The following is a 288358-nucleotide window of genomic DNA, read 5'->3' on the forward strand; positions in this document are numbered from 1 at the left end:
GTAGCCTCTTTGGCCCTTTCCCATGAGGGTCTTTGCCATAGACTCACACCGCTTCACTCATGGCTCAAGTTGGCATCTGTCTGCATATTTCTCGACTTCCCAGGCACTGCCAGTACCCTGAAGGTCTCCTGTCTTCACATGTGTGACCCATCCAACTCTGTTCTTTCTGCCCCTTATTATTCTGACTTCTGGTGGCTTCCCCTCCAAGCCATTTCATTCACTCATTCTTGTGGCTACACACCCTGGACTTTGTCACTTTCTGGAACCGTTCTGCCTCAGAAGTCATAAAATTCACACCTCTCACTCTCTGACCACAACTTTTTTCTCCTTCCAATTCCCTCACTTGTTCTCAGCTTTCTGGTTCTCCAACTCACTGGCCTCCTCTTCTTTGTCCTACATGGTCTGCTGCTCTGTCTTTACTCTCATCCCTATTTACACAAATTCCACAGTTATCACTTCAACAACTCCTTGAACTTGAATGTCATTGTTCTACTGTCTTTTGGTCACACACAGATCACAAAATAATCCTGAAGGATTATCAGTTCCAGCCTGCAGATCAAGATCACTGTAAATTCATGCAAATGGACTTCTCGGTCGATGCCTCCAGTGCTCAGTTCCCAGCTACTACATGTTGCTTTGCTTTTCAGGTTTCTTGCCTGTTCTCCAGGAGATGTTTCAAATATTCTCCTCTTTTTTTCAAACCTAAACCTCTACCTGCACTCTCGTGCTCAGCACGAACAAAAGCGATGACCAGAGACCTCTTGTCATTTTCCATCATGAAACCTGTAAACCGGCACGCACGCAGCCTTTCTTTCCTCGTTAAAGTCTCCTCATTCAGCCTTTCTGGCTTTTCTCAGGACCTTTCTGTTACACTTATTCCTTCCTTGATGGTTTCTGCAACATCTCCTTTTTTTCACAGACACTTCCTATCAGGTTTTAAACCTATTTCTTTCCCAACATTAAAAAAGAAAACAAATCCTTCTTTAACCCTATGGCCCCCCCTCTACCAGCCACCCCAGCCGCTTCTTCCAAAGGCATGGAAGCTCCTTGGCTTGAGGAATGGAAGAAGTTCCCTATGGATTGAACATTTGACACTGGGGTCCTGGGAGGTGGGAGATGAGGTTGGAGCTTGATGCTTCATAAACATCGATTAAACTGAGTTGAACAAATGTAAGTTTATTGGATGACAACATGTTGTTTAATAAATATGCCAAGGGTTTAGTAGTTACACAGAACTATGACACAGAACCCTTGCCTTCAAGGAACCTATGATCTAGCTGGAAAAAGATGTTAGCAAAACTTGAAGAGGCAGTAGTAGAGGGTAGATGCTAACCGCACTGGTTCAGTCTTCAAGGTATGTCCTAAATCTGATCCCTTCTTACTATCTCTACCTCACTATGATGTTTTAACTCAGTAGGACTTCTTTCCTGGATTGTTTCATTAGTTTCCTTTTTTTTTTTTTTTAAGGTTTATTTATTTATTTCTGAGAAAGAGAGAGAGAGAGAGAGAGAGAGAGAGAGAGAGAGAGAGAAAATGGGAGGGGTAGAGATAGAGGAGAGAGAATCCCAAACAGGCTGCACACTGCCAGTGCAGAGCCCAATGGGGTCTTGAACCCACTCACTGTGAGATCATGGCCTGAGACAAAGTCGGATGTTTAATGACAGAGTCACCCACGCACCTGTATTTCATTAGTTTCCTAATTGACTTCCCTGTTGATATTCTTCCTTCACGCTGGCCAGTTCTTATAGCTGAAGGTTGCCTTTTAAAATGTATGACATCCTGTCTCTCTTCAGCAATAAATCATCCCCCTGGATGCCAATCTTTGTCACAGTTCAAGTCAAATCTTCACTATAATCTGTGTCTACCACCAACCCTGACATCATCATCCATGGGCCTCTAAATTGCTCACTGGGCTCCAGCCACACAGACCCCCCTGCCATTTCTTAATTTCAAGTGGACTTCTACCCAGAGACTTTGTATTTACTACCATTTGTTCATGGCAGGCAACGTCCCCAAATATTGCCTTGGCTACTCCTTCACTTCTTTGAGGTTTCTGTTTCAATGTCACTTTATTAAAGAGTCCTATCCTGATCACACTGTGTGTAAAATGGCACCCTGGCCTTCTTAATTCCCTCTCTCCTCACCCTCTTTTATTTTTCTTCTAGCACTTAGCACTATAATTGTTTTTGCATTCATATATTTTCTGTGTCTTCCTATGAGAATGTAAACTCCATGAGGGCAGGGTCTTGGATCAGTTTGTTCTTTAATGCATCTCCAGGTTCTTGCACATAATGATTACTCAACAAATAATGAGCACATGAATAATGAATGATGAAAAAGAACCCTGTCCCATCCTACTGCACGTGTTCATTCATAAATTCAATGTACATTCAGTAAATATCTACGTATTAGAAGCAGATGCTTAAAGATGGTACATCTACTAATACATCTTACTATCATCTTTGAGGGGCTGGTGCCATGTGGTAAACCAGCTCCAAGATGATCTCAGTGTTTCAGTGACAACGAAGGCAGACCAAGATGATCCAGACACCTCCGGTTCAAAATCCATGGCTTGTCTTCGTTCCAGACCCCAAATCCCAGGGCTGGTTAAAAGCTCAAGTAGAGATGACCCTTGAACAACACAGGGGTTAAAGATGCCGACCTCTGCATAGTTGAAAATCCATGTATAACTCTTGCCTCCCCCCAATTTTACCAGTAGCGTACCATTGACCAGAAGCCTTACCAGTAACATAAACAGTTGATTAACACATAGTTTGTGTGCGTTAAATGTGTATTATATACCCTGTTCTTATAATAAAGTAAGCTAAAGAAAAGAAAATGTTACTAAGAAAATCACCAGGAAGAAAAAATACATTCACTGTATTTATTAAAAAATAATCCATGTATAAGTGGACCCATGCGGTTCAACCCATGTTGTTTAAGGGTCAGCTGCACTTCGGAGCCACAGGTTGTGATGTGAGCAGGCATTCACATCTTCCTTTTCTGCTTGGTGGGAAACAGCATTGCCAGCCTCCAGAGGCTGGAAAGGACATGCAAACAATCTAGACCTATCCTCATTTTATAAATGGAGAAACTGAGACCCGACAAGGAATCACTTGCCTTTGATCAGAGGGTGAGCTGGCTGCAGAATGCAGCAGGAATCACTGGGTCCTGCTTCCTGGGTTGGAGATCTTTCTGCTCTGCCACATTGCCTCTCTTCACCACCCCTTCCTTTAATCCTCTCCTCACAATGTCCTCCTTTTCTTCTTGACAGTCAGAACTTTGTTAGGGAGCTGGGCAATGTGTGCTATGAAAAGCAACTTTATAGCTCTGTGCTGTTATGATCATATTTGGGGGCGGAGTGGCAAGAGCAGGCGGGAAGGAGCCAAACAGACTGGTCTGCATGACTGCTCTGTGTTTTAATAGGATCCCCGCTGGTCACACCCTCTCCCGGACTCCCTCACCCTGAGGGCCACATCGCGGTCACCAAGCAGTCGGGGAAATGAAAACAGTAATCTTAGAGCCCAGAGTGGAGCTGAAGGCAAGACCCCCACCCGAGGCTCATGCTCAGACAAGGCAGCAAAGGAAAGGAAAAAAGCAAGAGCGAGAACAGCAGGGACCCTCCTAAAGGAGAGATGGAGAAATTTGTTTTTCAGGGAAGGGCCCAGAGCAAGAGCCTGCCACCCACACGGGCGGATTTCAGCCACTGCTTTGTGGCTAAGTCGCAAAACATGATAGGCAGGGCAAGATAAAACAGATCCTATTATGTGACTAGTTCAGCCTATTTCCATACAAAGCATTTGTCCTCAAAACTCCTAGAAGTAGGACTTTTGAAAGATGTGTTATAGGAAAGAAATTGATGACCACTTGATGAAAGAGTATAATCACAGAGCCCTGAAATAAAATAATAATATCATTACCTAGCATTTATTAATTGCCTGCTATAGGTTAGGTTCTGCAACCTTCAACCCTATAAGGGAAATACTGTTATTAGTTCTGTGTTGTGGATGAGGGAACTAAAGCTTAGACCAGTTACCAGTTTGCCTCAGGTCACGCAGCTAGTAAAGTATGGCATTAAGAGCCCAAACCGAGTGTGACTTGAGACACCATTCCATGTTCTTTAACACCATTGCTATATCTTCAGGAGCTGCGCTGGGTACTGGGAATTAAGGGTACTGTTACTCCTATAACAGAGTAACAGAGGTGTTCCTGTGCTCCAAGGTGGAAAGACTCTGCTAAAGTAGTCAGCTGGTGAGTGGCAGAGCTGAGGCTTGAAAGGAATTGGGTTTGACTACAATGCTAAGGCAATCCCCATTTTTCACAGAATACTTCCATCCTTCGCAACACAGATCTGCTTGTCCTCTACTGTCCTGGAGGCCACCAGGCACACTGTAGTCAAAGTGACTACCCTCCAACTCCCCAAACAGGCCCAGCATGTCTGTGTGCTTGCATATCCTTTACCCTCACTGACAAATCCTTCCTATCTTCCCCATCTTATCTCCTAGAGGAAATGTCCCCAAACTGCCAGAGTCTGGTGTAATTGTTCCAAGCCTAGCTTAACCCTAGCCAGGAGCATGGTCAAGTCATTTTCACAACTGGTGGGAGAAGTAGAATACTTGGGTATATATGCCAGCAGGTTGGTGGATTAGCTTAGGGTGTGTGGACGCTCTTTTTTGATTATGTCTATTTTTTCAGTGAAATAAGAGATAAAATGTTATAGGTCGGGTGTTCCCTACCCTGCCCTCCCAAATTTGTATGTTGAAGCCCTAACTCCTAACATGATGGTATTTGGAGGTGCTGTATTTGGGAGATAATTAGGTTTAGATAAAATCATGAGTGCGACCCTCATGATGAGACAGTTACCCTCCAAAGAAGAAGACAGAAAGATTCCCTCCATGTGCATGTGCCAAGAAGAGGCCATGTAAGCATGTAGCAAGAAGGCAGCTGTCTGTAAGCTGGGAGGAGAGCCCTCACCAAGAGCTGAATCTGCCAGCAGCTTGCTCTTGGACTCCCTAGCCTCCAGGACTGTGAGAAATAAATGTTGTTTAAGCCACTCAATCCATGGTATTTGTCACAGCAGCCTGAGTGGACCAAGACAGCAATTGTCACTGATACTGAGAGTAGGGTGTTGCTGTAACAAACACCCAAAAATGTGGAGGCAGCTTTAGAACTGGCTAAGAGGTAGTGGCTTAGAAGAGTTTTGTGGCATGTGCTAGAGAAAGTGTTGAATGTTGACAGAAATAATGATGGTCAAGGCCATTCTGGTGAGGTCCTCAATGGGAGCAAGGAGCATTGTATTGGACAATGGAGAAGAGGCAATTCTTGTTACCAAGTAGAAAGTAACATGGCTGACCTGTGTGTTCTGGAAGGAAGGGAAGGTCAGCCTTGTGAGGGATGAAGCTGGGTCGCTCAGCAAAGTTTTGAAGGAACAGCTTGGTTCCTCCCGCCTGCTTATGGTAAAGTGTGAGAGGAGAGAAATGGATGCAGGAAGGGATTGCTAACTAAAGAGGAGCCAGTCTATTCGCATTATAGAGAACACCAAGAGTGTGGCTGAATAGTCATTTGTTAAGGAGATCCGTATGGGTGTGAACAGTGGATGTAATAAACCACTGCAGTAGAAACACTGCCAGTTTGAACTGAAGAAGACAGAAGCAGGATAAAACGGAGGACTTCTTAGATTCTACAGGACAGAACCAGAGTTATTCAGTTGAAATGCACCCTATTCTTCCAGACAAGGGAATGATGACCCTGAAGGTGATTGAGAAATCATGCATACTGCTTCCTTTGTTTCAACAGGCCAGACAGTGACCACTGGGAGCTGTGGGGTGTGACTTCTGCCTGGTGCAGCCAGGGGTTCCTGAGGGTGAAACTGTTGCCCTAGTGGGTCCAGAAGGCAGAACTCTGAGTCAAAGAGGATTATTCTCAAGACTTGAGGTCTGATGATACTTGTCTTTCTAGGTTTTGAATTTCCAAGGGAACTGTCACCTCTTTTCCTATACTATGCCTGTCTTGCCGTTGTATTTTCAAAGTACATAACCTATCTGGTTTCACAGCTGGAGAGGAATTTTGCCTACCTCCTAGTACCTCTTGTCTCACCCATATCTGATATGTAAGATTATTAGTTGAGAGTGGGTTTGGGGATTTCAGAAGCAAGGAGTGGACATAGCAGAGACAGATATCACAGATCAATGTCCTAGGCTTGCCAGGTAGCACTAAAGACATACTTGGGAATGGCTGTCATACATTCAGGGTGATCCTGATCACTCTGGATTGCATTTTCCCTGGCACATTCAAATGCCCAAGGCAGAAGTGGAATTCAATCTCATTGAGATTTTCTTTTTTTTTTTTTTAATTTTTTTTTTTCAACGTTTATTTATTTTTGGGACAGAGAGAGACAGAGCATGAACGGGGGAGAGGCAGAGAGAGAGGGAGACACAGAATTGGAAACAGGCTCCAGGCTCTGAGCCATCAGCCCAGAGCCTGATGCGGGGCTCGAACTCACGGACCGCGAGATCGTGACCTGGTTGAAGTCGGACGCTTAACCGACTGCGCCACCCAGGCGCCCCTCTCATTGAGATTTTCTAGTGAGCATAGTGGAGAAGAGACAAGCAAGGGGATTGAGGGCTTCGTCCAGAGCTTTTGGAATCTGATTCAGACAAGAAGGGACTGAGGAAACAGAAGAATCACCGGAGCTGAAGGTTGGGAGAAGGGGTGAAGGGGGAGGCTTGAAATTGAGATTAGGAAGAGGCTACAGTAACTGATCATGATGGGTTCTCAAGTATGACTGAGGTAGGTGGAAGGTAAGATCATTGGAGGAGAAGAGGACAAGGGAATTGAGAAGCCACCTTAATAGAAGGATTATTTGTGAAAATACCTGCCAAGAATTATAGCAGTCATGATAGAGGGAGAGTAAGCCAGAAGCTAATATGGAAGAATGGAGAAAGTAGTTCCAGAGCCTCTCAGTGGCCACTACAAGAAGAGACAGGTGAAGGAGCTCAGTGATAGGGCATCTTACTGATGACAGACTGGCTTGTCCTGGCCTTTGTAAACCTAGATCCTAGTGCAGTGTGTTACTGGGGCTGCTGCACAAATGAAAATGGAAGGAAGAATGGAGGTGATTGTCTGGGTCTCTTGAGCCTTCCTGGTCTTTGTATCTCTCGCATCCAGCTCATCACTCACTCAGTGGAGGAGTGAATGAAAGAATGAATGAATGGAAGCCTGTGAGCTGGTTCAGAACTGGATGGAACTGAGGATATGTGCTCAACTGTCTACTTCTACTGAAGGTCGGGTCGGCAAACACAAATTTCTCTACCTGACTTTCAAGGCCCTCATATTCCATTCCATTCCAACCTATCCTATCTTGTTTCCTACTCTTTTCAAATTCAGATTCTCAGCCCGACAGCTTGGGCTTCTAGCTGTCCTGACAAAACACCACGCTCATTCCTGACTCTCGGCCTCAGTTCAGGAATTTCCTCCTACAAGAATGGCCTATTGTAATCTTGTTTCTCCAGCCAGTTTCTTCCTGTCCTTCAAGGCCAAGGTCAGTCCAGCCCATCCACCAACCTGCCCTTCTCAGATTTTCAATCGCTCTTATGAAAGGTACCACATACTGTGGAGTGAGTTTTATCTTGTCTTTTATTATTTGCTATTTTAAAAAGAAGATTAACCTTGCTTTTCCAAATAAATATTGAGTTTCATCAGGCAAGGAATGTTTTCTACTTTTTGTGCCCCATTTCTTGGAGTCTCTCTCCCTGTGCCAACAACGGCAGGTTGTTTGGATTGCTTCTGTTAGCCCCGTCTCTGTCCTTGGATTATCCTGAATCTGCTGATTTTTTTCTCCTCTGGGCTTCCCTTTCCTCCAGTGAGCCATTCTCCTTCTACCTTTTGTTGTCTGGCTCGTCTTCCTTCTTTGGGAGCTCAGGGTTTACACAACTGAGTTTAGGATCCTCTCTCCTCTCTCTGTACCCTTCTGGAACATTGCGAACTTTACCAGTCACCTTTGTGCAGCCACTTGAAAATTCTTTCAACCCAGCTACTTCTCTACAGATTAGAGTTACTTCCATAATTACGTACTGAACATTTCCACATAGATGACCTGGTGTCTCCCCTAATTCAGCATGCTTGACATCAAATTCAGCGTCTTTCTTTTGCTATTAGTTCTCCATCTGGAGGCCCCTGTTTCTGTTAACGATATTGGCCTACTTACAGCACTGAAAGCTTCTGTTGGCTTGCTTGTGGCCTATGGGGTAAAAGTGAAACTTGTCATAATGTATGAGGACCTATATGAGGTGGCCTCCACCAACATTCATTTCCCTGACCATGCAATTTAACAGTTGGAACAAACTTCTCCAAGTTTCCCAAACAGAGCATTCAATTTCACATCTCTGTGTTCTTGCATATGTTGTTGCTTCTGCCTGGATGCTGTTCCTTCCTTTTCTATCTAGGGAAAGTTTTAGATCCAGCTCCAACATCACCTTATCCCCCGGGGGGCTTTTCCTGACTTTGTAGAGTTTGATGCTGGCACATTCATATTAACCTTATGTACCATTATACACATGTACTGATTATAAGACGTGTCATACATTTGTTTATTCACATGACTATCAGGCTAGCTAGAATGTGAGCTCTTCTTTGTTTATATTCTCTAGCACAGTATCTGGAAATAATAGATGACCATTAAATGGGTTTTGGAATCAATAAATGAGTGAATGAATGAATTTTTCCAGTCTCCCCCAAATCAAGTTTCAGACTGAGATTTGGCTTTCCCTGTTCTTTGCCTTCTGTTGCTTCTTGCGCTCTCATTTTCAATCATACTGAAAACACCCCCACCCAGTTCTTTCTCTCGTGTCTACAAGATGGTGGTAAAACACCTGTACCTCTGCGCCTACTTCACGTTCTCCTTCCTTTTCTGTAGAGGGCAGATTCCTGTGATAATGCCAGCTTTGGTAACACCACCCACTGCCAACCTCAAAATCCATCCATAGCTCCATTTGACTCTCTGGACAAAGCCCACAGTTGGTATTTAAGATCTTCTATCATCTGGAAGCAAGCTGTTGCTGCCACACACGTCTTCCTAATCACCTAGAACTCTGAATAAGACTTGTGTCTCATCAGACATGCTTTCCTTCACCCCTGCGGCCTTTGTTTACTTAAAAAAATCCAGATATTTATTATACACCTACTATTACAGATTTCACTGTATTGGTTTTTTTCTTAGTCCTCAAAACAGCATTTGAATTTTGAATCCCATAGTATTCGCCTCGTTTTTAAAAAAATGTCTATTTCTGAGAGAGAGAGAGAGAGAGAGAGACAGAGTGCAGGTGGGGGAGGGGCAGAGAGAGCGAGAGAGGGGGACATAGAATCCGAAGCAGACTTCAGGCTCTGAGCTGTCAGCCCAGAGCCTGACATGGGGCTTGAACCCACAAACCACGAGATCATGACCTGCGCCAAAGCTGGATGCTTAACCAACTGAGCCACCCAGACGCCCCAGTAGTCTCCTCGTTAGTATACGAGGAGTCTAATTCTTGGGAAATTTAAGTAACTTGTCCAAGACTATACCCATTTTACAGAGTTTGATGGGCACCTTTTTTGGATGGATTAATTTTCCTTTTGTATTATGTCCTCCTTCCCCCTCTTATTATAAGTCCTTTGAGGGTCAGCCTCCTTGTTCACTAAATTCCACTGATTTATGGAAGAGAGATTAGGAGCTCAACAATCAACACACCGAGTCCAAGTTGCTGGCAAACCATCTTCTGAGGGGACTTTATGAACAGCAAGTTTGCAATGGGTCTCTGTAAAGCCGTCTTTATGGTTCTATGCAAAACTAAACAAGAAGAAGAGGTCTGATAAGAATTGTGGCATCTCAACTAAGGTAGCCGGACTAGCTTGTTATCCATCAGTTAATTGCTCATCCTTTCCCACGATACTGGGCTTTTATATACTTTCTCAGGTGGTATAACCCGATGATTTATCATCTCGATTATCCCTCTTGACATTGAAGATTTATTAGGTGCAGGCCAGGCTTTCAGCTACACTTTAATTGTGTTAACTGCAAATGCAATTAATTGTGTCACCTTTGGGGAAGAATTTCACAGCTACATTCGGGGAGAGGGTGGTAAGTCCCTTATTAAAGTAGTATGTGTTGAAACTCTCAAGAGGAAGCCCAGATTCTACGATTTTTGTGAGGCTTGACTATATCCATCTTTCTTCCCGCCCCCCTCCCCCCCTCCTTGATTGCCGTTCATCAAGGCAACTGGTAGCCGCTTGCTTATTGCAATTCAATTTGGGGGATATTAGCAAGTGAGGGTCATTTTACTTTCTGTAATACCGGCTGTCAAAATTAATACTCCGTGCCTCCCACAAAACATAGGGTACCTGTTCTCCTGACTTGATTGGCCTGTGCTCAGGCCTCTTCATCATCCCTCCTATTCAGGCTCCCTGCCTGGGGCTGGGTTCCTTGGGAAGGGCTCAAATGCCCCTTCCTCCTCCTGGCATTAGCCTGACTCCCGCCTGTAGTCACTCCGGGTCCTCACATAATAAATCACTTTAACCTGTTTCTAAAACAAGGTCAGATTGTGCTGCATTTCTTAAAAAGGATTTACAAATCTCTCTTTGGGTGCAGTTCTCACGGTAGACCTTCGGCCCAGAGAAAGGACAGGAACGGGGTCTGGGGAGGCGGGGGGAGGTGTGCGTTGGGGAAGGGGAGCCAGCAGGGGCGAGGGCGTGGGGTGAAGGTCCTCATGCTTTGGCCAAAGAATCTCTGAGACGTTCGAGTGGGTTTCCACGCCGTAAACGTGGGGGGCATTTAACATATCAAACGCAAGTCAAAAGGACACTCGGACGGCTCGCTTCGGAGGCAGCCTTGTGCACTTTTGGGAACCCTCCGTCCTTCTGGTTTTCCGAAATATTCTAAGTATATATTTCCGATCAGACTCGCTGTTTTCTTCTCCCTGGCACTGCCCTGCAGCCTGGAACCATCTGGGCCCGACCGGACGACTCAGGCCCTATCAGCAAAATCAAAGGCGGGACCCAGGCTCAAGAGTCACTTAGGATTTTCTGTGGCGCAATTAAGCATGTGCAGCGCACCGCAGCCACGGAGGCGCTGTTTATTCAGCGAAAGTGCTCTGTAATTTATTTAAAATAATCCATCTTTCCCAAATAAAGGGGCCATTGACGGCCTCCCCCTGCAGGCCTCTGCTGAAAGGCCCCCTCTTGATGGTCTGTTTTGCCGGTCACAGCTAAATACCCAACACAAGTGATTCGGGCTCCCTGCCTCCCCTTGCTTCTCTCCCACTATGTTTTTTAAAAAAAAAAATGAGATTTTACTAAGCCTGCTTGTTTTCTTTTACGCCAGTAATCAGACAAGGCTACACTCCCCCCCCCCCTTTTTTTCTTTTTAAAATAACACACACACACACACACACACACACACAGATTGGCCATTAAAAATGATTAATGCCAGCCAATTTGATAATCGCCAAGCAGGGAGGTGCCAGCCATTTTGGGATTTAGTGCAGCCTCGGAACCGGCTTCTTTATGGCCCTCGGCTAATGAGGAATCACATTAGGCTTTTTACTGTATATGAATTGATTAGCTGAAAATGAGATTACGTCCACAGTGCAACACCAGCGACAAAGGGCCCTTTCTTTTCAAACACTTCACCGTGCCAGGACGCTGCTCGAACTCGAAACTGTTCTTTTCTCCTGGTTTTCAAGGAAAAGATTGGATGCGCCCAGGTGTGGCTTCTGCAGAAATGGGCTTTATCTGTGTGCATCTCCAAAACAGAGAGACCAACCAACAAGAATACAGTGACACTGAGGACCTGCATTTTGGGTTGTGGATTTGACAGGTTCCAGGGAAGCGGTCAAAGGTGGATAGGACACAGGGCTTCTGAGTTAACCCTTGCCTGAGTGGGGAGCTGGTCTCTGCCACTCGTTTGCTCTGTGACTTAGGTCAAACTGCTTAACCTCTCTGAGCTTTACTTTCCTTATCTGTACAATGCGATAACATGCGCCTTAGAGGATTATTAGGATTCAGTGAGATATTAGGTATAAAATATTTAGCACAAGGCCTGCAACACAGTAGGTCTTAAAAATATACTTTTCCCCTCCTTTCTCCCTCTATTCTTCCCTTCTTTCCTTCCATTCTTCCTTCCTCCCTTCCTTCTTTCCTTCCTTCCTTCCTCCCTCCCTTCCTCCCTTTCTCCCTTTCTCCCTTTCTCCCTTTCTCCCTTCCTTCCTTCTTCCCTCCTTGTCTCTCCTCCTTCCTTCCTTCATTCTTGATGAATAGTAATTATTAAAGTTGCTTATTATGTTTACTTACTGAGGAAGGAAACAGCAGGAGCTGGTGGTGAAAATGCCAGCCTTCTAACCAGGAACTCCCCATCTAGCAGACAGGCCCTGTAACTACACTGTATAGATCAGCAAAGTAGGAAGAGATGGGGGAGGGCCTGGGGTGGGGGTCGTGGGAGACACCCCTGCCTATATTTAAATGGTCAATAAACTAAGAAATTTTTTTTTTTTTCATTTTAAATAGCTAAACAAGGGGCGCCTGGGTGGCTCAGTCAGGTGAGCGTCCGACTTCAGCTCAGGTCATGATCTCACGGTCTGTGAGTTCGAGCCCCGCATCGGCCTCTGTGCTGATGGCTCAGAACCTGGAGCCTGCTTCCGATTCTGTGTCTCCCTCTCTCTCTGCCCCTCCCCTGCTCATGCTCTGTCTCTGTCTCTCTCTCTCTTAAAACTAAATAAACATTAAAAAAAATTAAAAAAAAAATAGCTAAACAAAACACATCACAAGAAGAATACATCTTCAAAGATGAAATGTGTGAAATGACATTACAGATAAACATTCACAGATGACATTTGAGATCAATTTTGATGACAGAGAACATCAGCTTCGCACCCCAGTAAAGCAAAATGTCATCCCTCGAAGAACTGGATTTTTCTCACAAATATATTAGGAAAAAGTGCTCCATTTCTATGATAGTTTGGAGTTCATCAATAACAGGCTTGGCGAGATTTGTGTACTCTCTTGTGATAAAAGTAACCACCTAATGTCTTCCATTTTTCCCTTGGCCCACAGAGCCTAAAAATATTTACTATCTGACTCTTTACAGAAAAGTTGGCTGAACCCTGCTACAGTGGCATCCTTGGTCCAGTTAACAGGCATTTCCTTTTGGGGGAATTAGTTATTAATATATGTGCTGGAGGTGGGGGCAATGGAGGGTTATAGGGCCCTGAGTTCAAATACAAAGCTGAAAGAGATATTTATATGCTGACCGTATTGGCCTCTCCCATTACTTTGTATTCCTCTCATTGTCCTGTTGCCCTGAATGTAAATCTAAAGTGATCCTAGCTGGGTTTTTTGTTTTTGTTTTTTTTTTAATTTTATTTGAGAGACAGAGAGAGAGCACACATGAGTAGGGGAGAGGGGCAGAGGCAGAGAAAGAATCCTGAGCAGGTTCCATGCTCAGCACAGAGCCTGACTTGGGGCTCGATCTCACCACCCTTGAATGGTGACCTAAGCTGGAATCAAGAGTGGACGGTCAGGGGCGCCTAGGTGGCGCAGTCGGTTAAGCGTCCGACTTCAGCCAGGTCACGATCTCGAGGTCCGGGAGTTCGAGCCCCGCGTCAGGCTCTGGGTTGATGGCTCGGAGCCTGGAGCCTGTTTCCAATTCTGTGTCTCCCTCTCTCTCTGCCCCTCCCCTGTTCATGCTCTGTCTCTCTCTGTCCCAAAAATAAATAAACATTGAAAAAAAAAAAAAAGAGTGGACGGTCAAGCGATGAAGCCACCCAGGGGCCCCTAATTCTAGCCGTTCTTAATAGCAGCAAGAGATCAAGTCTGGGGGAAGGAATATAACAGGAGGAAACAAGTAATTGTGCTTTGTTGGCTCCCTGACCTTCCTTCGGTAGGTAAAATCTCTTGGGAATTGATGGCAGGCTCTCACTCCAAGCAGTTTCCACGCATGGCCCATGTGAGCCTAAGCCCCAGGAGGGCAGGCCAGCGTCTGTCCCGTTGACTGCTGCATTCTTGGAATGTGGGGTCGTGCCCAGCACTAGAGCAGATACATGATAAAACATAGGCTGAATCCATTTCTCCCTCTTCTCTCTTCCTCCCTCACTTCCTGGGAAAGGACTCTGTCCGAGGCTCAGCCTGGCCAATCTGTCTGCTCTGAGAAAGGGGAGGAGCCCACGTCTGAAGTGGACCAGCGCTCTCTGCCCCCCGCCCCACCCCCTGCAACTCCCTTAAAGGGAACTGACCCTGGGGATCAGGGCTTTGCCAGTGACCCGGCTTCTGGATCATTCGTGACGGGCAAGCCAGAAAAGGGACTGAAGGAGAAGGGTGACACTTGGCTTGCTGAGGCTCACTGTGCATCTGCGTGAAGGAGGTGGCACGAAACGCACTGTTAGTGCCAATAAGCTCTACTCAGCGATGGAGCTGGGCTGGGCTTCTCTCTGATCCACTTACAAACTTAAGCAACACGTCAACCACTTCGTAGAGATCGGGGGCCCTTGTCCAAGTTGGTAACTGCCTCGTTTCCTTCCCTCCTTCTCTCTGCCTTCCCACCTCTAATACCACCTGTTGGGGAATGAGGCCTCCCAGCTTCTCAGATTCAAGCCCCAGGAAGAGTGCTGTGGATGAATTGCTGGAAGAAGAAGGTTGCATTCTTAGCTCTGACCCCTCGGTCCCCGCTGGGAAACCTGGGGCAGCTCCCCGCACCTGGGTCCACCTCTGTTCGCTGTTTCCGGAAGTTGCGAAGGCCATCCCTGCCTTGGCCCCTCACAGGCTGCCAGGATGGGCCTTGCAAGGCCAAGTTGGATATCGGAGGTGGATATTGTTGGACAGCGCTGCCCAGGCATGCACACACACACATGTGCACACACACACATGTGCCCCCCCCCCACAGGTGCACGCAAGGTTTCCTGTTGCTATTGTTTCCGAGATCCTGACCCCTCCAGCTGCTTCATTGTTACCAACCGAATGCTTGCCCCATCCTGCCCCCTTTGTGTGTTGAAGCCCTACTCTCCAGTGCAATGGTATAAGGAGGTGGGCCTTTGGGAGGCGATTAGGATCAGATGCGGCCGCCAGGGGGCGGGTGCCCCTGGTGGAATGAGGGCCTGCGTAAGAGTCACCAGCGAACCCTCTCCCTCACTCTGCTCTCCACCATGTAAGGACGCGACAAGACAAGATGCTGGCAGTCTGTAACCAGACACTGGATCTTCTGGCTCCTTGCCCGTGGATGTCCACCCTCCATAGCTGCGAGAAATAAGCTTGTGATGAGTCCTCGGGCTGCGGTGTCCTGTTACACTAGGCCACTGGACTGAGACACTGCAAAGGTGGGTCTGGGCCCTGTGATGGAGTGGACGACAATAAGATTTACCACTGTGGAGCAGCTACCTTGTTCCTGGCGCTTCACACAGGGTGGGTGGTCCCCACGGTAATCCTGCAAGGGAGGCCTCACGAGCCCCAAGTTACATGTGAGGACACTGAGACTCAGAAAGTTCGAGTGACCTGCCTGGGCCACACAGCTGGTTAAAGGGAGCCTGGTCCAGATACGTCAGACCCCCAACATTCACCTCAGGGCATCACTGTGCTGCCTTCCTGGTGGTTGTCGACACCGTTGTCAAGGCTGTCCTACCCATGTCGGTCCCTGCTCTGACACCCAAACCATCTGCACCTCTGCCCCCCCCCCCCAACAGGAATCTGCCGCTGCTCTGTGCCCCCGGCTACCAGCCTCCAGCTGACTGCTGCACAGGGCCGATTAGTCAGAGATGTGTGTCCGTACAGATGGACTCGGCGTTTCCCGAATTGCCAGAGGATAAGAACCATCAAGCTGGGTTGTTGAAATGCACACGTGCATATCACACTATTCGCAAAAGTGCCTTGTGAGATTTGATGTCTTGCTTTTGTCTTGCAATCGACCTATTCATTCCATCTCAGACATTTTCTTAACCTCTCTAAACACTCAGTTTTTCATCCACAAACTGGAGATAACACCACCCGCAGAGGCCACGTGTGGGTGTCGAAGCCTAATATAGCAACGGGTTTGTGGGAGATGAGCAATGAGCAAAAGCTCAAAAGTTCTCACTGCTGATGGGCAGCCACCCATGGGGATAACTGCTTTGGTACATCTTCCTTCTGAAGGAAGTACCACTGCTTCCTCTCCAGGGTCTTCATGGTTTCTGCCCTTTCTCCCCAGCCCCACCTGGGCCTCCACATCTCCCTCTCTTATTGGAATAGTGACTTCCCACCTTATCTCTGTATTTTCAGGCACAGTAAGCTCTATTTCTATTACTCTTTACTCTAGAACTTTCACTTTTCTAAGACTCCCTAAGACTCTTAAGACCCCTGGTCACAGAGCTGTCCCTTTCTCCCCACACCACCCTTTTCTCTTCCTCAACTGGTGGACCTTGGCCAGACAGAACCTGAACCTGTTAACGACCACAACAGAGTGGTTCACCATCCTGACTCTGAGGTTCACTCTTGGAGTTCAGAGTAGTATCTGCCTATTTCCCATGTTTGAGATTCAGTTTCCCTATACGTTAAACAGGGGCTAATAATTATGTTGCCCTAATTGGGTTATTGTGACAATAAATGAGACATTAAATTAGTCAACCTTTTAATACAGTCTGTGGCATGTAGAAAGCACTCACAGAATTGGTAGCTATTATTATGTAAGCTGATAGTTACATTGTTCTCGCTCAGCCATACTAGTGTATGATGAGGACCCAAGTGTTCTTTTTAGAAGAAAATTTGAAACCTTGGGGAGGTGATGCTGGGAACCAGAGAGTCTAGTGAGTGGGTATTAGATATAAGATCAGGAGTGCAATGGGATAGATGTTTTCACCATACTTATCCATTTAAAAAAAAAATTATTATTTATTTTTATTTTTTAATGTTTTATTTATTTATTTTGAGGGAGAGAGAGAGAGAGAGAAAACACATGAGTAGGGGAGGGGCAGAGAGAGAGGGAGGGAGAATCCCAAGCAGGCTCTGTGCTGTCAGTGCAGAGCCCAACGTGGGGCTCGATCTCATGACCTGAGCTGAAAGCAAGAGTCAGATGCTCAACCAACTGAGCCACCCAAGTGACCCTATCAATTTTTTGATATATGTGTCAGGCATTGCAATGATTGATTTTATGTCATGGTTGATTGGGCTAAGGGATGCTCAGATAATTAAATATGGTACTGACTGTGTCTGTGAGAGTGTCCTTGATGAGATTAACACTTGACCCAGTAGACTGAAGAAAGAAGATTGCCCTCCCCAATGTGGGTGGGCCTTATCCAATCCATTGAAGGACTGAATAGAATAAAAGGCTGAGTAAGAAAGAATTCTCTCTCTCTGCTTGACCATTTTTGAGCTGGGACTTCAGTCTTCTCCAGCCTTTGGACTCACAGTTGGACTGGAACTTATACCATTGCCTCTTCTGGTTCTCAAACCTTTGGACCAGACTGGAATCGTACCATTGACTCTCCTGGGTATGGACTTCTCAGCCTCCATAACTGTTTGAGCCAATTCTTTATAATCTCTCTTTCTCTCTCTCAGTTCTGTTTCTCTGGAGAACTCTGGCTAGTAGAGGCATTGTGGTAGGTGTCGGATATACCTATAAAATAAAACATAGCCTCTAGTCTCAAGGAACTTATCTACTAAAGGAGAGGAGTGTGTGAGCAAATTAGAGCAAGATAGTGTCATAAAGAACAGTGTTATAACTCAGGAAAACAGAGGCCAGAGTGGAAGGAAGGATTTCCACTCAAAAGTAGGATTTTCACTAAAAAGTAGGCAAGGTAGACTCATATAAGGATCCATAGTTCCAGCTCTCTCTGTCCCTTCCCCACCAATGCAAATAAATAAAACACCCTGATCCACATACCACAATTTTTGTCTTCTGCAAGGCTCTCATTGACATGCTCTTCAATTTGTGTTGGATCCAATATTATGATTTTCCCAGGACTCCTCACTCCTTAGGACCTAGTAGAACCTTCCTTTATGTTTATAATGATAACAACAACAACAACAACAATTTTATAGGAAATAATGAGATAAGCATCTATTTCATATTCACTTTATAAGCGAGAATTGAGTTTGGAGAGCCTAAAATGGCTGCTGGCAGCCATCTTTGATGGAGAGGGGAGATAGCCCTGAGGTACAGTGAGCGTAATATATGGTAGAGGCAATAGAGAGACAGAGACAGAGACAGAGACAGAGAGAGAGAGAGAGAGAGAGAGAGAGAGGTGCTCTGATGATCTGGATGAAGCCCTAAATCACCTAATGCTGAATCTTGTACATGTTTGGCAAGCTTATTGGAGAGAGCCTGGCAGTTTAGTAGTTATTGGAAGACTACATTTCCACACTGTTTAGGCCTGTGTCTATTGAGTATCTATTACTCAAGTTAAGATTTTCATCTGATAGATAACTCATCATAATCAGCTGTAGTAAACTGCCAGATTACTATAAGTAGCTCTAATTTCTAGGGAATTTCAATGTAGGGAATGTGGTAGGCAGCTTCTAAAATGGCCTTCAATGATCCCAGCTTTCTGGTAGTTACACTGTTATATAACCCGCTTCCCTTAAGGGTGGGCTGGACCTGCAGACTCACTTCTCATGAATAGAATATAATTGAAGTGATGGGATGTCACTTCCAAGATCAGGTTGCAAAGAGACTATAGTTTCCATCTTGGGTACCTGCTCTGTATCTCTTTTTCATAGACCTTACTCTGGGGGATGTAAACTCTGTGTTGGGAATAGGTCTAAGACTAGGCTCATGCGACTAAAAGCTGATGTCTCTGGAAGGCTCGTGAATGAGTATGGAAGTGAATCTTCCCTGTACCCCCTTTCCTTCCCCCAGTTGAGCTGAGATGACTCAGGCTGCCTTGGCCAATGCTTATGAGACCCTGAACTGAAGAACCTAGATAAGCTGCGCCCAGATTGTAGGTCAAAAGAATCTATGTGATAATAAAAGCTAATTCTAAGTTTTGGATTAATTTGTCATGCAGCGGTAGGGAATGAATACAGGGAAGGAACATGACATGTCTGTAATTTCATCCATTCTGGATCCTCTCACATGGATCGCTTTCCTGTTCAGGTACATCTGAAGGGGAGAGACGTCATCTGGGGAGGTGTGCTGAGGTTTTCGTACTAGTGGAAATTTTAATAATTCATTTCAAATCTTTTTCATTCATCATGCTCCTGGAAATATTGAAGAAAAGGGAGACTAGAACTAAATTCTAGGAGACTGAGAGATGCAGTCCTGATGCAATTGAAGTTGTCGGGTTCAGGAGAAATTCTCAAGAGGGTATAGGTATGGATACCTGTATTAGTCAGCTCTGGCTGTTATAACAAAATGCCATGAACTAAGTAGCTTAAACAACAGACATTTATTTCTCACTGTCCTGGGAGCTGGGAAGTCCAATATCAAGGTGCTGACTGATTCAATTTCTGAGAGCCCTCTTCCTGACTTGCAGATATCTGTCTTCTTGCTGAGTCTTCACAGGCTTATGGGAGTCGCAGGACAGAGCAAGCAGGCTTCAAGCTCTTTGGTGTCTTTCCTTTCCTTCCTTCCTTCCTTCCTTCCTTCCTTCCTTCCTTCCTTCCTTCCTTCCTTCCTCCTTTTTTTCTTTCTTTCTTTCTTTCTTTCTTTCTGTTTTTTTTTTTTGGGGGGGGGGTGCTGTGGACAGAAGGAGAGGGAGAGAGAGAATCTCAAGCAGGCTTCATGCTCAGCACAGAGCCTGCCTGACTCACGGCTCGATCTCAGGACCATGAGATCATGACCTGAGCCAAAATCAAGAGTCAGATGCTTAACTGAGTCACCCAGGTGCCCTACTAGGTATCTTTTTTTATAAAGGCACTAATACCATCTTGCGGGCCCTACCTTCATGGTTGTGTCTTACTCTAATTACTTTCCAAAGGCCTAACCTCCAAATACCAGCACACTGGGGTTAGGACTTCAACATACAAATGTGGTAGAGAGGGCACTCACATTCAGTCTATAACAGTACAGAATTGGAAATTTGGGGCAGGTGACTGGGGGTGGAGGGTGAGGAATCATGCTGTCACTAAATACAGCGGAGACACTCCCTTTGTGCAGTTGTGGCCTCTAGCCAAGGGAAAAATTATAGTTAGTGTATTTGTGAGTAGGTTCTGGAATAAGACAGTACAGAGTGGCAGTTACAAGAATAGACACTGGAACCAACCCACCTGCATCTGGCTTCTGACTCTGCCGTGTACAAGCTGTGTAGACTTGTGGATACTTCATCTTACTTAATTTTTCCCATACCTTGGTTCGCTCATCTATAAATAGGGGTAACAATAGGATTACTTTGAGTATTAAACAAATTGATAGGTGAAACATGCTTTGCACAGTGTCTGGCTTGGTGTAGGTTTTTTAAAATTTTTTTTTTTTTTTTTCAACGTTTATTTATTTTTGGGACAGAGAGAGACAGAGCATGAACGGGGGAGGGGCAGAGAAAGAGGAAGACACAGAATCGGAAACAGGCTCCAGGCTCTGAGCCATCAGCCCAGAGCCTGACGCGGGGCTCGAACTCACGGACCGCGAGATCGTGACCTGGCTGAAGTCGGACGCTTAACCGACTGCGCCACCCAGGTGCCCCTGGCTTGGTGTAGGTTTTAAAGGGGTCCTTGCCTCCACCATCAGATTACCTGTGCTTCCATTCTGGCTGAGGCCAGCTGTGTGGCTGTAGGTGTATGAGTTATCCGCTGATTTTCCCCACTTTCTCATCTGTCAACATGAGACTAATAACAGCATATCCCATAGATTTGTTGGGAATGTGACAAAAATAACACACATAATGTGTTGAGCACCTAGTAAGCATTTGGTAGAAATCAGCTATTATTGTCTTTCCACCTTGTTCTATAAAACAACTTAACTCATTTTCCCAACTCTGAGGGTCAATACGAAATTTGAACTTGCTTTATAGAAATTGGCTTTAGGATCAATTTTGTTGGAACAGTTCCAGGAAAGGAGATGCCCTAACCCATCTCAGGTGGCTCTTTTTCTTCTGTCAGAACTTATTTCAGTTAAAAACAATCTTGTTGAGGGGCCATGGATTGTAGTGAAAAAGTTTGAACTCTGCTGCCAGTGAGAGCTGGTGTTGATTTTCTTCTCTACCTTAAGGTAGAGATTAACTGTAATTATAATTATATTATACAACATAATAATTATTATATAATTATTGTCCCTATACAATTGTATAGATGGAGACATCTATACATCCATTGTATAGATGGAGACAATAATGCCTCTTTTGCAGTGTTGGCGGGATGATGGAATAAATGAAATAAAGTAAACAGACACTCCTTCTCAAGATTGCCCCAGAGTGAGTGTGCACGGGTTCTTCCTTCCTTCTTCCCAGAGATCATCAAGTGTCCTTTTCCACTACCTTCTTTTCCTCTGCATGTAGTACCGTAATGTAGTGAGCATTTGTGAATTCTGCCAGTTAATTAATTTCATGCAGTGTTGCTGGGTGGCTTAATCCCCTTTCCTAGCACTCCTGGGACTATATGAAATACAAGACAAGCATTCTTACCATAAAGTTATATTGAGGAATTTAATGAACAGAAAATGCCATATACCATCTGTCTCAAAATTAAGTAGGTAGCCTGTGCATAGACACGGAATTCTTGGGCGACCTCATTCTGTAGAACCTGTTTGCTCTGCCCGTCCCCCTACTGGAAGTGTGAGATGTTCCCTGATGTTGGCCTCTGGGCTCGCCTACTGTGAGGGAACAGCACTGAAGAAAGGAACTTAGGCCCCCTGGAACCCACACTTGTAGTGGATGAAGCTAATGGGCTCAGGCCAACTTCCTGAGTTCAAGTGTCAGCTGCAATACCAACTGAGGCAAATTACTACAACTGTGCCTCAGTTTTCTCCTGTGTAAAATGGTTGTATAACTCCAGCTGTGGTAACAGAGCAATTCTCAGTAGTTTGACACACTTACTCTTTCTTCCTTCCTTCCTTCCTTCCTTCCTTCCTTCCTTCCTTCCTTCCTTCCTTCCTTCCTTCCGTCCTTCCGTCTTTCCCTTGTTCCTTCCCTTCTTCCCTCCCTTCCTTCCTTCCTGTCCCTCCTCCCCTCCCTTACTCCTTTCCCTCCTTTCTGCCTTCCCTCTTTCCTTCCTCATTTGCTGTCTGATGAGGGAGAGAGTGAAAGACTACAAAATGCTGATCTCTGATGAACCACACTGGAAAGTGGGTGCATCCCTTCTGCCTACATTCCACTAGCCAGAAGCCAGGCATAGGGTCCTTTTCTGAATCCAGGCAAGTGGTCATGGGAGGCCTTCCTGTGTGTTGGATAAAACACAGCAGTGAGAACTCCTGATATTGTCTTTGCTACAATGGGGGTAACAGTTTTTCTGTCTCCCAGAGATGCTGTGAAGTTTACACAGTAAAGTCCAAATGGAGCACATAGAGTAAGCCCTCGACATCTGGCCTCTTAACTCTGCACTTGGCTAATCCTCAGCATCACCACTTGTTCATCTCCTAGTCCTCCCCATGCACACTGATTGCAAATAATCTAGGGGGCTGGAATAACTCCCCTTAAAGCCACAATCCCAGGGCTTCTGTCTGATCCTCAAACGGGGCACGGTTAAAATTTGCCCCTAAGAGGCCACCTTTTGATAATCTGTGCTTCTTGCCATTGACTTGGGCTTCCCAGTTGGCTCTAGATGATTGATGGTTCCAGGTTAGCTTCTCGCTGATTTCATGGGTGTGGAGAGTGGGAAGGGGGGCTTGATGAGCCCAGTGTAAACCTTACCATCCCTTTCCTTTGCCCATGGGTTATTTCCCATTTCTACTGGTTTCTCTGTTCTCCTGTTAGTCTGCCAAGGAGTTTGAGATTGCTAAGGTTGTTCATGTATTCATTTATTCACTCATTTATTAATTTATCCTAAAAGTAGTCTTCAAATGTCTGTTATGCACTAGGCAATACTGGGGAACGAATATATCAGCGAACATAAGATAGAAACACCTTTATCCTCATAGATGCTGCATTCCATACTGTGTCTGTGTCCGGAATGGGGTAGACACCAAAATAAACATAACTATAATTATAATAATGCTATATCAGCCATGAGTGCCATGGGGAAAAAATAAACATTGTGGGCAAGATGAATGTTATGGACTGAATGTTTGTGTGCCCACCAAATTCATATGTTGAAATTTAATCCTCAATGTGATGTCACAGGAGGTGGGGCCCTTGGGAGGTAATTAGATCATGAGTATTGAGCCCCTGTGAATGGGATTAGTTCCCTTAAATGAAGAGACCAGAAAGTTAGCTTGCTCTTTCTCCTCCATGTGAGGGCACAAAGGGAAGTCATATGTCTTCAGCCTGAAAGTGGGTCCTCACCAGACCCTGGCCACGTTGGCACCCTGGTCTTAGACTTCCAGCTTCCAGAACTGGGAGAAGTAAATTTCTGTTGTTTGTACTCCCCCCGTCTAAGGCTATTTGTTATAGCAGCCTGAGCTGACTGATACAAGATATGTTGTTAAGTGTGCTGGAGATGGGTAGAACTACAACTGGTGTGTTTGTGTGTGTGTGTGTGTGTGTGTGTGTGTGCGCGCGCGTGTGTCTTGTTGTTTGTTTATTTTTAAAAAATTAGTTGCTTATTTTTTAGATTAGTTTTAGGTTTACAGATTCACAGATTATTAGGTTCACAGATTTAGGAAGTACAGAGAGTTCCCACATATGCCTTCTTTCCCTGCACACAGTTTTCCTAATTATTAATATCTTACAAGTGTTGTAACTCATGAGCTGGTATTGATATATAATTATTTACTAAGGTCTATAATTTAAGTTACAGTTCTATCGGTACACTGTAGTTTTACAAGGAGTGATATATTAGACACCTCTTGTGCCTATCAACCCCCTGGGACACCTGCGGGACACCTGCATTCTCATGAATGCATGTGGAAACCTGCATGTGTAAGGGTGTTAAGCATCTCATGGGGAAACCTTCTCCCAGTGGAGGGTGGGAACTGATGGATGATGGCCTAAAACCTTTGGGAACAAGGGCTAAGATGGATGTAATGTTATTGTTGAATACATGATGCCATAAGCCCAGAGAAGCTAAGAGATTTCTTGGCGACACACAGCCCTTCAGTGGACATTCCGGGGATGAGATCCTTGGTTTCTGGGCTCTGTTAGGAGGGGAATAAAGAAAGAGAAAGCCCATTGTCGATTGGGTTCCAGGTAAATGCACGAATCAAGGATAATCATTTTGCAGTCCATTCCTCTGGCCTCAGTTTACATGGTTGTTGTTTGTTCCCTTGTTATTATTACTCAGCAATGTATTCAAGCTTTTAAAAAAGGAAAATGAATACTTGCTTTTTAAATAGCAGTTTCCAGTGACTCATTTAGGAGGAAATCTTCCTAGGAACTTGGATATTGGAAGATTGAATAATTTGAACTATGTTTGTTTTTCTGTCTTGGACTTCGATCCTGTGAAGGTGTCTGCACCGATAGCTCAGGGGATTAAAATATCATTTTCATCTGCTTCTCATGCCCTAGTGAAGGTCACCGAGACCCACCTTCCATCGTCCTTGGATATCACCGCACGTCTTGAAGGTGACCCAGACTGACCACATCTTGGGGGTTTCAGGCTGTTCCGTTTCCATATTCATTTAGTCACTGGGCTTTTTATGTGTGATTTTTGGTGACCATGAAATTGAGAGATGAAGAGGCCTGGATGCTGCCAAAAGCTGTGTGGCCAAGGCTCCGTGTGAGTTCCTCTTGCTTTGCCAGCACGATTTATTCCTGACTGTGGCTCTCCTCCCGTTCAATCCTCCATCCTCCCGGCAGGGCCAGTGACCGTCCCCCCCTCCCTGCAGGCCTACCTGACCTGGGGCCCAAGGGCTATGGGTCTTAGGGATTCGTTGGAACATCTCTCCCCTCATGTGTCTGGAAGCAAATGTGAAGTTTTGGCTTTTGTTCATCACTCTCTTATTCTGAAATAGAGAAATGAGACAGGGAGTGTTAATGGTAGAACCTTTGGAAATCCCTTCTTAGTTGTTATAACAGCAACTAACCTGTATATCGAGCTTACTATGGACCAGGCTGCCTTTTAAACCTTATATAAAATATGCCATTTAACTCTCATTATAACCCTATGAGTAGCAGCTCTATCTATCTATCTATCTATCTATCTAATCTATTTATCTATCTGTCTATCATCTATCACCTACCCATCTATCATCATCATCATCATCATCATCATCATCATCATCATCACTATTTAACAGACGAAGGGCTGGGATCTGAATCCCATCAGTCTGGCTTTGGAGTCCATGCTCTCAGGTGCAACATAAAAAGTTGGACGTGAAGGGAATCATCACAGCTGACCTTCTCATTTACTCACATGGAAATGTACTCATGTAGCTCAGAGAGAGGAACTGACTATCCTAAAATCACAGCAAGGTAGTGACTGCTGTGTTCCATTCAGAAGCTCCTCTCTTCAGAAGCTCCTCTCCTTCCTGCAGAAAGAATCTCTGTCCCTGGAGCTTAGGCTTCTCCCCTTAGGGAGAAAGTCTAATGCATTAGGCATTCGGGATTGAAACAGCTATTGAATGACTTTTTATTCGAGGTAGAATAACCTGCCTAAAGAGGCAAGAAGGAGGTGGTGAGCAAGTGGGGAGTACGTGTGTGTGGGGAAGGAGGATGCTGAATTTAGCAATTGTGCTGCATTAGGCTCTGGCCAAGCTCCAGTGATTTTTATTCGTTATTATTATTTTTATGGGAAAAGGAACCTGCAACAGTTTAGGCTCAGCTATTTGCCTTCAGGCATTGGTTTGTCAAATTTGGAGCCAATGCCAGTTCAGCACAGTGGGTGTTCATGGACGGTGTGTGTGTGTGTGTGTGTGTGTGTGTGTGTGTGCGTGCACGTGTGTACGTGTGCTCAGGTGTTTGTTGGTGTGTGTCCGTCGTGTTGGCATAAAAGGCAGTCCATCTTAGGCTTGCTTGCTACTTCTTACCTCCAACCCACCTCCCTAATGTGTCAAGAATTATAAATTAATCACCTGGCTGGTTTGCACTGAACTTACTAGTGTTTATGAAAGGGAATTCATTGGATATGCCTGTTAATGGAACACGTGTAATAATACTAAATCCTGTGATTAAAAAGAAATTTAAGGCCCATGAGTTTTTAATAGAAAAACATGTCATTCGAGTGTTTATTTGCTGGAGTAAAATGGCTGAGATTTTTTTAAGGGTCTTTAATTTTAGAAGGACCATGGTGTTCACACTGAAAGTTAGCAATGCCTTTGCAGAATCCCCTTTAGATTTTGTTTGGCAGAAGACTCTTTGATAAAGCAGAAGCTGTTTATTGCTTCCTTTTTGATGAAAAATATATTGCAGAATAGTTCTACCCATGGGTTTTATTCATTCATTCATTTATCAAAAATGTATTACATACCTACCATGTACAAGCACTGGGCTAGACTGGGATTCAGAGATAAAAATACTTGGTCCTTGCTCTTAGATGACCTACAGTGTGATGAGGGGCAGACATGTGAAGAAATAATTCTGATACTTTTTCTGAAGGAGGTGTGTAAGGGGCAATGAGGGTATGCCAGGAGTCAAGGCTGCCCAGAGGAGGTAGGATTTAAGCTGAGACTTATCCAGTTAATCAAGATAGAGGAGTCCATCAAGGATAGTACTGCAAATTCAGGGGTCTTGGGAGCAAGTTGTGTTGGGGGAGAACTATAAGGTGTTTCTACCTTTAGAGTCTAAGTGTCCTTTATCCAAATGATGTTAATTGCTTAAATTCTCTCATTCATGCAATTATTCATTCAGTTGCACGAAGATGCTATTTTTGTTCACGTATGTCTAGACATATATACATGCACACATATGCCAATATGTACCCATATATATGTATATATTAATATTCTTTGGTGAAGTGTGGTACCTTGATTTTCTTAAATTTTAGTGAGATTTAATCATCCACATTATTTTATACTGAGGTGTAGAAAGTCCTACATGTAAAATGAAGCTGGTTGATTTTGGCTTTTCAGAAGTTTGCCTGTGGGTTTTGTAGAAATCTTTTCATTTTCCAGGGAAAGCTTGCATAATTTCTCCACAAATCCTATTTATCTTTCAAAATGGCAAGGAGAGCAAACTGTTTTGGGTTTCATGGAGTTGGAAGACTGTAAAATCTCTACACGTTTTCAGGACATCTGAGTATAGGTTTTAGGAGTTTGGGATGTCTTTAAGAGAAGAGTTGTTTTAGTTTTATTTTTTATTTTTAGCTTTGCTGGCTGATTTTAGAAAAGTCAAAATAAGTCCCCATGCATTTGGATTTTCTAAAACTCAAATAAGTATGCATTCATTAAATATTGATCAAGCACTCCTAATGAAATTTAAGAGGGGGTAAGAGATGAAAAGGAATCCAGCCTATGCTCAGGAAGCTTACAATCTGTTGAGGGCGAGGGGCAAATAAAGGGGTGGGGGAGAAGGGTGGACACTGTTATGGAGGCATTCTTGAAAAAGAAGAGGCTGAGCTGTGTCTTGAAGAACTACTATGGCAGAAACACTGGTGTGTGTTTGGAGCAGAGGAAAAATTGTAGACCACAGTGGGGAGGTGAAACTGAGCATTTATCTGGTTTTTGAAGGATGGGTAGCATGTCAGAATGAGATTGAAAGTTTATGTTTTGAGGCCACTCAGCTCTGCTGCGTCCCAGATGATATATGATAATATATAACAAAAGAGAAAAAAAAACCCAAATAGTTCAAATATAGGACACATTTTCTCTGCAGTTCAGAAAAATGAAAAGAAATACAGATCTGAGAGCTGTGCTGGGGCCCTGATGGTTTCTGGATTCCCATGGAGGCAGGAGAGGCTTGGCGTTGAGGCCTCATGGGGTAATTGGGACTAAGATGCCCTATTGGTGCCAAGATCACTGCTTTTCAACAGCCTTAGGAGGTGGTTCTCCCCACTGGTGTGAATAGTTGCCACTTTTTAGTTTGTATGAAGTTATACACCTTTCAGTTATGGGCCAAGAGAATTTCCTGGCTCAGTGATTGTATCTGTGAGTGCTTTGGGGGACAAGAGCTTCTAGTTTCCCATTTGGGACCTAGTTCTGGCCCTGAGTTCCAGAAGCCCAGGTGAAGGTAGAAAAGGCTAGACATGGAAGAGTAAATGGATACAGACATATTCAACCCTCCATCTCCACCACAGAAAAACAACAATTTTTCTATCCAAACCATGCCTACAAACCAAATTTATAAAAAAAAAAACCATGAAAAAATTGAAAGGTGGACAAGAAAATCCATGACTAGATGTATCGTGGCACATGCAATAGAATTAATAAAACAATTTGAAGAAGACTTGTAAAAATATATGAGGGTTGATGAGAGATTCATAAAGGAAAGTATAATGAGCAAAAATAGGCTATTAGTGAATGAAGAACATGTGAATATTTAAATTTTTCAAAAAATAAATTAGTAATTAAAAATATAATCATAGAAATAAAATGCTCAAATAGAATAAATGCCAGATTGGACAAGCATGAAAAAAATAATAATTTGAAAGATAGCACTAAGTTATTTATTTAAAATATAGAAGGAACTATAAAGAAATAAAAATTGTGGGAATGGTAGAGAAGAGATTTTTGAAGATCTAATGGCTATGAATTTCCCAGAGTTGAGGAGGACAGGGAGATTGAGTAGGAGAGAATAAAACCCCTAAATGATCAGAGTCAAATTGTAGAACATTAATCTTAAAAAGTTCAGTCTTAAAGCTAACAGAGAGAAGAGGCCTGTTGACAACAAACTTGTGACAAATATATTGATAGTGATTTCTCTTTATCAGAATAAATTCCAGAGGCAATACAATAATATCTTTGAGGTGATAGAGAAAATAACTGTCAATTTATAGTTTTATACCCAAGTAAACTGTCATTCAGGAGGGAGGGTTAATAAAGAAAACTTCAGACAAAGATTAAGAGAATTTACCATCCATAGCTCTTACCAAAAGAACCAATGAAGGATGTACTTGAAAATGAAGGAAAGTAAACCCAGAAGGAAGAAATAGATCCAAGTAAAAATAGCACAGAAGTAACAAAATATCTTCATGTATTTACTTGAGGTGAAAAAATAACTTAAAAAACAAAAATATAAAATGAAATGACTAGGTAGTACAAAACACAGGATAGATATAGGGCTTTAGAAGGATAGTTAAAACATGATAAAGTCCTTAACTTGTTTGTAAGAAGAAAAAAGTAGTGAATAATTTTAGACTTGTTAGCAAATTATAAAATTTTAATGTTAAGTTCTAAAACAGAACCACGATTTACAAATTGCAAGCTAGCAATGAAAAAAGAAAGGAATATAGACATCTCAGAGAGGCAAAAAATAAGGACAAAAAAGAAGTAAAGAAATAGGCTGGTGTGATGGTTAATTTTATGTGTCATCTTAAGTGGGCTCAGGGATATCCAGGTGGCTTGCACCAGATAGCTGATCATAACATTTCAGATGTGTGGGTATTTCCAGAAGCAATTAGCATTTGAACTGGTAAGCAGATGTCCATCCCCAGAGTGGGTGAGCATTATTCAATCCATTGAGAGCTGGAATAGAACAAAAATATGGAGGCAGGGAGAATGCACTCTTTGCTTGTGCTGAGACATCCATCTTTTGTTCTCAGACATTGGTGCTCCTGGTTCTCAGACTTTCAGACTCAGATGGGGACTTTCACCATCAGCCCCCATTCTCAGGCCTTCAAATTCAGTCTAAGTTACTCCACTAACTTCTCTGGTTCTCCACCTTGCAGATGGTAGATCTTGGGACTTCTTGGCCTCCATAATCATGTGAGGCAATTCCTATACTAAATCTTCTCTTATACGTATCTATCTATCTATCTATCTATCTATCTATCTATCTATCTCTTTTTAAATATATATCCTACTAATTCTGTTTCTTCAGAGAATCCCAATACAAATGATAAATGAAAAATACATATGTTGCCTTAAATAACATGGAAAAATCCTGAAAATTTAATTTTAACTGCACAGTTCAGTAGTAGAATGGCTGCAATTAGTACAGTGTGTTGTAATTAATTGTCTCCCTCACTAAATGTTGATTCCTCAGGGACCAGGTTTATGCGCGCGCACACACACACACACAAACACATATTTAATTTTTTAAAATTTATTTTGCGAGACAGAGAGAGAGAGAGAGTGCATGGGAGGGACAGAGAGAGAAGACAGAGAGAGAGAATACCAAACAGGCTCTGCACTATCAGTGCAGAGCCTGATGTGGGGATTGAACTCATGAACTGTGAGATCCTGACATGAGCTGAAATCAAGAGTTGAACCAACTGAGCCAACCAGATGCCCCAATATCTTTTTATTCTGTGTTCCTAATTATATTTCTGGCAAGTGTAGAGAATATAGCAGGCTTTCGATATGTACTTATTGAATTATGTTATGTTGTGTGCATTTCCTGAAACACTCAAAATCCCTCCTGATGGTGCCTCTCTTTTTCAGAAGACCGGGAAGTGACCCCAGCACACAAATAAATCCTCTGCCACTTCCGAGGGATCCTAGAATTAGGTGCTCAGGGTGGAGGCCTAGAAAACGTTAAGATAATGTGAAAATCGGGGAGAGGGATGGGTAGTTAACCTCATCTTATCCCCGCAGGTCTAGGACCAATGAGTTGCCTGGAGATTGGCACAAGCCTTCCTGCAGAGAGGACTCTCCTGCTCTCTCAGTCTCCTACCGCTGCCATCTGTTGATAATTACTGTCCGGTCTCTGCTGAGAACGTGTGATATTTAATATTTCCTCACCACTTGAACAAACAGGCGGCAATAACAGAAAGGTACTTGGCCACAGGGGTAGAGAGATATATTTGCATGAAAGAGTCAGTGTACAGTTCAGGCCAGGCAAACAACTGCCTTCTCTTTGCGAAGTTATGAGAAGTCCACAAGTTTCAGGACCTGGAGAATAGGTACATTGACTTGGGTTGTATTTTTGGAAGAGAACTCTTAATAATCCAAAATATTCAGAAGATTGCAAAACAACACATAACAACCTCTTTTTAGGACTGATGTGATTTTTCTCCTAATGAGCAATTGTGAAGCTTTCCTAGATATCTTTTCAGCATTTTTAGAGAAAGTTGATGCTCTTGCTAAGTCCAAAGAAAGAAAAAAAGTATTCTGTGTGTTTGACAAAAAGTTCTCCCAATTGAAGACGTCCCCCCATTTTCAGTTCTTTTGGGGGTGGGGAGAAGAAGTTTCTAGTTTCATCTGCAGGTGAAGAAGTTCAACTTCCTGTTTCTAGAATAACAAGGAGATTCAACAAAGACAAGCTTTCTGACCTGCTTTGCACACACGAGAAACTCTGGATTACTGATGTGATAGGACATAGACTGTTTTGTTTCATTATGTATTTGGATCTGAAGCAGAGAAAGGTGGGGCCACCAGTGGCTTATAGATACACATGGTTCATAGGCCATCTTTAGTGACATGGCAGCTGGGATTGTGGAGGGGCTCGGGAGTGGGAATTGCTTCTAATACGAGAAGAGAAAATCAATCATTCCCTGATCTCGTTCCTCATCGTCATGCATTTCCAGTTGGGAATGGTCAATATTTATCATGAATGTCTTCTTATTCCTAACTTCTATTATGAAAATCTGTAGGCATATTGAAAAATTGTAAGAATTTCACAATGAATCCAGTCCACTGAACACCTAGATTCTATCAACAATTTGCCATACTTGTTTAATCATGTCTCTATTCATCTGTCTCTACTACCCATTAATCAATCCGTATTATTTATTTACTATTTTTATTAATTTATTTTAGAGAGAGAGAGAGAGAGAGAGCTCACAAAGGGGAGAAAGGGGAGAGAGAGAGAGAGAGAGAGAGAGAGAGAGAGAGAGAATCTGAAGTAGGCTCCACACTCAGCATGGAGCCTGACATGGGACTTGATCCCATGACCTTGTGATTATGACCTGAGCCAAAATCCAGAGTCAGATACTTAATTGACTGAGTCACCCAGATGTCCTCATATTATTATTTTTTGACACATTTTAATATATGTTGCAGGCAGTTATATGAATGCTTTTACTGTCCACTGTCATTGAAAACAAAAACTTCAGTTATTTTACACACTTTTTCCTTTACCCCAAAGGCCTGCGCCAGTGATTGTAGCAGGCATTGTGCTGGGCACTGGATATTCTGTGCAGAGACATGGCATTTACTGGCCACTGGGAGGCAGAAGTTAAAAGACAAATAAATACAAAATTATACATTGTGATCATAATCATAAAAGGGAAAGCAGAATAAAATGCCATCTCTAAGACCATCTCCTTCTCTTCAGTCCACCATCTTGCTACCAAATGACTTCCTGGGATGTTGATTGGATCATGCCATTGGCCTCCCACAGCTCTCAGGATACAGCCCAAAGTCCCTAGCTGGACACTAATATTTTCATGACATGGCTGGACGAAGTTTATCTCCACTCAAGAAATATTTGTTGCCTCCCTATTATTTTCTGGGTGCATGGGATGGAATGTTGTGACCATTAGATTAAGCACACAATGGCCCTAGATCTGAGCATTTCATGGTCATGTTGAGGAAGCAGGTAATTTCCCTTTTTAAAAAAAGTTTACTTATTTATTGAGAGAGAGAGAGAGAGAGAGAGAGAGAGAGAAAGAGAGTGAGTAGGGAGGGGCAGAGAGAGAGGGAGAGAAATAGAATCCTAAGCGGGCTCTGCACTATCAGCACAGAGCCTGACATCAGGCTTGAACTCACAAACCATGAGATTGTGATCTGAGCCGAAATCAGAGTTGGACCCTTAACTGACTGAGCCACCTGGGTGCCCTGAAATAGGTCATTTTAATGTGATGTTTAGACTATTATGTAAGCATAGAGGAATGGCAACCCAATATAGCATCGGGTCTGTGTTAAAAAGGTCTTCTCAAGGGAAACATGGATGTTCTGAATCCTGATGAGTAAAGATCATGCCCAGGTGACAAAGGATGGGAAGGTATTCTAGCCAAGAAAACAAAATATTTAAGCACAAAAACAAACAAACAAACAAACAACCTTGTGGGATAGAGAAACAACAAATCACTCAATATTTACTGGGGCACAAGTTGTAAACTCAGTATTTACTGGAGCATAAATTGTAGCGAGGAGGCTTGGGGACTGGCTCACAGAGGGCCTCAGTTGTGGGCAAAAAGAGCGGGAAGGGGGAAGGAGGAAGCACTGGATCAGTGAGGAGCACAGAGCAGAGGATGGGTGGAGGATGGGAGGAGCAGCAATGCCATAAGCAGGAAACGGAGCTGGGGGTGTGTCCAGTAGTCCAGGTAAGTCAAGATGATGTTCCTGGTAGGAAAGATGGAGAAAGAGGGGCTGATCTAGAGACACCCTAAGAGGTAAAGTCAGGAGCATGGTGCAGCATAAAGAACGGTGTGGCTGAGCACAGAGCCAGTAAAAGGAGAAGGTCAGGAATGAATCCTGATTTTCTGTGTTGGAGGGGTGACTGAATGATGCGTGAAACAATTGAGATTAAAAATATTAAGAAAGAAAGAAATATAGTTTGATTTTGGAGGTGGAGTGTTCTTTTAGTTTTTTTAATGTTTGTTTATTTTTTTTAGAGAGAGAGAGAGAGAGAGAGAGAGAGACAAAGCATGAGCATGGGAGAGCCAGAGAGAGGGAGACACAGAATCTGAAGCAGTCTCCAGCTCTGACCTGTCAGCACAGAGCCTGACGTGGGGCTCGGACCCACGATCTGCGAGATCATGACCTGAGCTAAAGTAGGATGCTTAACCGGCTGAGCCACCTAGGCACCCCTAGAGGTTAAATTTTAAATGCCTTTGATACATCCCAGTGGAGGTATCCACATGGTGGAGGTAAACCTGGAAGCTCAAGAGAGAACTTTGGATATCTAGGTGGATGCTGGTTAGAGGCATATAAGTGGATGGGGCACCTCACATCTGAGGGATGATGGAACTGAAGTATGTATTTTTGAGAGAGAGAGAGACAGAGAGAGAGAGAGAGAGCACGTGTGCAAGTCGGGGAGGGGCAGAGAGAGAGGGAAACAGAGGATCTGAAGCGAGTTCAGTGCTGACAGCAGTGAGCCCACTGCGGGGCTTGAATTCACAAACTGTGGGGTCATGACCTGAGCTGAAGTCTGATGCTCAACCCACTGAGCCACCCAGGTGGCCTGGAACCAAAGTATTTTTCTATCATCTGTCATCAGTCTTTGATTGAAGGCTTCTGGGGGGTGACGCGGATTCCATACACCTGGCCTGCCTTGATTGTTAGACATCAACAAGAAACTAAGTTCAAATTCCTTGATTTCACTGAGTTGATGTGGCTGGAACCAGGATCTCCTGACTTGTTTCTCAGGTATCTTTGCTCCGCATTTATCTCTACTCCATTCTCGATGCTACGACTTCCATTCATTGACCCATTGAAGCATTCATTTGTAACTTCCAACAAGCACTTATTAGGCACCTCCCATGTGCCAGGCGGGGCCAACTGCTCTCTGGAGGTGCTGGGAATAGAACTGAACCGCACACACATCCTTCCACTCACTTCCAACTCACTTCCAACCGTTTCCACTTCCTGAAGGGGACTTGTGTTTAGATTTGGAGAAAGACCTGAAGAATAGGAGAGCCAGAATGACATCTCCCAAGGGCCCTGGGAACTTGAATGACTCGGTGTTGAGGTGATGTGGAAAATGATAGCTCTCCGAGAGAGCATGCACTACTCCGGCTTATGCAAAACTATAAAGAGCTCCCTGTCTGCATTTACAAAAGGAAAATTCATGTTTCCTATGGCCTTTAACTCCTAATCTTTACTGGCTACAAGAGGGTATTCCAGGCAGTAGAGTGCTTAATAAATATTATATTGTTTGCTAATGGCAATGCTATTTGGGGGTGATATTTCCTTCTGAATGTGCTAGCCTGGTTTAACAAATCTGCTGTGTGTAGTTTCACCTTTCACTGTGTTGCTTGAGATGTCTCAGGGGCACTTTCAGCAGGGGCCAAGGAACGGCCCAGAAATGCAGAAGTAAATGAGTCTGCCGGATGCATTAATAGTTTTTGTCTGTGCTGACTTCCCTTTTGTTGTAGAAATGTAACCAACACCAAGGGGCTCCTATATGTTAAGTAAATGTGTGCATTCTTGCTGTGAAGATGTGAGCTGCTTGAAGGGCTGATAGGAGCATTCCCCCGCATATTTGTCTGGTTTTTATACCCTTTTATATGGTCAGTTCTGACCAAACTCCTCTCATTCAACTCTAGCTTTTTAGAAATGGTTTAGTTGGAAAAAAAAAAAAAAAGAAATGGTTTAGCTGGATAACTGACAAGTAGTATCGATATCTGCTTCAAATTTTCCCTTACTTCCAAAAGAGCTGAGTGCCAGCTGAGTCATTGTTGTGTACCTGTGAGATACAAAGGCATGGGGTTCATGAGCATGGTCTACTTGGAGTCAGACTGGATTTTAAATCCTGTTTTGGCTACTGCATGTTCTTTCCCAACCTCAGTTTCCTCCTCTAGAACACGGATGCCTACCAGTACCTGGGGTAAATGCTCAAAACTCCATCCATCTACCCTCTCTTGCTCTCTCTCTCCCTTCCTTACCTCTCTCTCCCTTTTTCCTTCCAATGTATGTTGACTCACTCTTTTTCTTTTGGATTGTCTTTCTGAGTTTAAATGCATCCAAAAGAAAATTCATCTTAAACAAAAGAAAATTCATCTTAAAATTAAAACAAGAGAGGTAAAAAACAGACTTTCTTGACCCGATATCTTCCTCCTGCTATTATTTTGCTTATTCTTTTATGGTAAAATTTCATGAAGTGTTCTCTGTACTTGGTATATAAACTCCTCATAGCCTACATATTCAGTAGCCTTCTGGAGCTTGGCTTCAGCCTCTACTGTTCCACTGAAAATGTTCTCCTCAAGGAGACATTTTCTGTAGACCAATGAATCATCATGTTACACTTATTGAAGTACTTTTACATTGATTGCATTTTACAATTCTTTATAGGTTTGTATTTGCTTGTCCATTCAGGGGGAACACTGTTTTCTACTGGACATTTTGCATGTAATTTGGATACATTCTCTTGTCTTGTCTTAGTTACTGTTCTGTAAAGTGAATCTGTGGAAGTATCATCATCTTGGTCAGTGGGGAAATCAATAAGACTGCTTTAACACTCAATTGTGCTTTTTCTTAAAAAAAGGAGTTAAGCACAGAAATTATAATATTAGCACAAACAATATATTTAAGTGGGGCACCCAATTTAAAACAAAATATTCAGGAAAACACACTTTTGTAGAATTATGATCTGTTTTCACAGATCCTTTAGCGTTCTCTATCATTGTTTAGTCTAGCTCAGGTTTTCATTTTGACTTAACTAATTATTAACTATGAATGTTTCCTTCAACAACCACAAACTATTTATACTTCTTGGTGAAAGTTCTGCTTGGATATATAAACACGTGCCCCTTTATAGGCAAGACTGTTTTGAATGTATAACAAAAGGTCATGAGAAGGAATTGAAGTGAATTCATAGAGTTGATCCTCTGGCTAATCTGAAGTCTGTGGACTTTAATCTTCCTTGGATCTACCAAGCAGAAGGGCTCTAATTGCTTTGCTACAGTGTTAGAGGCAAGAGTCTTATCTTTCCCTGGCTCCTGGTTTTAGTCATTTTTTTTTGGCTTTAATTTTCATTACAGTTAGTGGACAGTGTAGGTTGAAGATGCATGTAGCTAAATGGGACAGGGACAGTGTGGTTTCCCCACTATGGAAACTCTCACCATTTTTTGGTTTCCTTTGGATATTTTCTTCCATAAATCCAGAAAATAAGCTTACCCTATTGTTTCTGGATTTGTCAGTTTCAGGTCCTACTGATTCCCTATGATGGAAGATGAGGACATAATTTTTTCTTTCATGCCTCCTCTTGGCCAAGAGCTACATTTCTAACCATTATCCACCCATCCATAACTTTCCATTACATTACGTTGAACTCTATGAGATTGCCATTGTTCTTGGTGAAAAATGTTTGAACATTGGTATCTTCATAACCTGTAGTTATGCCATAATTTGAGATAAAATAATAGCTGAGCCATTTGGCAATTACAAATACTTTCCCTCTATTGGTACTTTTGTTTCTTTGATGGGTTGGTTTTTTTAATAAAAACTTTATCAATAAATCTTCCTCAAACTCTCTTGTAATTTGCTGAATATCCTCTCAACACAATCAAACAAGTGGAGAACTGAATTTTTATCACCTGTGAGACAGCTTTGTTGGAGCCTTTTTGTTTACTCAAGTGGACTAGTTGCTTTCTAGAACTGCTACTGGGACCCTCCTAAAGCATCATTCTAGGAATACCTTGTCTCTTGTATTGGTGTCTCTGTTTCCCATATTCATGATGGCTGCATTTTTGGTCTGCTCTCATTAGTGAAGGCCCTGCTTTTCTAGGTTTCTGAGAAAAGGAGAAAGGAGGTAAATTTGGGGGGGGATCTAACATGTCATTATTCTTTGTTCACACTGAATTGATATTTCATTGCCTAAGTTGGTATATTAGAGTTCTCTACAGGAAGAGAACTAGTAGGAAGTGCAGATAGATAGATGGATAGATAATGGATGGATGGATACATGGATGGATGAATGGATGGATGGATGGATGGATGGATGGATAAAGAGATAATGGATAGATGGATGGATAGATAGATAGATAGATAGATAGATAGATTTATTACGTTGGCTCATGTAATTATAGAGGTTGGTATGTTCCAAGATCTGCAGAGTGAGCCGATAAGCTGAAGACCAAGAAAAGCCAATGGTTTAGTTCATCTGAGTCCAAAGACCTGAGAACCAGAAGAGCCAGTGGTATAGTTCCTATCTGAAGGCCTGCAGGCTCAAGACTCAGGAAGAGCTCATGTTTCAGTTTGAGTCTGAATGCAGCAAAAAAGCTAGTGCCCCAGTTTAAAGGCAATTAAACAGGAAGAATTCTCTCTTACTCACTGGAGGGTCAACCTTTTTGTTATATTCAGGCCTTCAGCTGGTTACATGAAGCCCACCCACATTAGGAAGAACAATCTGCTTTACTCAGTTTACCAATTTGAATGTTACTCTCATCCAAAATCATCCTTGCAGAAACCTTCAGAATAACATTTGACTGAATAACTGGACACCCTATCATCTAGTCCTGTTGACAAATAAAATTAACCATCACAGTTGGAAATCACTTTCCCTGAGCAATTTGAAGACATTTCTCCAATTTTCTTCCAGATTCAGGAGTCCCTCTTGAGCAATATGATACCTAATTCATTTTTGGATTGGTTTGAGGCACATGGCTTGACTACCTGACCCTGGTCCTCAGTCTCCTAATAATAGCTGGACTTTTTGTAGGCGTGGAGGTCTCTGATATGAGTATCTTTAGATAATTTTTCTTGGGATGGTCAGTTTTCCTAAAGAGAGTCTTTTAGCGTCATGCCTGGAAGATGCCTAAAAAAAGTCTGGCTTCTAGAGACCTTAGACCATAGGATAATATTTAGGATGCAACTTTCATGTAATCTCTTTGCTTTCAGAGAACCAAATCTAAATTTAGCTTTGTGCCCCCTGGTCCATATACCTTCTATTTTAGAAGGTACACTTCTCTATTCCCTAGAGAATAAACCTTCATTTACTGCCAGAGTTGGAATGGTGGAGAGGATATGGAGGTCCAGTGGCTTCACGAAGAGATTTTCAACCTACCTACCATTTTTACTTTCACATTTCTGCCCATTTCCATGGGGTCCTGCAGTGCTAATTCCTGATCCTTTAGAGGTACCATGGCATCTTTCAAGTCAATTACTACTCATTCTTCTGTTTCTCGACTCCCAGAATTCTGTGGCTATTGTTTTCTTTTTCTACTTTTCTTTATCCTTGTGCTTGGATCCTTTAAAATATTACTTTCTTTTTTTCTTTTAGTGAGGTGTTCAGAAGAAGGTATCCTAAATGTTTGTTCAGTCTGCGATCTTTACCTGAAGGCTAAATCTTGCTTCTTACTCTCTGGCTGAGAGCTGGGGTTAGGGGATGAGGAGGAATTACATGCTAGTGTGATATTACTAAAATTCAGAATCATTGTCTTTCTCCTTAACCCAAGTGACTATGTTTTGCTTTTAGTGACCTGACGAAGTTGCTCGATCCTTTGAGCAGGATGTTGAAAATAAATTCCAAGTCTACTTATTAAATACTGAATTCTACAATATCATTAGACCTTTTATAAATAATCTAAAACTATCCCCTAAACATTTATCATGCACAAAACCTTGTTTTAGCTAGTTGTATTCTCAAGCAATTCATGATCTGGTGTGAAAAATTGGTCTGTTAAATAAAAAGAAGTAATCACGATAATGATACAGGCAGTTTTATTAATTTCTACATTACTCCATCCCATGTACCCAGATGCAAACAAGTCATAATTCATGTGACTACATGATAACCTCCCAGATTCTGAGTCACTGGGACACATGACAAAAGCACATTTTATGATGATTAAGTGCATTACTTAGCGTGTGTTTGTGATTTCTATCTCTTTGGACATTTTCAAATTAAAGCTGTGTCATCTCTCAGAATAAGTTAAGTGTGGCCCAATCTGGAAATGATGGGATTTTAGTGGTGAGTTTTATTATGACTAAGTTCATCTACATAAGACGGATGACCCCAAATTTCCTAAATAGAGTGATTTTATGAAGATAAGCCAGTCTTTCTTATTTCGTTAAACAGAGACTCGGGTCCAGGGCTCATGCACCATAATTGTCTGGCACCACAACTCTCTGTCTTGCCACTTCACTGTTCTTAGGATGGCGTCTTACTATCCAAGATGGCAACATGAACTCCATTTCCTCATTCCAACCAACAGGAAAAAGAGAAAGGGCTATGTCTTCATCTTGAAGACACATCCAGGAAGCAACACGTATCCATTGGTTAAACCTTGATCACATGGCCACCCTTAGCTTCAAGGAGTGGGGGAAAGTTTATCTATTCCAGGCTGCCTTGTACTCAGTAACTATCGGGGTTTCTATTTCTAAGGAAGAAAGGAGGAAAGATAGGGAAGATACAGGAGAGAAGAGCAGTCCACTTCACAGGGACACTGTATCTCCAACTTGTGATTCTACACTGTTTGCAATCTGGAAAACACTGGAGTGATGAGAGCTGGTGACAAGTGACATGCTGGGCATCATGTCAATGGCAGGATCATAAGTCATATATCTGTTTTATGGGCATTGCTGCAATGCTGGGATCCAGCTTGGAAGTAAATACTCTTAAAAATTATGTATTTTGGCATTATATAGGTGCCGTGTGGTGATTGGGGGTGTGTTGGCTAATAGCGAACCAAAACACAACATTTTCTCAGGTGTGACCGTTGATCTTAACAAGACACAATCTAATTAATAATGCTAGTGTCTGGGGCGCCTGGGTGGCTCAGTCGGTGCAGCGTCCAACTTTGGTTCAGGTCATGATCTCACCGTGCATGAGTTCAAGCCCCGTGGCGAGCTCTGTGCTGACAGCCCAGAACCTGCAGCCTGCTTTGGATTCTGTGTCTCCCTCTCTCTCTGCCCGTCTCCCTCTCACCCTCTGTCTCTGTCTCTCTTTCAAAATAAACATTAAAAAAAAAGTATCATCTCATTAAAAAAAATAATTCTTGCGTCTATTCAAAATTATGTGTTTCAGCTTAAAAACTAGAATGCTGTGTGCACACATATTTGAAGGATATAGCATTTGATATAATTTAAAGATCGATAATAAATAGACGTGCATATATAAAGATAGATGTATATTGATTAAATAACCTACTCGACTACAATTTTTGTTGTTATAAATCACTGTATATTGTACTTAACACCTTTCTTTCTATTTAAGAACAGTCCTTTAATGACAGATCTTATAGTTCTAAGTGATACAGTCCCCCCTGTGTCCTGTCTTAGGTGTGGTTCTCTGGAAGGAGACTCTGAGAATGTGTTTTGCATGCAGGTGGTTTTAGGGGAGGGTGTGGGGTGGGGGAGGGGAACTGAATGGAAGAAGGTGGGCTGTCTGAGCTAATCCCACAGGGGTTGGAGCGGGGCTGGCACTTTAGAGCCGCCCCTCCCCTTCACCAGGCCAGTGATGGGACAGGAGTTGCCTCTCAGGAAACGGTGTGACCTTGGGCAAGCATCTCTCTTGCACCTGAGGCTGTGAGATCTCAGAGCCAACTCTCCTCCAACATGATGGGGGCATCTGGGGGGGGGGCCACACTGCCCCCTCCTCTTCTAGGGGAGACAAATCCCAGTTCTTGTACCTTAAACTAGCCATGTCTTCTCATATTTTACCATATTTTTGGCCAGTTCTAATTCAACCTGATTCCTTTCATTTTCATCAAACGTGCAGATATCACGGTTCAGTATAACAATATTCAAACATCTTTGTAAAGAAATGATGAGGAATCTCAATTAAGAAAATAGGCGATACGCTTATTTGTGACTGGATTTTTAAAAGTAATTTAAAATTTTTAATAAAAAGACCTTTTTAGTTTTTTGATGGAAAACACTTTGTTTCTGAAATCCCTGAAGCGTCTTTAAGGAGATGAGTTTCTTCTTTTCTTTGCTTTTTTCTTTTCTTTGCTTTGCTTTGCTTTGCTTTGCTTTACTTTGCTTTGCTTATTTTCTAATATGAAATGTATTGTCAAATTGGTTTCCATACAACACCCAGTGCTCATCCTAACAGGTGCCCTTCTCAATGCCCATCACCCACTTTCCCCTCTCCCCCACCACCCATCAACCCTCAGTTTGTTCTCAGTTTTTAAGAGTCTCTTACGGTTTGCCTCCTTCCCTCCCTGTAACTTTTTTTTTCCGTCCCCTCCCCCATGGTCTTCTGTTCAGTTTCTCAGGATCCACATAAGAGTGAAAACATATGGTGTCTGTCTTTCTCCGTAGGACTTATTTCACTTAGCATCACACTCTAAGGAGATGAGTTTCTGTGACTCTCCCATCATCAGAAAAAAGCTTTGCGTTTGGAATCGGATGTGCCTGCATCTGAACCCGGACAGTTAGTCACTTGCTGTGTGACTTTGGCAAGTCGCACAACCTCTCTGCGATTCGATTTTCTGAACAAAACAAAGCCCTTCTCCCGAGGTCCCTTTGGACTCCGAGCCTCCCCTGACTTACCAGGGAACACAGCCAGCGTTTCCAGCAAACTAGGAGCTGTTGGAGGCCTGACCCATTTTCTGGCCGCCTGTCAATAGAATTAACTTATCACTGAAGGTTCCTTCCTGAAGCACCGCTCATACCAGGAATGAATGCCCTGGGAGGGCTGGCGAACGTGACTTCATGCCAGCGGCCTCCCTGCGGCCAAGCCTGCCGTAGGAAAGGCTTAATTTTTTGGCTCTACCCGCAGCAGGGAGCCAGGGAACGACCCAAGGGCAGCGCAAGCAGGTGCCAGCAGCGAGAAGCGCAGGCCAAGCCAGCGTCCAGATTACACTGCAAGCACCAGGGTCCCTGTAACCGGATTGCTATTTACCCGGCGCACACCCACCCCGGCGTCGCTAATGAGCGGCCCCCTGGCTCCCTCCACGTAGGAACATAGGAGACTTTAATGAAGACGGAGGGGCGGCCCACGGGGAAGGTTCTGGAGCCCGTTCAGCTCCTGAGCTCAGGGAGCATGACTCATCCTTCGAGCTGGGGGCCTGAGACTTGTGTCCCTGCCCTCGGGTCCCCGTCACACATACGTTCCCCTTTCTTGCTTCCATTTCTAATTGAGAGAAGATATGCTTTATTTGAAGTGAGAATCCGCCCCCGCCCGTGTCCATGAACGTCCTCCACTCCCGCAAATTACCGCAAGGGGACTAATAACTCAAGTCGTGCAGACAGAAGGCAGTTTAGTGATCTCATAGAGGAGTCTACAGGGCAAGGCAGGGGGCAAGGGGATGGGGGTGGGGGGCCTGGCTGAGTCGGAACTATCCAAGCTTTCCCCTCCTGTCCTTGCGCAAGAGAGAGCATAGCCTGTGCTCTCTACCTCCTGGGGCTGCCAGTCAGGCACACGACAGAGAGATACAAAGGGGAGCTTAGCCCCTGGCAATCCAGGATCCATCAATCTGTCAACAAAACCTACCGGGATATTTATGGAACATCTGATATACGAGGGAGGGAAACCCAGTGTGCCTTATGATTAATTATTTTTAAATATTCCCTTAAAACATTCAGAGGGGGGGAAAAAAAAAGAATTGGCCCCTTTAAACACTGAAAGGAAGTTTCTGGCATGTAAAGCTGGTTGGAAACCTGCTTTGTGTGTACATAAAGAGATACTTAAGCCTTGGTTTTTTAATTTATTTGTTTTCCCCTAAAGTAGCCTTTTTTTCTGTTCTTTCAGGAATTGACGCTCCAACGAAGGCCTGGGGGAGGTGTGGCCGCTTCACCTGTGCCTGGATCCCTCACCTCGAGTCCTCACTCAGCTTGGGGACCCTGTTTCCACCCAACACCCTGCTGCAGCCATCGTCCTGGTTTTGTACCTGAGAGACCAGAGAGGCTGGCAGGTGGGCATTTCTCGTCATGCAGACCATGGCCACCGAGGCTTCTGTCTTTCGAATCCTAGGATAAAAATGTTCTTCCTTCCTGCCTTCACCCAGGGCTGGCGACGGGCTTCGCAAGACAAAGGGCAAAATGAAAATCCAGGCAGGGTAGTCATTCTCCGTCCCCTTCCTCTGGCCCGAGGACAGGTGTCACAGTGGACAGCTGACCCCCAAGGGATGGTAAGCTCCACGGTGGAACTCACTTAATGCCTGGTCGGGGTGGACGAGGGGCCTTCACTGTGTCGTCCACCGGGCAAAGCCTGGTGCTGCTGGCCTGGGTCAGAGCTGGCCACTGCCCTGGGATGAGAAGGTGATGGCAAATGTGGCCTCCCTACCAACACAACCAGCTCTCCACCTTGTGCGGCAGGTGAATGTGCGTGGGGGATGCATGGGGACAGGCCTGGAGGCACCTGGGACCCCAGTGGGTGGCTCAGGGTCCATCCCAGGGAGGTGAGGGCTCCGTGCCCCCAGCACATGCTCCCCTTGCGAAACAGAAAATCAAGGATGCCATTGGTAGGGATTTGAAGACCGCAAGCACAGAGCTTGAAACAAAGCGCAGGGTCCTTCTGAACTGCAGAGGTTACAGGCTCACAGGTTGGTCCTGACCCTGCCTCCCCTCTGGAGACCACCCTCACCCATACCCCCCGGGTGCTGCGCCGAAAGCCTCCCCTCCCGGACCTCACTTCATCTCAGTGCACTGATGGCTTCACCCTCCGACTGCGTGTGCACTTCTCCCATTACCTACATGCCTCTCCACCTTTTCTCCCCACTTTCCTTTTCGTCACCCTGCCTCTTTCCACAGGGAGCCTTCTGGAAAGGAGTCAGCAGTCACTGGGTGGCTCTCCCGCTTCATGTTTCGTTCGCCCCACTCGCTTCCAAGGAGGCAAGCGCTTCTCTTACTCCACTGCGAGTCGCCTTGCAAAGGTCGTTGTCAGACCCCTAATCACCCGACCCAAAGGTCAGATTTTCAGTTTTTTGTCTTCTCCCATTAAAGACGTGGTATTTGATGGTGTTGATGATGCTTCCTCTTGGTACCAACTCCTCGGTGTGTTCTCTCTCTGTCCTGGATGTGAGAGGTCTGAAATCAAGGTCTTGTGCCTCCCCACAAAGCCTCTAGGGGAAGGTCACACGTTGCCTCTTTTACTTCCGGGTGGCTGCAGGCACTCGCTGGCTGTGGCGGCATGACTCTGGTCTCTGCCTCTGTCTCCGCAGGGCCAGCTTCCCCTGCGTATCTGTTTCCTCACCTCGCAGTATTTTATAAGGACACCAGTCATATTGGATTAGGCACCCACCCTACTCCAGTATGACCTCACCTCATCTTAACTAATCATATAGGTAAAGACCCCATTTCTTTTTTTTTTTTTATTTTTTTAATGTTTAATTTTGAGAGAGAGAGAGAGAGACAGAGACAGAGTGTGAGCAGGGGAAGGGTAAGGAGAGAGGGAGAGAGAGAATCCAAAGCAGCTTCCAGGCTCTGAGCTGTCAGCACAGAGCCCGATGTGGGGCTCGAACTCATGAACCTTGAGATCATGACCTGAGCCAAAGGCGGACGCTTAACTGACCGAGCCACCCAAGTGCCCTTGGGGCCTTATTTCTACGTAAGGTCCCATTCCTAGATGTTGGGGGCTTCCAATTTCAGAATGTCTTTTCTCAAAGGCCACAATTCAAGCCATAACATAGTGTGAAAGTAAAATTATATTGATAAAAAATGCATGCTATTTAATTTCTCAGCTTGAGTGTATACATCTTTCTAACGGATATGAAAACACTTGCTCTGCCCACCACATGTATGAAAGAGCAAGTCAGACAGTGGATGAGGACGTTATCACAGACTCAAGCACACTCTGCAAGCATGGGGGCTTATCATGATTGTAATATGATCCCCTTTCATTTTTTGTGACTGCTGAGTTGTGCACTCTCAGACACACTGTGCTTTCCACTCTTGGTATGGAAGGTACTGACCAGGGGGTTGCAGCCCACACCGGGGCTCTGCTTCTTCCAGAAGGTCTTGGCAACCCCATGTTTCTTAACTCTGACCGTGTTCTCCCAGCCAGCGGGTACTGCCGGGCTGTGAACTAGGGTGGGATTTTATGCCAAATGGAAGGGCACATTGGAGGAACGCTGGGGAAGGTGAGCTTTAGGACTAGGACTTTAGGGGACTGGGGGTTCCCGAGCCACAGCCCATGGCGGTGTGCTCCCTGCCACTACTTGCCTCCTGCTCTCACGGCTGGAGCCACTTGACCAGTCAGTTCTGCTCTCAGTCCTTGAAAACAGAAGTGTCGGGCTTTTCGACAGCAAAATTCTAGGTGTTTTAGGAGCCCACATCGAGTGAGGCTTCCTGACCTTGCCAGGAATAAGCCCTGCCTCGTGGCTCTTGTAATAAGAGCACTCCCAGGCTCTCAGTAGTTGAACTCTTGCACCCAGAGCCCTGTCACTATGTCCCTTTCCATAATTACCTTCTGGTTGGCCTTGCTGTGGAGCCTGAACTCCTCCGTCATTCCCACTTGAGTTAAAGCGCTGGGCTGTCTTGCTAAGTGGCAGGCCAGAGGAAGACCAGCTTCACCAGCCACAGAGCCCGCAGCTTGCTCAGTTCAGCTCGTGATCAGGCAGAGTCTACGTGGTGCAAAGACATCTGCCCAAAGTTTCCCGTGGAGCAGTGCTCGAAATGGCTCTCGGAGGAAAGGCTGTCTGGTAGCCCGTGGACTGGGGCAGGAAAACAGAGCTTCAGATCCTGGCTGTATCACTAACCGATCACCTCAGTCTTTCTTTGTCTTGGTTTCCTTATCCATCAGATGTGGATTTTCCCACGTGAGCAGAGCTCAGCAAACAGTGAAAAGGCAGAAAAGAGATCAAGTAGGCAAGGTGCTGGTCGAACATCTAGCAGGTGCTGGCGAGCTTGAACACACAAGCCCAATACGCGACAGAGCTTCATGTGAGAAGCATGCAGGAATCCTTCTAAGTAAGAACAAAGTGGAAGGAGACCCGTTGTTCTGTATTTTTCCCCCCACGTCCAATCCCTTTACCCTTCACCTGTTTAGACCATTACACTGCCACTGACCCTGCTCCCTTATGTAAATATGCTCCCTGGTACAATGGGGTTTTGTGTTGGCTTAATACAAGGACGACTTTTCTGTGGCCAGAGCCATCTGGAAATGGAGTGGAAAGCCTCACAAGATGCTCACTATTGTAAGGGATGTGTAAGCAAGAGCCTGGATAACCACTTGGCAGAAATGTCCGTTTTTAATTATTTATTCGACAAATATTTACGGGGCACTCACTATATACCAGGCACTGTATTAAGCGCTGCAGAAACAAAACTAAATAAAAGTTGGGCGTCTAAAACTTCGGCTGGAATTTTAGGCGGGATCTATAGCTACCTATTTGGCACACATCATGCTATTTGTCAGTGCTGTGCCTTTTTTTAAAGGCCTTTTCGCACCTTACTCTGTTTACAGCTTCCCGCAGGTATCCCTCCATTTAGAAAGTCTTATCTATACGGCATTGGTTTGGGTTCAGTGCCTTTGTGTGTTCCCAGGGTAGCTAGATCTTTCACTGTGCCCTGTAATCCTTGATATGCTGTGGATTCTTTGAGGCCTACTGGGGTAATATTTTATTAATCTTAGTAACTCAACCGTTAGCACAGCACTTGGTATCAGCTAAATGTACAAGTTGCACTTGTTGACTGAATGTGAAATGAGAATATACTTGCACAGACAATGGCCAGATTAGGGAGGTTATTTTTTTCCTTTAGGTAACTTTTTGAAAGTATAATATCGATGCATATTTCTTAGAGAAGATCTGAACAATTCAGAATAAGGAGAGGATTAAGAAAATAGAAATACACTTGCTGTCTTACCACCCAAATACGTTGATAAAATCCCCTCTGACTTTATATTTTATAGTTTCTTGTATATACACTTTAAAGACTATTGTATATTTGTTAACATATTGCTATGTGCGGTAATAGAGAAACTTCCAAATATTAACAGGTTGACACAATAAAATTTTATTTCTCCCTCAGGCGAAGTTCAAGTGGACATTTCCAATTGGGGGAATCTCTTCTCCCAGTGATGATTCAGAGGCCCAGGCTCCTGCCATCTTGTGGCTCTTCCATCTTTGACCCAGGACTTCCAAAAATGTTGACTTGGGGGAACAGGACTGGAGGATCTTCAAGGGAAGGTTTTCTAGGAAGACCTAGAAATAGCCACACCAGTTTCTCTTGTAGTTATTTACCTAAAACTTCACTGGAGGTTAGTATTATGCTAAGCAATCAGTGAGTAATGTGGCTACAACTAACCCCGAGAAAGGCTGAACAATGTAGTATGGTTGAGAGCCCAGGACAAGGATGGGATTTTAATGAACTTGCAGCAGCCTTTCCACAAATTCAAATTCCTCTCTAAATACATATTTTATAGATTACATTTTCACTAAAAATAATCATAAGCCTTCCCCATGTTATTACATAATCTTTCTAAGGAGTGGATAAATATTATGTTCCTATGTTACAGAGGAGGATGGTGGGGGCAAAGTCATTCGCCTGAGGCCCTCAGCCAGCATATGGCAGTGCTGGTCCTCAGCCCTCCTATCCAGACTTCTTTCAGAGTGCTCTGTAAGGACGTGCATTCAGAAATGCAAAAGGAAGAAGCTAATCAAACCCTTACCTTGATGTAAACTGGAAAGATAATCTTGAGAGTATCTTGAAGCTTGACTAAGAAAGACCAGTGCTCAGATGTTTCAAACCAGATACATAATTATGAGAAAAAACAAACCAAAAACTCAATGAAAAGTGGTATGGATGAGGCTTGGTGGGTTGTGAGTGTTTACATTGCTCATCACTTAGAGTAAGTGGGTGGTTTGGCCCATGGCCACCTTCTTCCAGTTGGCTTTGACCTTTGACAACTTAGTCGACTGACTGGCTAGCCTGCAAGACCATTCCACCCATGCTTGAGATTCCCAAGAGGAGGGGACTGGCCCCGCCTGTTTGTGAATAACAACACTGACTTTTGGAACCAGGGAAATGTTTCGTTGGCCTGACGATTTCTCTTTTCCCTAATATCGCATTGAGGGTCATGGGTTCTTGAGGTGTGACAGTAACTAGGAAAATTCAGAATTCAGCTAATACCTATTTGCTGGGTTCTGAGCAGACATAAGGCTTGTAGAGGCCCAGAACATGTTTATCAACCTGCAGGGCAAAGTTTCATTTCTCCTGTAAAATGGCCACTCGATATGATATATGTATATTAAGTACCCTGCTGTGACTAAGAGCTATCTAAAAAAGAAAAAATATAGCCACCTCCCGAAGCATGTATAAATTGCTTTTTTAGCCCCTATAAAATTTTAGCTAGCACCAAACATAGAACTTCATTCATCATCCTGCAAGTTAGGGCTGCCAAGGGAAGCCGGCTCTTCCTGAGCCGAAAGTGGCAATACGCCAGGATTGGCAGGAATCAAATGAATCATTTCCTGCTTTTAGTTTTAGATAAATAATCAAAAAAGATTGTCTAGATTGTGATCCAAAAGCCATTTTTCATAGCTCTGAGGATCCAGAATCCTTTACTTCATATGGAAGCCCGCTTTTCTCATTATTTTATTGCACAGTGTTGAAGAGAAGGCAGACAAACCCACCAAGGCCCAAGCAGAGTTTTTAATGCAGCGAAGACTTACGACCTCAGCGTGGTGAGTACATTCAGCACACCTTTTTATTTCTGTATTTTGATGCTTTGCTATCTGAGGCCGTGCTGATCCTGGAGGGTTTGCCCCCCTCAGGGTTAACTAATTCTTAGAGACAGTAAACATCTCAGCTGGGAGTGTCGTTTCATACATACACACACTGACCGATCCAGAGCTCATACTTCTTACTACCTCCTCTGTCCGGCTGTCACACTCTGGGTCACTGTCCCCCTACCTTATCCCCCCAGGGCCGGGGATCAGACAACAGGGGCAGCCCCTGTGCTCCAGAGCCCCCTCAAGTGATTCAAATTAGCCAATCCCCAGCCCACTGACTCTGCCTTACCTGGTCTTACCCGTGGAAAGCACACCAAAGGCTCTTTACCATTTTTTCCTGTTCCCTCTGCCTCCTGACCCACCCTGGTGTTTACCTGTGTGACTCCCCTGACTCCCCCACTCCAAGCCATGGCCTGCCCCTTCCTCTTTGGATCTCTTGCCCTGACAAATTATCTTTTCAATGGCAGTTGCCTCCATATCTGTTGGCCTGGCCATATCTGAATAATAATGAAAGCTCCATTTTAATTTTTTAAATGAATTTACTTATTTGAGAGAGAGAGAGAGGCAGGGAGGGGCAGAGAGAAAGGGAGAGAGAAAGAGAGAATCCAAGCAGGCTCTACACTGTCAGTGGAGAGCTTGATGCAGGGCTCGAATGCATGAACCAGGAGACCATGACCTGAGTTGAAATCAAGAGTTGGCTGCTTAACCTATTGAGCCACCCAGGCACCTGGAAACCTACATTTTAAAGCAGTGAAATGAAAGAGAAAGAAAGAGAAAGGAAATAAGAGTCAAAGGCTCGGGTTCCAGTCCTGATTCTATCCACTTCTCTCCTGGGAGATCTTGGCCAAGTCTTCTAATTTCTCTGGGCCTCAGTTTTCTTGTCCTTAAAATGAGGTGGCTGGATATCTCCAGATGCATCCTGGAATTTCTTCAGATGTTCAAAATCTAGGAGTTTATTTCTTTAGCCTGTGATAGGCTATTTTGTATATAGCTTCCAGATAATGTGATTTTTTTCGCCAAGCATTTGCAGAGTACCTGCTGTTTCCTGAACACCGAACTGGGCACTAGAAGTTCAAAGGTGGGTAAGAAAATTTTCTTGGTTTCAAATGCATCATGCTACTTCCATATCTATGGTGATGCCTGTAGAGGCCCAGGAAACATCCTGCTGTCTCACCTGAGAGGGTCTGCTATGCCCCAAAGAGACTGGAATGTGTAAAAAGATGAAACATGTTCTGAGAAAATACAGAATTAACTTTGGGTATATGGACTAGATATGATGATGAAATCCTTCCACCACAATGAGGTCCCTTTTCCATTGCATGTGTGCATATATTCATAAATTGCATAGCCCAACAGGAGGGAAGAGAGTCATTTGGCCCCAGAGGTTTCCATATTTTTAAGCTTCTATCTGATCTTGGAAATTTCTTAATTATTTATTCTCTGTGACTGGACCCATTCACTGTTCAAGCACTGTGGGTTCCTTGGGGAGAGGCTTCTCATCCCCTAGTACCGTCCTTCATCCTAACATATCTACAAGGTGTCGTATACTCTGTTAACGCTGTAGGGGAGGAGATTTTTTGGGACTTCTGGTTTCTGTTTTTGTTGTTGTTTGTTTGTTTATTTGTTTGTTTTTGGCAAGAAGAGTACAGATTCCCCTCCGGATTCCACTATCCAGAGTTTTCATCCATTACATTCACCCCTCCTAATTCTCTATTTTCTTTATCTTCTGTGCCTCCCCACTGGCATTAGCCACAGTTAAAACTTTCTGTTTCTGTCTCTCTGGGATTTTGCTGTTCCCCCTTTTCAAGTATGCTAGAAGTAGGGATAATATTTTCAAAAAATATTAAAACAAGATATTTTTCCTTCCCCATAAACTATGTTGCCTAGCAATTCCTTCAGTGTAATGAATCAATGCCATTCATTGCTTTGGGGAGATTGGGCTACCAACTAGAACAAAGAATTCATTGCTCGATCTTGAGTTTCATACTAGAGTTTTTAAAGCACACAGATAGGAGTCTTGTCAGCCTATGTTTCATGGAGAGAGAAGAGGTTTTTTTTTTTTTTCCTTTAAGTTTTCCCACATTTCCATTTACTTATTGAAAAAAAAAAAAAACAAGTCTGAGTATCTGAGCTTTATTTGCCCTTGGCCATTGTGCAGAGAAGACAAGAAGGAATATGTAGGTAAGTTTGTTTCAAACAGGAAGGGGAAGCTTCTGCTAATGTGCCGGGAGAGCCGGGCGGCTAGAAGGAAGATGCTGCTGGCTTGTTGAGTGTCACCTGGCGTCTTCACGGTCTGGATTGCCACTCATGCTGGACATTTCACTGATAGCTTGAGAGAAGCTGAAAGGGGAGAGGGCTTGCTTCTGAAGTTCCAAAGGGAGAAGTTTTAGTGTCCAACATACAGAAAAGGTGATCATAGTCAAGCAACAGCGGGGTTTGGCAGAAGCCAGACAGGGAATTTTCAATGGCACCTTCAGTTCTCCTCAAAGACTGCAGGTGACATGGAAGGAATCTACATTTTCCAAGGTGACCCTGCATGGAACAAAGAAGGTAGCAAGAAATGAGATAATTTACAAGTTCATGGAGACCTGCGCCTGGCACTCTGTTAAAGAGGCTGCAGGATGGACAAGCCCAAAGAACCCAGCCAGAGGGACAAGGCAGTGAGTGGTGACAGAGGGTCCACCATACCAGCAAGAGCACAGAGAGAGAGTCCCCCAGCAGGGGAAGATGGCTGAGCTTCCAGGGGCACTCACCTTAGAGGAGCAGCCGATATTTCCTCTGCAGAAGCACTGAGGGCAGAGGCCAGGGGTTAGAATTAAAATGACCTCAAACCAGGAAGTATGAACTTCCCTTAAACCAGAGGTGAGCGGGAGCCAGCAAGGAGGGATGATGCACAGCTCAGATACTCCTCTCTTGATTTCATACTTTTGTAGAGTTTCTTCTGGCATCCAGCTAGATGGAGAGGTGGGAAACCAAAGAACTGGGGAGGAGAAGCATGAAAATCTGAGCATTTACCCCGAAGCGTTCAAGTTTACCTACCTGGCTCTTGTCTTATGTTCATTAGTTGGCTATCTTGTTGCACAATTGCTTTAAAATAATCTTGTATTTAGCAAAAGGGTTTGAAAAAGTGCATGAACATACGCATCTATATATACAGTTATACTGAGACCATATGGTTTCAGATTGTTATTCTACAGGCATGAAGGCCATAAGCACGACTTTTCTGAGTTACAGGGCTGGTTCACCGTGAAGCAGGACTATCTCCATATCCTGAGGAAGTCAGAAGGGCCTGGGAATCTCCATGACATTGGCCCCTCTGAAATATTGTACATGTTCATTTTGGTTATGGTAGGCCTGCTATCATTCTTAAAAGATTTTATGAATTCTTAGAATGTTTTTTTTCTTAGAATGTTTTATTTTGTTAAAAAATTTAGAATGTTTTTATTTATTTTTGAGAGAGAGACAGAGCACAGCTGGCGAGGCGCAGAGAGGGAGACACAGAATCTGAAGCAGGCTCCAGGCTCTGAGCTGTCAGCACAGATCCCCATGCAGGGCTTGAACTCACAAACCGTGAGATCATGACCTGAGCTGAAGTTGGATGCTCAACAACTGAGCTACCCAGGTTCCCCGATCTTAGAATGTTTTACAATGTCTCCCCACCTTCAGTCCTTTAGTCACAGCTAAAATGAAAATAGTTTCTTATCACAGTGCTTTTCAAAGTGTGGTCACCAGACCAATAGCACTGGCATCGCCTGGGAATATGTCAGAAGTTCAAGTTCTCAGGTCCCATCCCAGGCCTACTGAATCAGAAACTTTGGAGGTGGGTTGAGAAGTCTGTGTTTTAGCAAGGCTTCCAGGTGATTCTGATGCATAACGAAGTTTGAAAATCAATCTACGATATTATATTATAATCAGCCACATATCCAGAGATTTACCTATTACTTCTTATTGAGGCTCAGATATAAAATCCATGTACATACTTTTAAAATAGAGATATGGCTGCTTTAAATTCAGTAGATAAAAGAGCATTTGTGCCCCTATCCTTTTCCTCAAAACTCACCAGAAAACATTAAAAAAAAGGTAAAACGGGGAAGAGAAAAGCAGCGTAAGTGGAAGCAGATAGGAAACATGGATGGGATCAAAGAAGGCACTGAGCTAAGGAGCATTTGCTCTAAGCAAGACACAGTTTCTCTAGAGGAAGGTGTCAGAGTCTTGGACAATCCGGCCCGTGATGTCATTAGCGCGGTGAGCCGCAGAGCTGTGGATGGAGAATGTCGCTGATTGATACTAACATAGCAGGTAACAGGACAGACAAAAGCTGAAGAGCTCACAATCTAGCTGGAAGTATTGAATCAATACTATAGAATATTAGGCAATGAGTTCCGCAGTAGAGGAGAATGAGGCTGGGAAGGGAGATAGAGTATTAGGGGTGAGGGGTTACTAAAATTATGCATGGGATGGTCAGTGATGTTGTCTTTGTTCATTCAGGATGTTCTAAACAACAGAAGCTTATTTCTCGCTGTTCTGGAGGCTGTGGGTCTGAGGTCAAGGTACCGGCATGGTTGGGTGAGGGTCCTCTTCCTACTCACAGACTTCTTGTGTCGTCACATGGCAGAAGGGACTGAGGAACTCCGTGGGGTCAGTTTTATGAGTGCCAATTCCATTTATGAGGACTCCACCCTTATGACCTAAGCACCTCCCCAAATCCCAAATCCCACCTCCTAATGCCATCACAAAATGGGCATTAAAATTTCAACATATGAATTTGTGGTGTAGGAGGGGACATACACATTCAAATAATAGCAGATGTCCTCATTACGGGGTATTATTTGAATAAAGATGGGGAGAAGATGAGGGAATGAGCCATATCAGCAATGAGTGAATAGTTAATGCAAATGGCCTGTGGTATAAGTGTACTTGGTGTGTTTGAGATGCTACAAGGAGGCCAGGAGGGCCAGGTGGCATGAGTGAGGAAGGCAGAGTTGGAATAAGTCATAGAAATGTTAGAGGCAAGGTCCTGTAGGCTTCGCAGTTCACTGTAAGGACATTGGCATGTACTGAGTGAGGTGGGTCCCTCAGAGGGTTCAGAGTGGAGGACATGATGTATCTACTGTGCTGAGCAGAGACCATGGTAACAATACAGGTGAGAGATAATGGTGTCAGCAAAGGAGGCAATGGGAAGGGGTTGGACTCTGGATATTCAGTCTCATCTTGAATATGACTATTCACCTTACCACTTTTTACCATAAAAGCTCTTGATGAAGAATTCCATTTTTTACGTGACTCCTTTTTTAAAACTTTGAATTCCAGTGTGGTAGCTAACATACAGCATTATATGAACATACAGTGTTTTAGGCGTATAATATAGTGACTCAACAATTCCATATATTACTCAGTGCTCATCAAGATAAGTGTGCTCTTAATTCCCTTGACTCCTTCTTTTTGATCTTTTTTTTTTTTTTTTTTACTTGAAAACAAACTAAATAAACACGTGTTAAATAGTGATGCTGCTACATCGCATCTCAGGCAAAGGCATGCTCAGTGATGTACTCAACCCAATAATCTCTAGTCAGAGAAGATCATATGGAAAAGTTAGAACTATAGTTCATGGCCACAGACACCCAAACCATGTTGTGAATGGGATGGAGAGCTCATACATAAAAGGTTGTGTGCATGTTCTATTTACAAGTGTTTCTAAGACATTTATTCTTTATTCTGCCTTAAAAGTGTTCCTCTATTCTGTAAGTTTATTTTTAAGCTGAAGTGCAAGTTGAAGGGAAAGTTGAAAAATTAATGAATAAAATAGTGCTTCTAAGAGTGCACTTCCTAAAGAATGATCCCCAGCACCTCATCTGCCTTCCCCATAAACTATCAAGACTTCATTTCCCCCTACGAAGAGTTCAATAAGCTATCCTTGTTTTACACTTCATCTACAACTATATTTGTTTACTTTCAAATTACTCTGTTTTGCTTATATAAACATTTTAATTTAATTTTTATTTATTTTTTTTTTCAGTTTTTTCACCGAGGTATTTTTTGGTCTGTAAAAATTGCTTGGTATCTTGGGTTGGGATGCAATGCATCATAATTTTCCCATTAAAATGAATGGCCATTTAAAAATTAGTAGCAGGATTTTCAAGTATATATGAAGGTCATTAAAAAATGCAGAGGTATATTGTGAAGATAAAGTCTGTAGAACTGGTCCTGGTGTGTGAAAGAAAGGAGTCAGGGATGAATTCAAGGCTTGCAAACTGGAAGAATGGAGTTGACAGTAGGTGAGAAGAAAAAAGCTGGGAAAAGAAGTGGGGAGTGGAGAGGGAGAGGTAACATCAGGGCCTCAGTTATGGAAATGCTAATTCTTGGAGGTGATGGATGGATGGATGGATGGATGGATGGATGGATGGAGGGATAGATAAATAGGAGATAGAGGTACATGTTGAGTGGGCAGTTGGATCGGTCATCTAGAGTTGGAGAAGTGGTCTAAACTAGAGATACAAATTTTGGTGTCATCAAATATAGATTAAAGCTACGAGTCTGGGGGCGCCTGGGTGGCGCAGTCGGTTAAGCGTCCGACTTCAGCCAGGTCACGATCTCGCGGTCCGTGAGTTCGAGCCCCGCATCAGGCTCTGGGCTGATGGCTCAGAGCCTGGAGCCTGTTTCCGATTCTGTGTCTCCTTCTCTCTCTGCCCCTCCCCCGTTCATGCTCTCTCTCTCTCTCTGTCCCCAAAATAAATAAACGTTGAAAAAAAAAAATCTACGAGTCTGGATGTAGGTAGAGAAGAGAAAAACAACTTTGAATGAGGTCTAGTGCTCTCCAAAATGAAGAAGTTGAGGAGATGATCAGGCAGCAATGGTGAAGGAGGAGGAATCACACATGTGTAGAGTCCTGGAAGACAGGCCAGGAAGATGTTTCTGGAAGATGAGCAAGTGAGATCAGCACTGAGATTTAAACATCAGATATAAAGGCACTGATATCACTTTAACAAGATAGCTTTGGAGAAGGCATAGGGGTGAAAGTGGATTGAAGACAATGAAGACAGACTCAAAAGGCCACAGATGGTATGATTTGATTTATATGACAGATCTAAAGGGACACGTCACTGGTTGCCACCCTAGGCATGGGGTACATGGGACCTCAAAAGAGAACGAGGTAATCTTTGGGGGCAACAGAGCTGTTTTATATCTTAATGTGGTAGCAGTTACACAATTGTGTCCGTATGTTAAAACTCAGAGAAAGGTACTTCAAAAAGAGTGAATTTTACTGTATATGAATTATAAGTAAGAGATACTGGGAGTGGTCACAAAAAGGACAAGCTAAGAGGGGTAGTGGAACTAGAAAGAGTGAGGGTAGACACCTCTTTTCAGGGGTTTTGCTCTAAAGGTGAGCAGAGAAATGGGGTCAAAGCTTGAAAAGAAAGTAAATTCAAGAGGGTTTTATTTTAATTAGATAAAGGAAGGCTGTGGAGGAATTTGAAAGCTGATGGGTACCATCCAATCAAGATGGGAACTTGATGGAGTGGGAGAGAGAAAGAAGAGTTGCTAATGATGTACTTGAGCTCTAGAACATGAGGTCTGGGATTCAGGAGGAGAGGCTGGCCTGACACAGTCCGTCCGTGATGGCAAATGATGGTTTGGGTGGATAAGAGAGTATATGTATGAATATTCTTCTGACTGCTTTTATTTTATCCATGAAATAGCAAGCTAAAAAGGGAGGGAGGAAGTTGTTAGGGTTTGGAGGAGAAAGGAGAGAAGATAGGCCAAAGTTGTCTTGGAGGGTGGGAGAGTGGACTGTAATGCCCAGGGAACTGGGCTAGGCATTAATACGTTCAGGGAACATGGTTCTGTGATTTTTTCTAGCCACTGAGGAAGGGGAGAGCTGCGTATATTCAGGGCGGAGGCCCTATGAGTCAACATGTAGTGAGATGGGCAAGAAGTTGAGGACAATTTGACGGGGTGACTGTAGTGACTGTCATCTCCAGCTCTAGGTGACTAGTTCCCAGCTAGCAGCCAGATTTCATTCTCCAAAATTCAAATGCTTCAACCCCCAGTCTCCCAGTGAGACAGTGTATGGAGGTGAGGGCTTCGGGAGGTAATTAGTTTAGATGAGGTCCCTTGTGATGGGATTGGTGTCTTTATAAGAAGAGACACCAGAGAGCTTCTGCTCTTGCCCCTAGAGGCCATGTGCAGACACAGTGAGAAGGGGCCTTCTGCAAGCCAGGAAGGAAGCTCACCAGAAACCAAATCTGCTGCACCTTGATCTTGGGCTCCCAGCTTCCCAAATTGTGGGAAAATACATTTTTTCTATTGTTTAAGGCACCCCATCTATGACATTTTGTTATGGCCGTCCAAGCTGACTAAGGTATCTCCCTTCTACTTGCCAGACATGCCAAGTATACCCCTTCTTATGCCGTCTGTATTTCCTTGTCCCGATTTAGAGAATGCTTTCTAATCCAGTTACTGGCATCTCCTTCACGTGTGTGTGCAAATGTCAGGTTTTCAGTTGGGTTTCTCCTAGTTACCCATTGAAAATAGCAGTCTCCTCCCTACCCAATACCCCTGCATTTGCTATCTTCCTTCCCTGTTTTATTTTTCTTGCAGGATGTCAACTTTCTCACATTCTGCATACCTCAGTTATTTTTTTATCACAGATCTCTTTCCATTGGATTTTAAGCTTCACGAACGAAGGCAGGGGTTTTTGTCTTCTGAGCTCGCTGCCGCATCTATAATGCCTCTAGCAGTGCTTGGCGTATAACAGGCACTCGGTAAATATTTTTTGAGCCAGTTAATTAAGTCAGGACATTTTTACTATTTGACATTATGTCTGAATTAGGAATCAACATTCAAATATTCCACCCGGTTGTCGATGCCTCTGCTGAATCTTGCTTTCTCCTTTTGGGTCCTGGAGTGTTGTTCCTTGCCTCTGCGGCTAAAGTCTCATAGGTATGATTTGGGGACCAGCCCACCTAACTTCCTCAGGCTGTATATTGAGACAGTATAATATGTGGTTCCTGTGCAGAGCTCTTCTGAGAGAGAGTATCCAGGGTTCAGTTGATTCCAATTCCATCTGTGGTTCTTTCGCGCAACTCCAAACCTGAGGTTGACTTTGGAACATCGTCTTTCTTCGGTTCCCACAATATTTGCTCTAGACTAATGAAAAAATGAATGATCATAAATATAATTACTCTGAAGGCCTGAGGATATTTTTGGTACACTTGGAAGGAAGATGGGTTTGAAAGAAAAGCAATTGACGGCTGAGGACTTCAGGTAATTTTCTCTGTTGGAACTTATGGGTACCAAAAATAAATAGCATTTCTCACCCCCTTTTATGTTCTGCACAAATGGAGAAATAAAAAAAAAATGAGGAATTTGACATAGATAGGCCAAAATATCACTTTAGTTACTGGTAAGAGTTGGGATTGCTTAGGGCAAGGGCCGAAGAGTTCTGAGCCTAGGAAAAGCTAGACATTACCATACTACCAGTGCAGTGGACAGAACTAGTCTCCACCTGGCCAGTGGGGTGGGACTCCTTGGTGACAGCAGAGGCCACTGGCTCCCGACAGTCACTCTGCTCCAAAAAAGAAAATAATGCTCTAAAGAGTCTTCTCGGTAAGTATCTATGGCATTAGTTTTGTGGGGAGGGAGCATTTCACAAACATATCTGTTCATGGCATTGTTTTGTCGTGTAGTCTGGTGGAACTTACGAAACAAGGAAGTCACTTTGAGAAATGCTGGTATGGGTAATTGAGGTGTCCATCATCTCGAACATTCCATGAGATCGCACAAATACAAGCTGTTTTTGTGAAGTTCCGTAGATTCCTCCCATTGGCAGACGTTATCGAACCCCTATGATATGCCAGGCACCGTGCTAGTCTTTGGGCAGGTAAGGACAGGAGAGAGAAAGACACAAAGACAACGAAGACAAGCCCTGGCTTTCAAAGAACCTAGAACCAGTGGGGTGGAGACACAGATTCTCAAACCCTTCTGTAACACAGTTAGCTACGATATTCCAGTGTGATGTGATGAACGCCTCTTTTCTTTAGGTCATAGTCTTGATGACTTGAACGAGGAAGAGAAACATTTCTTGAATTGGCTCGTTGGTATGACCTCGATTCTTAAAATGAAAAGTAACATTAGAAAAAACAAATCCAGTTATTTAGCTGTACAGGGGATTGAACTCTTTAAGGTCTTCAACAGATACAAGAAGTAATAATTACATGGAAACACCAAGTCACGTATGGGTCCAATCTTTGGCAACCCGTGGGCATAACTAACATGGAGGAATCAAAGGGATCTGAGTTCAAGCCTCAGCGTCACTAATAACTGGCTGTGTGATTTGGGGCAAAGCACTAACTTCTTTTTTTTTTTTTTTTTTCCGAAGGATAATCTGCTTTACTCAAAGTCTAATGCTTTAAATTTTTTTCTTATCTTTTATTTTATTTTATTTTATTTTTATTTTTAGGGAGGGAGAGTGAGAGTGCATGTGAACAGAGGAGAGAGGCAGAGGGAGAGCACACTCAGTGCAAATCACTCCACTTCTCCCAGAACTTCGCCTGCCTGTCTGTAGATTGGTGGGAATTTGACAAGAGTCTTCTTCCTCTCAGTTTCCTGAAGGGCATGTAAGAGGAAGGATGTGAGATCCAAGTGTGAACTGTAATATGCTACAGTGGCTACATTATTGTATGCTTAAGAAGTTTTCTAGGATTCTGGGCGAGGTGTCCACAGTCTTATTTCACACCCTGGATTCTGAAATTTAATACAGTCTGGAAATATACAGATATTAGTATCTCAGCCATGTTTCGTTTTCTTTCCAAAGTATTGGGGTAAGGTCTATGATTTTTTTTTAAATATTTATTTATTTTTGAGAGACAGACGGACTGACACACACACATACACACACACACACAGAATGTGAGTGGGGGAGGGACAGAGAGAGAGGGAGACAGAGGTTCTAAAGTGGGCTCTGGGCTGACAGCAGAAAACCTGACGTGGGGCTCGAACTCACTAACTATGAGATCATGACTTGAGCCAAAGTTGGACACTTAACTGACTGAGCCACCCAGTTGCCCCAATCTATGATTTTTTAAAAAATGTTTATTTATTTATTTTGAGAGAGAGAGAGAGAGCGCTTCTATGGGGGAAGGGCAGAGAGAGAGGGTGAGAGAATCCCAAGCAGGCTGCATGCTGTCAGTGAAGAGTCCGACATGGGGCTTGATCCTACAAACCATGAGATCATGCCATGAGCCAAAATCAAGAGTCAGATGCTTAACCAACTGAACCACCCAGGCACCTTAGATCTATGATTTTTAAGGATATGCCTTTAATATATGGATTATTAAAAAGCATAAGAGAAGATCACACTAAAATCCTACAAGAAGGATCTTTGCTTTATACCCAATTTTGTAAAGTCAGCTTTTCTTTTTTTTTTAAAAAAAAAATATTTATTTTGAGAGGTGGGGGAGAGACAGAGAACAAGCATGGGTGAAGGAGGGGCAGAGAAAGAGGGAAAGAGAGAATCCCAAGTGGGCTCTGTGCTGTCAGTGTAGAGCCCGACGGGGGGCTCCACCACGAACCATGAGATCATGACCCGAGCCAAAATCAAGAGTTGGACGCTTAACTGACTGAGCCACCCAGGCCCCTCAAGTCAACTTTTCTTTAAATGTGTCAATAGTAAAAAACAACCCACCAACTACTAAAAAAAGACTTCTGGAAGGAGAGATATTTTACCTGAAATATCAGCATGAAGAGATTTTTATGGTTGGTTTAAAACCCCCTTAAATTAGGGGGTTGTAATGGAAAGTCTGACGGGCTCAAATAAGGCAGTTCAAAAATATATTCTCAACACTTAACACATACTGTACAAGAAATGTATTTTTAACATACTATATGTTTATTACAGATTAAATACTTAAAAATGGAAAAACAGTCCAAATGTTTCTTAAATATTTGCTTAATATAGTCAGAACACACTGCGAATTGTAACCATGAAGAGTACACTTTAAGTGTTTAACTAACATCAAATGCAGTAAAACGTTTCATTTGAAATGTTAAGCAGGCGATAAAAATGTCACGTGAGACAGCAGATTACAGTTTCATCCAAAATTCTCTCTAATTAAGCTGAAACTATGGAGAGTCTTTGGACTAGCTACAAGTCCTGGACTTGTGAATATCACGATCAGATTTGTGCCTTATCCATTTTCCCTCCAAGCAGACTGTTTAAGAGCATCTGAAACAGATGCCCAAAGATCTTGAAAGAGCAGGATGCGGTCTCCTCTTGGAAGCCATCCCTGACTGTTTCGGAGGGTTTAAGCACATCTCTTTCTGAACCTTGCATGTCAACTTGCATTCTTTCGTAACGCATTTTCTCACATTCAGTTGGACAAGAATGCTGACTCTATGCTACTAGTTGTGTGACCTTGGGTAAGCTGCTTAACCTCTCTGTGCCTTAGTTTCTTCTCTTATAAAATGGAGATGATTGTAGGACCTACTTCATCTGGTTGGGAGGATGGGCTGAAATGCGTAACGAGCTTAGAACAGGTCCCGGCACAAAGTGGATGTTCAACACGTTAACATTGTACCCTTCGTTCTAAGATGTGGAATGTGTTTTGACGATAGTAGGTGAATAGTTAGGAAACATTTAGAGCTCCTCCTCCTTTTCAAATACTAAATTTTCAATACATGTGTGGAAATATTGTTCACGTGTTATATATGTTAAGTGTTAATTTTTTTGCAACAATTAAGTTTTGGGAATATCTGTTTAAAAGTTCAGTTCGTCTCCCCACTGGACTGTCATTTTCATCATGATACCTTCTGCCTATTTCTCTTGGTGCTATGTTTTAGGGACCCAATAATTGTGTACTGAATAAGTGAATGAATGAATGAATGAATGGAGACATCCTCTAAATACATGTTTGTCTAATCTACCTGATTAGGTTCTTTTTTTTTTTTTCCAGTTTCTAGAGCTTCAGAGCTTTCTGATTAAATATTATTAGTTAGATAAACCACTTCTACATTGCAAGAGCTTGCCTTTTGAACCAAAAACAAAACAAAACAAAACAAAACAAAACTGCAGTTAATGTGCCCATTAGATAATGTCTCCAGCAAGGCAAATGGAAATGAGCTTTGGCAACTGCAGCAGATATTGTGAAAAGAGCTGTGAGTGAGTTCTGTGACTCTGGCCCGTTGCATAAACTCGGTGAACCTTCATTTTCTTATCTGCACAGTGGGAATAATAAAATATGTACTTCACGGGCTAAAGGAATTAGCATTTAGAAAGTACTTTGAACAGTGCCTGGCACATAGCAAGTGTTCACTAAATACAGTTGTCATATTATAATAAGTATGGTAATTACTTCTAATTTTGACAATATAATATATTAAATGCCTCACTACCTAGCGCTGTTACTATCACTTAGTATACTGTAGACGTTCTATTCTGTTTTTGTTGTGGTATGTTTTCACTCTTGTTTTCATTTCTAGCTTCGTCAGTAAGCTCCCGGAAGGACACAGATGCTGTATGTTGGTTCCACTGAAACTTCCAGAGCCCCTCTCCAGGATCCTGACTGGCAGAGCCCCTTACAACGTGGTCCGCTTTCCCTGTTTCTACCTGCAGACGAACATTGCCACGGATGGAGGCTGGAACTCTGCCGTAAGTGAGAACAGACACTATGGGCAGCCAGAATTGCAGCACCGTAGGTTAAAAAAAGCCTCTGAAGATAACTGATCAGAAGGCTCCCTCCTCTTTTTTTTTTGAAAGAAAATACTGGTGGCGACAAAAAGGGAAAATGAAAACGAAACATGTAATTGAGTCCAGCTGGGTCTGCTGCCAGCAGAAGTCCGTCTCTTAGAGTCAGTGTAGCTCAGAGCACTTGGAAATTAATGGGGTGGAATTAGTTTGAAGTTTATGGCAATTTGGCACACAAGTGCTTTGAACGCTAATCTCGAATTTGGAGATGGTTGGCATTGCCTCTGACCTCATCCTTTTATCTCTGCATCTCTAACGGACTCATTACTTTATTTAGAAAATTTTCAGGATTTACCCACATTCTTAATTATCACAGTTCATAATTGAATCCTTTCTTTCCTCAGATTCCTGTGTTGTTGTTGTTGTTTCACTTCAGGAAGGCGTTCTGTGCCCTTATTTCTTTATCCTAAACATGTGAGGTATTTCTAGGACCGTGGGCAAAAGTCAGTTTCTGGAATCTAGCTAATAACTCCTCCAACTGGACTGCTTTTAAGACAAGAGCAGGAAAGGCAATGGGGGCTTATTGAATTTTAAGGCACTTTACCTAATACACACTTGGCAAAACTAATGAAAGACTTTGGGGAACAATGGAACATAGACACATGTCACAGACTTTAAAAAATTAACAGCTTTATTGAGATATAATTGCATACCGTAGAATTCATCCCTTTAAAGCACACATTCAGTGGTTTTTAGTCTATTCACAGAGTTGTGCAATCATCACCATTATCTAATTTCAGAGTGTTTTCATCACCCCCCAAAGAAACCCCGTGTCCGTTATCAGTCACTCCCTATTCTGTCCCTCCAAGCTCTTGGCAACCACGAATCTATTTTCCATCTCCATGGATTTGCCTATTCTGGACATTTCATGTAAATGAAATCATCTAATATGCAGCCTTCTGTGTCTGGTTTCCGGCCCTTAGCATGATGTTTTCTCAGTACATCCATGGTGTCGCATGCATCGATAATTCAGTCTTTTTTATCGCTGAATAATATTCTGTTTTGTGGACATACTACATTTTGGTTATCCATTCATCAGTTGACGGGCGTTCCCATTGCTTCCATTTTTAAGACGATTGTGAGTCATGCGCTGTAAACACGGGGGTAAGTTTTTCTGAGGGCTTGCGTTTTAGTTTCTCTTGGGTAAATACCTAGGGGTAGAATTTCTGAGTCATATGTGACAGACCGAATATACAGACGGAAAATGTCCGGATCATACACAAAAACAGCACTCAGACCCATAACCTGCAGCAACTTGCCCACAGATCCATCTCCCTATCTGCAATAAACAGCTCAGAAAGCCGGAAGTCAGGCTTGCCGGAAGTCAGGCTTGCCGGAAGCCAGGCTGCCATCTTTAGTAACCCTCCAGGAATCTAAGTAACAACTGCTGTAAAAATTGACCCTAGGTGGTCAGGACTTGATTGGTAACTGACAGCTTCCCTGATTTTTGTCCTGGCTTCCAAGTAGGACCAACCAGAGAAAGCCAAATAGGCACCCCTAACCAATCACACAGGTGCCCCGCTTCTAATTAGCCTGCCTCTAGCTCCCTCGTGTCGCCAGCTTCCTCTCCCGGTGTACCTGCAACCTTCCTTTTTTTTTTTTTTTTTTTTTTCCCGTTGTAAAGCTTTCCCACCTTCCTCTGAGTCTCTACCGAGGCACAAGTGGTAGTGGCTGACTCCCTTGCTATAGCTAACTCTGAATAAATAGCCTTTGGCTTTTCCCATTTGGTTGGTCTTCATTCATTTCCACATATATTAATGCTGTGCTTAGCAGGCATTGCCAGACCGGTTTCCAAAGCGGTTCGCATGTCACCGATTTTAATTCCCTTTCGTCTTCTGGTTGGTGCAAGCCCGGGGACAGTCGGGAGAACAAACACAGAGCTGAATGCTGGAGCAACTCATTTCACTGTAATGCTGTTTAACTTGGTGGGTAACAGAAAAGGAAGAAGAAGTAGCTTTAAAAAAGTGAGACGTTTGGGGGCGTCTGGGTGGCCCAGTCGGTTAAGTGTCCGACTTCCGGCTCAGATCATGAGCCCAGTTGGTGGGTTTGAGCTCCACATCCGGCTCTGTGCTGACAGCTGGGAGCCTGGAGCCTGATTCGGATTCTGTGTCTCCCTCTCTCTCTGTCCCTCCCCTGCTTGCACTCTGTCTCTCTGTCTCTCAAAAATGAATAAACATTAAAAAAAGTGAGACATTTGGTTTGGGGAGTCAGGGTTGGATCCTTGAGGAGCTTCAGGTAGAGCTGTTTAGGAGTTAGTTGAAAATTTGATCTTGAATATTCAGGAAAACAGTTCAGTCTGGAGAGAGTCACTGTCTTCTACTTTTTCTTTAAAGTGACATTTGCTTTTCTAATATCCTTTCTTTTGGCCCTCACACCTCTTCTTTCAGATTCTTCCTCATTGTAGGTCATTCTTTCAACCAAGTTTCCCCATCAGGATACCAGCTACTAAACGTTAATTAACATCATGACAGGTGTTTCAAAACCTGTCTCCCCCAATGTATCTCCCTAGATATTTCTGTCCCTACTTTGTAGTATAGATTTGGGTCGTTTCATGTTTACTGATATATCCCAAGTGACGAGGACAGTGCTGGGAACAGGGTAGGTGCTGAACCAATTCTTGTTGGAAGAGGACACAAGAATTTTTTTATTTGCCTGCGTCAGATAGTAACTCCGAGGTGGTAGCATTGGAATCTAGTGTCCGGTGTCCGCTTATTTGATCCCCAAGGCTGCACATGGTCCTGCGCTCTCTCTAGTTCCCTGTCTCTCTAAAGAGGAGGATATGCCAGATCGGTTTCTCAAGCTGGCGTTCCAAATGCAGCAGCTGGCTTGTCTGTGCCTTCATTGGTGTTTTGCTGCAATAAATTGAGAACTGCTAAGTGCTCAGAGATCATTTTCTTTCCTTTGGGACTTCTCAGATATGCTAAGGCACATTGTGAATCACCAACGGGAATAAGTAAAGTCGTACATTGATCTATACAGTCCTCCCACACCTCAACCCATGGTGTGTGTGTGTGTAGCATCTATTAACATCTAAGAATGGAATTTTAGCATAGATGGTCTTGATTTCTTGAGTTCCTTTGATTGGCTACTTCTAGCCCTATAATTGGTTGACTTGAATTGTGGTAAAGGAACAAATTAAGGTCAAATCTTATTATAGAAAATATGGTTAGAAAAATATTACTATAACAAAGATATTTTAAAGACCTGGCCATAGGCCTAGAGTAATAGGGGCTTGCTGATTTCTTTAGAGTTAAATACGCTGCTACAAATAATTTAGTACAATAAATGCTTTTCTCTTGCCTTATTTTTACAATAGAGGGGGGAAAGGTGGCACCTTGCTGTGTGGTATTGACTCTTCCAAGGAATATTTATTGAAGCCTCCCAAGCACTGCACTACCCTGTGGGGGACATCAGGGGCCGACACGGGACTCCAGCCCTCAGGCATTCATGATTTGTTGGAGTGATGAGAAGTACGCGGGATCATAGTCGGTGACAGAGCAGGGAATACAGTCCCCTGTGTACCAGATACACGATTAAAAAAAAAAAAAATTTAAAAGGCCATTGAAGACAATTTATTTATTTTTGAAATGTTTATTTATTTTGAAAGAGAGAGCTGGGGAGGGGGGTGTGGAGGGAGGGGGAGTGGACAGAGGATCCAAAGCAGGCTCCACACGGACAGCAGAGAGCCTGATGCAGGGCTCAAACGCACAAACCGTGAGATCACAACCAGAGCCCAAGCCCAACCGACACTTAACCGACTAAGCCACCCAGGCGCCCCGCCATTTAAGATAATTTAAAAGATAAGGTAAGATTTTGGGGGCTCAGATCCCAAAGAGTCTAGGCTGTAAGCTTCCTGGGGGCAATGCCAGGGTTGCTGTGTATCCCCTCTGTGCTCTGCCTGGGGTCCTGCACGCAGTGGGTTGGAGGGAGTCAGTGTTGCACAGCCACCACCCCCAACCTCGCTCCCCCTACTCCTGGGTCTGGGGCGCTTGGCAGCTAAGCCAGCTTCTGGGCCCCACTTGAGGATGTAGCCTCAGCTTCTGGGCCCTTAACTTTCAACTTGCCACTCTCCTTGCCAGGCCCTGAAGCTGAAAGGAAATGAAGGGTTTCAGCTGTGCAATCACACACAGCAGACCCACAGCTGTCAATGCTGGCTCCACAGCTGTGCCACTTCGCCTTCGTAAACCTCCCTTCCATTGCGATGGAGATATGTGATATGTCTCATATCACATATAGTGGTCTAACGCATGATATATATGCTATCACATATAAATTATACATGTCCATTGTGATACACACAAAACCCTGGATTGCGAGTAACTTGTTCTGTGAGTGTTCCACAAGACGAACAAACATTTCGAATAAATTTTAACTTGATAACAAGCCATGTCTTGCAAGACGAGCAGTATGTGACACCCAATGTCACGTGATCACAACGGAGCCAATGGTTCTTGAAATTCGCTTTGATATACGAGTGCTTTGGATTACAAGCATGTTTCTGGAAGGAATTATGCTCACAAACCAAGGTTTTACTGTGTGTGTGTATATATATATATATATATATATGCACACATCACAATGGACATATATATAACTTATGTATCTGTAATGCTTCAAAGTTTTATGGCAATGATTACATGAGACAATGCATGGGAAGCCCAAGTCCAGTGCCTGTCAATGAGTGGGCATTGCTTCTACTGTTAGGTTAGACTTTGAGGCTCCATAGCTGCTGGGCTCCCCTCTGCTCAGTCTTTTCTTCAGCCCACTGCTGTGGCAGAGCAGGAGTGCGAGTGGGCACCATGGATCACAGCCCTTCTTCCCCTTCTGGCTGTCTGGCCATTCTGACAAACTGGACTTCCACCCACTCTTCCCTGTCTTAGTTCCTTTGCAGTGGCCAGTCAAGATCACAGTGGTCTGCCAGGTGCACGTTACTGCTCTTATATCATGGCAGTACAGATAATTTCTGGTGGCTCTAAGCTTATAACATTTCAACTAATAGTAACCCTGAGAGAAGAATGTGGTTCTCTGTTTCCCGTCAACTGTCTTGATCTCCTAAAAATACTCTAATTGGCCCAACTTGCCCCCCACGCCCAAGACCAATCACTATTCCCATCTTGACCAATCATAGCTGTATCTCTGATAGCTGGAAAGGTAGAGTCACGTGACTGATAGCCACATCAGAATCACACAGAACAAGGAAAAGACAATGCCCCAAAGAAAAGCCAGACCAAAAAAATGGCAGGTTTCCACAATACGAACACCTTATCTAGTGTCTTCACTGCACTGAACTTTAACGTCTGGATTCCCGGTGATGAGAATGTTCTGAATCCCATCATTGTTAGCCATGCTCTTTGAAAATCATGGTTCGCACCTGCTTGGGTGGCCTTGCCAGTTTGCATGTGTATTTATTTGGGAGGAGTTTCCTCCACAGCTATTATAAGATCCTCAAGTATGCCCAGGACCCAGGGTGTTTCAGACACACCACCCTAGAGAACAGAGCTCCAGATGAATCCATAAAGTCTATGTGCAAGTTTGTTCCTAGGCACTGGGGATGCAATGCTGCATAAGGCAACGCTTAGGGGACTCTCAGAGTGGTGGAATTTTCCCTCCCTGCTGGGCTCCTGGCTGCTGACGTCTAGCCAGCAGGAGACTGGAAGAGAAAGTGGCTTTAGGGAGGCAGAAGGAAATTTACCTCAAAATTAGAAAGTCCAGTGGGAGTTTGTGGCAAAAGGAGAGAATCAATGAAGCAAATCGAGGGGTGGATTTGGGGGCGGGAGGGGGAGCATCCATATGATGTTGGATCCAAGGATAACTAAATTCTGGTCTTATTGTGGGAAGACTGGAATAACGTACAAAGGGCTCATAGACCACAGGATGTCAGAAGGTCCTTAGACATCACATGGGAGAAGGAATCAAGGTACAAAAAGGTGAACTGACTTACTCAGGGACCCACACCATAATTCTTTCTCCTCTGAGATGCTATACTGGGACCTCCTGGCAAAAGTCCACTGCTCTTTGCTTCTCTTTGCACCCGCTGTCTCTCTGTGTGGCCAGCTCCAGGAGAATGGGTGGATGCAGTGGAGACAAATAGCCCAGGAGTGAAGAGGGTAGATGTCACTGAGAAGGTGACCAGGAAACCAAGGACTCAATGAGGCTGAACCATCATCTCCTGGCTTCTCCTGCAGCAAACCTTCCCGGGACCTCTCGCATCAGGCAGGACCCTCTTGAGGCACATTTTCTCCAGGGTCCTCTGAGGGAGTTAGAAAGAAACAGCGTGCACTTTTGATAGTCCTGGTCTTGTTCCAAATGAGAACGCCTGCTGTAGAGAAATGCAGATGCCTCCTGCCTATTTGTGCCAAAAAAGTATGCCCCACCTACAAAATTACAGAATTATTAGTTCTTGAAAATGCACTGCTTCTACCCCTTCCATTGAAATTCTATCCAATGCAATTAAAACATCGTGGCAGCCTCCACAAGGGCACAGATGCCCTGGAAAATGATTTTGGGGGTGTTTTCCCTGGCTGTGAATAGTCCGTCAATGTGGAGGCGACCACACACGTGCTTAAAAATGAAAACAGTCCTGATGGTAATGGAGCAATTCAATAATACTAACTTGCATTCTGAGAGCAACTTTGTTTTAAGGTTAGTTTTTGGTTGGGTTGATCATGGGCAGATATAACCTGGGCTTTGTCTCGGCTCTAAGCTTCTTTCTCTTTGTTCACTCCACTCCCCCATTCCTTTCCTCCTCCATTTCTCTCTCTCTCCTTAAGGCCTAAGTGCTGGTGGCTCACAAATAGGCCATTCTGATGGCAGAATAACTGATGTTGTAATAATTCCCCATCCAGGCAGTGTTTCCAAGGAGCTGCCGACTAGGCTGGTGACCTCCCAGTGGTGTCTACACCAAGTCCCATTGGGTTAAGGTTCTATTTTCTTAATAGACTGACCTACTTATCACAGAGCAGCGTGCTATTCCTTAGCTTGGAATTCTGCCCCCCACCCCCCGCCCCGTCCCCGATCCTCACCAATTATACTCCAACCAGTTCTGGCCTTTTCCTCCTTTACTCTGGATTCAGAACCTGAGTGACACCATGGTTTCCTCTCTATCCATTCAGACCCTTCCCATTGACCACGGCCCAATGCATTCTCTGTGTTCTCCTCCTGGACTCCTTTCTGACATTTCTGAAATTCCTCACCATCTATTACGCACTGCTCCAGACTATTACCGGGTTTGTTTTACGAAGTTAGAAAGTGTGCCTTACTTCCAACCGAGTGTAAGATCCTGAGTCAGGGACAGCTTATATGGCTTGATACACTCCTTACTTTTGTCCTATGCACAGTAGGTGCTCCGTGGCCATTTGTTGATTTATGGATTTTCGTGACCTTAAACCCTCACCTAAATAAGCAAAGCTTTTTGAAAATAAATTTAGGCCCACATGGGTTTGTATGACTTGATGAAAAATGCAGAAGGCCAAAGCCTCCACTGGAAGGGCCATGTAAGGGCAGGGCATGGGCCCTGGGGTCCGTAGGTCTGGCCTATAGCTGCGCTGTGATATAAAGTAGCCACGAGATGTTGGTAAAAATACTGCTCTTTGAACCTATTTGCTCTTCTGTAAGATGAGGCAATAATAGTAACAACAGTAAAATGCTTGATGGTGAGGATTTGATGAAAACATAAAGCAGCATTCTCAAGATGGCAGTTCAATTGCCTCAGACCAGGTCTGCTACTCCTTAGCTGTGTGTCCTTGGGTAAGTTATGGAACCTCTCTGTGTTCTAGTTTCTCCATCTGCAAAAAAAAAAAAAAAAAAAAAAAAAAAAAAGGATAAAAATAATAGTCATATCTACCACTAAGATTCTTATGAAAATTGAATAGTTTGGAAAGTAATTGGAATGGTGTTTGGCACCCAGTTTGTTAAATAAGTCAATTAAACAATAATAATGCATATAAGTCATGTGTGCCTTACATGCACACGGGTCAGGGCTCTGTTACTATTGGGCTCTGTGACTTCTTTAAGGAGGAAAGTTGCTACTGTTCCCACTGTTACTGCCACTGCCAACAGCAAACCCTTGAATCAGCTTGTGTGGCTCCACACACTCAAATCCCGCCTTAAATTTCTACATTTCCATGCAATCACAGGTAGAGCTTTGGTTCTCCTGTACTATTGAAATCAAGTTCTATAACAGTTTATTTCCTCATTTTACTTGATTACAGGTTTTCCTCCTTTTTTATCCATTTCCCCTCTGGATTGTATTTTGGTGATCTAGACCCAATCATGTAAGAAACTTGGTATAATTGTGGATTCCTTTCGATGGCGGGACCTTCCAGCTTCTTGCCACCTGATATTGCAAATCTCCAAGTATCTGCCTTGCCATCTGTCTTCCAGAAAAGTTCTCTCTCTCCCTTCTCTGCTGGCAAAGTTCTACGTGTCCTTCAAGAGAGCTAAAGCACCTTGCCTATTCTTTCTTTTACTCCTGCGGAATAATTCCTCCTTTATCTACTTGTCATTGTATGCAGTTGTCATATGGCATTGACTGAAACTCCAAGAGCAGTGGAGCCATTGTTTACTGTTGTGCTTTCTACACCACAAAGAAATTGACATAAAGTTAGCACATGTATTAGGACAGACTAGAATATGCTAAGTAACAAATAACCCCAAAGTCAGTGACTTAACACAACAGTTTATTTCTTACCTTTGCTGATGTAACATGAGTGACAGCAGGAGGTGCTTCTCCACACAGTCACTTAGGGATCTAGGCTGAGGGAGGCTTGAGCATCTCCTAGCTTATGATCTGGAGTTTGTAATCTCTTCAGTGCTATGTCAGTGGAAGAAAGAGAGACGGTCAAGATTTATACATAGCCTCTTCATGATCCCAACATGGACGTGATACATGGAGCTTCCACTCATGTTTCATTGGTAATAACCAATGGTTACAGGTCATGGCTACACCTAACTGTGCAAGGAGGAAATACAAGGAGAAGATGTAATATTTGGTGAATATTATTGTCTTTGCTACAGAACACCATAAATGTTTGTTGAATGAGTGAAGGGGACACTATGGCCCAATGGAAAGAACACTCCCTACACCCATGGAGAGACTAGACCAGACAGTATAGATTTGGAAAAACCACTTGGTCTCGTGGAGTCTCAACTTCCTCTTCTGAGAAATGTGGAAGGAAGATGGATACCTTCCTTCAGTTTTGTTTTGACTGTTAGAGATTATTTATGCAAAGCAATTAGTGTGAGCACTGATATATAGTAAAATGACTGTGGCTTGTTTCTGGTACCACTTACTCTCAATCCCCTTACCGCTATACCCAATCCCCCTTCTAAGAGCTTCTCCACCCAGGCTCGTTTGCTCTCTGCCTCTGGTTGGGAAACACAGAGAAGGGATAAGAGAGAAAGAGGAGATGGAGGGTGATGCATTTATTTCTCTCTCCCCATCCCTGATTCAAGGTGCTCTGACTGTGTCAGACAACCCCTGTCAGGGTTCTGATCTCACCTGGGTTCACTCCAGTGGAACTGTTTCCTCTCTTGCCTCTTTAAGCCCATGTATGGTCACAGCTTCCTGCTATTGTTCATCTCTTGGTGCCTCAACAAATTGTGTAGTTTCTTTTTTTTTTTTAATTTTTTTAATGTTTATTTTTGAGACAGAGAGAGACAGAGCATGAACGGGGGAGGGCCAGAGAGAGAGGGAGACACAGAATCCAAAACAAGCTCCAGGCTCTGAGCTGTCAGCACAGAGCCCGATGCGGGGCTCGAACTCACGGACCACAAGATCATGACCTGAGCTGAAGTTGGACCCTTAACCGACTGAGCCACCCAGGCACCCCTCATATGGTTTCTTTAGCTCTGGACATGTCTCTGTAAATAGTCTCTTCTTTAAATTCTGCCTCACAAATCCTACTGAGCATGCTGTCCACTTCCTACCCGGATCCCGGCTGATACTTTACCCACCTGGATTCCATGCTCCTTGGGGGCATGAGCTATGACTCATCTCTCCTCATAATTCGCAAACATAGCACAGTGTTCAAGACAGAAAACATTCAATTTGTTTTAAAAATCTATTAAATATTAAGTTAATAGACTTGTACTCTTAGCTAATATTTATTGAATGCTTCCTATGTCGCAGACACTATCTGGCATTAAATTTCAATCATCTGTGATGTAGGTACCATCACTGATTTCATATGAGGATAATGAGGTCCAGGGAGGTTGAACTACCTGACTTGCATCATCTAGGTAGAAAGTGGTAGGCCTGGGACTTGAACCCCAGACATGTGATGATGGGCTTCCTGCTCATAACTACTATCCCAGATCAGTTGGTATCTACTAAAGAGAGGTTCAAAGGTTAAGGTGACATCTCTAGACTTCCAAGATCTTTTGGGTAGACAGAACAAAGACTTCCATTGACAATCATGCAGAAAGTATGGAAAATAAGGCCACCTTTATTCCTTGTGGGGTTCTAGGTCTATGGTTTAATTGTTGTACAAATGAAATTACAGTGAAAGCACAGGATAAGTTTGCCTGAGGCCTTTCCTTTGCCTTCTCCAAGGTGCTGCCTGGTTAATGAGGCTATTGAGAGAAGGTAGGTCTCTAAGTTTGTGGGTGGGATTTGGGGATATGGGCAATAGCCCATAAAGGAAGTCTGTGTCTGCAGCTTCCATGGGTTGGGGCTGACGGTACAGGGTGGTCATTTCAGCCAAGATGGGAGAGCCAATGAGAGGTGAACTGCCCCCCCATGGTTTGGGAATGGAGATGCAACGTGGAGCCTGAGAACTTGGAGACCCTGATTTTCCCTGCCAACTTTGAGTGTATCCTTTGTTCCCCAAACAAATGAATAGTGAAACCTATCAATACAAATAAGCTACTGAGACATCTCACTAAAAGATCATTCGTTCATTCATTCATTCATTCATTCATTCATTCAACAATGTATAAGGAATGCCTACCTTGTGTCATGTGCCACAGAGCACTGGAGAAACATCAGTAAGTCATTTACCTCAACGTTCCACATTCTGGTAGAGAGAGTCAATAACCATGAAAGATATGTGAATTTGATCTTAGGTCAGAAGGTGATATTGATCAGGGCCACAGAGAAAAGTGAAGCAGGGCATAGGGAGAGAGTGTGCCAGAGGATTGGTCAGGGTATGTAAGGAGCAGGTGATATTGAAATGACTTGATGAGAGAGTAAGCCATGGGGTATCTGATGGAAGGACCAAAAGAAAGTGCAAATGCTGAGGCCCTGAGGCCAGAGCTTGCCCAGTGTGTTTGGGGATCAGCAAGGAGTCCAGTTTGACTGAGAAGAGTGCCTCAGGTTGAGAGGGGTAGAAGGGGAGGCAGAAGACCGGAGAGGGTTCAATATCACACTTCATCAGCCATTTAAAGGCTTTTATTGGGATCAGGGTGGGAAGCTGTTGGGGAGGATCAGCAGTGGAGGATCAGCAGCGGAGGCATAGGTAATTTGGCTTGGGTGCTAACAGAGTCTGGCTGTGCTGTTGAGTATAGACTGTGGGGAGCTAGGGTGAAGACGGGGCAAGTGTTAAACTTTGTGTTTGCATTAATCCCATTGCAATATGGAGATCGCTTCAGTGAGGGTGGGGGAGGTGCAGGTGGTATGGGGGGGTGGGTTCTGGGAAGGCATGTTCCAGAGCAGAGGACATGTCCTTGCAGGGTGTCTTAGAGCTCTGTCCTTAACCCGGTTCTCACTAACATTTACATCCACAGCAGGCAATCTGTGAAGCACACAGGTTCGCAAGACCTGCCTGGAGCATATGGCCTACATTGCTGGGTGATGGAGCAGGGATCCAGGATTAGTAAGAGAAACTGGAGCAGTGAGCCTGAGATAGCTTATTCAGTGGTTGGCTTCCCCGAACCAACCAGGTAGATAAACCATGTCGTCCCGTTCCATTGGCACCCTTGAGGATCAGAGTTGCTGTAAGTTTGATATGTATGATGTGGCTCTCAAAAAACTTGAATGTTATATCACTAAAATACATTACCAAAGGAAAGAGGGGCAAGAGCTTGATTCTTCTCTACTGTAATTCAACCACATGTCATATATTAGCATTGTTCCATATTCTCAAAAGGATAAGCAGCCTGAACAGAATTAAGGGCAAATTGAACAGGATAATTATGAAAAGCATAATGCAGCATAAAAATGATTCAGGAGTTAGAGATATCATGTCTGAAAAAAGAAGAATTTTACAGGGTGGAGATATAAGAAACAGTTTCGAGTAATTGATGTCCACTGTGATGAATAGAGAATACTGAGATTTTCCTGAGAGATTCCAGTGTAAACTTATTGGCAGAAGCCCCAGATGAATAGATTTCAGTTTTACGTAAAACACGTCCAGCGTCCAGAGCTGTTCAAAGATGAAAGGATTTGAACTGAAAAGTCATAAGTTCTCTATCCCTGGAGATGCTCGGGCAGAGGCAAACAGGCTGTTAGACTGGATGTTCTTTGAGAAATCTTCCAGTCCGGGGATCTCAGTCATCTGTGATTCTGGATTTGCTGGAGCCACACGGCTCTTGTGTCTTAATTCTTGAGCTGGGTTGTAAACTCCATAAGGACATTGCACATTATTCATCTTTGTTTTCCTCAGAGCACCCAGAACAATGTTTTCCTTATTTTCAATTTTAAAAGAATTCTTGGAGAAAGAACAGGCATATGGTTTATGAAACAATTATAGGCTTGGTTCAACACTATTTTAGACCCACACTAGATTTGTAGTATTTGTGTAGGCGTGGGAGCTAGGAATATAATACTTCTATTTTTGACTGGAGTGTACCAGGAAGGGAAGAGAGGGTTCATGTTAAATTTCAATCTCATAGCTGAAGTTTGAAGCCTCTGCTTGCTTTCCTTTTGACCGCAGGAGGATGGAGGGTGTGTCCAAGCAGAGAGTCAGATAAACTAAAAAGCCAGTACAAGGAGGTGGTGGAAAGAGGCCTAAGGGGGGGGGGGGAGGCCAGGTACAGCCTCAAGATGCAGTCCTTAGGGCCTGCAGAGGGGCAGGGCTTCAGGACACACATCGAAAGCCCCATCCGTGGAGCGGGATCAAGGCCCCAGCCATAAGATAAACCCAAGGGTGATGTGCCAGGTGGACTTGACTCAGAGAGGGAATGACCTTAAAGGGGGATCTGAACTTGCTGGGAACAGTTGTCTGTGGTGTGTGGGGGCCATGACTCAACGGCGTGAGTCATCTTTGTGGATTCCCTTCTATCTTAGGTGCTCATATATGAGCTTTTCTAGTGCACCTAGGGCCATGGGCCTCGAAGAAACTGGTGGTCCTCAGGACATATTTCATATTTCTGTTTCTTCCTGGACTCAACAGAAGAGGGCCAAGTCTGGGACTGTACTTTCTCTTGAATTGATTTGAGTTCTGAGCGAGGCCAGATGCAATGTAGTAGCCAGGAGCCAAAATAATGTCCCTTTCTATTTCTTTCTTCTTCTGTTCACGAGCATAAAGGAGAATTAGGGACAACTGGAAAGCAATCTTCTAGGTTCTGTGTTTCAGAGGCTTGGACCCAAGCTTGTATCCTCACTGAAGTTCAGGCGTCTGCCATTTCCCAGGATTTCCTTTCTCTCGACAAGCACGTGTTATGTAAATGAGCATCTGCAATGTTTCGGGGCCACACAGTCATGACCTTCTCAGGCCTGATGGGATGTTCCAAAAAAGAGCCATTTCTGGGTCAGTCCTGTCGACAAGGGCTGGGGCGTGAGGGTTGGATTGGAGCGAGCAAAGCCTCGTTATCACCACGGACCATGTCTGCCAGCAGGGAATGTTCTGTTTATTTTCCACTATGAAGGTCTGAGAGATCCCCTTCGGCTGTTATACAACGTCCCTGAAGTTGAATGATAGACCCTGAGTAGGCTGACTATTCATCCAACATCTGTTTCTCCGATTTTCCAGCCTCCTTGTCGTTTTGAAGTGCTCAGGATCAGTGTTTTAAGTGCATGTGGGCATAATATTCAGTATATTAATACACACCAGAGACAGTTCTGCCTACTAGAAAGCCAGGTACTACAGGGTTATAAAGTCATTTGATACCTTGTAAAGCCCAAGACACCTCACCAATGCCCGGGCCCCGTTACTTGATGTAGTCAGGTGATAACATGTATACACTTGTACAGCCTTCTCCAGCAAGTGCCAAAAGTTCATGCTAAGTACGACATAAATTATCACCTAATTAAGTACTGTTATGGTTTGGATTGGGGGGAAGTGTAAACTCAATTCTCCTTGGAGAGCAATATGCAGAAATATGATGTGGAATTAATTGTATGGGTTCGGGTCAAAGATCAAGGTACAAGTGGAATTGCCTTTGCAAAGGTAGAATTTGGAAAAGATTTTTGTTGGCATCTGAGTAATTTCATTTTTCATTATTTGGCTTCTACCAACCTGCAACCCCATTGGTTCCCCGGCCCCTTCCTTCCTCAGTTCTCTGTAAATAGGTTCCCTGGCATCCTCTCCCTTCCCGAAGGTAGCCTCTGTCCACCCTAGTTCCTTGGCTAGTCCATACTGAAGGAGGAAGGACTTGGGATAAATTAGAAGACCTTGGATTTGAATGTTGGCTCTCTTAGTTACTGGCTGACCTTGGGCAAGGTACCTAAGTCTGGGAGTTTTAGGTTCCTCATCTGTAAAATGGGGATAATGATAGTCCCTGTGGCATGAGGTTAAATGAGATAATCAATCCTCTTAGTACACTTTCACGATGCTGCAAGGGATCAATAAACACCAACTGCTACCCCCAGTCTTCCCTTCCTTCTTAGACTGACAAGGGCACAGAGCCCTTTGGTGACGGCGAGCCGTCCCTCTTAGTTTTGGGGTTGGCTTATTCTCCACCCCAGATACTGTTCAATTTAAGGGACCCATTCATCCACTTACAAATTTAATAGATTCATTTGTTAAACCCTCTATATGTAGCAGGTACTGTGCTATTTGCCAGTTCTTGAGGCTGCACATTTTCTGAGCTTGAATCTCTTCCGCGATCCTGTTCTTGGGATCAAGTGTATTTTCTTTGGTCTCCTGGGAAGCTGTCCCTGCCCCCCTGCCCACCCCAGCTGGACTAGCATTCCCACTGAACTCCATTATTTATCTATCAGTGGCTGTGTGGCAGGATGGATAAGAATGTGGGCTTTGGGGTTCAACTCTGTGATCTTGAGCAGGTGTTTTTATTCCTCTGTGACTTAATTTCTTCATCTGCATTCCTTACAATAGCATCCACCTCTCTGGTTTGGTGTTGCCAGTTTGCGCTCAGATCCATTATTCTCTTTTCTTCTGAAAACTTATCTCTTGCCTCCCACCTGTGTCCAGTGAATGGGAGACACTAGCAAGATACTGGGAAGTCAGGGAAGGGAGAAGCAAGGTGATTGGAGTCATTCCTCCAGGGTCCCCAGCCCCTCTGGGTAGTCATTTGTGGATCAAGTTTCTTCTGGTCACCCTGGTTCCTCACCCCATCCCTGTGTCCCCTCCACCTAGCTCTTATAGGTGTGGTTGTATTTTCACGTTTCTGCTCTTCTTTGGGTTGCCTTACCATTCTCTGTTGGGTTCTTGCAGCTTTTCCAGGACCTTTGGAACCAAGTTTCTGCATTAAATTCTTTCTATTGAACTATTGGAATGGGCTTTATTTTCTTTACTGAATAGGGTTTTTGTGAGGCTATGTGGATTCCTACATATAAAGCTCTTTAGATAGTTACTACTACGTAGTAAGCATTCAACACGTTTAGTTATTTCATTTTATTGGGGGAACTTACCGTGTTACACTGTCCATGCTGGCTTACTTGAGGTGTACCTGTGATGCTGAGGTTGGCTTTGTGTTTACCCTGTATCCCCCACCTCTGCTATAGCACCTGAGAGATGACAAGTGCTCATGAAACGGGTAATGACTGTCCTTCCATTTAGAGTTTCCTTTACCCAACTTGTCCATCCCTCCCACTGCCTGTCTTCCCAGGGCCTGGATTCTTCCCTGGAACCCAGGTTGGCAGGGGATCGCTGACCTGCAGCTCAGTCTGTGGGGGTGGCCATCTCCGCTTGCGTGGATGGATGCGCAAGCCTCCCAGACTCCCCATTGTGGTCTTTTCCCTCCCTGCTTCCTGCTTCGTCAGCTCGTGTGAGGCCACGCTGGCTGGGTGACTGGTGTGGACTGTGGCCACTATCCCCTGCTGCTCAGCAATGGCCCCCTGTGGTCCCCCCTGCTGGAACGCTCCTCTTCATTCCTGCCATGCCCTGTTGGTGGGTAAACAGCCAGGCCCTGGGTCCTCCTCCTTTTTCTCTTGAGTGGATACGAAGGATCTCACACTCCAACACCCTCAGGGCATTCTCTCCTGACACTGAGATGTTCTCTCTTTTAAATTGATTTCTGATACATACATTTTTTGAAACAATATGATATTCCTCGAACACTGTCAGGCCTTCCCTGGAGTTCCATGCTACGTGAACTGTACGACTGAGCACTAAGATGTCATGTTTTCCGTGTGTGCTACGGGTGGGCTCCATTAGTCCACATCCCTTCAGAAAAGCAAAGCTTCAATGGCTGGAGCTTAGTCATTTGAACTTTCGCTTCACCAGAGTTTCATCTTTACATTCTACATGTAGAATGAGACAATTAACAAGGAGAGTCCGTTAAGTGTCGTGTTGGTTAATTGAACGTTCGCTGTGACCCAGCGACTCTGTTGAGTGCCCGAGACGCCCATGGGGACAAGACACGAAGTACAGTCTCAAGGAGGCGGCGGTCAGGAGGAGAGACAGAGACCTCTGCAATTACGACACGGTATGGCTTTTCAGGTGAAAAGTGCTTCGCGAACACACAGAGGGAATGGGGCTGCTGCCAGAGTAGAAATTCAGGGCATCTGGGGAGGAGGCGAGGAGCGAGAGTGACGACGTGGAAAGCAGAGATACTTTGGAAGCTAACGTCAAGGTACCTGGCTTCTTTGACTCGAAACTTCTCTGATTAGGTTATAGTTTCCCAAAGCATTTCTGTTGTGGGCCTGGCCAAAGAGGAATACTACAGTTAACAGGAACTCTGGGATTTTTGCATGTTTCAGGGTCAACAAAGCAAAGTTGTATCTTGTTTGTCCTTTTATGCTCACCCTACCACCATTTCTATGGCTTCTGCTACTGCTCTATCATTATTTCTGCCCTCCCTATGGCTACTATTACTGGAACTACTTTCTACCGCGATTCCTACAGCCACTACTAAGTAATACTTGCTCTTACCAGACGGCATTCTAAGTTCGTGTTTATTTAAGAGAAAACATGGCATCAAATTTTAAGAAGTTTCAAGGGTATTGCTAAAAAAAAAAAAAAAAAAAGAGGTGATGATTTCACCAGAAAACAAACAACGCAGCTAATCACATTATCCCCTTTCGCGAAGCATCCTGATAAATTATGTTCTCATTCTCGCTGGCTGTTCTGCTTTCTTTTCCTCTATGTTGTCTTGGTGAGTATTGTTTTTAGGGACGGTAAGCATTTGTCCCAGCGAAATGGTTGTCTTTTGAAAAAATGGCGATCACAAAATCTTCCTCTCTTCTGTATCTTTCCAAACTATTTTGTATAAGATTTTGGATACTAAATGATGCCGAATGTCTGATAGTGGATAAGCGGTGTGCACACAGTTCCCTCCAGTCATGAAATGTTCTTATAGTTCCTCAAATGTAATTTAATGCCTTGCAATTTAACACTTCCATGTCTTGCACATGTTCTTGGTCTCAAACAGGAACCACCTTTTTTCTTTCTCTGACAGGTCAACCCCTGGGTGTTCTTAATGTCTAATTCAGAGGTCCCCTCACCAGAAAATCATTTCCTTAGCTGGAGGTTGGGATTAGATGCAGCCTTTCCATTCTTATCACACTCTGTGCTTCTTCTTTTCCATCATGTACGTGTTCAATGCGCTAAATATTATAATTTACCATATATGATTATGCTTGTCACTGATTTGCTTTTCTGTCAATCCCCCTATACTATAAACTCTTTGGGGGAAAGGATTTTATATTATTTTTATGTATTATTATTATTTTTTAATTTCTGACAGAGAGAGACAGAGTGCAAGCAGGGGAGAAGCAGAGAGAGAGGGAGACACAGAATCCGAAGCAGGCTCCAGGCTCCGAGCTGTCGGCACAGAGCCCGATGCGGGGCTCGAACTCATGGACCGTGAGATCACGACCTGAGTTGAAGTCAGACGTTTAACTGACTGAGCCACCCAGATGCCCCAGTATATTCTTGATACTAACTACCCTCATTGTCACACAGTAAGTGTATTTCTGGAATGAATGAACACATGCATTTAGATCCAGGAACCACGCTGAGGAGGGATAAAACTCACTTTCCTAGTCCTAAGCTTTCTATGAACAGAATTCATCTGGTCACATTGCAGTTCTTTTTTCATTTCCAAATTTAGCCCCATTAAACTATACGTATATATGGGTCAACTGGACCCACCCCATGTGCTATAATGGCCTCAGGGACAGTGGTGGAAATATTGCACTCACTTTGGCAGAGCAAGAGAATGAGATTGGAGAGCACATCAAACATCAGCAGCTCAACTGAGGGAGCTGGAGTCTTTATTTCCAGTCCAAGAACTGGATATGTTCTCAGGGTGGGAAGGATGGAGTGTAATAATTTGTGTGAGACTCTCAGCTGGCAACATTAATAAGAAACTGCCTCTCTCAGGTTTGAATGGCGTGAGCTCAGAAAGGCCCTGTGAGGCTCAGTCTGTTTTAAATATCTCTGAGCTTGAATCATCTTGGTACCAGCTCCTCCAAATTCACGGTGCCTTGGACAGTTTCCTCTCTGGAATGGAGTGTGTTTGTTGGCCGGGGAAGGCTAGGCAAGGGCCATCCTGGATTAGCTGATTCATGGAGGAATGTTGCAGCTCACTGGGTAAGGAAGTTTGAAAGAAGTCACTCAGGCAGCAAGATGTCGCCTTTCAAACAAGTTACCTTCAAATAAAGTCACCCTCATTTACATAGGAGCCTTATTTTGGTTCCTAGACATCTAAAAAATAAAAGTTTGGACTGAGATGTACAGTTCCAGAGAAATCTCATAGACCATTACAGATAAATAGAAGACGAGAGGGCCAATGGGGCTTCAAGAGATGCGGAGGAACAATAAATGCTACCTCCCCTCGACCCCTGCTCTGGCATCACTATCTGCAGTGAGAAATAGGATAAAAGAGCGGACAGATAAGTTCAAAATGCCACCTTTGAGTGACAGTGGCAAGATTAGACCACATATCTGGTGAGGCAGCCAAACAGACGACCTAAGTCATAGGTGAGGCAAGATCCTGAGACTTGGGGTATCGGACACCAGAGGACAAATGTACCCTGTGATGGATATGTCCCCAAGAGGATGGAGAGAAGGATCAGGCATGCCTTTTAAAATTTTCTTCAAAAGTCACCCATTGGCTATGTCTTTCTTCTTCCACTAGGGTGTAGTGAGTGAGGGGCAGTGGGGCTGAGAACACTCCATTGATAGGTCTCCTTTTATGTGGAAGGAAAGATCAGGAACGGCAAACAACATCCTCTCCCTATCCCATTTGAGCACTGGACACCCACCATGTGTCCCACCTGTTGCTTACATGATCTGATGTGGCCCTCACCGCAACCCAATGTGTGCTGAGGTTCAAATATGTATTCTGATGACCTGGTTTCTCTCTGAGCTCCACCATTTGCTAGCTTTGGGACTGTAGGCAAATGATGCAGTCCTGTGCATGAGTTTCTTAAAATGCAAAGTGGAGGTCATGGCAGGACCTACCTTACGGGGTGTCATGGGTGCTAGTTAATTTGAACATGCAAGACAGAATACAGTTTCTATATTAAACTGCACTTAGCAAACAGTATACATGCGTGATATTATTATTTTCACAAATCAACAACAACAGCAACAACAAAGCTCAGAGAAGTTGGGTAATTTGCTGATAGTGCCATAGATAATAAATGTCACACAGAATGGGGGACTGTCTGACCCTGATGCCCACGCTTTTTCTGTTTCATTGAGCTTCTCTGAGAATGTTTCAGAATGGTTGTCAAAGTATGAAAAATGGTGTCCAAAGGGACTGATTGAATTGATCCCCTACCTCCCCATCCATGGTGATTATTGTCACTTTCATTAGTTACAGCTTTTCCAGGTGACCTAGTTAGTCCCACTGCATAGAACTCTGTTGGTGGCAACTCTGTGAGGTGAGAATGACTTCTCTCCAGCTGCGGGTCCTACCTCATCACTGGCACTGGAACAATGCCTTGAAATCTCATAAAGTCGTCCTACACAGCATCTTATCTTTCTGACTTCTACTGCCTTTGTCATAGGTGTTATGATTCAGCTCACTGGGTTGATCGGGGAATAGGCAATCCCTTTGTGTTCTGAGCACCCCATGTCAATGTGTGGAGGGGGATGGGATTCTCCCCACACCACCAAGCAATCCTTGGGACGCCATCTGTATGTCCTACAATCCAACTCGATTCTGACTCTAAGCCGATCCAGAGACAGCATCAGATTCCACAGGTTGAGGGCTCAGTCCTTCAAGAGTACCCCTCCCACCTCCACTTCTGATGCTGGTCCCCAGTCCAGGTTGCCATCTGGGCTTCTAACCAACTGTCTACAAATCAGAGGATCCCATGACCCCCTCCTTCCTTAGGTTCAATTAATTTGCTAGAGCAGGTCACAGAATTCAAGAAACATTTTATTTACTTGATTATTTCTTATAAAGGATATAATTCAGGAACAGCCAAATGGAGGAGATGCATAGGGCAAGATGGGGAAAGGGCATGGGGCTCCTGTGCCCAATTGAAACGTGCTGCTCTCCCCAAATCTCCACGTATTTATCCACCTGGATGCTCTCTGAAGCATGGACTTTTGGGCATTTATGGATGCTTTACTACATAGACATGACTGATTAAATAATTGGCCATTGGAGATTGATCCAACCTCCAGCCCCTGCCCCCTCTGAGGAGGTCCCCTGACTGAAAATTCCAACCTCCTAATCCCCAGGTTGTTTCTCCTGGTGACCAGTCCTCCTGATTAGGTAGGGTCCAAAAGTCACCTCCTTAACATAACAAAAGGCCCCTTTATTGCTCTCATCATTTAGGAAACTCCTAGGGTTTTTGGGACCTGGTGAGCCAGGAAATGTGGATGAAGACCAGATATATATGAGGAATATATGAGAATATATGAAATATGTATCTGATCATCTGAATGTTCATACACACACACACACACACACACACACACACACACACACATATATATTTGTTAAAGATTTACTTTATTTTTTTAAAAAGAGAGTGTGCAAGCAGGGGAGAGGGGCAGAGAGAAAGAGAGAGAGCGAAAGAGAGAGTAAGAGAGAGAGGGAGAGAATCCCAAGCAGGCTCCCTGCTCAGTGCAGAGCCTGCTGCAGGGCTCAATCCAGGGCTCAGTCCCATGACTCTGAGATCATGACCTGAATTGAAATCAAGAGTCAGACATTCAACTGACTGAGCCACACAGGCATCTCAAATATATATATATATTTATATATATATATTTATATATTTATATTTATAAATATATATTTATATATATATATTTATAAATCACAATATTTCAACAACCTCCTATCTTCTGCATTCTTCTTAACTCCTACCACTCCCCTCTCCCTAGGACTCATTGTCAAAATTCTTTGTCTTCAGGAAAACATAATAATGATGACAATTATGTTTAGTGAGCACTAAGTGTGCACCAGATTTTTTCTAAGTATCCTGAGAAACTTAACAGAAGACGATGAGGGAGAGGAAGAGGGAAATAAAACTTACAGAGGGGGAAGGAGGCAAACCATGACTCTTAAAAACTGAGAATAAACTGAGGGTTGATGACGGGTGGCAGAGGGGGGGAAGTGGGTGGTGGGCACTGAGGAGGGCACCTGTTGGGATGAGCACTGGGTGTTGTATGGAAACCAATTTGACAATACATTTCATATGAAAAAAATAAATAAAATAAAATCATGCATGTATATGTAAAATAACTAGAAGGTATTATGCCAAACTAAATGTGATGCAATTAGGACTTTTCCCCAAATTTACAGATTATAAATTATATCTTTAACATCATGGATTTGTAGTTTTAAGAGCCCGTGAGTCATCCATGCAGTTCTTAACTTTCCTACTAGAGTGTGAAGGGCTACCATTTCCATTTCATTCATGGCATCAAAACAACTGTGAGTTCCCTCTATGCATTTGTTTTCACACATGAGTGAATGAATAGGGGAGTGAATAAATGTATAAGTACAATCAATGGAAAAAAAAACATAGTATCAAATGTGTCATATTATCAAATAACAATTTGGGTTAAGTAATGTTTTTCCCACTTTACAGGTAAGAAACACAAGGCACAGAGATGTTAGGGAACTTGTCCAAGTTCTCACAGCTAGTAAGTGGTGGAACTAAATATAAACCTAGGCAGATTAGCTTCAGATAGCAAGCTCTTCACTACTAGCTGTATTGTCTCTCCTGAATTACTAGCTTGAGTCATTCCAGGACATTCCTGGGCCCAAATACCATCCTCCACTTGGGTTCTGTCCTCTGTGTCATATCCAGTCCCAGATCTCGTTCTTCTCTTCAGACCCCCCACCTCACCCAGCCAAGTCTGACCACTTCGGTTTTTGGTGCCACCGTGGTTCCTGTCACTCATTTCTATTATAACCACTTATATTCGCCCTGGAACATTTTTTTTTTTATCAGTAAGATGTCACATTTTATTGAGATAATAGCTTACGTTCAAAGAAATAGAAAGATCTTAAGTATACAATTTAATTAGTTTTGACAAATGCATCCAGGCTGTCTAACCCACACCTCTCTCAGCTGTAGAACATTTCTATTGTCCGGGAAATGCCCTCATGCCCCCTTCTAGCCAATTCCTGCACATTCTTCTCCTCCAAACCAGCCACTGTTCTAATTTCTTTAACCATCGGTTTAACTTTGCCTAGAATTGGGGCGCCTGGGTGGCGCAGTCGGTTAAGCGTCCGACTTCAGCCAGGTCACGATCTCGCGATCCGTGAGTTCGAGCCCCGCGTCAGGCTCTGGGCTGATGGCTCAGAGCCTGGAGCCTGTTTCCGATTCTGTGTCTCCCTCTCTCTCTGCCCCTCCCCCGTTCATGCTCTGTCTCTCTCTGTCCCAAAAATAAATAAATGTTGAAAAAAAAAAAAAAAAAAATTAACTTTGCCTAGAATGTCATATAAATGAAATCATACAGCGCGTGCCTTTTCATGCTTGTTTTTATGTACTTACTAGCACAGTGTTTTGAGATTCATTCCATATTGTTGCACACATCTTATCCTTTTACCAGTCATATTCCATGAGGTAAATATATTGAAATTTGTTTCATCGTTGGATAGCCCGAAATTTTGTTCATTTATTTTTCTGATCGGACGCTTGTGTTTCTCTCTTCAGATTTTGCCTTTCGTGAATAAAGTGCTCTGAACATCCTTGGACCGCTAGTTTTGAGGACCTAGAACATAAGTTTTCATTTTTCTCAGATAAATCCAGAGAAGTGTAATTCATAGATCAGAGAGTAGAAGTACGTTTAACTTTCCAGAACGATTGTACCATTTTATACTCCCACCAGCCGTGTAAGAGAGTTCCAGATGCTCCTTATCCCCACCTCCTCTTGGTATTTTCAATCTTGAATTATAGTCATTTTAGTGGGTGAGCAGTGATATCTCCATGTGGTTTTAACTTGCATTTTCCTGACGACTAAAGATGTTGTGCACTTTGTCCTGTACTTTGTGGCTCTTCATCTATCTTTTCTTGTGAGATGTCTGTTCAAGTATTTTGCTTTCCACCCACCCCTACCGTGTCTATATAGATTTCTTGATATTTAATTTTTGAGTTGTAAGTACGTATAGATTACGGATACAATCCCTTGTTTGACTTATACCGCAGATATTGTCTCCCATTGTTTGGCCTGTCCAGTCATTTTCTTAAGGGAGTCTTTTGATGAATCGAAGTCCCATTTTGATAAAATCCATTTTATGAGTTTGTTTGTTTTTTTTTAATTTTAGTGCTTTCACGGTTCTGAAAATCTTTACCTACACCAAGGGCGGTGATCTTCAGCATTTCACAGTTTGCCTTTTACCTGTGGGTCTATAATCTTTTTTGAGTTATTTTTTTATGTGTGGTGTGAGGGGAGAGTTTACACCTTCTTTCCCCCCACGTCTCTGGTTATTTTGGCAGAACTGATAGAAAAACGTTCTTACGTTGAATTGCTTTGTGTATTTTATCAAAACTTAACCGACTATGGAGGTAGGAGTGTGCAACTTGCTTGTTCCCGTCCTTAGGGGAAAACTTTTACACTGATTGATTTGTAAATGTTAAGTCTACTTTTCATTTCTCAGATGAACCCCTCTGATTCATAATGCATTGCCTTTTTAATATATTGCAGGATTTGAATGGCTAATATTAAAAAATATTTTTTCTCTATTATATTCATGTGTAATGTTGGCCATTAGTTCTCTTTGAGTGTTTTTGAATATTTTGCGATTGTGGTTATACCGTGCTCAAAAAATAAGTGTGCAAGATTGTAATTTTTTACTCATTTAATAGAATTCACCAGTGTAACCATTTGGCTCTGAGATTTCTTCATGGTATAATTTTAAAACACTAATTTGATTTTATTAATAAATATAAGGCTACTCAGATTTTCTATTTCTTCTAGGGTCTGTAAAATCTACAGTAGGGGCACCTGGGTGGCTCAGCCAGTTGAGCGTCTGACTTTGGCTGAGGTCATGATCTCACTGTTCTTGGGTTAGAGCCCCACATCGGGTTCTGTGCCATCAGTCTGTCAGCAAGGAACCTGCTTCGGATCCTCTGTCTCCCTCTCTCTGCCCCTCCCCCAATTGCACTCTCCCCAAAATAAATAAATATATTTTTTTAAATCTATGGTAATATTCCCTCTTTCATTCCTGATACTAATAATTTCACCTAGGCAGAGATTTATCAATATTATTGAACTTTTCAAATAACTAACATTTAGTTTTATTGATTTTCTCTCTACTTACTTATTTTCTATTTTATTAGTGTGTATTATTGTACTTTATTTCTTCCTTCTATTGACTTTAGACTTAATTTCCTCTCCTTTTTCTGGCTTCTGTGATGGAAGCTTAGATCCTTGACTTTAAACCTTTATTCTCTGCTAATCCTTTGCTATTCTTTGCTAAGCATCTAGAGCTATAAAAATTTCCCCTTAGTTACCTCCCAACGCATGTTTAGATATGTGTTAATTATCATTCCATTGAAAAAATTTTCTTTTTTAAAAAATATTTATTTTTGAGAGAGAGAGAAAATGTGAGTGGCGGGGGGAGGGGGACAGAGGATCTGAAGCGGGCTCCGTGCTGACAACAGAGAGCCCCATGCGGGCTCAAGCTCAGAACCCTGAGATCGTGACCTGAGCTGAAGTTGGATGCTTAACCAACTGAGCCAGCCAGGTACCCTGACACTATTTTCTAATTCAGCTTGCTAATTCTTCCTTGACCTCAGTTGATTGGCAGTGTTTGTGTTGCTTAGTTTGCAAGTATTTGGAGATTTTCCACATGACACTTGTTTTGGCATTAATTTCTATTGTAATTCTGTTGTATTTAGAAAACAAAACATACTCTGTATATTTCATTCCTTCCAAATCTATCTTGGTAAATATTCCATTGAGAAGTGAAAAAAATGTGTAATTTTGGAGCTGATGGTTGTTGTGTTCTGTAAATAACCAACAAGGACAATTTAGTTGATAGGGCTGTTCCTGTATTCTAGATAATTCTTAAATTTTTGTTTGTTTCTGGTATGAAATACTGAGACAGTAGTATTGAGCTTTCCCACTGTTATTTTATGTTTATCTATTTGTCCCTTTAGTTATTTAGTTTTTGCTTCATGTATTGTAAGGCTTTTTCATTTGGTAAGTATATATTTAATATTGCTATTTCTTCTTGATGAATTGACTATGCTATCATTTAAAAATGTCTCCTTTTGGGGCGCCTGGGTGGCGCAGTCAGTTAAGCGTCCGACTTCAGCCAGGTCACGATCTCGCGGTCCGTGAGTTCGAGCCCCGCGTCAGGCTCTGGGCTGATGGCTCAGAGCCTGGAGCCTGTTTCCGATTCTGTGTCTCCCTCTCTCTCTGCCCCTCCCCCGTTCATGCTCTGTCTCTCTCTGTCCCAAAAATAAATAAACGTTGAAAAAAAAATTAAAAAAAAAATGTCTCCTTTTATCTCTCGTATTCCTTGTCTAAAGTGTATTTTTTCTGTTACTGATATAGACATTCAAATTTCTTATAATTAGTGTTGGTATGATATTTGTTTTTCCATTATTTATCTTTAATATATCTTGTCTTCCAATATAAAGTGTATCAAAAATATATAGCATATGATTGCATCTTGTTTTCTGTTTTTAATTCAATCTGAGAATTTCTACCATTGATTTGTGTTCTTAGTCTATTTACATGATTATTGATATTTTATTTATTTTATTATTTATTTATTTATTTTTTAACGTTTTTATTTATTATCGAGAGACAGAGAGAGACAGAGCATGAGCAGGGGAGGGGCAGAGAGAGGGGGAGACACAGAATCCGAAGCAGGCTCCAGGCCCCGAGCTGTCAGCACAGAGCCAGACGCGGGGCTTGAGCTGAAGTCGGTCGCTTAACCAACTGAGCCACCCAGGTGCCCCAAGATATTTCAAAATTTAATCTATGATTTTGATTTTTTTGTCTACTATGAATTAATTAAGGCCACGTCTTTCACATAAGAGTCCTTACAAACGTTTTTTTTTTTCTTTGTTCTTCCTATCCTTTGTGCTATTTTTTCTTTTCTCTTTTCTTTTTTGAGTTTATTTATTTATTTGAGATAAAGGAAGAATGAGCAGGCAGGAGCAGAGAGAGAAAGAGAGAGAGAGAGAGAGAGAGAGAATCCCAAGGTGGTTCCACACTGTCCGCACAGAACCTGATGTAGGGCTCGAGCTCACGACCCTGTGATATCATGATCTGAGCCAAAATCAAGAGTCAGATGCTTAACCGGCTAAGCCACCAGGTGCCCCTGTGCTATTTTTCTATATATTTTAAATATACGTGTTATTTTTGCTTTGAGTCAATTATCTTTTTAAGTAAATTAAGCACCAAAATCAAAATTATTTTATGTTTATCCATAGAGTTACCATTTCTGGTACTTGTGTGTGTGAGTACCTCTGAGTACTCAGCTGGTATAATTTCCCTTTAGCCTGAAGAACTTCCTTTACTGTTTTTGAGTTTAGGTCTTCTGCTGATGGTTTCTCTGTTTTATGAGGCATATCTTTATATCCCCTTTATTTTGAAGCGTATTTCTGTTGGATATAGAACTCTACTTTTTTTGAAAAAATAAGCAATTCAAACATGTTTTATTGTCTTCTGGATAACAGTGTCTCTGACGAGAGTCCAGCAGTCACATCTGTTGCCTTACAGGTAATGCATTTCTTTCTACAGCTGCTTTTAAGCTGTTCCTTTCACCTTTTGTTTTTTGTTTTTTAGCAATCTTATTAGGAGATGCCTAGATGTATTATCTCCTTCTTTGGGTCTGATAATATTATTGGTTTATATTTTTTTTCATCAAATGTGGAAAATAGGTGACCAAATATTTTCATTGTGTTCTTTTGGTCAATTTTTTTGTCCAGATTTCTCTGACCTCCTTTCTTAGGGAACCCAATCACACCCCTCTTAGGTTACCTGTGCTTGTTCGGCCAAGGCTCTGCTCGTTTTTCCAGGCCTTTCTTTCTCCTGTGCTTTGCTTCTGTTTGAATTGTTTCTGTTGCCCTATCTCCAAGACACTTGGAGATTCTTTCTCCAGAAGCACCCAATTTGTCACTAAACCACTCTATTGAATTCTTTACTTTAGATATTATAATTTTATTTTTGGTTTTAGAGATTTTATTTAGTTTTTTAAAATTTTTTTTTACAGCTTCCATTTATCTTATATTCTGTTTTCTGTTTTTATTGTGTCATGTTTTCCTTAAATATTTTGAACACATTTTATGATCATTATTTTAGTGTCCCCATCTGTTAAATCTGATCCTGCTAAATAGAAATAGACACACTGGCTTCTCCTGACTTGACTTTTACCTGCTTTTCCGCATTTCCAGTAACGTTGTACTTTATTCTGGAGATGGTGAATTCTTCACAGTTGAATGCCTGGATTTTGTGTCCCTTTAGCATTGTTGAGTTGTGATCTGGTAGCCAGTTAACGTACTTGTGGACCTGTCTGGACTCGAGGACTTTTTAAAGATTTGTTAGAGTAAGGGGAGTCCTTTACTTTAGTGTTAGCGGAGGCACCCCTCCTCACACATGATGTTTCTAATGTCTCAGCTGAAGGCCTGGCTGGTTTAGCAAGTTCTCTGCACTCAGTCTGGCTGGAGCTGTAAAATCTCTCCCTGAAATCTGTTCTGCCCATAAATCCCTGGTCATATTTTTTGCCAGGTGTTATAGGTTGAGATGTGTCATTCACCGTCCCCCAGGCCTCCCATTCTTATGTTGCACTCCTAACCTACTACATAATGTGACTTTATTTGGAAGCAGGATCATTGCAGATCTAATTAGTTAAATTAAGATGAGGTCATCCAGGAGTAAGGTAGGAACCCCACCCAGCGTGACCAGAGTCCTTGTAAAAAGGGGAAATTTGAACACGGACATGAGCACAGGGAGAACGGCAGGCGACCATGGCAGAAATTGGGATGATGTGTTTACAAGCCAAGGAAGGCCAAAGATGGCCAGCAACCATCAGAAGCCAGTGGACGGGCGCGGAACAGATCGTTTCTGGGGCACCTGGGTGGCTCAGTCGGTTAAGTGTCCAGCTCGATCGCAAGTCATGATCTCAAGGTTTGTGAGTTTAAGCCTCATGTCGGGCTCTGCGCTGTCAGCTTGGAGCCAGGAACCTGCTTCAGATTCTGTGTCTCTCTCTCTGCCCCTCCTGCGCCCTCTTTCTCTCTCTCTTTCAAAAAACTAAACATTTAAAAAAAAGCAGAAAAGAAAAAAATAGAGAACAGATTTGTTTCTTTTACAGCCCTCGAGGGAGCCAAACCTTCCCACACCTTGATCCTGTTTGTATTCGTAGCTTCCTGAACTGTGAGACAAATTTCTGTTGTTTAAGCCACGTAGTCTGTGGTAGTTTGCGACAGCAGCCCTAGGAAACGAATATACCAAACCTCGCAAAGTTGCCCTCTAGTATTTACGCAGCTCACTCGTCACCGAGGACTCAAGGAGACTGCTCAGAATATTTCTGGATCTCCCTCCAGGCACAGGTCATCTGTTCCTTCCATCTCTTCCTCCTCAGCTCAGCGAGATCATGCGCTGCTTGGGTTTCATCTCCTTGCATTGCAGGCCAGAACATTCTTCCATTAAGGAAGCTGTGCAAACGTGGGCCATTCCTCACACGCCCCTCGTCCACCTTAGGCAGCGAGGTCCTCCATTGCCTCTTGCCCAACGTCTGAGTTATTTCGTGTGTTTCCTGCTGATTTCAAAGTTTAGGATGGGAGGGTAGTCCTATAACAATAATCTATCATGTTTATCTACTATGATTTTTTTCTATGCCAGACTAACCCTTTCTATGGATAACTATATGAGAAATGATAACTCATGTTCCCCTCTTCCCTCTTTCAATACTGTACGGCACAGGAAACACGCATACGTTCACATAAATATTCTGCAGGATTTTCAAAATACTTCATTAATTTATTCATTTAAGAAATATTTACTTTGTACCTACTATGTGATAAACTCTGTTCCAAGAATTTGGAAAGCAGCTGCAAACAAGAGAGCCCAAGGTGTTTCTTAAACAAAGCCAATAATGCAAAAATACCTTATTAGTAAATTCCTTTCATAGATATTCATTAAATGCCTTCTACGTTGTAGGCGCAGTTCTAAAAATCTTACCTACTCTTTTTTTTTTTTTAACGTTTATTTATTTTTTTGGGACAGAGAGAGACAGAGCATGAACGGGGGAGGGGCAGAGAGAGAGGGAGACACAGAATCAGAAACAGGCTCCAGGCTCCGAGCCATCCGCCCAGAGCCCGACGCGGGGCTAGAACTCACGGACCGCAAGATCGTGACCTGGCTGAAGTCGGACGCCTAACCGACTGCGCCACCCAGGCGCCCCTTACCTACTCTTTTTTAATGTTTATTTATTTATTTATCTATTTATTTATTTATTTATTTATTTATTTATTTTTTAATTTTTTTTTTCAACGTTTATTTATTTTTGGGACAGAGAGAGACAGAGCATGAACGGGGGAGGGGCAGAGAGAGAGGGAGACACAGAATCGGAAACAGGCTCCAGGCCCTGAGCCATCAGCCCAGAGCCCGACGCGGGGCTCGAACTCACGGACCGCGAGATTGTGACCTGGCTGAAGCCGGACGCTCAACCGACTGCGCCACCCAGGCGCCCCTAATGTTTGTTTATTTTTGAGAGAGACAGAGACAGAGTGTGAACGGGGCAGGGGCAGAGAGAAAGGGAGACAGAACTCGGAGCAGGCTCCAGGCTCGGAGCTGTCAGGACAGAGCCCGACTCAGGGCTCGAACCTGTGGACTGTGAGATCATGACCTGAGCCGAAGTCGGAATCTTAACGGACTGAGCCACCCAGGTGCCCCAAGATCTTAGCTACTGTTTAAAGCAGTTAGTGAAAATCATCTGTCACTGATATTATTTAGAAATAGAGTTTTAAGACCCGAATTCTGATTGAGGCACACACATGTAATAACTAGGGTAGATTTCAGATAACATGAGCAGACAGACTGTCTTGGGAGAATCTTTCTAGGGAAATGGTCAAGATCTGATGCCATGATTCTTGTGGTCTATCATCTGCTTGAGAATATAAATGTTAAGGAAATGGAGAGAAAGAATAGTGGGGGTTTTCCTTTGTGAAGAGTTTCTCTTAAGTGTCAATTCCAATCCTCTCCTGATCACAAGTGAAGGGGTAAGGGTGCCACGTCCTTCTCATGCTTGGAGAGCTTGTTTCATGCTTGGAGAACTCACAAAGCTTTAGTTACGTTCCCTGCAGTTGGTGGACACTAAGGACCTAGACATACTGTCTCCTCAGAAAAACTAGGGGCGCCTGGGTGGCTCAGTCGGTTAGGCGTCCGACTTCGGCTCCGGTCAAGATCTCGCGGTTCGTGGGTTTGAGCCCCGCGTCGGGCTCTGTGCCGACAGCTCGGAGCCTGGAGCCTGCTTCGGATTCTGTGTCTCCCTCTCTCTCTCTCTGCCCCTCCCCTGCTCACACTCTGTCTCTCTCTGCCTCTCGATAATAAATAAACGTTAAAAAAAATTTTAAAAAAAGAAAGAAAAACTATAGCAACCCGTGACAGGCCAGAGAGAGCAGACCGCGGTGGCTGGCAAGTAACCAGAGGAGGGAGATGTACAAGAGCGTGTTTCACGGACCAGATGGTGACAGAGGCAGCCTGGAGCCATGTCAGGTCCTGCCCAAGCGGACCACCCGGGAGTGGGCCTTTGGACTCCCATGGCACAATGGATGTGGACCTCATCTTTGAGGATCTGGGGTGGGGGAAGCAGCCAGGTAAAGGTGACACACCGTCCACATCCGAGGAGCTGGAGTCGGAGGGGCCTCTTCTGAACAATTTCCAAAGCATCTACGAGGAAAGAGCTACTACTGCTGTCATTTGCCAGGGCCGGAGAGCAGGAAGCCACTCACGCCAGCCCAAACTGCCTTTTCTCCCCCTCTTCTCCTTGGCAACCCACCCTCTCTACCTTTTATGAGGTGTGGAGTAGCAGCCAGTGAGCAGGGGAGGAAATGGAAGAGAAAGAGTGCCGAAGTCAAACATAGCCTCCTCTAAGGACAGCCATCCACCTAGCGTTAGGTGAGGGCAGGATAGGAGGAGTCTAGCCTTGAAGGAAGATTGCAATGTGACCAGTACCTTGGGCAGACCCTTCCAGTAACTGAACTGACATTGCGTTTTGTGACTTGATACGGTCGTAGAACTATGGGAATTAAATGAAAACTTAGGGTTCCTGACACTTTTTCATTTTCTGCCTCCGAATACGTTCGAAAAAGACCCTAAGAGACCAAGACTCCGTGTTTTTGATGATGTCTGGTGAGTTACATCGGTCTAGTCGGCTGACCGCCCTCTGGAAAATTTTCTTTAGCTACTGACAGGCATTTCGTGTATTTCTTCTCCAGTCCTCGGACCGGATGAGCTCTGTCAATATCATCCACGTGCATTTTAAGGTCTCAGTACTTGGAAGAGCAAGGGTTTGACAGTCTGCTGGCCAGAGTTGTCACGAGACTCATGTCATAGCGTTAAGGAATCTGGGGGTCAAGGAATCTCTTTTTCTGTTCTAAGGCTTTGCCAGAGATTTGGGGCGAGGTTGGGTGGGGCGGGGGGATTGTCCACTGAATGACTTGGAAATTCCCTTTTGACGTTTGGACACTTCATTCCCCAAGGGCAGGGATTCAGAGCAGGGCGATAACTAAAAAGCCCACTAACGATGATGGACAGATGGGCACAGGGGCTACACCAGAAACTACTCTTTGGTGACGCCTGTTGCAGAAACTGCCTCTCCCGGCTATTTCTTGGGTAAATCTCCTCAGTCAGTTCCACTTGGAAAGACAAACAGCATTTAGAACTAAAGCAAGTTCCCCAGCTGACTCTATGGCATTAGAATTATCACCTCACAAAATCACCGTCTGTAAGCCAAAGGACACCTTGACACAGTGTCAGAGCAAGCATGGCTGAAGGCGTCCTGGGGAAAAAGAGAAGCCTGTCTAGACGGACTGGAACGTCTCGTGTGCCTAATTAAACAGTCCCTCGTACAGCCGGTACCGTGTGGAAAGTTTGCTTGTTTGTTAATTACTGGTGGAACATACCTTTAAAGACGGGCCATGTACTTCGTCTTCTTCCACGAATTCATGGGGATCGGGAGCCCTGAGGGGCCCTCGGATCAAACAGCCCAATCCCGTAAATTTCCAGAAGAGAAACCCTGAACATCAGAGAGAATGACAATGATGAGGAGTGAGCCAGTGTCAGTGACCACATTAGAATCCACATTCACTGCTTTTTTTCACCGGGCTGGCCGGCCCGTTGTGTAGATGGACAAGGCGGCCACCCCAGAGGTGCTGCTGGGAAGGCTCTTTGTTAAGATTTATTCCCCCCACGTGACTGTCCTATGTATGAAAACTCCCTCATTAGCGGGTCAACCCTTTGGGATGTGAGTTCTGCTATCTGCCTTAAAAGTAGGGACACCCCTGAATGGAGCAGCACAGCACAGGCTTGCATTCTCCTAGAAGCAGTTTCCGAGAAAAGGATTTGAGTGCAAGCAGTTTGTTTTGGAGATGACTCTGGGAAGCACTGGTGTCGGAGTGCGAAGAAAACAGGGGAAGATGAGAAAACCCGGAGAGGGTAAGCTGTTGAAAAGGCAACCACTACAGACAGCTGAGGCTCAAGGCCTCCCGGGGAATTCGGGAAGGAAGCGGCCAATATATGTCAGAGCTGACCCATTAGAATGACAATAAAGTTGGGGAGGTTGTCACTCACTTCCAGGTGTCGTTGATTGACAGCTGCTCCCTGGGGCCATGGACTCTTTCTCTTCCGGTCTTGCTTGGGCCAGTCACTTGGACAGAAAGTCAGCAGTGTTTGCAGTGGGTCCCTGTTGGGCACGTCCTGGGTAGGGGTGTTGGGTGAGGCACAGGTAGCACCCGTGTGTCAGAGTTGCTGTCTATCAGTCCCTCCCAGCTTAGTGTGGACTAGACTGTGTGAGTCTAATCCATGACATCTAAGGACAGAACATGGAGGAGAGCAGTCCATTTGCTGGGATGGAGTTGAGGTGACGCGTTTGGGCAAACAGAACACTGCCCAAGAAATAGCAAGCTCACGTGGCTTCAGACAAGCTTCAAATGCGGAGTTCTGGAGGTCTGACCTGTTTACAGGTTACTTGACTCCTCTTAATGAATTACAGCCAGAAATTTACAGTCACCAAGCCTGCCCACAACTTTCCTCCCTTCTTCTGCTTACACCCTCAATTTTAGCCAAAATATAGGGAATGAATCAAGGAGTAAAAGACACCCTAAGATGCACTGTCCTTTAAATGGTCTCAATCTATTTTAATCCGAGCTAAACATTTGCGTTCCATTTTATTTTATGGGATTTGATGAAATGAGGTTGAACATTTTTCGATTACTTCCCCACTTGCTCATGCAGTCAATCAATCAATCAGTATCGGGGAAAGCAAATAGGACTTGAAATTGGATTTCGTTCTGAAGCATTACTCAGTGCCTATATAGTCAGCGAGGCATTGGGGAATCTGTATCGCTAAGACTTTCTTTCTGGAAAATGAGGTAATCATAGCGGTTTTGTGTACCCCTGCGTACAGGGAAGCACTCTGTAGCCTGTACACGTCTTAACATTTGTTCTACAAATGCTATCTCAGTGCCTGTATTTGGCGAGAGTTGCTGGATACACGGTGATAGAAAACCCTGATCCACACTGCCATGGAGTCTAGTGTCTATCCTCAGTGGCTTTGCAACTCTTTAGGACACAGCGTGGGAGGCACACACCCATATACCATACGATCTCTGTCTTGATGGATTTTAGGATCTAGGGAAGAGGAGGGAAAGTTAATGGGGGAGAAAAAAAAATGAAGCAGTGGGTGTGGTTCTAGAGTAGTGCTAAAGTACTAGAGAATTATTTGAAGGATGGGTAGGATTTCAAGAAAATAAACTGGGAAACGTGGGGGTAGCAGGCACTGCTGGGGCTCCGCCTAGATCTTCTTGGATTCCCTTCCTGGCTCTTTGCTCCTCTCTCTCAGCTTCCGTGCTTGTTCGCCTCCAGAGCCTGCACCTGTGTCTCTTCTTTGGCGGGCTGCCCTTGGCTCTCCCCACACTTGCAGACAGCTAGAAGTACCTGGGAGTTTACATCCCTGGGGCAGCCCTTCGTTGATGACTAATTAGCATGGGAGTCTGCAAGCTCAACTCTCTTGCCTGGACAACTTGGAGGCGTAATTTACACTTGAGAGCTCCCCAGTGGGATTACGAGAAAGTTACCCTCTCTGGGACTCTGCCTGAAATCACACCCTCTTCTGGCTTCTCCTTCACCGTCATGCTTCCCCCACTCTTCCTGGTTTCTCTTGGGCGCACTTCCTTAATAAATTGCTTGCACACAAATTCTTGTCTCGCAATGTGTTTCTGGGACACGCAACCCAAGACACAGGGCATTCTGGGTGGAACAAACGGTTTGGGGAAGGCAGCGAATTTAGGAAAGTGGGAGGTGTGACCGGGGAACAGCATGGTTCGTGGCTTGTGGCTGGAGACTGTGAATTTGACGTTGAACCATGTTAAATTCATTCATTCATGAGACATTTTGGGGGCAATTCCTATGGGCCTAGTGCTGGCTTTAGTCCTTGGGATATACGCATGGGAAAAAAATGACAGTTTATATTCTAAATAGGACAGAAAGAAAATAAAGAATAACTACAATAAATATGTTAGTTTTATACACAGTGTGCTAGAGGATAAGAGATGCATGAAGAACATGGAGGTTTAGTGGTTTCGTAGAACTTTGGAGAAGATTGCGCCAGTGAATTCTGGTAAGATGGTTTGTGGTTTGGGCTTGGCAATTTTTCTTTATCAATGACCTTGTTTTAACGGCTAGTGTTTAGGGTGTACATCATCAGTGACTTACGGGGAACCATCTTAAAGTTGGGAAGAGAGTTATTATGTTACTTATGTGCTATTGCATAACAAATCATTCCAAAATTCTATAGTTTAAACGAACTTTTATTACCTCATGGTTTTTGTGGGTGAGTGAATCTGGGTGAGGCTTGGCTGGATTCTCTGGCTTGGTGTTTCTCACAGGCAGCAGGCAAGATATTGGCTGGGGCTGCTATCATCTCTAGGATTGACTGGTAGGGTAGCAGAGGACCAGCTTCCCAAGCTCACTTGCATGCCTGTTTGTAGGTCTCTGTGGTTGTGGGTCACAGACATCACATGGCTCATCTGTAGGGTGGCAGTTTATATTCTCCCAGAGTAAGGGCTCTAGGGCAGAGAAAGAAAGGGAAGGAGAGAGGGAGGGAGGGTGAGACAGAGAGAGAGAGAGAGAGGGAATGAAAGTCATAAGAAAGGGGAGGAGGGTGGACGTTACAGATTTTTTATGTTTTAATCTGGAACATAACATTTTTTGCCCCACAGTGTGAGATACAAGCAGGCAAGTCACTGGTTGTAATGGATACACACAGGATAACCCAAGAGCTTGAATAGTAGGAGGCAGACATCCCTGGGGACCATCTTGCAGGTGCTTACACAATGATATTTTGTTTATATTCTGAACATTAGGGCATTCACTAGATCCTTGCTTTCTGAGAAATGGGGACATGAAGTCAAGTGATCTCCAACATAGCACCGTGATATGTGACTCTTGCACAAAAGTTGCCAGACAAGTGATCACTATTCAAACTCTTAATCTTATAATGTAATAAGACTTGATTGCAGAAAGGGTATTTCCTTCTTGAAAATATAATATCTATCATACAGTTATGCTTTTTGCATTTAAGTACGCAAAGTTGGTCACTCAACATAAAATTTACAAACTCATATGTTCTTCTGGGAAATTCTGCAGTGCATGTGGCTTCTCAAAAATCAGAGAATGATTAAGTTTAAAATAAAAGTGGATTCTTTATTTTGTAGTGAATATTGCCCTTCTTCCTTGGGATCTTCTGCACCAGTGTTTTAATGAGGTCAGCTACTGCTCTGCTCTCTGCCTCATCTGGATTGTTCGTTTCGATAGTGAACTTGGTATGGGTGTTAACATCAGAATTGGCTTTGGCCCCACTTATTAGGTGGTTGTAAAATGGTGAATTTGGGTCAATCAATCATGAAAATGATTGTATAAGGTGGGGGTTGAAAAACCACTGAAAATCAGGGACTCTTGAACCCCCCAAATCTTGCTTTGAGTTTTACAAAGGTTGGTAATGCTACATTCTCAATAAAGCTGTTAAATAAAATGCATTTATCCCAACCTCATCACCGAAGCGACCTACCCTGGGCCAGTTCCCTTCACTTTGGAGATTTCCTTCTTTTTCCCACATTTACACAGATAGAAATAACTTCAAATTGTGGAGCAGCTTTGAGGCACAGGTTTTGGAAGGGAGAATCGAGATTGGGAATTGTGTTCCAACCGAAACTTCCCCTTAGTGAATACACCTTTGCCACCACCGTCCAGCTGAAGGGTCATGGAAACCAAAGTGAAATATCAGGAAAACAGGGCAACAGGCAAGTAGAAAGGCAGAGAGAATGTACATCAAGGGTTTCTTTTTTTGACCTTTTATGAGAGGCCACCGGGATGGTGGGGCCATGATGTTGTGAGAGATAACAATGGAGGCAGCAGGATGTCATAATACAAACAGCATCCCGAATAGGAGGGAAGGCTGCCTCCCAGCCTGTCCTGCTCTCCCCCTGACCTGGGTCCTCAATGTCCTCTCCCTCTCTCCCCACACCCCTCCTCCGTTGCCTTCTTCACATGATCCTGGTGGGGTCTGGATGGCCCCCCAGCACCTGGTTGAACAATAAACACGAATGACTGCGGTGGTCCTGTCAGCCCTGCTCTTTGTGGAATAACCACTGACCCAGAGCCCTGGCCAGAATTGATTTCCCAGACTACCCCGCATCTCTGCCCTGACAGGCACACAGGTGGGCCTTCCCCTGTCTCCCTGTGCCCCCCCAACCCCATCAGTGTAAGACCTTAAGTAGCTGTGGGTTGTGAGCATTGCATCTCGGTGCCACCCCCGGAGTCAGTTACACATCAAACACTGTGCTTACAAACTCATATTTGGAAAAGAACACTTTGCAGCGATTAAATATTTATGCATGGCACGCATTTGAAACCTTGATGATATATTCAGACTTTATAACTTATAGTAAAATGTAAATTCTGGTCCAGTATAAGATATATATATATATATATATATACACACATATATATAAATATAAATAAAAAATACGTATAAAAGATTTCTTTTCCCTGAATACGGGGTGTCCAAGATGCTAGATGACAAAATGTATCTGTTTTCCTGTGTGTTTGCTTTTTTTTTTTTTTTTTTTAATGGTCTCCATAAATCCAGGGAGCTCCTTCTTGGACCACTAGCCTCTTTCAATAGAAGCATGTTTTCACTGGGATTTCCACGTTCATAATTATTCGTCTCATTTCTCTGCCGTATGAAGACAAGCTGGTATTTCATTGCTTTGGGGAACTTAATAATATGGTAGGCAAAACATCAGGAAAAATTATAATGAATGAAGCTATACAAATTGGGGGGAAACACACGCTGCTCTTCTGAAATGTTCCCGTCATAAATCCTGAGGATTTCACTATAGTCCCAAGCAAGTAACTCTTTAACGCATAAACACTCAATTAATTAAATGTAATATGCTGTATAAGTTTGAATGAGTTCTAAATACAGAAATGGTCAAATAATGGTGCTTGAAACCACTGGCTAACAGGAGTTCATGTCTTATTCTGCATTTCTTTCTTTCTTTCTTTCTTTCTTTCTTTCTTTCTTTCTTTCTTTCTTTCTTTCTTTTTCTTTTTTTTTTTTTTTAGATTTAAGTGTATTTTGAGAGAGACAGAGACAGCATGAACTAGGGAGGAGCAGAGAGAGAGAGAGAGATAGGGGGAGAATCCCAACCAAGTTCTTCACTGTCAGCACAGAACCTGACGTGGGGCTCGAACCCACGAACTGTGAGATCATGACCTGGAGCTGAAACCAAGAGTTGGAGCTTAACTGACTGAGCCACCCGGGTGTCCCTTAGTCTGCATTTCTTAACTGGAATGTGGCCCTACCCCAGCCCTCCTGAAAAGAGCTGCATGCACAGTTTATAAATATGGTATTACTGATTTCTTATTTCATACATGGTGATCAAACCTCACACCCACAGGTAAACAAAACAAAACAAAACAAAACCTTTTCTTGTCTTAAATTCCTATCTCTTAAGATGTCTCCAGAGCAGTTGTTCGAAGAGTTCTGTTTTCTTCATTATTTCCAATTTCTGGAAGTGTGGGTTTTATGATCCTCCTGCCTCTCTTAAGTTTCTTGAACCATTTTTATATGGTGCTTCAGGGGACACATCTCACCTGACTGATATTTTGTAATCTCTAAATTGCTACTTCTCAAATGTGCCTCTGAAACTACTCCCAACAGAGGGCAAACCTTTTGGAGAAGTGAAAAACGTTTTCTGACACTAGGCTGAGTTTGATGGCTCTTCTGTCGGCTTTTGTGTCACTTCGTGCCGAGCACTGTTCGTTGTGTTTTGCTGAGGACGGCTCTCAGTGTATCTGTGCTTTTCTCACGCTTGAGACTGTATTGTTCCCATCTTGGTGATCTGAGAGGCTAGCACCGTGCACGCACGGAATAATGTTCCATATGCATTTCAGGCAGGCACCCCACCCATTCATTCATTCATTCATTCATTCAGCAAGAACTATTCTAGGCCTCGTTTCGCATAGACACTGGAGACCTGGGATGAACCAGACACAAAAGGGTCTTCTGGATCTTAGGGTCCGCTCTGTTTTTACATGTTTAGGTGAACTGAAATAATTTCATAGATAGAATTTCATTAAAGGAAAGGACAGCCCCTTTGCTGTCTGACAAGGAGACGTCGACCGGAGCAAAACTGTGTCTCACTTTTTGAATGTATTTGTACCGACTCCACCCAGAACTCAGGTCTTCCCCAGAGTGTGTCCCTCAAGTTCTGCTGCCTGTACTTACTAGCCTTCAATGGTGCAACCCACACTTATAAAAAGTACGTAACTGTCACAGAATGGATGAGAGAAGGAGCTGGCTTCTTTCAGGGAAAATTGTTGGGCCACTTCTCTTCTTATAGAAACCGGAAAACACAAATCCGCTGGTACAGAGGCATTGACTCAACCTTAAATAAATTAAAAAAAAAAAACCATATTAACTGTACAAGTGATAGCTGTTACTATCAGGCTAATGCAGAATACTGTAGAGAAGTTTCACAACTACAGAGTGCTTTTCTACGAGATAGAAGAAAGGAAGGAAGATTGGTGGTATTCGTTTTTTTTGTTTTGTTTTTGTTTTTTGCTGCATTAACAGCCCCCTCCGCCTAAATCTCAAAGGCCGTAACGGCACGCATTTCTTTCTCACATGTCGCTGGCTTCAGGTAGGCTGCTGTCCAGGAACCAGGGAAAAGGAGCAGCTTTTGCTGGGGACCTGCTGCTTTCATGGCAGAGAGAGATGAGCAGACGAGAGCCTGCAAAAAAGCGGCGATGGATTTGAAATAGTTTTTGCGTAACCGAAGCACACATCGAGCGGGCCTGTGTCGCAGCCAAGCCCAGCATCCCCTGGGGTGGAGATGTGGGCCATGCGCCCACCAGAACCCGGCGAAGGACAGTAGACTCCACCGAGGTCACTGAGTGTCTGTGGGCCGGGGTGAGGTAACCACTTGACCCTTCCTGTGTTTTCCCACCCTGAATAGCTTCAGCCCCTTTACCGCACGGTGCCCTCCTGGAAATACTCCCGAGAGACAAATATGGACATCTAAAGGAGGCGGGATTCGTCTCTGGGTCTTGGAGAGCTCAGGTCCAGCCCTCTTGGGAAATGTATCACATTCATTTTGTTTCTTTTTTTCTCTTTCTTTTTCTAAGTTTATTTATTTTTGAGACAGAGGGAGAGAGAGAGAGAGAGAAAGAGCGAGCACCCATGCAAGTGGGGGAGGGGCAGAAAAAGAGAGAGAATCCCAAGCAGACTCCACACTGACAGCACAGAGCTGGACATGGGGCTCGAACTCATGAACCGTGAGATCATGACCTGGGTTGAAGGAGGATGCTTAACCAACTGAGCCATCCAGGTGCCCTTACTCAGTCTGTTTCGTAAGAAACAAGCATGGTCTCCAATACAATGTGGGCTTCTCCTAAACGCGTGTGGTGTAGAGTATGGCTAAAATGTTTGTGATTCTGAAATGGATGAAACTTAGGAAATAGAAACAATGTTTCCAGGTGATTTTAGGGTATTATGCTAAGGGAAATAAGTCAGCCAGAGAAAGACAGATATCCTGTGTTTTCACACATGTGTAGAACTTGAGAACCTTAACAGAAGACCATGGGGGGGAGGGGGAGGGGAAAAATAGTTACAAACAGAGAGGGAGGGAGGCAAACGTAAGAGATTCTTAAATACAGCAAACAAACTGAGGGTGGATGGGGGGTGGGGGAGGGGGAAAATAGGTGATGGGCATTGAAGGGGGGCACTTGTTGGGGTGAGCACTGGGCGTTGTATGTAAGTGATGAATCATGGGACTCTACTTCCCCAAACCAGGAGCACATTGTATACACTGTATATTAGCCAACGTGACAATAAGTTATATTAAAAAGAAAAAGAAAGAAAAAGAAACCAAGACCCACGTTTTTTCATTCTCTGTAGGAAGAAATGGTTTCCTCTGTGAGGGTCTTCTCGTAATGCCTCTTTTACTAGAGACACAAACTCTACAGACGCAGAAATGTTGTTCACATCTATTTCTCCGGTATTACATGAATATATAAATACCCCGAAGTGCCCAGAGAAAAATCACCCCAAAGCACTAATCCTGCCGACCCGTACCTAGTACAGTTCATAGATTTTTTAAAACTAATTTGCGTATGATCAAAGCAGGGAAAAGGAGAGAGGCAGGGACTTTGATGGAGCTGAGTGGTATCTTCTGAATCACTTCCTGGCGGCAGGAGCTAAGACCCCATGAGCTAACATTCCTGTGGCTAGTTTCTCTTTAAAAAATGAAAAAAGAAGAGGAAGCAGGTTGAGGCGAAGGAGGAGGAAAAAAAGGACAATATTGCCAGGAGAGAGTCTGAAAATTGAGTCGCGATCGATCCTTGAGATGGGTCGTAGATATCAAGCATGTCCTGAACATCTGAGCAATGCTCTGTCCTTTGACACTTAGAAGTCTCGGGAATACACAAGACATCCTGTTTGCTCTGGGCCCCGGGTTCCATCCACTGAATTCCCCACCCCAATCCTTTGAAGACCAACCCCTATGAACTGACATTCTTCCTCAGGCTGCAGATACTTGGCAGGTTTCTAGTGACATGGAAGAAGAAAGCCAGTGAGAGGGAAAGAATAAAGTAGGAGCAGGGGTGTGAGGGAGAGAGGCCACCGAGAGAGAGAAAGAAAGAGGAAGAGGAGAGAAAAGGATGGTAATTTTGAATTCAGTGAAATGAAGTTGCAAATGGTGTATCCATATTTTATATTCAGGGAGAGGGAAGGAAAGAGAGAGAGGGAGGGAGACAGGGGAGACAGGGAGAGAGAGAGAGAGAGAATGTAACTAGCTCTTTCTCTGGCAACTCACCCTTCCCCAAAGGTTAGGACAATGACAGGGAAGCGACTCCCATCTCTTGAAGGCTCCTTGCTGGCCAAGGACTCTCCTAGATGTTTTGCACCTACGACCTTACAGAGTGTCTATCTTCCTATTTAAGTGTTATGATCTCCTCCTAGAAGTGAATGAAATTGGCTCAGAATGTGTGAGTGACCATGTTGAGAGGGCAGGTGGATGGGTCAGGTCCACACTGCCGTTGGGTTTAGACCCAATTGCAAGTCAATGTCTTGACTACATAGACAGGACATAAATTATTTAAAAACACATAGATGGGGCGCCTGGGTGGCTCAGTCGGTTAAGCGTCCAACTTCGGCTCAGGTCACGATCTCACGGTTCGTGGGTTCGAGCCCTGCACCGGGCTCTGTGCTGACAGCTCAGAGCCTGGAGCCTGTTTCAGATTCTGTGTCTCCCTCTCTCTCTGCCCCTCCCCCACTCGTGCTCTGTCTCCCTCTGTCTCAAAAATAAATAAACATTAAAAAAAATTAAAAATTAAAAAACAACACATAGAAACCTCAAAGGCAGGGAGGAGACCCTAAGATTGTCCTTGCTTGTTTCACGGAGCCTGCGTGAGGAAATTGGTCCCTGGGCTGGGAGCTGGAAGCACCCGCTATTAAGGCCGACTGGTTTAACACAGTGAGTCTCAAGTGTTTGGGGGAGACATTAATTAATGCTTTGAGAAGGTAACCTGTGCTCACATAGACTTGGCATATGCTGGGTTAATCTGCAGGACTTCTCAGAGCCTTTAATATGCTAATGTGCACCTTGGCCCTCTAAAAGCCTGCAGCCTGCAGCCCCCTTTCCTTACATCTTTTGAAACTACTTGTGCTCAGAATATATATTGCTGTGGAGTCCCTGACTTAGGCTCACTCTGAGCCACTCGGGGGGCTTCTTCAGGAATTTAGAAATCAAAACAGATGAGTATCTCTCCAGCTGCCTGGACATGACAGCAGGGAAGGAAGCAACTTCATGGGCATCCCACTGGCCAGGAGTGCAGATGCACAAGAAGGTCAGGGCAGTGGCGGGAGGGGGGGACACTCTGGAGCCCTCTGCACAGCGCCAGCCCCAGCACTGCTTATCTCCCATTGCAATAACCCAGCTGCAGGATCCCATCAGGTTCCAGACATCCTTCCATGAGATCCCCTTAGTGGTTTGAGCTGCTTTACTCAGGCTTTCCGTTACATAAGTAACAAAGTAATACAAAGTAATTAAAATGAATACCCAGCAATCAAACAAAAAAATATATAAAGCGTTTGAAATCAATGCAATGGCAGTTTTGTTTGCCTGGAAGGAATAGTAAAAAAAGGTAAGAGGGATTTAGAACAGTAATGTGTGAGCAGGAGGGCAGAGATAACAGTTCGTAAGCCAGCGGTGAAGTTCTAAGGCTTTCAAGTGGCAGCAGATTGCACATCCACCTACAGACTGGAAGATTCTTTGTGTTATCTGAAAATATTACCACACTTATTCATTCATAACCACACTCTTCCCCCTCCTCCTCTTCCTCCTCCTCGTCCTCCTTCTTCTTCTTCTCCTTCTCCTCCTCCTCTTCCTCCTCCTCCTTCTTCCTCTAATTGATTCCCAAAGATCCATGTGAAGACATACTTAGTGTTGCAGACACCACGAGGGACATCAGGGGAGGGAGAGAGAGAGAGGGAGAGAGAGAATCCCACGCTGGCTCTGCATCATCAGCACAGAGCCTGATGTGGGACTCGATCCCACGAACCACGAGATCATGACCTGAACCAAAATCAAGAGTCGGATGCTCAACTGACTGAGCCACCCAGGCACCCCTTAAGTAAGTGTCTTAGTGGAAGAAACCAGTGATGGGGGTGCGGGTCAGAAAAGTCTTCATAGTGGAGGTGTCTATCAACGAGTCCTTGAGAATCCAAGAGGCAGTGACCACACCAAGAAAAAGAAAGGGCATTCCAAGAGAATCTAGTAGTGACTATTTTTGTCTTGCTTTTAGAGTTCATTGGGTAGAGTTGTTTATATAGGAAAGCTCGGGCCAGGCTGTGAGGGCCCATGCATGTGATGCATGTCTAATTATAGTTTGGATGTACTCTAGGTATAACAACAGAGCCAAGTTATCAGGGAAGCAGCGAAAGGTGAACTCAAGGGAAACGAATGTGTCTGATTGGAGCAAAGGGAACAGCCAGAAACAGAAAAGGCATATGAGTAAAAAGGACTTTAGAAGGAGTCAATAACGCTAGATTGTGTTTGTTGCTCTGTTATTACTTTTGGAGGGTTTACACGTTATCGTATGTGATGTGTTCGTTCCTTTTATTTATTCTTTTACTTAGCCAATATTTACTGAGCTCTGTGCTAGGGGTGGGGCACAGAGACGAATAAGAGTTGGCCCCTGCCCCAGCAGGCCAGTTGGAGAGGTATGCAGATGGAATTGCACTCATCTGAGGGATGAGTTGGGGGTTACCGGGGAGGGAAGGATTAGGGACAAAGTCTCAGCTCCAGAGCGGCTGCGCTCCAGGGAGATAGTGGCATGGCGGCAATCCTGTGACCGATGTGGGTTAGTGACAAATATGCCATGGCACTGAGAGATGATGGTGGTCACTGGGCCTCTGAGGCAAAGCTGGGAGTCAAACGAAGAGTCAAAGCATCGAATACTTATTGTTTTTGTTTTCATCCTGGTGATTTAAAATGGGGAAGGGATAGAAGCCCAAGGCCTTTGGCTCTTATAAAAATGCACCTTCTGTTTTAAAAAGACAAGAGCTTGGGATGCCTGGGTGGCCCAATTGGTTGAGTGACCGACTCTTTATTTTGGCTCAGGTCATGATCCCCGTGGGATCAAAACCCATGTTGGGCTCCTCACTGAGTATGGAGCCTGCTTGAGATTCTCTCCCTCTCTCTCTCTCTCTCCTTCTCTCTCTCTCTCTCCTTCTTCCCCTCTCCCCCGCTTGCTCTCTCTCTCTCTCCTTCTTCCCCTCTCCCCCGCTTGCTCTCTCTCTCTCTCTCTCTCTCTCTCCCCTTCTTCCCCTCTCCCCTGCTTGGTCTCTCTCTCTCTCTCTCTCTGTCAAAAAAAAAAAAAAAAGAAAAAAGACAAGAACATTAGTTTCATACGTTGTTGAAGTTAAAACCCCATCCCATCACTAAATTATGATGTGGCTTGGAGCAAATTACTTCTCGGCTCTAGTCCCCTCACCTCTAAAGGGCAATATTCCTGGATGAGATGGACATTATCGGCATGTGCTGGTGTTTGGATCACTGATATTTTGGAACAGAAAAGGCCTAAGACTTGCCCGCCCATGGCAGGTGTTCCTGAAATGTTAGCTTCCGTTCACCACACACTTTGTCTTTTTAGTTACTAACGTAAGGTTTCATATTTTAAAGCATCAAGTAAATTATGTTTTGCTTTTTAGAAGATGCACAGCTACTCTCCTCATAAGCAAGTCTACTAAGGAGAATTTCAATGGAAAATTCCTTATTGTGAATGAAAAAAAACCAAAAACAACAACAAAACAAAGGCTTTCGGGTGTGTCCCAGGCACTCAGGCATAACTAGAAATTAAATACATTTTTAAAAATACTCAACTGACTCCTCAAACACTTGGAGGTATTTTCAGGTATTTGGGGTTCTTCCATGTATAAAATATACAATGTTTTTGTAATACTGGTAATTTGGTGACAGATGCTGCTGAGTTTCCATATAATGGAACATGTAAAAATGAGGAAGCAATTAAGGCATTTTTAGTTCCCTCTGAGGCTTGCAAAAATTGCTTAAATATAGCTATCCAAAACAACATACATTTTTTTTTTTATCAAAGCCAAATTTAAATGTTATTTAATGCTCAACCTTTTGGCCAGGAATAGATGTCAAGTTTTTCTTTTTATTGTTATTTTTAATTTAAACAAATGTTGCCTTGGATCGCTTTGCCTTTAGTAGAATGTTTGTGAGTCTCCGAGGAAACTCGGAGCATGCTTTTTTCTCACCATAGCATTTACAAAGGATGCTGGCTTCTCTCGCCGAAGGGAATGTTGCAAATATCAAATGCATGCCATAGCACATGGCGCGGTCGTGTCCCACTTTCCTTCATGTCTCTGCCACTTGGAATTCGGCGCACCTTTTGAGGCCCAGCTTGATTTGCTTGCAGTGCAAAGACCTTAGAGTTTGCTGCCGGTGTGTGTGTGGGGTGGGGGGGGTATTGTAATAGTGATGCCCTTGGACTCTAAACTCAGGCAAGTTCTCTATTCATATTCCTTGGGCTGGTTTCTTAAATTTCTGAGCCTCACTCTTTCCTTCGATCAAATGGGAGCCATAGTATTTCATATGGTGGCTGAGAGGAGAAGGAATGTAATAATCAGCTATTGTTATTGCCGCCTAAAACCCGTCCCCCTTCTGGGAGTCGCAATGCAATTGTACTTTGGACATCCCTGTGAAGAGACAGTCAGTCAAGGTGACCTGCTTATCCTGGCCAATAGGTGGCCATGTGACCAAAGCGAGACCAATCAGAGATTCTCTCCCTGAGATCTGAGTCTTGAGGGGAGGGACCCCCCAAGACAGAAACACTTGGCACGCTTTTTTTTTCTTTTTTCTTTTTTCCATATATGAAGTTTATTGTCAAATTGGTTTCCATACAACACCCAGTGCTCATCCCAAAAGGTGTCCTCTTCAATACCCATCACCCACCCTCCCCTCCCTCCCACCCCCCATCAACCCTCAGTTTGTTCTCAGTTTTTAACAGTCTCTTATGCTTTGGCTCTCTCCCACTCTAACCTCTTTTTTTTTTTCCTTCCCCTCCCCCATGGTTTTCTGTTAAGTTTCTCAGGATCCACATAAGAGTGAAACTATATGGTATCTGTCTTTCTCTGTATAACTTATTTCACTTAGCATCACACTCTCCAGTTCCATCCACGTTGCTACAAAAGGCCATAGTTCATTCTTTCTCATTGCCACGTAGTACTCCATTGTGTATATAGACCACAATTTCTTTATCCATTCATCAGTTGATGGACATTTAGGCTCTTTCCATAATTTGGCTACTGTTGAGAGTCACTTGGCACTCTTCTTATTGACAATGGTGGCTTTAAGCCATCAGGACTCCCTACCTGGATCTCTAGAAACCATCCTGGGTCCTGGGTCTTTGTGAAACCCTTTCTTCTAGAGTTCTTCCATCCCTTGGATTTCTAGTAACTTTTTTCTTAGGCTATAAATAATTGATTTCTGTTGCTTACCATCAGACAACTGCCACTGACTATTAGCTCCTTCACCTTTTTCTTTCTTGTAACAAAATCTCTTTGTGGTTCCCCCACATGAATGATCAAGCTTTCCTCCCCCCAGATGGTGTTGCTTGTATCATTATTAATGATTTTTGACTCATTACACCTTGAGGGGCACTAGTTCGTGGCCCTGGCTCCTTCTTGGACCTTCTTTCTTGAGGGTGGGACGTCTGTACACAGCATTTGCTTTGCTGTCTTGCCCATCTGCCCACGTGTGGGGCCCTGCAGGAAAGCACCTGTCCTTAAGGACTAGCTCCCCAACAAAATGGCATCTGGACTAAATGACTGGGAATTCCCATACTCCGCAGGCCTTTGGGCTGAGAAATCCCCTGGTAGAGACAAATCAAATCAAAACAAAACGTTTAAACATAGTATTTTCTCAATTAATTGGAACAAATAAACCACCCCTACCATGAATACTGTTTTTTGGGGTAGGCCTGCGGGGAAGCAGTGGGGTGAATGTGTCTGTGGAGAACACACAGCCATAGGCGTGGCATTCTGGGGTCTTCTGGAACCGAGGTGCAGAGTCCCAGTGGTTCTGAGATCACCCCAGATTTCTCAGTAAGGAATCCAATTTGATTCCTTACCATTTTATGTAAATAATTATTTTTTTCAACAAATATTTATGGAGGGGCACTTTACTCAATAACGAAACCACTGCTTTGTAGCGGGCCCTGCACCTGAGTTTGGGATGTAAGGAAAAATAAAATGTAGTCTCCGCTCCCTAGGGGCGTGCACAGAGGGTGAGCCCAGGGCAACAGTGGTGATTTCAACGAAGTAGGGCAGGTGCTGGGATGTAGCAGATGTGGTGTATTATGGGAGTGCAAAAGGAGGCATGATGTACCTAGGTAGGGGTGGTTAGGGGAGGGCATAGTGGATGTCACTACGCCTGAGCTGGGTCTTTTATTTTTTTTTTATTAAAATGTTTTAAATGCTTATTTATTTATTTTGAGAGGGAGAGAGACAGCATGAGTAGGGGAGGAACAGAGAGAGGGAGAGAGAGAGACTCCCAGGCAGTCTCCGCACTGTCAGCACAGAGCCTGGTGTGGGGCTCAAACTCCCGCACCGTGAGATCATGACCTGAATTGAAATTAGACGCTTTACTGACTGAGTCACCCAGTCACTCTGGCCTGAGCTGATTCCTGAGGGGTGGATAAGAGCTATTGTCTCTGGGAGTGATAATGTCATAGTCCTAGGACATGTACAAGGGCTTACACTCATGGAGGACCTTTATGCGTGTTTTAAATTTAATCCTTACTCATATGGGAGTGGGTGCAGAGAGAAACTTGTACCTGACCCCACACCCTGAGGTCCCAGACAGAGGTAAGTATTTTCTTTGTTCTTAACACCTCACACCCACCTTTCCTGTGGCTTTTACCCCATGATTTTGAGTATTTGTCTCCTTTTAGCAGAATGCGTGTGGTCTAAATAGATCACAGGGATGGTTCTTCAAAGGGCCCCCCCCCCCACCGGCTTTGCTTATGCACAGCACGGAGAGCACCACCGGGCACCTGTCAGGCTTTTGTGATGACTGGTTTCATTACTGTCAGCCTTGGAAAAATTGATCTGACCACAGTCAGAGCATGGCCCTCCATGCCCTACCTCCTGTATCTCCGTATTTTAAGACTTGACTTAGAATAACGCTTAGCTAAATTTCAGGCACACAACGGAGACTCTATACATAATTGTTGAGTGTGTCTGAGCTGAGATACAGAAGTCTAAATGAGCTTCGCATTAAGAGACTATAAGGCCTGGTTTCCAAAGCAGAGGGGAAAGGACATTCTTGAGGTGTGGTGGCACAAAGGCCTAGGTGACTGTCATACAAAGTCGTTCCTGAGGTTGGGACAGACTTGGCATAACCTCTGTCAGTTGTGAGGTTTTGGGTTCCAGTGTTAATGCTCAGCACCATAGATGGTGGTATCTCCTTCCATTTGAGGTTACCACCTGAAGTATCTTACCTCTATTGTATCTAAGGACCTGTCCTCTGGGGTTGGTGGCTTTTCACTAGACTGCTTAATCAGGGACCTTGAGGTTCAGAAAACCTAACTGACTTCCTTGATCAAAAGTTGAGATACGATGATTTGCGATAGGTTCTCTTTCCTGCTACAAATATGGATGCTATGCAGCTCTTAACTGACACATATTATAGAAAATTCTAGTGGAAGCAGAAAAGAATAAGCAGCTGAAGGCACACTGGAGCAGCTGGGCTGGGTGGGGAATGGATTCTCCATTTCCCATGCTGAACTCCTTTGATGTCATAGCAAGTTGGACATCAAGATGCTCAACTCCTGAGTTATAAACTTAAAAAAAGGAAACATATTCTCTATTCCTCCACCATGTTTCAAGTTTCTAACCTTCATAATGCGCTACAGCTTTGGATTGTAATTACTAAGATAAATGACAAACATATTTTTTTAAAAAATATGTTCCCTGGCCGAGGCCGCCTGACAGGCTGCTTTGGTCTGTTTCCATGTGTCCTCTATGAGGTGCGTTGGCAAGAGCCTCTGAAGAAATTTTCATCTCTCTTAAGCCCAGATTCTAATTTTCTACAAAATGTCTTTACATTTTTCCATATGGATTTTTTTCACATGTTCCATATCTTCGTGGGCCAAAGAGACCCAAGTGTAAAACCTAGAGCAGCAGTTACCTAAGAGGTTGGTAACTGCATCCTCATGGGGTTCATTATGTTCTCTTTGTCCTTGGCTTCTCCCTGACCTGTTTTATCCATGATCATTTTTCTGGTAGTTGATTGATATTTAAAGCATAAACGCAGGCACACACACACACACACACACACACACACACACACACGCCCTTAAAAACGTAGTGAACCTAGAATATTTCAAGGGGCATCAAATTTAATGTCCAAGTCCTTGAGTAGTCATATTGTGTTCTTGAGCATGAAATGATGTTTATTCATGCCACCCACTGGGTGACCTGAGACAACTTTACCCATAAATTTTGGGGGTGGCCAAGACTGATGTTGGAACAAAGTACACCTGCCCTTTCCTCCACATTTCTCTTGTAGCTCTCCTCAAGCCATAAAATCTGGGAAAGGTGCTGGACTAGAAGTCAGGATTGGAGCCCCCACGTCAGCCCACACATTGCTGCCTCAAGTGCTCTTTGGGCCTTGGCCAAGTCTCTTGATCTCCGTATTAGTTCCTTTGACTTTAAGATAGCTCTTGTTCAACCTGTTTCATAAGATGTAGCATTAAAATGCAAATTCTTTTGGGATATGTCAAATATTACACATTCACACTTACTTTACCTCACTAGGAGCAAGTAATCATTTGCACGTCAGAGGCTTTGTTGTTTATCCAAAATTGAAATTCTCATTTCCTTCTTTTAATTGCATCCTCTCCACTGGTCAGAAAAAAAAAAAAAAAATTAGGTTGTGTAGCAGACCTAAGCTGTTGGTAAATGGACAATGACCTTCAATTAGGAAAAAGTAGATAAGCCAGGGCAGGATGAGTGAATTATAACACAGAGAAACATTTTAGGTTTGACTTTTCTTTTAGCTAACTCTGTTGTCTTTGTCTCCATACTCTTGATTAGCTTAGTGTTTGAATAGTCAGTGTTCACAGGCTTAAATGCGTTCTTGACTTTACATGGTGCATGAGAGAGTGGTCCGGGTGGGTTAGAGCTCCTTACTGAAAATGCAGTCTGGTTTGGCTAGTCTTTCTGACCGGGAGAATGTCTGCTTTATTGAGACAGCGACATGCCCCACTGAAGAGCAGTCTAGGTCAGTCAAATGCATTTGAGTGTACGTCTCATCCAATGGGCAAGACCTCCCATGCAATTGTCTGCTTTTTGCTTAGAGTTGTCCAGCTTTCATCTCCATTGGTGCTCCTCCAACAGTAATTTCCTTTTGGAACAATGTCGTTTTGATAGGATTTTGACTAATAGTGTGTGTTATGAGCTGGATTATGTCTCCCTAAAATTTACTTGGGACAGTGTAGTCCCTAGGACCTCAGAGTCTACACTTACTTGGAAATAGGGTCATTATACAGGTAATCAGTTAAAATGAGGTCATCAGAGTGGAGGGCCATAATCTAATATGACTGGTGTCCTTATAGCAAGGGGCAGTTTAGACACAGAGATACCCATATAGGGAAGATGATTTACTATTTTTAAAAATGTTTTTATTTATTTTTGAGACAGAGAGCACAAGCCAGGGAGGAACAGAGAGGTGGGGGACATAGAATCCAAAGCAGGCTCCAGGCTCTGAGCTGTCAGCACAGAGCCTGATGTGGGGCTTGAACTCATAGACTGTGAGATCATGACCTGAGCTGAAGTCGAACACTCAACCGACTGAGCCACCCAGGCACCCTGGGAAGATGATTTAAACAGACATAGGAGAGGGGCACCTGGGTGGTTCAGTAGGTTAAACATCTGACTCCTAATTTTGGCTCAGATCATGATCTTACACCTGGGTGGCTCAGTCAGTTAAGCGTCCAACTCTTGGTTTTGGCTCAGGTCCTGATCTCACGGTTCATGAGATTGACTCCCATGTTGGGCTTTGTGCTGACAGCACAGAGCCTGCTTAGGATTCTCTCTCTCCCTCTCTTCCTGCCCCTCCCCTGCTCACACACACTCTCTCAAAATAAATAAATAAACATTAAAAAATAAATAAAGAGACATAGGGAAAGGTGGGTGTCTGCAAAGGATAGAGACCTGTAGCAGGTCCTTGCCAACCAACCCTCAGAAGGAACGAGCCTGCTGACACCTTGATTTTGGACTTCTAGGCTCCAGAACCGTGAGCTAAATTTCTGTGGTATAAGCCATCACTTGTGGTGCTTTGTCACTGCAGTCCTAGCAAACTACTGGTGTTAATAGCAATGGTTAATTCTAGCTTTGATGTGTTGAGCGCCTACTAGATTTTGGGTCCACCACATACATTGATGTCACTCTTGCCTGGAGTCGTCAGTGAAGGTCTCCATCAGAAGATGGCTTTACAAGTAGATAATGAAAAATAATAAGGAGCTAACTCTTTGGATTATAGGAAGGAGAACGTTCTGAGCAGGGGGAAATAGTAAATTCAAAGGCTTTAACAGGATATGTAACTGGACATATTAAAGAAGCAGAAAGGGTAGCACAACTAGGTTCACATGTCTAGAGAACAGACTGGTACCCTCTAGATCAGGGAGATACGCCTGTTGGTAGTCAGGTAGGGTCCACTCAGCTGTTCTACAATACAGCTGAGCTCCCTGTTGTCAGCTTGCATATGGGGGACCTCTTCTTGTGAGCTATTTCTCATGTCAGTCCATTTCTATAAGAGATTGTGCATAGATTTGGAGGAAAACTTATACTTTTTTGAAGAAGCAAGTTCTATCCAATATCTCAAGGACGTCTTCCTCCAACCCTGTGCAGGTCAGAGGTAAAATGGAGCAATGGTTCAAGAGGAAAGGGGTGATTCTTAAAGAGAATGGTGAGGGGCGCCTGGGTGGCTCAGTTGGTTAAGCGGCCGACTTTGGCTCAGGTCACGATCTCGCGGTCCGTGAGTTCGAGCCCCGCGTCAGACTCTGTGCTGACCGCTCAGAGCCTGGAGCCTGTTTCCGATTCTGTGTCTCCCTCTCTCTCTGACCCTCCCCCGTTCATGCTCTGTTTCTCTCTGTCTCAAAAATAAATAAACGTTTAAAAAAAAAAAAAAGAGAATGGTGAGAAAACCACAAAACCCAGAGAATCTAGACGCACACTTAGAGAGAGACTGAGTCAAGCCCAGAGGCCATACATCCTGACCCTGAAATCAGTGTGACTGTTGTTCCTCACACTTGGTGTAAGTAAGTGCAATATGGGGCATTTAAAAGAAAGTGGTACTAGGCATTTATCCAAGGGATACAGGTGTGCTGTTTCGAAGGGACACATGCAGCCCCATGTTTATAGCAGCACTATCAACAATAGCCAAAGTCTGGAAAGAGCCCAGATGTCCATCGATGGATGAATGGATAAAGAAAATGTGGAATATATATACAACAGAGTATTACTCGGCAATCACAAAGAATGGAATCTTGCCATTTGCAACTACGTGGAGGGTATTATGCTAAGTGAAATTAGAGAAATACACAAATCATAGGACTTCACTCATATGAGGACTTTAAGAGAAAAACAGATGAACATAAGGGAAGGGAAACAAAAATAATAGAAAAACAGGGAGGGGGACAAAACAGAAGAGACTCATAAATATGGAGAACAAACTGAGGGTTATGGGAGGGGTTGTGGGAGGGGGGATGGGCTAAATGGGTCAGGGGCACCAAGGAATCTACTCCTGAAATCATTGTTCCACTAGATGCTAACTAATGTGGATGTAAATTAAAAAAACAATAAAACAAGTTAAAAAATAAATAAATAAAAGAAAGTGGTCTGCATGGAGAAAGTCCAGCTCTTGAAATCTCATTTATTCTCTGCACAAGTGTGACTTTCATGCAGCAAGTCTTTCTGTTTTTTCTACCAAACCCACTATCTCCCTCCTTCAAAATCTACCTCTCTAGGACATCCTTTATATTCTCCTTGTGCATGTCTTATTTTCCCTGCAAGGGAATAAACTTCACTCATTTAATGTGCTTCCACAGGGGAGGGTTTACTTATATAGACCCATGGCCAATGAGTTAATGCGAGTGCAAGAATTGAATAAAAACAGTAAAAAGGTCACTTGTAGATATCTACCCGAAAGAAATATCCACACACTGATGTGTGCACCAGTCAATGTTCACAGGAACTTTATTTATAATAGCCCCAGAGTAGAAGTAGCTTAATGCCCATCAACTGGGGAATGGATAGACAAAATGTGGCATATCTGTGCAATGGAATAAGAAGGAATAACTACTGATGCTACATTGTAGATGAACTTCAAAACCATGATGCTAAGTGGAGGAAGCCAGACACAAGAGACCACACGCTATAGAATTCCATCGATATGAAGTGTCTAGAAAGGGAAATTTATAGAGACATAAAGTAGATTAATGGTTGCCTGGGGCGAGGGGTAGGGATGACGGTTACCATGACTGGGCATGAAATATGTAAAATATGCCTTAATAAAGCTGTTAAAAATAACTAAAATATGATCCAAGATTACTAGAGCGTGGGGTACAGAGGAAGGCAGAGGAGAGCACCACTCTTCCCCTTTACCACATGCTCACATCATATAAAGATGCCAATATAGCATTCCGCCTTCTAGAGTTAAAAAAGTTACGGAACAGTCTGCCGATTCCTATAACCATCAGCAGTACCTGAAATCAGGTTGATCAGTTGTGAATCAATAGTCCTGTTGCATTTTTTTCTGTGGTGGGATAAAATTCATATTTTTTTATTATAAAAGATAGAGATGCCATGCCATGCATGTCCAAGTGAGTTGCGGTCTTCCCTCTATTGTGTTTTTTTTTGTTTTTTTTTTTTTTTAATTTTTTTTTCCAACGTTTTTATTTATTTTTGGGACAGAGAGAGACAGAGCATGAACGGGGGAGGGGCAGAGAGAGAGGGAGACACAGAATCGGAAACAGGCTCCAGGCTCCGAGCCATCAGCCCAGAGCCTGATGCGGGGCTCGAACTCACGGGCCGTGAGATCGTGACCTGGCTGAAGTCAGAGGCTTAACCGACTGCGCCACCCAGGCGCCCCTATTGTGTTTTAAATGTATTCGTTTTTACCCAAATGTATGAGTAGAAGAACAATCAACGAGTTCCAATAGCACGTTACACAAGAGAGGTTAATTCTACCAATGAGAAGGGCCGCTGGAGAAGATGGTATTGGAGCTGGCATTTTTGCTCTAAATTTATTCTGCGAATGTTTTCATAGAGAAGACTGTATGCAGCCTGCCCTCTCTAGAAATAGCTCATTAAGTCTTTTGCATAATGGATGGTGAACTAGTTTGCAAAGGAAAACATAATTAGTCACGCAATTGAATCCTTCAACCTGAATGACAGGACCATTTCCTAAAAAACAAGGCCATTTAAAATAGCATTAGATGTGCCCTTTCCTAGCGGAAAGGAACCTGGATCCTTTTACTGTAGTGTATTTCAACCATCCAAGGCAACGTTCTATTAGACTCCAAGAATTGCCCCCAAAATCTACAAACTGTATCACGTTAGGTTTTGAGCTATTTAGAAAGGAAATGCTTGCCGCCAACTGCAAGACGCTTATTCACTACTATCAGGTAGAAACACTTATTATTCTTGGGACTATCAGCGGGGATCTCTGCCATGTTTTACCAGCCGACTTTTCTATGACATGAAGCGAAGCTCTGGGGAAGTGCCCAAGTCTCTGGCACACTTTGCCCCAGCCACTTTCATTTTCAATATTGGGTGAAAGTCTGTTAGTTATGAATATTTTCTGGCCAAGACGGGATTTCGGCCTTTGTTTTTTCCCCTGCAAAAATGTCTTGTGATATCTTAAGATCAACTATGTCAAAATTCATTTAGGACAATCTTTTGGGCAATCAGAAATTTACAAGTTACATGTCTATTTCTACCTGGTGACTGGGTTGGGACATGTGACATATTAATTACGAAATAGCTAGAACGCAGCCAATATCAAAGAGGTTTGAAAGTCGTGGAGGGTGGGACCTATACGGGTTTTAGAGATCGAACTCCTTCATTCTGAGAAGAGGAATTTGAGGCATGGGGACGTTGATTGCTTTCCTTAGCAGCAAAGCCAGGGCTAAATTGACATCATCTGGACTTTCCGTCCACTGCTTTTCCCACTACAGCAAGCACCCTGAAGGCCAACTCTACCCCGCTCTTCCTAGTACATTTCCTCCAGGAGATGGGACACTGCCTGCTAATAAAATCTATATGCTCTTTTGTCCTTTCTGGAAAGCTCCCACGTGTAATTTATTGGTAGCATCTCTGAAGAACAGAATTAATGTTTTTATTTGGCTGTCGTTCCAGATGGTGGAGGAGCCAGAAGGCTGCGGCAAATGAAGGCATTTGCATGGTCTCAAAATGTCAGGATGGTATGGATGTTCTCTCCAAGGTGAGTCAGGTCAAACCCTTCATTTCTTTTTTCAAAAGGTAAAACATAGGTTATTAATGGATCCCATGAAAACTTCTCAGCCATAAAATTAGCCACAAGTTTGGGAACAGGATCTTTGCTCTTAAAACCACCCTAAATTGCTTCTTTCCAGGTATGTTTACTCAATATCAACATAGGGTTCACGGAGAGATTTTGGGAATCAGGAGGTAGTCCTACAGTGGCACATACACCTCTTGAGAGCAGGACAAAGCAGTCACCCATTCACTCACTTTTCTATTTATTCAGTGAAGATGTACTTAATGATGGCTGTCAGTCAGATATAGTGTTAGGGTTGAGTCAGAAACACTTAAAACTGATCATAAAGGTAACCATTTTGTCCCTTGCCAAACCAGGTTGTTGTAAGGAGTCATGGGGACTATTTATTGTCTCTGCAAATCTCAGTGATGGTTCTTTGGAGGCAGCATGTAGCTCATCCATGAATAAAGAATGCTTAACGGGGGCGCCTGGGTGGCTCCATCGGTTAAGCGTCGACTTCGGCTCAGGTCATGATCTCGCGGTTCGTGAGTTCGAGCCCCGCGTCGGGCTCTGTGCTGACACCTGGGAGCCTGGAGCCTGCTTCAGATTCTGTGACTCCCTCTCTCTCTGCCCCTGCCCCACTCGTGCTCTGTCTCTGTCTCTCTCAAAAATAAATAAAACGTTAAAAAAAAATTAAAAAAAAAGAATGCTAATGCTTTTAAAGGAAAACTTAGAGAAATTGCCCAAATGATGCTTGTTTTTGTTTTTGCTTTACAAAAGCTCCCAGTGCTGGCTAAGTTCCCACCGAAGCGTCTGTGTCAACAGTATTTTTTATTGCAGGTTTTACTGACTGAGCAACAGAGCAGAAATGGGAGCAGGTATCTGAGAGAGGGGCCTGGAGGGAGTGGTCTTCCGGAGCACTACTGACTGGGAGCATATTGATGACCGAGGCCAAGGCTTCCATCCCGAGTCCTCCTCACCTAGAGTGCTAGGCACTCCCCAAGTGGTGGCATTGAGCAGAATTTAGGGAAGCGAAGATGGTTTCTGCAAGAATTCCTGGATGTTGGTGCTCAGTAGAATTACCTGGGGCTGAGCAAGGCAGGGATTGGCATGGAGTCACCCGTCTGGGGGAAAGAGAACTTGCATAGATTTCTCAAAGCGTAGCAGAGATCTCTCTCTACGGAGTTGTAAATTGTAATTGTTTGAAGAGATTTCGCTTCCGTTTTCCACCTTTAAAACTGCTTGTCATTTTCTACTGTCGCCAGAGCAAAGCATGAGAACAAATTAAGGGTCACCGTGTAATATTTCGGCTTCATTGCATGGGTACTGTGATAGAGTCTAGGGACATAATGGAGAGAGAAAGCAAACCTCGTCTCTACCTACTCAGTTCTTACCTCATGGAGTTTGGTGGAAGAAATTCATCTTATTCAGAGAATCACACGGTGGAGTACCATAGCTGTGTTGCGTTCCGTCAGCTGAGCTCGGGTCACTTTGGTTTTCTGAAAGATACAAGATGCTGTAGACGGATGATGAGGGGTTTGGCTTGGTCATGGGGGTGACAGGTGTTTCCCCTGAGGGCGAGATTCCTGAGTGGAGAAGTAGGAGTTAAGATTGTTTGCAAACATCTTGTGACTGAGTAGGTCCTCTTGAGCATGGAGGAGAGGGTGAAGGGAGACAAAGGCCAGAGTATTATAGGACTTTCGTTTTATTTAAAGAAGTACATGCAAAACGTTGTAGGGTTTTAGCCAAGATTGGAATATTTGAAGTTGACCACTTCCTGAAGAATGGACTGTGGGTTCAGCAGTGGATGGTGATAGATCAGTTACAACCTTTTTGTAGCTCGGGCTTATGGTTGATACATATGGAGACATGTGGGTAAAAAACAGAACTATTTAGGAGTGATTATGATAAGGGCAAGAAATGGTGGGCTATGAAGGGTGTTGGAGAAGGAAAGGCCTAAGGTAGATGCTAACTTTCTGGCTTGCATGACTAAGCGGGTCCGGGCATTGCTCATTGCAGCAGTGAATATTGGCAAATGCCCGGGTTTAGGGCAAAGAGTCTAAGTTTGCTTTGGACATACTGAGTTGCAGTAGCTTTGAGATATCTAAGAAGTGGTGGCAATTAGGTAGTCAGATATTAGGGATTCCAGATATAGATCGGCTCTCTTCCAAAAGTGATAGTTCCATCACGTGATACTGATGGCCCCTGATATTTATGTCTCACGTCATTTGCCCTGAGAGGGCAAATAACTTGCCCTAGGGGGGCTAATCTTGCTGGTCCTGGTACCAAGACCCAAAGTCCCAGGGAAGTTTTCTCACAGGTAGCCAACTTAGCCAAAATAATTGTAGCAGAAAGTAGGTGTAGGGAGGGTCATGGACTATCTGGTAGCTTCTATGAGAGTGATAGGCTTTTGGAAGGAGTAATTACCAAGAGGAGAGAGAGGAAGAGGACAGATCGTAACTTACAGCTCTTCTCTAATTGTGCCAGGGTCATTAGATGCATAAAACTAACTTTGTGGTAGATCTGTATTTCCAGTATTTTGAGTTTTCTCTGGAGCTCTTGCATGTGGGACCATGGAGAGCTCAAAAACAATGAAGTCAGGCTAGGAAGATACACAAAGGAAGGCTGTGTTAGGAGTATTAGATTGCACTGTGTTATCATTGTATATTTGTGTGCCTGTCTCCTTTAACAGACTACAAAATTCCTGAAGCTTGGGATCATTTCTTGTTTATCCCTGTGTTTCTGGTGACTAGAAAAATACCTGTTCAAACATTTTTGATGAGTTAGTTATTGAATGAACAGCTTAATAAAAGCACATATAAACAGTTGAGGGTAATATGACTTTGAACTAGCTCCTTAACCTTCCTAGACTTTAGTTTTGCATCTGGATAAAGCACTTCTTATTCTGCTCTGCATGTCATAGTTTTACAATTCCATTATATTAAAACATTTTTTTTTAATGGATTTTCAAACTTCTGATGATCTGTACAGGGGTTGTGCAAGTAGCTGATTATTTTCAAATTCTGGGTTGTTTTCTACTCTCCAACCTATTGAAACCTAAGGTGGAGGAAAAAAGCACATGAGCTTTGTATCAAATGCATATGAATTCAAATTCTAGCTTCTGCACTCACTGGCTTTGTCCCTCTGGGTAGTTCATTTAACATTCATTTAGGGTTTTTTTTTTTTTTAATTTCTAAAATAATAATAATAATGTCTGAGTTGCAAGGTAAAAAGAATGGACTTATCGGGGCGCCTGGGTGGCTCAGTCAGTTGAGCGTCCGACTTCAGCTCAGGTCATGATCTCACAGCTCATGAGTTCGAGCCCCGCATCAGGCTCTGTACTGACAGCTCAGAGCCTGGAGCCTGCTTCTGCTTCTGTGTCTCCCTCTCTCTCTGCCCCTATCCCACTCGCATTCTGTCTCTGTCTCTCTCAAAAATAAATAAACTTTAAAAAAATTTATAAAAAAAGAATGGACTTGTAAACATTAAAGCATAGGAGGTCTCAGGACAGGATAGTTATTATTTTTCTCATCTTTGTGGCTTAGTGTGGGTAGGCATTGATTGAGTTTGAGCTGCGGTAATAAAACATTTGTCACTTTTTTTTAGCTGACCACATTTTACCCTCTTATCTGCTTTATGTGGTTTGGGATAGTTTAATTCAATTGGTCTTAAAATTTCTACAGAACATCAGTATTCCACAAGCTAGATTAATAATGCCAAGTTTTACTGATCTTCCCCAATTATCAGGAAAAGAATCAAGATGTATTTTTTTTAAATTCCAAGTATATATTTTAAATTTTTCTTAAGTTTTTTTTTTTTTTTTGGCCTTCTGCTTGTTAAAACAACCTATCAAAGTTAACCCAAAATCCTTTTTTCATGAATTTATGATTCATTCAAAAAGACATTTCTGGGTACATACAACATAAGAAGCACTGTCTTATGTTACTATAGATGGAAATTTACATCAGAGTTGGGTCCTTTCCTTCTGGATTTGACAGTTAAGTGTGTGGAGGAGGAGTGGGTAAAGAATTTTTTGAAGTGACAGGGACACTTGTGTTGAGTTTGAAATGTGAAATGTAAGTTTGTTGGAGGAAGAGGTGGGTTCCAGGAGTGCCACAGAGAGCAGGTGAGGGGGAGGGGGACGATTCTCTGGAGTAACTGTGGTAGTTTTGGTTGTAAACATGTAGCTGTTTGTTGACAATAAAATCATGGTATTACCAGACTTCAGGACAGATGAAATAGACAAAGGCATTTACAGGAGCCCTAGGAGAGCGACCAAGAGAGAAGCGCAGGTTAATCGTAGCATTCCTGGCTGAGTTTCCAAGAATCTCATTGGTGAAGTGCGAATACTCTGGCATCCTCTTTCAAAGTGGCATTTTTTTCACAGTATCAGAGGGCTTCCAGATGTCATCTTGTTGTATTATCCTTGTCAGTCTGTGTGCCTTTTTTTGTTATGGTGAGCACGCATAAGTTAATACCAAGATGTCTGTGATCACCGCTTTCTTTTAATAATTGAAACGAAGATAAAACATGTGGAAACCCATCGTAATGGCAGAGTGCCGAAATGGGATGCAAAACACAAAAGGGGAGCTAGATTAGAATGCATTCCAGGAAAGGGTATAAACATGACACTTACAATGAAAATATTCATTGATAGTCACTCTGTCAGGCCTTGTATCATTGGTGTGTCTCACTGTAACTCCATTGATGAGTACCAGTACTCTGTTCCTTTTACAGATGAGAAGTCGAAGCAGAGAGGTTAAGTGATTTACCCTAGGTAGCACAGCTAGTAAGTGGTGGATTTGAGCCCAGGCACCCAGGCTCCAGAGCCAATGCTCTTAATCCCTATTTCTGTACAGTCTCCTTTTATTTGAGGGTAATACTAATTTCCTCTCTCACAGCATGAGTTTTTATTAACTAATTGATTCACCTGGTCATCGTCTCCACTTCCCTGAACACTGCTCCTGGGTCAGTCCCTGAGCTATATGCTGGAGTGGCAATCAAGGATGACATATGCTCTCTGCTCTCAGGAAGCTCGTTCTGGTCGAGGAGTGTTCACAAGACAGTTTTTACCTGTGTGAGGTTACTTGAGCTGCACAGATGGTCAGAAGGGTGGTATCTATTTCCACTTTGCAGAGCAGGAAAAAGCTAAAGAGGAGAAAGGCCTTGTGGCTTCCTTGGAACAGTCTCGAGCAGGTAGTAAGTGCCAGGGTTTGGTCCAAACCCTGGTTTTCTAACCAGAAACCAATGTTCTTGGGTAACTCCAACAAATAATTGTACTTGGTGTGAATCGTCAGGTGATCCTGAGTAAGTCACTTGCCCTTTTGGGATCTGTGTTCCCATCTATAAAATGAGAGGCTTAAAAACATGATTTAAGGTCCGATTCTGTTCTGATATGTTATGAGTACGGTCACAGAACAATTAATTATTTAAATAGGAATACTGACAATTTAATTTTGAAATGTGACATTAGTTGATCCATTCGGTGCCCTTGAGTGAAAATCAATAGGCTTATCTACAGTGAGAGACAAGAAGAGAGAAATGAGTAAGTCTGGTTACGGGGATTAGGGGTTACGAGTCTCATGGAACTAGGAAACGCAAACTATACTTGGGGTGCAGGTTTGAGGCTCTATTTTGAGTATCCCTAGAAACCAAAATCCTAGCAAAGAGCGAGTGAACTGCTAGGTAGGTTAGCCAGGAGGAGGGACCCTCATGTCTTTTAGCGGAAGAAATATTCTTCCCAAGGAAAATTTTGGCTTGGGGGCCTGGCCTTGACAATTAGTGTCTAATGAAGTCCTGCTTATCTGTTTTCCCCTAGCCTGTGTCTGAGTCCTAGGGAGGTGGGAGCTGCAAGGAAGAAACTAAAGGAACATCCTTTTTATCCTTCTGCAAAGAGAACTGACATTGAGAAGCAAAGCAACTCTGCTTTAGAAGCGGCGGTCAGAAGGCAACATAAATGGGGGGAGTGTTCTGTGTTGTTCACATCAGCATAGGAGGTATTTTAGTAGGCCTAAGAATGGCATCCAAAGAGATATGTCTAAGTCCCAGTGCCTGGAATCTGTGAATATTACCTTATTTGGAAAAAAAAAAAAGATTTTTGCAGATGTAACTACGTTAAGGATCTTGAGATGAAGACATCCTCCTGGCTTATCTGGATGAGCCCTAAATCCAATGGAAAGTATCCTTATAAGAAGAGAAGCCACACACTGAGGAGAAGGTGATGTGGGGATGAAACAGAGATATAAGGCAAGGAAGCCAAGGAATACCAGCAGCCACCAGAAGCTGGAAGAGGCAGGGAAGGAAGTGCAGCCTGCCAACACCTTGACTTTGAACTTACCTTCGACAGCTGTAAGATAATAAATTCCTGTTCTGTTAAGCCACCCACTCCATAGTAGTTCTTCATGGCAACTACAGGAAGCCAATTTAGACACTGAAGCCTTGGGAAAATGGGGTGCCCAGCAGACGTGGTAGGACCCAGGAGAAGTGACCCCCATTGGAGGATGCTATGGTCACCAAAATGATGGTGGATTTCCCATGGTAACTGAAAATAGGAAACATTCCTTGGAAGCCCAAGCATGACTGAATGACAGAACTTAATTTTGTTTTTATTTTTATTTTTTTAAAGGAGGACTAGCCATGTGACCCTAATTATACACAGCATCTGGTAAAAGCTGAGAAACAAATGGATGATTTTTCTAGAACACAAAGCAAGGCAAACTCTGAACTGAGATCTAATAGAAGGGCACGGGATCATACAAACGATTGCAGCGAATGACCACCACATACTTAATATGATATCTGATCGCTCACTGGCACAAAATTCTATGATCGGGTTCTATCTACTTCATCTTCTACTATGACCCCTGGTACGTGTTTTCCAGGGTCTCTGAAGCTGGGAAGAGATGTGGAGGAGACACACTGACTCTCAACTTCCTTTAACTGAAAATAATACACATCGCTTTCGATTCTGGTCTATTGGCCAGAACCAGTCCAGTGGGCCCAAACTAACTACAAAGGAAGTTGAGAAATATACACGGTTGGAGAAACCATGTGAAAAAAATTCGGTAGCGTTAATGGTCTTTGCGATGTACAAGAATGAATTGTTAGCCTTGATTAATTTAATTTCCCACTAAAAGATCTGGGCTCTTGGGCACACAATGACCTTAATCAATGATTGCTTCTTGACCTAACTGATTCAATTACAGACTTTACCTCATAGTAAAGTGGAAGCCATGGTTTCTCTGTGTTTCATAAGATAAAATTCTGATATAAAGCATCTATGTTTCTTAAATTCTATTGTAATTAAGCAAGAAAGATAATCAGGGAAACTTCTGATTCAAAAAATAAAATGAGAACAATTCCAAGAGTCTCAATAAATTTTTAGACATTATAGAGTTTGTAGTTAGGGTATCCCTTTGGCAGTCTTGACCATGTTTCACAGATGAGGCAATTTTAAAAGAAAGCATTATCCAGGCTTTTAAGAACAGCAGTGCTAGAAAAAAAAATGTATCTATCTATCTATCTATCTATCTATCTATCTATCATCTATCTATCTATCTATCTATCTATCTATCTATATGGCTTGTTCCTTAATTGCAGCCCATTCCACACAAAGCCTAAGGGTTGGTTCTGTGGAAATCGAGAAATGTAGGTTTTGTTTCTATTATAAAGAAAAAGGAGGAAGAAATTGCCAATCCTGTGTCACCTGTTGTCAGACAGGACTATTGCTAGAGACATGTGTTCTGCTTTTAATTATCTCATTGTGTGATCAAACCAAACCCTCTGAGTGGGGGTCATTCTCTCTAGTTACAGCTGAAGAAACTGAGGCACAGAGGTTTTAAATGACCAATGTTGCACAGCTAGCAAGTAGAAGAGTGAGCCATCAAACTGGGTCTCTCTCCGTCTGATTCTCTCCTTCTTTCCTCCCATAGCACATTATCTCCCTTGTTAGAAAACCAATGCCTTGGGCTTCACTGGCAGTGGGTGCTGTTGAGAGAGCAGGGTTGCTATTGTTCAAGCTCTTCCAACTGCAAAAATGGAACTCAGATCATGAGCTTCAGAAAAATCTATCCCCCTTTGGAGGGTCTTTTACAAATAAGCTATTTGTTTTTGTCAAAGACAGGTTTTGGTTTCATGGGATACGACTTTGTTTTCAACGACTCATTAAAGAAAGCTGACTTACTGCCCTGTTTTCTAAATCTAGTCACAGACCACAATCATTTGCAGGAAATGGAATGTTTACTCGAGTTTATTATACAAGGCTCTGGATATGAGCTGTGGGATTTTTACACCTCATAGCAACGGTATTACAATTTATTTACAACTTCATGTTGGCAGCTGCACAAACTCTTATGAAAAAGGACAATCACACCTTGGGGACCAGTAATTATAGGCAAAGGTATAAATTGGGCAAAGCAGTGTAAGCATTTGGCACTTAAGTTGAAGAGAATAGAAATGGCTCTGGCAATCGGACAGAAAGCCAGTCTCTTGTTCGTTATGAGGCCATGAACTAATTAAACTGAACTTGTCAGAATAGACGGATGAATACATTGAACTGGATTTTGGCACTGACTGGTCCCACGCTCATGAAAACCAAGTTGTTTTAGTGATGTCATCATTTGGAACTTCTAACTATGATATCACTTTTGACAGAATTAATGTGGAATTAATACCATATGTACAAGCATTAATAGGTATTGACTTTGAACGCTCGGTGATCACTTGGGGTTGGTGTCCAAAGGAAAAGTATGAGATAGGTTTTCCTGACATCTCCAGTTATCAAATAGCAAACCCAGTTTAGACAAGGATCTCAACACATTTATCAGAATTCCTCCAAGACAAATCCATATATGTATTTCTAAGAAATATTTGCATAGGGACATGCTTTAAAATATGTTTTATGTGTAATAATATTGAATTAGGGGATGAGTGGATTTAAAATGAAATTCACAGTTAACTTAGAAGAAATTGCACAGAGTTCTTTTTTTTTTTAATGAAACTTTGCATTTTAGTTAGAATTAAACCCAAGACATGAGATGTTCTTACTAATGAAACTAGTGATTATGGTTTCTAACTTTCCAGAATAAAGGAGCTCTCTCCCTTTTCTCACTCGTGCAAATACTGTCTGGGTGAAACTGATCCTGTTTATGTCCATTGCAACAAGTTCTTCTGAATCTTGGGGGTTAGGTGGGTGTAATAGCTTTTATTCATTAAGCAAATCCGTTTTTTTTAGTTTATTTATTTATTTTGAGAGAGAAACAGAGAGAGGCAGAGAGACAGAGAGAGAATCACAAGCAGGCTCCACGCTGTCAGTACGGAGCCTGACGTGAGGCTTGCTCCCACAGACCCTGAGATCATGACCTGAGCTGCAATCGAGACTTGGATGTTCAAACAACTGGGCCACCTGGGCACCCCAAGCAAAATGTATTTTTTTTTTTTTTAATTTTTTTTTCAACGTTTTTATTTTTATTTTTGGGACAGAGAGAGACAGAGCATGAACGGGGGAGGGGCAGAGAGAGAGGGAGACACAGAATCGGAAACAGGCTCCAGGCTCTGAGCCATCAGCCCAGAGCCCGAAGCGGGGCTCGAACTCACGGACCGCGAGATCGTGACCTGGCTGAAGTCAGATGCTTAACCGACTGCGCCACCCAGGCGCCCCAGCAAAATGTATTTAATACCTTCTATGTTCTGGGCGTTTTTTTTTTTTTTTTTTTTTTTTATCTCTAGATTCCTTACAATTAATTCCTTGCATTTGCATAGAAATAAAAATCTAGAAAGTGTTATTTCCGCCACGTAACGCAACAATCTGTATGTATATGAGTCAACAGCTAAGTGAAGGACATAAACTCAAGACAGTGCCCTGAATAAATAAGGAAGCTGGGGTTAAGCCAAGTGCTATTTGGAATAGTGTAATACAACTTATATAGTAGAATTCTCTGTGGGATACTTTTTATAGTTTATCTTAATCTTCACTATAGTCCACTTTCCAGTTAAAGAGACTGAGGGTCTTGCTCAAGGTAACTGACAATTAAACTCACATGTGTCCTATTCCAAAGGCCATGCTTTTTCTGATACATACTCTGACCACCTAGTACTTTGCCTGGTTACAGGTAAGAAGCAGATATATCAGATGTGGAAGAAGCAGGTTAAGCTTGTGTTCATGGTAGGAAGACAACATGGCGGACTAGGTACCTATGGCTCCAGGGTTGGCCTGGGCATATGCTCATTTGCCTCACTTTAGCAAATCTCACAGCCTCTTTGTGTATGTTCCCCCTTGGGGATGGCAAGATTCGCTCATAGGGGTTTCTGTGAAAACCTAAGCCAATACCAGTAAGTGCAAAAAGTACTGTTTAAATGTTTGCTATTATTTTTTAAGATTGGGATGTTTCTCGAGGGGGTAAGTCAACAGTCTTTCTGGATGTGAGTTATTTTGTAAAACATACTCGATTTCTGAGAAGGTTTAGCTGTCCAGTGCAAATACAACAAGGGACATCTTGTTGTTACATAAAGATTAGAAAGAAAGTGGATAATGGAACTCACATAGCCTAGCAGCCTGTCCCACCAACTTTACCAATCACCAGCTGTGATGCCTTGGGCAAGACAATCAAATTTTCTAAGTGTAAGTTTCCGAAAAACCAACAATGCCTCTCTTTGTGGGTTGCTGTGTTAGTTTCCTAGGGTGGCCATAATAAAGTACCGCGAGCTGGTTGGGTTAGACAACAGAAATTTATTGTCTCATGGTTCTGGAAGCTTCAAGTCTAAGATCAAGGTATTGGCTGGGTTGCTTCCTTCTGACAGCTTTAAGGAAAAATCTGTTCCATGCCTCTCTTCTAGCTTCTGGGGGTTTGCTGGCAATCCTTGGTATTCCTTGGCTTATAGAAGCATCAGTCTAATCTCTGCCTTCATGTTCACATGATGTTCTGTGTGTGTGTATGTCTCTGTCCAAATTTCCTCTTTTTAAAAGGACATAAGTCATATTGGATTAGGGCCCACCTTAATGACCTCATCTTAACTAATTATATCTGCAAGGACCTTATACCCCAATGAAATCACATTCGGAGGAGCTGAGGGTTAGGGGTTCAACATATGAATCTGGGGGGTGGTGGATAATTCAACCCATAGCCGTTGTTTTGTGGATAATAAAAAGAGATAATTCACATAAAATACCTAGTACATTTGACTCATGATTGGTACTCTGTGTTAATAGAACTTCACTCCTGTTGGTTATGATTTGGAGTTAGGGGCGAGAATTCAAAATGTGGAATTGATCTCTCTATGGCTCTGCACAGGAACTTTATCACAAGGACGAGAAGCTGTGTTTGTAGTTATTAATTACTGTTTTCTCACAGTTCTCTTGGACTTTTTCCTTGGTTTGTGGGCTTTTGAGGGAAGTCCAGCTCTGCATACAGACCAGTATGTCCTGCCCAGCCACCTGCTTTGGATTCAAGTCAACTCCCAGGAGTTTTGTAACAGATGTGTAAAATGTTCCAGGCTACCTTTTCATCATTTATATTAACATTTAAAAAAAAAAAACTTAGATGAAAGTTTGCCCTAATGCATTCTATGCAAAGAGCCCGCTAGTGTCTCATTAGAAAGAGCAGACTAAATTTTACAAAGAAATTAATGAATAGATATAACAGAAGTAACCATTTATCAGAACCTTAATTTCATGTAGGCGTACCAATATATTGAGCTACTTGTACCAGAACGCTGGAAAGTAGATATTATCATTTCTGTTTTGTAGATGAGGAAACTGAAGCTCAGATTTAATACGCCTTTAAAGGTCAAGAGCTGGCAACTACCCGAAGCCAACCTCACGGTCTTTTGTGGCTGCTCAGTGTGTTCATTCCACGACCCAGCAGAGCATTGCTGAGTCACTATGTTCTCACTGAAAAAAGAAAATGGAGACAAAAATATATGCACAGGTGGTTTATAAGGATTCGATGTGAGAATCTCTGATACAGGATTTAGCTCATGCATGAAGCTCAAAACATTTTGCTGAAGAAATAAGATAATGAAAAAATGAATAAGAAAATTCACAGGAAGGCTGAGGAGCTTAAAAGCAAGTATCAAGGAGTGTGATGGAACAGACATGCTAGAATTAATTTTCTTTAATATTTGAAGATATTTAAAACAATTATTTTAACGTTTATTTATTGTTGAGCGACAGAGAGAGACAGAGCATGAGCAGGGGAGGGGCAGAGGGAGAGGGAGACACAGAATTCGAATGAGCCCGACACAGGGCTCGAACCCACAAACCGCGAGATCATGACCTGAGCCGAAGTTGGATGCTTAACCGACTGAGCCACCCAGGTGCCCCTATATTTGAAGATATTTAAAAGGCAGAACCTATTACACACACACACACACACACACACACACACACACACACACACATACAAAACCCTATTCTGATTTGGAGGCACTTATTGAGCATTCGCTGTGGGTGAGGCAATGTTGTAAATGTTATTTACTCCTCACAGTGACGCCATGAAGTAGAGGTCATGTCCACCACCATTTACAGATGAGGCACAGAGAGGTTAAGCAATTTGCCTGAGGTTGCCCACGCTTTGTGTACCTCACAAAGCCAGACTTCAAACTCAGACTTCAAAATCTCCACGATGCTGGAGATTTTCCCGTAAATCACTTCTCTCTCTCATAGACACATATTTTCATGGCTTCATATAACTTTACCCAACTGATTCTCTTTAAAAAATCGCTCCAGAGACGGCTCCCACACTCACCATGTTCACCGTCTCCCTTGTGGAAGATCCACACCCCTAAGAACAAGAGATCAAACTTACCCTGTTGGATTTGCTTCTTACCAGGTTGTGTACCATTGAACAAGATGTTTAGACTCCCTGGACCTCAGCTTCTGTTTCTATAAAATGGAGATTATGATCTACCTTACAGGCTGGAGTGAGGATTAAATGAGTTAATTTCTATTAAGTGCTCAGAACAGTTCCTGGCACACGGTAGGTCCTCCAGAGATGTTACCCACCATATGGTAATTATGAATGTTGTTCTGCAGGGGGAAATTAAAGCTACATTGGGACACTAAAGACCCCTAGCCTCATTTTCTGTTATGAGGCTTAGGATCTCTAATAATATCCAAATATTTCAGCACCGGGACCACCAGCTTGACTCAGTCTTAGACACTGGTAGCCTGAAAAATAGTTTTTCATAAAGACACAAAGCTGGAGACTTTCCTGTAAATCACTTATCTCTCTCATAGAAACACATTTTCATGGCTTCATATAGTTTCACCTGACTGATTGTCTTTTAAACATATTTTAACTGGTTTTATAATCGTAAGCATATATTAACATTTACAGCATTCCAGGCACTGTCCTAAGCACTTTGTGTGTATCATTATCTTACATGATTCTTTTTTTAACATTTTATTTAATTCTTAAAACAAGTCTGTGAAATAATATTCTTATATTCTCCATTGAATGGATAAAGAAACTAAGGCACAGAAGGGTTAAATAACTTGCCAAAGCCACTTTGCTGGTAAATGATAGAGCTCAGGTTTGATCCTTAGAGGTCTAACCCAAGGATCCACTAATAGAACCACTGTAATCAAGTACTTCTGTGGTACTAATATTCTTAACTGTCCAAATGAGAATAGCAAATGTATTTCTCTCGTTTAATAAAACCCAAATTAATTCAAGTTTCTATGCTTGGGTAATTCAAGTTTATAATATCAATGGACTGGACATGATACCCTCAAAGCTCCTGATATTAAAAGACCCCACAATTTATGAGAGTCTTATTGGGGAGGGAGAGAGAGAGAGGGATAGAGAGAGAGAGAGAGGAGAATGACAGAGAAGCAGAGAATGAGAGTGAGCATGAGAGCGATTTTGAAGATACTAGGCCGCTAGCTTTTAACATTTAGGATGGGGCCATAGCCAAAGAAAGCTAGTTGCCTCAGGAAGTTGGAAAAGGCAAAGAAATAGGTTATTTTGTGGAGCCTCCAGAAGGTGTGCAGTCCTGTTGACCCATTTTGGATTTCAGTAAAAATTTTTAAAATGGTGTTGTTTTAAGCTCCTAAATTTGTGGTAATTTGTTATAGCAGCAAGAGGAAGCTGGTATACTCTGATACGGTAGCATCAGTGGTTTGGGTTCTACTTGTACAGAGTCTCCTTCCACCCTCACCCCCCACCCCCACCCCAAGGATTCTTCCCCTTGCTCAGAAATCAAGGAACATTCTAACAGCAGTCCCACTCGTAGGCCTAAGGGGAAAAGAAATGAAAACATATGTCCGCCCCAAAACTTGCACACAAATACCTATAACAGCATTATTCATAATAACCAAATTGTGGAAACAACCTAAACGTACATCAGTCGATGAAGGAATGAACAAAATATGTTATCTATATATAATGAAACATTATTTGGCAATAAAAGGGAACAAAGTACTGATAAAAGGCTAATACACGGATGAATCTTGAAAACATGGCACTAAGTGAAAGAAACCAGCCCCAAGAGCCCACAGTCACATGCCTCTATTTATATGAAATGTTCAGAAGAGGCAAATAAATCTGCGGAGGCAAAAAAGCATTCTAGTGGCTTCCAGGGGCTAGCAGTGTGGGGTGAGAGTGGCAAGTGACCGCTAAGGAGTATGGAACTTCTTCGTGGGGTGATAAAGGTGTCCCAAACTTAGACTCCGGTCATGGACTGCATATACTAAAAGTCATCGGTGTGCACGCTTCAAAAGGGTGAATGTTTTCTAGCAGTGAATACCATCTCAATGAAGATGTGAAGAAGAAAGATAGAAAGGCATGTACCCACACCGTAAACAGCAGACGCTCGTTGGATTCTTGTATTACTGAGGGCTCTTCAAGATAAATAGAACCCGCAGGATATACGCGTCTCCTAAATACTTAACGAATGTTTATTCCTTCCCCTTGCACAGAGCAAAGCGATTGAAGCAAGTGATTTCCTGAAACACGTGACCTCGGAGAGCCCAGTGCTGTAGTTAAGAAACGACCATCCATGTTACAGAAACACCATTCCTAGTCGTTCTGACGTCAGTCGTACGATGAAGTGCCAGTTGCGGTGTGGAAAGATGATGCCTTGTTCAAATTAGGATAACCTCCAGCTAGGTCTAGCATCCATGCAATTCATGTAATCCAAGATTTTACTCACCTGAGGGAACAGACTATTTTTGCTGGCCCCAGTTCACTTTCTTTCACATGTTTTACAATGTGTGGTATTTTAATCAATGTCAACCTGCAACTTTCAGAGTCGAGGCTTTGGAAATGCCCGATGTCTTTTTTTTTTTTTTTTTTTTCGTTCCTTTTCCCTTGGCATCATTTGACTCTACACGAAGCTATATGCCCCTTTCTTCACTGTATGCCACACAGTAAATTAAGCATTAATTAAAGAGTCTCTTGAAGATCGAGACCTGCACTTCATGCATGCCTGTCCCAAGAAACAGGGAAGGAAATTCTGACACTTAAAACAAAAAGGCACCATGCAGGGATATGAAATTGACTATGAAAAGAACGGGGAGAATGATAGTGTTCAGAGTGCTGTGACAGAAGAACAGAGGAAATACATGGCTGCCAGGGTTCAGTGCAAAGGGAGGGGGTATGGAGGGCACCTGCAACAACAGAACTTATCTGGGAGACCTTGGAGTTCCAGGCTTGTTTCGAGTCTTCTTGTCAACCAAGTCATTGATGGTTTTGATCTTAGGTCACCCCCTAGACCCTACTTCTCAAGTTCACCCTTTCTCAGAAGTGAACTTGATCCAGAGCTCTGCCCATCCCCAAGTCCTCTGGGACTAAGATTCGATTAGCAGGAATGCTTCTCCACTCTGTATGTATCCTTCCATGTGGGGAGCACCCATGAGAGTAACACTTCTGGCCTCTCATGTTGCCTCACTCGGTGGTTCCTGAGGGCTCTTCTGATGACTGAATTACGAAGGAGAAACTAGACACTCATAATCCTGTTCCACTGTCTCCCCTCTCTCTCTTGGAAACCAGATTCCCACAGAGAGACCTCGTTCTTTCTGCTACGAGCAGGACAGTTTTTGTAGAGATTTGCCTCCTTTGTGGTGACCCAGCACAGCTTGTGGTGGCCTGCAGATGGCTGTGTAATTCTGGGGTTTATTGTGAGGAACTCCAAATATCTCGTGGACCTAGTCTTTACCAGTATAAAGTTAATATTTTATTTCCCACTTTCCAACATCCTTATTTTATGTACAATTGCTTCAGAACTAGAGTAGGAAAGAGACATCTTTCCTGGAGGGAAGAGCTAGAGGACATCGTCCCCACTCCCCTCTTGTCTTTGACCTTTTCTGGTTTCAGCATATTCATACCTCATAGCGTCCTTTGTCCGCACACAGCTCTGCAAAATAGGATGATGTGCATGCTTTTGAAAGAATCATCCAATCGACCTGCGATCATGAAACTTTTGTTCATTTTCATTCATTTATGTATTTTAAAAATGAAGACTTAATGGGAAGACTTGTTCTTATAAATATTTAAACTTGGGAGATGCGTTCATTAATTCGGTTGGAGATTCTATGAACATGGATATTTCTTACGTACCTGCAACTGTCACAAATTGAGAATGGAATGTTGTTCTGGTCCTCAAAGACCTGTTATTCAATGGGGGCTACAGTCACCCAAAGACAGAGATTGTAAGCTCATTGAAAAACATTCTATCAAAAATGGCTTGGTCGAGATGACACAATGAAGTGCTTTTGTTCCAAGTGAACCATATTTGTCTAAAGATATATGTTATATTCCACCATAAATCAGAGCAGCCTAATTGTTGGATTGTCAAACATTATCAGAACTGGATGGCTGAAGTTTCTTCAAGGTAAATATTTTGTCTTATTTGTTTTTTTTGAAGCTTATTTATTTATTTTGAGACAGAGAGAGACAAAGACAGAGACAGAGATAGAGAGAGAAGGGGGGAGGGTCATAGAGAGAGGGAGAGAGAGAGAATCCAAAAAAGGCTTTGTGCTGTCAGCTCAGAGCCCAACGTGGGGCTCAATATAATAACTCTGAAATTAAGAGTCTGATGCTCAACTGATGGAGCCACACAGGCACCCCTATTTTTTTGTATCCCCTCAGCTTAAAGGTATATCTGGCATATGGTGGGTATTCAATATATATAATATCAATATAATATTATATATTTTTAATATATATTTAATGTTTCATCTGTTCATCTTCCATCCATCCATCTATTCCACAAATATCTGAGCTTACCTTGAGAAGTACTAAGTATATAGCTACAAATAAGTGACAGAGTGTCTTGTCTGATGGAATTTAAATTCTATCAATGCTAGAATTCTAGAAACAATTTTATGAAATGCATGCACATTTTAATGCACATCTTCTGAATGCTTGCTGTTATAAATCATATGCAATATACCCACTGAATATCCACCTCCCAGAAGATATTTACATCCCCCCCTTAAGAGCCCTTATTTTTATTTCAAATTTCTTTGACATAGGGTTTCCTATGCAAGGGGAAGAATAAAAGCAGTGTACTGAATGTTTTAGTTTCTAGTCCTGGGCCCTAACCAAGGGAACCCTAAGGTAAAATTTATTTGAAGAAGTTTCTGGAAGCATATTTAACATTTCTAAAAAGTAAATTGCAATAGCATAAATATAAGTAAATACATTTTATTTTATTGTTTATATTGTTTCAGAGTAAGAGCCAATAGTGATTATCATAAAAAAGCCGACTCCCTTCTACTCATCAGGATTCAATTCATCCAGAGTTGAATCTCTGGATGGTAATTGTCGGTGCAGGAGATTCACATCCCTGGACACTTCGCCACCGTACGTGAGGCTTTTGCCTTCTGTAACAGCCTAGGCTGATGTGTGAGGACATATTCCTGCACGGGCTATGATGATTTCTATGATCCTCCCTCCATACTAAGCCTCACTAAGGAGCTTCCACACTTGTTACCGCCCCGCCCCCTCCACCAGCCCAGCCCTAGATACTGCTTTATAGTCAAAGTCCTCCTAGTGAGCCATTCCCAGGGTATAAGCCTTAGACCAACAGAGCTGGTCGAGATTATTTCTAGGATGCTTATCTTTTTGTCCCTCTGGGAATTACCAGGGGATGGATTCTTTTATTTTTATTTTTATTTTCATTTTCTTATTTATTTATTCATTTATTTATTTAAAGTTTATTTATTTTGAGAGAGAGAGAGCACAGGCAGGAGAGGAACAGAGAGAGAGCAAGAGAGAGAGGGAGAGAGAATCCCAAGCAGGCTCTGCACTGTCAGCACAGACCCCAATGGAGGGCTCAAACTCATGAACTGTGAGACCATGACCTCAGCCGAAATCAAGGGTCAGACACTTAAATGACTGAGTCCCCCAAGCGCCCTGGACACTTTTCTTTTAAATCCCCCAAACAAAATGGGTTGTGACAACCTATTTCGTCCAAATAATGTTTTCTTCTTAAATTCACCTTCTGAGAAAAGTCATGCTTAGAGACGTCAAGATGCATGAACTATTTTGACAGATGAGGTGATGGATAAAGCAGTGTCAGGGAGGGGACTGGGCCAGAGACAGTAGGGTTAGTGTTGGCTCAGTGTTGGACACATCATTAAGAGAGATGGGAGGAAAGAGAGAAGACAGATGAAAATAGAGAAATTGAGACAGAGAGGTGAGTTAGAGATGACGGTTTTTTTTCTGTAGATTAAAGAAATTATGAAGCACTTAGGTTCAGAGTTATGTCATCTGCTAAAATAACGCCGTGTAACAAATTTCCCCCAAACTCAGTGGTATATGACAACAAATATTTATTTCTAGCTTATCAGCAGGGATCAGATCTTTCAGGAAGGGCTTGGTAGGATTTGGCTGGGATTGTTCATGAGGCTACAATTTGGTTGGGCTTGCTTGCGTGGCTGTACGTTAACTCTTCTCTACATCATCTCCTCCTCTTTCTGGGGCCAGTGGGTTCCTGGGCATGTCTTTTGCATGGCTATGGAGGAAGGCAAGAGAAGCAACCCCAATATGCATAAAGTTGTTGAGCCTTCTTGTTCCATATCAGACTGTTCCAAAAAAAGGCCAAAACAAAACTATGGTGAGATGTTCTATGAAGTTACATAGTACAGATCTGGGAGTGGGGAGAACTGGGATCATGATACTACTCTGCCAAAAGATCGTTTACCCTTACCTACCCTCTGCCGCCGTCTCCAAAACATCCTAGTGATCTGGAGCTTAAAAAATATAACAAGGTAACCAATGATATTAATTCTTAGGATTTCAAAACTCTTGGAACAATCTTTCAGCCACTAGTCACACAGCCCAGCATAGAAACCCCCTTGTTTTTAAAGGGGACCTTAGAGTCTATTTATTTCCATTTGTTTATGTTACAGATGGGGAGACTGAAGACAAGAGGGATGGTCGGTGGGAAAGCTGGTATTAGGACATGAATTCCAGTCCATTAAATGTTCCACTTTATTTTGGGCTCTGTAATAGCAGCAAGAATTAGGACCCCGTTATACAGATTGTTAACTAAGGGATGAAGTTACGTCCTCGTGGTCAGATAGCAACTCCGGGCCTTCCCGTTTTATTCGACCATTTGTACATTCCATTCTCCTCCTCCCGTTGTTGGGCACTCAGTTAATTTTGAAGGAGGAAGATGTGAATGTTCGCTTGGAAGCCGCAGGGCTGTGAGACTGAGGTATGACATAGAACTTGCAAATTAGATATTCACTCGTAATGTGATCTGGCCGCAAGGAAAGCCAGCCCTGCCGGCCTGTGTGAGGAGTCAAGCTGCAGGAAGGGGAATAATCCCCCTTTATATGGCACTGGTGAGACCGCACCTGGAAAACAGGCCCCTGTTCCAAGGCGTGGTACCCAGGCCATGTGGATGGGGAGGAGGGAACCGTATGATTCATTTGTAGCTGGAGGAAATGACCTAGGGGGGAGAGATTAGAGAGCTTAATGGGCTTGACTTCCTCCCCCAGGCAGGAACCCTGGACAGCTGAGAGGCCCAGTGGCAGGCCCACAGTACTGAGCTCTTTGGGTCCTTGAAATAGGGGGTCTTACGACACCCGGCTCTGTTGTCCCAGCCCCATTGCTCGTCCTCCGCCCCCTCCTCTTTCTTCTCTGGACTCTTAGCTTCTCAGATTTTCCAAAGTCTTTCCTACCTTTGGCCTCTTGTACCTGGACCTCCTTCTGCCTTGCAGCTGCTTCCTGCCACCGTGTTTAGAGTACCGTCCACGATGTCATTGTTCCGTGAGCATTCCCTGGACTCCCTGGCATTTTGGGACCTTCCGGCACGTGCTCTCCTAACGCCTGCCGTGTTTCGCTTTGCCTGGCTTTCCCAGTGCGTCTTCGTATGGCTCCAGAAGCTGTGTCTATTTTGTCCCTGGCTTGTTGCGGGGGTCGTGTCCACCGAGGGCATGAATGGAGAGACCTCAGCAGTTGTGTGAGGAGGCAGTGCATCAGGTGTGTGAGCCTTTGTTTGTGCTGTGCCACCTGCTCCAAGGCTCTGCCTCTCTTCTTGCCCTGGCCAGATGCATCAAGAAAGCCCTGGACCGGGAGGCACTTCTTCCTCTCCTGCTTCTCAGCCCGATGATGGGAGGCAAATCACCGACCCTCTCTAAGACTTGGCATCTTACTTAGTTTGTAAAACAGAGAGGGTAATGCCTTTTCCGCAGGGCTGTGCTGAGGAGTAAATGCGAAATCCCTTCGTAGTCATTGCACGCCCGCAAACTCAAGGTCAGCGGCGTCTTTAGTGGGACGTTCGTTCCTTACCTTCATTTCATGATTGCCCTGAACGTTCGGTTCCGCTCTTGGGGATATAGGGTAATCATATGGATTCCACGTGCAGAGCCACGGTGGGGCGGGTGTGGGGAGCGAAATGGGGCAGGTGGAACGTGGTGGTGAGGGCATGGGCAGCATAGGCAGGGGAACCACACCCTTCCCACATGGCTCTTTGCCACCCCTTCCATCATGGTGGGGAAGAGCTCGGCAGGGGGACTGCCCTCACTGGACTGACACGGCCACTGAGGTGTGGAGACCCCCGTGCGTCCAGGGCCGCGGGATGAGTAAATGCACCAAATTAAACTTGAATGGAATCCCTTCAGTGGGGCATACGGGGGCTGGGGGGTCTCAGCCTCAGCAGCTTTCATCACTTTTGCAGCTGCCGGTTACTCACATCCCTGGTAACCACCGCCTCCCCCCGGGTGCCAGCGCCTTGCGCATAGGAACTGCCGTCTGTATTTGGCAAGAAGAAAGAAACAAGTGCCATTTAAAACAAAAACCGATCCTAGCCTCGTTCTGTCCCCTCAGGGAGAGTTCACATTAATTCAAGTTGGGGGATATGGTTGTTTGACTTAGGAAAGCATGCTGACGGGTGGGCCAGGCTGAGAAAGAGACCCGTGCACTGTGCCCTGCATCCGGGAATGTGGCTGGGAGCACAGGTGTTGGGTCGTGTGGCTGCGGACCGAATGCTGGCCCCAGCCCTGAGCCCCTCAGTCTAGAGTCTCCTTATCTCTGACTTGGGGCTGAGAATTGTACCTACCTCAGTGAGTTCTTGCGAGCACTGCCTGGGGTAAAAACCTAGCGCATAGAACAGGGACTGAATAACAGAGAGCAGCTTTAAAAAAAAATACGATTGGTCTTCATTATTCATGGATCCCGTATTTGCGAATTGACCTATTGCTCAAATGTATCGTAACATCCAAATCCACTCTCGTGGTGCTTTCGTGGTCATTCGTGAACATATGCAGTCACCTGCCGCACACATTTTGCTCCGAGATGAAACGAGGTGACGCGCTCTGCCTTCTTATTGCACCTTTCACGGCAAACAAGCATCTTCTTCAGTACCCACTTAGTGCAATGTGTTCTGAATTCTGGTGCTTTTTCTTGGTGCTGTTTTGGATGTTTCAATGGCTCCCAAGCCTAGCGCTGAAGTGCTGTCTAGTGCCCCCAAGCGCAAGGCGACTGTGATGCGCCTTACAGAGAATGTGCCAGATTAGCTCTGTCCCGGCATGAGCAACGGTGCCGTTGGCTACGAATTCAATGTTCACGAGTGAACAATATATATCAAGTGAGACGTCTTAAAACACAGACACATATAAAACAAGGTTACATACTGATTGGTTGCTAAAAATTTTGTGGCCAGAGGTTTGTAAAAACCCAACCCTCCATTTCCCCTAGGAGCAATGGCTCTGTGTGCACTAACTCAGTCTTTGTGGTGACTGTATAGAGCATAGCTACTGCAGATAATGAGAATTGACTGCACTTTGCCATGCATCCTCCCAAGAAAAGGATTGAATGGTTGGGATTTGGAAGAACCAGGAGTATTTAAGACCGATCGCTCTCTCTGTCTGTCTCTCAATATGTATATATGTACGTATCCCAAGAACTGACGAGAACCCATAGAGAAACGTAGACTGTGAAAATTCTCACTGGCTGGGAATGGCCCAGCCTCCAAGGAAAGTATCTTTACCTTGGTGACACAGAGCCTGCTGAATTCTGACCAGCAGTGGTTCCTCCCAAGCTCCACCTGTGGTGTAGAAATCAAATGATTGCTCCTGGAAAGAAAATGCGCCAAGTAGTTTTGTGATTAATACAGTACTCACATCCTGCTGCTTTTCTGATATCAGTGTAGTTTGCTCCACACTCATAGGTTGAGATACAGAAATAGAGAGAGGAAAGCAGGTTTCACCTGTGTACTCTTAAACTGGCTTTAGCACCTAAGAGGTGAAGTACATGTATTCATGCTAATAATTCATCGCTTCCAATTGGACGGCCTCAGGAAAACACTGACTTCACGTTTCCGCTAAGTTCCTTCACTTAGAAGAACAGACCTACTCGTTCTTCTTCCCCTTTGTGCCTATCTCAGCCCGTACTGAGAGAGAGAGAGAGAGAGAGAAAATGAATGGGGAAGGGGCGGAGAGAAAGAGGGACAGGGGATCCAAAGTGGGCTCCATGCTGACAGCAGAGTCCGATGCGGGGTTCAAACCCGGGAACAGCAAGATCATGATCTGAGCTGAAGTTGGATACTTAACTCAGGCACCCAGGGATCCCTGCACTTCATTTATTCCACTGTCAGCACAAAGCCCACTTGGGATCCTCTGTCCCCCTTTGCACTGAGGCCTCCGCCTCCACTGATCATTTCCTACATAAAAGGTGCTCTGCATCGCTCGTGCTCAGGGGACAAAGTCCTACCTTATGGCGACAATCGTGTTCAGCAAACGTAATTTCTCTTGGGTCTGCTAGAAGTTTTCTCTTCATCTTCGCGCATTCTGAGTTCTTCCTCTGCCATCTCACTTAATAACTATTTGAGATGTGTCTATAATGGGATCAGGGAGAGGAAGATTCGAGAATGAAAGGTCAGCGATGACAATTTTTGCCCTAAAGTGACTCATAGTCTAGTGAGTTCGCATCCATTCCCTCCACCTACACGTTCGTCTCTGTGCTTTATGCTTAAGTTGGCATCTTGGTGTGTAAGGACTGCCTGACTTTGGCCATTATTTCTCATCTCATTTCTCTGCCCAAGCACATTCATCTCACATCCATGGCTGGTATTCTCAGTACTTTAATCACCACCAGCTACACCCCTTGCATCCTGACCTCTGTCTCTGCCAAAGTCTGGGCACGTATGTACACCTCTCTGTTGTGCATTTTTCCTTGGGTAAGACCAACAAATGACCACATGCTGCCCATGAGGAAGGGGCTTAGAAAGGAGCCTGTTAACTGAATGACAAACCAAGTTCCTGAGACATGACTTTAAGGTACGGTAGGAAACCTACAAAATCAAAAAACTGGTGTTTTCATAAAATATTTTAGTAATGTAAGCACTCGAGAAGACATTGGAAAACATGAATTAAAATGTGGTCTATATACACAATGGAATACTACTTGGCAATGAGAAAGAATGAAATCTGGCCATTTGTAGCAACGTGGATGGAACTGGAGAGTGTGATGCTAAGTGAAATAAGTCCTACAGAGAAAGACAGATGCCATATGTTTTCACTCTTATGTGGATCCTGAGAAGCTTAACAGAAGACCATGGGGGAGGGGAAGGAAAAAAAAAAGTTAGAGAGGGAGGGAGCCAAACCATAAGAGACTCTTAAAAACTGAGAATAGGGGCGCCTGGGTGGCGCAGTCGGTTAAGCGTCCGACTTCAGCCAGGTCACGATCTCGCGGTCCGTGAGTTCAAGCCCCGCGTCAGGCTCTGGGCTGATGACTCAGAGCCTGGAGCCTGTTTCCGATTCTGTGTCTCCCTCTCTCTCTGCCCCTCCCCCGTTCATGCTCTGTCTCTCTCTGTCCCAAAAATAAATAAACGTTGAAAAAAAAAACTGAGAATAAACTGAGGGTTGATGGGGAGTGGGAGGGAGGGAAGGGTGGGTGATGGGCATTGAGGAGGGCACCTGCTGGGATGAGCCCGGGTGTTGTATGGAAACCAATTTGACAATAAATTTCATATTAAAAAAATAAAAATAAATTAAAAATAAATAAAATAAAATAAGATCTTTACAATGAGTGAATGAGCCATTGCTGGTGTTTTGGTTTTATTCAACGTGATTAAATGTGAAATTCTTCTAAGTCAAAGAAGTGGATGCATTTGAGAACAAACAGAAACCTTGAACACAAAATTCCTCCCCAAATAAAAAATGCGGATTTCAAAGTGAGTACACCAAAGCCCTCCATTGTGTATCGGTGTATTTCTGTAATCCCACTCTCAGAGAGTTTAGCGTAAATGCTTGCGTTTGATCTAAAGATGTGAAAATCAGTAACTCAACAAGTTTGAACTGAAACCCTCATCCACTCCTCCTCCTATCACCCTCATGCACACCTGTCCTGCCTCCTTTTCCCAGGCTTGGTTGATGGCGCCATAAAAGTAATATAGGTACATTCTTTGAAAGGTCGAATGCCAGTAGTAAGTGAGAAATTAATATTATTCCCCATTCCGACCCTCCTTCCAGAGTCTAGCTCGTTAGTAGGATTATTTATGGTTTTATTTCTTCTAATTGTTACCAAAGTAATGTTAACCATTTTGCTATGACATATATTTCTGTTGACCCTTTGTGATGAGAATTAGTCCACTGGGTCACATACACTACTCCCCAGTTTGGGTCAAGGCCGTATTTAAAACTGTGTGTCTTGCTCCATCAAATCTAGAGAGGGTTTTCTGATGCCCCGCCGCTTACAGTGAGAAAATTAGAGCCTTGGCACACCCTTGACCTTCCTGCCTCCTTGAATCTCCCAAGTGATGTCAGTTGTACGATTACTTATGCAATGTCAGAGTTTCAATATGTACATTCTGTTTTATGACTATATTTATTTTTTTTCTCTAAAATTGGTTCTAAAAATTGGAAAGCAAGCAATTAGTCTTTACAGTATTATGACAATGTCAATGTCATAACAGCAACTGCGTCATAGAACCAAGTGGTGGGATTGAACTCAGAGTGAAGGAAATGTAATTCTACGTCATTTATGACTGACAGAAAACGCTTCCAAAGTTAAGCTCAAATAGGCCTTTTCTTCCCCCTATTCTAATTGCTCAATATCATGCTACATCTTAGTTCACTTTATACTTAAACCATAAATATTATAAACCCTTTATTTTTTCTTGGTGTACTCTCTTTACCATGTGCACAGAATTTCTTGGCTTTTTAATCATATCCTTTAATAAAGTTTACTTTTTCTTATACATAAAACTATTGAAGTCCTCTGAATTCTGCTTAGATTTGGACTTAGTGCTTTACAAGCCTGTAGGAGGGCCATTTTTCCAGAATTTCTCCCCCCTCCATTATATTCTTATATTAGTCAGGCTAGCTTTAAGGCTATAATATCTCCAAATTGCAGAAGTTTATTTTCTAAAAGTCTATTCCTCACTCACATCCCAGTCCAAATAGGATGAGAAGACAGCTCTGGTCAGGCAGACTTTCTGGAAATGGACATTGCCCTCCGGTGCCTCATGATCTTATAGGTCTCCATCGCCTCTGCAGTCAGGCAGTGAGTGGTCAGGCAGGTTGGAGATGGGGAAGGCATGTGTGCTTCTAATCTCTTTGGGCTAGAAGTGGCACATGTGACTTCTAGTCATATTCCACTGACAAAGGGCAAAAAGATGGCCTATGTGGGTGGGGGGCGTGCCGGGAAATGGATCCACTGTTTGCCTAGCGAGACGTGGAGAATCCAGCCTCTATCAACACTATGAGTTAATTTCACAAGTTCCTCTTTCTTGTATCTTTTTTGGTTTGTTGGAATACATGATTAAGTTTGTTTGTTTGTTTTTAACCCCAGAAACCTGAAGACAAATGTGCAAATTCCTTCCATGTCTAGAAATTTCTTTATTTTACTCTCACGCTTAGTATTGTGACTAGATATGGAATTCTGAGTTCAAAGTAATATATCCCATTTCTCTGCTATCTTGCAGGATTTTTTTTTTAAGTCTTCATATTCTCTCTTCTCTTTTTCTAGAACTATTTTGGGTGAAGGATGACCTTTCTGTGTTGATCCTTTAAGGTTTTACTTTTATCTTACTCTTCTTTTCTTTGTTTCTATTTTGTGTTCTGGGGTATTTTCCTAGACCATATTTTTAAATTTAAAAAACAAAATTCAGCCACCATGTTTTCAATGTCCACGAATACCTTCTTGTCCCCTAATAAATTCTTTCATGTCACGTTATGCTTATCTTATTTACGTGATCTTTTCTCAACTATCCCTGGGAATCCTCATTAGAATAATTTTAAATGTTCTCATATTATGCGGATTATCTCTGTTTATTCTAGAATTTTTTGGTTTGTTCCTTGATTTTTCTATTCTGTGCTCTTCCCCCCCTCCCCCACCACCACATGGTTGGAAATCTTTGGTTGTTTGAAAAAAGTAGCAGAAGGGGGTTTTCCTTATGGTTAGATCTGTTTCTCTGATTTCTCAAGTGTCTTTCTGATAATTCTGTGTATAAGAGAGATATTATTTTAATATTCTGGAAAACTACTAACATACTAGAAGCCCTAAACTTTTCTAGAAATGTCTGTCCATTTTCCCAAAAAGCAAATCTCATCCTATTTAGTGTGTTCAGTTTGCAAAATAATGGTCCTCCAGAGCTGTGTGTTTACTAATCCCTGGTCCTTGTGAGTATATTATGTTATATGGGGCACGGGGACATTAAGGTAGCAGATGGAACAGAGGTTGCTAATCTGCTAAGTTTGATATGGAGAAATTCTCCTGGTGTATCCAGGTGGGCCCAAGGTAATCACAAGGATTTTTCTAAGTATGAGAGGGAAACGGAATGTGGGCAGCACCTGGAAGCTGGGAAAGGCTAGGAAATTGATTCTCCCCTGCAGCCTCCAGAAGGAATGCATTGTTGTTGACACTCTAGTGTAGTTAGAGCCATTTTGGATTTTTGATCTCCAAAACTGTATGATAATAAATTTGTGTTGCTTGAAGGCACCGGGTTGTGGTTATTTGTTATAGCAGCAGAAGAAAACTGATAGAGTTTCATATTAAATTTTGACATAGGCGACTGTTCTCTACTTCTGAAAACATCTTCTCCCTTGGATGCTGGGTTCCCATGCTCTTCTGTTTTCCTATCGCCTCTCTGGTTCTTATTTCTTAGTCTTTTTTGAAGTATCCTTCTCATGACCTCTTTATACTGAAAGACTCCTTTACCTTTCTTTCTATACACTTCCCCTGGATGGTGTCATTCACACCAAAGATTTTAAATATAATCTTTATGCTGGAGACTCCAAAAGGTTTATCGTGAGCTGAGAACTCATTGCATATTTACAAAATTGTGCATTCAGTTGCTGAACTGATATCATCCCCATTTAGGAATATCACATCCCTCTCAAGTTTGGCATTTCAAAGTTCATAATTTTCTCCTGAATTTCATGGCACTCAGCTACAGCCACAGTAATGCTACATAATAAATTACCCCAAAACTTAGTAGCCATCCACATTTATTATGGTATATGAGGGACATAGGTCTGGGGTGGCTGGGGTGGTTCTTATTCAGGCTACAGGCCAATAATCTAATCTACCTGTATTCCAGAGATTCCAGACAATGCCTTTGCCACTTGCTGTTCAAGCCATAAATCACCTTCTCGGTGGCCTTAACTAAGACTCAGACTTCCAATATTTCCCAGAGTAACTTGTTCAGTAACTTTATAAGGTAGTCCCAATTTTCACATATGTGTATGTGCATTTGCCTGTTTCATTCAGTCTCTTTCTTCCAACCAGCCCATGTATGAGATCCATGTTTGTTTCATTCACTCTTGTACATTTAGTGCCTAGTACAATGCCTGGCATGAAAAAAAAATGTCTAGGCACTCAAAAGATGTTTTTTTAGATTAAATATATTTATAAATGGTGGTATTTCAGACATGGGAGAAGAAGTATAATGGGGGGATGTGAACACTATGGAGCTGGGCCTCAAGTCCCAGCGGTGTCTTCTTGGCATCCATCAAACCACAAAATGCAGGCTTACTGGTAAGCCGAGCCTCATTAGAAGAAATTATTTTGTAATTAGGTAAAAGTAGGGCAGGACAGGGTGAATGATTTGTATAGGGTAATGCAGGAAAATCACTGTGGAGTTGGGACAGAGCCAGGTCCACAGCACAGGCCTACCCACTGGAGGCCAGGTCTTCACATTCAGTTCCCGATATTGGTCCCACGGGGGCAACTCAACGTTCCAACCACACTGTGACCCACTCACCCAAGAGGGGGTTGGAAAGGGAAAGGCTCCCGCCAAGTTTGAGAGATTCCAGGCCACTTTGCTTATGGTTTGGCTTGGGGTTCCTGCTTCCCTTCACCATTGCCCCTTGGGCTCCTGACCTTAAATCAAGCTCTCAATCGTTTCTCCTGCTCAGAATGAATTAGTGACTTTTAATTGTATTTTTCCATTCAGGGTCTTTGAAATCGGCATTGCTTTGCTTTTGTGGGTTTAGCTTGACCTTTAATGTTCTCTTGGCAGATTTCTGTTATTGGAGGGGATGAGATTTTTGATTTGTTAGAGAGAATGGAGTCTAAGCTTGGGACTTCAGACCCTTAAGCTTTCCGTTAAAAACAGAGAGATGACTAATAACTATTTAGTGTGTAATGATGGCTTAGCAGTATTTACCACCGATTTAGGCTCTCTGGCTCCATTACCTAGGATATTTTCCTGACTTAAACATTTCTCAGTTCTTCAGCCAACAGCTGTCCACATTTTTTTAAGTCCCTAAACCTCCAGAAATTATGATTTCACATTTCTAATAGGCTCCTTTCACTGTTCAATCAAAAAGGCCTCTTGTACTTTATAGCGTGTGTCCCAAAGAGAATTTAATACACATCACAAGTGGAGAACACAAGCAAAGGATAAAGTCCAAATCTTCCCTAATGGGGTTCACACCCAGCCCCTCTATCCCTCACTGGATCAGAAGCAGGTGTGTAAAGAAGCAAGGGGTAAACACAGAGGAACACACACACACACACACACACACAAAGAAACAACCCTTGAAAGAACAAAAATGTATGATTCAAACTCCCTCACCATTACTAACTTCTGTGGTCTTCTCTCTGGTGAGGGGAAAGGAGCCCTCGTAAGAATTCAAAGGTAATAATTCCCTTAGGACAATACCTTAAATAAATGCCTTAGCATGGTAATCATTCACTAAAGGTGACATTTGAGAAATAGGAATTGATTTGGGGATACAAAGGCAATGGAGACACAGTCTCTCACCTCAGTGCAATATATATTTCTTAAAGTTTATAGTATAGAGAGATAGGGAGTGGAAAAAGCATAGGTAGTGCAGAATCGTGGGTTTATAATAAGACTAATAATCACAAAAATTAGTAACTTGATAATTTATGCCATTCATAGCTTCCATGTGAGAGGCATTATGCTGATTACAATATATGCCCATTTAATTCTTCTTATAAGCAGAAGAGGCAAACAATTGGAGGACCCCTACAATACAGTAAGAAAGCTACAACTCAGCAGGACTTTTCTACATGCTTGTGGTCACAAAGCCCCAAATTGGTGCATTCTAACCCTGGTCTTTCTTACTTTCCACCCTACACTTTTAACTATGATATTGGTGGAAGTCTTCAGGGGTGGAGGTTGGAATTTCCAATGATTTTTCTAGCTCCGTTACTCTATGAATCTGTTATATACGCAATTTAGGGGGTATCAGTGGGGACTATGAAAGAGAATGTGCGTTATGGGCATAGGCCTGCTGGGCTGCATAGTGGAGAAGTTAGGACTCTGAGTTTGGGGTCAAAATACTGGTACTTCGGTCCTGACTCTGCTTGTTACTGGCTCCAAGACCTTGGTTTCTTCTTTAAAGTGGGGGTTATCAAACCCAGTGTCACTCCTTCTGAGCATGAGAGAGTGGGAGGAATAAGCCGGTGGGTAAGAAGATATTTTGTAAACTATATCGAGCCTCAAATTATAATTATTACCATTTTAATTGTAATTATTACATTCATAGTAGACACCACTAGATGAGGCTTCTGGTTCCATGAACTAATAAAGTCATGACAGCTGTCATCCATTGCCTGCATATTTGTGGTAGGCAATGTATTCAGTGCTCAGTGTTTTAATTTTAATCCTGGAAAGAAATTCTTCAATTCCACATACAATTACTTCCTGTTTTATAGAAACTTACAAGCATATAGAGGCTAAGTGACTAGGTTTTCGGAATGAGACAGTGGATAAGTTGGCACTCAAACTCAGGTCAGCCTGATTTCACAGTTGCTGTCCTTTCTACTATCTTGCTTTTCTCAGACAGATTAGTTATATATACAAAAAAAAAAATTACCACCAAATAATAGAGCTGGAAATGTCTCAGAGATCATCGAATCTGTCAAACCATTTATTGAAATTTTTTTAGCAAGCAAATATGAGGTCCAATGTTTGCATTCAATTTTAAGTCATGGATCTTCTGTTCAAGTGGGAAAAAACCCACTGGCTGGCTTAATCAGAAAAGGGAGTCCATTGGCTTTTGCATAAATGACAAAGTAGTTTCAGGCATGGCTGAATCAAAGGATTTAGTCAGTATCATCATGACCCGTTTTCTTCCTCTCTGAGTTCTGCTTTCCTTTTTTTTTTTTTTGGCTTTTTTTTTTTCATACTCCATGAGATAACTCATGGCAGCTCCGGGGCTACATCATCCTTACTGTGGGTAGTCTTAGGAGAAGAATTCTCTCTTCAACCTTCGTAAGATTCTTACTAGCCCCAGATAGGTTATGTACCCATCGTTGAGCCAGTTACTGTATTCAGGGTATAGACCATGTGGTTGGTTCAGGCCTGGCTCCCAGGTCCACACCAAAACTGTATGCACTGAGTATAGGGGAGAAACTGGGCTGCGTTTACTGGAGGGAGAGGTATGAATGGTGGGCAGGCAAAAACAGTAAATATCGCCCAGGCCTTTGAAGACCCAAATCTATTTGGAGAAGTCATTTAAGTTGCTTCTCTGTTTGGCCTCTATCCAAATTTCCCCTTGGCATCTCCGAGGATGCCACCTTAGACGCCATGGATTGTACTTTGGCATAGTGCTACCTGATACCCCCTCTCTGACACACTGTGTGATACCTGGGAATGATGGTGTGCCGAGCCTAAGAGAGAGCCCTAGCAGGTATGTCATTGGGAAGGTGCACAGGACAGACATGTAGGATTAGGAGAAAGCACCAGTCCACTCCTAGCCAGCACTGGTAAACAATGGCAATCACACACACAGGTGACTTAGAGATAGAGGGAGCCGGAAGACCCTCTTTCTGTTTCTCTTTTTCGTTTCTTTTCTTAATGTTTACTTATTTTTGAGAGACAGAGAGAGACAGAGTGTGAGCAGGGAAGGGACAGCGAGAGAGGGGGACACAGAATGTGAAGCAAACTCCAGGCTCTGGGCTGTCAGCACAGAGCCTGATGAGAGACTCGAACCCACAACCATGAGATCATGACCTGAGCTGAAGTTGGCCGCTTAACCGACTGGACCACCCAGATGCCCCAAGATCTTCTTTCTACTTAGCTTACTTCTATATCTCCCCAGGTCAGAAGCATTGATCCTACTTTCTCTCTTAGAACTCCTCATTCATATGAAACTCTTGAGTTGTGAAGCTGGAAGAGCTTTTTTAGAGGAATCTAGCCCAACCCCCTTTTTGGACTTTTGACCAGAGACTGAGTGAACTAAGCGACACTCCTAAACATCACACAACTAGTGAGAAGCACAGCTCAGCCCAGAATCACAAACTCTTGACTTCATATACCCCCTAGCCCCTTCCCAAAGGACCACTAGATAATGTAGGTCTTCTGAAGCACATGCTATAGGAATAAGTAAGAACCTGGCATCCAGCAAGGAGGGCCAGGTCTACTGAGAACCACATATTCTTTCTTGGCCTTGAATGTTCCCATAAACATTGCGGTGCTAGAGGAATGGTTACAGACCCAGACCTCAATGTTTGTGCTCCTGTTTTGCCTTAGATTAAGTTAAATATTGTTTGTAGATGGTACAGATAAATGGGCTCAACCATGAGCCTGTCTGGATGGTTAAAAGGATGCTGTTTATTTCTCTAAGAGGTCGCTCAGCTGGGTAAGAGGGCTGTTGGACTATTGCCTCATTTCACACACAGCATTCCTATTTATTTCAGGACTTGACTTCAGAGAATGCACTTAACTGGTTTGCCTGGTTGTCATCTGTCAAACTTCTATTGGACTTAAGTACTCCAAAGGCAGTGAACTTGTAATCTCCCTCCCTCCTGATCTCTGGCCCCCAGTGCCAATCCAATGGAAACTGAACGCAGTGTATGAAAGACTGATTGATTAACTAAAAATCAGAAGAGGTCACTCAAATAGATGAGTGACAGGGAACATTGGTCCCTGTGTCCATTAGGCAAAGAAAACAATGAAAAGATATTTATGTAAAATTGTTGGAATGTGGATTAGCCATTGGGAAGGATGACCTGGCAATTATTGTAAAAATTCTTAAAATCTTTGGTTGTAGGAAGGATACTGGCTTCAAGAATCTGCTTAGTCATTTATTAGCTGTGCAACATTGGAAATAATCATTAATCATCGTAGCTTCTCCTCTATAGAGTAGTCTGGGGTGTCCGTTGAATTCATGAGATGGTTGGCAGGATAAAAATAGGTAACGTATGGAGACCCCAGCACAAGGTTTACATGTAGTAGTTGCTTTACATGCTAGCCCCCACCTTTCACTTTTCTTTTTCCACCTTAATGTTTAATTTTGTCTTCTTATTCACATAAATGAAAAGGCTTCCAAAATGAGAACATAAGGGATGATGAAGGCTCGAACTAAGGTGGTATAAATGGAGAGAGGAAAATGAGAAGGATTGAGAAATATAAAGAAAAAGTTGGATGAACAGGATTTGGTGTGTGAATGCATGTGGAAGTTAAGAAAGAAGAGCTAGGATTCCCAGAGATGGGACATTGGAGGGAAGGGCGGCATGTTACAATATCCAGGCAGATAGACATGCTAATAATCATATAATCCAAGAAAGAATGCGTCTTCTCATGTATGAGCCCAATTCATCTTGAGAGTCACTCCCGCATACTGACGAACCTAAATCAGAAGTGAAAAGGTTTTATTTTCCACAACACCCCCCGGCTCATCCCATAAGGCTCTCGTACCATGATTTCCACACTGGACTTTGCTTCGTAATCACCTAAAGTGCTTCTTCAATATACAGCTTCCTGGGCTTTACCTCCAGAAATTCTGATTCACTGGTTTGGGGTGGGGTCTTAGCATCTATACTTGTAGACAAACTCTAGGAGATGGTAATGACACACAGCCAAGACTGAAGATTAAAAGTCAGGAAGATAGTGTTCACTGCCAATGTTCTAGCAACCCATGTTGTCAAAGCCTGTCATCTAAGGAACACACTGGGAAACTCTGAGAGAGCGAATTCCACCTATTTTGCCCCTGTCCTTGTGTGTCTTTCGCTTACCTGGTGGCTGGGTCAAATCACTTTTCCATTTTCTTCTAGCCTCGTGGTCTCAGGGTCTGGATCCCCTTGGTTCTTCTGGGTTGGAGCATCCTTGATGGGGAGAATGGGAGGAGCTTGTCCAGCATTGGCTTCTCTAGGGCTGCTATAGAAGTCAAGGGTGTCTTTTGTGGAATCTCTGGACTTGAGAACAAGCGAATGCCCATAGTCTTTCTTTTATTATAGCACTTTTAAAAAATTTCTTTTTCCCACAAAATAGGTATAATTGTGCCTATTTCACAGATGGGAGAACTAAGTCTCAGAACATTTAATGTTTCCTGAGGTGATTCAAAAAGGAAAAGTTAGAGTCCTTATTTATGTCTTAATTCGTTTCCTTTTCCATTCCTTTCCTTTCTTTTCTCTTCTCACTATACATCTATCTGCCTCTTGCACTACATTATAAGCTTTTTGAGGAGAGGGCTCATGTATTCAGTTATGCTTTCTTTTTACACCTACCATAGTACTTCATACATGATAGATGCTTTTTTAATGTCTGGAAAATAAAATGAATGGCAAATTTATTATTTTAATAGTCTAATTTTTCTAATTAGAGTAAAAGTCCTAAGAGCATAATAATATTCTTCTATCCTTTTTGTTTTCACCAGTGTATGTACTATGAAAAAATTGTGCAATTAACATCAAATGCTCGTGAAATACTTGCGAAATGAATATAGACTATCTGGCACAAAGGAGTTGTTTCTATGCCCCATTAGAGCCATATCTAATGCTCTACTGGATTAATGCAAATAAGTGGGGTCTGAGATCCATGACTTACTGTGTGGGGCAATTGCCAGAATCCTCAGGATTTCTTTTTCTGATTAAATGTTGTCAATGATTGCACTTCAAGAAATCAGTCCCAGAACAAAGGCTGAACCTTTGCACCAAGATAAAAGAGTGCTCTGTTCAGTCTGCTTTGGATTCACAAAATCATGCTTTCTCCACTGACCTCTGAGGGCTTCCATGGCCCCTACCTCCCAGTGGAATGGTGGATGAGGACAGGAGGTAGCAGCTTGCTCTCTGCCCAGAGCACAGCGTGGAACTGATGACCTGTACTTAGCTAAAACCCATACCAGCCTGGATGACATCTCCCTGAGTGCAGACCTTGAGTTACAACTTGAAGAATTGTATCAATCCCAGCTCATTGTATAAAAGATGCTTGGGAAAAATAATTCAATATTAAACATACAGGCTTCCTCAATTTTACCAATCTCTACAAAGCACCTCCCTCAATAAAATGTGACCCAAATGTGATCTTCAAGATACTTATTTAAGTATTGATGCCCTATTGGGGTGGACCTGTCCCTGAGATTGTCTTAGGCAGGTTCCATTCTTCTCACCAGCTCCTGTGGCACACATATGCAAATACTGTTGTCATAATCTACCCAGATTTACCCAGTCCTGTAGCTTAAAGTTTACAAACTGTGACTTAAAAAAACTGTCAAGTGAGCACAACCAAAGTTTTCAAAATGAAAGACTATTATTATTTTGAAAAAAACAGTAATGTTGAACATGTATTTTGAGAGCAAATATTGAGTGTGCATTCTTGGCTAATATTCTTTAGGTATAAATTCTCTATCTTGACACTTAATCATTTAGGGTTTTCTAACCTCAGCTGCATTGACATTTGGGGCCAAATAATTTTTTGTTGTGTGAGGGAGGTCTATTCTATACATTGTAGGATGTTTAGTGACATTCCTGGCCTGAGATAAGGGATGTGAATATCACTTTCCTAGATATGATGACTAACAATGCTCCCAGAAATCACCAAATTTCTCTTGGTTTGAGAGTGGAGTGGGGACAGAATAGCGGATGACTGCACTAGCTGATGACCTTAGGGGATGTTTGAACCTCTGTGAGATTTGATTCTTCTTAACTGTTAAAAATGTGTATAAATACCCAACTTATACTGTTATGAAAAGATAAAACCCATAAACTCACTTGGTGTCATGTAAGGGAACAACAAATATTAGTTACTAGTATCAATTATTTATCACTGTTTATCAAAGACTTGCAGTATAGTTGGACTGTAGAGGTTATTCTAAAATTGGGGCAAAAAAGTTTAAGTTGCTTTCCATAACTTTTTATAAAAATTTTGAATCACAGTTAGATTTAGAAAAATTAGATCTAGACATTTTAAGGTGTTAATTTGAGTGACGTTACCCAGGTCCTACCCTACTAGTCCTTGAGTGAATTTCTGATTTTAATTCTAATGTCCAAACAATCTATTAACATAAAACTTGCATAGAGCCTTAATTTGAATGTAAAACAACAGCCCAAAATTGATTTCTCTTAAAAAGTATTGAATTTCAAACAATTGAATTCTTAATTTTAAGTATCCATTTAATATAGAGCTCATTCAGGAATTCCCTGATTTTTTCCCTTGGAAAATCAAGCATGGCCTAAGAGCATAGTCCAAGGGGATCCCAAGACAAACTTCCCAAGGTATATAAATCTGAAATTACATGAGAAATTTTGAGTGTATGTGCATTTTGGCAGGTTCCATGACATGAATCCAATTCTCAAAGGGCTGCCTCACTCCCCAACGGTAGAGAATCACTCTTTGACTTGTTGAATTTGAATGAGAGATCAGTCTGGTTGTCTGCAGAATCTTCCATGGACCATCAGTGTGATGATCTGTGCTCTCTGGACTTCAGTTTTCCCCTTGGCAGAATAGGGATGGTTTAAGTAAATGATCTCTGAAGTCCCATTTCATTCTAACATCCTACCATTTGAAAATTTAGCCCTCAAAAATCCTACACCATTTACAAGACTACTGTTTTAACCTTATAACCTTAGATTATTATAACCTTCCCAAAGTACAGTCAACTTAAATCTTTGCTAAAAACATTTGCTTTTCAAAATTCTCAGATCCATCTTGGTAGTTCTGATAATACTTATCATTTTAGTTTTCATTTTGCTACGTACAGAGACTATACATTCAAGAACTGGGTTTATGAAGTGTTTTATCAGGTGGCAGATATCATAAGTAGCAAGAAAGTCAAAACAGCATAAAGAGACCCGTCTGGCTTGGTGTAGAACCTTATGGGCTCTTAGGATCCCAGTCTTGATTTTCAGCAGGAAAGAAAGCAATGAACTGCATGTGCTTTACACTGCAAAAAGTTTCCTTTGCCCCCAAAGGCACCTCTCTGGAAGTACCCAGTGGGAATGAAAGGGTGATGTTGACCATAACCCTGTTGCTTTGATTTGGGGAAAACTCATAAAACATGAATTTCCTGGTTTTGGTGGTCCCTCAGTACCCAATAACAGAGACTGTTCCTTTCCCCAAAGAGTAAGTGGTGCGCTTATATTAAAGAAAGAAAGAAAGAAAGAAAGAAAGAAAGAAAGAAAGAAAGAAAAAAGTTCAATTCTCACAGACAGTAAGCTCAATGGTGAAATCTTAGAAGACAATTATTATTTTTTCCCTCAAGAACATGAAGTGGGAAAATAACTAATTTCTTTTTAAGATTCAATTATTAATTAATAAATTATCTTTATCCATGAAAGGTTACAGTAGGTGTATTTTTATTTTCATTGTCATTAATTCTATCATAAAACTCTACTTGGAGAACAAGGAAAACAATTTCAAAAGGGTAACACTATAGGCTTATAGAGGGAATAATGTATTTAGGGGATAGGGATTATTGATAGTGTGACATCAGGCCCTGTCTATCTAGTCCAAAGATTAAAAGCTTAGATCTATGATCGATTGATTTTTTTTTTTTTAAGAGAGAGAGTACCCAAGTAGGGGAAACGTACAGAGGGAGAAAGAGAGAGAATCTTAAGGAGGCTTCAAACTCAGTGTGGAGTCTGATGTGGGACTCAATCCCAATCCCACAAACCTGGGATCATAATGTGAGCTGAAATCAAGACTTGGTCGCTCAACTGACTGGGCTACCCAGGTGCCCCTGATCTACTGGTCTTGCAGTTTATGATAGTGCAGTCTTACTGTAGACTTTGGTAGCTATAGAAAACCAGGGACAATCCAGATATAACCAGGAAACAAATTTTGGTTGCATAATAGAAACTAGTCAGAAGTTATAGCAAGGCAGATATCATTTCAATTAAAATTGGAAATTAACAGTTTCCACTGTTCAGCAGTAATAGGGTGACCAGACTTTCCAGACTGGTAAAAACTGAGGGGTTCCCAGGACTGGAACTTTCAGTTATAAAACCATAAAAGTTCTTGGAAACTGGGATGAGCTGGTCACCCTAACAAGAGGTTGAGAAAGTTTTTGAGGTAGTGTGTGCTCCATCATGAGAGGTGATCAAGTAAAGGGGCTGACTTATTCTTAGTGATGCATCACAGAAGCTTTTCTTTTTGGGAAGGAGAATGAGTCAACAACCTCAGTGGGAACCATCCAAGTCTGAGGCACTGAGAGAATCTAAAAAAAAAAAAAAATAGTCTGTAGTAGAGCCGACCTCATTGCTAAATCCTCTGGAATTATAAATCTTTCCATATTTAAATTCGTATTTAGAATTCAAGTGAGTTGAAGCTCTGAAAATAATCTCTAATGCCCTGGGAGTATTTCTGCAGTCAAGTTACCATCAAGAAGATATTTTGTATGGAGGCAGGCATTCAGCATATTTCGAATACAAAAAGCAAAGACTTTGAAGTAAAAGGATTTATTCTTGAGTTCTAAATCTAGCACTCAGTAGATTTAGATAATTTGTCCAGTATCTGACCATCAATTTTTCTCATGTCTCAGATGAGGGTAACAATATCTACTCTGTCTATTTCATGGGATTGTTGGGAGGCTAGTACCAACTAGTGTATATCAGAGCATCGTGAACTATATAACACATCCATTTTCACAAAAAAAAAAAAAAATTAAAACAGAGTTATCTCTATCATCTGGAGATGTCGATAAGGCTGGTATTCTGCTTATAAGCCAAACTGGTGTGGACAGGTTGATTATTTAAAGTAGGCCAAAAAAGATGGCATAATATGTAACAGAACGATCTCAATTACATATTATTACTGGCTGGTGTTGACTGTTTGTCATGGTAATTCACAGACCCAGGTGCCTTCCAGCTTGTGACTCTGGTGCTCTCTCCGGGCTTTGTTGTTGTCTTCGTCCAGCTGGCAGGATAGTGAAGGGAGAACATGAAGATAGCACACTTGATTCTTAAAAGTTATGCTCAGAAATGGTATCCATCAAGTTCCCTTACATTCTGTTAGCTTTCCAAATTTCCATGTGGAAATTTTCACATGGAAAAACCGTGCAAGGGAGTCTGGAAACTGTAGTCTAGGGTGAGCCCAGCATTGTTGGAAAGGTCACAGAAGGTAGGACGTGTCAGATTATTGTGAGCTGTGATGTTCACGCACGTAGGTTTTAGATTCATGCATTGTGACTCTTACTGCCATCCTGGGAAGATGAACATGTATTTTAACTTTAATGAATAATCAACAGTCTCTGTCTCAGATTCCCATGATTGTGCCACGTTTGCAACTCATGCTTCACTAGCTCTAGTGTTTGCATTTAGTTCCTGGTGCCAGCCCAGCCTTATCTACTGAAATATGCCATAAGCGACTGGAAAGGCCGAGATTAAACAAAGAATAATGTTAATTACTAGATCCCTAGTCTCTTTCAATTGCTTAATTCAGCACTTGTAAATAACCTACCATATGCCAGGCATGTTGCTGAGTATTGGATACCCAACAATACAGAAAACATGGTGCCTACACTCAGGGAGAGTACACACATTGTTGATTGATTTTCCTTGCTTTTTTCCCAAAGATTTTTCTTTCTTCCATGTGTTCTATGTCAGTCCAGTAGGCATAAACATTTAAACTGTTCATTTGGACTCTGTGATAAAAGTGTGGCTTCACCTTACAAAATCAGCCCTCTGCAATCATATTTCTTGGGCCTTCTCTACTAAGTGAATATCTGCTGCTTCAAGATTCAGTTCAGTGACAGATATCAAACAATGTGTATAAGAAATGACTAAGGGGATTCCAACTGTCGTTGGGTTATAAAGCTGCTTTCTATATTCTGGTATCAGTCAGGATGCTTAGCTTGCAACTAACAGAAGCCCCTGCCTCAACTAACCTAAGCAATGAAAAAAAAAAAAAAGGTAATATTTCCTATAAAGAGAAGCCACAGGGTAGGGAAGTTCAAGGTTGGGTCATTCAGTAGAATGGAAGTGGAATATGGATGATTCGAGTTGTCTTTTTTTTATTTAACGTTTATTCAGTTTTGAGAGACAGAGCATGAGCGGGAAGGGGCAGAGAGAGAGGGAAACACAGAATCTGAAGCAGGCTCCAGGCTCTGAGCTGTCAGCACAGAGCCCGACGCGGGGCTCAAACTCACGAACTGCGAGATCGTGACCTGAGTCGAAGTCGAACACTCAACTGACTGAGCCACCCAGGCACCCCTAGATGATTCGAGCTGTCAACATTATCACTCGGGAAGTTATCTCAGAGCCACAGGATGACTGCTATAGTTTCAGTTATTCAGACTTACCATCTGGGAAAGAAGAGGGACCATCTTACTCCAGTTAAACCATCATAGAGCAGGGAATTCTTCACACAAGTTGTGTATTAGAGCTCCCCTTTGCTCACAATGGCATCGTATGCCTATTCCTAAGTCAATTATTGGCAAAGTGAAAGGAATTACTATGACTGATCTAGTTAAACTTGGTTGGATGGAGGAGAGTATATTATCCAAACAAAGGCATATTTCTGTTAGCAAGAAACAAGGATGGTCTATGCATTCGATTCAGGAAAACATCCATGTTGTAATACTCATGGCATAGCCATAAACCATAGCACCCAGTTTCATCCTTGGTGGTTCTGTTACTGACCCTGGGTTTATTTTTCTAACTCCTCTCCTGTTTTCTAGTTTGGCTATTCTCTCTTCTCTCTTTTCAACTCTACATACCATTCTGTCTCTTAGGTACACTCCCCATCTTGAACCCTTTAAGCTGGTCTGGCCTGCTTTGCTGATGCATACATAAATCAAGCCACAGACAGTGTTCACAGGCAGCTCATCACACGCTCGGTCTGCGGAGACAAATATGATTGTGGTGTTTGTGAGGACAACTCAGTCACATGGACATGCGAGGTAATAGGATACTGCCCTAAATAAAACAATCTCTGAGTTCCATGGGTAGAATTCTTTATTAAAGAACGATACCTCCTCCCTTTTGATGTGTCCCACCACAGAATACTCAACATAATTGATTAGTAACTCTACTGTTGCAAATTCGTGTTTTAAATCAACTCTGGGGGTTCGACAGAAGTATAGCAAGGTCCTCCATTGAAATAGGTAGGTTTGGGCATGAGAGCTTCCGTATTACTGATTTGATCCCACGTCACGTCTCCCTGAGAAAGGCTGCTGTTTCTATGTTGTATATGTCTCACATATACCGAGCCACCACGTAAGGCCTCATTTGAACCAAAGCTTTCACTAAAAAACAATTAAAAAAATTTTTTTTAACGTTTTATTTATTTTTGAGACAGGGAGAGACAGAGCATGAACAGGGGAGGGTCAGAGATAGGGAGACACAGAATCTGAAACAGGCTCCAGGCTCTGAGCTGTCAGCACAGAGCCCGACGCGGGGCTCAAACTCAGGGACTGAGAGATCATGACCTGAGCCGAAGTCGGCCGCTTAACCGACTGAGCCACCCAGGTGCCCCTAAAATGACTCAAACAGAATCACTTAGAAGATCCCCCTCATTCCTTTTGATCCCAAACTGTTTGTACTCGATCTTATCTTCCTCTTTCCAAACTCCTGACTCCACAGGCTCTATCTTTGAAAATTGGACACGTGTTCTGATTCTACCTCTTGGCTTTCCACACAGGATGTCTCAATATGCAATTGTTCTCTTTTCTCCCACTAGCTCCAAAAGATGACTGAGGGTACTCTCTTATCTAGAGTGAGAGCCTGTACCTCTGGTTATGTCTTTTTCCAGCCCCTGAGCAAGCTCCTGCATCAGCCCCTTCCTTATCATAGAAGAAGACTGCACACTGACATAGACTTTCTTTGGACTGATTCTGTGAGGTCCTTTGACATGGTTCTGAGGTTCCCTTAGATCTGTGTACCGCTTGTAGCAATTCTTGTGTCTATTCCATTTGTGATTCTTCAGGCACCAAGCTCTTTGTTTTCTATGGAGAAAATACCTACTTAAAAAAAAAAAGCCAATGCCTTATATTTCAAAGGCTGAATGCAATTATTTTACTGACTGAAATCTCTACTATGACTACAGTTGTCTCTTTAAATATGGTAAATATCTCTCCCACAGAATCTGTGGAATTCTTGTCTCTTGAGACACATGATATTGAACCGGACCTGGTCCTCAAAAAGATGATTGTTGTGTTGGCAAGGTGTTCCAGGGATGACCTGGAAGGTCTACTCCAGTTCTAATTTTGATGATGTGATTCTAACCAGATGGGGCCAATGGCACATTAGACGTCTATTGATGCTACCTCTGTGCTTTTCATCCTGGGTTTATTCTTCTGGTAACTGTATATTTTCTTTGGCTAGGGCTCTCCATTTGTGATGCACAGCATATGCGTCACAAAAGCCCTTTGTGTCTCATGCGGAGCAGACTGCAAAGGGTTCATGAAGGGACTGAGCAAATCAGAGGTCTGCATCTACATTTTCATTTTCTTGTGGAAACCCTGCGATCTTTCACAGATTGCGGCTTTTAGTGTATTTTATTTATTTGAATATGGCCAAAGACATGACTTCTTAATGTTATGGTGTCATGTCTGTGTCTGAAGAAAAATAATAAACGATAGTACAATATCACACCATGTATGGTTTTTCCTTAATAAGAGAGCAGGATAGTTATTAAACAGTAATTTAAAGATCTTTGGGCAGTCATTAGATAAATATAACTTGCTTAGAGACCAGATATTTTATGACTTTAGCAATTATATATTATGCATTACATATTACTTGGAAATATGCACTAACTATACTTCTGGAGGCTTCTTTTTCATCTACTCATTCTACACTCAGAAAAGAGGTGAAACACAAGATATAATCTATTGGTAATAAGAGCTGAGGGATTTCTTTGTAGCTCCTTTTGGAGTTCATCAACACATGACACTGTATCTGATCATGGACCCTGCAAGGAACTGAATGTGGAGGCTGGCTGTGGGGGCAAAAGCATTTCTACTTAAACCGTGCTGGTTAAACACTGGACATCGGTCATGGTAGGACACATCTGATCTTTCCTATTTCTTTTTCATGCTGAGAAGCCACCCGTGGTACTTGTTGATCCAGCCATCTACTAGTGCTGAGAGTTGATAACACTCCATTGTATAGCATCAAAATCCCTTAGCCTAACATTTAAAGCTTTTCTTTTTTTTTTTTTTTTTTTTTAATTTTTTTTCAACGTTTATTTATTTTTGGGACAGAGAGAGACAGAGCATGAACAGGGGAGGGGCAGAGAGAGAGGGAGACACAGAATCGGAAACAGGCTCCAGGCTCTGAGCCATCAGCCCAGAGCCCGACGCGGGGCTCGAACTCACGGACCGTGAGATCGTGACCTGGCTGAAGTCGGACGCTTAACCGACTGCGCCACCCAGGCGCCCCAACATTTAAAGCTTTTCTTAATCAGACTTCAAGTTATCTTTTCTAACCTCATTACACCTTGATATTTCTCCCCGAATGCTAACCTAAAAAACCTAACAACATTTGTCATTCTCAAATAACACTTTCTGGAATATCTTGAAGCCTTTGGTCTACTCTCCCTTTGTCTACGTTTTGTACCCAACACACGTGCTCCTAGAGATCTATTCATCCTTCAAAACGCAACCTAAATGCCATTATTTTTTACGCAAACCATTTATCAGACCGTCTTCTATATCTTAGACACTAGGGTTGTTCTTGTCCTCACGGAGCCAGATTAATCAAGAGGGAAAGACAAACTCAATAAGCAATTACAACACAGCATGCACTTAATGATAGGAGTTTTCCAGGGTGTCTGAGATGACATACAGTGTATATAGTTTTTAAAAAATGCTGTTTTGACCCCGTTGGAGGACCCTGGCTACCTACCAGTTAGTTCCCCTTCTGGAACAACTGATGAAGTCCAGTCTGCCACTGCCTCCATTGCTGGGATCTCATCCTCCAGACCACTAATTAGTGCAGACTAAAATCCCCAGAGTCATGGGCCAGACAACCAGGGCCAACCCCTGACCAGGTGCTGCTCCAGCTGTTCAAAGAATCCAATCGGTTTGCTCGCCCTGCCTTGCCCAGTCTTTCTCCCGGAAATTGCATAAAGGTGCCATCCACAGTTCCCCTTTCTTCATGAGTGACCCCGGTGCTTCCCCATGTGGCCCTACATTGCAGGCTGTGCTCTTTCCAGAGAACCATGGGCATCAAACATGCATAACCTTCTCCAGTATCCCTCCCTTGATGTACAGCTGACCTCACCATAGCTCACCCAAGCAGAGTGGGAGAAAGGCTGCACGAGAGGTCCAGGAGCTGAGAAAATGTCAGTGGAGCCTGTGGAAGAGGGAGGAGGGCAGAGGATAGAGAGCCGAGTGGAATCCCATCACAGAGGGAGTTAGTTGTGACTCAGTGAACACCACCACCTGGGTTAATGTCTACAAACACATCCTGCACCGCTCTCTTTCTGTGTTAGCATTTTGTCTCCTTTGCTGGACTTAAATTCTTCGAAGAAAGAAACCATGTCTCATTCATCTTTGTGTCTCCAAAATTTGGCGGATACATTTTTTGGAATGTGAGTTGAAGGCGGCACTGAATTAAATTCAATCAACCAGTCTTGTCGACGATATCACATAAGAGATGCCGAAAAAACAGAACTTGGAATACACTTTCAAAACCTTGGAAAACAGACTGGCCTTAGCCTTACGATGTGAAGTTTTGTTGGGAACTTAGAAGGGTCTAATCCTTACTCAGGTACTTACCGGTATGTGATTTCAGGCACATGGTAGAATCCACTCAGCCTGAGTTTCCTCTGCCATAAAATTGATATAATAACACTTAGCTCCATGTAATTTTTCTTCTGGTGAAGTTAGATATTGAATGTAAAACACCCAGCGTAATGACAACTAATAATATTAGGCACTTAAAAGTGTTACCTTCCTTAGCTTTCTTCTTCTCACCCTCCCATGTTCCTAGAATGCTCATTAGAGGTGTTTTAAAGCCATTTGTGTTGGGGTGCCTGGGTGACTCAGGTTGATTGAGCATCCAACTCTTGATTTCGGCTCGTGTCATGATCGCAGGGTCGTGAGATCGAGCCCTGTGAAGGCTCTGTGCTGACTGTGCAGAGCTTGCTTTGCATTCTCTCCCTCTGTCTCTCTCTGCCCCTTCCTCACTCGTGAGCTCTTGCTCTCTCTCTCTCTCAAAACAAATCAGTAAATAAAAAAATACTTTAAAGCCTTTTGTGCTGACTTGAGTTGAATGTTGGAATGAGCCCTCCCACCAGTGATCTTGCCACTCACAGCTGCAAGGACACTCAAAGAACTCCTTGTCCAAATCCTGTTACACCTACAGGAGAAGAGTAAAGTCAAGAGAACACAACGTTTTGTCTTATAGTTAAGATCACAGGCCTGGTTCCTGGATTTATTTGTTTTGTCTGCTAGATTGCCAGCTCCTCCAGTCAGATATTCATCTTTACTCCCTTTATGCCCCCCAGAGCATGGCGCACGTAGACGCTCAGTGAATACCAACTGGTGGAAAGGTAATAGGGTAAGTGAATTGGAATATCACGAGATTACACGGACTTTTATTTTTGGCTCTTCGAAAGTTGCTTCAGGTCCAATTTTGTACCAAGTTGATTTTCTCAATTATATGAAATTTAATATAATGTACTAATCCCTTTTTTCAAGTTGAAATCATTTCCATATAACTAGTAATTACTGCTTACGAATACTGTCCACACAGTATTTCTTTTTCTCCATATCCCGAAAATGGAAATAATCACTGGGGGAGTTAAGAAGTTATTGCACGCTTTTCTTTTAACTGAATGAGATCTCTAGCAGATGTTTGAACTATTAACTATTTTCATCATGGCCATATCACACCTGGCTATAAGAAGACAAGAAGCTTATCACCTATTTCTTTTCTCTGTCTAGGGGAAGCAGTAGGGCCTTATAGTCACTTCCTGTCACTTTGGTTATATCTACCAACATAATTTGGTGTTCAACACGGGAAGGACACCTCTTGGGAAGTAATGGAACCCATTACTGGACATCTGGAGTAAAATTTGGTTCAGTTCTGTCAGGATATCTTTCATTAGCAGGAAGGTTGAACTAACACTCCTGTAATGTCCTTTTTAGATCTAAAACTTAAGTAATTCTTGACACTTTGAGGGAGGATGAACTCTTCTCAAAATTCTATTAGCCAAAAGCCAAGAAATCTCCAATACTGGCATTCTGGAAAATATTTAAATGATTTCCTTCTAGTTATTTTAGCAATAATGGAATTCAGCTCAGGAAGTTTATGTTAAATCTAATCTCACTGGAGTTTCAGAGAGCTTTTCACCTTGACTGATGGGCGATAAAGAGTCTAGGTTTCTGAGCTGAATTGGGCCCTTTTTTATACCACCACCATTCTGCTAAAGAGCACAGTTCATATAAATGGAGAGGTGTTTTTTTTTTTTTTTTTTTTTTTTTTGTGCAGACCCCAATCCAATTTGGATTGCTTGCTATCAGACTGGAAGAAAAAATGTGGTAGTTAATATTTACAAATATTGACTTCAGTCTAGCCCTTTGGAACTTGAAAATATAGTCTCTTGATTTGACAGCAATAACACAGAAAGAGATGTTTCAGTCGGGCAGTGCACAGTTCCGTATTTGGAATCTAAAAGCTGGTTTGTGGGGAGGTGTGCAAATGCTAGTCAACTCATCATTAGGATTTTTGCAAGCAGGGTGAGGTGTTTAAATGATCCCAGATGCAGAAGGGTGGAAGGACTGAGCTGCGATTCTAAGCTTGGCACTCCCGATCTCCTTAAATAGGAATAGTAAATTCAGCTCAGCCATGATTGGCCAAATGCGCCTCATGCTTATGAAAATGTCTAAGATATTGCTGGGAATGGGAGAAATATGGGAGCCTGAAGAGAGACTGGACTATCTATGCAATTCTGGGCAAGTCTTGCCATCTTGCCGCCTCTCATTGCAGCTCCTGCTCTGTGAATTCTATAAAGGTAATTAACAGGAAGATCAAATATGATGGTGCATGGGGAAGCCATATGTAATCTGGAAGACAATTTAGGCACAGCTACTCAGTCTGGAGTCGAGGGAGAGAGGACTTGGGAAGCCGGTCTGACCCCAAGGGATACCTCTACTCGACTGACCGGTCAACGGATGGAGTGCCTTTTACTAAACACTCAGCATCAGGGTATGTGTAAACTCATACCATTGCTAATGGCTTGTCTTTCCCACCTGCTGTTAAGGGTACTACCATCTTGGGTCACATTGTGTCTTGGGAAAATTAGCTGATCTAGTAAACTTATTTAAGCCGAGGTGTTAAAGCATGCTGGTGGATGAATACCATGAGTCTTCAGCTGTGCACAAGGATGGCAAAACCTTTAGATGAGACAAGAATAAAAATATCTACATATATTTACATGGAGATTCAATTTTATCCATGTTAAGAAAATATGCTTGTTAATGAGAGCAAATGGCAATATATCTTAAACATGGAAAGCCCATATTTAAGTCTAAACATTTAAGTTTTATTTCGCTAATTTAATTTTGTTTAAATAATTTTATTTTTTACACAAATTACAATTTTATGACATATATTAAATTTTTAATTAATGGGTTTAATATTAAATTATTTTCAATATTGGAAAGCCCAGGCAGTATGAAGTTTTAAGAAAAATAGAAACTTTAAATGAGTCTCTCATGTGTTTTTGTAGGATGCTGTGGTTTCCTTCGCACATGTCCCAGGGGCCCAGGTAACTTTCCTCTGTCATTTGGGGCACTTCAAGGGAAATATTTCACAACAGCTTAAGTGTTGATTCCTACGAAATAAGCTTGTTGTAGAGAAGGTTCTAGAAACCCTGCCTTAATAAATGAGAGCTCATAAGCACATCAGAGCTTAGTGGCAAGGGGCAGGCATTCGCAGATAATCCATACAAGTTTCAGAGACACAGAGGTGCAAAAACATGCAGAGACAGAAGAGCAGAGACAGGAATGAAAGTTAAGAAAGAGAACTTTCAGGTCCCATAAACCACATTCATGTGGACAATCATTTGACTTCCCCCTTTTTGCTTAGGCTTTCCCGAGTGACGATGTCCAAACTAAGTGGTCTCCAGAGCAGATTTCAGAAAATTTGTATAGGGGTCTTGGCAGGTCAGTTTGTGGAAAGAGGTGATTTAAGCTGAGTTGACATGACATGAATTTATATATATATATATATATATATATATATATATATATATATATATGTTATAATGAAATGGATAGACAAAGGCTGGAAGGGAAGGGAGATAATAGAGATACTTAAAGCCTTTAACTCCTGATCTGTCTTGGGCTATTCTGATACCCTGGGATATTTTGATACTTTGGGTACCTCTGGGAGGGTATCATGGTGCAGCAGGGGACTCAAGCCTTGCTAGGTCATATAGACCCCTTGATACAATTGATAAATTTCACATGCTTACCCCCATCTCAGACTTACTGATGCAAGATTTCCAGATGGAGGCCCGGAAATATATCTTATCAAGTGCTCCAGGTGATTCTCTTACTCAGACATACACAGGAAACACTGGCATAGTAGATATAGATAGAATTTTTGAGCCCCAAAGACCTCCTTAAGTATCCCAGACACTTACTAACTGTGTACCTGTGAGCACATCAGGTTCCGTACGTTTAGAATGGCAACCATATTGATATCTTTCTTACTGGATTCTACCCAAACCGCAGAAAACCATCCTAGCCATAACACCCGGCACAAAGTAGAGACACAATACGTGTTCCGTTCGTTTTCCTCCCACTCATCCCCATCCAGGAACTCATATTTGCTTTCTATTTTTCTTCATTGGCTAGCTGCCTAGAGCTACTCCATAACTCATGGGAAGCCATGCTCTTTTCCTTCAGTGGACACGGAGGTGTAGGCAGCATCGGCACATCCAATGGGCCAAGTGAAGATTCTCTGAGGCTGCTGGAATCTCACCGCAGCCAAACATCTTCGTTTATTTTGTTCTTTCCCTCCCATCTTTGGAGGGATTGTTTTGATAAGCAGCAAATATTTCAGGATTCAAATCTTGAGTTGCCTTCCCAAAATGAAACGAACTACAAAACCCCAAGCCCCTAACCTCCAATTCTTATTTACTCATTCTTTTGCAAAACTGAAAGAGGAGAAATATCAGCCCCTGGAAAGAAAGGCAGCAAGGGGGCTGAATGTTTACACAGTATTACAATAAAGTGGATATGGTTATTCCATGGACATGGTAATTTCTTTTAAAAAAATTTTTTTTAGTGTTTCTTTATTTTTGAGACAGAGCATGAGCAAGGGAGGGGCAGAGAGAGAGGGAGACACAGAATCTGAGGCAGGCTCCAGGCTCTGAGCTGTCAGCACAAAGCCTGACGCGGGGCTCGAACTCACGAACCGCGAGATCATGACCTGAGCCGAAGTCAGACGCTTCACCGACTGAGCCCCCCAGGTGCCCCTGGACAGGGTAATTTCTTAACTAGAAAGATAGGTTGTGCATTGAAGTTACAATCCACATTACTAATCTATGTGAAAGACACAGCACTTCTTAACTGACTTTGCCAATATATTCTATATAGCAGCCTCTGTGATTAGCTCACTTCTCACTTCCAGCTCTTACGAAGTGCTTGTTCATTAATAGATTGTGATGGTCTTGTGTCTCCCACAGGAACAAAAAAGGAGATTAATATGTATTGGACATCGATGGGGTGCCAAGTTCATGACACTAGTCTTCTATACTCAGAGCTACAGTTCCCTGTCTTCTAAGGACTTAGGAACAAAAAAAAAAAAAAATAAATAAGATTACATTCCAAAATCTAAACTTCAAGGTCGGCACATGGTGGGGGAAGCAGCCTAAAAGAAGCAGCCTAAAATGACAGTGGGGACGGACTCAAGAGGTTATTCTAATCTGGAGGTAGCTAGCAAAGTTTGGGCTACAGGAGTACGATAAGGTTGAGTCATAGAAAATGGTATTAATAAAATGATGAGAGAGAAACAGTGCCAACTGAAGGTAATCAGAACAGTACGTCCGAGAGAAGGAAGCAGATAAAGATGTGGTCAGTTGGTTCCACTCCTCCCCAGGGGAGAGGGCTTCTTGGTCAATAAAACTTGGGTAAGAATTAACATTCTTAATTTGCCACGATCACCTTATTTTCTAAAAATCCAGAAACTATCTTAAAAAAGAATGTTCCTCAAGATCATTCCATTCTTATAGTTTGGCACTCATCTAAAAAAAACCCTTCTGATCAAGACAGATTACTTAATGGCAGAGAGAGCCTACACTCAAAAAGATTTCAAAATAATCTCATTCTTGGGATACAGTCTTTTTCCTCTTTGAAAACATTGTGTCTATTTCTACCCCTTAAGTTCTAGATAAGATCATCTCAATCCCCACAATGTCTTTATAGAAAAGTTCAATATTCTTCCTAATATTTCTGAGAGTTTTCCATGGGGGCGTAGAGGGGGCATGTTCATATTCTTGGGGTCACTTTTGGCTCTAATTTGCTATCTTTTAAAAAAAATGTTTATTTATTTTTGAGAGAGAGACGGGGGGGGGGGGTCAGAGAGAGAGGGAGACACAGAATTCGAAACAGGCTGTCAGCACAGAGCCCGACAAAGGGCTCGAACTCACCGCGAAAGCATGACCTGAGCTGAAGTTGGACGCTCAACTGACTGAGCCACCCAGGTGCCCCTCTAATTTGCTATCTTTGCTCATTTTGGGTTTGTGGCTGTTCTTTTATCCATTGATCCAGGAAATTCAACCTTTCCTTCGTAATGACAAAAAAAAATTGTACAATATATACAGGGCCAGAGTAGGCATGGAAACATTCCCTGTACTTTTGAGATAATGGCACTTTAGATCAGTGCAAATAACTTAAAGGTAAACCTTAGACATCCTTGTTTTCTTCTAGCATCCTGGTCATTTGTCTCTTTGCCATCCTTTTCCCTCATTCTCTACTCTTTCTTCTGAGAAGTATCCACCAACCTATCTGGATATACACACACGCACACACACACACACGCACGCACACACACACCCCTTTCCATTTTATTTTGATGAGATCTCAACTTTCCCCAGTGCCTGGCCACAATTAAGTTTAAGTTTTGAAATAATGACTGACATGGACCTATTTCCATTTTCGAATAAATAGCTATGCAATTTCCCAATGCAGTTTTATGACAGGGTTCAAGTTCAGATCCAGTTACAGTAGCATTCTGTGAGTTACCTCCATCTGCTGTGCATTTTGGTTGGTTTCACTGAAGCCGTTCACCTCTGAGGCTGCCGTGACTAGGTGGCTGGGCTTTCGGAGCAGGAACTTAGATCCAGGACTTGAGGTTACTCGGCTTTAGCCAGACTATCTGTCAATCACAGCACAGGCCTTCTTCTCTTTGTTGTAAGTCCTCATATTTATACCTGCAGCCATCTCTAAGACTCTATTTTCCTAGGAAAGTCATAACATAGAAAACATCCTTTAATGACTCTGGATCCTCCAGGCACTACAAATTATTTCCATTCTTTTTTAAAAAAATGTAAGTTTATTTACTTTGAGAGAGAGAGAGAGAGAGCACAAGTGGGGAAGGAACAGAGAGAGAGGAAGAGAGAGAATCCTAAGCAGCCTCTGCACTCCCAGCAGTGCCCAATGCGGGGCTTGAACCCACGAACCATGAGATCGTGACCTGAGCTGAAATCAAGAGTCAGAAGCCTAGCCGACTGAGCCACCCAAGCTCCCCCAAATTATTACTATTCTAATTTTTACAGCTGAGATAACTGAGGTTTAGTGGAGTTTAAGGTTATTGCTCAAAGTTACCCAGCATGTAGCTGAGCTGGAATTTATCTTGATTTCCAACTCCATCCCTTTGTTCTTTCTGCGATACCAACAAAGCTTATATTTTTACGTAGAGCCCGTTTATATGTCTAACTGGTAAGATATTCTTTCAACTAAAATACAAACGCTTTTTCACAAAATTCTTTGCACAGCTCTGATAAGGTATTGCTTGAGTGTGGGATCTTTAAAATCACCGTTGTTCAGGAGTTTGAAGAGTCATCCTTTGTTGAAGGACTAACAAAATTGCCTGCCCTTGTCTATTTCACTTCCAGGACGTGTACTGCAAATACACGGACTGCCATTGTCCCATCTTCCCAGAGCCGGCTTGAGGTCAGGTATGTGTGATTCTTTGGAGTAAATGTGTCATAAACTAGAACATAATAATTATGTGCACATGTATACAGTTCAGCCCCAAGAGATGCGATGCAGCTGAACTTACGCTTTCAAGAGCAGTTGGAGCAAAGTGAGCTCAAACTAGGAATTAAGATGCACAGAAGGTCTTTGGCTGCATTTATGTAGTATGCCTCAAACTGTTCTATTCAGTCACATCTATGGCTCTGATTCAAATTGCAAATTATCTCAATAAATACCTAGCTACACTGGGGAAGCAGGAATAATTGCACATATTTGGGGATGCGGCCAGCATACACTGCACCTTCAGAGGGGCCGCTCTCTCTAAGTCCGTTCGTCAGGGTCCGAGGTCAATAAATGTCTGACAGATGAGACTTCAGTTGGAAACATGGGGGAAGCTTGCCTCTTGCAGAAAATGAAGGAACTGCATGTCCCATCCTCATTCTATAGAAGTAGAAAGATGCTATAAATAAAGATCCAGTTGCAGTGGATTTCAGTGAAGCCTTCACTCACTGTACCTTCCCTCCGTAACTTACGATGGGCCCTTTCTGAGCTGAATGTTAAAGAAGAAGCCTGAGTTGTCACATAGCATGAGCAGAGGAAAGAGAATCATGGAAAGCGGAATGTGTAGCAAGATTGGAGACGTGTGGTTATTGGAAGGGAGGTCTCCTCTGAAGAGCAGCTCAGAATTCACTAAGAGGAAGGAAGTATGTCAATGACAGAGCAGCGCAGAGAATGAGACCCATGGAGGCCTTGAGGGAAGATTGTGGGCTTATGCTCTAAGTAACATCTAGGGGTGAATTAAGCAAAATTCCTATTCCTTCCATGCAGAGAGGTGGGAGAAACAAATAATTGGAACATATTAGGTAGCGATATAAAAACCAAATCAGTTGAAGCTGAAAAACCCCAGTTGTTGGAGCCAGAGAGACGTCATTCAGACCTCAGGGCTACTGCTTGTCAACAGTGTGAACTTAGACAAAGCCTGAGCTTCTTCTGATTACAGCAACAGGAACAATTCCAGGGTTGCTTTAAGAAACAGACAGTGGAACTCCGTGTCTTTGTCAATCGTTTGTCATGTAGTAGTCGCCCCAAATGGCATCCATGGGAGCATCTGGATGGCGAAGCCAAGGAAGTGGACAAAGCAGTTGCTTTTGCTGGAACACCACCACCAACATCAATAATACTGCTAGCTAGTATACATCGAACACTATTCTAGAAGCACTATACCTTGAATATACATTATATGTATGGTCTATACATTGAACAGAAACTATTCTAGAAGCACTTTACATGCATCTGCAGTCCTACGAAGCACACATTGCTATCGTCCTCCTTTTGCAGACGAGAAGAGTTCAGCACAGAGGGGGTAAGTGCCGTGGCCAGAATCAATGCACCCAGCAAGAAGCAGAGCCAGGGTTCTAGGTGGGTCTGCCTCCAAACTCACACTCCTCATCAGAGCCTAACGAGGCTTTTACACTGGGTAGTGAATGATAGCTGATAAGCTTCTAGCAAAGCTTGTGACGCAGAGAAATTATTCTGTTAATACTTATTTAATATGTGGACCCAGGATCTCTCTGATAGATACACAACACTTCGTTTTATGGTTGGGTATGCTGAGGGTCAGTGTGGCCAAGTGACTTCCAAAGGCCACAAAGCTAGTGAAGAATGGAATGAGGTCAGGAGACCAGGTCTCCTCAACTTCAATCCAGAGCTGCCCCTTTTGCTTAGGATGGGAGGGCAGCCGACAACTGTATTCTCAGTCGAGGTGGAAGCTTCTTTGGTCCCTGGCCTGTACTGGCTCTAAATCCCATTTTCAGCAACACACACTTTGGACACTTGAGATTTAAGGTGCTGTCTCCACTTAAGATCACAAAAATGTGGTAAGATAGTGTTTTTGATTTGTAACACTACCAGCATTTCTGACATTTGAGTGGCAGTACATAGTTCACAAAATTGGTTTACAAATATTCTCATGTAGTCCTTATCATTTCCTGCACTGACACTAGACTTTAGCTTTTTTTTTTTTTAAGATTTTATTTTCTTAGGTAATCTCTACACCCAACATGGGGCTCGAACTCGGAACACTGAGATCAACAGTCACATGCTCCACCAACTGAGCCAGCCAGGCAGCCCTACCCCCCTGCCTTTTTTTTTTTTTTTTAAGATTTTATTTATCTTTAAATTTTATTCATTTATTTATTTATTTTTGACACGAGACTTCAAAATTGGGTTGATTCTTCTAGAACCTCACCCTTATCAACATCTAATATAAAAGGAAATCCAATGCTACTAAATAGCTATCGATCAAGTAATCTCACAGGTCTTTCCCCTTCCCACTCTATCACATTATCTTTGGTTTGATTTTACCTCCTTAGCGCTGACTTTGGTTTCCTTCTCTATCTCACCCAAAAATGCCTCCTTCTCTGTGCTTGGCACGTAAACCTCTACTCTCCTGCTGGGTTCTTATTTAATCCACGCTAGGGTCTTGGAAGCTCACCTATCACAAGAATAAGGTCCCGGATTCGGGTAGCATCTGCCTCGATGCGTCAGGTCTGTGCTTAAGGACCAGCTTGTGAATAAGGGTTTCTGTGTTTCTCAAATGAGGAAATAGGCTCACACAGTCCATGTAACTTGCTTAAGAGTAGAGCAGAGCCTGCTGGTTGTTCCTCAAAACTCATCTCATTAATTTTTGCCAATATGACTTGAGATTTTTAGCTGGCCACATGGTCTAAAATAAGACTACAGTTCTTATAGTCACCTGACCAAGTTCTAACTACTGGGATGTAAGCAGAAGGCAGATACGGCGGCCTGGAGGACATCTGTTAAGTACCTTCTGCTCCCTTTCTTCTTCAACGTCTCTTCCTGTGTGATGGCTGCAACGTGAACTGGATGGACGAAGCCCAAGAAGTTGTCTTAAGGTATGATGTGGAAGCCGCGTGTGAAAGACGGTGGAACAACGAAATATTAGACTTCACCCTACGAGACTGTAAACTTCTGGATTCTGTGATATGACAGGTAAGTAGACCTGAGCTGCTATTATGTTAGTTTTTTGTTTTAATCTCTCGTGGTTTACCTAATCCTTAACCGATATGCGGTCACAAGGCTAGTTCCCAGCACTTCTGAACTTTAAGCTCAGTTGCCTTGACTCCAAAGGCTGTTGTTTTTATTTTACCCCACAACAACTGGGGACCTCCAACGACCTCGCTTTCAGGGCTTCTGTGAGGATGAAATGAGGAAGCGGGTAAGAGAGCACTTTGTAAACTCTGAGGCCTTATTTATATGTGAGCAAAAGCAGAATTTTGTATTTGTGGAGAGCCGTGGAAAAGTACTTAATGTCTTAGCTTGCTTGTTGGTTGAGCAGGTAGGGGAAGAAGGAAAAAAAGAAAAAGCAAAAAGGCATGTTGTGCTAGAGTCCTGGATTCCAAGTGAACCGGAAACTCCTTTGGCTAATTCTAGGGCCAAAAGATGCCTTTCAAGTGGGGAAGGATGAGTTAGTCCGAGCGTCCAGGAGCTTTCTGACTAGCTGTGGTTTAAAGCTGCCCAAACTTTTGTGTAAATACACCTACAGCCTAAGTAAAATAGGAAGGATTGGGGATCGGGATTGCCCCAGTTGGGATATTCTCTGTGTCCAACATCTCCTCATGAAGGAAATTGTATTAGTAATAAGTCCGATTCCCAGTGTTGGAATTTGAGTTGCTTCGGGAGTGAGTGGCCAGGTTTTCAGAGGCTTGTTTGCTTTATGAAGAGTATTGGGGTCAGTCTTTGCTGGCCAGAGGTCTCTAACCAGAGACAGGTTTCACACAGGGCTTTTCATATTTTCTGCCTTGAGCCAGACTCAAATACCAAGAAGTGTCTCAGGGGTATTTTTGCAAGTTCGCTCTTTTTCCTTTAGCAACTGTCAAACGGCAGCGAAAGCCAATGCTTAGAAGGTATGCATATGCTTCGAACACTTTGTTCAGGCTCCTCTGAAAGGTGTTGGGTTGCATCCCAAAGCAAATATTGTTTTGGAATATTCTGGGGATGTTTTCAGCCCTTATTGCATAACTCAAGACTGATGATGTCCTATTGTGAAAAGATAAGGCAACATATAGTCATCGCTCAAGAGTCAAGGGCTGCAAGTCAAGGGCTAGGCAGTGTTAGGAGCAGGGTGAGGAAATTGTAATTATAACAAAATGTAACAGTCACCCCGCTTGTTTATGCCCCAGGCACGGTGCTAGCCCCTTACGTATGTTGTATTACTTAAGCACCCTAACAACTGAGTCAGAATGATAATAGCATCCATAGGTGAGAACAGATGTTGCTTTAGTGCTGCGTCTGGGTCCTGGAAGTTCCTTGCTGCCCCGGGTATTGACACTTTAGTTTCTGGATTGTTACAGGGGGAGGGTTAGAAAGAGTGTTTACCTCTCCAACCATTCCTCACCCCTCCCCTCCCCTCCTTTCCACTCTTCTTTCTCCTTCCTTTCTTCATCTCCCTTTTCCTTCTAATCTAGCATCCTGGAGAGTCAGAGAGTGATTCTCTCTCACAGGGCTATACTAGCAGGGGTTAGAGTTATGATTTTGAAATAAAGAACATGAAACTGAATTCAAGCAAGTTGGATTCAAAGAGCAAGGGGACGGGTAAAGAAAGATTATCAGTGGTTGTTTACATCAGCAGTTCTCAGACTTTACGATCTCAGGATTGCTTTTACTATTGACAATATTGGGAACCCCCAAGGGATGTTAGTTACGTATGTATATTTATTTACTATATGTATCTAAATTGAAAAATTAAAATATTTATTAATCCGTTTAAAAGTAATAATAAATTACGAAATGCTAACATACATACTTGGGTGAAAAATCACTATATTTGCTGAGGCGCCTGGGTGGCTCAGTCGGTTAAGCGTCCGACTTCGGCTCAGGTCACGATCTCACGGTCCGTGGGTTCAAGCCCCGCGTCGGGCTCTGGGCTGATGGCTCAGAGCCTGGAGCCTGCTTCCGATTGTGTCTCCCTCTCTCTCTGCCCCTCCCCTGTTCATGCTCTGTCTCTCTCTGTCTCAAAAATAAATAAAAACGTTAAAAAAAATAAAAAAAAATCATTATATTTGGGTGAGAAGAATGTCATTGTGTTACTTTTTTGTACGCCTTTTCAGCGTTTGGTTTAATTGGGGAGAGCTCCTCTCCTACCTGCTTCTGCATTCGGTCCTTGTGACACATTGTTTTGGTTGAATTATATATAGGTAATCCAGCCTCCCCCAGGTGTATAATTAAACAAGGAAAGAGCACTGTAATTAAGTGTACAAATAATTGTGGATATTCTTCTTGGATACTGCAATAAAATTGCCAGTCGTAGTTTCTAACAGGTCAGTTGCAATGTATAATCTGGAACCGTATTGATAAACTTTTTGATTTTCTATTATACTAAAATCTGTTGGTCCATCTTGACCTATTATGTAACATTGTATAACGGTCATTTGAAAAAGCAGACAAACAAACATTAGGTCATTAAATTATCCAGATCTAAAGTAATACTAAGATTTCCATTTGTTAATATCACCACCGATCTTATCAGAAAAGTCTAAGGATTGGGAAGCTGTCTATCTCATGGTGGGGGATACAAGATTTCCAAAGTTCTAATTTTCACTTTTAAGCTTGAATTTTGTCATTGGCATCACAAGCGGCACTCTGTTGTTTTTCTTGACTACACGGCCTCACTTCATTAATGTTCCAGGAAATATTTGTCTAATAATCAAGTTTGAATAAACATAGTTTGCCAGCCATTCTTTCCCATGAAAATAGTATTTCATGAAAAAACAAAAGCAAAAATAAAAACAAGAAAACGCCAAGTAATAGTTCAACTTGGAAGTCAATCAATTGCATCAGTGTTTGTCCTGGAGGTGACCAAAAGACGGAGCTCTGAAGCAGGGGTGCGGTATGGACACGTCCCATTTCGCCCCACGAAATATTAAAACGTGGCTTGTAATCAAGAGCTGCGATGTCATAACATTAATCACTTTTAGTGCTTTATTAAAGACGTTCTTAAATAATACTGGCTTTTCTCGTCCACTTAAAAAAATTCCCTGCGAGTCTATAATGGTGAAAAATAGCTTAATTCTGCAGTAGAGATATTAACTCAGTCTTCATATTTGCAGCCACATCTTTCATTTGCCAAGTTACTGTGTCACGGGAAAGTGGCAGTGCTGTGATTTCTGCTGACTTCCTTCAGCAGACATTCGGCAACAGGTTTTCTTCAGCTCTTAGCTACTGACTGTCCATCTTCAGCCAATGCACCATAATGAGCCCTGAAAGATGCGTCTGTGGATTTTCCACTTTAGTTTGAAAAGTTGCAACAAACAGTTGTTGGCTTAAAGGGCTTATTGCACCTTGATTTAAAATATTCCATTTCTGTTTCCCCAACTCTGGACGCTTGATTTTAGAATAACATCTCAATTTAACTGGCACCTTAATACTATTAAAAAATGCTGCATTGCTGGGGCGCCTGGGTGGCTCAGTCGGTTGAGCGTCTGACTTCGGCCCAGGTCATAATCGCCCAGTTTGTGGGTTTGAGCCCCGCGTCGGACTCTGTGCTGACAGCTTGGAGCCTGGAGCCTGCTTCGGATTCTGTGTCTCCCTTTCTCTCTGCCCCTCCCCTGCTCCTGCTCTGTCTCTCTCTGTCTCAATAAAAATAAAAACATTAAAGAAAATGTTGTATTGTGTGATATGTAATCAAGTAAAATGTTTTTTTCCACAGTCACATTTTTACTTACAGTTCTCTATATGCTTTCCTCATATTACAGTTTTCAGCATATCTTTTTCAGCATACTGTTCATATATGTAGAGGTAAATGGTGCAGATGGAATGTAAGAACAAATCTTCCAATCTCCCTTTTTAAGCCAATGATCTATGCTAAAATACAAGTGTAAAAATAAATACAGCAAAGTGTACTTATTGCCTGTTGTTTTCATGTTGGCACAAGGTCATTTTGGAATTTCAAACAAATGATTTTTGGACAAAAATAGGTTACAGAGGTTAAAGCAGACATTTCCAAAGTAAAGCTAAAACCACAGCAGAAGTACTAAAGAATAAGCCTGAGTTAATCTCAGAAAATGTACACATTTATTTTCTAAAACTACAACATTAGAAAATTCTAGAAATCACGATAATGCACACCGATGCTGTTAGTCATCAGAGGGATGGTGTCATCACATATTATAAAGAATCTCGAAAAGTCCACCATGGACTCGTGAAAAAAAAGCAAGAGTGAAAAAGTCAAATAATTCTGAACATCTGAGGAAAATAGTTTTTACCTTACAGATTCCTTGCGAAGGTCCTGCAGGCTGTAGGACCACCCTTTGAGAACTGTTAGGTACGAGCATTTAAGGCTGAAATACTTTTATAGCCTTGAAGAAGCATGATATATGGATAGATCAGTGTTAGGAGCTGAACTGTTTCCCCTCAATTATATGCTGAAGTTCATTTATTTATTTAACCCATAGTGCCACAGAATGTAACCTTATTTGGAAATGAGGTTGTCGCAGAGATAAGTCAAGAGGAGATCATCCCAGAGTAGGGTGGCGTCCTTACTAGAAGAGGCGGTAGACGAACAGGGAGAAGATGGCCATGTGAGAGCAGAGGCAGAAATTGAAGTGCTTTGCCTACAAGGTCTGCCTGTCATTACACAAGAAAGGCATGGAACAGACTGTTGTCCAAGCCACCCACCTCGTGGCACTTTGCTATGGCAGCCCTAGGAAACTGGTACGATGAGCTAGTTCCAAAGACACGTCGGTGGGAGAGTCATTAATTTCTATTGTAAATCCAGGAAAGGTGGTTCACCTATAGTTAAAAAACTTTCTGCCCCAAAGAAACAAACCGATGAACGAACAAAGCCTGTCCTAGCCCATTGGAATGGATGGCATTTGGGGATCTGGAGCTTTATTCCCTTCAGTGAGGAATGCTTGTAATCTTCCACTGTCACGTGTTACTGCTGGCCGGGGCTCTGGGCAAATCTGTTCACCCTAAGGGGTGCTGGGCTATTTAAGAGAAGATAAAGTCTTCCCTCACTTACGGGAACCGAACCTACCGCGCTGATGTCCTGAAGCCTGGGTGATACGAAACAAAGACATTGGGAAAAGGGTATATTTTGTCTCTAGCTCAGCCTCAAAGTGGACATTCTTCGGGTGAAAGGAGAAAAAAAGTAGCATTAACTTTTTTTTTTTTTAACGTTTATTTATTTTTTTGGGACAGAGAGAGACAGAGCATGAACGGGGGAGGGGCAGAGAGAGAGGGAGACACAGAATCGGAAACAGGCTCCAGGCTCTGAGCCATCAGCCCAGAGCCTGACGCGGGGCTCGAACTCACAGACCACGAGATCGTGACCTGGCTGAAGTCGGACGCTTAACCGACTGCGCCACCCAGGCGCCCCAGTAGCATTAACTTTTATTCACACACTGAGACCTGCATCCTAAACTTAGATGCGTTTGTCTTAGGAGATGTCCTTTCATGTTCTCCGAAGAAACCTTTCATATCCTGTGACGTCCAGTTTGACACTTTTGGGTTTGGTTTTCTCCCTCGTGTCCAATTTTCGTTGATTGTATCAAAATGTCATAGATACTACCTATCTAAAGGGAGAAGTGAAGGCAAATTATTCTTAGGAAAAGTGGGCTGCAGATTATCACAAGTTGGCTCTGTTTAATAGATAAGGGAATTCAGATGACAGAGAAAGACAATTACATTGATTAATACTGGGGCACAGAGAGAAAGAAATATGAACCAGAAAGGCTTTGACTTCCAATCCCTACTACTTTAACAGGCACCCATCCCACCCTCGTCTCCTCTCCCCCACCCCAAAAATCCCCTCATTTCTATTGAAGCTGTTTTCAACAGCAGACCTCTCAGTGACTTTAACTTCAGAGGTTTGGAGCTTTTATCCCCTTGTTTAAACTAATTCATGGTCATACATGTGGGTTACTCTGGTTTTACTCTGTCGGTACAGACACAAACTATTTTGCCACAATTAATGTTTTGGTCAACAATGTGCAGACTTAAAGGCCTGAGTTATATGACTAGGCAAATAAAAGCAGACCACAAAATTTGGTCTCCTCTGGTTGGCTGTGATTCACCCATACGGGCAAAGCCAGCCGTGGTGCCGCTTTCCCCGAAACCCCAGGAAAATCAGACTGTCGTGTTATACTTCTTTGTCCCTTTATACAGATGCGGAGTCAGTCTGCCCAAATGGTGGGGCTCAAATATTTAATTTGTGTCACGCAGTGGAACAATTTCAACAGGTAGCGATTAGTCAAGTATCCCAACCGAAAAACATTCACACATCCTTCAGAGACGCACGACGTTCTGGCCATTATTGCAGGAAAGGAGCCGCCTGGGAGTCCACGCGATTTTACAGATTTCAAAATACTTGATATAGTAGGTCTTTTTTGTTTTTTTTTTTAACGGAGGGGTTCAGGCTACAAAATAAAAATTACTGATTTTGCGAATAAATATATTTTCTTAAATGATTTAGAAACCTCTGTTTATTCATTTACTGACAGTGTTTAGAATATATAGTAGCCAGTGTGTCTGCAGATATATTTATGTTGGACTGTTTGGCTTGGCTTCACCTCTGTAATAATTTATAACAGTTTCAATGTAAACCCTCCACTGAGCAGGTCATAAAGGTCCTGGATTTTAACCATCCTTGTTGCCGATAAAGCCACAGCACTGGTTCCTTGAGCTCATCCCTATCAGGCCCGTGGAAATTCTTGACTTAGGCAAGTTTAAATGCTAAAGAATTTTAATTCAGTTTCCTGTTTCTCAGCTTTGTGTTCCTTTTCGAAAGAGGGACTTATTTATTTATTTCAGTGTCTTTCTATTTTTATTTATTTTTAGGGGGTTAAAGACGTCACTTCCTGAATTATAGTGTGGGAATTAATTAATTAATTTTCTTTATATTACATTATATTATACATTTAAAAATATACAATATTTTGTACATTATAGTACTTTATAAAATGTATATTTATATATAATACGTTATATATTTATATATGTATATTATATAGTTAAAAACATTATGCAACATTGTGCATAATATAATGGAATTTAGGGAACAGAACAAGCAAGCAAAGAAAAAAAGGGACAAGCAAAAAAAAAAACCAGACTTAAATACAGGGAACAAGTGGATTTTATTTATTTTTAAGAAATAAATCTTTAGAAGCAATTGTCAAATAAAATTACGTTCTTGTATTTAAAAAAAAAACCTGATCAAGATCAACCTTCGTATGTGTATTTATTTATGCTCTCACCCTGTAATTGACAGATACAGGCATAAAATGGGGAAAATAATCCTGATGCTGAGGTATTTCTTTTTTTTTTTTTTTGATACGAAATTTATTGTCAAATTGGTTTCCGCACAACACCCAGTGCTAATCCTAAAGTATTTCTTAATATGTGTCAATTTCAATTAGCTGATGAGACGCATCAATGTTTGCACTATAGCTTCACTTTCAAATTTTCCTAAATTTTCTACTTTATAGAAATATTCCAGGTATTTTATTTGAGATTTGGATATATTTCTAGATATTATATTGACAGATTCTTAATGTCAAAACATCCTTATTGTTAACGTGCCCTATTCTAGTTATGAAATTGATAAAATGCTTTTAATATAATTTAATATATTATCTTTAACTACCTATATAATATATTCCTTATTTTGGCAAGCAGAAGAATTAGTAGTTTTTTTTCCAAAGGAAAAAATAAACACCTTTCAAGAGAGTTTATAGGGTGCATTTGGGAAAGAATGAACATTTCTGAGAAAGATCAAAGTGATAAAAAACCACTTAGTGGTGAGTAAAATGTATACAATTCTATAGCTTAAAATGAATAATCCGTGTAAAGAATGTTTTATAATTAGGAACCTGTTAACTCTACGAGTACATCGACAAAATTGGTCATCATACTCTGGTTTGCTAATGTTTATCATCTCTACATTCATTTATCCATTTTTGCAAGATGTATTTATTAAGCGCCTGCTTTGGCACTTCTCACAGCATTTTGCAAACTGGGTGTGGTCACCTCAGTTTCACAGGTGATAAAGGAAAAGATCTGAGAAATTACTTAAAGGGGCTCAATATCGGCACAGAAGACTGAGCGGAGTGGAGATCTGAACAGTTTCCGTTCAGTTTTCAAAACAATGGTGCGCGGTTGTAAAACTGGCTCTGGAATGAAACAGATCAACGTATGCATACTGCTGAGGCCTCTTGCTAATAGCGTGACCTTGGTCAAGTTGTTTAACCGCCAGAGGCTTCAGTTTCCTTTTGTTCACCTTGCAATCCTTCCCCCACCCCCTCTAGCTGGTTAAGATCCAAAAAGCTCTAGTCAAGGCCCCCCCCCCCCCCCCCCCCCCCCCCCGGGTGGCTCAGTCGATTGAGCAGTTAAGGTCTGACTCTGGGACTATGGATTTCGGCTCAGGTCAAGATCTCATGGTTAATGAGATCCAGCCCCCAGTCCTGCTCTGTGCTGACAGTGCAGAGCCTGCTGGGGATTCTCTCTCTCCCTCTCCCTCTGCCTCTCTCTGACTTGTACCCTCTATCCCAAAATAAAGAAACGTTAAAATTTTTTAAATAAAAAAAAACAAAACTACACACACAAAGAGCTACAGTCAGAAAATGGGGCTGGGCGTTGAGAATCTTGATCCCTGGACATTCAACTTGGGGCAAAAGGGGGGTTCATGGTTACTGACTCATTCACCAAGGTAAGATACGCCTTAGGTGTCTGAAAATTAAAAACAAATATCATATGGCCTTAACACATAAAATAGATTTATAATACTTTGGAACAATCAATAAGAAACAGAAAAAATATAAAGATGATAATTCTATATGCCACATTCTCCATTAACTACTGCTAGTACGTTAACATCTATATACATACATAGGGATGTGTGTGTGTGTGTGTGTGTGTGTGTGTGTGTGTAAATTTACACCTGTAGGATCATACTACACTTACAGAAACAGGGCCACCCTGCAAATTTTTACCAAAACTGGAATATGAGCACAACGTTTCCAGGTACATAATTTTAGTGGCTGGATAGTATCGGATGTACAGGTATAGTGCTATATACTTGCCTAGTTTCTTTTTTTTTTTTTTTTTTTTTAATTTTTTTTTTTCAACGTTTTTATTTATTTTTGGGACAGAGAGAGACAGAGCATGAATGGGGGAGGGGCAGAGAGAGAGGGAGACACAGAATCGGAAACAGGCTCCAGGCTCCGAGCCATCAGCCCAGAGCCTGACGCGGGGCTCGAACTCACGGACCGCGAGATCGTGACCTGGCTGAAGTCGGAAGCTTAACCGACTGCGCCACCCAGGCGCCCCATACTTGCCTAGTTTCATACTGATAAGCATTTAGCTTCAAGAAGCGTCCTTGTACAATTGCTCACTAATGCACTAGACATCATAGGAATACATTCTAGAAATGAGATTACTAAATCAAATTGTATTCCTCTTTCAACTGTGACATAACACAAATTGCTTTCTCGAACAGCTGTACAAATTTATACTTCCAGAGTGTGAATACCTATTTTCTAGGCAACACTGAATTTCTCTACCTTTGAAAATCCTTTGCTAGTAGAATGTGTGAAAAAATGGTACCTTTCAAAAGTTGTTCATTTCTTAAAATGGGAATGACCACCTTTTTGAAACGTGTTTTGTTTTGTTTCGTTTTAAAGAACAGTTTTAGATTTACAGGAAAATTGTGAAGGTAGTAGAGAGCTCCTATATACCCATTTTCTGTATTACTATTATTTTTTTTAATTTTTTAAATGTTTATTCATGTTTGAGAGACAGAGAGAGAAGTGTGAGCGGGTGAGGGGCAGAGAGAGAGGGAGACACAGAATCTGAAGCAGGCTCCAGGCTCCAAGCTGTCGGCACAGAGCCCGATGCGGGGCTCGAACTCATGAACTGTGAGATCATGACCTGAGAGAAGTCGGACACTTAACAAACTGAGCCACCCAGGCGACCCTGTATTATTATTTTTTTGTCTATTTATTTTGAGAGACAGAGAGAGTGCAAGCTGGGGAGGGGCAGAGACAGAGGGAGAGGGAGAATCCCAAGCAGGCTCCTTGCTCGGTGAAGAACCTGCCACAGGGCTCGATCTCATAATCTGAGCCAATATCAAGAATTGGACGCTTAACCAACTGAGCCAGCCAGGCATCCCCCACTTTCCCTATTATTAACGTATGACATTAGTATGCTACATTTGTTATGATCAATGAAACCCTATTGACACATTATTTTCACTGAAGTCCATGCTTTATTGGAATTTCCTTAGTTTTGACCTGATGTTCTTTTCTTTCCAGAATCCTACCCTGATTACTACATTACAGCCTCCATGACCTCTTGTTGGCTGTGACAGGTTCTCATACTTTCCTAGTAAAGCTGATGCTGTGCCACCTTCGTGATTAGTTTATAAAAGACTGGCTTTTGTCTTTGGTGTATTCTCTTCCTCTCTGGTCACTTGTTTTAGGGAAAGCCAATTTCCATGTCCTGAGAACATGTCAGGAAACTGAGGGAGAGGCTCATGTGGTGAAAAACCACCTTCACCTCTTCACCTCTTGGCCTCTTGCCCAAGAAAAAACTGAGACATGCCGACCAACCAGGTAAGAGAGCTTGGAAGTAGACCCCACCCCCTGCCCCCGCCAAGACTTCACCCAACTATAGTCCCTCTTGACAACTTGAGTGCAAAACTGGGGTAGATCCTGAGACAGTACCAGCTAGCCAAGATACGCCTGAATTCCCACCCCTCTGAAACTCTCTGGGATGATACATGTTGTTCTAAGTGGCTAAGTGATGGTGCAATATGTTGCACAGCAATACTTAAATAATACAGGTGGGTATTGACAAAAGTAAATAGAGAGGGGAGAGTAATGCTGATTGGTTCATATGCCTGCTGTCCCCAAATTTGCTGCAAATAAGAGGATTGTAGTTTTAGCAGAGGGTTTGAATTCATTGATGGGTCTGAAGTTAGCATAATGGAAAAGAGCAGACCCGGCAACAGAATGGAAATAATGGAAACAAAAAACTGGATAAAGACCTCTGAGAGTCCAACTTATGTTGAGGACCTTACGCTTGAGGTCTCCAACCATCTGATGGTGGGGTTTTTTCTCTGCAGGTATGGCAAAAGGCAAGAGATGCAAAGGACAGTTGAGGTTACGGGTGAGCATGAGGAGTTCAGATAATGCACCATGGATGACTTCTTGATTTTGCGGAAGAGCTATCGACAGCTGCCCATGTGTTTATCATGTCCATGCCCGTTTTACTCGGGCATGTTGATCTGGGGTCCTCTGGACACTTATCCCGCCCTGAGGACACCATCTCACTTTGGGGTCTGGCCCCTACCATTCGGGGCTTAACACATTCCTAAACTCTATTCTAGCAGCTTCTAACAACCCTGTGAGGTCTGAAAGTCATGAACTATTTTCCTGAGCTGAGGTCCAGGAAGGCTAAGTGATTAATCTAGAGTCCCACAGCTAGCCAGTGACAGAGCCAGGCCTAGACTTGGAACTCCTGGTTTCCTGTCTGATGCCAATATGCTTTTTTTTTCCTTTTTTCTTTTTTAGGTTTTCCTCATTATGACTATGGCAGACCAGACTCAACAGGTACATTGGGAGCAGGCCACTGAAGGATGAGCAAATTGAGCTGCATTTAGGATTTGTGCATCCTAACATCTTAAAATGTTTTTCTAACATTTTGGGTTTGGCATAGCGAAATGTGCCAAGATTCCTTTCCTTTCATTTTTAAACCCACATGTATTTTCAGGGAAATTAAGCTCATATGTTTCTGATTCATTTACTGTATAACTCATCAAAATATTGTTTTATAACAGTTCTTGGCAGTCCATGAAACCTTTTAAAATATAGACTTTTCCCCTCTTGCTACCAAGGAAGCCATGTTTTACCAAGAGCACAGTACCAATTAACTCCTAAGGGTTTTCTGAATAAGCTTCACATGAATGCTAAAGACCTCATTGGGTTCTCTGTGATCAACAAGAATGCAAGTCAACAAATGCCCATTGAACATACACTATATATTGGATTTTTTGGAATGTGGAGTCATAAAGATAAATGGGGAGTGACCTCTAGGAGTTAAACAGTTACCGTGATGGAGACAGATAACTAATTATAGCCAAAATATTTATTTATATATAACTAATGTGTATACATATTTATGAATATAATTTATTGTCAAATTGGCTTACGTACAACACCCGGTGCTCACCCCAAGAAGTGTCCTCCTTAATGCCCATCACCCATTTTCCCTCTCCCCACCCCCATCTACCCTTAGTTTGTTCTCTGTATTTAAGAGTCTCTTATGGTTTGCCTCCCTCCCTCTCTGTTTGTAACTAGTTTCCCCCCCTTCCCTTCCCCCATTGTCTTCTGTTCAGTTTCTCAAGATTCATATATGAGTGAAAACATATGATATCTGTCCTTCTCTGATGGACTTATTTTACTCAGCATAATACCTTCCAGTTCCAACCATGTTCCTGCAAATGGCATGATTTCAGTTCTTTCTCATTGCCAAGTAGTATTCCATTGTATATATAAACCACATCTTCCTTATCCATTCATCAGTTGATGGGCATTTAGCCTCTTTCCATAATGTAGCCAAAATATTTATTGAGAACTTGAATGTGCCCGCTACTGGGTGAAGCCTTTTATAAATATTATTTGCTGTAATATTCTCAATCACTCTATGCATTATTATCCTTATTTTATCTATAAGAAAATTGAGACATAGACAGTTTACTATGTCAAGTCATATAGTTGGCAATGGATACAAGACAAAATCTCTAGCAGTTGGATTGCAGAGATCAGTCTTTAAGCTGTTATTGTAGACTTAGAAATTAAGATATGGTGAGACTCAGCTAATGCCCAGCTTTTTGGAGATAGAGATGGAACTTCATTAACGTCATAAATTTACATCTGTTTAAGCTTTAATTTTGACCAGGAGATTATTTCCTTCTGGCCACTTTGCTTGTATTTTGGACATTCTTTGGCAAAGGTCATGATCATACAGCAAAAGATCTTGTTAATACCTTTTGGGTAGCTTATCTGAGATGTTGACCACGTGAATGAGTGTTGCTTCTCATATAATGGGGCTGTCTCAAAAACTCTGCCATGTCCACACTGGACACAACAATCTTTATACTGTGCTTTCTCTGAATTAATTTTTGTGTGATAATACCATTATTGGTATTGATAATATAATAAGAGGAGATGCGATATTTTGAAGATACTGAGGCAGAGAACAGGTAAATAATAACCACTAAAGCTCTCTAAGGTAGTTTTTTCCATTATATATATTTCATAATTTATCATATGTATTTAAACTTTATAATTTATCATCCATACCATTGTTAATTGTCATTTGGGATTCCTTCTTTCTTTCTTTCCGATTATTAATATTAAAAATATGTTAAATCTTGTACAAGCCTTCACACAAGAGTATTAAGGGCAAGATTTTCTCTAATTGTTAGGAATTACAAGTGCTAGGTATGTAAATGCCACTTATGTAAGGTGATGTAAATTGTTTTCAATTTTAATTTGTTAGTTTAATTTACATTTCCAGTAGAAATATGTGTTTCATAATTCTATAACTATGTCAACTCTTTCTTTTTTCCTGAACGTATAGGTGTTTTCTCTCTTTTTTAAAAAAAGTTTTTATTTAAATTCCAGTTAACACACAGTCTAATATTAGTTTCAGGTGTACAATAGAGTGACTCAATAATGTCATATATCACCCAGTGCTCATCACAACAAGTGTCCTCCTTAATTCCCATCACTTAGTTCACCCATCCCCTCACCCACTTCCCCTCTGGTTCCCCCAGCAACTTGAAGAATTTAAACAGAAGAATATTATTGCAGGGCTTTGGTTATGTAGGTGATGGAGTTGCCAACTTGAACAGGGTTGCCCAGAGACTAACCACATCAAAAAGCGCTATTACCCTTGGGCTGGTGGGCAAAAGGAAGATATTGTGTTATCAGTCCCAGTAAGCTGGGACCACTCAGTCTACTTGAGAATCTCTGGCTTAATGTGTAGTCTCAGTTCAGCTCTCTCATTTGTCCTAAAGACAGAAAAAAAAAAAAACCCCTAAGGAATAGTGAGAAAAAAATGGTATCAATCGACTGGAGGTTCTGGCGAGGCTAAACTACTTGTAGGAGGGTCACTAGAGAAAGTGAGCCCCAGAATAGAAGATATGAACCAGAGAATTCTATATTTAAATTTGAGATTTTGTAGGCAGTGCAGGTTTTAGTTGAGGGCAATGTGACTATGACACATGGGAGTGAGAAAGTAAAGTCAAGTTGAAAGAAAAGTCTTCGGAGGTAAGGAAAGGGAGGAATAAAGAGACTAACAGGGCTGCTCTCTTGCACAATACCTGGGACCCTATCGAGTAGTCATCTGTGACACTGGTTAAGCTGAGGTTTAAATGATTAATCCACGCCAAATTTCATCCCTTGCCCCCACACACTAGTGTGTGAGTAGGAGCTTCTTTCTGTCTTGCTCAACACTGTATCTCCAGTAACTACAACATGGTCTTTCAATAGGCACTCAATAAATATTTGTTGGATGAACGAATAAATGTTGATGTCACTAAAAGACAAGAGTAATGCTGTGAAAGGTGAATTAACACCTAAAGACTTCAATGAATGAGGAGAAGAGACTTGAAGTTCAGTGGATGACAGCAACAAATTGGTAAAGATGGAGATAAAACAGGATAGCATGACCCTTTTAAGCTCTAAGGGTTCCTTTGCTTTTGGTGTGTGGCCAGAGAACGATCACGATGGGCCAGTCCTGCTCCTAAGCCACATGAGGCGTGGGATAAAAGATCATCCACTTGCAAAGCTACAGGGAAAGTGAACTTGGAAAGAGTCAGCTAGGTTTCTAGGCAAGATGGAAGAGTGAACATTCTGTGAAGGGGCCAGTGATCAAGAGGATCTTGCTGATTACAGGTGTGGATTTCCAAGGCCTGCTGGATAACGATGGAGGAAGGACACACTGGTTAGAATCCCAACAAAAGTGAATTCCACTCAGATGGTTCGACTTTGGAGACTTTCATAAAGGGGAACCGTTTATCAAGGTGGAGTCAGGGTTCAGGGGAAATCATCAAGGACAATTAAGTCATTCGGAGACTGGAAAAAGTTCCCTTCAAAGCCCACTGAGCCTCACACGATAGAGGAATAAATGCCTATGGGAATTGTGGTCCAGGAGGAAGAAGGCCACTACGAGAACCACGTCAGCAAGTCAGGGAAGCAGTGGGGAGGGAGTGGGAGATAAGTGCTCCACCACATTCTACATTTATTCTGTTTTTCTGCTTGGACCTCCCCTCACAACTGCTGCACCCAACTGGATGCAAGAGGAGAGATGACTCTGGAAACTTCCCTCCATTATGCGAGTTTGATTCCAGGGAAAAGCGGAGCAGAGAAGGGCAAAACATGAGTTTAGGGTGGTGGTAATAGGTGGAGATAGGCTAGCTGGTTGAGAATAAAAAAAGAAGACGTTATCAGAAAAGCGATGCAAAGAGAGATGTGGGAATCAGGTTTGGGTGTTAATGAAAGATGGAGTTAAAGTTGGATGGCAGATTATATGCTTGAAGTTTGTACTAAATGTCCCAGAGAGGCGGGACGCATTCCTTTCCTTGCCTTAATGAAATCTGGCTCACTCTGAAGAGTCTGCATTTTTATTTAGTGCCTTGTGATATGTTTATTGGGGGTTCATGCTTTCTTGGGTGCTCACTAGAAACACACACTATAGTAGAGGCTTTGTAGCTAGGACATCGTCATTTTGTGCCACTCATGCACAAGGGCAAAAATGGACAAACATGGGGCCACACTGGTTAGAGAGAGAGATGTCTGCCATTGCTCAGTGTAACCCAAAGGCTCTGCAGAACCCCTAAGTCACTCTCCTACTTGGAAATAACCTGAACCCTTTGGGCCAGCTAAGTGTGATCATATTCTGAATGCTTTCCCATGTCATAGACTTTGCTGTGGTCTCAATCACGATGCCATTTCCTATGTATGACCACTCTTTAGATATTAAGTAAATATTAAGTTAATATTGAATGTTGAATTAGTATTTACCAGATCACCACTTATTTTGTTAAGTCTTCCCTGTTTAGACTCCAAAGCAGAAATGGAACAAAAGTTGGTTTGCCTTTTGCTGCAGCCACTGTGGAAAACAGTATGGAGGTTCCTCAGGAAATGAAAAATACAACTACCCTATGATCCAGTAATATCATCACTCAGTACCCCCAAAATACAAAAACACAAATTCAGAGATAAATGCACCCTCGTGTTTATTGCAGCATTATTTATAACAACCAAATTCTGAAAGCAGCCCAAGGGTCCAGTGATAGATGAATGGAAAAAGAAGATGTGGTATATATACACAATGGAATATTACTCAACCATAAAAAGAACGAAATCTTGCCACTTGCAATGACATAGATGGAACTAGAGAATATAATGCTAAGTGAAATAAGTCAGAGAAAGACAAATACTGTAAGATCTCATTCATAGGTGGAATTTAAGAAGCAAGACAAGTAAGCAAAGGGAAGAGAGAAGAGAAGAGAAGAGAAGAGAAGAGAAGAGAAGAGAAGAGAAGAGAAGAGAAGAGAGAAACCAAGATACAGACTCTAAGTAGAGAACAAACTGATGGTTACCAGGGGGGAGGGTAGTGGGGGGGAGGTTGGTGATATAGGTGATGGGGATTAAGGAGGGCACTTGTGATGACCACTGGGTGTTGTATGTAAGTGTTGAATCACTACATTGTACACGTGAAACTAATATAACACTGTATGTTAGCTATACTGGAATAAAAAAAAGCAGATTATTCAAGTATGTATCATAAGAAGAACATTCTAGAGAATATAGAAGACCCGTGTCCTGCTTTAGGAAACAAATGACCTATATATGTGTCTACAAAATGATTCTTTAGGTAAAAGATTATCATCTTGGCAAGAAAAGAAATATTATGGCAATTATGACAGTGGTATCATTGGGTTAAGAGAATAACATTGAGCACCATTCAGTGATAGGTTCCGTTCCAAAGGTACAAACTTGAACTTAGAGTTTCCGCTTCTGGAAAAATGAGAATAATAATGCATATATAATTATTAGAATCATAGGTTCCCCCCCCACTTTCCTCTAAGCAGTGATTCTTAACCGGGAACAGTACTGCCCCCTGAAAGGGCATCTGGAAATGCAGAGGGTGTTTTTCTTTGTCTCAATGACAAGGGATGTTACTGGCATTAAGTTTCTGGAAAGAGCAATGGACACCATCCTGCAACGTGGGGGCAGTTCTGCTTAATAAAAAAACCATCTCATCCAAAATGGCTGTGGTACTCCCATTGTGAGATATTAAATGCCACAGATATTTAAAGAATGATTTTTCTCATTCCTGGTTCTGGATTTTTCCATCTAACAGCTGCTTCTCGAATCTTATGCTCTGCTCTGCCACCCTCAATTCCACTAGGGGCCACCAGTCAATTTGCTAATAATTATAATCCCTACTGATGGTGTGGTGGACACCGCATGACCTTGGAGTTGTGTCTATTGGAGTAAAATCCCCAATTCTGCCACTCCTTAGCTGTATGTCCCTTAGAAACTTACCTAAGTACTCTGAGATTTAGGTCACTCTTTCAGAGAATAAGTTTACTATCGTCTTCTTTGTCTTGAATTCTTTTTATATTAAGGCAGAATAGACACATATTTAAAATAACTCCTGCCTCCTAGAATACTTACAAAAATTAATGGAGACAAGATCAACATAGAGCGTCACATAGAGTATGAAACGTGGTAGACATTTAATAAATGGTGGCTACTATTTTCTTCTGCACAGCGCGTATATTTGATACCGAGTGCAAAAATGAGACACTGGACAATTCAACCTCAGAATATCTAGCAGATTCCAGCAACAGTTTGCAAACTTTTGGCAGCAAGAGCAGGCAAATAGGTTAAATTTTATAATCTGAATAATGAAATCATTTGAGAGGCGACTGAAGGTTCAGAGGGCGGGTTGGGGAGGAAATGTTATTCTATCTGAATGTGTTCACCTAATCATGCACATTTTAGGATAATACCAAGTTGTATTTTCCTGAATAGAGGATTTCATGCCCAATTTCCACCACTTGCTTTCAAGAGAATGGTCCCCTATGTAACAGCCCACTGTGCTGTCCGACCCTGACCAAGGGCTCTAAGGATGGAGCCTTCAGCCTTTATTTTGAACTTCCTAGATTAGGCAAGCTTGCCAAGCCCCGATGTTGTTGTGGCATATTTGAACGTTGGTTTCAACAAAGTACAACTCCCCTGAAATAATTGACTAGCCCTAAAGTGTTTAATCTCCATGTTAGACTTTTGTAATTCTTGAAGCAGGAAATGGTTCTCTGCAAATATTTAGAAATGCTGTGGAAACGCTGAGGTTCACATCCATGGCAACCCTTAGGTTGCAGGCTGTAAAAGGCATCATGTCTTCCTTCACAGAATTATTCAATTCTTAAATATTTGTCATCAGGTAAAAGATGGAGGCTGACATAGGAGAGGCAAGCTCCTCAAGTTCATCTTAAGAAGACCCTGGTTGACATCTGACCCCACAGTCCTATAAACAGCAGCATAAATTCCCTTTCCACTTAAACTGCATCTGCTGGGCAAGGTTTTAATAAAGCAGCAATTCATGGAAAGGTTTCCCCTTATTGCAAGTGTCAAAGTTCTCCTTGTTTAAGTTCACCGTTGGCAAAGCGTGCCTCGCCTCAGCTGTGAACTTTGCCTTGTTGCCTCACCTCTCCTTGACAGAAAAAGATTTCACAACCAATTGTAGGATGTATCAAATTCTGTATTTGCATACCATTTGAAGATGGTATGAAATGGAATGGAATGGAAATAAATGCTGTATCTGTCACTGAAATTAATTTCATCACATAATAGTAAATGTTCTCTGAGAAGTTGTGTTTGCATATATTTACCTGGGTAAAGATATATTACAAAGATAAATACACAAAAATAAATATATGGAAAATCATTTGGCTTCAAATCAAGAAGGCAGGAGCCTTGGGTTTAAATCCCAGCTTTGATTCCTCATTGGTTGGAAAATGGTGGATACAATTATTTAGATCAAGGGTAAGTTGTGGGTGGTTTTCACTGTGTCATTGAAGAGATAGATGGCAAAGCAATTTATTATATTGGGGAGCATGGGGGGGAGGAGAGCAAGAACACAGAAGAGGAAGAACTCATTCTTGTGAGGAAGGCAATTATCTTAGTTTTGCACTTACTGAGTTTGAGACCCCAGCGGGGTGTTTTTTTGGTGAAGTTGAATATAGTCATGTGATGCTCAAACAGAAAGTGTAATTTGGGTGCCATTAATGTGTAGATGACAACTGAAGCACAGGCATGGATGCATTCCCTGTAGGCTGGTTCCTACAGTGATAAGAGAAGAAGGCAACGACAAGAATCCAAGGAATGTCAACACTTAGTGGGTAATTAAAGCAGGGAAGACTAGTGCGGAAGGGTGACTAAAAATACATGCCATGGTGCAGTGTGTGTGTGTGTGTGTGTGTGTGTGTGTGTGTGTACAACTGGGAAAGACGTGTCAAGAGAAATGTTCCAAGGGGGAAGTAATTATGCCTGTCAGAAGCATCTGAGGGGTTCAGTAAGGTATGAACTAAAATCTGTTCACAGGTTAGTTATTTGTAAGTTTATTGGTGGCCATGTTGAGGAATTTCAGTGAGAGTAAAAACCAGGCTGGAGTAGAGTGAGGAGTGGAGTTAGCCTGGAAAGAAGAATTAGGGTTGTAAACCTCCTATCTTCAGATATTTGAAGACTTCTTATAGAAAGTAGGAAAACATTCCCATTTATTTTGCCTCCATAGAGCAAAACAATGAATAACGCAAGATCACTTTGGGATATATTTTGTAGGCATATCCAGCAATTGAAATTATTTAATTTAATAGTTGCAACATTAGAAAGTGGTAAGATTCCATCACAGGAGTCATTTAGTCGTGGATAAAACACCGCCAGGGAAAGGGAACATAGAGATGGTTTACCTGCATCCAGTGAATCTATTCTGAGACCGTCTAGCACAGAGGCTCACTGTCTTTGCAACCTTGGGCAGACAGCAGCTCACACGCTTATCTATCGTTTCCAGGTCATAGGGGCCAGTAAGGCTGGTCATTATCTTTTCCTTTAATGCCCAATGTCAGTGGGACAAAAATCACTCAGAAGGCCTTGCGGTGAGCAGTTGAGTTTTGAGCTGAGTTGAGAAAGCCCAGGGCTGTCTTGAACTTTGCCCAGACTCACCAGGGGATCCTCCGGGCTTCTCTCACTTCGTTCTGCTGGTGCTTTGGGAGAAAGCCCTCAGCATTTCTGTAATGTCTGTGTTGCTTCACTAATTGATTAAAAGAAAAATAAACACCTCTGGGGTGAAGGTCTGCCTCTTACTTAGGACCAGACTGCATCTAGCTTCTGGGCTTCTGAGTGGGTATCTTAGAGCGATCTTGCTGGTGGTAGTTTTTACAGAGATTTTCCAGGCCATGAAAGCTGCTGTTGGTAGGCATTGCAAGAATCCAGATTAGGTCCTTTGATGGCAGAAAGAGCCTAAACACTCTAATTCAGAGGATAAAGGAAGCAAGAGGTGATGAAGGAGGAACATGGCGAGACGACCAGAGAGAGACCTTCAGGGGCCATGAGCATCAAAACACTCACTATGGGACGCCATTCCTTTCCTTCCATGTGTAACTTATAAACAACTCAGAGCCATATGATCATTGTGAGGACATCAAATAAAGTTCTTATGTTTCTAATGATAATGATTCCAGTGTTTTAAAAACACTTTCAAAGCCTTTAAATAATGGCATTCGTGCCATCTTTTCCTGTACCCAAGGCAGCACATTATTGGATGTTCCTATGTGCACTCAGTACAGGGTTGTGTGTTTAGAGACCAAAAACTGTTGGAGCAGTTGTGACAGTCAAGGATGCTGTATTCTCCTCAATTAATGAGTAGACTGACAAATTAACCGCTCGTTATTTAACAATTAAGCAGTTATTATTATTTTTTTTTTAATTCTTTTTTTTTTTTCAACGTTTTTTTTTTTTTTTAATTTATTTTTGGGACAGAGAGAGACAGAGCATGAACGGGGGAGGGGCAGAGAGAGAGAGGGAGACACAGAATCGGAAACAGGCTCCAGGCTCTGAGCCATCAGCCCAGAGCCCGACGCGGGGCTCGAACTCCCGGACCGTGAGATCGTGACCTGGCTGAAGTCGGACGCCTAACCGACTGCGCCACCCAGGCGCCCCAAGCAGTTATTATTTACCAGTACTAGATGAAGGGATGAGAGGCGGACAAGGCAGTCAACATCAAAAGACCCTAAACCACTTTATGTTTCCACGACTTCAGTTCTTTGTGTATACAGCAGACAAGAAAACGATCTCCACTTCTTGACTCCTTGACTTACCGTGTCTGATATTCTTCTGGAAGAATGAAAAATGATTGCACTTCAGATACAGGAATGATATTTCTGGTGTGTGTCTCAAATATAGCCAACTCATGGATATGGATGCAAATCTGGCAAATAAAGAGTTTCAGACACTAGCTTATTGAATATAGCCCTTATACAAAGAGACACAAGAGAGATGATTTCTGTCTTTCAGCCATGTGACGATACAGAAGGAAAGTGACCGTCTGCAAACCAGAAAGAGAGCTCTCACCACACGCTGAATTTGCTGGCTCCCTGATCTGGGATTTTTCATCCTCTAGAACTGTGATCTATGGTGTTTGTCATAATGGCCCAAGATGACCCAAGACAGTAATTTGTACTGAAAGCAGGGTGCTGCTGTAACAAACACTTCAAATTGTGGAGGGAGCTTTAGAAGTAGGTAAGAGGTAGTGGCTGGAAGGGTTTTGTGGCACATGCTAGGGAAAGCCAGGGATGTCATGAATGGACTATGAAAAAGATTCTCGTGGGAACTCAACAAAGAAAAAGGAGAGCTGCAAGAAAGCTACTGTCTCCTGAGAGGATTTGTGAATGTTGATAGAAATACGGATGGTCAAGACTGTTCTGGTAGGATCCTAGATGGGAGTGAGGAGCATGTTACTGGACAGTGAAAACAAGGCTATCCTTGTTATAAAGCAGCAAATAACTTGACTGAATTATTTGTGCTCTAGTGTTTTGTGCAAGGTGGATCTTGAGATCAATGAAATTGGATGTTTAACTGAAGAGATTTCTAAGCAAAGTTTTGAAGAAGCAGCTAATCCCATTTATGAGGCCTCTACCATGACCTAATCACCTCCCAAGGTCCCATCTCCGAACTCCTTTACATTGGTCATTAGGGTTTCAACTTACGAATTTTGTGGGGGGCATAAACATTCAGCCAATAACATTCTGCCTCTGGCCCTCCCAAGTTGATGTCCTTCTTGTAGGTAAAATACAATTCTTCTATCCCAACAGCTTCCAAGTCTTAACTCATTCTAGCATCAACTCTAAAGTCCAAAGTCTCACCTAAATTCTAAGTATCATATAACTCTCCTGTGTCACATGAGGGGATAAGGAGAAGCCTCCAGAACCGTGAGAAATAAGTTGTTGTTTAAGTCGCCTAGTCTATGGTAATTTATTACAGAAGCTAGAACTGACTAAGACAAGCCCAGGAACACTGTGAGCAAAATCGTAAATGTGATAAAAGTCAGGAAATAAGCAGAGGACAGAAATAAATTCAATATGCTCTAACAAAAACAAGTTAAGGGCACCCTTGAATGTTCCCACATCTTCCTTACTGTCACCCTACCGAGTTTTAAGCCAGATTTCTTAGAGTCCATTGGCGTATGAACAAGGAAGCAACATGTGATTTAAGAGATGTTTCTAAACTGCAACTGAAAAAAAAAACCCAACATTTTTTAATATAATACATTTTAATAAAAATTTTCGTCCCTGCCAACACGCACACTGGCCATCATTTCGAAAGCTGTGCCTGACTTTTAGACGACAGGGCAAGGAATGATGCAAAGCAACGCAAGACGGCAGAACAGAAAGGGATCCAAGCTGACTGCAGGAACATTGGTCAAATTCAATTTAATAGCCCCATCCTAGGAAATACTTAAGTTCTCATTTCACTTCCCTTTTCTCAATGTCATGAACACTCAACAGCCTCAGCTGATAGCGTCACAGAGGTGCTGACAGGCGCCCAACTGTGGCGTGATTCACTCAGTGTGCTGCTACAATTAGGCCATCAACGTCGTCGGGGACTAGCGTCTCTCCCAGGGTCACGAGGCAAAACCGAGCTGGCCCATCACTCCTTGTCTGGCCGAAGTCCAGTGCTGATGTCGGGGATGTCACAAAGCAAACGGTCACTGTGTCTTGAAGGCATGAGAGCAAACAGGTCTCTGCTGGGGAAACTGAGTGCATGTGAAGCTAAGCTGTCCAGCACTTGACTTGGAGCGAGGCTCCCTTCCCTGTGTACATTCATTTCATTTTGTGGCCATGGAAAAGCAACTCTGTGGCGCTGGCTGCAGCGGGGAAATCAACAACAACACTAGACAACCGCCCACAACCAAAAAGCGGCCAAAAACAAACAAAAAAGATCGCGAGAAAAATAGGGAGGCAGAGGCCTCCCTCACCTCAGCAAGCCGTGGCCACGTCAAAAGTGAGAATAATTGATTCTGACAGAGAGGAAAGTAGTAATTGGAATGAAACTTGTTTGAGTAACAGCTTAAATGTTTCTTTCCCTGCTTTCCAGATTACATGCACCGTAAAGCCAGGTTTCTTTCTCCTGGCTAGTTCACAGAGGACATTCTGTGTCCAAGGGGCTTGGGGAAGAAGAAGAAGAAAAAACCCCAATCTTGTGTGCTTGCTTCTCTCTGCATTCCAGGGTAACATAGGCAATTTATCTGTACTTAGTCCCTAGTCTTGCTTGCTAGGAGCATCCCTTTATAGACCACCGTTAAGCTATTGGGAGATTAGATGTCGTCTGGGTAAGGGTACCTCAACCCACTGGGCTGGCTAACCAAGCCGAGATTAGAATTTATTCCTAATAATCTTGTTCCTTTTCACTAGTTTCCAATTTTATGAGTACAATGGACGGAATGCTTGTATCCCCCTTAAACTCATATGTTGAAATTCTAACCCCTAAGATGATGGCGTTAGGAGCAGGGCCTTTGGGAGGCAATTAGGTCATGAGAAAAGAGTCCTCATGCATGAGGTCAGTGTCCTTGTAAGAGAGACCCCAGAGAGTTCCCTTACCCCTTCCGCCATGTGAGGACGCAGAGAGAAGACTACCATCTATGAGGAAGTGAACTCTTACCAGACACTGAATCCCCCGGCTCATTGATCTTGGACTTCTCAGCCTCCAGAACTGTGAAAACACATTTTGTAATTGCTTATAAGCTGCTAAGTTGATTGTATTTTGTTATAGCAGCAGGATTGGATTAATACAATGGGCGGGAGTCCTGATTTCATAGTGGAGCATCTTTAGTTCTTCATGATCTGATCTTGCTGCCAGCTTCCCCACTCTATGCCCTGCCATGTCAGATATTCGTAGGTCTCACGTGATCTGGCCACTTCCTGTTTCTTTGATCCTTTACTCACAAGCTCCAGCTGTGTGGACCTTTGACTTTTTCCTTGAAACTTCCAAACCTGTTCCGGTCTCTGAGAATTTTCTCTTGTTACCCCCTTTTCCTGGAGTGTTCTTCCCTCTCGTCCTCACATACCTGAATTGCTCCTAACATTCGAGTGCAACTGTCATGACCAAAAGACACTTTCCTTGACCCCCTTCCCAAATAAAATAGGTCTCCTGGGGCAGTGTCATTAGTCTATTTTATTTTCTAGGTCACTTGTGCTGGTTTCTAATAATATCTTGATCATTTATTTGTTTATTGCCTGTGTTCCCTCTCCTGTATAACCACGGTGGAATCTTCATAAAAGCAGAGACTTTCTCTATTATGTACTCTTGTGTCCCCATCTAGGGCAGGAGATCAAAAGACATAAATGAATGGTTCTCAGCACACAGCGTGTTCCGCCATGCTTTCTTTCCTTTGGCCATTTAGTCAACTTTCGTTTTATGTTGTCAACTTGCTCAGTGACCCCCTTCTCCTGCTTCAAAGACTCAGTTCATATCTTTGCTCTCTGTGGAGACTTCCTCCACATTTTGGGGCACAGCAAGGATTCCATCTGGCATGTTCGTCCTTTATGGTGACAGCCATGTTGTATTCCCGTTGTGTGTTTATGTATATAGCTGGCTTGAAAGTGTAAGATTTTTTTTTTTTTTACATTTAAACATTTTTTTAATTTAAATTTTAATTAGTTAACATACAGTGAAATATTAGTTTTGGAAGAGAATTCAGTGATAAATCACTTACATATAACACCCAAAAGAGATTATGTCTGCATCTATGGAGCAACAAGCCTAGTGCAATGAATGCACCTAGTAGGTGCTTTAAAATGTTGAGTAAATTAGTAGTCATCACCTTGGATGATTAGGCTTCAAAATGTAGTTTCTTTTGAGGTTCTGCTGTTGTTGTTCAGAGACTACCTGTTTATGGCTTCATTCTCACACAAACTCTCTCAGATATACCTCCATCATTAACAGCATTAGGGTCCATCGGAGGACCTTATCCTTGGCCAATTCCGATAGCTTTCTAACTCATTTTTTCTGTCTCTAGCTTCTTCCCTCTAACATGTAAGAGAAGGAAAAGCCTCAACATTTTCCTGTCAGTGATCTCCTTTACTTTCTAGGTAAAGGAAGGGAAATCATTAGTCTGATTGGTCAAATAAGCAAAAATTCTTTTTGGATTCCTCTCATACCTCTCAAATTTCTCTGCCACTCTCTCTTACTCTGTTTCTCTGTCTCACTTTCTCACTGTCTCTGCTTCTCTGAAACCAAAGAAGTGGATTCTGGTGCTTCCACAAATTCTTCTGTCTTTTCTGTGGGTCAAAGGTAGCAAGATCTCAAGGCTTCGATCTCACGGGCCTGGGTGATCAAAGGTCTGGCTTTAACCTTCTGCTTCAGGTATAGACACCTAAGGCATCTTCAATCGGGTTCTGTAGTGAGTTGTGTTTGTCCGTTGCTGACTTTGCTATTAATAAAGTAGTAACATCCATTTTGCTGTTGGCCCTTGTGTGTATAATAAGTGATTTGGTGTGTCTCCTCAATGAATTCTTGAAGGAAAGAACCTCTCTTATATTCACATTTATTTCTAGAAGATTACACCCTAGGCCCTCAACATGTTTACTGAATTTTATTAAGAAAGAAAAGCCAAGTTACTTTTTCCCCTTGTAGGAATACCCTGATGAGCATCTAATAGATGTTTAATGAGCATTTGTTGAGTGAATAGATGAATTATTCAATACCTTCTCAGCTTTCTGAGTTGCTAACTCAACTCCACCTCCATCTCTGCTCTAGGGACAGACTGTTCTGGAGAACTGTAGTCTCTGCTGATACATGCTTTAGGCTCTACAAGATAGTCCACAGGCTTGACTGTGAGTATTAAGAATGCAGTTGGATCAGGGGCGCCTGGGTGGCACAGTCGGTTAAGCGTCCCACTTCAGCCAGGTCACGATCTCGCAGTCCGTGAGTTCGAGCCCCGCGTCGGGCTCCGGGCTGATGGCTCGGAGCCTGGAGCCTGTTTCCGATTCTGTGTCTCCCTCTCTCTCTCTGCCCCTCCCCCATTCATGCTCTGTCTCTCTCTGTCCCCAAAAAAATAAACGTTGAAAAAAAAAAAAAACAATGCAGTTGGATCTTATCATTTCATTGAGAATCTGTAGTATCTTCACTTGCTCATTTGAAATTAAAGGCATCTGCCTTCACATCTAGTAGCAGAAAATGTGGGCAGAAAGTTTTTGAGCTTATAATGTAATCGACCAAAGCAGCATTTTAAACTTCAGCATGAACAAAGGAGTGGATTTTTATTGGCCAAACATTGGGAGATGCTTGTTACTAGGAAGTTGGATGAGGCAAAATAACTTCTGACATATCCAAGACCTCCCAGCCAGCAGCAGGGATATTTAGAAGAGACGACCATCGATTTCCACACTGACTGACATCACGCTTTGGCATGTCATGGTCATGTCCAGAAGACAACCTTCTTGCCTTTTCAAATACCTTGGTAAGAAATAAAAATGTAGGATGATTGAACTGCTTTTTCTACATATGCAATCTTGCTTGGCCTTTAGAAGTTAGTTCACATTATGTTTTGAGACACTATCCAATCCAGTCAAAGTGCTTACAGACCTAGCATTTCAGAACTGAAAGGAAAATAAAATCAAGTTTGGTTTGGAGATTTCAATGTTCCCACTATATTCACATTTATTATCTTGCCATGTGTTCATAGCCACATTGTGATTTCAGTATGTTAGCTGCATTTTTACCAAAGAGTAAATAAAAGCTCAAAGGATCTAAGAGACCCGCCTGACATCACATAGCTAGACAGTGATAAAATCAGGACTTGGATTCAGACAATTTTGCTTCAAGTTCAGTGCTCTTACACCCATAAAGCATTGCCTTAGAGATAATCCTCGTCAATCCTCCCTTTTCAAGATGCAAAATTAAGTCTGGGAATGACACATGCCTTTCTAATGGCCTCACGGATGGCAGTGAGATCTCTGTAGAAATTTGGGAAGCTAGCTCCAAAGAACATTTCAGTTCCTGTTAATAAAATACTTGTCAGTGGGCTTTAGCACTCCTCTGAAAATGCAGAATTTTAAAAGAAAACAAGAAGAGAGGAGGAGCTCAAACTTGTGACTCACTTGCCTTGGAATGCAAACGCAATATTTCCTGAATCTGTGGAATAGACAATAAAAGGATGTGTATTTATCACCTGGAACATAAAAGGTAACAAGTGATTCCATACACTGTTGTAAATATTATACACTCGCTATATTCTTTTAATATGATAACAAGGTATCATAGACTAGGTGGCTCAAGCAACAAAAGTTTATTTTCTCACAATTCTGGAGGCTAGAAGTCCAAGATTAAGGTATCGACATCTTTGCTTTCTTCTGAGGGCTATGAGAAAGGATCTGTTCCAAGCATCTTTCCTTGGCTTGTTCATGGCTGTCTTCTCTCTGTGTCTTTACATCGTTTTCTCTCTGAGGTGTCTGTGTCCCTGTTTCCTTTTCTTGTAAGGACATGGGCCATATTGGATTAAGGCCCACTGTAATGACCTCATTTTAATTTAATTAGCTCTTTAAAGACCTTCTCTAAATACAGTTACATTCTGGGGCCCTGGGGGTTAAGACGTGAACATATGAATTTTGAGGAACATAATTCCCTCCATAATACACACACACACACACACACACACACACACACACACACATACACACACATACAGCAAGCATCAGTAAGGAGATGTATGTAGGAAGTATAAATTTGATTTTCCTGAGCACAATATGTACTTTTTGGTGATCTTCAAGATCTTTTTTTTTCTTTTTTGAGGGTTCTTTTTGTGAGCCAAGACTTTGCAGAAAAAATGTAGAAGTAGAAGGAAAGAAAAAAATGTACCAGAAACCGTAGGCTCTTTTTTATATTTGCTAGGTTGCCAGGAAGAGACCAGGGTATGAAATCTTAAGGCTCAGGCTTGTGTCAGGATCCATCACTTACCAACTGAGATGCTGACCACCTTGTAAGCTTGTCATTTATTTTTTTCATCTGTGAAATAATAATCTGGTCATCACGTGGTTTTTGTGAAGACTAAATGAGTATAAAAGCACTTTGTACACTCTAGAGAAGAGTTGGAATTTTTTTTTAATGGACACCTTTCCTTAATGGCAATCATAGAACAGAAATCTTACATTTCAAAGAGGCGACATGTTTTGGAAAAAAAAGGAGGGGCTCCTGGGTGGCTCCATTAGTTAAGCGTCTGACTTTGGCTCAGGTTACCATCTCATGGTTTGTGGGTTTGAGCCCTGCATTAGGCTCTGTGCTGATGGCTTTAGAGCCTGGAGCCTGCTTCAGATTCTGTGTGTCCCTCACTCTCTGCCTCTCCCCCACTCACTCTCTTTCTCTTCCTCTCTCAAAAATAAACATTAATTTTTTTAAATAAAGAAATAAAAGAGGTGAAAACAAACCCACTTAGCTTGAAAAGACAGTGAGGAGTTGGGCCAGGGTGGTGTCGAGATTGTTTACCAAGCCCCATCCTCCACTAGCTCAGCTTCTGCCAATTCTTGGGGCTACTACTGAGAATATATTAAAAATCACTACCCTTAGGGGCACCTGGGTGACTCAGTTGGTTATAAAAGCACTAGGTTGGTTAAGCATCTGACTTCGGCTCAGGTCGTGATCTCATGGTTTGTTAGTCTGAGCTCTGCGCCGGGCTCCGTGCTGACAGCTCAGAGCCTGGAGCCTGTTTCAGATTCTGTGTCTCCCTCTCTCTCTGCCCCATCCCCGTTCATGCTCTGTCTCTCTCTCAAAAAAAAAAAAAAAAAAAAAAAAAGAAAGAAAGAAATCGCTACCCTTAGGACCTATAACTAACAAATGTTAGTTATTACTTTAAGTCTTTTATTGTTTCATCAGCCCTGTGAGGTGGAATGATGTATTGTTTTCAGTTTTTAAAAGTGATGAGGCTAAAACCTAGCATGCTTCAGTAATTGCCTGATCTCCGGGAGCTCCACATGTCTCAAATGAGCTATAGTGAAGGATTTATGTTTAAAATTTTCAATTAATCATGGACTGATGCTTTTGCAAAATAAAATAAAGATGAATTACAAAAAAAAAATGCACTTAAGAAAGAAAAGTTTATAAAATGGAAGCTTGATTTTTTTTTATTAGCCTCAACAGATACAAAGTAATTCTGCCAAATTGTGATAAAAGTTTCTATAATCTACTCTCACTGCTTCGGGTTAAAGCATCTGTGGCTCACACTTTGAGTAGAGCTGCTATAAACAGTGCTGATGGGCCAGTGCTCAAAAATACATTCTGTGCCCCTAGGGTTAGTGTTCTGTCTCCTTTACATCATTGTTTTTTAGATATAATATCCCTGATCCCAGTTTCCTTATCTATAAATGCACCTATTAACCCAAAGCCCTGTCTACCACAGGATTCTTATGACATCCAGAAGACACCAAGCGGACGTCTGAAAGCTGGAAGGATCAAGCATGAATAATTTTAACATGGAAATGGTTAAACAGATATAACCAGTTGTACTAAAAAAACACTTAGACTTTACACACTGTACTATCCTGGTGAAGTGTCCCAAGCAAGCTAGTTGCAAAAGTCACCCACAGGGACAGAAATACATTGACCTGCCTGTCTATTGAGTTTTTAGCTGTGTCTAGGGTGACTTATATCCAGTTTGCCTGGGGAAATCCTGGGGTTTGCTCATTATAAATAGTGCAGCTTTTAAGACACTTAAAAGCGTCCCAAATTTATTAAGGGAGACGGTGGACGAAGGCCCTAAGAATTCAAAAGAGTGAGGAGGTGGGATCTCAGAGATCTTGTGGCGAGTGACTGGCTTCGGTCAGATCAGAAAATTCTACTTAGGTGCTTTTGTGTATTTCCTTCCATTTCATGCATCCCCAGTTTTCGAGTAAATCCCACCTGTCTCAGCTGTGAGCAAACATATTTGAGTCATTTCATGCCACCGGGTTTTGGCACGAACCGTCTCTTGCCTAATGATGCAATGACTTCCGTGCTACCTTCTGACTTCTATTTTCTCCCTCTGAATCCTTTGCTATAAGTTATCAGAGAGATCTCTCTGGTCTTGTCAGTCCCCTACTTAAAACCCATCAATGGCAACCAATTTTTCATAGGATCTATCCAATATATATTTTTAAATGTATTTACATTCAAGTTAGTTAACATAGAGTGTAGTCTTGGCTTTAGGAGTAGAACCCAAGGATTTATATCTTACAAATGACACCCAGTGCTCCTCCCAACAAGTGCCCTCTTCATTCCCGTCATCCATTTAGCCCATGCTCCCACCCACTTGCCCTCTAGCAATCCTCAGTTGGTTCTCTGTATTTAAGAGTCTCTTATGGTTTGTCTCCCTCTCTATTTTTATCTTATTTTTCCTTCCTTTCCGTATGTTCATTTGTTGACTTTCTCAAATTCCACATATGAGTAAAATCATGATATCTGTTGACTTATTTCACTTAGCATAATACTCTCTAGTTTCATCCTCATTGTTGCAAATGGCAAGATTTCATTCTTTTTCATAGCCGAGTAGTATTCCATTGTGTGTGTGTGTGTGTGTGTGTGTGTGTACACATCTTCTTTATCCATTCATCTTCTTGATCCATTCATTAGTCAGTCTATCTGATATTTCAACATGCCAAGTCCTCCCTAACTTGGTCATTTCCTTGGTTTCTAACTTTAAGTGTTCTCCCCTTCCTGATTTTCTCTCTATGTTCTATCAAGATGAACTATATAAAATCTCCATGTAAATAGGTAAAGAGCAGTCAAACATCAGCATCCGATACAGTTCAACCTATTGGAGAGATGAAAATGCTTACAGTTTTTCCAAAGGACCACTGTTGGGTCATGTACCCTGCACATGTGTTTCCTTCAATGTTAATTTACCCCACAGAAATGTATTAAGTGCCTAGAATGTGCCAGAGTCCCTTCCAAGAGTTGGGGAGGCAGAGGTGTATAAGTTACACAGAGTCCCTGCCTCTTTGCAATGTAGTAGGCGAGGAGGAGGTCGATGAGTATAAACAGTAATACCAGGTGGGGGATAAGAGAGACAAGCAGGGTGGGGGAAGGGGGATGGTGGAGGAGAGTGCAACTTCTAGTTCTGTGCTTGGAGCTCTCTTCCTTCTCATCTCCATTCCCCAGTTTTGTTAATTCTTACCATTCCGGTAGACTATCGCCTCTTTCAGGTGGTGGCCACTCCTTGCTCCACAAGACACCATCCAGATACAATGGGGCTTATTAATCCCACATACGTCATAAGCCTTCCAGAGGCTGATGTCATGATGTCTTCTACCCCCTAAATGTGGTCCACATGAAAGAACATGGATTCAAATTCAGACCTATGTTGAGTCTAGGTCTTTCCTTTTATAGGAGCCTTGGTTTATAGGAGATGTGAATACTCTTTGCTTCGTGAAGTTTCTGTGAATTTCCAGTGAGTGAAAGCACTTTGAGAATTGCAAATTACATTGCTTATTTTATTTTTTTTAAACTGATTTCTTTTTTTTTTAATGTTTATTTATTTTTGAGAGAGAGAGAGACGGTGCACGAGGAGGGGAGGGGCAGAGAGAGAGAGAGGGAGACACAGAATCTGAAGCAGGCTTCAGGCTCTGAGCTGTCCGCACAGAGCCTGACATGGGGCTCAAACTCATGAAATCCGAGATCATGACCTGAGCTGAAGTCGGAAGCTTAACCGACTGAGCCACCCAGACACCTCAACATTGTTAATTTTAAAGTGTGGTACCCATGTAACTGAGTATTGTTGCCACGTCACTACATGATCAAACCGTTGATACTTTGAAAAGAAGCAAGATCATCCCGATAGTAAGAATAGCTTTTAAATAAACGAGTCAGTCATTCAGAAAGAAGTGATCACACAAATGCTATGTGGCAGGCATTGTTCTAGGTAGGGGGCACAAAATCACTTTTTCCTTCATAGAAATCCACTTATTTTTTATTTTGGGGAAAATAATCTGAAAAATAAAAAACAGACTATTACAGTAGGTATTGCAAACACCACGGTATGATAATTTCTAACATCAATTTAGCTTTCCCTAAGCCTTTCTCTTACATTAGCAATAGTATGTAAGGTTTTCCACCAATTAAATCTATCTGAAATCACCAAGTATTAAATTATATGGCCTCAGGAGATATACACATAAGTAGTTTAATACAAAAAAAAAAAAAAGCATGGTAAAAAATAACAAAGAATGATCCCCAGGAGAAGTGTCAACTTTTCCACAAGGTTAATTAATCACTGCAAATGAGTGTAACTGAAACAGGCTACAGATTGATGTTGACTGTGAAGTTACAACTTTGAAAATCCCAAGCAGATAACATGTTTTAGCGCTTATAATCACAACACACTCATAAGCAGCAAATCTTTAAGGGTACATATGAATTGAAAGAAAGGAAAGCAAAATAAACACCTAATTTATGTTGAGACTCTTTGGTGTCTGAACGTATTACTCCATGTTGGATCAAGTTTGTGCAATTAAACAACATATTTCATAACATTTTCAACATGGAGATTTTTATTTTCTATTTTGGAGAAGTTACAGGGAAATGTACATCAAATTTTGTGGCCCAAATTCTAGCTTCATTTTTAAATTATGCACAAAGACTTAACTCTGAGAGGTTAGTCCTTTTATATTAAAAAAGGGAGGGAATGAAAATGATCATTGAAATGGAAAGAGTGTACGTACGGACTATTATTGGTAATATCCCCCAGTACGGACACATTTTTCTTCAGTAGTCCAGTTTAATCAAATGTTAATAAAACTTACCCAGTAACCTCTGTAAGCAACAGGATTTGCCAAGGGATGGGTATTCTGCTAGTGTCTCTAAAACCTGTGAAAAATCTATTTAAAAAGTGAATTGGTGGAGTATATGACTATTGATTCCAGTACAGGTCATGACCTCATGATGGTTCATGGGATCGCGCCCCACGTCTGGCTCTGTGCTGACAGCACAGAGCCTGCTTGGAATTCCCCCTCCCTCCCTCTGGCTCAAAATAAATAAACATTTTTAAAAAGTGGGATAGTTCTTTTTAGACTCCATGGGAACCAGTCAATGTAGTCAATTCTGCATGGTCTACAGGCAAGAATTACAGATTTAAAATTGGAAGATGGGCTGAGAGTCCCTAACATGTCACATTCAGTACCTGCAAAATATAGAGAATGAGAAGATGATTATAGTCATTTATGCTTTTACTACTCAGTGAGGATGTTCACTTATTCTTTTTGTAAATATTTTGAGAGAGAGAGAGAGAGAGAGAGAGCGAGCGAGAGGACATGATGGGGGAGAGGGAGACAGAGAGAGAATCCTAAACAAACTCCACACTCAGCATGTAGTAGAATGTGGGGCTCAATCCCACAACCCTGGGATCATGACCTGAGCCAAAATCAAGTGTTGGAAGCTCAAACAACTGAGCCCCCCAGGAGCCCCATCATTTATTCTTTAAAAAAAAAAAAAATATATATATATATATATATATATATTGTTGCCACCAAAAGATATCTGTGACCATCCTATCATATGGTGGATCTTTTGACGGGAATGAAAAGATAAATAAAGTGTAGTGGCTGAACTCAACAAGGTTATAGGTAGGTAGAAATTTGGATAAAGAGAATTGTGGCAGAGTTGGATAAGAGCTAGGCTGGAGGTTCTAAAGAAGCCCTGAAAAATCAGATTTAGGGATGGACGCATCATGGAAGCTTCCATAAAGGAAGTGATCATGCTTCCCCATGGGCTTTAGACTTCCTCTAAGTACGAGCCAGTCTTCCTGACATCTCCACTTCATTAACTTATGGGCAGTTCAAACTTAACACAAACATGAGAGATCTCCCTTCCCACTTTGTCCATTCTTCAGTCTTCTCCATCATAGCAAATAAAACCCACGTGTTTCCAACTACCATAGCTGAAAAAATTATGTGTCATTGTTTTTTTCTCTTTCCCTTCGACTTTATGTTCAATTCAATGGCATATAATAGCTCTAAAACATCTTCTGGATTTGATCTCTCCTTGGCATCTCCAAAGCTCCTGCTACAGAACAGGCCACCCTTCTCTCTCCCAGCAAACTGCAGGGACTGGCCACCAGTCTCCCTACTTCCAGTCTCCACATAACCAACAGACCGCTTTTTATAAAGGGTCCATCGGATTACCTCCCTCTCTTGCTTATAACTCTAATGGTTCCTTTTCACTCTAAGCAAAATCAACCACCTATAATCCAAAGTTACTTGTTAAACCCTTTCACAGATCTTCCAGGAAGTCTTCTCTGAATGGCATCCAGAGAACCGGGTTAGGTGCCCCCACCCCAATTCTCTGCTCCCACAATGCTGTATGCTCACCACAGTCGCTGCACCGTCTACACTACACTGCAGTGATCTGTGTGTATTTCTAAGAGGCTGCAAGCTCCTTACATATCTAATACATTGGAAGATTCACGGCAGTAGAAATAACACCATTCCTTTTATATACTGGGTACCAGCATAATGTATGAAACAAACAATGATTATTATTCCTGCACCTGTATATCTGTGGGAGTTTTAAATGATCTCTAACAGGTCACAGTTTCCTTAAATAAAACTCAATAGCTCCATCGTTCTCCATAAAAACCTGGGATTAAAATTTTCATCTGATAAAGTCTTAAAAAATCTTTTCCACTGGCTGAGTGTTCATTCTTTACTCCTTTTTTTGCTTATCATTTCCACTCTAGAATGAAACAAATTTCCTGCCTCCCTTGCAGCTAGGAGCAGCTATAATGCATAAATCCAGACAATAAAATGATAACCATATGCTGCCGGCTGTGTCCATGACCTCTGTCCATTCCTATTCTTTGGGAAGAGAAGACACAAATATCCACATGAAGTGGAGAGGAATTGGATGGAAACTAATTCTGAATTCAAAATGCTGTCTGTAAATCTCAGAAGGCAAATGCCTCAGTAGATTGAACCATAAAAATAATGATTAAAGGACCAAGATAGGATCTCGGCCATGACGGATACGAGAAGAGAGAAAGATAGAAGTCATTTGGAAGTCTTAAAATTTTGTTTCACATCTGTGAGGAGGATGGAAGTCATATCATAAGGGGCAATGCTCAATTAAAACACCAATATATGTCAACGTATGTTCAAAACTAAAGACTGAGGACACATGCTTATTCTAAGTATTCATCACAGTGAGTCCTAATATTCAAAGCTGGTCTGTTGAAGCGTCCCTCGAATTTCTGACCTTCTGAGTTTTTGTCTTTTTCAGACACAGCCTTAGTTCTGTTTACTTGCAAGGTAGAACCTGACCCAGGAATGTGTGGAGGTAGTTTATTCGGAAAGTAATCCCAGGGAGCAGGAATGAGGATGGGGAAACGAACTCAGAGCATGAATGAAAGCTGATAGGAGGGGTATTTCTGCTGCAGGCAGAGGGGTTTTGATTTGTGGAGACCTCTGAAGAGTCAATACATCCCAGAATTTCTGCCAGAAGGAAAGGAAGGTGGGGTGACATACCCATTGGCTTCTAACTTGTGTTGGTTGAGGGGTACCTTTCAGGCATTAACAAACCTGCCCTTCTGGGTTATACCTTTGCACCGACTCCCCTCGCTGCAGGAAAGCCTGCCTTCAAAAGCAGAAAGTGGCAAGATTGGCATTAGAAGTAGGCCGTTGTCATAACCTGAGCATGAGCTCATGCGGGACCGTCCGCCACTGTGGGTAGACTCAGAGGTGGGCTGAAGGGGCATGCTGTGAGACACAGAGAACATCTACCACAGGCAGAGATTCCTACCCTTCGGATGGTTCCAAACTCATTTTCTCGTTTTGGGCCTCCAGTAGCACTCCCTAACACTTGGGCAGGCCAGAAATGCATTCTGTCTTCCACACATGTGGCCCCATCAAATCTGGACATGCCCTCCTCCCAACACTGATGCTTCCTGCAAGGGAGACATAATCAGTGTTTGAACATCACAGTTTTGGAGACCTAGCCCCGTCCTCTTCAAAGGTAGAGGACCCACCACTGAAACAAGCTGGGGACTGGAACCTTCCCTCTGCCTCGCTTTCGGCCCCAGAGAGCACCTGTTTTCATCATACACATCATCTTCCTGGAACTTCCCATGTGCCCGATGCTATGCTAAGTTGTTCATAGACATGACCTTATGTAACCCTTCAGCAGCCTTTACAGGGCAGTCATCATGGTCCCTGTTTCATAGCCAAGAAAACTGTGCGAGTCGGTAGGTGGCAGAGTTAGGATCTGAATCCAGTTTATGAAAACTCTAAAAACTGTGGTCTTAGCAACTATACCCTCCTGAGTCTATGTTTATCTTCTCCAATCTCACCCCACTTGGCCTTCACACTGGACCCCAGATTGTGTCCACCAATGAAGTTGAGGGCTGGTTACACTGAGGTCACTGAGGTCTGTGAGAGTCAGCTCTCAATTTCCCTCTGGAATTCCCTCCCCTGTGACAGATGTGTATCTGTTCTCTGACTTGAATGTCCCCAATTAGAGTGACTTCATGGCTTCTCTTAGCAGTGTGTTCCATTGCCTAACTGCTCCCCATGGTCCAACATTTTCCCTGATATTTAGCTTCGATATTCCTCATTGCAGCTTACAGCTTGTTAATTCTCATTCTGCCCTTGTTGATTAATACGAAGACTGATCCCTGCCCTTCTCACAATATCTTTTTTATGAATGTGTCGGCAGAATGATGGCTCCCTTCAGCGGCTGTTCCTCCAGTCTGAGCTGTTCCAATTCTATTAACCTCCCCACAGAGGTCTCACTCTCCAAGCCTGGGACTATTTGTGTCCCTCTCCTCTCAACTGTGTCAATTAGCCTATGTCCTTGGATAATTTATGGTGTCCAAAAGGGAGTCCAGGCCTGGAGAGGCAGCCAACTCCAGGCAGAGACAGGCATGATGCTGTTGAAATTCACTTACTCCTTTTGCAAAGTGATATCTTAATTATTTTTTCCCTGAGGCAGACAGCCAAGATTTCTCCTTCTCAATGTCCTTTTTATGAACTTGAAATTATAGACTGTGGGAGTTGATTTAGACTCTCTGGATCATCTCCCTTATTTGGAAATGAGCACACTGAGGTGTAGAGGAAATGGAGAGTGCCCAAGGCTGCTCCGAGGCTCAGTGATAGAGTGAGAATGAAGACCAGCTCGTCAGTCTTCTGGGGTAATGCTCGCTTCAGTGAAACCTTCAGACGAGGCTTGTGGAAAATGCGATATCCCTGGCTCTACCAAAAGAAATAGGATCTACGAGTGTGGTGTCATTGCCGGCAATGGAGCGAAGAGGCGCATGGAGAAGAGGGGAGCACGGCACTGAATAGTGAGAGAAGCAAGGATGGGTATGTGAGTGGTGGGGGGGCCTCATGATGGTGGGAGGAGCTCCTCTGGTGGAGAAATGGGGCCAGGGGCCAATGATGTTGATTTGGGAAGATAAGGAGTACCTATGGAAAGTTATGCAGACTTCTGAGAGGGCTTGAGATGGTGATGGTGACTATAATGGTCAAGAAAACAGACTTTGCAGTGGGCAGACCGTGATTTGAATCCATGGTCGGATGTGTACCAGGTATGTGGGTTTAGTCCATTTACCTAACCTCTCTGAGCTTGTTTGTTCTTCTGTAAACTAACAGTAACAAAAAAGTAGACGTATATTTATAATATATTAATTATATGTCATATCACGTATGTCCACGTATTATACATTTACTATGTTATACATAGTAGATGATGTTATGTGCTGTATTATGTTATGTACTATGAGATAATAATAAAAAATGAAAATAATAAGGGAATCTCCTTCCTAGGCTTTATGTGCTACTTAAATGCGATAGTGACTCTTAAAATTCTTCATATTATGTCTGGCACATTGTAAATGAGTTACAAATATTAGTTGCCGCCATTGGTGTTTGTTGGTCCTTTTATCATAGTCATCATCACTATTCCAATGAAGCCAATTCAGACCCTGACTTCATTTCTGGAGTTTTCTACGTGGCCGCCCACCTTCTTGCTTTTAGCAGGTAATACTCTCCTCCTTCCAATCTCTTCCATTTTACAGAAAAAAACACACATCATCAGATGTGAAATAACTAACCCTGCTGTCCTTGTAAGGGACAGATTTTCTAATTCTCCTGCATTCCTCCTAACTTAATTTCACGGGAAGATTTTGGGAGAAATTTCTGTCGAAGGTTCAATATTCTGACACTGCCTCCGTCTCGGTGCTTTCTTTGTGATGCTGCTTTCCTTCATGGTAGCTTTCATCGTTTGTGTATTGTCCCACTGCAAGCTATCTTTCTTTTCAGAACATGCTTTCCTAACCGTGGAGATCCTAATTTGCTAGCATCTTTTGCAATACAAACAGACTGACAATGTCTCAAGTCACCAAATCTTCTGTCTGTTTTGCTCACCAGTTTCTTTCTCCCTCAGTCCATTTCTTTTCTCTTGCATTTTCGCTGGAAGCAGCAAGAAGAAACCGGGCTATGCCTTCAGTATGTCACTTAGAAATCTCAGCTAAATATCCAGGTTCGTCAGCTCATCACTTACAAATGCTACTCTCCACGTGGCTGTAGGACACATTCCATGAGGTTTTCTGCTCCATGTAACAAGGAGCACCTTTTATCAGGATTCCAATAATGCATGCCTCTGTTGTCTTCTGAGACCTCATCGTTGGTGACTTTCTTCTTCATATTTCTACCAAGAGTATGTTTAAGGCAATCTATTTTTTTCCTATTACACATCTCAATACTTTTATAACCTCTACCCATTTCCAATTCCAAAGCCAATTTCACATTTTTGGATATTTGCTCTGATAGCACCGCACATTTTTATATCAAAATCGGTATTAGTTTTGTGGCTGCTGTAACAAACAGTTCCCAAAACAACAGAAGTTTATTCTCAGAGCTGTGGAGGTCAGCTGTATGAAATCCACAGTGAGCTGAGCAAAAGCCAATGAGTCCTTAGGGTTGCACGCCTCCACAAGCCTGAGGGAAGAATCTGGTCCATGACTATCATCTCCTGGTGGCGGCCATCATTCCTTCACGTGTGGCTCCTTTGCTCCGTTTTGTTTCCCTGATCAGATCACCTTATCATCTTCTCTGTGTGTCAACTCTCTCTGCTCCCTTCTTATAAGGATACTTGTGATTTCATTTAAAGTCCACCCGGATAATCCAGGATAATCTCCCCATCTCAAAGCCCTTAATTTAATCACATCCACAGACATGCTTTTTCCATATGAGGTAACATCTAAAGTTTCCTGGCTTCATCTTTGCACTGTTGGTGGGAATGCAAACTGGTGCAGCCACTCTGGAAAACAGTGTGGAGGTTCCTCCAAAAATTAAAAATAGATCTACGCTATGAACAGCAATAGCACTGCTAAGAATTTACCCAAGTGATACAGGAGTGCTGATGCATGGGGGCACTTGTACCCCAATGTTTATAACAGCACTTTAAGCAATAGCCAAATTATGGAAAGAGACTAAATGTCCACCAACTGATGAATGGATAAAGAGGTTGTGGTTTATATATACATGGAATACTACTTGGCAATGAGAAAGAATGAAACATGGCCTTTTGTAGCAATGTGGATGGAACTGGAGAGTGTTATGCTAAGTGAAATAAGTCCTACAGAGAAAGACAGATACCATATGTTTTTACGCTTATGTGGATCCTAAGAAACTTAACAGAAGACCAGGGGGGAGGGGAAGCGGGGAAAAAAGTTACAGAGGGGGAAGGAGGCAAACCATAAGAGACTTTTAAATACTGACAACAACCTGAGGGTTGATGGAGGGGGCGAGAGGGGAAAGTGGGTAATGGGCATTGAAGAGGGCACCTGTTGGGATGAGTACTGGGTGTTGTACGGAAACCAATTCGACAATAAATTTCGTATTAAAAAAATAAAGTTTCCTGATATCTTTGGGACGATTATTCATCCTATTGTAAAACCATACTCAGCCTCAATGAATACAACTTTTTCTTCCAATTTTTTCCACCTCGCATTTTTAAAAGAGAAGACAATTATTAACATGAACTCATAACACTGATACATGCTGTGGTAGCCATCAGACGTGAATGATTTCATTTGATCCTCAGAATGGCACTTCTAAACTAGTATTTGTATACCCATTTCATGGTTAAAGGCAAAGAATGGTAAATCATGTAACTAATACATGGTGGACCAGTACTGAAACTGGGGTTTGTCAAGTTTTAAAGACTGAGTTTCCCTTGTGTCTAATCTACTGTGTTCCATGAGCTTTGGTATTAGGGCCCTTTGGAGGTTTGAGAGATGTCATGTACGAAGAAAACAAAGAAGGCTTAGAAGTGTAAGCCTTAAGAATGACGAACATTTTTTATTTAGCTTCTTTCAACAATCATGCTGCTGTCATTCATTCTTGGCAGCCTGTTCCATGTGTGTGGCCATGGGCGTACTTTCAGCTGACCACATTGGTCATTGGGCTCTGACCGCACGATTCACAGATGGAGTTAGAAGCTCAAAGAAGGCTTCATACATACAGGGCCTTCTCAGAAATATATTCAGTGACCACACCCTATCTATCTTCTTAGGTTTAATGGGCTGAGTTTAGGAAACATCTTGGTCTGGAACTAGCCTTCCATTCCTGCTTAATGATTCACTTTTCCTATCCTAATTGTACTGAAAACAGGACACATGGCTTGGCTTATGTCTGGAATTAAGGTAAAACGTGTTTATATTTAAGTGAAACATGGGTAGAAAGCTTTAAGAGTGGCAAGATAGGTAGAGGTGAAGGGCTAGGATAGGAAAAAGAAATAGATGGGATTTTCATTTCTTTGGGTAGCTTTCAAAAGGAAGTGGTGATGGCGGTTTGTCTCTAAATATGAGTAAGATTTCACTGCTTGAGGATTGCATGATATGAAGAAAAGATGAGACGCTTTTGCTAGGTTGAGGAGTAGGAATGTGTAGTATCTTGGAGAGAACGAGATACAAGGTACAAGCACAGCTTGCTGAGATCACACCCACCAGAGTGAGTCGGTTTAAACTATTTAGCACATGTGATCATTCCATTAAAGATACAAATTGCACAGAATCAGGAGAGGGGCTAGGGGTTTGATTGGCTGCATGCCTACTCTTTGGCCAGGAAGAGGACAAGACAGCTTGGCTGATATGCCCATCAAGACTACATGTAACAGGTAAGAGGTGACTTTTTTTTTTTTTTAAATGTTTACTTATTTAGTTTTGAGAGAGAGAGAGAGAGAGAGAGAGCGAGCGAGCATGAGCAAGGGGAGGAGCAGAGAATTCCATGCAGGTTCTGAGCTTTCAGCACAGAGCCCAGGATGGGGCTCAGTCCCACGAACCGTGAGATTACGACCTGAGCCAAAATCCAGACTCAGATGCTTAACCAGCTGAGCCATCCAAGTGTCCCAAGAGGTGGTTTCTTAAAAGAAGTTTTGAAGTGTTACTATTAGAAGCAAAGAAATCTGCTTAGTTGAAAAGAGAAATCTGACTAGTTGAAAAACAAGGATATACACTGCTGAGAGCTAAAACTCATATAGAAAGCTCAGGCTCTGGAATCAGAATGTGTAAAAATCACTTACGTTCTTGCTGTATAGACCATTGAGAACAAACTCACTTAATAGTGACAAGATACTAATTAGCCTCTTGTCCCATTTTTAGGAGAAATGCCTTTATTGGTTTAAGTAGGTTACATTAAGGAAGCATCCTTGTATTCCTAGTTTACTAAAAGTTGTTTTCTGAAATGGTCATGAAATATTGCCCAACATATACTTGAAAATGTTGTATTATTCCTTACCATACTATGGACTAAATTTGCTGGAATTTTAGAAAGGAATCGGCATCACACTTGTAAGTGATAGTATCTATAGTTTGACTTTTTCATCTTTAATTATAGGCTCATTTTGTTGTGTTTTCATATCAGATTATTCTGGTTCAGCCTGATAAATTTAGCAGTACCCCTCTATATAGTCTCTGAACCAGTTTAAATGTAGAAATAACCTGTAACATTAACTCAAATGCACAGGGGACATAAATATGTGAAATGGAGGCTTTTGGACAGTAATTTGTTTTATGCTTTTTTTCTCTTATTCCATGGTTGTTGGGCACTTTAGGTTTTCTAAATCTTCTCGTGTAAGTTTTGATAATTTACATTTCTTTCAGGGAAAGGATAAATTTTACAAGGGTATACCAAACTATTAGCATAGAGTCATGTAGATCTAAAATGGGGAGAATATTTGAGAAGAAACTTGAAAATGTATTAAATTGGGGGTGGGGTGAAATCGGTAGTGTTTGGATGAGACTGGCAAGATCTGGGTTGGGAAAGGCAGGTACAGGAGGGTAACTGAGTTAAGTTAGAAGCTAGCAATAGAATAAAAATGACAGTCAAGGAGAAACACTAAGGGCCAAGAAATAGGAGGCTGAATATCAGCGTTAAATGCAATCAAGGAGATCAGAAGCTAAGAAAGAAGAATGGGGGCCATGTGTGATGGTCGATGGGCAGAATAACAGGTGATCAAGAATCAAGATCCTGGATGCTGGGAAATTTCCAGAGGAATATTTCAGCGCCCTATGGTTCAGATGAACATGGAGAAATGTTATATTAGTCATGGTTCTTTTGATTAAAAAAATAAAAAACCCACAAGCCTGCTAAGTTAGCCAAAGAAAATGGATTGGCTCATGTGACTCGAAGGTATTCAAGGGTTAAGACTGGGACAAAATTCTCTTCTCTTTCTTCATCTCTTGTCTCAGCTTTCCATTCTATTGGCTCCCATTTCAGGCAGGCTACCTCTGTGAAGTGTTAAAGATAGCTCTAGAAGTTCCAAGATTTCTTGGAACTTCATGTCAGTGTAATACCAGAGGTTGTAGCTATGCCTTCCCCAGATTGTTGCACAAAATTCTTAAAGAGGCTTCCATCAGCTGTGCTTAGTCATGTTACCATCCTTGCATCAGGGATGTGGCCGGGGAGATGGGTATATTCTGCCTGGCCAGGCCTGGTTCCCATATCTAACACTGAAGCAGGAAAATGACTAACTTTAAGGATAAAGAATGGGGGAGGTGGGTCTCCCCAAAAGATAAGTATTTCTCCCCAAATGATTTTAACTGTTTTGATGTATAATTATGCCTTCAAATGTATATGGGGAAAGAAAATAGATGGATAGATGAAACACCAGGGACCCTCTGTAAATTGATTAGTTGAAGGTCTGACAGGGACAAAGTAATTCATAAATAATTCATAACCAGGACATTAAGCTCTATCACAGAATTTCTTGAATTGCCTGGCAAAGGTGTTTGGTATTATTATGCAAGCAATAAAGAACCATGGAAGATATATGAATAGGCACACGTGTTGTGTAATAGGTTGTGTAAAAAGATGGCCAACGATTCCTCCCTTTCCTGTATATGCATGCTGCTCTCTCTTAAGAAGGTAGAGTCTACTTCCCCACAACCTGAATCCCTCTGACCATCAGATTTGCTCTATTTAATGTGATGGAAATGAAGTTCTGGGTCTTCCAAGCCTAGGTCTTTCCAGGACTTCTATTCTTCAGTTTTGCCTGGGGGGAGACCCACGTGCTATGAAAAGTGGGTCAGGATTTCCTGCTGGAGAGAGAAACCACAAGAGAGAGAGCTAGACCAGGAGGTGAGGAATCAAGGTATATATCTGCCAACATCCACCACTAAAATGACAGACAGAAGGGCATCTGTCTTGGGTTTTCCAGCCCCAGTCAAGTTACTCCAGGTGACACCTTGAAAAGAGAGAGACCCAGCTTTCCAAGTCAGTCCCAAGCCATTCATTGCAGCTTAAGCCCCAGCTATCATGGAGCAGAGATGAGCCTGATGAGCTCTGCTTGAATCCCTGACTCGGGATGATGAATAAACAAAATAGCTATTGTCTTAAGCCACTAGGTTTAGAATTTTTTATGTGGCAATAGATAAAAAAAGTTTTTTTTTCAACGTTTATTTATTTTTGGGACAGAGAGAGACAGAGCATGAACGGGGGAGGGGCAGAGAGAGAGGGAGACACAGAATCGGAAACAGGCTCCAGGCTCCGAGCCATCAGCCCAGAGCCCGACGCGGGGCTCGAACTCACGGACCGCGAGATCGTGACCTGGCTGAAGTCGGACGCTTAACCGACTGCGCCACCCAGGCGCCCCAATGTGGCAATAGATAAATGATACACCACGTGGAAAAAAAAAAACCCCTCAACTAATTATTTAGAACACAACCTAGTTCATTAATTGGAAAGGAAGAGAATAAAGATAGAAAAACAGGATATTTCATTGTCATAGACCTTTATAGGGTGATGAAGTCTTGAACTGGGCCAATACCATGGAAAAGTGAACTGAATGACCTTGGTTCTTCTTTTTTCTCTTGCCCATGAAAATTTAACCAGGTTGTCTTATCCATGTCTGGATTTTTAATAGCACAAGTTGACTGGGAGATAGTAAGTAACTTGTACAATTCAATGAACCAATGAATGAATTTTTTTTTACCTCTCTGTATCCATTTCAGCATCCTCTAATGGCTGAGAATATAAAAACAAAAGTTAAAAAAATGTACATACACATACACTCACATTTGCTGTGTAAGAGTAGTAATTATTCTTATAAATGTTTTAGTAGGAGTAGATTAAAATTTATAGCAAAAATAAATATAGTAGCCAGATTTGTGGGCTATTAATGTCTAAATTATATCTCACTCCTGGGAAACATGGTGCACTATAGGGGCATCGGTGGAAGGATTTAGACCTGTGTCCATATATCTGCTTTCTCACTGCCTAACCATGTGACTTCAGATAAGTCACTCGAATTCTCTGTTCTTCGTTGGTGTAGTGCTGTGTTTTGTGGGACTGTTGAATGCATTAAATGAAGTGCATTGGTAATTGAAACTAGAGATGACTGGCACATTGCTGGCACCTAAAACATATTAGTAGAATGAAATAGGGATTTAACGATGCTATTTTGTGATCTCTAAATTATTATTACAGGTACCTGTTATAGTAATTACGTTGCCAATATATTCTTCCATTTCACCTTTTTACTTTTCACTTAGCTTTTTTCCTTTATTAGCAAGTAAAAGAACCCATTTTTAATTAATTCTTCTGACTACATTTCCATGGTTACCTTAAGTAGCTGAGTAGAATCTTAGACATACGAAATAATGACCCAATTTAAATTGCTATGTTTTTGTAGAGCACTGGAAAAGAGGAAAGCACTTCAAAGTAATTAACATGAACATGGTCAATTACGTTTCTGTATAGGACGCCAACACTTCTGCCTGGAAATTCTGAAATCAGGAATCTCAGGATCCCCAGATGCTAGCACACAATGGAGTCCTAAGCTATCCCCCTCTTTTCTCTCAGATGGTCTTTTAGAGAATTATGAAGTATTAAAAGGTTACAAACTAAGAAAACAGTAGCAAAGAGGGGTAAAAAAGTTCTCCCATCAGGCCAATGGTGGAAGGGTAGGGTCACTGAATGTAGCCTTATTTCTGCTGGCCATGTTTCTTTCCTACCCAAGCTCCAAAGTAAGCGGACTGTGTAAGCGGGAATGAAATACACAACCCCCTTGTGACTGTGAGAGCAGCAAAGCATTCTCCGTTTGTGGTTTTCTTCAAATGAGGCTGCTTGGAATACGTGTTTGAAAACACTGAGACTCTTTATTAATCAAGCACTTCACTAACCCTGCCAGCATAACGTTTCATTGATGTCAAAACTCCCTTAAAAATGGTTTTGGAGCCACTTCTTGTACACAGACTTCAACAGAAGAAATATTTTTGGAATTGTAAATAGAATAATTGAGGCAAATATTTGCCCATTTGGAAAGCTTCTGTAATGGCTTTAATTTTCAGTTGCATTTTAAATACGTAGATCTGGGAATTGGTGGTAGGTACAAGAGGCGAGAACGAAGCACACCCCAAGAACTGGGCTTCACTCAGTGAGTTAACTGTAAAATGGATAGACAACTGGGTCAGAGGAGAGGTATAAAAATTGTTTTGAAAAGGTAGATTAGATCCCAGGCAGTTCTAAGCAGTGATGAAAGGGGTGAGCCTATCCAAAAAAAGGATAAAGGATTTGACAATCAGAAAGGAGTTTGCTTAGCAGAAAATAAGGAAAAGGAGAGTCACTGAGACAAGCATTGCTGAGATGCACTGAACAGGAGGTGCCCAGGCCCCGAGACACAACCCAGCGGGACCTGGGAGCTGGTCCATCAGAATTCTATAGGTGGTCAAGCAGGGTACTATCCTCATATAAGCTGAAATATTTGAATTATATAGGAAATACCCATATTCTCATTCCATATATCTGACAATCCGTTTTCGTATGTAAGCCTTTTTGTAAGGAGGCAATACTCATCCAAACTGTTTGGGAATTCTCATATAAATTAAGGTGGATCATCTCCTTGTAGACGAGTAGACAGGCATCTTATGCTTCAACAGTTACTGCGAGCTCCAAAGTGTGCGTCTATCCAAAGAGATGGCTCTACTCTGTGTGTTTGCAGGTTCTGAGTCTAGGCCTGTGAGTTGAGGACTAGAGTTTGGGCAGAGCTAAATTCACCCAGGTAGCTGATTATCTGTGAAAGCTTCAGAAATAAAGGAGGTGGGTTTGATTTTCATGGCTTTTGCTCTAGAAGTGTATGTAATGTTGAGCAAGTTAGCTTCTCATTTTCTCAGGCTTATTTTTCTCAGCCTATGAGATAGAGACACTCGCTTCTTAAGGCCATTGTGTTTGAGACATTATTGGTGGCTGATACGCTTCTGAAGCCCATTACATAATGCTCTACATGACCATCTTTGGGAAGCCCACAAGCCTATGATCCTGCTCTGACAACAATCCACTATTCAGTCACAGGGGTGATTCCCACGGCTATGTTGGTTTGCGTTTTTTGATTCCCTTTTTCTAAAGAGGAGAGCACCTGTTTCCGGAAAAATAACACTGGGTTCATCAGTTGATTTCACTCACAAATGTTGCATGGTTCACAATGGCTGTAACCAACCTCTAAGGAATATCTTAACTGGTGGGATGTGCACATAAGCCATATATAGAGAGAGCTGAATAGATCAAGAAGCAGAGATTTAAAACAACAACAACAACAAATAAAACAACAGCAACAAACTATATGGTGGCAGAATTGAAGAAGATAGAGAGAGTACGGATCTCCGGATCTCATTCAATCCTGAAAACATTCCCTTTACTGTGCTCAGTGGCTTCTGTGGCCCCGTTACATTTTCTACCCTTATTTTCCATAAGATATTGCTGTTATTGCTCTAGTAATTCCAACAACCTCCCAACTCCCGTGAATCGAAGCTAGTTTGAGTGGGTTTTGTTCCATGGCAACCAACGGATTTCTGTCCTTTGATCTCTGATCCCAAACCACAAGAGACCAGGCACTCTGCGTGGAAAGTCGTAGAGGGAGGACAGGGTTATCAGCTTGTGGAAAAGAGCTGGTAAGTAATCTCCCTTCATCAGAAGGCTAGCAACTTGCCTCCAGACACTGCCCTCTCAGAAATCATCTTTCTTCAAACACATTTCTGAGGAGCTGCTGAAAAACCCAAGTGTTGGGCTATTGGTGCCTTTGAAAAAGGCCAGTGTTGCTCTAACAGGTACAGCTGAAGTTTGCCTCCTCATGGCAGACACATTTGTTATTTTTCTTCCATCAAACACTTCACACCAGTTGGAGAGAGGTGTTCTCCTTCCCCTGATGCTTGTTCAGGTGTGTTTTTGCAGAGGTCGACACTCTGAGCCTGGCTGTGACCTGATGATGTGATGACACCAAGCTCCCTCAATTGTCAGGGTCCTCTGAGAAGGACCCTCAGGCCAAAAGCTCCAAATGGAAAGGGATGAACCTGTGGCAGGTAAATCTTCACCCAGCACTGTCACATCTAGTGCAACAACAGAGAAAGTCCTCAGTATGAGCGACAAGCTCTGTCTTCCCAGGCTTTTCCCAACTAACTTGGTAAGGGCCCTAAGACCTTCCTTTCAGACATCTCTGTAAGGAGACAACATGGCGCGATGGAATGAGGGCTGGATAGGAGACCTGGGAACAGGACTGAGGTCCATAACTGGCTGACTAATCTAATAATGGGCAAGCTGGTTAAGACCTTTCAGCTTCAATAATCTCAGCTATGAAACAGGAGCGTTGTGGTGAGGATTAAGTAAGAAAATGGAAAGAAAAGGGTGATATAAGTTAAGGCTATGTAATGCTCTCTAGCTATCCCTTTAATTCCTCTATTTCCTTCTATTAGTAAATAATCCACAACTGGCTTTTTGCTAGAGATTAAGATTGTCTTTTGATGGTGGTCATTGCTCTTTTATAAATATGGTCTCAAAGGTTTCTGATATCTTTGCTATGATAACCTAGATGTCTGTCCATATGGTCTTTTGTATGCCTTTTGATGGTTCATCTATTCCCTTAATTCTAATGTAGTATAGATCCTGGGATGAGATCATAATAATAACGGCTATTATTTATTGAATTTCTATAAGATGCTAGACAATATTGATGCATCGTTAACTAATCCTTCCAGCAGCCCATTGAGATAGGTACTATTGTTATCTGCATTTATTATTATTTTTTAATTAAAAAGGAAAGGAAAGGAAAAAAAGAAACAAGCCACAGAGCAGGTCAGTAACTTGTCTTGGGTCACACAGATGCTAAATAAAAGAGATGAGACTTAATCCAGTGGGTGATAGAGAGCGAGAATTGGAGGGAGGAGGTCAAAAGGCACAAACTTCTAGGTATAAAATGAAAAGTACTAGAGGTGGAATGGACAAGATGAAGACTACAGCTACCACCGCTGGATGGCAAGTGGAGACATTGTTAAAAAGTAGATCCTAAGAGTCATCACAAAGGGAAATTTTTTCTTTTCTCTTTATTGTATAAATATGAGACGATGGGTGTTAGCTAAACCTATTGTGGTGATGCTTTCACAACACATGTAAATCAGAACATTGTACTGTACACCTGAAAGGTATACAGGGAGATATGGGGGGGGGGGGGGGGGCCGGTGCTTGACCCAGGACTTCCCAACTCTAAACAAACAACTCATTTCACTGCTATATCAAATGTGATGGAGATTGTGCCATTATGGGGACATCAGCGACAGGAAAGAATAAGGGAAGCACGATGGTGAAGGGGCAATGGGGGTGAAGGGATGCAGGAAGTAGCAGAACACAGGGTTGTTGAACGGGCTCAGAAATTGGGTGCTTCTGCAGGTGCCCTGCGGTTTGTTTTAAGCACAAGGTCCAAAGCCTGTCCCAAGATCAAAAGTGGGGTAGCGACTGTAAGGGTCTAACCCAACAGATAGATTATGCAGGCAAAATATTCCTGGTTTTCAGTAGTGAGGCAGAGCCACGTCGGGGTACTGAGAGATGCATCCCAGCAGGACACCGCCTGGCAGGCAGGTACATGGAGACCATAATTTAGTTCCTTGGAAAAGTAAACAGAGCAACAAAGATCTGACGGTCATAAAAGTCTCCTACAGCAGGGCGGCATTGGGTCCATGGCAGAGTAATCGAACAGATTATAGGGTACTTGGACCTACCTACTGGCTCCATAAAAACTCTACCCTTGGAGGGACCTCTCCCTACCACCATCACATCCCACCAATAGATGATGACCTTGCCACGACTCTTCCTTCTGCCCCAGAAAAAGAGGGATTTGGATGGAAACTTCAGTTAAGTACAACAAATATTTATGGAACGCTCTTCTGTGCCAGGCACCATGCTAGGCACAGGGACACAAAGATGAATAAGACGGTCCTTACCAGGAATGGCAAATACGTGGCACATGGACTGCCACTTCCTTCCCCTTCCCCAAGGCGGTGATCGATCACCACACTCCTTCCTGCTGAGTCTGCACCTGGCCTCCACTGCTCCTCAAACAGGCAGCCACTATCCATCAGTCGGAGATGCCGAGGGGGTGGAAATGAATTGGCATTCGCTCCTGCTCCAAGAAGGTTTAGTACTGGGAAGGGAGAGAGACCAAGATGTTTCCTTACGTATGTTAGTCTGTGTTGTTTGGGTTCAAGGTAATAGAAAAGAAGCTTGAGGAAGCCTGGGGCCTTAAAAAAATGTTCACGTCTTCTCCACATTTTTTAAAGAGGCGGGTTCCTGCTGATAGAGACGTGGCATCTTTAGGGAAGCGTGGTCCTCCATGCGCAGAGTCATTTTTCTCAGATTGGACTTCTTTTAACGTACAGCTTGAGGCAAAATAAAAATCCAGAAACACAGAGAGTATAAACTCTGGCTAGAGCTGCAATCTATCTACCCCAGGGGTCATAAGAATGTGCTAGCCTCTCACTGACAGTTCTTATGCGGCCAAAAAAATCAAGCAGCTAAGAACTCCTCAGGGAAGGCAGGGTGGTGAATGGGGACCTATTATAAAACACACACCTTCAAGGGAACAAGAATTACAGGTAACTTCCCCCTTCTCTAAAGCAAGTGGTGGTAATAGAACTCCTCTCTGTGGACACTAAGAAGGCCTTGCTTGTTCTGTGGCTTTGGCCATTTATACTTAATTTATGTTTTTAATTTTCTGGAAAGAGCACAGAGGCGCCCACTGCCTGATGGAGTGCATGATACAGGTTTGGTAAACATAAAATAAAATAAAATAAAATAAAATAAAATAAAATAAAAATTCTGTAGTGTCTCTGTCCATATCCACCTTCCCCCCAAAACAAAAAAGAGAGAGAGAGAGACTCTAAATCCTAGGGTAAGAATGATCCTTCAATTCATCTTAAAAGGCAAAGTGTAATGGTAGAAAGGCAGGTAAAGGAAGAAATGGGGAACATTAAAATGACAGGATATAGCATTAGGCATGGTTGCACTAGACTTAAATGTTGGCCCTGCCAACCTTCCTGTAAAGGGAACATTATAGCCGTGCAAAATCTGGATTTTACAGTGAGAAGAAATCAAACATAACACTTCTCACTCTGAATCACTACACCCAAAAGAGGGTTTTGAATTGAAACTTTCATTACCACCAGTAACTGAGTTATCTAAATAATCTCTAACACTTCGGCAAGTGGATAAGGGCACTCATTGCTGTTTGGCAGATTAAAAAAAAAGAAGCACAGAAATGATGTCCTAGAGAAACCTCTTCTTCCCTTAAACTGTTTAAAAATTCTCTCCAACTTCAGCCCCTCGTCTCTAGAAGAATCCAGAATGCAAAGAGTAGAATGTGGAACCATGGAGATATTGGCTTATCAATATGCACTTTTGCTTGGCATTGCTCATGTGCTTCACGTAGACTTTCATTCTTAGAAAGGATAAGGCGAAAGCCTAAATGCACTCTAGTTCAGGTTATATCTAGTTCAGGAGACATCGCAAACCCTTGCCGCTCTTCTCAAGGAGTTGTGTTTAAACAAAGAGAGGGCATGTGGAATCCCAGTTGGACGGCTTCACATTTAGTGAACAATTGCTAAGAGCAAATGCGTGATCTATTGTGAGACTTAATAAGACTGAAAGGAGGGGCGCCTGGGTGGCTCAGTCAGTTGAGCGTCCAACTTCAGCTCAGGTCATGATCTCCCAGTTTGTGGGTTCAAGCCCCGCGTTGGGCTCTATGCTGCCAGCTCAGAGCCTGGAGCCTGCTTCGGATTCTGTGTCTCCCTCTCTCTCTGCCCCTCCCCTGCCCACGCCTTGTCTCTCTGTCTCTCTCACAAATAAATAAATGTTAAAATCTTTTACTGGATTGAAAGTATTCTTGCAATGTCCGAGTCTATGTGTGCCAGCCTTCCACTTGGAATTGTGTGTGGGCTCCCAAATTGATACTTTCACTCTGGTTGTATAATAGGCACACACTGTCAGCAATAAATACTCTTAGACAACTTCTGGGTGCATTTGTGTCTATACGATTCTAATGAATACAATAAAAGCAAATGCTTTAAAATTTCCCACAATGCTTTGGTCTCTGCCCTGGGTACTTTACTTATGTTAACTAAGTTGATTTCCCATTACAATCTCTCATGGCTATTTTATCAGCTTCCTGATACAAATGATCACCAACTGGTTGGCTTAAAACCAGAGGAATCTCCCTTTCCCCAGTTGTGGGGGCCAGAGGTCTAAAGTCAAGGTGTTAGCAGTGCTGATTCCTTTAAAGTTTCAAAGGAAGTATCCATTCCATGCCTGTCTCCTAGCTTCCGCTGTTTGCCATCAACCCTCACATTCCTTGGCTCATGGCTGCACTCCCATCTCTGCCCCTGTCTTCGCGTGTCCACATTCCATAGATGAAGGGACAAATCTGCTTAAGTAGGTCACAGAGGTTATAGAGCAAGTAGCAGAGAAAATCAAACCTCAAGGCCAAGTATCTGAAACCAAAGACATTGATCTTCTGAATCACGCTATCAATCACTCTTTTAGGCTATACCCTCTTCCTCCTCTAGGCGTCGCTGTGGGGGCACAGACCACCCACCGTATACGGTAACCAACCAAATTCTGCGGTTCACCACCATAGGATGTAACGAACCCAACACCCAACGAGGGTATGAAATGAATCTGATGCTGCAAGGGTGGACCGTAATAGATGCTGTTGGTGCCGACCAGGTACCTCTCAGGATCCCTTTAGCCAGTTTGGTTAGAATGCTCATGCTTCACGTGCGGGAGGTATTTCAGCTAATAGCTCACATCTGCAATCTTCCCTGAGAGATTGCCCATCAGTGATGGATTGCCCGGAAGCGTCTGGATGGTGAGCCCTTCTTGCCTACCATCTAAAGAATACTGACTGGCTGGGGCAGGGGGACCAGCCCTATCGTCTTATCTCAAGGCAGGACAGACTATGCGGTGCAATTTATATTCCCGATCTCCTCTGGGATTGAGGCTGAAGCTAGACTTCATCTAGACCACATTCTTACATAGGTCCATGTCCTTCTTTGTCCTGCTGCTCTCCCTCATTCTCCTAGTTCTTCCAAGAAGAGCTCCATGAGAAAATCACAGTGTACCAAAATCCCAAATCAAGTTATACTGCCAAAATTTGACGGCATTTTCCATGTGTCATCTCATTGAGTCCCCACCGTAACCTCAAAAGTAGCTCTAATGATCTCTGCTTCAGATATCAGGAAACTGAAGCTCAGAGAAGATAAGGGACATGCCCAGCATTGCTCAGGAGACTTGTGATGAGTTGAGGTTCAAAGCCGGGCTTTCTACAACACCCCACTTTCTAGTCAACCCTTTTGCCTGCTTACCAAAGCCCTCAGGCTCAAGACCAATGTGCCCTTGGGAATGGCTCTGGTCTAATGGAAGATTTTGGAACTTTGGAATCAGCCTTAATTGGGTACTTAATAAGCAATTGGGTACTTAAACAGTAGGCATTTTTTTTTTTTAAATACACATTTGAAACTTCTTGTTGTTTTTTGGATTTTTTCCTATTTTCTTAGCCTGTGAGAGATGTTTGCGATAACGTATACGCAGTGCTTAGCACCACACTCAGCATGCAGAACACATTTGGCAAAGTTAGGTGTTGTTCACATCACTCCTGTTTGGTGCTGCAGCCCTACCAGTGCTGGCCCCCAGCCTCCTGAAGGGGCACCTTAAGGTGACACTTCCTCCTTTTAAATCGACCTGGCAGTATGACACAGCCAATTCGCCAGTTATGAACAGAAGTGCCGATCTGAACTCAGAGATGAGGGTAAGGGGGTCTTTAGTGAGAGACTGAACCACACCTGAGAAAGGGAGAGAAGGTCTCTCTCTTCATGGCTAAGGTCACAGGGTGAATTTCACAGTGTGTGACACCCTGGCTGAAATCCTATCCCACAGGGCCAGCAGGTGAGCAATTAGAGAAAGTGGCCAAAATTGCTTCCATGTTGGTTTTTTCGTCCTTCTAAAAATATCTGTGCTATGACTGTTGGCCTGTGTGTGTGTGTGTGTGTGTGTGTGTGTGTCTGTGTATATGTGTGCAAATGCATGGATGTGTATGTGAATGTGCGTGTCTCTACATGCCTGTGTGTGTATATGAACGTGTGCATGTCTGTGTGTGTGCATGCCCGCACTTATGCATGCCCACATGCTAAAAAGCTGGTGTCCTCATTCAGACCTCATAATGGTTTTGTTAGATGTGAAACTCTCCACTGCAGCGAGAACATCATTTCTCTGCTTATCCTTTCAAGTCCTTTCATTTATTTAGACACCTTATTATGAGACACATACTCAAGAACATGTCCTCCTCCTCAAAGACCAAGTTCTGATGTCATCTCTTATCTCCTCCCTCCCCACAGAGTTTTCTCAACTCTTCCAGGCAGAGTGAATTAACCCTGTTTTTATTTTTTAATTGAGCATCTTGTAGAGGCTTCTACAAAAGCTGCTGTCCCATGCTGCAGAAATGTGTCTACAGGTGCATCTTTCCCACAGCATACACTGTGGGATCTTTTGGGACAGGGGCTGTGTCATGCATTTCTGGTTTGGCAGGTTTGGCAACGTTACCTGCAACAGTATCGTTTTTAATAGAAGAGAAAATAATAAATGAATGAAGAAACGAAGGATGAAACATGAAACTTCACAGTTGTATCTGCAGAATTCTATCTCTAAAATGGGAATGATACAGGTAGCCGACTGTGGTAGATGAATCAATTGACTCCATTTTTTTTTTTTTTTACCCTTTCCTTCTGTGCCATTGAAGGCAGAAGTTTGGGCACGTGACTTGCTTTGGCCAATAGGCATGTGGGTGGAAGGGAGGCAGCGCCTCCTGCGGACCGTTCCTCTTGTCCCTATAATCTGGACTGCAGTGTGGAGACATAGGCAGCAGAACTGCCCCAGCTGATCCCTGGCCTGCTGTGAGAAGGAGAACTGCCCAGAAAAGCTCAGCCTAGAGCAACAGACGCAACCTAGCCAACTGCTGACCTGAGATGATAAATGGTTTTGAGCCACTGAGTTTTGGGGTGATTTGTTACACAGCACTGTGGTGGTAATAGCTGCTACTTTAACCTCATTTGGTTTTTTGATGATTAAATCAAACAATTCATGTCAAGTGCTTAGCACAGACCCCAGAACATGAAAAGCACAGATATTAGGTATCACTATTACTAATGTTCCATATTTACTATTTTTATAAAGCTAAGCTTTTGGCAACTAAAAGTTGGCAGTAAAAGAAAGCAAGAATCTATCAAATCCAATGAGGCTGCCCCCGCTCAGTCTGGCAATTTGATATTTGCTAAAAGCCTTTGGTAGAATATGAAACAGGATGATGTGCTTTGTCTGGAAAGGTCTCAGAGGATTCACACTTAAGCAGAAAAAAGCAGAGTTGGCCCAGTGGCCCTCTGGCATGGAGGCTTACATAACGGTCCCTGTCATCAGGGAGATGATCCACTAGCTTTCCTGTGGCGTTTTCATTTTGCAAAGCACTTTGTTTGACAACCACTCATGTTAACCATTCCTTGGAGCCAATATGTACGCACAAACAGACAGCTAATTCCTAGAAAGTGCCAAAGAACAGAGTTCGTAAGGCTCAAGCCATTAATTAGTCTTCTCTTTGTTTGTTGATAGGTTCCATGTTTCCATCGTCAGCCCGACCTCGTGTCTGATGTCCAGAGTAAGACATCTGACTGCTGAAGGACATCCCCACCATGGGCACCCAGATTTGTGTCACGCTTAAGACGTCAAAAATGAAACTCATCATCTTCCATCCACACTATATTTTCCCTCAATTTTTGCCCAGAATGTGGTTTCAACTGTGCCCTTTTCCCAGTGAACCCACCCAATTTCCTAACGCAGAACCTTGTGAATTCATCGTCTGTCTCCCACTCTCCCTTTGCCCAGACATCCAGATACTCATTGTCTCTCAAATCACTCCGCCCCACTCCGTCGTTACTTCCATCCTTCATCTCTTTGCTGGTTTAGAGTCAAAGTTTCTCCATCTGCCTCGCTGTGGCCTCAGCCTCTCTTCTATCACTTCTCTTTTCTCCAGGTTGTTCTCTTTTCTCTGTATGGATGCGTGTGTGTGTGTGTGCGCGCGTGTGTGTATCTTCTGTATATACCTCATGCCGCCTATCGGACTGTAAGTTTCTTGTCTTTTGAAGTCACGCTTAGAATTTTCTTCATTCTCACCATATGTTTGGGTATCTAATCAGATTAAGTAATTAATTAAACAGTTCTGAGTAGATTGATCCTTAACCGCAGTCTGAATACGTGTCTATGTCTCCACTCCCATCTGTTAAAGCAGAGCTATTTTGAGGAAACGCAATTAAGCCCGTAACAAATATCAGCCTGCCAGGGATCAGCTGAACCCCAGTTCAGAGTAAAGCTTTTTATGCAGGGAAGACTGTTGCTAGGACTAGTAGGGCTGAAAGGGGCAGCAGAAAAGTATGGTGAAAATGGAGGAGTCTAACCAGATAAATTACCAGAGAAATTACCAGATAGATGCAGATTCCCAAGTGTTTCTCTTCCTATTTTATCCCCATCATGTGACTCATCCTCTGAGGCTGGGAGGTAGGGAGAGGGACCAGCTGGGGTCTCGTTACAAAGATTCAAATCTTATTCCAGCACATGCTGGCTACATTTTTTTTTAAAAAAATTTTTTTTTCAATGTTTTTATTTATTTTTTTTGGGACAGAGAGAGACAGAGCATGAACGGGGGAGGGGCAGAGAGAGAGGGAGACACAGAATCGGAAACAGGCTCCAGGCTCCGAGCCATCAGCCCAGAGCCTGACGCGGGGCTCAAACTCACGGACCGCGAGATCGTGACCTGGCTGAAGCCGGACGCTTAACCGACTGCGCCACCCAGGCGCCCCACATGCTGGCTACATTTTTCGGCTTCTGTATAATTCAATTATACCATGGGTAATACAGGGATGATTCTCTCTGAACACCTTTCTCCATGCCGCTTACCTGTTTCATCTGACTAAACACTTTCCCTTCTTGAGGGACCAGCAGAAAGAAATATTGCTTCTGTGATTATGTTAGATCAGTGAGCGGCGCTGCCCCCTGGGCTCCAACTGAGACCCTGATTCCTATCCCTGTCTTTCCAGTCCATGGGATGCCAATAACTCTTTGTTAGAGGTCAAAACACCCTTTACCCCAAAACGTCACTACAAGAGCTAATATTCTGAGGACAAAGTGATCTTTTCATACATTCTTCCAAGCATCATTTTTCCTAGAGGATATTAGGGATTATAGCGATAGTGCACACCAGTGGAAAGATCTGGATGCTCCTGGCAAAGAACTGAATCTGCTCTGAGTTTGGAGGATGAAGTCAAGGATGCTCCCAGACATGTGAGCAGGCTGACTACTCCAAGGAAGAGAATAGTGGGGCCATAATAAATATCCTTCAGGTGTCCAGGGCATTTCTTTGTCCAAGAAAGGGGACATTTTGTTTATGGTGTGGCTTAGGGAGGATTAGCTTGGGCAGGCAGAGCACACACACAAAATCCTCTTAAGGCACATCCCCTCCAAGCCCCCCAGTTTCCCACTTTCTGACAGCACTGGCTTTGACCTCACTCTTATCACCTGTCTGATCTTTCACCCTGGCACAGAAACAAAGATGATGAAATCGAAGGCTCAGCAAAGGAGTCTGGCTTTTCACCTTCCAGGTGTGAGGAAGAAAGCAGGGGGGCGGGGGGGGGGGTTGGGAATCACAGGAATGGCCTCACTCTACAGGTCTCTCCAGGGAAGACAACCAGCAATGGCCATGAGGAGTCACAGACGCCGCCCCACATGGCGGGGTTTACGGGTCAGCGAGGGGAAGGGACACTTTAATGAATGCAGCTGGCCGTCATTTTAGCTCTTAGTGGAAGAAGAAAAGCTGCAGACAAAAGAAGCTGTCGGGACTAACCACTAGGTGGATTAGTAATGCCTGAACTTGACGGAGAAACCAGCACTCAGGGTCAAAGGATAAACTGATTGGCGGGACCTTTTTGATGCCTGAATTTTAGTGAAGCTATTAGTGCCAATTAGAACGACACCAGAGAAGAGGCTGGAAAGCTGGGGGCCCCACAGCACGTCGCGAGAAGGGGTTTGACGGCTGAGACGCAAAGAAAGATGGGTGATTAGGAAGCATAATTTAGTCAATTGCTTGCGATTTGGCAGAAGTTGGTTTTTAGGACTGTTTTTGTAACCTGAAAATGGGGGCCTTAGGAGCCTTTGAAATGAGGGCAAGGCATGTAGAGTGAAACAATTTCAACTCAGGGCAGACTTTAAGAACATAAGAACTGCCATGCTGAATTGGGATCACCTTGGGCTCGGGCCACCATTTTGTCTCAGGGGCACTCAAGGGAGGAGTGCATGGACAAGAATGAGCTGGCAAACACAAGAGCTAAGGAAGTACTTGAAGGTTCGTTGAGCAGTCTGTCATCTAGAAGGGCCCCTGAAACCATCTGAAACCATCAGTATGTTTGTCTTTCCAGTCTTTTGGAGTAAAATGGTTGCGTGCTGACCTCGTCCCTCATTAGCTGTGTGAACTCTGGCAAGGTGCTTCAACTTGTGGAGTTTCACTGAAAAGTTCACCTCATGAAGGGATCTCAGAAGGCTTGGGTTGGTCACATCAGATAATCTGCCGGGGGGATGTTAGACTGGTTTAACTATCCATCTGCACATCGGGTTCTGTCAGACTCAACTACTGACATTCTGGGCTGGCCGGATTTTGTGGTGGGAGCTGTCCTGTGAATTGCAGGATGTTTACCAGCATTGCTGATCTCAACCCCATTAGATGCCAGTATCCCCACCAACATTCTCACTCATGACGACCCAAAATATTTTCACACATTGACAAATGGCTCCTATGAGGGTGAAATACCCTCTGTTAAGAATCATTGATTTGCATTTTTATGAGGAACCAGAAAACTTTTTCTGTCTTTATTTGTTTGAGAGAGACAGATGCGGCGTGAGCGGGGGAGGGGCAGAGAGAGAGGGAGAGAGAATCCGAAGCAAGCTCCACGCTGCCAGCAGAGACCCCGATGCGGGGCTGGAACTCATGGACTGTGAGATCATGACCTGAGGCGAAGTCAAGAGTCAGCTACATCACCGACCGAGCCACCCAGACGCCCCCCAACTTTTTCTTCTAAGGGTCATCTAGTAAATGTTTTAGGCTTTGAGTTCCCTGTGGCCTCAGTCACTGTCACTTAGCTTCCATTATCATGCAAAAGCAGGTACAGCCGATATGTAGACAAATAACTGACCGTGACCCAATAAAACTTTATTTACAAACACAGACGGTGGACTGGATTTGGCCCTTGAGCTGGAATGTGCCGACTGCTGATTATGACATCGTATGGTATCACTTGATGCTTCGTATTGAGCGAAGAAGAACACTTCTATTCAAGAATAGGATGCGTATCATTGACAGTACCACCTGGAAATATCTGCTGTCATCTTTTCAGTACATCTACAGATATTCAAATGTACATACAAATTTTTTGTCAAAGACAGATATTTGAAATCTTACTATTATGTGCAATTTAGTATGCTAATATTTTTCATATGATGTTATTTATAACAATTATTATCAATAGCTGTGCAATTGTCCATCTTATTAATATATCAAGATTTATTCACTAGTCTCTGTAACTGAATATTTCTATTTTTCCTCACTTTTTTCCCTATGATATGAACAATGGTGCAATGAATATCTTTGTATCTATATATCTATATCTATCTATCTATCTATCTATCTATCTATCTATCTATATCTTACTTAAAAAGTAAGAATATATTTTTTAAATGTTTATTTGGGGGGAGGAGGGGCAGAGAGAGAGGGTGAGGGAGAAACCCAAGCTGGCTCCATGCTCTGTGCGGCACCCAGTGTGGGCTCGATCTCATGACCTGAGCTGAAATCAAGAGTCTGAAATTTAACCGGCTGAGCCGCCCAGGTGCCCCAAGAGTAAGAATATTTTTAAAGGCTCTGGGTCATTTGTACAAATTGGCCTTCAGAAATTTTCTTCCGGTTTTTATTCCTATCAGAGAAGTGTATATTTTGCGTTGGATTGCAGGTTTTCCCACTTTTCTCGGCCCCCGGAGCCACTGCCGCATGATGTCTGCCCTCCTGGTTAGCTGCCCCCACGTAGACACAGACACAGAATTCTTAGGCGGGGGCACGTGACACTGGTGACCTTGTGACGAATTTGCCGTGTAACTCCAAATTTTCGGAATGACTCCCTTGTGCAGCCAATGCGAGCGGCTGGTCACACAAAGAATGACCCCACAAGTTTGGGACAAGCGGTAAAGGCAACACTCTCAGCACCCACGTTGCCTAAGTTGACAGTCACAGGTTGAGTGGGTGTAAAAAAATGACATAGGACTCACATAGTGGAGCTATTGACATGAAAGGAAGACCAGGAGGGGTCCCGTTTCCCTGCACAATTCCAGGGTTTGTGTCCTTTAAATGCGCGGAATATTACCATTAGGAAAATATCATTTATGTGGATCATTGGATTTCCTGTTTTTAATCCCTGCAAGCATTCTGGCAATCTTCAGAGCTAGCAGAAACCACGATCGTGCTGCACAGAAACCCCAGCTTGCACAGGCCACCCAACCCTGAGGGGAAATTTCTTATAACCCGTTCTTTCTCACCCCTCCTCCAGGCCTAGGTGAGACGAGCTAACCAGACTGCAGACCTGGGCTCTGCCGAAGGAATGAGAAACCGAGCTCTCTCACGTCTTGTGTTTTATCCTCCAGGGCCGAGTCTAACATGGGATGGGATGTCTGAGCCACACACATTTTTCCAGGGCAGAGCTGGAAAGAACTGTTGCTTTGCTTCTGAGCGCTTACTTTCTGCGGCTCATTTCATCGGGACGGATGGACTGTGCTGCCCCCGCCGCCAAAACCCTCCAGGCTCCCGATCTCAGCAAGTTATACGCAGTTGTGTTTGAAAAACCTAAGACTGCAACCATGCAATGGGCTGATTAACCTGACGTTTTCAACATCCTCACCCTGATCGCCTGCTTCTTCTTTGATTTTTAAAATTGTTTATTGGCTTTATTTAGCTTTGAAAGGCAGAGAGAGACAGAGCACGAGCTGGGGAGGGGCAGAGAGAGAGGGAGACACAGAATCCGAAGCAGGCTCCGGGCTCCGAGCCATCAGCACAGAGCCTGACGTGGGGCTTGAACTCACGGACCGAGAGATCATGACCTGAGCCGAAGTCGGACACTTAACCGACCGAGCCACCCAGGTACCCCACAATTGTCTGCTTTTAAAATGTTTCAGGTACTTTGGGGCGCCTGGGTGGCTCAGTCGGTTAAGTGTCCGACTTCGGCTCAGGTCATGATCTCTCGGTCCGTGAGTTCAAGCCCCACGTCAGGCTCTGTGCTGATGGCTCGGAGCCCGGAGCCTGCTTCGGATTCTGTGTCTCCCTCTCTCTCTGCCCCTCCCCAGCTCGTGCTCTGTCTCTGTCTCTCTCTCTCAAAAATAAATTAACATTAAAAAAAATTAATGTTTCAGGTACAGATCCTTTGACCATGAAATGAGCATAGTCTTCAAAGATGTTTACCACTATTAGCTCGCAAGGACACTGGCCACTGGATAAGCACAGCAAATGGGTTCTCAAAGGGCAGTGACCCATTCTCCAGGTGACAGTGGGTAAATGTAACGTGGACCTTGTGAAGGGGGGCGCACGGTCCTGTGTCCGGCTCTCTATTACGGCTTCAGGCTGTTGGCCATGTCTTGTGGTGCTCGCTGCTGTCACAACTTATCACTGAGCAGGTGACATCTGAGTAAAGACCTCACTTCCTTCACACGCTTAGATAAATGCCATCTTCCCCATGAGGTACCTCTGGCTGCTCCAGCTGGAATTGCAACCTGTAACCCCCACCCGGCACAGTTCGCTTTCCTGTCGTTATCCCTTCGGCACTGATCACCGCTCGACCTGCTATAACCTGAGTTGAAATCAAGAGTTGGTCATATTCACTTCTCCTGCATATGTCCGTCTTCCTCACTGAACTGTAAGCTTTGCAAGGGTAGGTTTAATGTATTTGTGTTGGGCGGGGGAGGGAGTTACACATTCCACTCTGCCATGCCGAGCACTCAGTACCTGTCAGTCGTGATTATATTTTTACCATGGTCATGCAAGGTTGGTTTTATTGCTATTTCCATCTTACCAATTAAGAACGGGGATGGAAACTGAGGCTGAGAGTCACTTTAGATGCCCAAAATAGCACGTCACCACCCTGGGATGTGGATTCAGAGCTCCCTGAGTGCCAAACTCAAGACCTTTCCACTGTATGAGACTTTTCTATGAGATTCTTCAACATACCTGGGGAAATGTGAGATAGGGGTCACTCTGCTTTTGTGACGAAGTCCCAGAGGTATAAACTTGCCCTCCAAAGACACTTTTTTTTTGTTTCTGACAATTTTTATTGAATCAAAACATGATAACGACCCAAAATTTTTCTGGGAATTTACTCTCAGAAACCTATAGCACTGAAAACACATTAATTAACTCTCAAAACTCACAAGGTAGGTAGCAAATTATTTTGATAGGAGATGGTCTTATTCTTAGCAACACATAAAAGGGCCAGACACAAAATGTCAGAGAGTTGTCTTAGGAAAAACAGAATAACTCCCACATATTTCCTAAGTTCGAGGAGAGGGTATATATTAAAGCAAAGAAGGGTAGGAACAAAATTTGAGACGTTTTAGCATCTCTTGCCATGGGTGAAGGACTTCAGGGTATGGTTTTTGTGCTGTGCTTCGTGAGGTCAACTATTAATCCTCAAAAAACATCGTTGTGTCTCCAGAATTCTTTTTTAATTTTAGAGAGAGAGTTGACATGAGCAGGGGAGAGGGGCAGAGAGATCAAGAGGGAGAGAGAGAATCCCAAGCAGGCTCCATGCTCGGGGCAGGACTAGATCTAGTGACTCTGGGATCATAACCTGAGTTGAAATCAAGAGCTGGTCATTCAGCTGAACCACCCAGGCCCCCCATCCAGAGATATTTTTCCCCTGAATATATATGGCTCAAGAATTATGTACATCTTCCAGTTTAACATTTATTCTACACGAAGTGTAGAAAACGCATAGAATGAGATCTGGCTCTTTGTTAAAACATTATTTATTGTCTACTCCTGTGTAAGGCACGTACGTAGAAGATGCAGAGACAAACGTTCCCTTTGCCATGATTCCACTACATCTCGTCTCTTCTGTATTAATAACAATATTCATTAAAAGGTGGATTTCCCTTTCACCTGATGTGAGATGAAGATTTGAGAATAACTCGAAATAGAATCTTGGAGTTCTACACGTTACATCTTGTCTCGTATCAACTGGTCACTGGGCTATGCCCTAAACATTCAAGGATACTAACTCTTAAGGATGTTCTGGTGTGCACGACAAGTGAATTGACTGTGGTAAAATCAAAGCCTGTAAAATAAATGATTATCAAAGTTCCTGCAGCTGAACGCTTATGGAAGTGGGGTTTGCTCTCTGACCTCTGACCCGAAGCTAGTGATCTTTCTGAGGTATCCACCAGTGGAGCAAATGGCTTTCATTTTGCTTTCTCACCAAGGAGCTTATCCAACCATCTTCCTGTGTGAATCACAACTTCTGCTTGCTTAAGCATGCTTCTGAGACTTAGCTCTTTCCCCCAAGCCTTTGTCATTCAAAGAACCTCATGGCCTGAGGTTTGGGGCTTATGATTGTTGGCTCAGACTGGGGTTTTAGACCGCTAGCGATGACATGTCAAAGTACCACGGACTGGGTCACTTGCACAATAGAAATCTATCGTCTCACACTTCTGGAGGCTGGAAGTCTGAGATCAAGGTGTGGGTGGGGTTAGTTTCTTTGGAGACCAGTAGTAGATGGCTATCTTTCCTCTGTGTCTTCAGGTGGTTTTCCTTCCGTGCCTCTGCTCTAACGTCCTCCTCTTCTAAGGACCCCAGCCATAGTGGATTAGAGCCTGCCCTAAGAACCTCATTTTAGCTTCACCTCTTTACAGAGTGGAAGCAGGGGAGAGGGGCAGAGGGAGGGAGAGAGAGAACCTTAAGCAGGCTGCACACTCAGCGCAGAGCCGGAGGCGAGGCCTCATCCCACGACCCTGGGACCATGACATGGGCCCAAATCAGGAGCCGGACACTCAACCGACTGAGCCACCCAGGCACCCCTTAACTTTATCTCCGCAAAGACTCCATCTCCAAATACAGTCACACTCTGAGATACTGGGGCTCAAACGTCAACGCATGAATTTTTCTTTGGCGGGGGCGTGGGAGGATACAATTCGGCTCATAACACCGGATGTACAGAAACAGGAAGATCAGTAACCTGGAGGCAAAATGACACCAATGACACCTATAAAATAATAAACGCTTTCATTCAGCTTCTACACATGCCAGGGAATTTACAAGTTTTATTTCACAGCGAAATAACAGCAGAGCAGATTGTCTTGTGAGGCCCGTTGCCTAGGTCGGATGGCTGAGAGGTCGGGCAATTTGCCCAAGGTCACAGAGCTAGTAAGTGGCACAGGCTGAGAGTCATTTTGACCTCCAAAAAAGCTCTGGAGTTTGCTCCCAAACTGGATGCAAGTGCCGGGGCACCCTCCAGGGGGCGCTGTGGCCGCAGCACATCACAAAGCTTCTCCTCGGAGCCGAAGGCTCTCAACCCACAAGGGTAGAAGCCCCCCGGTGGTGGTGGTGACAAGAAACATCTGAGGCCAGAGGCACTGTGGGTCCCAATGGGGCATCAGAAGTCTGTCATGAAGGGCCACTTAGCCAGACCCCAGAAGGCTGAAGGACGTTTAAGTACTACACGTTCTAACATGCAGACAGCGCGGCTCTCCCCACCAGCCAGGCTTGAAATCAAAAAAGCCCAATGCCATTGCCTCTCTGAGGGGCAGGCTGTCTCCCAGGAATGTGGCCATGATAAACGAGAAATATGTATAAAGTGCGAGCCCTTGCCCCAAAGGGTGCTGCATAAATGCCGGGTATTATACCATTGTTTATTTGGGCTACCCAAGTGCATTGGACTGAACAAGAGTATTTCTTTCACTGACAACCGTGGTCATTGTGGTGAAAAGATTTATGTTACGACACATGAATGATGCCTCTGTGTACATGCGTGTGTGTGCGTGTATGTGTGTGTTTGTGTGTGTGTGTGTGTGTGTGTGTGGTAATATTTGGTGTGCTGCGTTAGGGAGATGGGGGCTGCATTTAGCATTTATCCTGGAAAATGAGCTGGAAATTTCAGGAAAGTTTTGGTTACCCACAATTCCCCTCTGACAGACTTTCCCAAGTTTCCAACTTAATCACGGAATCTTTAATTTGAAGGGGCGCTCTGGGATCGCCCAATCCTAATCTGTGCCTACTCTCAAATGCTTCCCTGTAACATTCTGGAGATGCGGTTAACCAACTTCTGCTTGGACACTTTTGCTGATGGGGAACTCACCACCTCTGAAGTGACATTTGTTCCCGTTGAAGACAGTGTAAGGGGAAGGCAGGAAATAACATTTATAGGGCATTTTGGATATTTTAGGCACTGTGTCCAAAACTTGACAGATGTCATTTTATTTACCCCTCATCATAACTCTTGGAGGTAAGTTCTGCTGTTGTGATTATTACCATCTTCGGGGCTTACTATAGACTAAGCCCTCCTCCGTGTGCTTGAGACATATTAAGCCATTTCATCTTTCCAAATACCCTATGGGGTGGGTACTCTTATTGCCCCCATTTTATGGATGATGAAACTGAGGCTCAGAGACGTTAAACAAATCACTCAAGTTCACACAGCTACCAAGTAGATTTGAATACAAGTCGTAGGGTCCAGAATCCACACTCCTTACTGTTATGTTCTGCTGTCTCTTATCATCCTGAAGCTAAGGACAAAAAATATCAGGTCGCAGAGAGGTTTAGTGACCAGTCGTAGGTCACATCAGAGTGATGTGAACTCGACTCTGTCTGACTACGAACGCTGCTTGTTTACCTAAGTCCATGTGGCCTTCAATTATATGACAAAGTACTCCCTGGACCGATTGTGACAAAACTGACCGCCATCCAGTTGCATGCATGAAAGCAGGCTCCGCTCTGAGTCCTCCACAGTCCCCTGGAAGGTTTGTAAAGCGACTCACGTTGCCCTCAAATCTAAAATTGCACACTTAGCCTTTGCTCTTTGCGATCTCTGCCTGCTCTATTCTCTAGATTTTTTTGGGGGGTCCCCTTTCTACTAGAGAGGGAATTTTAAGTGGGATAGCCATTCCTGAGCTTGGATTATAGAGAGTGGTCTAGATGATCCAAAATGAACAGAGCTGTAGTCTTCCCCTTTCATTTATTCAGCTAGTTCGTTGGTTGATACGTACACAAAACATGTGTTCAATTATCTGTCACATTGATATGTGACATATGTGATATGCCCGATTACGCAGAGCCACATATATCCCATACGTAAAAGCCTATTACTGGCCTATGGGATACTCATCTCTTTAGCTAGTCACTCGTGCCTCATATTTTCATAGCTATCCCTGTATGAAAATATTGGCATCTGGTTGCCAAGTAGCCCTCCTTCTTCATTTTAAAAATACTCTTGGTTGTCTTGGCTGTAACTTTCCCCATTGACTTTAGGCTCAGTTTTTAAAGTTTGCTTAAAATTTCTATTGATATTTTTTCATCATAATTGCACTTAAAAATCCTTCCATGTAAGAACAGCAGACACCTTCGTGACATTTAATCTTTTAACTTGTGGTCATGTTGTCTCTCTCCATTGGAGTTGTATTTTTTTTTATTTGTATAAATTTCACAATATTCTCTATAAAGGCCTTAGACACAATTTTGTTAGATTTATTCTAAGGAGGTTTACATCTTTGATGTTGTAAGTGTTCTTATAATATTGTTCTTTACCATAACTTTTTACCTTTTTAATAATCTTTCTCTCTTTTTTAAAAAATGTTTTTAGCGTTTATTTATTATTGAGAGAGAGAGAGAGAGAGAGAGCTTGAGCAGGGGAGGGGCTGAGAGAGAGGGCGACACAGAATCTGAAGCAGGCTCCAGGCTCTGAGCTATCAGCGCAGAGCCCGATGTGGGGCTCGAACTCACAACCGGTGAGATCATGACCTGAGCTGAAGTCGGATGCTTAACCGACTGAGCCACCCAGACTTCCCTCTTTCTCTCTCTTTTTAAGTTTATTTATTTTGAGACAGAGAGAGAGAGAGAGAGAGAGAATGCAAACAGAGGAGGGGCAGTGAGAGAGAACCCCACACGGTCATCGTGGAACGTGACACGGGGCTCGAACTCACGAACTGTGAGTCATGACCGGAGCCAAAATCAAAAGTTGGATGCTCAACCAACTGAGCCACTCAGGCACTCCAATGTTTTAATGACTTTTTATATTTTAATTAGATATTGAATGTCAGGAATTTTTGCAGTAGGTTTGGTGGAGACTTGGAGTTCTGGAAGGTGCAGCAACCTTCCTGGGGGCCTCGAGGTGAGGTAAACACTAGTGTAGACAGATCAGGCTTCAGGACCTCTTCCCCTGCACAGTGGGCTCTGCGATCTGTACTTTATCCCATGAAAAATGGGAACCTTTGGGATATTCTAAGTAGATTGTATTATCTAGCTGCTCAATGGAAATGTGGCAGAAAAGCAAGAATCCACACAGGGAGATCAGTCTGGAGTCTTTTTTAGGAACCTGAACTAGTAAAAATCATTGGACCTCATGGAATACACATGCCACTCCACCTCTAGTGAAGGTGGGCGACAAGATTAATGTAAGATGTGTTTGTAAAAATCATTGACAGGGTTTACTGATGGATAGATATTGGCAGTAAGTGGAAAAGGATAAGGGATTATGCCTAGGTTTTTGCTTCAATCATCTTGGTGGATGGGGACTTTGATTAAGTCAGAGAAGACTAGAGGGGAAGGAAGTAGGGGTGTGTGTGTGTGTGTGTGGCTGTGTGGAGAGACAGAGACAGAGACAGAGAGAGAGAGAGAGGAAGTGAGGACAAGAGCATCAAGGGTTGGATATTTAACTCAAATGTAGGATGACGTAGGAAGTACAGGGACATTGCTGGAAGGCAGAACACACACACAGACAAATATATTTATATTTATATTTATTTTTTGTAACTTTTTAATATTTATTTTTGAGAGAGACAGAGAGAGAGAGAGAGAGAGAGAGCAAGTGGGGAAGGGGCAGAGAGAGAGAGAGGAAGACAGAATCTGAAGTAGGCTCCAGGCTCTGAGCTGTCAGCACAGAGCCCGATGAGGGGCTCTAACCCACAGGGTCTAACTGTGAGATCATGACCTGAGCCGAAGTCTGACACTTAACCACCTGAGCCACCCAGGTGCCCCCAGACAAATATTTTTAAAATTTTTGAGTGTTAGCAAATGGGTGTAGTGTTTGGATAATGTGTTAGACAGTGGAGAATTTATACCACTGAAGACAAAGTACCTGTTTTTAATCATTTTATTGGTTTGCAGATCAGGAGAAACTGTGTTAAGCACTTTTTATTTTAACCTAATAGTTTATTACTTGTATATAAGCATTTTATTGGGTTTTAGAAAATTGGTTGTAGGTTTGAGACTGACACATAACACATTATAATTTTTTTCTATTTAAAATAATAGGTAATAACTTCCAGTTACCCTTTTTGTTTCCGGTTTTCATGAAAGGACACGCATTGTTCCAATATGTGGGAGGCACCTCTGGAAGGTATTCACATTTATGTGACTATTACAGTTGCCTTCAAAGGTTGTGTGGACATGGAAGAGAAGGGGGCTTAGGATCTGAGCCCAGAAGCACTCCCACTTTTTAACAAAATGCTAAAAAGAAGGAGAAACCAGCAAGGAATAAACGAAGAAGGTGTGGCTAGTTAGGTGGGGGAACAACCAGGTCAACGTCATAAGGTGGAAGGAAAGGGAAGAAACTGTCTTCTGTAAAACAGGAGGAGGGAAATAATGGTGAACTCTGATAGCAGAGCACAGAAGTCATTGATCTTCGCAAGAATCATCTCTACGAAGAGGCAAGGATGATATGGAAACAGCAGCGACAGCCAACTGTTTGAAGACTCTTGCTCGGGAGAGCAGACCGATGGAGTCAGAGCTACAGAGGAATATGGCACTGAGGGAGGGTTAGTTCAAGACACGATGTGATAGATCTTGCCTCTCATCTGATGAAACTTACCTGGTAACAAGAGAGGAACATTGTAGAAAGGAAATTTTCAAGTACAAATTCTTTGGGCAACTGGGTGGAAGGCGTGGCTTAGAAACGAGAAGATGGTATTTACAATGGGAGAAAAAAAATAGGACAGATAGATAAGGATAAGGTGGTCTTGTGGCCTTAGGGGTGAATTCTGTTGAATAAATTACTGAATGTATGTACCCATTATTTACTAGGATTGTGAACGAAAGCATAGAGCATGGTCAGTAATGGTCTTGGTATGTGCAGAAGCAAACGAAAATGACATCAGAGAGGATGAAAATTTAGGCAGAGAATTTAAATAATAATAGTGATAACAGTATTATTAACAGCGTAAGAGGAAGAGGATGAGTTCCAACAAAGAGGAAGTTGAGGATTTTACATTTATATTCTCTAAGTCACTGAATTTTCAAACACCACTGAGAGGCAAGCCTTATCTATGTGTGCACAAAGTGAGGTGCAGAGAGCTTAGGTAAGTTGCCCAAAGTCACACAGATTCTAAGTGGAGGAGCTATACGATTTGAACCCAACACTGCCTGGCTACAAAGGCTGTATTGTTGAGTACATTATAATTCTAGAGTATGGCCACACAGACATGAGGGGGAGAGCTTTCCCAGTTGGGGGAAATATCATCACCACAGGCAAAGAAACACAAGGATGTCCGAACAACACGATTAGCCCAGAGTGACTGGAACACACAATATGTCTGTGTGTTTCCTACAAACAGACTCTGAGATGATAAATTGTGTTTAAGTGAATTTTTTTTTAAAGGAGAAAGAAGACAGGAAGGAAAGAAAGCCAAATAAAGATGAAATCTTGGGTAAAACTCCCACTTAGTGTAGGATGATCCTGATGGGTGATTCTGGAGTGGAGGTTATACCTCAGGTTTGCCCCAATATGAGACCAGGAATCTTGGCTGTCCTGCTCTTTGGTCAATTGGTTATTGGTTAGACATAGAAGGGGGAGAAACACAGAAATGGATTCAAAAGATGCAGGGAGATTGGGCTGGAATGGAGTGGTTGGGAAGGAGTGAGAAGAGCTGCGAATCAAGATAAATCTATGGTCAATCTACTCAGGGGGATCCAGTGCCAGGATGGAGAGTTTGAAATTTACTCTCCACTAATCAGTTGCTACTGACAAGCATTATTATTATTTTTAATGAAAGATCTGTGTGGTTGTGGAAAAATAAATGTCAACACAGTATAATAATAGACCACTACAAATAAGGGGTGCTTAACATTCCTCTCCTGGGTTGAGCTAGACAGATTTGGGTTTGAGTCTTGGTTAGAACTGGAAAAACTAGAAAGCTCAGCATACTGTTTCTATCAATCATTTGTATCTTTAGACTAGTGTTTTAAGTAGGATAATTTGTCTGCAAGTAATAGGAAACTGCCCTTCAGCTGGTTTAAATAATATGGAGGCAGAACCCTCTAGCCCAACTCCAGTTTGGTAAAACGAAGCCAGAAAACAGCATTATCAAGATCATCAACTTCCTCTTTTCGATTTTGACCCTCTCAGTATGTTCTTTCCGCCCCTGTCATGATTTTAAGACAGCTGTCACGTTTGTAAGCGCCATATGCAGAAACAACAAGGTCTAGCGGAGGAAGGGGAGCATTGTTACACCTCAGTTGTCTCTCTTAGTTTTAAAGGAAATATTTTCCCAGAAGTCGCTCAGCTGACTGCCTCTCACATCTTATTGGCCAGAAGTGCACCCTCTTCCCTCCGTAATCCATCATTGGCAAAGTGAGGGACCTTCAATGTTTTGCTTCAACCAAATAAAATTTGGGGCTGGTGATGCTACTAACCTTCTCCAAAGGGTGTGGCTACACAGGGGAGGATAAAATAATCAGAACAAATCTAGGTTTTGTTAGAAAAAGAAGAAGGGAAGCTGATCGATCTTGGGTAAAATTCCCACTTAGTGTCGGATGATCCTGATGGGTGATTCTGGAGTGGAGATTAGACCTCAGATTTGCCCCAATATGAGACCAGGGATCTTGACTGTCCCACCCTTTCACCCATTTGTTATTGGTTAGAGATAGAAGAGGGAGAAACACAGAAACAGATTCAAAAGATGCAGGAAGATTGGGTTACTATGTCTGCTTTGACCAGGAGATTGTGAGCATTAGAGATGAGCTCAAGGAAGTTCAAGAAAGCTCTTTTTAAAAAGTACATTATGAGTCCCAAGAGAATTTAAGTTTAAGAACTTTTATATGTATGGTCAGTTGTTGGGAGCTGTAAATGGAAAGCAGGAAATAATATCTCTCTCTCTCTCTCTCTCTCTCTCTCCTTCTCTCTCTATATCTCCTGTCTTTCTTTATCTCTCCACTCTCTCTTTCTCTCTCTCTCTTTTTCTCTCTCTCTCTCTCCATGCACTTTCTCCCAAGCTCCCAAAGCATGCATTCACTATTTTCTACCTATAAACTAAATTTTCTTTTTTTTGTATCAGGTTGGTTGTTGTCACCCTGGTCCCAATTGTTTGTGGCTTTTGGGCTCCAGCTGGCTACATTCTCTTCATTTTCTAATTCTAAAGTTCCTAAAAACTTATGACGATTGGCTTAGCTCATATTTTTCTTTCCAGCCATAGGATGTTAGTCAGTCTTTGGGGAAGCTGAAGTTGAGCAAATGCCCACCCTGATCCAATTGTTTGTGACAGCAGAGACTGTGGGTGAGGGCAATTCACCTTTAGCAAAATTTATGGACAGGAAGTGTGAAGGACAGTCACTTGCAAAACATGTCTAATACAATTATGTTCTTTTAAGCTTGTACCGATTACATAAGAAAAATATTTATAAAGTGAGCACTCAATAAATTTTAATTCCTTTCTTTCCTCCTTAATTCAACAACCATTCATGAAACATTCACTTTCTTCCAGACATTGAAGATTCACAGATGAAAAAGACACAGTCCTTAAAAGAAGTCACAGCTGGTCAGGTAAGCATTCTTCAGCAGTCAGTCAAGAATACTCAGGGTATAAACAGAATATGAACATGTAACTCAACCTCAAGCCAACGCTTGATCTGAATCTTAAAGTTAAACAGACAAATGTGAGTGGAGGGATTAAGAGCATCAGACACTGATGACATTGGATGGCCTGTGTGTGTCACTTTCAGCAACCTTATTAACATTTTAGTCTTGGCGACTCTGGATTTGTGCATTGCAGCAATGACGTGGAAAACAGCAAGAAGGTTGATTTTATTCTAGTTTGGATAGGAGCTAAACGATTAGGCAAATGCCAGACATAGAAAGACATTTTGGAAGGCCTTCAAGGAAGTGTTTTGTTTTTAATTGGAATAATGCAAGAGTTTTGAATATGGGTAAGGTAGAGTAGGCCCGCTCCACATTTGCTGCCCCGCAGACGGCAGCTATTAAACCTGGACGGAATGCATGAAGAAGCTTTTTTTTTTTTTCAGATTCTAAAAAAAAGAAATAGTAGCAGAGGGGTCGAGGAAGAGGAGTGGAATTCAAAGTACCACTGAACTCTCCGTGAGTTTTCCCTTCTTTTTCTCTCTAGTATCCCTGACCCTGGATGCAACATAGCCCAGAACCTGAAAGTGGGACTTGTGTGGGTCCACTCAGTGTTGAGAGAACACGAGGAGAAGCACTCTAGTTCTGGCTCAAGTGATAAGAGCTAATTTCCTAATGGACAGAGAGGAATAAACATCCCAGTAGAGGGAGTAAACATCCCACTCAAAAACAAAATCAATTTTCTCATACTGCAGCCCATAGCTTCACAAACATCTAAAATTCTGAGGTGGTCAAGACTTCCTCTCCAATCAGAGAAGCTGTTGTTTCAAGAGGGGTGAGAAAACTCCACTTATATTTTTTCTCTGTGTCCTCCACGGTTTGACCCCACACACGTATGCTGTCACAAGAGAACAACAGGAGAGTAAAACAAATAAAGCCTCAGTTTTCAGGGTCAAGGACTAAAAGGGGGAGTTCTAGAAAATCAAGAAACTATGAGGAGAATTCAGAGAGGGAACTGTTCCAGAAAATGACCCTAAAACTTGTTTGTGAATGTCTGGACACACTTCAAGCTGTGTACATGCATGGACACACTGAAAAAATATTAAAAAATGTTCGTATGATTTAAATGAGCCCTGGAATGTCATAACGCAACGCTCAATATATCCGGAATACAATTAAATAATTACTCAAGAGATGAAGAAGCAGAAAAATATCACCTCACAGGGAATCTGACAGTCCACAGACCCTAGAGTGAATATTGGAATCGTCTGACAGACTTAAAAGCAGCAATTTTGAAAATGCTTCAACAAGTTAAGGTGAACACTCTTAAAACAAGTGGGAAGATAGAAAGTCTCAGCGAAGAAGGGCGCCTGGGTGGCTCAGTCGGTTAAGTGTCTGCCTTCGGCTCAGGTCATGATCTCACAGTTTGTGAGTTCGAGCCCCACATCGGGCTCATTGCTGCCAGTATGAAGCCCACTTTGGATCTTCTGTCCACTCCTCTCTCTGCCCCTTCCCCACTTGCACTCTCTCTCGAAAATCAATCAATCAATCAATCAATAAATAAAGGAAGGAAGGAAGGAAAGTTTCAGCAAAAAAATAGAAGGTATAAAGAAGAGCCAGGTGTAAATTTAAAACAAAAATGCACTAACAAAAAGTATAGAATGGTCTCGATAGCAAAATAGAGATGTTAGGAAGAAGAGTCAACACACCTGAAAGGGATCAATAGAAGTTATTCAATCTGAAGCACACACAGAAGAAAGATTGAGAGGAAAAATGAACAGGGATCTGTGGTACAATACAAAAATATTTGGCATTTAAGATATGAAAGTCTCAGAAGGAGATGAGAAATAGTACGAAAAAAAAATATTGAATAATGATGGAAAAACCTCCCAAATTTGGCAAAACCCGTAAGCTTATAAGCTAAAGAAAATGATCAAACCCCAAAAAGAAACAAACAAAAGAGGAAATGTACACCAGGACACAATGTAATCAAACCTGTGGAAACTAAAAACAAAGAAAAAATCTTAAGACAGAGGAAAGCGATGCATTATTTAGGGAAACAACTATTTTGATGACGAGAACTTTCTCGTTGGAAAGCAAGGAGGCCAGGAGGAGGTGAAACACCTCTAAAGGGCTGGAAGAGAAGAATAGTCAACCCGGAATTCTCTATCAAGTGAAAAGTTCCTGTAGAAATAATGGTGAATAATGTCATCCTCCAATAAAGGGGAACTAAGAATTTGTTGTCAGCAGACCTATTCTAAAATAACCTCTAAAGAAAAAAAATCAGACAGAATACAACTATATCCTGTCTGTATGAAATTCATTTCAAATATAATATTAAAGTTAAAATAAAAGTGGAAGGATGGGAAAAGATATATATGTGAACATTAATTAAAAGAAAGCTAGAGTTAATATCTAGCCAAAGTAGATTTTGGAACAAAGAATGTTACCAGGGATAAAGTACAACATGGAATAATGATAATAAAGTCAGTTCACCAAAAAAAAAATCATAAAGAAATTAAAAAGTATAAATGAATGTATAAAATAAGTCATCACAAGGGTGCCTGGGTGGCGCAGTTGGTTAAGCATCCGACTTCAGCCAGGTCACGATCTCGCGGTCCGTGAGTTCGAGCCCCGCGTCAGGCTCTGGGCTGATGGCTCAGAGCCTGGAGCCTGTTTCCGATTCTCTCTCTCTCTCTCTGCCCCTCCCCCGTTCATGCTCTGTCTCTCTCTGTCCCAAAAATAAATAAATAAACGTTGAAAAAAAATAAGTCATCACAATAGAACTTCAAAACATATGAAACAATTTTACAGAACTGAAAGGAGTGGGATACAAATCCACTATCATATTTAGATATATAATCTCTGTTGTCAATAATTCAACTGCTGCTCCGGGTAATCAATAAAATTAGAGGACATAAGTCCATGAGGATATAGAAGAACTGAATATTAGCATCAATCAACTGGATTTTTTTTAAATTCATAGAAAACTCCAACCAATAACAAAAGAGTACACATTATTTTCAAGTGGACACAAAATATTCACCAAGATAGAGCATATTCTGGGTTACAAAACAGAGTGAAAAATTCAAGATACTTGAAATAATACAGAATTTATTATTTTGCCATAATAGATTAAACTAAAATTAATAGCAAAGATTACAGGAGAATCTCCAAACACTTGAAAATCAAATAGTGTGCTTCTAAGTAATCCATGGTCAAACAAAAAGTTTCGAGGGAATTAAGAAACTATTTCAAACTAAACAAAAAAGGAAAATAAAATATATCAAAATTTGTGGGATGCAGTTAAAGTAGTTCATTGAGAAAAAATAATGGTTTTAAATACTTATGTTAAAAAAGAAAGATCTCAAAACAATAATCTAAATTCACACCTTAAGAAACTAGAAAAAGAAAAACAAAATGCGCCCAAACAAGTAGAAAGAAGAAAAGAATAAAAATAAAGGCAGAAATCAATGAAATTTACACAGAACAGTAGATCAAATCAAACAAAAAGTACATCAAGAAATCAATAGAGTTGATATATTTCTGTTAAGACTGAAAAAGGAAAAACAAAAGAAATAAGACAAAATTTACCAACCAAGAATGAAAAATGAGATGTCATTTAATGAGCCTAAATATTAACAGAATAATAAAGGATTCTGTGAATAACTCTGTGAACATAAATTTATAACTTAAGCTGGATGAAATTTACCAATTCCTCAGAAATCATAACTACCAAACCTCACCCAAGATGACACAGATGCCTCAAACATAGCCCTAATTATTAATAAATTGAATTTATTCATAAAAAAACGTTTCAAAAAAGAAATCTTCAGGCCCAGGTAGATACACTGTTGAATTCTACCAAACACATAAGGAAGAACTAATACCAATTCAAATCAATCTCTTCTAGAAAATAGAGGAGTGAACACTTCATTTTATAAGGCAAATACCAAAACCAGAAAAATATAGTACAAAAAGGAAAACAACAAACCAAATCCTTTACCTACATAGACACAAAAATCAATAAAATATTAGCCAATCTATACAATACATGATGATCAAATGGAATCTTCCCAGAGAATGCAAGGTTTATTCAATATTTGGAAATCAGTCAACGTAATCCACTGTATTAACAGCCTGAAAAAAAAAAGTATGATCATATCAATAGGTACAGAAGATACATTTGACAAAATACAGCATCATTCATAATAAAAATTCTCAGCGGCGCTTGGATGGCTCAGTCGGTTGGGCTTCTGACTTAGGCTCGGGTCATTATCTCACAGTCTGTGAGTTTGAGCCCCGCGTCAGGCTCTGTGTTGGCAGCTCAGAGCCTGGACCTGATTCAGATTCTGTGTCTCCCTCTTTCTCTGCCCCTCCCCCTCACGCCCCTCCCCTACTCATGCTCTGTCTCTGTCTCTTTCAAAAATAAATAAACATTAAAAAAATAATTCTTGGGGCGCCTGGGTGGTGCAGTCGGTTAAGCGTCTGACTTCAGCCAGGTCACGATCTCGCAGTCCGTGAGTTCGAGCCCCGCGTCGGGCTCTGGGCTGATGGCTCAGAGCCTGGAGCCTGTTTCTGATTCTGTGTCTCCCTCTCTCTCTGCCCCTCCCCCGTTCATGCTCTGTCTCTCTCTGTCCCAAAAAAATAAATAAACATTAAAAAAAAAATAAAAAAAAATAAAAAAAATAATTCTCTGCCAACTGAGAATAGAAGGGAACTTCCTTAAGCTTGTAAAGAACATCTACAAAAAAACCTAGAGCTAACATCATACTTAAAATTTCTAAAATTATTAAAGAAAGGCAAATGAACTAGAATTGTCAAATGGTAGAATAAATTTGGAGTACTCACATTACTTGATTTTAAGACTTACTATAAAGCTACACTGAACATAGCATCATGGCATTGAAGGGACTGGTACATAAATTAATGGAACAGAAGAGAATCTGTAAATAGACCCACACATATGTAGCCAATTGGTTTTTGACAAAGATGCAAAGGCAATTCAATAGAGAAAGGATAGTCTTTTCAATAAATTGGTTTGGAAAAAATTGAGTATCTACATGCAAGATATTGAACTTCAACCTAAATCTCACACTTTCTACAAATATTAACCCCAAATGGATCACAGACCTAAATGTAAAATATTAAGCAATAAACTTTTGAAAAGTTTTGTGACCTAAGGTTAAGCAAGAAGTTACTAGACATTGTCCTCAAATCCTAATCCAGGAAATTTTTAAAAAATGATAAATTGGGCTTTATAAAAAAAAAATTAAATTACTCTGGTCACAGACCAGGGGGAAATATTTAAAAATCACATATCTGACAAATGACTTGTATGCAGAACATATTTAAAATTCTCAAAAAAAGTCAACAATGAGAAAGCAAAAACCCACTTTAAAAAAAATGGGCAAAACCTCTCCACAGACACTGAAACAAAGAGGGTATGTAGAGGACAAATCAGCACGTTACAAGATGCTCAATGTCATAAGCCATTAGGAAACAGTAGACAACTATTGGAATAACTAAAGGATACTGACAATATGAAGTTCTGGACAAGATGAGGAGCAACTGGAGTGCTTGTACATTACCAGTGGGGATGTGATAAGGTAGAGCTACTATAGAGAAAAAACGTGGGCAGTTTGTTATAAAGTTAAAAATACACTTATCATATGACACAGCAATCCCCTTTCTAGACATTGATCCTAGTTTCATGGAACCTTATGTTCACACAAAACACCTACATATGAATGTTTACAGCAGCCCTATTTATAACTGCTCCCAAACGGAAACTCAAATTTCTTTCAGTGGCTGAATAATCGGAACAAACAATCAATCAAACAAACAAGCCAACTGTGGGAGATTCATACAATGGGATAGTTTTCAGCAATAAAAAAAGAATGAACCAGAGATACACAAAACAATTTGCATTCATTTTAAAAACATTATGTTGAGTAGAAGAGACTAGCCTCAAAGTTTACACGCCCCATGATTGCGTTTATATGATGGTCACAAAAGGACAAAATTACAGTGATGGGGAATATATCGATGCTTGCCAGGGTTAGGGACAGAAGAGAGTGTAGCCATAAATAAATCTTAGTTTCAGGTGGTAACAGAACTGTTCTGTCTCGTGATTGTGGTGGCGGTTACAAGAATCTATACAGAGATTACAAGTCACAGCACCGTGTACTCAAATAAAGTCAATGTTAAGAAAAAAATATGTTGAAGACGCATTAAAGATTGAGGGGCGGCACGCAAGTCAGGGGCATTTTAACCCTTCCAGAATTGCATTGAATGACTTCAGATCCTTCAGCAGGGAGTTTGAAAATCTGTGCAGAGACATGCAGTCTTTGGGAGGAAATTTCCCTAGCTGTAAACTGCATTAGGAAGTCCTCCTCCTTGAACATGATTTCCATCTTTGCACAGGAGCCTGTGCCCCCAAGCCCCTTAGCCCCAGCGTTCTGAGCAATGGTGAGGTAAACCAGCTCCAAGTTCTGAGAAAGGCAGAACAAGAACTTGGCTGGGTTCAGAGCAATAAACGACACAGACTCCAGGTGTTTTGTAAAGCAGTGACACGTCAGCTCATGAAAGATACAATGCAGTGGGCCCAGGAGCCTGCCCATGTACGCGGTGACACGACTGTATTTTATGGACTGAAAAGCAGCATTGCAAACTGTGTGAGGTGGGGGGAGGTCAGGAAGAATTAGACGTTTGGTTGGATCGATTCCACAGTCTTAAGAGAGACCAAGTGCACAATGATGGCTTTTGTTTTCTTAACTGTTTTCTTAAACAGTATGAACTGTAAGATGTGATGTGAGTATGTTTTCTAAAGTAATTAGCATTATATTTATTCATTCTCCTGTCATTTCATGAGCCGGTCCTCTGAGCTAGGTGGCACTGTGACAGACACTGGGAACAGAAGGACATCAGACACTGAGGCAGCTCTGCCTACAGGGCTGGGATCTTGAAGAATCTCAGTGGCCATCGGGACAAATCATCCCATCTAGGCAAAAAGCGAAGTGGGATCACGTCCCCAGAGAAAAGAGATACTTTGTAGATAGATTCCACGTCTTCCATAGGTAGTCAGGAAACATGGCGGACATAGTCATGAACTCCGGAGCTATACAGTCTGGGTTTGAATGCCTGCTCTGGGAGTTATTCCCTGTGATTTTGGGTAGGTAACTCAACTTCTCTGTGCCTTAGTTTCCTCATCTGTAGAAAGGAGATAATGATTGTTTCTACCTCACAAAACTCAACCAGGACAAAAATAAAGAATGTAAAGTGCAAGCCCAAGGTAGATCACCCATGCCAGGTGCATAGCAACATTCAAGGAGTGTTCTCCTGCTCAAGGATCTTGCACTCAAAAGCCACTTCTATAGAACCACTCTCCCGTTTAATTTCAGATTTGCCCAGTTTAGGCAAATCAGGAAACTGACTTTAGTACTCACTTTCTCCTGTCCTTAGCACTATTCATCTCTGAGCCTTGATTTCTATAAGCATAGAAAAAGAGAGGTCAGAGACTTGACCTAGGTGGACACCAAGGTCCCCTCAAACTCCAGTATTTTACACTAGGAAGGGGGGGAAAATGACACAAGCCATGGTTTTATCATTCTTAACCATTGCCTAAAGAAGCAGGTCCTGGTTGGACTGAATGCTTAGTCAAAAGACCAACATTTCCCTCTAGTGGTGAGTTCAGGGCAGTGAGCTCTCTTTCATGAATGATTCTGTTGGGGTGCTTTCAGTGTGGCATGTATACACAGGTGGACAACTCAAGTAAAATGACTCTAGGTGGTAACGTAGACGAGCATTTCTTAATTTTAGTATTGCTAATTTAAATTTTTCGTGTCTTGGAAGAAACTGATGGAACAGTGCATCAGACTTGGTGATTGCATGGATATTGTTTGTTCTTGGTTAAAACAGACATGAGGCACTTTAAAGAAGGTAATTAATATATTTCAGTTTTCAGTTAATAGAGCTAAAAGTCTTACAGAGGAAGCTTCAAAAACACTAGTTTTAATTTAATTTTGCTTTTCTCAAAAGTAAACATGTATGGGTTTGAAAAGCATCAAATAGTTATAAAGACTTAAGAAAAATGGCAGTCATGGCCCTACCCTAGACACGACCTTCTTCCTAGAGGCAACTGCTTGGAAATTTTTTTTAGACAAATCCTTGGCATTTATCTCCATGTTTTCCAATGACATGATTATGCTTCTAGATCTTTCTGTTTTGGACGTGACATATTGACTTCCCAATATAGAAGATGGGGTTTTGCTTTCTTTTATCTACCCTCCACCACTACCCCATCTTGATCTCGTTTACTCTCCTCCATATTTCCTATTGTTCCATCCGCCCATATGCTTAGCTAGCGATTTTGTTTAGTTAATATTCAGTATTACGTTATTATGATATGCACAGTCTACTCTTAATCGACCCATACCATGCAATGTGATTGTCTTTGCTTTCCTGCAAAATATGAAGTCACTGAATTTTCCTTGTTTCATTGGCTCATTCTCTACATATGTGTTATTGACTCAACTCTGAACTCTTTCCCAGTTGTATAAATCTCTTTTGAATACACACAAATACCTCAGGCATGTAAAAATGTCATTTTCTGAGAGTAAGCCCTTTCTTGACGGCTCCTCCCTGGCCTGCTGCACAGACCGTCCCCTTATTTGCCTTCACTCCGGGGATCCGTTTTGTCTCTCTCTTGTATCAGGTCACCTTCTTGGTGATCATTCCATTGTTTCCTCTTTCCTGGCTTATGCCCTTTCTCAGAGAAAGCGAAGCCAATCTGCCAGGTGGTTTCTGAGAAAGAATACATGATTAGAAAGTTTTAAGACCTCACCTGCCTCAGAATACCCTTATTATGTCTTCGTATGAAATCAATGGATTGTGCAGAGGGGTCTTAGGGGGCAAATCATTTCCCCCCATCGTTTTTAATGGTTTTCTCCATTGCTTTCTTGCTTCCTGTGTCGCTGTTGAGACATGCAGTGTTATATTGATTCTTGATCCTGTATGTAAAACTTATTCCCTCCTCTGCAATACCTGGCCGCTTGTCTGGAAGCTTGTGGAATGTTGTTGTTTTTTTCTTCCCTTCCAATGTTCTGAAACTTTCTGATAGTGTGCCTTGATGTAGTATAGTTTCCATGCCTGTGCTAAGCCCTTTGACACAGAAACTTATGGGTTTCAGGCTTGGGAAACTGTTTAGTTATTTCTCTGGTGAATTCTTTACCTCCAAATTTTCTCCTTTTGCTGACAACAATTACTGATATGCGGATATTAAATCTCTGGGATGAGTCACATTTTTTTTTGTTTCGTTCATTTTACATCTCTATTATTCTGCTCTAACTTTCCATGAGATTTACTGATTTTTATTTTGAAAAGCCTCTGTTGGGTTTTCATTTCTTCTCTCATGTTTTTGCATATTTCTCTACATTCATTCTTATTTCTCATAATCCTAGGAGCCCTTTTTGTTGCTCTTTGGGAGTTCCTGATTCATAGCTTTTTGTTCTTGTTTTGTAGATTAGATGTATTCTCTTACCCCTTGGAAGGTACCAAAGACTGTATTTTTGCTATGTTCTCTTCTTTCTGTGTGGTTCATCTTTCTTGCAATTTCTCTCTTTCTCTCTGTTTCTCTCTCTCTCTCTCTCTCTCTCTCTCTCTCTCATTTCTGGCTTTTCTATTAGATGCTCTTTTTCAATCTCAGGTGACCTTAGCTGGTTGCCAGTTTATAAGGATGGGCACTGATATCTGATTAGAAGTTTCAATTCTGTCAGTTGGTTTTCCCACCGTAGGGAAACTTAACTGGCTGTTTCCATCAGAAACTTCTGAGGCCAGTACATTAAGGTCTCTTCCCTTGGACTAGTCAAGCTCTCTAGAGAGGACTCTTCTGATGTCCCCGATGTAAGTGGCTGCCAGCACTCTGAAAGCTGTGTAGGCAGACAGCAGGGAGGTCTCCGTGACTCAACAGCGAGTGTGTGAACTTGTACTTGTGTTTCCTTTTTTTCACCAAAGCACCCCCCATCTTCATACCCCAATGTGCCTGGCATCTGCCTGTCCAGAAACTTTTTATTTTACCTTTTTTTAGGAATAACCCTCACCTTTTCTGCCAGATGAGTGGAATGCTGTATAGGCAAGGGAGAGAGATCTAGTGATCTGATTCTGTTTCAATAGCGTTTCAACCTATTCCTTTTGCATTTTGTCCCACCTTCTCTGTCATCCTCAGGGATAGATGATGCTTCCAGTTTCTGAGGATTTCAGGAGTTCTGTGGTGTAAATCAAGTTGCTTCTTGGATTCCTTAACGGCCAGCTTAAAAATCGATTTCTGCGCGTCTGCTAAGTGACTTACTACAACTCAGGCATCTGCTTTCCGGCTTCCAAAATTGTTATGCGATTCTCTCCTCTTTGTTCTTACAAATGCAAACCTTTAAAAATAACTTACCTGTCCTTTTGGTGATTTTATGTTTTTTTTTTTTTTTTTTTTTTTTTGAGGGGAGGAGCCGGTTAGGGAGGGAGATAGAAGAAATGTGTATGTATAGTGTGTGTTTGTGGGCGTATGCTTGTGCTGTCTCTGTTTCCTTTAACTGGAAGTCTCATAACAGTTATTTTTTGAGAATTCCTTTCACATTCTCTGGCAAAGCATTTTTAGTAGGAATCCGTCCACAATGTGACTAATAAGAGAGAAGAAAAATATTTGAAACGTAGCAGTTGCATGACATTTCGCTGGGTGTTCTATGAAGAATGTCTGACTGTTGGGGACTGAAGTGTGGTGATCACCGTTCAGGGGAGTCATAGGAGGAGAAAAGGATATTTTAGAATCCCCACCATGTGTCAGGCACCGTGTTCTACTCCTTAGCAAATGTTATCATGTTTCATTTTAATGCAGCAGCAATTCGATGAAGTAGATGTTATTATCCTTGTTTTACAAAGAGGGGAACAGAGGGTAACCCAGAGACTAAAGAAAAACACAGAATTTGAATAAAAAACATCCAGCTAAGGTTTTCTTGAAAGAGAAGCCACTCCGGCAAACTAAATTCATTGTGTGGCTGAAGCGTGCAAGATGACTAAATAGTGCCTGGTTATTTACAATTATCCAAATTCTTTCTTGTCACAAACTCATGCTTGACTTAAAGGAAGGAAAGGGATCGCCTAGAGTGTGGTCTCTGATTGAGAACAACGTTAACTCATTCTGTGACCTTGGGCACATTGCTTCACTCTCAGGGCCCCCGATTTCTACATCAGTAAAACAAGGTCATCAGAATAAATGGTCTGTTACATTCTGATGATCTATCTTGCAGATGGTGAACTGGAGGTGCTGAGAGCTTCAAGTCAGATGGGAAGTCCAATGCTCGGCCACCCTCTAACTCTCTGTTTATACTCTTTGCAAGAAACTTCCCAACAGATAGTTGGACGGCCTTCCAAATGCCAATGGGCATGAAATATGGTTTTCTCCCAAGTCCCTCTTTAGAACTGCATCTCTCCATATCCCCTTCAGGGACTGCAGGGTCTCCTCTAAGCTTAAGGTAAATAAATACTCCAAAATGTGGAATGGAAATGGAAGTCAAAGGAGAGATTGGGGAAAGGAGGCAGCGAACCTTGGGCCTTTCACCATATGGCCTCAACACTTTTGATTATTTTATGAATGCATGAGGTGACACGTTGGTTTCTTCAAAGCCATTCTTGTACATGCCTTTCAGGGTTATAATCCGTGTGAATTCAGATAATGAGGTAATTGGGTTTAATGACTGAGGCAGTGATTCAGGAAGGAGAAGAACTCAAATTATTTATAATAATAATTGTTACTGATACTTGTATGATATTACTAAAGCAACATTAAAAAGGTAATAACTTCCATTTGAGAAAAATGGGAGCAACCATGCATGTGATTTTGTTCGAGCCCCTTGGGTCCAGATGAGGAATCTAAGACCCAGAGACACGATGTAAATCGAAAGAAAACATGTCTGAAGTTATGCTGATTACTAATTCAATGCTTTTCGGTAATACTCCATTGTTCTGTTGCTGGTTAGTATTAGTCCTTCTCCCTCTACAAACGTCATGGTGCTAATTTAGAACTAAGATTGACATCTGTATGATTGGATAGTTATTGGTTTTCTGATTACTGTGATTAATAATGATGTTCTAAGCAAAGTAAGCCTTAGGTCATTGGTAGGGAAAATAGGTCAGAGAAGGCATGGTGATATAATCCTATTTGTAACCTCTAGTGTTGTCTAACCACGGTTTTGATGGTATTAGTAAAATGAAGTAAGGCCATTTTATGTTATGGCCTAAATATATTGTTTTTTTAAAGGTTTTCTTGCATTAAATAATTTCATTCTATCTTTTTTTAGGTACGTTATATGTCAGACATTTTTTGTGTGCTTTGGAAGGATTATCTCATAAGGCATCATAATATTAAATGAAGTAGCTATAACTATTATACCCCTTCCTTTGCACTCAGAGAGGTAGGTGGGTCTCTCAAGGGCTACACAAGCTATTTGGCAGAACTTGGATACACACTCAGACCTACCCCAAACTGAGAAATTTTAGATGAAGCACACTGAGGCAAGATATCACACATATTGAAGGCATGCTATATTACTGCAGCTTTTCCAACTTTACCACGCTATTCAATCCAAGCCAAATATTTCATTCATTTTGGTGGCCAATTGTCAGAGATATCTTTCTCATATCTCCATCTCGATCTCCACTTTTTACCTTTTTATCCTGTTGGTAGCAGAGTGAGACTTTGTAGGAGAGTCATATGTGAATACGTTAAGAAACAACTCATCCCAAACCAATTTATTCAAAAGACTGGCACATTGTAATATCTTATGGCTATCTTGCTCTCTCATATTATCTTATATCTTAAAAATGGACTTCTCTCATCTTTCAATTCCTTCATGGGAGAGAAAAGGTCAAACCTCTGGTTTTTGAGACTTGTGAAAATAGGTCAATTCTTCAACCTCTTTTATTTCAGTTTAAGTTGTCCAAGAATAGATAAAATGAGATCCAATAAAATTATTCATTCTTTGTTCAATAATCATTGATCTTTGGCACAGCTAATTATAGTTAAATGTTCACTGCGGTAATAAATTAATTACTTAGAGTCAGAGAGGTGAGGGTTCAAAGGCTGACTTTGCCTCTTTATTAAATGACTGGAGGCATGTTTTCTTATCACAACTTATAAAAAGTAGAACCATTATCACTGCCCCATCCCCAGGGTAGCAGAGTAAAATATTACCTGTGGGGAAAAATAAACCCCAATAAACCCCTGTCACATAATCAAAGGTAAATAATTTTTCCTTATTAATTTATCCAAGCTATTCATCTTCAAGACTACCACCTCTTTCTAGTATCTGGAAAGACTGCTTCTTTCTAGACCTCGTTACTGAGCAAGCATATTGCTTACACAAGGTAAGCAGTTCCAACTGTATTGAAATCATTTGCCTGAAATGTTTTCTTTCCCATTCAACATTGCTTATTTACATGGTGTCGGATCAAATGGAAGAGAAAAGAACAATGTGATTCATGATCTTCCTCCAAGGAGGCAGCTGCAGCATAAAATGATGTCTCAGGAAACAGGATAATCTGTTTGTGTGGCCACAACTCTGTGATCCCTGACCTGTCTTAATCTTCAGGAGTGGATATATGTGTGGCACTTTTGTCCCCAGGTGGAACTGAATGTTGAAAAAAAAAAAAAAAAAAAAACCCACCACTATTCATTTGGATACTTTTCTTCTATCCTTGCAGATAGCTTACAAACTGTTGGTGTAGGTTTAAAATCTTCTCTTTCTTCATTGGGCTCAAGAGTTCAGATCTCCTGTTTTCTAAAAGTAACAAGGATCTTCCTGAAATACCATCTCTCTTGAGGATTTGGGATGCTCTTGAGTATCTGCCACAGTAGGAAAACAAGCTGAAGGAATGTGGAAATGTGAAGCCATCTGGCTGCTGGTCCACTTTCACACCGGCTCTAGGGGTCACTGAGAGCCCCCCCAAGGGCTGTTGAGACCCAGCTCTGACAGGAAACATTTGATCTCATTCCAGCAGTGCCCGGACATGTGTACTCAGATACGTGGCTTGCCTCTAAACACAGTGGTTAGAAGATATTTTAATTGGGGAATTTGAAGGAGGTGTTCGGAAACTGACTTCAGCCCCCTAGTTCTACTATCAACATCCCAAGTCCCAAGCACTTCAACTAATATCACATTTCATTACATGTCAAATGTATTTTTCTCTTGAGTGTGTGCCATTGGAAATCATGAGCATTCAGTGTGGGAAAGACTTTGCTTAGTGTTAGAGGCATAACAATGAATGAATGGCTTACAGTCTTTGTCTTCCAGAATCCCCGGTGATAGGCAGGCAAAGGAACAAGCATTGGCAATATGGAGCAATGTATTAAGACAGGTTCCAGCAGAGGCTGGTTAAGACAGATTCATTCCTAAAAGGGAAGGTGGGTACCCACTTCATTCAGAGGATCCATAATGAATAGACCTGCCATTCATTCAACTAGTCATGAGCACTCCATTCTATGTCATACACTGTGTAATAGTCCCTGGTGAACTGTTTTAAGGTTTATATTAGTTTTTTAGGGCTTTCATATCAAAATTTCATAGACTGAGAGGCTTACACGACAGAAGTTTATTTTTTCCTAGTTCAAGAGGCTGACAAGTCCAAGATCAAGGTACTGGCAAAGTAGGTTTTGTTTAAGGCCTTCTTCTGTTGGCCTGTGGGCCAGCTCACTGTGTGTTCACATGGCCTCTTTATGTGTGCATAGAGACAAAGGGAAAGAGAGAGTTCTCTGGTGTCTCTTTTTATAAGGACACTAATCCAATCTGATGAGGGCCCCATGCTCCTGACCTCATTTCATCTTAATTACTTCCTTAGAGGCCCCATCTCCAAATACAGCCACGCTGGGTACTGGGGCTTAAAGATATGAGTTTGGGCAGGGACACAAACATTTAGTCAAGAGGTGATGAGGACTTATCTATGTAAAGTGTGTGGAAGTGACAAGTGAGAACTCTAGATATAATAACATCTGTATATCATTGAGTAGCATTGTCAAATGAAAGACAGGGCATCCAGTTAAATTTGGAAGTCAGACTAATAACAAATAACTTTAGCATAAGCGTGTCCCAAATGTGGCATGGGATATACCTATACTAATAAAAACCAATTCATTATTTATCTGTAATTCAAATAGAATTAGGTGTCTTATATTTTGGTTTGCTAAATTGAGCAGCTCTCATTTGGAGCACTGTTACATTTAGGGAACTGGTTATAGCATCCTAGCAGAGGATATGGTAAAGTGCACTCATATCTTTCATTTCTGTTGCCTAGATAGTCACAAAGGCCATGGGTGACCCAGAGCAAAGTGGCATACTCATTTTTGTTCAGTCCTACTGTGATGGGCTGACTTGTCACCCCAAAATGTTCATATGCGAAGTCCTAAACCTTAAATTTCAGAATGAGACTAGACTAGATTTAGACATAGGGTCTTTAAAGAGGTACTTAAATTAAACCGTGGTGATTCGGGTGAGCCCTATTCCAATATGACTGGTGTCATAGAGGAGGAGGAAATGTGACATAGATCTCAACAGAGGGAAAATGATATAAAGATTGAGAAAAGATAGTTATCAACAAGCCAAGGAGACAGGCCTGGATCACACCTTTCCCTCACAGCCCTCAGAAGGAACCAACACCTTGATCCTGGATTTCTAACCTCCCGGACTGTGAGAAAATAGATTTCTGTTGTTGGAACCACTCAGTCTGTGGTGTTTGGTCATGGCAGTTCTAGCAAACCGATATGCCTACTTTTAAAAAAATGTTGTTGTGGGGGCGCCTGGGTGGCGCAGTCGGTTAAGCGTCCGACTTCAGCCAGGTCAAGATCTCGCGGTCCGTGAGTTCGAGCCCCGCGTCGGGCTCTGGGCTGATGGCTCAGAGCCTGGAGCCTGTTTCCGATTCTGTGCCTCCCTCTCTCTCTGCCCCTCCCCCGTTCATGCTCTGTCTCTCTCTGTCCCAAAAATAAATAAACGTTGAAAAAAAAAATTAAAAAAAAAAATGTTGTTGTGGTTGTTGTTGCTGTAAGTGAAAAAAAAAAAATTCCTAACAGTTCATCTAGTGTTAGTATAATGTAGTATGCAGATCCACAGAGGGTCTAAGGTATCAGATGCTAGAAGTAAAAGAACTTTTACCACCCCTCCAGACCCACACTCTACCTGAGTTTCCCATTTCATGATGCAAAGGTTGAGGGTTAATGATCAGTCTAAGAGTGTGTCCTTAATTTTAAAGAAAATATGAAGAACTGACATTTATAGATCAGGACTACTGGAATATAAAACTGTTTACTCACAGGTGAGGAGGAGAGTCAGTTAGACCTCTAAGGACAGGACTGAATTTGCATGTCTATAGACAACGATTACTTGATATTGCTATAGATTATCAACAATTTACAGAATTGCAAAGAACCTGGAGACTAGGATGAGCTAAGACCAGAGCCTGTGAGGGTAGGTGCCGGAAGTAGACAGAGCATCTTTGTTTCCCACTGAAACACATTTTCCCTTCACCAGGGTTCCCGAGCGTCAAACAACATTTGGAAGCGGAAACTCATTACTTTGTGCTTCGGCACAACGTGCATATTCAGGTGTTGGGAAGGCAAACAAGAATCCAAAGAGACCAGGTCATGCATTATTCTAAGGAGACAGTGGAAGGCCAGGAAGGAAGACATGTTCTCCCTGGCCAGTTTGCATTGGAGAATTTACAGACTTGAACAATACGAAGGCTAGTGGAGTCTGCGATATTGTGGGACCTACTTGTGTCATGGATGAGGAAACAGAAGTACCTATTGTTGAGGGGGGGGGATGTCCAGTCACCTGGCATTGGGTTGAGGTGCCTGGCCTGCTAAAACCAATAAGATGCTTCTTCTAGGACATTCTGCTGCTTCAGTGCCTGGTGCCTGTTACACCTTCCCATGCCTCTCCAAAATGGTGCACAAAATGAGCTTTAACTTGAAAAGATCAAATGGAAAAAGGCAGCAATAGTGGAAGTCAAGTGGCTTGGGTTCTGTTCACTGAGCCCGTGAGGCTGTTCCAGAAAGTCTGCTTCCTGTGACTTTTGTACACCCAGCTTTTCCTCATGTCCCTTCTCTCTACCTGGAATGTGGGGGGGGGTTTCCACAGTCACAGCCACTCTCCCCCCAAACTCTGGGGGATTTTGCCAGTGGCTTTTCTCCTGCCCCAGCTTTCTCTTCCCCCAACCTATTAGACTCCAGAAAATTCCCTGAGAGAGGAATCCATAGCTGATGATTTTTTTTTTTATTTTTTAAGTCCAAGGAAAATTGCCTGTTTATTCAATCTCTTTGAGTGCATCGAGTAATGTGCTTGAGGCACATCTATGCCCTGAGCACTTATATTCTGGGGCCTGGAATACAGTAGGTGCTTGTTAAATACCGTTAGAATGAATGACACGTATGAGCATTTCATTACATATTTATCTTTAACATTTTAGAAGAGCTTGGGATCCTAGTGGTGGTCTCGAAGGTGGAGGTGGGAGGGAACAGGGAGGCAGTTGGAACATGAAGCCATGGAACATGGAACCTGTCTCGCTTCTGACCACCTTTATGTTCTGCCTTAGCGGGGACTCATCTCTACGTTTCAACTTGACGCTGTATTTTAGCTCCTACTTGACCTGCATCCATTTAGTTAAACTGAACCAGTACTGCACTTCCCTTAAACCGAATCCATACTACTGTATTTAAGTGTTACTCATACTGAATAATTAAGTGCATACTCTACCTAAAGGAAATCAGTGCTTAACCTAAATGCAGAGCTCTATTTAACCAACCATCAATGCTACAATTCTCATGCACTTAAATTAATCACACAATGTAGGTTTTTTTCCCCTCTTTTTTTTTTTTCCATTGGAAAAATCCATCCCATAGTTCTTGAACTGATACCAGGAGATGATAGAGTTGCCCATGACCCTGAGCGTTTGGTGAAGTGAGGTTGGGTGGAAAACAGTTCTCCTGTGGGCTTTACATATGGTACATTTAAGATGATATGGTAGTCCGTGAGTCTGGTGCTGCTCTCTGCGTTTTAGACGTGTCAGACCAGGCTCAGAGGGTGTGGGTGGCCTGCCCAAGACCAGCCTATGGAGCGTGGGAGATGGGACTTGAAGTCAGGGCTGTCCAACTCATGTCTCTGCTGGTTCTACCTCCCCTCCTGTCTGCCCAGCTCTGAAAGCTTGTCCATCTGTTTGTCCTGTGTGAACAGGCTGTGGGTGAACTAAGTCAGTAAAGGATCCGGAAAAAGAAAAAAAAAATGAAGCAGACGCAGCCCCTGGGCCCTAGAACAATGTCTCTATCCAAACCTTCTCTGAAAATTGCTGCGGAGGTTCGGTGGCTTCTCCAAAGCATCTGCTAAAGCAAAAGGGTAATAGCACCCACTGGTGGGTGGTTTTGATCTCCCCATTTCCACCATACGTTGACAAGACCGGTCAGATGTCATCCTGGTTTAACAAGTGAGGACCCCAAATCTCAACCATAACAACAATCCTAGCTACTATTTGTTACCCGTTTACTCTGGGCCAAGCACAGTTATAAACACTTTACTTGTATTAACTTCTTTAATCATCTGTGGGGAAAGATACCATCATTAGACGAGGAAGCTGATGCACAGAATGGTCAGTTCAATTGTCCAAGCTTCCAGTAACTGGTAAGAAGAAGGGGTGGAGCCAACTCAGATAGTCCAGTTCCAGAGCTCATGCATATAACCACCATGTAGAAATGTTGGCCAGTTTGCTTGGGGTGGGGAGATTGGCCCACATGGAGTGGTAGAGATGGCCTGAGTCAAGGCTCTGGTTTACAAAGTCTACGTACTTTTTTACATGCTACCACTCTAGATCACATAAGAATTCAAGTTTGGAGTCAAACTTTGGTTTACCACTTGGCCCCTCTGTGGTCCTAGACTAATCTTCTGATCTCTCTCTGCCTGAGTTTACTCATTTGTTAAATAAAAATGATCATGACCTCCATTTCCTTATGTTCTTTTATGATTAAATGTGTTGCTGTGTGTGAAGGCTCAGTAAATTACCTGTCACATAGAAAACAAGAAATGCTAGCTGCCATCATTTTTTTAAAGCTTCAATTCATGTTGCAACATCCGAGTTTGTTAAATCATAGTTATTTCCATTAAAATATGAGGTATCTCCCATATGTTTTCACTCATATGTGGATCTTGAGAAACTTAACAGAATACCATGGGGGAGGAGAAGGGGAAAAAAGTTACAGAGAGAGAGAGAGAGAGAAAGAGAGAGAGAGAGAGAGAGAGAGAGAGAGAGAGAGAGAGGCAAACCATAAGAGACTCTTAAATATTGAGAACAAACTGAGGGTTGATGAGGGGTAGGGGAGAGGGAAAATGGGTGATGGGCATTGAGGAGGGCACTTGTTGGGATGAGCCCTGGGTGTTGCATGGAAACCAACTTGACAATAAATTATGTTAAAAAGAAATAAAATATGAGGTATCTCAGTGTGTGGAAAGTGTCAAAGGAACTAGCAGTTCTGGGTTAACTCCTGGTTCTGAGAAGCCTATGTGGGAAAGTCTCATTTTTTTTTTTTTTTTAATATAAAGAACTAGGAAACTCCAAAGAGCCATGTTTTCAGAGGAAGGTAAAATAAAAGCCAGACCGGTCAACTAAGGCACATGCTAAATGGCAGGAGCTAGACAGAGCAGATGCACCAGATGCCGGGGAGGGGTCAGTGCAATTAACTAGTAAGAGTAGACCACTCAGATCAGATGAAAGAGGAACAAAAGCAAACTAGCTTGAACAGAAGAAGAGCTTCTTGAGATTTCCAAGCTTTCCAAGATAAGAAGCTGTAGAGAGATGTGAGCAAGATACGTTGATAGAAATACCTAACAGGCATTGCTTACCAAGTCTCTTATGTGCACATCTTTGAGGCACTAGGAAAGGTACTTTATATAAGTGGCTGTTTCTGATATGATATTCACTACCGTATTTACTAACACTAAAAGCACAAATTTCCCTGAAGCCAGCTATGATGGGCCGATTTGCTGAAGCCCAAGTTGCTTCATTTGCGAAGTGGTAACAGTAACTTATTTTGTGGATCGTCAGTTGAGATGAATAGTTTCAGGGATGCAGTACGTGCTCAAAAATGGTAGTACCATTTTTGCTCTAATGGTGTTTCCTAAAAAATAACCATTCCCAGTGTTCACCAAGTGGTTTGTCATGACGAAACCTGCTGCAGCCTGGATAGATGGAAAACCCAATCAACTCTTGTCAACAAGACCTGAGATGATAAATTAAGGTGAAGCCGGCAGGTCTGGCGTGATGGCTTCTTGGGGGCTCATCTTGAAGTGCTTCGGTGAGGTCTGTTTTGTTTTGCTCTGTTTGGGATCATTTCTTTTGCCACTCCAGCTATGTAAAGATAATAATCGCACCAATAGAACTGGTGACCTTTCACCTTCTCTGCCTTTGATAAAGTCTCATTTTCTAGGAAAACTATGACAAACGTCTCTTCCTTCACCTTCAGTAAACTAGCAGATAATCTGTCTATTATGCTTAATATCCTCTTACCCCACAAGCCATTGGTATTTGGTTTGGGTTCCTCTGAATGGGGTGAACATTATATCTCTAACCTATGAAAAGGCTTTGCTCTTTTGCAATGTTGGTGGAGCTAAATTTGTTTTCACAGCTGGTTGTACTTGGAGAAGGGGTTAGCCGCCGTCTTGAAGGTTCTACCACAGCAGTTCATCACCAAGCCTGCTGTGTGGTGGGGGCTTTGAGCTGTTAACGGGAGGTGTGGAGGGAAGTCTAAATTAATCATTTATGATTTATTTATTCTTTTTCCATCATGGGGTAAAATGAGCAGATGCCAACATTTCTAGGGCCAATACTGTCTAGATGATGTGATGTTTGATAACTGACTCCTAATATTTATCTGCCAACGGGACCAATCTGTGGGACTAATAACAAAACCATATACTTACAGACCACTTCACAATTTACAGCTTGGTTTTCCTATTCTTGGCCTCAATGGATTCCTATAAAAATCCAGTGAGTTATAAGCTGCATTCTTTAACATCACCATTTTACAGGTGATGAAGAAGAAGCTCAGCAGTGCTGATGCAGCTCAACTGAAGTCAAATAGCTTGTCAATAGCAGGTGGGCATCTCGGATTATTACCTCCAAACCCTAAGATCTGTACTATTTCCATGACTACACTGAAGAGGAGACATCATATGAGAGCCTTCTGTACCACTGAGGCATCACTTGGGTTCCCTGCCTCTCTCCAGCAAGGCTAAGGGTTCTCACCAACTTGCCATCCAGTGCCACTTTTGCTGCAAGAGTTTCATTCAGCCTCGTGAGCATCTGTGTTGCGTCAGAAACTTGCTCAGTACTCAAGATGGAGAGATAAATTAAGACAGAGAAACTGTCTCCAATGGAGGAACTTTCTCGCTAGAGCTCTCTATCCAGAATCGTGGCCATTAGCCACATGTGGCTACTTAAATGTAAACGAAATAGAATTAGATGTTCGCTTTCCCAGTTTCACTAGTCACATTGCAAGTATTCAGGTATTGCCCACCACTGAGAGTTATATCTACCTCCTAAAGCAGCCAGACTTAAAAATGCAACATTAAGTTTATTGAGAAACCTGATAACAGTCCCCGACAGCACCCATGTTGAAGTTTCTTTTCCATGTGCTAGTGAATAAAATAATGTGATTAAGGAATCATTCATTCAGAAAGTATTTGAGTAGCCAGTCTGTGCACGGTTGTGGGCACTGGGAGTATACTGGTAAAAAACATAGACAAGGTGCTGCCTTATACCAAGGAGAATCAAACAAGTGAAGGGCAAATGAACAAGAAAATATTATGTGGTATTGATTAGGGATAAGTAAGAAGTTAAAATATGCTGCTGTCTTAGAGAGTGATTAATTATGACTTGAGATGAGGTCGCTTGGAAGATGTCTCTGGTAAGATGATATTTAAGCTGAGATATAAATGGAAAGAAGGAGCTAGCCATGGCAAGGTTAGGGGAAAGCAACCGAAACAGGAGGAACAGACAGGAAGAACATTTTTGTTGTGTTCAAGGAATTTTAAAAAGGAGAGCTTGTCTGGAGCATAGTTTAAAAGTTGGAAAGTTGCCTTAGACGATGAAGAAGTAAACCATGACTAGCCAGAGTTAGGAGTTTGGATTTATTATAAGGCAATAGAAAATTTTAGGGGTGGAAACTTTAGGAATATGGAATAATCTGATTTATAATGTAAGGAATGGCCCTGCCTTAAATAGGGAGAATATATTTTAGTGGCGTGAGAGTGAAGACAGGAAGACTAGTTGGTAGACAATTATAGCTGCTTAGGTGATAAAAAATGGTCACACGGACCAGGGAGCAGCCAGAAAAGATGGAGAGAAGTCAGTTTTGGGATATGATTTAGAAGTAGGATCAGTCAGATACACTGATGGACTGGATATGAGAGAAAGAATAGATCCTAGATGTTGAGGCTGAGCAGATGGTGGGGCCATCTACTACAAATAGGAAGATTAATGGGAAGGATCCAAGGGGCGATCAAGAGAGAAAGAGAGAATAAAGTCTGAGATGCACATGAGGCAACCAGATAAAGATACTAAGTAGCAGCTGTATACATGAATTTGAGAAATAATTCAGGGCTTGAAGAAACATTTTGGATTTTTTGAAATGCCAATGGTGCTTAAAACTAAAATACTGGGTGAATGAGAGAGCAAATGTTGAGGAGAAGCGAAGTCCCTGGACTGAACCTAAGGTCCTGCAATATTTAGAGGGCAAAGGGAGGGAAAGGAAACAGCAAAGAAGAGCTCCAGTGAGGTTAAGGAAGAAACCAGAAGCATATGTGTCATTCAAGCCAGGAGAAGAGAGAATTTCAGAAAGGATGGAGGCATCAATTATGTCCAGTAATGCCGAGATCAAAACCAGTGAAAACAGACTCATGACTACTCAATTTTGAAACATAAAGGTCATTTTGGAAACAGTGATTCTCAGGTCTTGGTGTATTTCTGCCAAGAAAACTCACTGGGGCTTGTATAGGAAAGAGTGTAAGGTAAGTGGAGACAGTAACAACAGGCAATGCTTTTAAGACTTTTTCTTGTAAAGAAGAACAGAGAAAAGAAACAGCAACAGAAACCCATCAAAATATCATCATATGCATCATAACATGCAATGAACTTTAAAAATCAATGAGATAATTTGGAGTGCCTGGGTGGCTCAGTCGCTTAAGCGGCTGACTCTTGATGTTGGCTCAGGTCATGACCTCGCGGATCATGGGCCCGAGCCTCATATCAAGCTCTTTGCTGACAATGTGGAGCCTGATTGGGACTCTCCTGACTCATTTTTGAGTCAAGTGTGTTGAGACTGGGTATTTACAGAACGATTGCTATAGGAAAGCGGGTTCAAGTAGCAGTTTCAAACACAGGGCCTGGTGCATAAATGTTTAATAGGCTTTTATCAAAATGTATTGAAGATCCATAAGAAAGAGGAAAACAATCAAAATAGTCTCAAAAAGAAAAAAAAAACCCAGAAAGATATTAGATCATTCACTTAATGGTCGTGTGTATTCATTTTAACTAATGGTGGCATTATTTAGTTATTGAGTAACTCAGTGATTTGGCAAATGTTTATCAAAAACCAGGGTGCTAGCCACTGGGATACGCCCTGATATGGAACGAAATGACAGTTCTTGTCTTCCAAGAGCTCCAACATTGGCTAGAGACTGGCAAACAGACAGTTTCATGGAAGGTATCATGTTGCCTGGACAAAAGTAGGCATAATGAGTTATAGCAGCATAAAAAATGATGCAGGTTTTAAATATGGAAGCTTTGATGGGTATTAAGAAGGGCACTTGTTATGATGAGCACTGGGTGTTATATGTAAGTGATGAACCACTAAATTCTGCTTCTGAGGGGCACCTGAGTGGCTCAGTCAGTTAAGGATCCAACTCTTGATTTTGACCCAGGTCAAGATTTCACAGTTTGTGGGTTCGACCACTGTGTTGGGCTCTGTGCCGACAGTGTGGAGCCTGCTTGGGATTCTCTCTAACTCTTCCTCTCTCTCTGCCCTCCCACACACCCTTTGTCTCAAAAGAAATAAGTAACCTTAAAAATAAAATAAAATAAAATAAAATAAAATAAAATAAAATAAAATAAAATAAAACAAAACAAAACAAAATAAAATAAAATAAAATAAAATAAAATAAAATAAAATAAAATTCTATTTCTGAAACCAATATTACACTATACGTTAACTAACTAGAATTTAAATAAACATTTGGGAAAAAATAAAATAAATAAATATGGAAAGTTTGGGAAAATGTCTGTGGTATAATGTTGAACCACATTCTATTGGGGAAAGAAATAGTAAGATTTGAGTAACTATTTTGGTTATTCGTGATTGCTTTTAGTTTTCTGCTCATTAATTTAAGTGTTCCTCATTGTTCACAGGAGCCTGTGACTGTTCCAACTGAATGGGTCAATCGATTTATTTCTGTGGATTTGTGCCAAAGTAGTTCTAAAACACTGACTATAATATGCCGTGAAAGGTAAACAGGAAGTCTATGGCATAGTCGTCATTGAACCAGAGACAGAGGTGGTCCTATGGCCAAGAACCAGTCTTGCTCGGACGTTGGTTACATGGAGGAGACTTGAACAAATAAATTAACACAACAAGGATAATGAAGTCGTGTTTCTCACTGTTGGAGAAGGGGAGTTGGAAATTGGACGGGGGGAATGCTAGACCATTCTTAAGTTTAGATTAGAATGGGAAGTTCTGGAGTAAGCCCGTTGTTTTCAATAGATAGATATATAAACAAATATAAAAGTAAATGCACACATATAATATATAGGTATATGCATACATATTTCTTAGTTCTTTTTACTAAGAAGACTGAAAGCAATGAGATCTAAGTAGTAATGAATACATGTGGACCCCAGATGCTGGTTTACAAATAACATTTACAAATAACATTCTCCATTAAAAGGAAAGAGGACTTCTTGTAGAAATGGGTGCTTTGGGGCCTGGGGCTACAAAAATACACGTTGAACATGGAACAATTTATTTTGACAGAAAGGAAAAAAAGTGTTCGAGGAATAATAATAATACCTCACTACAAGGATACAGAGGTCAATTTGGAAGGGCTACCACTGGCCAAATAGGGGATAATTTTATCATCCGAAATGATATCATTGGATATTAATCCATTGAACAAAGAAGGAATCTATAAATCTATATTGATATAAATGAATTAATGGGGAGAAAAGAACGTTCTTCCTAATAGTGGCATGTAAACTACTCAATGTAGATGGAGTTATAGAATTATAAAATAACCATCTAATAACCATCATAATACTAACTTATTAGAGTAAGAATCAATGGATATTAAAACCAGTCAGTGAAAGTGTAATGAGAGGTAGGATATTTTCATAGTCTCAGAGTATTTGTTAACAAAGTACAGGAAAACCTTGGATTGAGAGTAACTTGGATTGAGTGTTCTGCAAAACCTTGGATTGAGTGTTCTGCAGCACAAGCAAACATTTCTAATAATTATTAACTTGTTAAAGGAACGATGTCTTGCAATATGAGTAGTATTCGATGCCAAACATCACACGATCACAACTCAGCCCATGTTCCTTTTTTCTCCCTCTCGCTGTGGGAGTGTGGGTGGTCATCTCCCATGCTCGGATGCTTGGTCTCAGGTGAGGTGTTTTGCAGAAATCAATGATTTTTCAGAACCGTGGAAGGTGCCCACAGCGGGCACTAGTGTATTTTTTTGTCACTGCAAAGCACCTCTGGACAGTACTCTGCTTTTCCATGTAAGAGGAAGCTTAGGAATGCTTTGCTTCCTTCTAGGTCAGGCTGCCTGCAGGTATAGACCCTTTCCTCTGCTGCCTTATTGCCAGTTACATCCAATACACTATATGACAAGAGTTAATTAATGCTATACTGTAGTCAACATCGTGCGAGGGTATTCAACGGCCCCCATGAACAAAAAGTTTGAAAAGAAAGGCAGTAAGAAGGAGGGGAACCTGGGTTACTCGGTTGAGCTGCCTGGCCGACTTTGGCTCAGGTCATGATCTCGTGGTTCATGAGTTCCAGCCCTGCGTCGGGCTCTGTGCGGACAACTGGGAGCCTGCAACCTGCTTCACGTTCTGTGTTTTCATCTCTCTTTGCCCCTCCCTGCTCACACTCTGTCTCTCTCTCAAAAAAACAGAAAAAAAAGAAAAAGAAAGAAGGAGATGATTACGGTGGAAATTAAGAAGGAAATCATCGAGAAGTACGTACGAACGAGGTATGCAAGTGGCAGAAATTGCAAGATCTTGTAAGAAGCCTACTTCTGCATCTCGTCTGCAGAGGAGGAAGAGAAAAAGACAGAGAAATCCCTCACTTCAGAGGAGATTAGGGACGTGTGTAAAATGTGGGAAACAGTGCAAAATTTTGTAGAAAACACCACCCAAATGAGGCTGTAGCAGTGTGAGCGATGAATCTGTTTAATGACAATGCGATGTCACATGTCTGCGAAATCCTCAAAAGGAGGCCAAAGCAAGTGCCACTGGATAGATTCCTTGTTAAAGTTGCATGAAAAGAAAGATTCCACTGAGCCAATAGATAGCAGTGATTCCGTTAGTGAAAGTGAAAGTTGTCCCGCACAATAACCCTCCTCTCTCTTGCCTCCCTCACACCAGCCACGAAGGTTTTCAAAGGTAAGTGCTGGTTGATTTGTTTATTTTTCTTTATATTTTGCATTTTCTTTATTATTTTGTATCGTATTACAATATTGTAATCATTTTTATATGAATATTTTGGGGTTGTGGAACGAATCATCTGACTTTCCATGGTTTCTTATGGGGAAATTCGCTTAGATATACAAGTGCTTTGGATTACAGGCATGTTTCTGGAACGAATTATGCTCACGAACCAGGGTTTTACTATCCTTGTAATTACAAAGGACGACATAGTTACTTTGGAGTGGAGAAGCTAGCAGCTACCAGTTTAACTGTGTAGTCATAGTTTACCTCACCAATACTGGGACAAATCAGTGTTACATATTTCCTAACAGAACACTGAGAAGATACCATAATTTCTGTGATATTGCTGCCCCAAGTGCATAATCTGAATCTAATTATTAGGAGGAGAGTATCAATGTCAAGTTCCTGATTTTAAAGATATAATGTGGTTATGTAGGAGGGTTTTTTTTTTTCTTTGTTTTTAGGACATACATACTTAAAAGTATTTAAACTTATAAGGGATCGTGTCTACAAGTTAATTTCAATTACTTCATAAAAAGATCAATACGTGTACATTTAAGATGGAAGAAAGAGTGAGAATAAAAAAGTAAATGTACTAAAATATTAACTGTTGGAGAATCTAGATAATCCCTTGTATTGGAACCGAAACTATCATTTTGCTTTGAATTCTTTGTTACATATGATATATTTACAAAAAAATAAGCATAAAATAAAAGCCCAAATGGCATAGTCTGGTGTTTGCCTGACTCCAAACTGACTTCAGTTATGGTTTTGTTCAGATGTTGGAAAAAGTGAACTCAACTACTTTCTCTCCTTCTAGTAATATGTGACCCAGTCTGGCTAATAAAATATAAAATATACTGGAAAGCTTTTGGGGAAATCTCCTCCATGAAAACAAGAACCTTTGTGAAGAAAAAATGCGCAGTCCCATGATTTGCTTGCCCTTGGACCCCCCTCTCCCACTGCAGTCTTGCCTCTGAATGTACCTGCTTCAAGTATGTGATACTTGGGACGGTTGCAGGCCACGGGGCAGTCATGAGATCACACGAATCTTTGAAATGCTAATGCTGAGCGCTAATATCATTGGCCACTAAATCAACACTAGTAGCCATTATGTATTTGCAGACTTCTTGTTATTGCAGAACAATAAACAGCTGAATGTAGGCTATGTGTGTTCGGATATCGTTAACCCGAAGCTGGAGGCGTTCCTAGCAGACAAACAGTAGCAACAACCCACGTTGACTTCCACAAAGGAATTGGTGGCACGATGGGAACCATCCCTCCGGAAAAGCATAGCTTAGGGTAGCATCACATAAACATTATGTTGGATTTCCGTAGAAAAGGATCAGTTTGCTTATTAATATGTGGGTTCGTAACCGCAAGGATTGGTTAGAATTTGCACGAAAACAGAAAGGCATTTTGTCTACTTCCATCTCTGCTTTAAAATGTTGTGGGCATTCTGAGCACTTTATAAAAACTGAATCTTAAGAACCCACTGTTTTATGCCTGTACTGTATCTACCCTGTGCAGGGATTTTCAAGAAACACTTCAACATTCCTGTAAAGGACCCCTGGTGCCGGAATATTAGGAATGCACTTCTGTACCAGGATGTGGTCATCTGTTAAGACAAAAATGTTTTTACTGAATTTTTATGAATTCATTTTCCCTCCTCTCATTTTTTGGGTATATTTCATGTAAACTTAAACCATTCTGTGTTTTCAAATACCCAGTTAAAGCATCAGACCTAACATGGTTTATTTTAAGGATTCACATAATCCAGGAGCGCAAGGCAGGCAACTACTGTGTGGCATCTTGGAACCAGCACAGAAAAACAGAGCAAGTGTTTCCAGTAATAAAGCAAATCTACAAGCAAATTTTCAGTTGAGAAGAAAATGTGGTGTGACCCAGCGCAGTCAATTCTTGTAGAAAAGTAGAGATTCATTTCTTAAGCCAAATATTTTCCCTATCGATACACCTATATTTCGTCCAGCACTTTGCAGCCTCCAGAGACCTTGCAAAACCCAGCATGTGATCTGATCTCCACAACAACCTCACGAGATGGGTGGGAAGTAAGTTATTCATCTTGCGAACAAACAGGTTTACGGAGAGGATGTGATATGGCCTGGATCATGGAGCTGGCATGCAGAAGGGCTGATCCTCAAACCTGTGCTTTATGATGCTGATTCTAGTAAACTTTCCAAATGGAACTAGATTTTGTAATTTATTCACTGTTTTTAAATAAAAGCAGTTAGTATATATAAAGTAATACGACACTTAATGTTCTATACACACACACACACACACACACACATATTGATTTAATTCTCACCAAAAATTATAGTTACTATCATCTAACTTTTATGAATGAAGACACTGAGGCATAAAGAGTTTGAATAATATGAACAAGTTAAAGCAATTACTAAAGGACACAGCTGAGATTTAAACCCAGGGTGTTGGACTCTGGGGTCCGTGCTCTTAGCAATTTCAACATACAGTCTTCTTAACATCTTAATGCCAGTTTCAGGCCTAAAGACATCTTGCTCCCTTTAAAGAATACCCTTCTCTTTCTTCTCTCCGCTCATGCTCTCTTCCTGTTCTAGAATACTAAAGCTGCAGGGAGACCTTAATGTGCTGTAACACTCTTAGTTTATATAGTAATCTGCTCCGTCCAAAATAACTCAAATTGGTTACTTCTTAGATTTTGAATCTGCAAATACCTTCCTGCCTCTTTCTTTGAAGATCTGGGATGGACAACGTAGAAATCCTAGGGATACCATTATTCCTCTCCCAGCATTCGAGACTCTAGTTAGACCTCACTAATGTGTAATTCCTTGTTGTTTTTTTGTTTGTTTGTTTCTGTGGTCCTACCTATAGCAGTTCCCTTAAGCTGATGATGCCAGACAGAGTGGCATTGGTCCTCACTCAAGTGAGAAGAATTAGAAGAGAGACTCCAAGAGTAGATGTTGATCACTGTGCCCCTCTCCGTGTCCCCTATGGATGGGTGTACTTGACTAATTTAGACTCTCTGTGAGCTTGGGGAACGGAAGCGGGGATGAAAGAATGTGGCTATTGCTTACTCCCTAAATGTCTATTGCTCCACGAGACCTGGGAGTCCTCCATAACTTTTATATAATTTCTTCATAAATATGTGCCAGAATTGAATCCAGCTCACCCTTCTCTTCTTTAGGGTTGCTCCATTACAAATTTACAATGCAGATTATCCACTCTTCCTAATCCCTGCATCCTTGCAAGAGTGCCTGTTGCCACATCCCCTCATTTTGCCTCTCTCCCAAAAATCTTGCCCTCTGGCCTCCGAGTTCTTGCTCCCGCAGTATAAGAGCAACCACTGGTCGCTGAGTTTCTACTGGGTGCTCGTAAATGAGTATCAGCAAGTTTAATACCTTGTACACAGTTACGCAGTTAGTGACAGAGTCCGGGTAGAGGAGGGTTGCAGGTGCCAGAACCCATTGCTAAGTACAGCTTCTCCACTGTCTTCAACAGTTTTTAGGGTTAGCCATTCCGCTGCTTTCCCACTCTCTTCCTAGAATGTTTGTTATACTTACTGCATTTTCCTGAATTCAATTACGAAGACGGCTTTTCAGCTACAGCCCCCTACGGATGCTCAGCCTTTCTCATGATTTAGAGCTTGGTTTTGTGTCCTTCCTGATTCCCACAGCTGTTCCTCGGCATTATTCCTTGGTCTTCTTTTTAAAATGTCAGCCACTTGGAGGTTTTTGCCATTTAACAGCATGGTGGTTTTCATCTATGAACCTCCTGAGAACTTCCCTCGATTGACTGATACTTTGGCATATGGTTCCACGTTCTTCTCTTCAGGCCCTGCTGCTGTCTTTTTTAAAAACACCCTAGGGAGGAGGTGGGTCAGCACTGTTGCCATTGTCCAAAAGGCAGAGAATTTGCGGTATGGTAGTGAAGTAAAGTGCTCATAAGAATCCTCCTGCAAATCCCTTGTGTAGTCTAGACATAGTATTAAAAAGAAAAAAAAGGCACAAAACAACCATTTAAAAGCACTGGAATGTATCCAAAATCAGACAGAAGCCAGAGGAGAGTGTATTCTTAAGAAACCTCCAACAGTAAATGGTAATGACTTCAAGTTTGTGGCTTAGTTGCTGTAGGGCACTCCCCATGAGTTGGCAGCAGAAACTCAAAAACTTATTAGCTCAAGGTGTCAAAAAACAGAATTTTGTTCTGGAAGAGAACTGGGCCCAGGATCTGACCATTCCTATGTGAAAAGCCTTGGCTGATCATGCACGCTGGCGGTTAGACTGAAGGGACTTAATGAAAATGCAAGCAGAGAGCTGTGAGAACCTATCCTTAAAAAACAGAATTTCACTATAGGAGATCCATGAGTGTGCTGTTTTTGTAAGTATTATTATTGAAAGCATTTTCCAAATACATAACTCACATAGCAAAAAGCTGAGCCTTACTAGCTTGAGACATCAAAGGACAGAGACGGAGGTGAGCAGAGCAATTAGGGGAAGAATTTGCAAAATCAAGAGAACTGAGAGAAGATGAGTCCGAAAATCTGACTGGGAGCAGCGCCCAAATCTTCACTGACGACAAAATTGTAAACATAAAAGGGACACCCCAAGGAGACGGGACTGAAATAGTGGCAGCTTGAAGCTGTATGAAGTATGCAGTGATTTCAGCTGATATGCACCATGGAAGTGGCATTGTGGTTTGGGTTCAAGCTAGTTAACTGCTGACTTATTAGAACAAAGATTAAAATAATCAAAACAATATAACAGAATACAAAGTGGCTGTATCTGCATCTGAACTATTTTTATTTTATTTTATTTTATTTTATTTTATTTTATTTTATTTTATATTTATTTGAGACAGAAAGAGAGAGCGAGAGCAAGTGGGAGAGAGGAGCAGAGGGAGAGAGAGAGAGAATTTTAAGCAGGCTTCATACCCAGCACAGAGCCTGATGCAGAGTTCCATACCACAACTCTGGGATCATGACCTGAGCCCAAATCAAGGGTTGGATGCTCAACTGACTGAGACATCCAGGCACCCCTGAGCTATCTAGTTTTAAATACAAAATTAGAAGACATACATAGAAATCATAAAATGTGATCCATACTCAGGAAAAAAAGACCATCGGTAGAAATGACATTAAGTGTGTCCATTTGTTATATGTGGCAGATAGAGACTTCAAAGTATATATTATGAATACATTCAAAAAACAAGGTTAAAAATATGCTCAAAGAATTAAAGGAAAGAATGATCTTAATGAATGAATGAAAGAATCTCAACAGAAAAGCAGAACCTATGTAAATAAATAAATGGAAACTCTTTAGCTAAAAAATACAAGAACAGAATGAAAACTTTACTAAAGAGACTCAACAGAAGAAAGTTCCGTTAAAGATAGATCAGTAGAAATTACTCCATCCAAAGAACAGACAGGAAAAAGAAAGGCTAAGAAATCGAGTGTACTCAAAGTTCTACCCATGAAAACAATGCCAACTGTTATGTTTGAAAAAAGAGTGACCTTAAAGAAAGGCACCTGAAAATGAGAGAATGAGAGCTTCACTGTTGAGTTTCCCATTTCTGATGGTTGGGAAGGACATAGGCTGCTCTGAGCTGTGGGGACTATCTATACCACTCATTAAGCCTCAGCCTCATTATATTAGAAAGAGTTTGATCAAATACTCTGTGACAACCAATAGATTCAGAAAAAATAAGGCATTTTACGTGTGAAGATTCAGGAAGTAAATTATAGAACTCGTATTATTCAGTGTTGTACAATTGAGTGATTGTAATAGATTGTGTTATTGGCACCAACTTGTCGTTTTTCCCCTTCATTCCTTTAACTCTGCAGTTCATTCATACCAAGGGACATGGTTTGGAGAGATACATTTCTAAGCCTAATCTTGGCATGAGATGTGCTTTGGGCCGAGCAGACATTTTCAGAAATTAAGCAAGCAAAATTGTGAAAAGTGTTTGCATGTTGGGCTTCTTGCTCTTATGCTGTCACCATTTCTTTGAGAAGGTCATGCTGGGGTTAGCTGGCTAAGTACCAGGAGAAGGATGAGGAACATGAGAACAGAACTGTCTCCTCAGTTAAGTTGCCCCAGTTAAGTGCTCCAGCCAACTCTAAGCTAGAACAGAGGGTCCCATTCAATCTTCAGATGCATGCATGAGGCCAGCTAGGATCCAGCAGAATTGCCCAGCTGAGCCCAAGTCAGTCAATACTTCCATTCCATGGATCAATAAACTGTATTAATAAATGCCTATTGTTTTAAGCCACTGGGTGTTCAAGTGGTTTGAAATAATTTCCTGATAGACTATTCAAAAGCATCAGGCACCGTGCTCGATGCTTTATCTATATTGTCGTGTTCAACACTCAAAACATCCTGATGAGGTAGGTACGACAATTGTTTTTGAAAATTTCAACAGTGCATTTTCAGATGAGAAAAAAAATTGGGTCCCAAATGTTATTTCGCATGCCAAAGTCACACAGCTATGGAATGAAGCCAGGACTCAAATGTGGGCAGCCCATGTCAGATATTCTATGTACATAAGAATTTGTGTCAAAGGATTTGTCTGTTAAGGGATTTTTCTATCTCCAAATTGTCAGAATTGCATGCTGACAAAGGGAGTGAAAAATAAACTGTACTGTAGAATTATAGAACATTTCAAAATATGTTATAACAAGAAATTTCTTTTTAATCTTTCTTCCTACACACCACTGACATATACAAACGCCATAATACAAATGCTTAAAGTAACGAAATACCAACTTCTGTTCTTGCTTACATTTGGAGTCAAGTGTGCCAGGAAAAACATACGCCTGCTGCCATGCATGGTTATTAGTTCCTGGGCCTTCAAGATGCCTCCTACTAATTTATTTTCATCACCATTGGTTTGAATTGTATCCTTCTTTCCCCCCATCATTCAGCACCACTTAAAAAATGGGAGAAAAAAATTAAAGGTCTCACTCCTAAAATTTCAGACATATGGTGGGGGGTTAAACAGATTCTATGGGATTAAGGAACAGGGGACCAGAGCTCTTGTCTTGTTTCTACCCTGAAGTGTCTACAAGTTGTTAGGCAAGACTCCACATATTTCTTGGAGCCTTAATTTTATTTTATGTTTAATGGAGTCACTACCAGCCCTGGGAGCCTATGAAACCCATTCATGTACTCATTCTATCAATACTTAGTTATTGCAAACTAGCTATGCGACAGGTACAACAGGATTCATGTAGACAGAGAAACTAGACAAAATCCCTCCATGAGTTCCCAGTCTGGGAAATGGTCACAGAAAAATGTATTTAGTGCTCATTGTTTGTTGCTGTTGTTATTACAAAAACAATACAGTTACCAAAAACTTAAAACAATATGTTATTGGAATTTCAATTAAATAATTTATTTTTAAATACAATCTTTTACATTCTAAGAGAGTAGAACCAAAAGTTTTCACCGAAACTTCACACTTTCGATCATGCTTTTGCCAGAATCTATGATTTCGGTCTTTTCCCTCTTTTTTTAACTATGAATGTAAAAGGCAGAACAGTGTCTCACCAATAGCCACAATGGGATCACACATCTATGTGTATATTTGCACACATATAAGTGCGTGTTTGTGTGTATACACACATGCGTGTGTGTGTGCATAGCATTAATAACCAGTCTAGAATGCTTAGAGAAAGGCCCACAATGGCTTTCGCTCTCAGGTTGAATGGAGAAGGAAAATCTGACTTGGAAAAGTTATTATCTATCTTCATAGCAACACAAGTATGTAAATACTAAACATGCTTTCTCTCTCTCTCTCTCTCTCTTTTTCTTTCCCAGTATTGCCTTTGTGGTATCCTTGGAGAAGCTGGATAGACTCTTCAGTTGGTTTAAAAATGCGTTTATGAAGACCTACATTATCTTTGCAATTGATGTCTGCATGTTGTTTTAATGAAGGGTTAAGTTTGGGGGTGCCTAGGTAGCTCAGTCGATTAAGCGTCCAACTCTTGACTTCAGCTCTGGTCATAATCTCTCAGTTCATGAGACTGAGCCCCACACTGGGCTCTGTGCTGACTGTGGGAAGACTGTTTGGGATTCTCTCTCTCCATATTTCTCTGCCCCCCCACTCATGCTCTCTTTATCTCTCTCTCTCTCTCAAAATAAATAAATAAAAATTAAAAAAAATAAGTCAGTTTGGCTGTGATTAGCAGCAAAGAAAATAGAAAGGCAATGTGTTTAATAAGATAGAGGTTTATTCTCTCAAGTGGGCAAGAATGGCTGATCATTTTTAGCATTTGTCGTGTATCAGACACTGTCCTGAGTGCTTCCCATTTGCTGATTCTTTTAATTCTCACAAAACCCTACAGGTCTTATTATCTCCATTTTACAAATGGGGAAGCTGAGACGGAGAAATTAACTGTCCCACGATTGAACACAGGCTATCCAGCTCCAGAGCCCGAGCCCTTCTTGCCCCTACTCAATGCCCCGAGGCAAACCATCATGGGTGAAAATAGAACATCACCGGTTCCTTTTAGAGTAGTTCCTATTTTCATGGTGCGGCGTGGTCTCCACATTCCACACAGCAGTATAGAGCCAGAGGTGAAGAAGAGGGTGTGGCAAGTGATGGGCTTATAAATGACTTCCATTTACCTGGTAACGTCTGCTGACATGGCTCTTTCACATGGCCACATCCAACTGTAGGGTAGCCTGCAAACATGGCCTCCATTCCAGGCCCCTGTGTCCAGGCTAAAACTGCCCCATGTCCATGGAAAGAAGGAATATTGGTGACAACTGACAGTTCCTACTCACAGGTCTCTTTTTATCGTTTTATTTATTTATTCAGAACTATTTCTGTATTTAAATTCAAGTTAGTTAACATATAGTATAGTCTTGGCTTCAGGAGTAGAACCCCGTGATTCATGTCTTACATGAGATGAAACCCAGTGCTCATCCCAACAAGTGCTCTCCTTAAGGCCCATTGCCCATGTAGCCCATCCCCCCACCCACCTCCCCTCCAGCAACCCTCAGTTTGTTCTCTGTGTTTAAGAGTCTCTTATGGTTTGCCTCCCTTCTGTTTTTATCTTATTCTGCCTTCCCTTCCCCTATGTTCATCTGTTGTGTTTCTCAAATTCCACCTATGAGTGAAATCATATGGTATTTATCTCTCTCTGACTTATTTCACTCAGCATAATACACTCTAGTTCTATTTATGTTGTTGCGGATGGCAAGACTTCATTCTTTTTGATTGCTGAGTAGTATTCCGTTGTATATATATACCACATCTTCTTTATCCATTCATCAGTCAGTGGACATTTGGAATCTTTCCATAATTTGACTATTGTTGATAGCACTGCTATAAACAGCAGGGTGCATGTGCCCCTTTGAATCAGCATTTTTTTAGCCTTGGCTATATTCCTAGTAGAGCAATTGATGGGTCATAGGGTAGTTCTATTTTTAATTTTTTGAGGAACCTCCATATTGGTTTTCTTTTTTTTATAAAGGTTGTACATATTTATTAAATGACTCCAAATTGTCTTTAGTAAGTCTACTTGGGAAAGACATTATTTCCCTTGTGTTCTAGAGGGGACAACAACCATTGTTCTAAGAACACGAGGACACCAACTGTTCAACTCTAGTTGAATCATCTAATTTATTTTTGTCATTTTCATTTTCGTTAACAGGAAAGCTGAGTTCTAAAAGTCCAAACTCATAGATAATTCTTTCTGTGAACGAAGAACTGAAGTGTTACTGGGAGCCAGTGAGTTGACCACCCTAGATGTCTGTGAAAACTATCATAAAATAGTCAATATGACAACAAATTATTATGAGACAGCCATCATATGAAAGTTCTATGAAAATGACTCTTTTAAGAGTGTCTGTCAGCATTTTCATGGGAAATTCTGGTTATTTTTCCTTCATTCCCAACTGGCTAGCAATTTGCAATAAATATATTTGATGCATGTCTCCAGTAGCTGCTTCCAAAGCCAGTAAATTTTTAGGAGATTATAAATTTTAAAAAATGAAATAGTCTTTTTTTGTTTGTTTGTTTGCCTTTTCTGAATTTGTTTCAACTTACACATAAAATAAAATTCCAAGTCACGTGACAAATTTAACTTTCATTTATAACATACATGGTACAAAGGATTATCGAGGAGGAGAAAACAGCATACCATAGAATGACATTGTAGAGCACAAGGAAAAGTCACAATAATAAACACTATTGACCTCAATTATCCTGTCAGCAGACCTTAATTTCTAGAATGGATCAACAAATTACATCAAACAATATTTGTTTAGAAACACACAGATGATCAACGTGATTCTGAAAAATCTAAAATTAATGAACAAAGCTCTATTTTCACTCCAGCTTAAAACAAAGCGAAAGTAAATGTGCCAATAGGAGAGTCAGACAAGTTAGAATTAATTTAACATTATTAGTAAATAGAGTCATTAAATTATAATGAAAGACACTCAATTATGAAGTTTTGACATCATTATATACAAGTTAAATAGCACAACATCTGGATACATGAGCAAACAATGAAGAACCCAAGAAGAAATAGATAAGGGTACAAATTGTAAAAGGACATTTCTGTCTAAACATGACTGAATATGAAAAGCTAATGATACTGAATTGTTTCTATATGCCAGTCTTTTTTCCCCCAGCCCTTTATGATTTAGTGCATATATCTTCCCAATAAACTATGAGTTTAATACTAACCACGAACAATGGGAGAAGAAATCATCCTATGAATAATATGGAACTAATACTTTTCTAAGAAACTGTAGCTCATTACGAAGAATCACATTCACTTTTCCAAACTACACAGCTTGGATTATTTGCAAAAGTTGACCACAGCAAAACATCAATGTATTCAAAGTATAGAAGATACGCGTTGTTTTGACTACTGACTAACACGCTTAATTCCCAAACAAAAAACACTTAGAAAAATGATTACTCTTAAAAAAGTCAGCTGGGCCATGGGGGTAACTAAAGACCTGAAAAACTAATTGAAAATTAAAAAAAAAAAAAAATAGGACATTATATTTGGAAATCAATATCAGAGTAACTGAAGACCAGTTCATAAATTTATTTTCAGTGTGAAATAAGGAAAAACAAACTTTATAATCTAACTTAGGATATTCAGTTAAAAAAAAGTCACGCATGCTTGATGGGGATGTAAAAATGGTGTAACTTTTTTGCTAAATGGTTTGTCAATTCTTTAAAATGTTACTATACGACCCCGCCCATTCCACTCCTAAGTACACATCCAAGAAAAAAGAAAATCTATCAAATCTATGAGATGCAAAATACACTGGGGTTTGCCCTGAGCTGGGTAGGGGAGAGTAGACAGAGACCGGGGAGTGCCTGCTAACAGGTAAGGGGTTCGTTTGGGTGCTGATGAAAATATTCTAAAATCAGATTGTGCCGATGGTGATACCTCTCAGCACACATACTAGAAGGCCCGGAATAGTACACCTTACGCAGGCGAATTCTATAGTGTGTGAATTATATCTCAGTAGAGCTATTATAATAGGGGAGAAATGGGAGAAGTAAAACATAGTTTTGTGTCTGTGATTTCCATGTTTGTTACAGAAAGAAATTGCCAAAGTAATCCTTAGTTCTGATCCAGCTTGCTCTTTGTCCCAGGCCTTACCCAGAGCAGGTGCTTAGTGGGTATGTGTTGTGTTGATGTGTACTTAATTAAAGATAAATTCCTTCACGATGATTTGATGCAAACTTTCACACTAAAGAACAAGTTTGGTAACCACTTAAAGCCTTGGTGACAGGGTTTGGGGATGGAAACTAGACCAGGTTCTGTTGGCTTAGAGGTGTTATGTTCCTGAATACATATTTCTTGCTGCTCCAAGAAGTTCAGGGATGAAAAAAAGAAAGCAAGGATTCCTGCGGTATAGGACAGGAATCTTTTTGTGAAACCAAAATAAAACTGGTTCTGTGGAAGAGACTGTTTTAAGGTCTTTCTCTGTTTTTTTGTAAACTCTGAAAAGACAGCTTGAAAATGTACTGATCATATTTTCACGGGAGAGCACAACAGCAGGAACGCAAACAAAACACACGGGGCATTGATGGAGTCCTGGGTTGCTGGCACATTAGCGATCCTTTCAAGTCAACAATTAAAGACTTCTCAACAAATGTCATCTCAGCTAAATTCTACTCATGGGATTCATATGATAATCAAATACAGCAACATATGAAAATCTTTGGTGAACTTGTAAAGTGTCCCAAAATACAGGATTCTGCTGGTTGTTTTGTCTTCTTAGATACTCTCTATCTATAGATATAGATATAGATCTATAGATATAGATATTTGTGTATATATTGTATGTATATATATATATATATATCTTTCTATATATAACATTTGTGTATAATGGATCATATACATTTAATCTATATATACATGCACACGTTATATATACAGATATACATATTTTATATATATATACACACAAAGTATTTTATACATACAAAAATGTTATATATGTTAAAAAATGCTTTTTTTTACATTTGTTGTGTCTTTAAGATTATGAGTGGAGATGACCAATTGTCAAAATTCACTCTCTCCTCCTGTAATACCAGAATTATAACTAAGCACACATTCTACTCGTATGTCTTTTACTGTGAAATCTCTATTCAAGTACCTTAATATTTATTTTTAAAGACGCCAAACATGTTAAGGCTATAAATAGTAACCTTTTTGTATTTTTGATAGAAACATTTTCCTAAATCTTTTATGACTTTTCGTTTTACTCTTATTATTTGCTTGCTATGAATATATTATTTTTTACATAAGCAATCACATCATTCTGTTCCATCCTAATAGCTTCCATTATTTCAAATGTTATAGGATTATGAACAATTCAAAGAGATGGTAACTCTCTCATTTTATGATTGTTTATGATTTTGATTGGCACCTGATAGATTGCATTAGAATTACTTAAGCGACCGTCTACTTGGCTTATTCTTGTGTATTTCCTCACAGCTTGTTAAATAAATGAGATACATTCTTAGTTGAATCGAGTTGGATTAGAAGCTCTTTGAATCTATTTTTCATAAGATGCGGAAGATAGCAATCAATGAAAACTTTTCATTCTGCTCTGTCATAAATAGACACCACATGGACCTTTCACAGGCAGAGGGAAAACCTTAATGCATCTTACTATATGTCAAGAATTGCGATTGATTTTATACATATATTATTTTAAAGAATCCTCACCACAATCCTTTCAACTAGGACTGTGACCTCACATAATCAGTATTTTAGGGGAAGAAATTTAAAAAGATACGTGGCTACGCCTAGTCACATAATGTAGCGGCTGGTGGATTAGAGGGTCAAGCACAAATCTTTTGACTACAAATCCTGAGCCACATCAGGGATGAGTTCACGGGCTGGCTGCATGAAAAATGTGGAAATCCTCAGAAGCATATTCCAATAGTGCTGAGCCTACAAGGATTACTCTTGGCTGCTGGGTAGTAAAAGACCTTTTGCTTAGGCCTGCAGCCCACAGCCTTTATCATGCTCCTTGTGACAAAACTTCTAGAACCTTTGCCGGGGCATTTTCCCGCTCTTGTGTCCGCTTACTTAGTACTGGGAAAACTGAAGTATTACTGGAAGGAAATGACTAACGTACATGAAGCAGCTGCACGGCCCTTGTTCCAAAGACACTATGACATCTTAAAATATGGACTTTGAATAAGTTGTTATAAATGAAGATCCAACGCTCAAAAGATGGATTTCATTTTGTTTTTGCTATACAAAGTAAGGGGTGCAAATTTGTGAGGAACAAATCCCCTTTTGCATCAGAGTGAGAAGAATGTGGTCTTGGAGTTTGATAGACTTTGGCTCTAATCTCAACTTTGATACGTATCAACAAATTGCTTCCTTTTTAAATCTTAGCTCATCTAAGATTAGGAATAATGTTTTGGTATTTTGTGAAGGTTAGAGATAACGTGCATAAAATACTTAGAATAGTCAGTTGTATAAAAGTTACCCAACGAAGGCCCCCCTCCCCCTCTCCCAGTACTCGGATACAAACACTTCTGCCATGCTTTGAAGGTGTTAATTAATCTCCCTTGATTCTGAGCCAATTGTGACTGGACTCATATACATAGAGTACATTATAATGCATAGTGTTAGCTTTATTACTGGTGAAGCTTGATCAGCAAGTGTGAGAACTTT

General features: G+C 42.2%; 1 protein-coding gene and 1 long non-coding RNA gene across 3 annotated transcripts; both read left to right on the forward strand.

The window, feature by feature from the left end:
• The first annotated feature begins 44353 nt into the window (after positions 1–44353).
• On the forward strand, positions 44354–178474 carry LOC147582105 (uncharacterized). Of its 2 annotated transcripts, XM_086705438.1 has the most exons (7): positions 44354–44503; positions 49144–49221; positions 62746–62914; positions 119462–119555; positions 171720–171782; positions 173140–174813; positions 177930–178474. In XM_086705438.1, exons 1-4 carry the CDS (start codon positions 44397–44399, stop codon positions 119492–119494), a joined length of 387 nt encoding a protein of 128 aa, XP_086561564.1. In that variant the 5' UTR covers positions 44354–44396; the 3' UTR covers positions 119495–119555; positions 171720–171782; positions 173140–174813; positions 177930–178474. The 2 variants fall into 2 exon arrangements, with proteins under 2 accessions (XP_086561564.1, XP_086561565.1); XM_086705439.1 differs by lacking the exons at positions 171720–171782; positions 173140–174813; positions 177930–178474 and adding an exon at positions 165046–165155 and having other exon boundaries at positions 119462–119546.
• Positions 178475–273998: 95524 nt separating this feature from the next.
• LOC147582106 (uncharacterized) lies at positions 273999–275345 on the forward strand. Its single transcript, XR_015249845.1, has 2 exons — positions 273999–274134; positions 275000–275345. It is a non-coding gene; the product is annotated as an uncharacterized LOC147582106 (long non-coding RNA).
• The last annotated feature ends 13013 nt before the right edge of the window (positions 275346–288358 follow it).

Source organism: Puma concolor, chromosome B1 (assembly GCF_028749965.1).
Source record: "Puma concolor isolate L17-30 chromosome B1, mPumCon1.1.hap2, whole genome shotgun sequence".
NCBI lineage: Eukaryota > Metazoa > Chordata > Mammalia > Carnivora > Felidae > Puma > Puma concolor.

Excerpts from the sequence above, each read along its gene's own strand:
- LOC147582105 (XM_086705438.1), top strand. The coding sequence starts at position 44,397 with ATGTTTCGTTCGCCCCACTCGCTTCCAAGGAGGCAAGCGCTTCTCTTA. Across the intron at positions 44,504-49,143 it reads CCTAATCACCCGACCCAAAG|TGTTGAAGAGAAGGCAGACA; the intron begins GTCAGATTTTCA and ends TTTATTGCACAG. Across the intron at positions 62,915-119,461 it reads ATGGAGGCTGGAACTCTGCC|ATGGTGGAGGAGCCAGAAGG; the intron begins GTAAGTGAGAAC and ends CTGTCGTTCCAG.